Source organism: Botrytis porri, assembly GCF_014898465.1.
Source record: "Botrytis porri strain MUCL 3234 chromosome Unknown BPOR_001, whole genome shotgun sequence".
Lineage (NCBI taxonomy): Eukaryota > Fungi > Ascomycota > Leotiomycetes > Helotiales > Sclerotiniaceae > Botrytis > Botrytis porri.
Window position 1 is genome coordinate 1282026 of NW_024066075.1, and position 275243 is coordinate 1557268.

General features: G+C 38.5%; 72 protein-coding genes across 72 annotated transcripts; 41 read left to right on the forward strand and 31 right to left on the reverse strand.

The window, feature by feature from the left end:
• Positions 1-9842: 9842 nt before the first annotated feature.
• EAF01_000353 (uncharacterized protein) lies at positions 9843-11456 on the forward strand (the record flags this gene model as incomplete). Its single annotated transcript, XM_038908603.1, has 2 exons — positions 9843-11270; positions 11328-11456. 2 exons carry the CDS (start codon positions 9843-9845, stop codon positions 11454-11456), a joined length of 1557 nt encoding a protein of 518 aa, XP_038775509.1.
• Positions 11457-12090: 634 nt separating this feature from the next.
• On the reverse strand, positions 12091-14519 carry EAF01_000354 (uncharacterized protein; the record flags this gene model as incomplete). Its single annotated transcript, XM_038908604.1, has 7 exons — positions 12091-12320; positions 12372-12866; positions 12921-13400; positions 13515-13701; positions 13756-14096; positions 14160-14216; positions 14291-14519. The coding sequence occupies 7 exons, from the start codon at positions 14517-14519 to the stop codon at positions 12091-12093; spliced, it is 2019 nt and encodes a 672-aa protein (XP_038775510.1).
• A 1644-nt stretch (positions 14520-16163) lies between these two features.
• EAF01_000355 (uncharacterized protein) lies at positions 16164-16434 on the reverse strand (the record flags this gene model as incomplete). Its single annotated transcript, XM_038908605.1, has 2 exons — positions 16164-16291; positions 16350-16434. 2 exons carry the CDS (start codon positions 16432-16434, stop codon positions 16164-16166), a joined length of 213 nt encoding a protein of 70 aa, XP_038775511.1.
• Positions 16435-18057: 1623 nt separating this feature from the next.
• Positions 18058-19413, forward strand: EAF01_000356 (uncharacterized protein; the record flags this gene model as incomplete). Its single annotated transcript, XM_038908606.1, has 3 exons — positions 18058-18536; positions 18594-19213; positions 19295-19413. 3 exons carry the CDS (start codon positions 18058-18060, stop codon positions 19411-19413), a joined length of 1218 nt encoding a protein of 405 aa, XP_038775512.1.
• Positions 19414-19663: 250 nt separating this feature from the next.
• EAF01_000357 (uncharacterized protein) lies at positions 19664-21338 on the reverse strand. Its single transcript, XM_038908607.1, has 3 exons — positions 21056-21338; positions 20477-20984; positions 19664-20317 (listed from the first exon to the last, which is right to left on the reverse strand). Exons 1-3 carry the CDS (start codon positions 21179-21181, stop codon positions 19818-19820), a joined length of 1134 nt encoding a protein of 377 aa, XP_038775513.1. The 5' UTR covers positions 21182-21338; the 3' UTR covers positions 19664-19817.
• A 188-nt stretch (positions 21339-21526) lies between these two features.
• On the forward strand, positions 21527-22423 carry EAF01_000358 (uncharacterized protein; the record flags this gene model as incomplete). Its single annotated transcript, XM_038908608.1, has 2 exons — positions 21527-21737; positions 21792-22423. The coding sequence occupies 2 exons, from the start codon at positions 21527-21529 to the stop codon at positions 22421-22423; spliced, it is 843 nt and encodes a 280-aa protein (XP_038775514.1).
• Positions 22424-22585: 162 nt separating this feature from the next.
• EAF01_000359 (uncharacterized protein) lies at positions 22586-23102 on the reverse strand (the record flags this gene model as incomplete). Its single annotated transcript, XM_038908609.1, has 3 exons — positions 22586-22874; positions 22929-23029; positions 23079-23102. The coding sequence occupies 3 exons, from the start codon at positions 23100-23102 to the stop codon at positions 22586-22588; spliced, it is 414 nt and encodes a 137-aa protein (XP_038775515.1).
• Positions 23103-23740: 638 nt separating this feature from the next.
• EAF01_000360 (uncharacterized protein) lies at positions 23741-25255 on the reverse strand (the record flags this gene model as incomplete). The annotated part of the gene is made up of 1 exon (XM_038908610.1): positions 23741-25255. The coding sequence occupies one exon, from the start codon at positions 25253-25255 to the stop codon at positions 23741-23743; it is 1515 nt and encodes a 504-aa protein (XP_038775516.1).
• Positions 25256-26390: 1135 nt separating this feature from the next.
• EAF01_000361 (uncharacterized protein) lies at positions 26391-27250 on the forward strand (the record flags this gene model as incomplete). Its single annotated transcript, XM_038908611.1, has 3 exons — positions 26391-26571; positions 26636-26811; positions 26876-27250. The coding sequence occupies 3 exons, from the start codon at positions 26391-26393 to the stop codon at positions 27248-27250; spliced, it is 732 nt and encodes a 243-aa protein (XP_038775517.1).
• Positions 27251-27814: 564 nt separating this feature from the next.
• On the forward strand, positions 27815-28422 carry EAF01_000362 (uncharacterized protein; the record flags this gene model as incomplete). Its single annotated transcript, XM_038908612.1, has 3 exons — positions 27815-28047; positions 28108-28330; positions 28390-28422. The coding sequence occupies 3 exons, from the start codon at positions 27815-27817 to the stop codon at positions 28420-28422; spliced, it is 489 nt and encodes a 162-aa protein (XP_038775518.1).
• A 540-nt stretch (positions 28423-28962) lies between these two features.
• Positions 28963-30335, forward strand: EAF01_000363 (uncharacterized protein; the record flags this gene model as incomplete). Its single annotated transcript, XM_038908613.1, has 4 exons — positions 28963-28993; positions 29107-29364; positions 29470-30210; positions 30268-30335. The coding sequence occupies 4 exons, from the start codon at positions 28963-28965 to the stop codon at positions 30333-30335; spliced, it is 1098 nt and encodes a 365-aa protein (XP_038775519.1).
• A 795-nt stretch (positions 30336-31130) lies between these two features.
• EAF01_000364 (uncharacterized protein) lies at positions 31131-35480 on the reverse strand (the record flags this gene model as incomplete). Its single annotated transcript, XM_038908614.1, has 4 exons — positions 31131-32413; positions 32476-33901; positions 33953-34581; positions 34634-35480. 4 exons carry the CDS (start codon positions 35478-35480, stop codon positions 31131-31133), a joined length of 4185 nt encoding a protein of 1394 aa, XP_038775520.1.
• A 1356-nt stretch (positions 35481-36836) lies between these two features.
• EAF01_000365 (uncharacterized protein) lies at positions 36837-38036 on the forward strand (the record flags this gene model as incomplete). Its single annotated transcript, XM_038908615.1, has 3 exons — positions 36837-36850; positions 37136-37558; positions 37685-38036. The coding sequence occupies 3 exons, from the start codon at positions 36837-36839 to the stop codon at positions 38034-38036; spliced, it is 789 nt and encodes a 262-aa protein (XP_038775521.1).
• A 2213-nt stretch (positions 38037-40249) lies between these two features.
• On the forward strand, positions 40250-44074 carry EAF01_000366 (uncharacterized protein). Its single transcript, XM_038908616.1, has 6 exons — positions 40250-41328; positions 41426-41502; positions 41671-41926; positions 41998-42909; positions 42967-43063; positions 43182-44074. The coding sequence occupies exons 1-6, from the start codon at positions 40969-40971 to the stop codon at positions 43229-43231; spliced, it is 1752 nt and encodes a 583-aa protein (XP_038775522.1). The 5' UTR covers positions 40250-40968; the 3' UTR covers positions 43232-44074.
• Positions 44075-44941: 867 nt separating this feature from the next.
• On the reverse strand, positions 44942-45784 carry EAF01_000367 (uncharacterized protein; the record flags this gene model as incomplete). The annotated part of the gene is made up of 2 exons (XM_038908617.1): positions 44942-45562; positions 45674-45784. The coding sequence occupies 2 exons, from the start codon at positions 45782-45784 to the stop codon at positions 44942-44944; spliced, it is 732 nt and encodes a 243-aa protein (XP_038775523.1).
• Positions 45785-46283: 499 nt separating this feature from the next.
• EAF01_000368 (uncharacterized protein) lies at positions 46284-47456 on the forward strand (the record flags this gene model as incomplete). The annotated part of the gene is made up of 2 exons (XM_038908618.1): positions 46284-46410; positions 46501-47456. 2 exons carry the CDS (start codon positions 46284-46286, stop codon positions 47454-47456), a joined length of 1083 nt encoding a protein of 360 aa, XP_038775524.1.
• Positions 47457-49903: 2447 nt separating this feature from the next.
• EAF01_000369 (uncharacterized protein) lies at positions 49904-53629 on the forward strand (the record flags this gene model as incomplete). Its single annotated transcript, XM_038908619.1, has 3 exons — positions 49904-50011; positions 50061-50550; positions 50604-53629. 3 exons carry the CDS (start codon positions 49904-49906, stop codon positions 53627-53629), a joined length of 3624 nt encoding a protein of 1207 aa, XP_038775525.1.
• Positions 53630-55113: 1484 nt separating this feature from the next.
• On the reverse strand, positions 55114-55845 carry EAF01_000370 (uncharacterized protein; the record flags this gene model as incomplete). Its single annotated transcript, XM_038908620.1, has 1 exon — positions 55114-55845. One exon carries the CDS (start codon positions 55843-55845, stop codon positions 55114-55116), a length of 732 nt encoding a protein of 243 aa, XP_038775526.1.
• A 2530-nt stretch (positions 55846-58375) lies between these two features.
• Positions 58376-60871, reverse strand: EAF01_000371 (uncharacterized protein; the record flags this gene model as incomplete). Its single annotated transcript, XM_038908621.1, has 5 exons — positions 58376-59951; positions 60002-60197; positions 60263-60472; positions 60540-60708; positions 60785-60871. The coding sequence occupies 5 exons, from the start codon at positions 60869-60871 to the stop codon at positions 58376-58378; spliced, it is 2238 nt and encodes a 745-aa protein (XP_038775527.1).
• Positions 60872-61545: 674 nt separating this feature from the next.
• Positions 61546-62521, forward strand: EAF01_000372 (uncharacterized protein; the record flags this gene model as incomplete). The annotated part of the gene is made up of 2 exons (XM_038908622.1): positions 61546-62318; positions 62494-62521. The coding sequence occupies 2 exons, from the start codon at positions 61546-61548 to the stop codon at positions 62519-62521; spliced, it is 801 nt and encodes a 266-aa protein (XP_038775528.1).
• Positions 62522-63208: 687 nt separating this feature from the next.
• EAF01_000373 (uncharacterized protein) lies at positions 63209-65358 on the reverse strand (the record flags this gene model as incomplete). Its single annotated transcript, XM_038908623.1, has 3 exons — positions 63209-63253; positions 63316-65169; positions 65248-65358. The coding sequence occupies 3 exons, from the start codon at positions 65356-65358 to the stop codon at positions 63209-63211; spliced, it is 2010 nt and encodes a 669-aa protein (XP_038775529.1).
• Positions 65359-65994: 636 nt separating this feature from the next.
• Positions 65995-66989, reverse strand: EAF01_000374 (uncharacterized protein; the record flags this gene model as incomplete). The annotated part of the gene is made up of 6 exons (XM_038908624.1): positions 65995-66348; positions 66401-66576; positions 66681-66696; positions 66753-66779; positions 66835-66854; positions 66917-66989. 6 exons carry the CDS (start codon positions 66987-66989, stop codon positions 65995-65997), a joined length of 666 nt encoding a protein of 221 aa, XP_038775530.1.
• Positions 66990-67722: 733 nt separating this feature from the next.
• EAF01_000375 (uncharacterized protein) lies at positions 67723-69990 on the forward strand (the record flags this gene model as incomplete). Its single annotated transcript, XM_038908625.1, has 3 exons — positions 67723-67927; positions 67977-69709; positions 69817-69990. 3 exons carry the CDS (start codon positions 67723-67725, stop codon positions 69988-69990), a joined length of 2112 nt encoding a protein of 703 aa, XP_038775531.1.
• Positions 69991-73883: 3893 nt separating this feature from the next.
• On the forward strand, positions 73884-75107 carry EAF01_000376 (uncharacterized protein). Its single transcript, XM_038908626.1, has 2 exons — positions 73884-74267; positions 74331-75107. The coding sequence occupies exons 1-2, from the start codon at positions 74016-74018 to the stop codon at positions 74826-74828; spliced, it is 750 nt and encodes a 249-aa protein (XP_038775532.1). The 5' UTR covers positions 73884-74015; the 3' UTR covers positions 74829-75107.
• Positions 75108-75875: 768 nt separating this feature from the next.
• Positions 75876-79437, reverse strand: EAF01_000377 (uncharacterized protein). Its single transcript, XM_038908627.1, has 3 exons — positions 78341-79437; positions 76845-78292; positions 75876-76788 (listed from the first exon to the last, which is right to left on the reverse strand). Exons 1-3 carry the CDS (start codon positions 78776-78778, stop codon positions 76530-76532), a joined length of 2145 nt encoding a protein of 714 aa, XP_038775533.1. The 5' UTR covers positions 78779-79437; the 3' UTR covers positions 75876-76529.
• Positions 79438-86138: 6701 nt separating this feature from the next.
• Positions 86139-87827, forward strand: EAF01_000378 (uncharacterized protein). The gene is made up of 2 exons (XM_038908628.1): positions 86139-86547; positions 86593-87827. Exons 1-2 carry the CDS (start codon positions 86538-86540, stop codon positions 87645-87647), a joined length of 1065 nt encoding a protein of 354 aa, XP_038775534.1. The 5' UTR covers positions 86139-86537; the 3' UTR covers positions 87648-87827.
• Positions 87828-89015: 1188 nt separating this feature from the next.
• On the forward strand, positions 89016-89624 carry EAF01_000379 (uncharacterized protein; the record flags this gene model as incomplete). The annotated part of the gene is made up of 2 exons (XM_038908629.1): positions 89016-89300; positions 89334-89624. 2 exons carry the CDS (start codon positions 89016-89018, stop codon positions 89622-89624), a joined length of 576 nt encoding a protein of 191 aa, XP_038775535.1.
• A 3501-nt stretch (positions 89625-93125) lies between these two features.
• Positions 93126-93896, forward strand: EAF01_000380 (uncharacterized protein; the record flags this gene model as incomplete). Its single annotated transcript, XM_038908630.1, has 3 exons — positions 93126-93303; positions 93589-93686; positions 93756-93896. The coding sequence occupies 3 exons, from the start codon at positions 93126-93128 to the stop codon at positions 93894-93896; spliced, it is 417 nt and encodes a 138-aa protein (XP_038775536.1).
• A 721-nt stretch (positions 93897-94617) lies between these two features.
• On the forward strand, positions 94618-94830 carry EAF01_000381 (uncharacterized protein; the record flags this gene model as incomplete). Its single annotated transcript, XM_038908631.1, has 1 exon — positions 94618-94830. One exon carries the CDS (start codon positions 94618-94620, stop codon positions 94828-94830), a length of 213 nt encoding a protein of 70 aa, XP_038775537.1.
• Positions 94831-95457: 627 nt separating this feature from the next.
• On the forward strand, positions 95458-95667 carry EAF01_000382 (uncharacterized protein; the record flags this gene model as incomplete). The annotated part of the gene is made up of 1 exon (XM_038908632.1): positions 95458-95667. The coding sequence occupies one exon, from the start codon at positions 95458-95460 to the stop codon at positions 95665-95667; it is 210 nt and encodes a 69-aa protein (XP_038775538.1).
• Positions 95668-99605: 3938 nt separating this feature from the next.
• Positions 99606-102266, reverse strand: EAF01_000383 (uncharacterized protein; the record flags this gene model as incomplete). Its single annotated transcript, XM_038908633.1, has 2 exons — positions 99606-101128; positions 101306-102266. 2 exons carry the CDS (start codon positions 102264-102266, stop codon positions 99606-99608), a joined length of 2484 nt encoding a protein of 827 aa, XP_038775539.1.
• A 1396-nt stretch (positions 102267-103662) lies between these two features.
• On the forward strand, positions 103663-104771 carry EAF01_000384 (uncharacterized protein; the record flags this gene model as incomplete). Its single annotated transcript, XM_038908634.1, has 5 exons — positions 103663-103707; positions 103746-103877; positions 103908-104216; positions 104241-104354; positions 104406-104771. 5 exons carry the CDS (start codon positions 103663-103665, stop codon positions 104769-104771), a joined length of 966 nt encoding a protein of 321 aa, XP_038775540.1.
• Position 104772: 1 nt separating this feature from the next.
• On the forward strand, positions 104773-105151 carry EAF01_000385 (uncharacterized protein; the record flags this gene model as incomplete). The annotated part of the gene is made up of 3 exons (XM_038908635.1): positions 104773-104830; positions 104872-104981; positions 105029-105151. 3 exons carry the CDS (start codon positions 104773-104775, stop codon positions 105149-105151), a joined length of 291 nt encoding a protein of 96 aa, XP_038775541.1.
• Positions 105152-105175: 24 nt separating this feature from the next.
• On the forward strand, positions 105176-105881 carry EAF01_000386 (uncharacterized protein; the record flags this gene model as incomplete). Its single annotated transcript, XM_038908636.1, has 3 exons — positions 105176-105190; positions 105290-105565; positions 105678-105881. The coding sequence occupies 3 exons, from the start codon at positions 105176-105178 to the stop codon at positions 105879-105881; spliced, it is 495 nt and encodes a 164-aa protein (XP_038775542.1).
• A 2168-nt stretch (positions 105882-108049) lies between these two features.
• Positions 108050-109910, reverse strand: EAF01_000387 (uncharacterized protein; the record flags this gene model as incomplete). Its single annotated transcript, XM_038908637.1, has 5 exons — positions 108050-108342; positions 108419-108818; positions 108872-109215; positions 109275-109451; positions 109511-109910. 5 exons carry the CDS (start codon positions 109908-109910, stop codon positions 108050-108052), a joined length of 1614 nt encoding a protein of 537 aa, XP_038775543.1.
• Positions 109911-110672: 762 nt separating this feature from the next.
• Positions 110673-112239, forward strand: EAF01_000388 (uncharacterized protein; the record flags this gene model as incomplete). Its single annotated transcript, XM_038908638.1, has 7 exons — positions 110673-110856; positions 110907-110963; positions 111019-111086; positions 111137-111204; positions 111259-111543; positions 111636-111731; positions 111840-112239. The coding sequence occupies 7 exons, from the start codon at positions 110673-110675 to the stop codon at positions 112237-112239; spliced, it is 1158 nt and encodes a 385-aa protein (XP_038775544.1).
• An 856-nt stretch (positions 112240-113095) lies between these two features.
• EAF01_000389 (uncharacterized protein) lies at positions 113096-114267 on the reverse strand (the record flags this gene model as incomplete). Its single annotated transcript, XM_038908639.1, has 3 exons — positions 113096-113207; positions 113305-113592; positions 113672-114267. 3 exons carry the CDS (start codon positions 114265-114267, stop codon positions 113096-113098), a joined length of 996 nt encoding a protein of 331 aa, XP_038775545.1.
• Positions 114268-117670: 3403 nt separating this feature from the next.
• Positions 117671-117907, forward strand: EAF01_000390 (uncharacterized protein; the record flags this gene model as incomplete). Its single annotated transcript, XM_038908640.1, has 1 exon — positions 117671-117907. The coding sequence occupies one exon, from the start codon at positions 117671-117673 to the stop codon at positions 117905-117907; it is 237 nt and encodes a 78-aa protein (XP_038775546.1).
• Positions 117908-117920: 13 nt separating this feature from the next.
• Positions 117921-118338, forward strand: EAF01_000391 (uncharacterized protein; the record flags this gene model as incomplete). The annotated part of the gene is made up of 2 exons (XM_038908641.1): positions 117921-118139; positions 118189-118338. 2 exons carry the CDS (start codon positions 117921-117923, stop codon positions 118336-118338), a joined length of 369 nt encoding a protein of 122 aa, XP_038775547.1.
• Positions 118339-118356: 18 nt separating this feature from the next.
• Positions 118357-118820, forward strand: EAF01_000392 (uncharacterized protein; the record flags this gene model as incomplete). Its single annotated transcript, XM_038908642.1, has 4 exons — positions 118357-118368; positions 118458-118550; positions 118610-118754; positions 118780-118820. 4 exons carry the CDS (start codon positions 118357-118359, stop codon positions 118818-118820), a joined length of 291 nt encoding a protein of 96 aa, XP_038775548.1.
• An 897-nt stretch (positions 118821-119717) lies between these two features.
• On the forward strand, positions 119718-120725 carry EAF01_000393 (uncharacterized protein; the record flags this gene model as incomplete). The annotated part of the gene is made up of 1 exon (XM_038908643.1): positions 119718-120725. One exon carries the CDS (start codon positions 119718-119720, stop codon positions 120723-120725), a length of 1008 nt encoding a protein of 335 aa, XP_038775549.1.
• A 2598-nt stretch (positions 120726-123323) lies between these two features.
• EAF01_000394 (uncharacterized protein) lies at positions 123324-124565 on the forward strand. The gene is made up of 2 exons (XM_038908644.1): positions 123324-123633; positions 123893-124565. The coding sequence occupies exons 1-2, from the start codon at positions 123600-123602 to the stop codon at positions 124111-124113; spliced, it is 255 nt and encodes an 84-aa protein (XP_038775550.1). The 5' UTR covers positions 123324-123599; the 3' UTR covers positions 124114-124565.
• Positions 124566-136694: 12129 nt separating this feature from the next.
• On the reverse strand, positions 136695-137636 carry EAF01_000395 (uncharacterized protein; the record flags this gene model as incomplete). Its single annotated transcript, XM_038908645.1, has 1 exon — positions 136695-137636. The coding sequence occupies one exon, from the start codon at positions 137634-137636 to the stop codon at positions 136695-136697; it is 942 nt and encodes a 313-aa protein (XP_038775551.1).
• Positions 137637-141344: 3708 nt separating this feature from the next.
• On the forward strand, positions 141345-142434 carry EAF01_000396 (uncharacterized protein; the record flags this gene model as incomplete). Its single annotated transcript, XM_038908646.1, has 2 exons — positions 141345-141523; positions 141576-142434. 2 exons carry the CDS (start codon positions 141345-141347, stop codon positions 142432-142434), a joined length of 1038 nt encoding a protein of 345 aa, XP_038775552.1.
• A 6033-nt stretch (positions 142435-148467) lies between these two features.
• On the reverse strand, positions 148468-149014 carry EAF01_000397 (uncharacterized protein; the record flags this gene model as incomplete). The annotated part of the gene is made up of 2 exons (XM_038908647.1): positions 148468-148634; positions 148870-149014. 2 exons carry the CDS (start codon positions 149012-149014, stop codon positions 148468-148470), a joined length of 312 nt encoding a protein of 103 aa, XP_038775553.1.
• Positions 149015-154531: 5517 nt separating this feature from the next.
• EAF01_000398 (uncharacterized protein) lies at positions 154532-154883 on the reverse strand (the record flags this gene model as incomplete). Its single annotated transcript, XM_038908648.1, has 2 exons — positions 154532-154770; positions 154850-154883. 2 exons carry the CDS (start codon positions 154881-154883, stop codon positions 154532-154534), a joined length of 273 nt encoding a protein of 90 aa, XP_038775554.1.
• A 4739-nt stretch (positions 154884-159622) lies between these two features.
• Positions 159623-159937, forward strand: EAF01_000399 (uncharacterized protein; the record flags this gene model as incomplete). The annotated part of the gene is made up of 2 exons (XM_038908649.1): positions 159623-159653; positions 159714-159937. 2 exons carry the CDS (start codon positions 159623-159625, stop codon positions 159935-159937), a joined length of 255 nt encoding a protein of 84 aa, XP_038775555.1.
• A 904-nt stretch (positions 159938-160841) lies between these two features.
• Positions 160842-162416, reverse strand: EAF01_000400 (uncharacterized protein; the record flags this gene model as incomplete). The annotated part of the gene is made up of 1 exon (XM_038908650.1): positions 160842-162416. The coding sequence occupies one exon, from the start codon at positions 162414-162416 to the stop codon at positions 160842-160844; it is 1575 nt and encodes a 524-aa protein (XP_038775556.1).
• Positions 162417-162680: 264 nt separating this feature from the next.
• On the reverse strand, positions 162681-164265 carry EAF01_000401 (uncharacterized protein). The gene is made up of 4 exons (XM_038908651.1): positions 163728-164265; positions 163383-163538; positions 163253-163319; positions 162681-163184 (listed from the first exon to the last, which is right to left on the reverse strand). The coding sequence occupies exons 1-4, from the start codon at positions 163829-163831 to the stop codon at positions 163092-163094; spliced, it is 420 nt and encodes a 139-aa protein (XP_038775557.1). The 5' UTR covers positions 163832-164265; the 3' UTR covers positions 162681-163091.
• A 401-nt stretch (positions 164266-164666) lies between these two features.
• Positions 164667-166149, reverse strand: EAF01_000402 (uncharacterized protein; the record flags this gene model as incomplete). Its single annotated transcript, XM_038908652.1, has 4 exons — positions 164667-164800; positions 164851-165397; positions 165444-165842; positions 166003-166149. The coding sequence occupies 4 exons, from the start codon at positions 166147-166149 to the stop codon at positions 164667-164669; spliced, it is 1227 nt and encodes a 408-aa protein (XP_038775558.1).
• Positions 166150-166486: 337 nt separating this feature from the next.
• Positions 166487-168766, forward strand: EAF01_000403 (uncharacterized protein). Its single transcript, XM_038908653.1, has 4 exons — positions 166487-166712; positions 167097-167314; positions 167367-167795; positions 167848-168766. The coding sequence occupies exons 1-4, from the start codon at positions 166592-166594 to the stop codon at positions 168607-168609; spliced, it is 1530 nt and encodes a 509-aa protein (XP_038775559.1). The 5' UTR covers positions 166487-166591; the 3' UTR covers positions 168610-168766.
• Positions 168767-169245: 479 nt separating this feature from the next.
• EAF01_000404 (uncharacterized protein) lies at positions 169246-172172 on the forward strand. The gene is made up of 4 exons (XM_038908654.1): positions 169246-169678; positions 169729-169929; positions 170004-171261; positions 171319-172172. Exons 1-4 carry the CDS (start codon positions 169517-169519, stop codon positions 171402-171404), a joined length of 1707 nt encoding a protein of 568 aa, XP_038775560.1. The 5' UTR covers positions 169246-169516; the 3' UTR covers positions 171405-172172.
• Positions 172173-172720: 548 nt separating this feature from the next.
• EAF01_000405 (uncharacterized protein) lies at positions 172721-173926 on the forward strand (the record flags this gene model as incomplete). Its single annotated transcript, XM_038908655.1, has 2 exons — positions 172721-172773; positions 172834-173926. 2 exons carry the CDS (start codon positions 172721-172723, stop codon positions 173924-173926), a joined length of 1146 nt encoding a protein of 381 aa, XP_038775561.1.
• A 759-nt stretch (positions 173927-174685) lies between these two features.
• On the reverse strand, positions 174686-175243 carry EAF01_000406 (uncharacterized protein; the record flags this gene model as incomplete). Its single annotated transcript, XM_038908656.1, has 1 exon — positions 174686-175243. One exon carries the CDS (start codon positions 175241-175243, stop codon positions 174686-174688), a length of 558 nt encoding a protein of 185 aa, XP_038775562.1.
• Positions 175244-175466: 223 nt separating this feature from the next.
• Positions 175467-175964, reverse strand: EAF01_000407 (uncharacterized protein; the record flags this gene model as incomplete). Its single annotated transcript, XM_038908657.1, has 1 exon — positions 175467-175964. The coding sequence occupies one exon, from the start codon at positions 175962-175964 to the stop codon at positions 175467-175469; it is 498 nt and encodes a 165-aa protein (XP_038775563.1).
• A 5231-nt stretch (positions 175965-181195) lies between these two features.
• EAF01_000408 (uncharacterized protein) lies at positions 181196-182590 on the forward strand (the record flags this gene model as incomplete). The annotated part of the gene is made up of 4 exons (XM_038908658.1): positions 181196-181283; positions 181374-181544; positions 181596-182156; positions 182211-182590. The coding sequence occupies 4 exons, from the start codon at positions 181196-181198 to the stop codon at positions 182588-182590; spliced, it is 1200 nt and encodes a 399-aa protein (XP_038775564.1).
• Positions 182591-187019: 4429 nt separating this feature from the next.
• On the reverse strand, positions 187020-188962 carry EAF01_000409 (uncharacterized protein; the record flags this gene model as incomplete). The annotated part of the gene is made up of 2 exons (XM_038908659.1): positions 187020-188590; positions 188662-188962. 2 exons carry the CDS (start codon positions 188960-188962, stop codon positions 187020-187022), a joined length of 1872 nt encoding a protein of 623 aa, XP_038775565.1.
• Positions 188963-191490: 2528 nt separating this feature from the next.
• Positions 191491-196252, reverse strand: EAF01_000410 (uncharacterized protein; the record flags this gene model as incomplete). Its single annotated transcript, XM_038908660.1, has 8 exons — positions 191491-192686; positions 192751-192893; positions 192942-193761; positions 193900-194580; positions 194633-194750; positions 194801-195045; positions 195096-195996; positions 196043-196252. The coding sequence occupies 8 exons, from the start codon at positions 196250-196252 to the stop codon at positions 191491-191493; spliced, it is 4314 nt and encodes a 1437-aa protein (XP_038775566.1).
• An 824-nt stretch (positions 196253-197076) lies between these two features.
• On the forward strand, positions 197077-198120 carry EAF01_000411 (uncharacterized protein; the record flags this gene model as incomplete). The annotated part of the gene is made up of 2 exons (XM_038908661.1): positions 197077-197231; positions 197280-198120. 2 exons carry the CDS (start codon positions 197077-197079, stop codon positions 198118-198120), a joined length of 996 nt encoding a protein of 331 aa, XP_038775567.1.
• A 470-nt stretch (positions 198121-198590) lies between these two features.
• Positions 198591-200639, reverse strand: EAF01_000412 (uncharacterized protein; the record flags this gene model as incomplete). Its single annotated transcript, XM_038908662.1, has 4 exons — positions 198591-199256; positions 199303-199452; positions 199506-200111; positions 200172-200639. 4 exons carry the CDS (start codon positions 200637-200639, stop codon positions 198591-198593), a joined length of 1890 nt encoding a protein of 629 aa, XP_038775568.1.
• A 316-nt stretch (positions 200640-200955) lies between these two features.
• On the reverse strand, positions 200956-203285 carry EAF01_000413 (uncharacterized protein). Its single transcript, XM_038908663.1, has 2 exons — positions 203018-203285; positions 200956-202967 (listed from the first exon to the last, which is right to left on the reverse strand). The coding sequence occupies exons 1-2, from the start codon at positions 203195-203197 to the stop codon at positions 201444-201446; spliced, it is 1704 nt and encodes a 567-aa protein (XP_038775569.1). The 5' UTR covers positions 203198-203285; the 3' UTR covers positions 200956-201443.
• A 232-nt stretch (positions 203286-203517) lies between these two features.
• EAF01_000414 (uncharacterized protein) lies at positions 203518-204168 on the forward strand (the record flags this gene model as incomplete). Its single annotated transcript, XM_038908664.1, has 3 exons — positions 203518-203561; positions 203621-203691; positions 203756-204168. 3 exons carry the CDS (start codon positions 203518-203520, stop codon positions 204166-204168), a joined length of 528 nt encoding a protein of 175 aa, XP_038775570.1.
• Positions 204169-204518: 350 nt separating this feature from the next.
• On the reverse strand, positions 204519-206435 carry EAF01_000415 (uncharacterized protein; the record flags this gene model as incomplete). Its single annotated transcript, XM_038908665.1, has 2 exons — positions 204519-206288; positions 206370-206435. 2 exons carry the CDS (start codon positions 206433-206435, stop codon positions 204519-204521), a joined length of 1836 nt encoding a protein of 611 aa, XP_038775571.1.
• Positions 206436-206632: 197 nt separating this feature from the next.
• Positions 206633-210644, forward strand: EAF01_000416 (uncharacterized protein). Its single transcript, XM_038908666.1, has 2 exons — positions 206633-207592; positions 207648-210644. The coding sequence occupies exons 1-2, from the start codon at positions 207469-207471 to the stop codon at positions 209588-209590; spliced, it is 2067 nt and encodes a 688-aa protein (XP_038775572.1). The 5' UTR covers positions 206633-207468; the 3' UTR covers positions 209591-210644.
• Positions 210645-211855: 1211 nt separating this feature from the next.
• On the reverse strand, positions 211856-213397 carry EAF01_000417 (uncharacterized protein; the record flags this gene model as incomplete). The annotated part of the gene is made up of 5 exons (XM_038908667.1): positions 211856-212337; positions 212410-212477; positions 212546-212941; positions 213097-213182; positions 213245-213397. The coding sequence occupies 5 exons, from the start codon at positions 213395-213397 to the stop codon at positions 211856-211858; spliced, it is 1185 nt and encodes a 394-aa protein (XP_038775573.1).
• A 2286-nt stretch (positions 213398-215683) lies between these two features.
• On the forward strand, positions 215684-217619 carry EAF01_000418 (uncharacterized protein; the record flags this gene model as incomplete). The annotated part of the gene is made up of 4 exons (XM_038908668.1): positions 215684-216314; positions 216367-216512; positions 216568-216652; positions 216730-217619. The coding sequence occupies 4 exons, from the start codon at positions 215684-215686 to the stop codon at positions 217617-217619; spliced, it is 1752 nt and encodes a 583-aa protein (XP_038775574.1).
• A 426-nt stretch (positions 217620-218045) lies between these two features.
• Positions 218046-219705, forward strand: EAF01_000419 (uncharacterized protein; the record flags this gene model as incomplete). Its single annotated transcript, XM_038908669.1, has 6 exons — positions 218046-218056; positions 218144-218321; positions 218583-218840; positions 218904-219096; positions 219217-219463; positions 219540-219705. 6 exons carry the CDS (start codon positions 218046-218048, stop codon positions 219703-219705), a joined length of 1053 nt encoding a protein of 350 aa, XP_038775575.1.
• Positions 219706-219920: 215 nt separating this feature from the next.
• Positions 219921-220115, reverse strand: EAF01_000420 (uncharacterized protein; the record flags this gene model as incomplete). Its single annotated transcript, XM_038908670.1, has 1 exon — positions 219921-220115. The coding sequence occupies one exon, from the start codon at positions 220113-220115 to the stop codon at positions 219921-219923; it is 195 nt and encodes a 64-aa protein (XP_038775576.1).
• Positions 220017-225585, forward strand: EAF01_000421 (uncharacterized protein). The gene is made up of 3 exons (XM_038908671.1): positions 220017-222408; positions 222469-224632; positions 224688-225585. The coding sequence occupies exons 1-3, from the start codon at positions 221288-221290 to the stop codon at positions 225135-225137; spliced, it is 3735 nt and encodes a 1244-aa protein (XP_038775577.1). The 5' UTR covers positions 220017-221287; the 3' UTR covers positions 225138-225585.
• Positions 225586-238144: 12559 nt separating this feature from the next.
• EAF01_000422 (uncharacterized protein) lies at positions 238145-239043 on the reverse strand (the record flags this gene model as incomplete). Its single annotated transcript, XM_038908672.1, has 2 exons — positions 238145-238506; positions 238566-239043. 2 exons carry the CDS (start codon positions 239041-239043, stop codon positions 238145-238147), a joined length of 840 nt encoding a protein of 279 aa, XP_038775578.1.
• A 7480-nt stretch (positions 239044-246523) lies between these two features.
• On the forward strand, positions 246524-250412 carry EAF01_000423 (uncharacterized protein). Its single transcript, XM_038908673.1, has 5 exons — positions 246524-246959; positions 247088-247341; positions 247419-247477; positions 247548-248861; positions 248911-250412. The coding sequence occupies exons 1-5, from the start codon at positions 246831-246833 to the stop codon at positions 249813-249815; spliced, it is 2661 nt and encodes an 886-aa protein (XP_038775579.1). The 5' UTR covers positions 246524-246830; the 3' UTR covers positions 249816-250412.
• Positions 250413-251612: 1200 nt separating this feature from the next.
• On the forward strand, positions 251613-253173 carry EAF01_000424 (uncharacterized protein; the record flags this gene model as incomplete). Its single annotated transcript, XM_038908674.1, has 3 exons — positions 251613-251735; positions 251888-252547; positions 252769-253173. The coding sequence occupies 3 exons, from the start codon at positions 251613-251615 to the stop codon at positions 253171-253173; spliced, it is 1188 nt and encodes a 395-aa protein (XP_038775580.1).
• Between the last annotated feature and the right edge of the window lie 22070 nt (positions 253174-275243).

Genomic DNA, 275243 nt, shown 5'->3' on the forward strand with positions numbered 1-275243 from the left:
CAAGAATGGCACTTGGGAAGAGTTCATTTTACCACAAGGGAGCAATCTAGTTTCAACGAAATGGGTATTTGTTGTTAAGACGAAGGATAATAAGGTAGAGCGATTCAAGGCCAGATTAGTGGCTAGAGGGTTCAGCCAAGTTTTAGGTAAAGATTACAACGAAACCTTCGCCCCCACTGTTCGACTCGATACTCTTCGCCTTTTCCTTGCAATTGTTGCAAGAGAGGACCTCGAGTGTTCCCATTTCGATATCAAAAATGCGTTCACCGAATCACACTTGAAAGAAGAAATCTATTTAGCACCCCCTCAAGGTGTTCATGTTCGTCGCGGCCGCGTTCTACATGCACTTCGGAGTCTTTATGGGCTAAAGCAAGCTGGTAGAGATTGGAGCCTTCTTCTGAAAGGAGAGTTAACCAAGATGGGTTTCGTACAAAGCCTTGCGGATCCGTGTTTATACACCAATCACCCGCGCCAGCTAATTCTCCTAGTGTATGTAGATGATATTGTTACTGCTGCTGCACAAAAACGAGATATTCAATGGTTTTATCACAACCTTTCTGCTCGATTCAACACCAAAGACCTGGGGGAGATTAGTAAGATCTTAGGAGTGCGCATCATTCGTAACAGATCAGAGAGAGTGTTAACTATGGATCAAGAAGAGTATCTGGATGCAATGCTTACCCGATTCGGGATCTCCCATGGTCAACACACTCCAAGGAAGATACCAATCTCGGATTACAACCAACTACGACCAACGCTCCCAGACGACGAGCTCACTGATGTAAACGAATACCAGCAAGCAATCGGCAGTACGATCCACCCTATGGTTTACACTAGACCGGACATCGCATTCGGTCTCGGGAGATTAGCACAAGCTATGTCTAACCCTGCCAAACATCACAGCGTTGCACTCAAAAACCTTATGAGATATTTGAGGTCAACTATTAAACAGAAACTACGTTTTGGGCCTGGGGGAGTTCAATCAGATATTTGCAAAGAATATGACCTCCTACAACGCACCATCAAAGTATACACCGACGCAGACTGGGCAAGCGATAGAACCGATCGAAAAAGCATCTCTGGTGGGGTAGTAATGTTCTATGGTGGACCAATCTCATGGGCAAGCAAGAAGCAGACATCTGTAGCTACATCTAGTACAGAAGCTGAGTACATTTCCATGGCGATGTTCACCAAACAAGGGCAATGGGTAGCCCAACTCTTGAGGGACTTAGAGCGACCACAGTATATCGGGAGCAACAGCGGAGTTCAAATGCTCGGAGACAACCAAGGAGCGCTAGCGTTAACCAAGAACCCACATCTACACGAGCGATCAAAGCATATTGACATATGTCACCACTTCATTCGAGATCTCACAGAAAAACATCTAGTCAATACCAGCTATGTCAATACAAGTGATATGGCTGCAGATGGATTAACAAAACCATGCGCAAGGGTGATATTTGAGAGATTCAAGAACATGCTGGGGTTTCAAAGAGAGTAAGCTCTTTGGGAGAGTATTGGAAGTTGTGGTATGTGCTCCAAAATCGACTAAATCGACCAAATTGACCAAATCGACCAAAATCACTGAATCCACCCATTTCACCTATTTCATCAGATTCATTGGATTCATCTTACGTCGAATTTATCAAAAAAAAAAAAAAAAAAAAAAAAAAAAATTAATGATTTCAAGAAAATCACGTGGAATAACAGATAAGCTTAAGGTCTGTTCGCATACGATCGGATTTTGATGGTCTACCATATTAAAACAGTAACCCTACGATCAAGGAATAACGAATTTCGAAGCAATCAGTTATTGGGCGTATAAAAGGAATTTTAAAGAAACTAACTACTGAAGCTGAGAGAGTAAGCTCTCTGGGGGAGTGTTGGAAGTTGTGGCACGTGCTCTAAGCTACTGTGCATATATCACTTCCACTTCGTAGTTAGATTTTACCTTAGTACAATTAATCTACATAGTCAATAATACATGCATTCCACTGGCCTGCTCCTTTATTGTGAACACAATTCTTGATTTCTCTTTATATTTTTCTAATTTAGAATTAAATTGTTTATTAAAAACTTTTCAAAAAAGGAAAAAAAAATTATAAATTTTTTTTTAAAAAGAACAAAATATTATTAATTCTATTTTTAATTGTAATTTGTATTTATACGAAGATCTAATTGATTTTTATATATATCTCTCGTTTTATTTACTCTTTAATATATATAACAAAAGTATTTATATCAATGAATTTTTTTAACATTTTATTGGAATTTTCTTTTATTATTACATTGATAATATTATTAAGTCTATTAATCCATTGAATTTTAATAAGTTCTTTTCTTTTATATAATTATTATAATATTATTATATTAATTATAAGTCTTTTCTCTTTTATTATATCTAATTCGATAAAACAATTATATAATAAATATAAATCTGTACAAATAATAACTAAAATATCAGATAAATTCAATTAAAAGGTAATAATTTATAGAATTAATTTTATTATAAGATTAATATTTATATCTCCTATTATATTATATATTTCAGAAGCTAATATATTATATATAACTCTTTTACTTTTTATACTACTGTAATATATAATATTCCTAATCAATTTAAATATATTCTTATTCAATATATTCTCATTTGCTAATATAATAATAAAATCTATTTAACTACTTAAATCTTTATTATTTACAAAAAACTTATTAATAAAAATAAATAGTTTTATATGATTTTGTATAAAAAGAATAAACAAAAGTCCTTAATTAAGGTTTTCTATTTACTATTCAAATCTTTTATTGAATATTTTAATATTATTATTTAATAGATTTTATATTATATAGTGACAAATAGATTGTATAATACTTTTAATTGATAAATTATTGTAATATATATATTTTGAGCTTTTTGTTTATAATATTACTTAGAATTAATAACTTTTATAAGTCTTTTTTTCTAATCTTTTTGCATAAGAATTAAATAGTTTTTATTCTATTGTATAATATAATTATTAAAGATTAAAGATAAGTTATATATCAGATATTTATTTAGTTTTACTTTAATATTTATATTCTTAAGTTCTAAATCCTTAAAATCCATGAATTCTTAATCTATTGAAATAAATATATTATTTATTTACATTTCTACAATTTCAAATTATATATCTTTTATATTAATAATGAGCAAATAAGAATTATATAAAGATATCATTATATTAAGTTTTTTTTAATAATATTTCTAATATATTACCCATTAATAAATTTCTATTTTTGTAATGCTGTATAATAATTTCTTAACTATTATAATTATATTATTTGAATACTTATTCTAAAATTCTTTTAAAAGTTTTGTTAGTATAATTCAGTTTAATAATGTTTTCGGTTGTATATATATTTATATAACATCTTATATCATTAATTTAATATTTATTTTTATTAATGTAGAAGCTAAAGTTATAATGATTTTTTAATTTAATCTTTATATTGTAAATACTTAAGTTAAAATTAACTTTTTATCTGAATTATTATACATTTGTATAATCAAACATGACTTTTTATATGGAAAATTTATTATATATTCTTTTATTTTATTTATAAAATATAAATTAAATAATCTTCCGGTATATATAAGGGAATTATACTTAACAAATTCAAATACATCTTTTATAATCAAACTATTAATATCTTGTGTTTATAAAGCTTTAAATAATAAGCCTTCTATAATAATAACCCTTTTTATACAAAGTTCTATTATAAAATTTAATATCTCTTATTCTTTTTTTATAATAAATGCTTTTATTAAATCTCGATTGTTTTATATGATTATAAAAAGTTAATTGTATTTATCATTGATATTAATTATATAAAATGGTGAAATTCTTGGAATTTCTATTTTAAGAATTGAATGTTGAATAAGAGCTTATATAAGTATTTGTCTAATTATTTATATAGAACTTTATAATTCAAGAATTTGAAATATTGAATTTTCAATATTTAAAGATATTATTAAAAATATTTTCGAAATAAATAATAATTAGTTTTTTTCGAGTACTTTTTCTTTATAAAACAGTTTTATTATTGTTATATGAAATTCTATTAGACTATAAAGAAGGTTAATCATATAGTTTTGATTGGTAATTACAAATAATCTATATAATCCTATTCAACCTTTTCTTTTTCTCTATACTTGTACTAATAAATTGAAGAATAAATTGAATATCTTATACATAACTAAACCATTTCAAATAACAAATGTATCTTGAACTACTCATTTCATATAAATTTTATACACTTTTTTTATCATAAAATAATACATATTTACTTATTTTAAAATTGATAAAAATGATAGATTGTATAATATCATTCAAAGGTAAACTTCATATATAAATAATATTGGTACAAATCCATTTGAACTAGTAGTATTGTTCATTACCTTCACTACCATTTATAATATTAATTCTTTATCAAGATTATTATCTTTCAATTTAGTTTTGAATATATTATATGCACATTGTACAAGAGAGTAATATCTTTCAATTTTTTCAATTATATTATAGGCTTTGATAGGAACTTCTTGAATATCAATTTAAAGAGATTTTGTATTTTGTCTGAATTCTTCAAATACAAAATTCATACCTATATTATATAATATATAATTTAATAATCCTAAATATATATTAATTCAATATTTTCAAATAATATTCCATACTATTTTAATAGACATATCTTGTACGAATACTATAGCATTATATACAATTGCCTTATCAATAATATATAAAATTAAATTTAAATTATTTAGGGGATTTTGTATAAAGTTGATAATACTTATAGAACTTGTTGAGTTTCTTGATTATATAAATATTAATATTATATTTTATTTGATTTAAGAGGATTGTAAGTTTCTATATAAATAAATAATCAAATCTTTAATAAATTTATTTAAGTTTTATTTTTATTAAATAATTGTATATAATTGATTTCTTTTTTTGATTCAAAAGTATAAAAAAATGTTCTTATTTTTATACAATAAGAATTATTTTATTATCTTATCTTAAAACATTTATAAGGTTATTAAATAATATGTATAGACAATTTATATCTTATATATATAAAAAATAAGATATTTATTAATATAATTGAAAAGATAATATTATTAAAAAATATTTTAATTAAAATATTATTTTGTGGTTGTATAGAGCCTTTTCTAAATTTAATATTATATTAAATATTATTTATATATTTTATATTCTTTTCTTTTTTTAATATTTATATTTGAAGTTCTTTTATTATTAATACCCTTAATATATCAATATTAGAAATAATATCTTGAAAAATGTTGACCGAATATTAATCTTCAAACTGAAAAATCTCATTTCCATTAGTTATCTTTTTATATGATTATTTGAATTAATCTTATTATAGAAAAGTATATATAAAGGATTATTTACTAAGAAGTTCAACTGTATACATTTTATTAATGGATTTTATTTTAATAAAATATGTTTTATATTCTACTAATTAATTATTTAATAAATCATTTTATTAATATTTAATAATATCTTGTTTATCTACAACTTTATCGAATTTAATTTCTACATTATTTGAATCATTTTTATATATAAAAAGAAATTAATGGAATTGATTTATGTTTATATTATATTTCATTATAAATTAATTGTATTAAGGTTTTCGTTTTTATATAAAATGATTTATAAATTAATAATCTGGTTTCTTGTATATATAACATTTTAATAATAATATACAAGAATTATTTCAAGATTGTATAAATTATAAATAAGAAAAACTATTTTAAAAAGGAAATGAAAACTTCCTTTTATTTTAAGTTTCTTAGAATCAATCTTACTTTTGATATAATTCTTAATCTTTATGTATATAATTAATTTAGTATATTTCTATATTGAATAGGTTATTAATAATAAAGGTTGATATAAAGGAACTTATTGTTTTCATACACTTAGTTTATCTAATAACATTTTGTAAATCGATATAAAGATCTTTATATATTAGAACTGATTGTAATAATATAGGATTACATTTAGGAATATTACAATAGGTATTTATAATTTGATCTTAAAGTATTAACTTTAATCAATATAAATTAATCAAATTATATTATAGATTCTAAAGATTCTTAAGTAGAATTTCTAATTATTGAGGAAGTATTTTTTCAGAATTGTTTTGTATAATTTATAGAAATATTATATTACATTATTTAGTAAGTTATTTCTTTTTTTTTTTTTCAATTTTGAAATATACTTGTATTAATATTAATATATTCTTAAAATTGAAGTTTTTATTAATAATCTTATTAAAGTAGAATATTAAAGTATTATTTTTAAGTATTATTAAAAAAGTATTATTATATTAATTTAATCTAATATTAATATTTTTATAGAATTTATAAAACATTTGAAATTTTTAATTAAAAAAATCATATTTTTTATTACTATATTTGTAATCTTTATTAATATACATTTTTATTAAATCTAAAAGGAGATTATATATATATATTCTATATATAGTATATATAATATATCTTCTCTTAGTATTATATAATCTGATATTATATAAGGTTCGAAATAAGGTTGATTTTGATCTTGTAAATATAATATAAATATTTAATTAAATAAATTTAAAATAAATGTTAATATATATATTAATCTTTTCGGCCTAATTATTTCATATACATTTGAATAGCTTGATTTTAAATCCTTTATCTTTTTTTTAATCTTTTTCATATATTTATTTAATATTTCTTTCAAGATAAATTTAATAAGAACTTTAATATAACTTAAATTACCTCTTGATTATTAAACTTAAAAATTATAGATAAAAAGTTAAATTTGTAAAAGTTTAAATACTTTGTAATATATAATTTTAAAGATAGTTTTAGTTCAATCTTTATATTACTCTTGAAATTTGTTTTATAGTTATTACTTTTTATATTGTTTGAATTATGAATTAATAATCTATATAGTAATATTAATATTTATTTAGAATTCTATAAGATTAGGATTACTTAAATTCAATTGTTTTCCTTAAAATGTAAGGTCTATTTTATATAAAAATGTCTTAGGAATTAAAAAAAACTATATTGAATAATAATATTTAATATTATATTATATCAAATGTGTTTTGTATAGTATATACAAGAACATAATGAATATAAATAGAATTGATATAAATCAAATTATTCTGAAGAAATTATAATTATAATTAAAAATCTCTTTTTAGTATATAATTCGAAAAGATAATATAAAGAATATAGTATTTTAATTCTTTTATATAAATCATGTATAAACTTAATTTAATATGATTTTGTTTATCTTTTCAAAAGATATTTTTTTTATTAGATTTGATCTTATTGTTTTATAATTGAATTTAATTAATTATTAATTAATGTTGGGCAGACTTAATAAGGTATGTATATACAATATGTATAATTAAAAAGATTGTTTATTTCTATCTACCCTCTTCATACAAAAAGGGAATTACTATATTTATATATGTGTACTACTTTTACTTACACACTTCATACGTATATAGGGTAAAGCATGACATGTAATACCACGTTGTTGGTCACGTGTTCCGACAGTAATCGAATAATTTATTGAATACTTAGTATTTTATCTTTTTAAAAAGCTTTAATAATTAAAAGTAAACATACTTTTTTATTTATAGATTCCATAATAAATAGTTAATAAAATATATGTTGAATATAAAGAATGTAAATTGAGATGAAAGTGGCCTACTTAGTAATATAGCCTACTTGGTGTTAAATTATATTATATATTATCCTTATTTACGCACTTTGTATATATATGAGGTAAAGCGTGACATTACATGTTACGTCCTTAGTCACGTGTTCCGACAATTAACTCCTTTACAACCTCTATAATCCTTTGATATTTATATCTATCTTTATTAATCCTTTTTATTTTATTTAACTTGTTTTAGTATATTAAATCCTATAATTAATATATCATCACCTTATTATAAGAATATCTTTATTTTCAAATTCTTAACTCTTGAATTCTTTAAATTTTATTTATAATATCAACAATTTCAATTCCAATCCTATATTATAGAATATTTTAATCAAATTAGATTCTATTTGAAACCTATTATCTTTATTTCTATTTCATCTTATTAATATTATTTCTTTAATAAAAAGGTTCTAAAGTTTTATAATAAAAAAGATTAATAATTATATAATTAATTTTGACGTATATTTAATATATTAATAATCTGAAACAAGTTATATAATGAATATAAAATGAATTATAACATTGATTTTTAATATAATATATACTCTATATTATTGAAGATTATTATTCCTTTATCGAGTAATGAATAATATATTATATATTATAAAGAAGCTACGATTAATATTAATATATTATAACTTTTATTATACTTTAGAATTATCTTTATTAAAGGTTTATCTCCTTAATAATCTTATTGTTTATAAAAACTATAATATTATATATATATATATATATAAATTGAAAACTCTCACTTAATAAAACTCAATTTAAACAATCTAACTAACTAAAATGAATTTTGACTTTATTAATATTATAATATAATATAATATTTAAAACATTAGTTATTTTTTTCAATAAAACTATCTTAATTGAATTAAATAAAGAACTAAAAAAGTAATATTTATATAAAATAAACTAAAAGCTTTTAAATAATATAATTCTTATAATTCTAACCTTAAATATAAGGTTTATATAAAGAATTGAAGTTTATATATAGTGTTTTTAAGGCGAATTAAAGGTTTATTAACTTTCTTAATATTATTAATATTATTAATAGTATGTATATAGGATAAAATTAGGAATTTATTATTATTATTATTATTATTATTATTATTATTAAAAGAGGTTAAAAGGAGGTAAACCGACTTCATCTACAAGCTCTCAATACAACTACTATTTAAAAATATATTGAAAAATTTATAATAATAAAAATTATTAAAGAAGACTTTCTCGAAAAGCAAGGGGTCCGGGGGCTCGTAGGACTCTAGTTTAAATATAATAGATAATCTATTTATTATTATTCATTCATTATAAAGGAATCTTTTAATTAATATAATTTTATTTATAATAACGAAGACTTGATTTTATATAAACGCTAAGTATATAAATAATAATAACTTTTGATTCTTTAATAGCTAGATATGCTTTAATAATAATTAAAAAAAATATTATTATATAATAGTAATATTATATAATATGAAATCGTATATTGTAATGGTTTTTCAATAAATAAGTAATATAGTTATAGAAATTATTAAGTACTGATTTTCTTAAGATAGTATTGATTTTCATCTACTACTCGTATTTATTCGAAAAATTTAATGAGCGCTAGTAAGGATTACTACTTTAAGAGTCAATTAGCTTACTTTTAAATAGAGTAAAATATCTCAAAATAGTAGAATTTAGTAGAAATATTAGACATTTGATGAATAATCTATCGAATAAACAAATCTAGTACTTAACGTGCGAGGATGTTTATTCTCAGTAATTATCTGTCATTGGTGAGGCTCATCATCTAGAACGAACTAAGATTGAAAAGTCATTGAAACTTATCAATAATAAAGCTCACATCAAAAGTTACATTATTCCATCTATCCATCAATAATCTATTACTTCTCTTCCTATCGTTCCATTCTCTTGTTCTTATCTCTTGTCTCTCGTTTCTTGGACAATTTCTCTTGTGTTCTCTACGTACCCATTCATCATCATACAAGAGAACATTTACAAATTTTAATCGTCTTCACAATATGTCGGTTCAACGACAACATAATGCGTACCACTATTGAGCCCCGTTTAATGTCTATTCTTAATAACGATGCATCTGAAGCCATCACAAATTCCCCCTCTTTAGAACTTCCTCCATTGCACGATCGAAACATTCTGCAAACTTCTCACCGACCGCTTATTTTAGAACCCAATGCTGGAACACGATCTGGTGAGCCATCATCACAAGTGTCGCAGCATTCCTCGTCCATTGCTCCAATTGACGACAATGAAGTCAATTATCGTGACTCAGAAGAGGGTTTGCGAAGTGGGAATGCGGGTATGGGAAAGGAAATTAGTGCACTTGAACGTACATTGGGTAGTTCTTCTCCGCAATCTCTGCGGAAGATTTTAGATGACAATACTGGCAACGCAAGACCACTACATCCCAAAAAGCAGCAACATAGGGAGAATGGGAATGATGAGTTTGTTCAACTGCCTAGACCACCCAAAAAGCAAAGATCAAACAAACAAGTGGTGCCACCTATTATCATCGGCTTACATGAACCTCCCCCTCAGGCTGCATTGTTCCCGCCTATCGCATCGAGCTCATTCTATGACAGTCATGGGAGAAATACTTTGAATGCTTTGGCTCCTCAAGTCACAGCGACGAGAGAGGGTTTGGAAGCAGACGGTGTGATTGCATCGACGACCCAGGAAGTCTTGGGTCAGAAAGCAAGTACGAAGAAAAAGAGAAAGGAAGTCAAGACGAGGAAGAAGTGGACCAAACACGAGACGAACAATCTGCTGCTTGGTGTGCATAAGTATGGCGTGGGGAAGTGGATGGATATATTAGAAGATTCTAGTTTCACTTTCAATGATAGGTCAGGAGTAGACCTGAAAGATCGCTTTAGAACTTGTTGTCCGGAAGAATTTAGAGCTAGGAGCCGTAATTCTGAAAGCTATCAGAATGATGCTAAGGCAGAGAGTACAAAAGAACAGCCAAAAACGGAACTGGTAACTTTCGACCCATTGACTAGAAATTTCATGACTGGGGAAAATCAAGAGGCTGATGAGACTGTGTCAAAATCTGGTTCTAATCCTAGGCGAAAGCCTCGAAACCATCGGAGAAAGATTACAGACCTACAAGAGCTAGGAATAAAAGGGCCATTCAAACAGTCAGATCGGAGGAAGAAACGCCCCTTCTCCAGCCAGGATGATCGTGCAATTAGAGAAGGTTATGATATTTATGGGCCTGCGTGGACAAGGATACAGAGAGATCCTCAATTCAACCTTCAGGACCGACAGCCCACTGATCTTAGAGATCGCTTCCGGAACAAGCATCCCGAACTGTTTCGATCCGGGGAAGACGATACTACTCGGACAGCATCACAGTCTCAAAGCAAGCCTACACAGGTCGAGGACTTGTCTAACACATCTAATAACGCTACAATCGACTCAACTACAATTGTTTTGAATCATGAGATTTTAAAGGTACAGTTACCACCCATCTTATTCCAATTTCCCACTTAACAACCTAACACCAGATAGCCTACCTTAGAACCTACCGACAGTTTGTCATTCTCGCAGTCTTTTGATTGGCCTCAGCCCCCATTCCCTTATATTGGCGAAATGGATATCTCTCGATTACTGGAAGACCAAAATCAATGGACATCATGACCGGCCAAGAGGCTTCATTGAAAGAAATGAAGAAACCAATGCGAGGCCTCGCCACAAAGACGGTCTTGTAATCCTCTCAAGTAGGCTCACGGATTTTCCATGGCTCGTTATATTCGTCAATCCACTTGCACCCCGCATTCATGCGACTGCTGTTTTAGATAGTGCAGGCACCGAGAGACGAGTGTTGCGTCATGATGTTTCATTCCACAAAATGCCTAATTATAACATCGGATAACTTGTCTCGTCACTACTTATAGACCATGAACTCCATATGTCGCCCCAGAATCGTGCGGGCAGCAAGCGTAATTGACACAGACCAGTTAGTCTATCAACGGCTCCTCTATATCAGTCTCATAAGCATCTACAACTTTAAAATATTGACTTCACATTATTCATGCACGCACGATAGGGCACACGTTGTAATGTGATACCGTTGCAGCTTTCATGTGGGTTTCATACGAATATTTTGAAGTATTTCTACAATTGAATACCATTGTAAGTAGCTCTAAGTTTCGAAGATAGCGGGATTTGTTATACTGGAAACCGCGAAATGAGTCAAATGCATCAATACCTAACCACTTCTAACAGTATATCGCCTAGCACTACGAACTGCGAATTCCCTCCTGAATATGCGCTAATCGTCCTCGTCGTTTTCGTCGTCATCAGCATTCGGCAAGTGACTGTTGAGATGTCGAAGTCTTTCGTTGCGGCTTGAGTGGGCCGGGTAAAGGTGAGAATCATATTCTAATTTTGCATTTACTCTTAATCCCATTTTAGGCTCGGCTTCATCGTCTTCAGCACCCTCATTCCAAGAATGGGTGGTGACGGTGCCCTGCTCAGTACCATAGCCGTTCCACGCAGATGCTGAAATTTATTAGCCAAGAAAAAAAATAGTGCTGGAAGAGGTGGACCTACCAGCGATCATGGGAGCAGTGGGATGCCAACTAGCATCTCTAACTACTGTTTTCCACCTTGGACTATTCACTTCATCTATATCATCACGCCATCCTCCATGCCAACCCCCGTGCCATTGGCCAGGTGGGGGTGGCCTTGTATTCTTTGTTGCCTGGAAAACATCGACTTTGCCCGCAAGCGTTGCATCCATATTCCATATGTACACTTTACCGTCTTCGCTTCCAGAATAGACATATCTTGAATTAGTACTTCCAGGCGGAGAGAAATGACATCTAATTAGAGTCCGCATTACTCTGTGACCTCTGAATGTGACCAAAGAATTGTCATTTTTATCGTGGTACCAATCATCCTCATCATAACGACCCCAGCGATAATCGAAGTTTGTTCCGGGGCGACGTTCGTTTGCTCTGATGTTGGAAAATTGAGCCGAACTCATGACCATACGCAAGTCCCATAGCTTCATGCTCTGATCCTTACCATTGCTGAGGATATAGCCTTTTTTTTGTTTTAGTGTACCGTTCTTGAATATTCTCGGTTAAGAAAACTTACGACCGTCTCCTTTGCTATCGAGATACGTTAATCCCTCAATGTGACCAATAAATGCACCCGCTTCTCGACTATCGCCCATACTCCTGGTATCCCACACCTTGATAGTTGTATCATCTGATCCAGAGTAAAGAATATGAGGCGATGATTTGTCGGCAAAACATACTGCATTGACATCTTCATCATGCCCGAAAATCCTATGAAGTGGACGACGACTTTCTATGTCATAGACGACAATGGAACCGCCTGTGGTTCCGGCAACAAGCTCACGTCCATCACCAGAAAATCTAATTGACCAAATACCAAATGACCCTCGCCGGTCGAGCCTAGGATTTCGCATACCAGTGCCAGGATCACCGAGCTCCAGATTATAAGGATCTCCCATATCATTTGGATCTGTCGGAGCGAGACAAACCGTGCTACGTATGGAGGTGTAAGCGAGATATTTGTTGTCAGGGCTCAGTGAAGCATCAGTAAGGGTCCCTAATGACTGTCAATACTTGAGATGCTCTACGGACTTAGTGGGAATTAACGAAGACGCGGATGGATCATGTGTTGGGACCGAAATAGGCCATGATACAAGAAGATTGTGCTTACATTGCCCATAAGGGTAGCTTACAGTCTTATAATACCGCCACTTATAAGGATTTGATGTATCATACATGCGGACTTTGAAATCCTTGGTGACGGCAAAGAAGAAGTTACCGTCATCCGAGAATTGACCTGAATAAACTGGATCATCGTAATTGATTATAGTATCGGCATTCGAAGATGGTAACATTTCCTGGGGATCTATTAGTACGCTGCCTAAAAAAGTGCCTGCCTATGTGTTGCTCACTTGTGCCATTGTTTTCCGATTTATCACCTGGGCTGCAAAGTTCCCTGATGCTATCTCTCGGTCTAGTATTCTTCTTGCCAAACGTTTTCGTCCCTTCATGTGGTCATCTCTGCCTGGAGTTTGTGCATCATTGGATCCAAAATCACCCGACGCCATTAGTTCTTCCCCAATAATGCTTGGCACTTTAGGGAACCTATTCGGATCTGGTGTACTTCTCCTTCGCCTCCGTGGCCACAGAGCGAGCTCGTCCTCGTCCTCGTCGAGGTCAGTGGTAAAGCGTATAATGTTCCGAACATCTGGGTGGGCGGCCAATACTCGTAGAAGATATCGTGTTCGTGTAGCTAAATGGAATCGGAGTATAAGCCAGATGGTATGGAGCAAAGTGAAGGATGTGTAGGTCTCACTATGATCGACTGCGGTGACCTCTTCGTCTTCATCGTCCTCAATTTCAACTTGCACATCTGAAAGTTTGGCGACATATGTCAGTAAAACTTGCCTAGGAGAGTTTTCACATCCAATGATAGTCTAGACTTACCGAAACCAACTTCGTCGTCGTCGTCGTCATCTTCGTCATCGTCATCATCATCATCATCCTCACCAATCTCATCATCCTCATCATGCTTGTCGCCATAACCGTAGTCTACGTTTCCATCCTCTTCGTCGTCTCTTCCCTCTTCTATGAGATTTATATCATCCCCCGCTCCATTCCCGGCCGTGGAATTATCTGACGGCAAGGCACCCGACACGGTTCCTTGGGAAGCCATTGAGAATAGTAGAGTGCGAGTAAATCAACACGCCGGGTTTCTAATGCTTCTTCGGAGCAGAACAAGGAAAAGGAATTTTTTCAGTAGTATTGTATGGGGTAGTAAACAATGTAGGTGGCAAAGAGAGAGGTAGCTATTCCACAACGATGCACTACTTGGTGCACTTCAAGTTCATTTTAGATGGATTTAGATTTCATGGGAGTTGAATGACAATGACGTTTAGCACCTGTCAATTAAAATGAGAAATTGGTATAATGTTGAATGTATCAGACATATATCAGAATTGAAGCTTACTGCTCAAGATGTATTGGTACGAGGGAAAGTGTAGTGGTAGGTATCATGAGGTGAGGATGATGCTTTGTCAGTGGGGTGGAGTAGTGGAAAGAGGGTCATTGTTCTTATCAGTACCTCGGAGTTTCTTATCACACACTACCAGGTACGGAGTAGGATTACTTAAATCCATTTAAATCCGATGGACAGGTTTTCGAGATGCCTAGGTATGTTCTCAAAATAAAGCATCAGAATATATCCTCGAAATACATTCTCATCCTTTCATGTCGTTCAGTACAACTGGATATCTGAGCTCGAGCTTAGGCATTCTCTGAATAAATACACTCGAGCACAACGAGTAAAACGCCATTCTATCGTTCAATTGTCTTTTCAATACATCTCGCGCTAGCAATACTAGCCCAACTATAGTATACACTTGATCTGCTCTCCTCGATTTTGGTATCGAGCATCCACATCCCCAACCATTATTATCCACTCATCAATCTTACTCTACGATTCAATATCTTTTTTATATATAACCCACACCACCATGGTTGAACTTCCTTGCTGCCTCACATTCTTACATTCTTACATCCTTACTTCTCTCTGTTTATATCTTCTCAACGCACCAGCTAAGTAGCTTCTGACAAACCAGTGAACATCACTCCATGAAATGATGGAGTAATATACCATCCCTGTATGGGATACACCGGTTGGTAGTGACCCCATCATGCGCTGTTCTGCTCATTCCAGGTTCATCCTCTAGAGCGTACCTCCAATCATCTCGTTAATGAGCTAAGCGTCAGAGATGAAGCTGGGGAGAGGCATTGTACGTTCTTAGACTCCAAGCCAACACTATACTTTGGCTCCAAGGTAATAGAACATTGGTAATTCATATCTGTTGCAAGCATATCCACTCATGCTAAGGCATTTCCTTGTGTATTCATACCTACTTGGGTTTGAAGTGGTTTTACCATCCGACACATCGCCAGTGATCTAGATCCAACATAATTTTGGAATAATGTAAAGCGTCAACCAAATCGCAACTCCGACCTTTATCCAACGTTGTTCACAAGGAAAAAGTCTCGCAATACACAGTGGCTGTTTTGACAATGTGCCGGATATTATTTAATTTAGTCCCATGCAACTTTGGAAGTGCAGGACCAATTGTTCCAGGCGCAAGCAATGCCAGGAACAGTAACTACCACCAAGGCCAAATATAATACATCCTTAGATTTTGTGAGAACTCCATCCATTTATACGCCAACATCTCGTCCCTCTCGCCCTCGTTCGGTCCAGGTTCTATGCCCCTCCTCCCCACGAACGACCAAGTCACCGTAGTGCAGAAATCATCCTCCATTTTCCAGCCCCAAACTAAGCGCCACCGACCAATATGTTGTTGAGTGGTATATGGATCAACTTTACGATGTATCCAACGGCTCCCATGATAAGAAATCCCATAGCGACAGCTCGTGCGATGTTGAGGAATTCGCGACGATCAGCTACAATATGTTAGAATCTCATGTCCTGATGAAATGCATGGAAAATACGGGTTCTTACGCTTTGTGCATTTATTAACAAATTGAGTACCATCTTTGATGAAGTCTCTTGGAATCTCCATAAACTCTTGAATTTGGTCCGCCATGGTTGTGAAGAAGTTGAGGAGTTGAGGAGTTGAGGAGTTGAGGAGTTGAGGTTGGGATTGAGGAAGTAGATAATTGATTCTCGAGAGATTCCAATTATGCTTTTATTGAAGGATTAATTTGTATTGACCAAGATTTCGAGTTTCGTTGCGAGTGAAGCAAATAGATATCAGGTAATTGGGGAATTTCGAAGAAGCCAGATAAGGTAGGCTCAAAGAAATTACAGCATGTAGATTGATCCAATGAGAAGCCTCCAAATCCAAAAGCTAGGGAACTAGATGGTAGTGAGTGTGAAGTTGTGTGACTGTGTTACCTTAGGCATCAAATACCATGATTACTTAAGAATGATTACCTAAGACCATCGACAATTTGACAGGGAACAAGTGGTTGGTTAGCACCTGAGCTTGCCTGGCTCCTGGTAATAGATTAGCACTGGGCACTAAAAGGTATTGAAAGCTCAGCGGCCGCGCGAAATCCAACCGTAGACAGAGAGAGAGAGAGAAGAAAGAATCAAAGAAAGAGTTCCAACTTTCATTTTCCTTACCTCTCTCCATTTTGATATCATCGTCGCTATTGTCATCTTCATCGACAACGACGTATAAGTGTCAAAATTTCCCTTCTTGTTGATTTTACATGCCCCTTCTCAATCCTTGGTCTTTACTTCCTCAATTACCTACTCAGTCTCTCCATTATCAATCTCTCGAGCTACGGGGATTTCAGCTCATCGCGACACCGCACCTAACACTTAAATATTGTATGGAACTCTCACAGCACAAGTTTCTTTCCATATAATTCGATAATACAGGAATAGATATATTCTGCCCTCATAGTCGATTTTCCCTTCAAGGTGAACACAAGTACCACACATTCGACTCGACTTGACCTACAGTTTGTCAAGTACTATCCTCGTACCTCAGAGTCCTGACGAGAGATATCAATTGCGAACCTTCACGTCGACTCGAGAACTCCGTCGCATTCAATCAATCACCACCCGTTCAACTCAATACACCCAAGTCAAATAAGCAAATCAATAAATACTGGACGTGAAGGGTATTTGAGGGACGGAATTGTACACCAAGGCTTCGGTTACTCTGTGCTTCTGCTATTGATGAACAAGGCATTTGGACAACTGACATCTTCATTTCTGCTTTTCAATTTCAGGCTGGATTACAATTTTCTTGCCTCGCCTCTTTCTTCCAATATCTCGGCATAGGAGGTTTATTCATCTGTTGGGCTTCTTTACATCAAAAATTCAAAGAGACTGCAAGCACAGAGCTTCGTCTTGTATCTCCATTCTGTCTGTAGTTGCCAAAGAAGGCTCTCGGACTTTGACCTCACTTATTGAAGCAATATCCTCCAGGTTTTAGGAGTGTACGTATTCATTGAATTCTATCCCATGTATTTCAGACTCTGCTTCCAATGCTATACATGCGTTGACCTTTACCATCCAATGGCCCTTCTTCTGTTTTCACCCGCTGATCCTGTTTCTATTTTCTCACAGAATCCAATTTCCTGTGGCATAACATCAACTCACTCTGTTCATAAGCAATACAAAACATCATTTTTCAATCAAAACTCACCCTCCACTTGAAAGTCAAGGTACCTCGTGTGCACATTCAGACGCCATGGCTGATGACGAGTTCGACATTGATATCTATGGAGATACCAACACTGAACAGGATACAATTTTCAAGAAGGATGATGAAGGCGATGTCAAGATTGACGGCCTTGAAGCTTCTGTCGTACCAGCTGCCGAAACTAATGGTAAACACGAAGAACAAGATGACGATTATGTAGATATCAAGGTTAGTCATGAGAAGGATGAACTTGCTGAAGGCCAACAAAAGATAAAGAGTACCGACGAATCTGGACGAGATATTCTCAACATACCCAAACAGGCCCCTCAACAACAAGGTGTAAAGAGGAAGGAAGGCTCCGACGATCGCCCAATCGATCAAGGTGCGACTACAGCCTTGCTCATATCAGAATTACACTGGTGGAACACCGACGATGATATCCGGGGATGGATCAATCAGGCTCAAGTCGAAGATGAGCTGAAGGAGATGACTTTCTCCGAGCACAAGGTTAATGGAAAGAGCAAGGGGTGATTTATTACACACAGTATCTTCCAATGCCAAGCATCTACTGACTCTCTGCACAGACAAGCCTACGTAGAATTCACCTCTCAACAAGCTGCAACGGCAGTGAAACGAAAGATTGACGCTTTCGGCGAAGGTCACCAATATGTGAAGAAGCAGACCGTCACATTCCACAATCCAAATGTCAATCCATTCCGCACGTTACCCAAAGACGCGCCAGCCCGCGCCACGAAAGAAGGCCAAAATAGTCGATCAAGCTCAGGACCCGGAGGCTACAACAGTGAGAGGGGCAGTCATACTTCAGGCAACTTTGGTGGTAATTTCCGTGGCCGTGGCGGTGGATACAACTCTTCTCGTGGAGGCATGAACAACAACATGAACCAAGGCAATTTCAATCGTAACTTCGCAGGCTCAGGAGGAGCTATGGGCGGGGGCTTTAATTCTTCAATGGGTGGCGGATTTCAAGGGAATCCCATGGGAAATCAATTTGGTGGATTCAATCGTGGAGGTATGATGGGTGGTATGCGGGGTGGACCTGGAGGTATGAGAGGCGGCCGAGGGGGTATGGGAAATAATATGATGGGAGGTATGCCCATGGGAGGTATGCCAATGGGTGGAATGGGCGGAATGGGAATGCCTATGAACATGGGTAACATGGCACAGATGGGTGGTGCAATGCAAGGTACGTCGAAAATGCTACTCATCAGCTGAGATTAAACGCTATGAAGGGAATACGGGATTTATCACTGACTCGAGAAAATAGGCGGGAATGGCTTCCAACCTATGCAACCACACTTTAATCCTGCTTTCTTTCAACAAAATCAAAGCGCTGGTGGCGACTGGCAGAATCCACACGGCGCCAAAAGACCAAGACCAGAATGAGGTATAGATAACGGAAAGGGCGTTGAATTCGGGGATCTGGCATAATTGTTATTTGGAATAATGAGCACTTTCAGTTCTTAACTTGTATTTCAAAATAAAGCATGTACCATAGAAGTGTGATTCACACGATGAATGTATCTTGAGCTGTCAGATGATTGCTTTTCAATCAGTCTCTACCTTCTGTGTAGTTGCACCGACTTCCATTGACCCATCTCGCAGGATGCTTCAAGTGTCAGTAATATTTGCTCTTCCAAGACGAACAAAGTGTATTGCAAAACACAAGATGGCGGATTGATTGACTGAACATCAATAGAACAGCCAGAGCCTCATGTCGTGATTTAGTGAGGTTGAGGGGGCTTCTCAAGAAGTCCATCATGCAACGCAAAGTGAAAATTTAACGAAGTTTAGCATCTAGTTCGATTTAACGCTCTATCTAGCAACAGAACCATTTGTTTCGAACGTCTGCTCAACGTATTCCTTTGACTTTCAAGTCCTGCCTGGCTTTCGTCTATCTCCTTGACTGTTTCTATGATCTCCATCTTACCAGCCATTAGTATGTTCAATAGAACTTTATCCGCAGCCTTCTGAGACACCTCTTCGCCCTCCGACCCTTGTACAAATCTTCTCCATCTCCCTATCGGTAGACAGATAATCCTGAGGACTACTTGCGTGCGATAACATACGGTGTCGTGATCGAGGAGGTAGTTACCGAGAAACCTCATCTCTTTGAGATGTTCTTTTTGCTCTCGGTTAAGTAATGGTAGGATCCAGGGATCTAGGGTTACCTCGTCCCATCGGTTGTCTTGGAGTATAAAACCATACTCGACGAGGAGGAAATCGTTGTTGTGGCTTCCGTAGGAAATGTGCACTTCGGAGCCCTGCTTGATGGGGCGCGAGGCCGTGACTAGATTGTTGGGGGTTAGCGATTGCTGATGGGTCTAGGAATGGGCTTAGGCGAGGACTTTGTGGAGAGGTGTGGGTGTTACAGAAATTGTGTTATGGAGGTTAGGGTGACAAGACATGTAGATTAGGGGTAGTAAGTTAAAGGAATGATATTGCTCACGTGTGTAGCCAGCACGACTTAGAGTAGCATCAACCGTGGGTTCTGAACTGTGATTTATGTAGTCTGCGAAGGGATTCAACGCAAGACGATTCTGGTTTGATGGTTGTGGTTTGGATGATTTGATATTCGGTGAAAGGTAGTAGAACGTCCTACTGTTGACAATACTATAGTTGTACATGAATTCATCGTAGGCTATGGGTGGTTCTGGAAATGCTTTGCAGATGATTGTCCAAGCAGAATTGGTTTTCTCCATTTGCGTCTTAAGAAGAGCTTGGGCTGAGTATGGAAGAAGCTCTTGTAGTGAGGGCTCCCAGAATAAAGGCATAGAACTATGCATGTCCTGTTTGGCAGGGAGAGTAGCTTTCCATTCCGGCCCGAGCAGCGCGTCAAGAGATAGAGCAAAGAGAGCATGAACAGCTAATTCAGGTGCCAGTGCTGCAAACTGTGAAGGTACATCTGTAGCTTTACGAAGCGCCTTTATGGGAACCTGCACCAGAGTATCACCTATCTACTACAGATTAGCAAGCGCATGACTTTTTGAGAGGAGTGAAATTCCATGTAGCAACTCTTTTATTTTACCTCGAAATTCTTGTTCGCTATGAGTCCCAGGCCCTTTTCTGGGAATCGGAAAGGCGAAGCATTATTGATAATGACGCCTTGATTTACAGCCCATTTGGTAAACTCTTCATGTACTTGCATGTCCATGCTCGCGCCGTCGTTAGACGAAGGGGCTGCTTGCTGCAGAAGATGTGAAATCGTGATATATGATTGATCCGTAGGTTGATATTTTCCACAAGCTTTACTTAGAACTACTAGATATAAGCATTTGAAAGAGCATCCGTACTTTATGATTAATTATTATTCAATGTAAATTCTCATCTATCATTTGTCGTGCGCATGTGAATTGTAGCATTAAACTCTTCTTCTAGTGCTGCTTTTGCCGAGAGCTATTTCGACGAAAGAGCGGCAGGCAATATAAGTGAAGCTGATCTACAGTAACATCCCACCCCGTCAACATTGGAGGGGTCAATCCAAAGTTACAATCCGAACATGTCATTATCTCCTCGTCTCTATACCCAGGCATCCCGCCTCCCCAGGGAATTGCTTACCGCCTGCTCTATTACTTTAGCTACCAGAAGCTTCAGTGTATTGCATCGTCCCGCTCCAAATTATCCAGGCCATGTACCACTTACTTCCCTTGAGCGGGGTGGTTTGGCTGTGGGCTCAGCAGTCATGGCATTTTTCAATCCTTATCGCGCAGGTATGAATTGATCATCTAAAACCACATTTGCTCTCAACTAATCTGGGGAACTAGATCTAATTGCAGCTTGCGGAGAAGCTACCGCAACACCGTACTTCATATACCGTCTTCGCGATGCCATGCTTTCTTCTCCCACCGGTCGACGTATACTGCGCGATCGCCCTAGGATATCTTCCAGGACTCTTTCTATGACACGACTCCGGGCGCTGCCCCCCAATACTGTAGGCAGGTGCTACGCAGAATGGCTGGACCGCGAAGGAGTTTCGCCCGATACACGAGATTCGGTAAAATACATTGATGATGAAGAATGCGCATATGTTATGCAACGGTATCGCGAATGTCACGATTTCTATCATGCTATAACGGGACTACCTATTGTGAGGGAAGGCGAAGTGGCGCTTAAGGCATTTGAGTTTGCTAATACTCTGTTGCCAATGACGGGTCTGAGTATGTTTGCTGTGATGTCATTGAAGCCGGCAGAGAGGAGGAGATTCTTTACAATATATGCGCCGTGGGCGTTTGCGAATGGATTGAAAGCGGAGGAAGTTATTAATGTTTATTGGGAGGAGCAGTTGGAGAGGAGCGTGGAAGAATTGAGAGAGGAGTTGGGCATTGAAAAGCCTCTTGATCTCAGAGATATCAGGCGAATGGAGAAGGAGAGAAAGAAGGCTCAAAAGGCAACTTAAGGAGGACTTGATGGCACAGTAATTTGATACCATAGCAATAGATTTCCCAAAATTTCGCAATATAAACTCCTTCTCCTCGGAGGCCAAAGATTGTCCCAGCATTATTGATTCCATTCTTGAAACATCTGCTCACTAAATACCCCCTAATCCCCGAACCACAAACTACAAGTCGAAAAGATCATCATCGTCGTCATCCCAAGCACCCTTCCTCCTGGTAACCACAATCTTTTCTTTCGTCTCCTGAGCTTCCGACACACTGCTTAACAAATCCTTCAATTGTTCCTCCGTAATCTTCGATCTCAACTGTCCCGAACGCGCCAGCATAATCAAGCGATTTTCAACATCGACGGCTCGCGACTCCTTCACAAGTCTAATACGACCTAGACGATCTGCCGCTTCAGGTTCGAGAATTTGGGTCAGGATGGATTGGCGAGCCGCTTCTTCTTGCTGTCTATGGCGCAAAAGGTTAGCTATTTGTATAAATCTTCGATAAAGTAAAGCGCACTGTCTGCCATCTTCCTGTCCTCCACTACCGCCTGCTGCGCCTGGTCTACCACCTGCTCCTCCGCCTTGGGTTTTCAGTTGCTCAAGACGAGCTTTTCTGATCTAAAGAATAATTAGTATTAACCATGACTAAGTCTTTTCCAAGAATTACCTGTGCCAAATCGTCGTCTTCCATAATTAAGGTGTTGGGTGTGTGTGATTTTTGTTCTGGTTGAAGAAAATGAGGGGTGTGGTAACTTTGCGATGCCAGCCTTGTGGTAACCAAGCTTTGGCGAATACTACAATTGGCGACCCCTCTTTGGGCAAAACTACATTATACTACAACCGTGAATCATAACTTTTCAATTTTACGATAAATTGATTGATGATGATTTTTCATTGACATATTAATCTAGTCAATTTGTAATATTATTACAAATAGGAAACTAAGATCGATTCAAGCATTGGGAAGCATCTTCAGATAAAAGCTCACCGAGGCCTTGAGTTTGGATTCGAACATACATAGGGGTGGCTCACCGGGTGCAAAGTAACATGCCAATGGGCTTGTTGCTATATTGATAAATCTTGAAGCCTCTTGTCGACGGACCATAGAAAGATCAAGTAGCGCATTGATGATTGAATTTGCAAGAGAGGCATATGTGCATTATTCATTGATCTATAATCTAAAGTGTCGCTTTTGCGAGTGACCGAGTATATAAGATTTCTAAGATGTAATTTACAGGTGTTGCTAATTCTAACATAAACGTACACTCCTACATGGTAAAGCATACCTAGTTCGTTCGCTCACAAACCCAGTATGCCTTTACATTCCATCTATCTCCGATCAACCGCGGGTATATATGAATTCATCTCCCTCGACCTCATGGCTTGTTTTGCTTTAACCATACTTATGACTAACTCATTTGAAGAGAACGGAATGTTCAATTCTTTTGCTCTCCGAGCGAGATAGCCATTGTAGAAGTCAACATCCGTTTTCATTCCACTCCTGACGTTGTGTAACATAGATGTAACATTTTTCCCGCTACGAGCAAGCACCGAGTGTATCATGCTCATTAACCTGCGGTTCCCAAAACGTTTGTTAAGATTTTCTACCGTCGCAAGCTCCGGAAGATTTCTCACAACATACGAAATTTCCCACAAGAGTGACTTCATGGTCTGACTCGCTTGGTAATTGTACAACAGTTGGTCGTTTGAACAATCAAAAATGACAGATAACGGCCCGATGACTGAATTGACGACTATGTATTCAAGATGGAATTTCATGAAGTCAGGATAGTTCAAGCCTATGGCTTTAAGATCAGGAGAACGACTCAATGACATTAACATATATCTTGAAGATGGTGCCCAGTTATTTGTGAGCTTCCTGTCTGAGCTTTGGGACAATGGTTCGTTGGCGGGCGCGCTGGTGTCATATTGAGGAATTGTAAGCTTCAGCTCTCCCTGCGTGGTTTGAGCCACAGTCCATAGCTGATCTGCGGGAAATAATCCATGAGATAAATTACCAAGCATGTAATGAGGACGATCCTGCAAATCTGGAAAAACATGTTTGTTGACATCCTCAATGACACCTGCTCCATGTTGCACAAAACATATGGTTGAATGAGGCCGAAGACGATGCTTGATGGATGTAAGTGCCGCCACTGTCTTGTCGCCGTTCGTTGTGATGATCAGGTTGTCTATGACCTCGTTCGTGTATCCAAATCTATGCTCAGTGGTACTAGTCTCTGACTCGGGCCCCGGAATATTAAAACTTGCGGATAATTCAACATCGAAACCGGATTGCTCGGTGATGATTTCATCCCTGCATACTCTGAGAACCTGACGCGAGTGGTGCCATTGCTGAATCAACAGTGGCCGGTGCATTAGTAAAGTAACAGGTGGCGGAGAATCCATTTCAGCAAGATTATATGCAATGAATTGTCCAATAGGCCCTATTCCTAGAACATGGATTGTGCGTGATATAGGCGTATCCCCTCCGTGTGTCGAATCTTGTGATGTCAGTTTGTACTGAAGATCAGTGACTCGTCTTGACTGTAAAGATTCTTGGCCATGCTGGTGAGAAGATATTGCGGGTGACCCTTGGTCGACATATTCTACATTCGTAACTAGGTTATCCGGGGAATGCAGATATTCAGGCCCAATTTCAGAGACATCAAAATTCTCAAGCTCTTTTAAGTCATCGTTATCCGGCAGCTCCTCAGCCGACAAGCTCTTGTTTGCCTCCCATTTCGAAGGTCGATGCGAGTAGGCGAAATCGAACGATGATGGATCGTTCCCTTCTTCGCTGTCTAGTTCTAAGTCTTGCTCGTCTTGTGACTCTATATCCATAGCGTATGCATGATCGTTGGGCGTGGTGTTTTTGTGCCTGTCCTCTTGATGGGTGATATCTTTGTCTGTTGTCCCTTCGCTCGCATGAATTCCATCGCTTTTGCTCCCGTAACTCCTAGAGGGTCCGCTGGTAGTGGTATCTCTCTCTGAACCCCAAACGAATGACAAGCTGGCGTGCAATCCTCCTTTCCGCCTCGGCCACCAGTATGTCTCGTTATGTCTCGACCAAGTGCGAGTGGCCACCCGGCCCAGGGTAATGCTACCTGAGAGCCATCGACAATTTTGAGGGTTTCGAGCAAGCACCCGCCACAGCGGACGACCGCACCTTGGAAAAGACAGGATGAACACTCTCAATGGTTATTACAATGAACTCATGGCAGACAAGCAGAATCAAGATGTCTACTCTTCCGTTGTTGCAATTGTCTGCACTCGAAACCAAAACGAAAAAAGGAAGCCTTCACGTCCTTCTACACATCCGCAATAGAGTAAGAAGTTATCTTGGAGTGGACAACGATGGCGAGTAGAAATTATCGACTTTCAGTAGAATGAGGCGAAATGTATGTTGAGGTTCCGTTTGGTGAGGGGTGAAGCTAGCATGAGATATATCTGAGGTTTCGGCTTAGTACAAAACAAGACTGAAGTCTATTTACATAAAAAAAAATATATATATAGACCTCAAACATGGACAAGATATAAAGTAACGGTAAGTGAGTGTCCAAATGGGAGACAAAAATTGAGTTGTATAGATGTGATGAGAGAGTGATTCAAGTACTAATAAATTATTATTCAACAATCAAATATTTGGAATCGAAAAAAATGTCGATTAAGCACTTTAGCAGAAACATGTAATCCAATTGGAAGACTTCAATTCCAATACAATTGAATGCGGCCGCCTTTTTCCGATAGCGGTGGAACTCATTCCCAAATTTTCTAAAAAGAATGGTGGAAAGTTGAAACCTGAGAGACAAAAGTTACGAATACGAATGAATGAATTGATCCATTAACCACAATCCAATTCAAAACACAAATACCCTTACAACAAGCAAAATCCAATCGTATTGACTACCCACGTTCCTGTCGATCGCGCATGCTGCGTCAATCATATTCGCTCCAACAAACTTAATCAAATTCCATCATGGATCCTACTAGGATTCTTTCTTTGCTCGAGCAACTTGATGACGATATCGATGATATAGAAGATGCGGTTGCACCTTTCATTCAAAAGACTATTCCAGAATTCGCAAGCAAGTTACCTTTATTGGATAAGGCGAAGCTTTACACCCTTGTCACATATGCCATTGAGTCCATATTATTCTGTACGAGTTTCCATGATTTTATTTCTGTCGCATTCCGTACTTTTATACTGATTCCTCTCGATAGCATACCTTCGACTTAATGGTGTCAATGCCCGCGAGCATCCTGTCTTCACCGAGCTTACGCGGATGAAGCAGTATTTTGAGAAGATAAAGATTACAGAGAACCCTCCCGCACCTGCAGCAGAAAGAAATCTCAAATTGGATAAAGGAGCTGCTGGACGATTCATCAAAGCAGGATTGGTAAGGATTTCTCTACTCTTTTTCAATTGCCGGGGTCAAGAACCTATATTAACAGAACCTACAGAGCGGAAACAATAAATATGATCTTCAAAGAGCAGAGCAATTGGCAAAGGAGAGAGCGAAGTCTCATATCAGGTTTGAGGAGCTATCAAAGAAGAGAAAGGTGGGCGAAGAAACAACAGAACCCAATAAAGCAGAATCCAAAACCTCAACTGAATCTGATGGTTCCGGTTCACCTTCCGATTCTTCAGATGAACCTGCACCTGCAGCACACAAAAGCAAAAAGTCGAAGACTGCCAAGGTAGCAGCCACCCCCATCGAGTCTAAAGAGGATAGCTCTTCCACCTCTAATTCTAAACCCAGAAAATCCAAGCAGGAAACTCGGGAGAAGAAAACAAAGACCAAATCCAAGAAGGCCAAGAGCAAGAGCAAGAACTAGAATTATCTGGTAAATGGGATATGTGCATGGATTCGTATATGGCTATGTAAATGGAAATGAAAGTCACCGGATGCATGCACATCTAAAAGGGCGTTTAGGGAACTGGCTTAGGGATGATACCATGATTTGTCACGGCAAAAGAGGATGGCTTTAGGGTTTGAGTTATTGGGCAATAAATATCTAGATTTACGAAGGAAAGAAATAATAAATACCTAGGTATTCGTCTCTCAAAATTGTGTTCATCATAAGACAGATGCTTTCTATCTGTTTTGAACATCGCCTTCATAGGTAGTTGTTAAAGATCACTCTGGAATTGTACTCGAGAAATGTCATAATCTTTGTCATCTAGAATCATCTATTCCGCATTGCTGGTACAGGTACATTAAGGCTGAACTAACCTAATCGGTATTAGCACACGTAGACGGATTATATTCCGGGATTAAATTGTCAAGTGTCTCATTGGCCGGCATTCAACAACTTCAACAACTTCAACAACTCTCCAGGCAAAATCGTATAATCACACCTCAAACCTTTATTCTATCTCTCTCACTTCATCAACTAAATATGCCTCGTCAAGGAAGATCTGGAAGGGGAAGCGCCCCATCTCGACCAACTGTCTCAGCCCCAAGCAGACCTTCACCTTCCGCCCAGCAAACCCGACCAGCAACCACTGCTGCATACCCACCAAGGCCAGCAGGTGCAGCTCCCCCAGCCGCTCCTCAAGCACAAGCAGGAGCTCCACAAGCTCAAGGTTCTTCTGGTCCAGGTTTGCTTGGCCAAGTGGCTAGCACTGCAGCGTGAGTTTTCATTGCGCCAGATACCATTTCTAAAGTTGAATACTGATCTCTTTCGTGCAGAGGTGTCGCCATCGGATCTTCATTAGGTCATGCCATTACCGGTTTCTTCGGCGGTGGATCTAGCGCGCCCGAAGCAGCTCAGGACAATGCTGTAGCATCCCAAAGTCAAGAGAAGAACCAATTTGGCGAGCCAAACTGTGGTTTCCAGGTCAAGAGCTTTACCAACTGCATGGACGAGAACCAAGGAAACATGTCCATCTGCAACTGGTATTTGGAGCAATTGGTATGGATGAACCTATGAAATTCTTGGACCCCACGTCAAGCTAACAGTTTTTCTTACAGAAAGCGTGCCAGAACACCGCAAGTCAATATTAAGGGTCCCAATCTGACGTTTACGACACATGGGGATGGATGTATGATAGAAAGTTAGCTTTAACTCAAAATAATGAACTCACTCTACCCTGATGATTTGTCGACATTTATTACATGATAGGCAAAGACTAGTCGTGAGTAGCACATCCAGAGCGATATGTATTGCTGATCGCTCTGTTGTATGTATCATTCGAAGGCACCTAAACTCCAGATCTGAGTATCGAATCAGTCTTTCTACAATAAGCCTCGATTTGATTCCATTTCCATTAGAGCTCACATGTGGCAAAATCTTTAAATATATTTCCATGAAGAAATATTTTCAGCCTTGCATGCCCGAGGTCGGCACCCCATAGAAAAAATAGTCCAGCCTTGCTGTCCACCCCCACTATGATTTCTATTTACATTGTATATTATGAACAGTCGCACCCTATTAGTAAACCTTTTTAAATTGTCACATCGTCCATACATTCGCTTTTCTTGAGTATCGCAATAGATTCCAATATTGAAGTTCTCATTCTCACTGTCAGATCAAAATTGCCCATCATGGCCACTCAATTCCCTACCAAGCGTTGTGGTTAGTCAACTCAAATACAACCCCTCCTCGAGACACTCACCACTCCTCTTCACTACCCACCCACCTTCCCATTCTAGCTTCCCACATAAAATACGCTGATTAATCTAATCTAGGTGTACTTGGATGCACCGGTTCTGTCGGTCAAAGATTCATTCTTCTTCTTGCTCAACATCCATATTTTAAACTCCACGCCGTAGGAGCTTCTTCGCGATCCGCAGGAAAGAAGTACAAAGATGCTGTCAAATGGAAACAAGCTTTTCCCATGACCGCCGAGATTGGCGATTTAGTTGTCAAAGAATGCAAAGCAAGCGAGTTTGCGGATTGTGATATTGTGTTCAGTGGATTGGATGCTGATGTTGCTGGTGATATTGGTACGAGACCCCCCGAACACATTTACACTTCATTGTCCTTTGGGAATTTCAATTACGGGACCACAGGGTTGTCAAGGGCAATGCTTACTTGAAACAATAATCTAGAGATGGAATTCATGAAGGCTGAATTGGCCGTTTTCTCCAATGCCAAGAACTACCGTCGCGACCCAATCGTTCCCCTCATCGTCCCTACAGTCAACCTCCCCCATTTCGATCTCATCCCCCACCAACGACGCGCCCATTCCCTAAAGAAGGGCTTCCTCGTCTGCAACTCCAACTGCGCAGTTATCGGCATAGTCATCCCATTTGCCGCCATCCAAAAAGCTTTTGGAGAAGTGGACCAAGTGAGCGTAGTCACCATGCAAGCTGTTAGTGGTGCTGGTTATCCAGGTGTAAGCAGTATGGATATCCTCGACAATGTTGTTCCATTCATCTCCGGCGAGGAAGACAAGTTAGAAACGGAGGCACAAAAGATTCTCGGAAGAGTCAATTCTGAAGTCACTGGATTTGAGGATCAATCAGAATTGAAGATTTCAGCAGCTTGCAACAGAGTCGCAGTTCTAGATGGACATATGGCTTGCGTATCCCTTCGTTTCAAGAACCGCGATGGACCTAAACCTACCGCGGAAGAGGTCAAGAAGGCTATGAGGGAATATGTAAGTGAGGCGCAGACATTGGGATGTCCGTCAGCACCAGAGCCAGCGATTGCCGTTATGGAGGAAGCGGATAGACCACAACCAAGATTGGATCGCAATACACAGAATGGATACACAGTCAGTGTTGGAAGAGTCAGAGAAGATGATAGCGGAATCTTTGATCTCAAATTTGTGGCCTTGAGTCATAACAGTAAGTTTCCTCCCCCTTTTCAACTTTGCAATGCTCGAGGACTAACACCATATTTAGCCGTCATTGGAGCTGCTGGTTCTTCGATATTGAACGCAGAAGCTGCAGTCCTTAAGGGTTATATCTAGGGACTAGTCATATACTCAATTGTTCTAAAATTTAAAAGTTGCATTTACAAACTGTACCAGAAAGGCTCATACCAGTGAAAATGCTGTCATATATCTTGTACTTTTCATGTGTGACGTGTATCTTTTTCGAAATTTCAAATTATGTACGTAGTGACGTCAAAAGTACCAGTCTAATGAAAGAAAACTTTCTATTCTGTCGGTCATCCATCCATTCATTCTGCAGATGATTTGTTAAATCCTCGGCTTTGAGGGGACGAAGAAGGGGGGAAAGGGGTGGTAGATCGCACAACATGCAACCAGAGTACCTCACGAAGTTCAATCACAAAGTTCAAATCAGCATAAAACAGAGAGCAATGAGGTTATGTCATAATATTCATTAATTCATTGATCGTAAGATTGCACACCATATGATCGCTGTCGCTGGCTCGCTGGCTCGCTAGCTTGCTATGCAATACCATCCATGTAACTAGTTTTAAGACCCGCTCACTTAATTCCTCCCTCGCTAATAAAATCGAAACCCTGCCTGGGAAAGAAGAAGAGAAAAAAAGCCATGCAAACTGAGTTATCTATCTATGCTGTTCCATTAATATCTCGGGGGGTTTTTTTGGATCAAAGCTAAGCGTTGCAGCAGCATGGAGTAGTGTTTTCAACGCGGTGAAATGCACTTTGGACACTCTGCAATGGGGAGTAGGGAAAATAGAAAGAGGCAAAGGAAGAAAGATAAAACAAAGTCAACGAAAATGTCCATCAAGTGACGAGGTTTGAAAATTTGTGGGAAATTTATGGGAGAGCTGATTAGTCCACAAAAGCCGATAGTCTGTCTATCATAGACCGTTCGCGAACGACATTTTCGATGATCTCGACATGTTCTTCGGTCTCTTCATCATCAGAGAGGCTCAGATCGGACTTGGTTGTGGTAACAGGAGCTTCTGGAGAGGAATCTTGGGCTGATGAAGATGGTGTGAGGATTTCTTGGTTGATAGATTCTGGTGTATTCACCAATTCTTCGTGCTCTGTATCTGTTGGTGTCTGATTTTGGCCTTGCAAGTGTTGGGGGAGTAAACTGTCTTGAAGCGTAGAAGTCTGGTTCGTATCTTTGAACGAAGCTTCGACTTCAGTAGACTCTGCTCCGTTCATTGACATTGGTTGAGCAGAGGCTACGAAGTCTGGCATAGAAGTATCAGACCTCGCGTCAGAGTCCCAAGGAAAGTCGTCGTCCAAGTTCTCTGGGAACACGTCAAGAATTTCACCACGGTGAACAATAAGACCATTTTCTTGCTTGACAAAATCTTCGTCTTGCTTAGAGAGCTGCGGCTGACGATCCAGCGCTGTGACCTGAGGCTTCTCGATGTTGAAGGTAGAGAATCCTATTTTTTCGAAGTCATCTATGGCTTCAATTCCAGTAGCAATTCTGCCCAATTCCTTCTCGAACAACCAGGGGAAACTGATCAATGGCATTGATTCAGGTCTCAATCTTCGCTTTGGCACCTTTGTTCCGTTCACCGTTCTCGTTGAACGACATTCAGCCAATGCGATGTCGAGTTCTTCTTTTGTCACTTTGTACATGGCAGCAACAAATGGCCCCAGAATTGAAAAGTCTTTACCACCAGCTGCATTGATGCATACCGCGCGAAATCTATCTTTGAGTGCACCGGTGATCACTGCCATATCTTCCTGAAGTTTGTAGTCACTTCCGACCTTTGGTTTTGAAAGGATAAATGTTGACCACACTTCGAACTCAGTTTTGATGTCTTGTTGGGCTAGAATCCGTCGCATAGCGGTGTCATATTTAGTCTTCGTCTGACGGGTAGCCTTCAGAATGGAATTGTCTAGTTTATAAGCCCTCAAAATACGTTTGTCAAAAGATTCTTCGTATTGTGGTACGAAATCAACACTCTCAACCTTGTCGTACAGTTGACCAAGAATTTTCTGGGAATGGTACTGTTTTGAGGCAGGCTGATGAATCTTTTCCATGAAATGTGGCCATTTTGGAGGGGCTAGTTCTTTTCGCATCATAGCCGGTTGGCCAGTCTTAACGTAGTCAACGGCCTTGGAATGTAGTTCCGCGAGCTCGAGACCTGAAGTTGGCGTTAGTGTCAAAGTAACATGATAAAAGCAGGAGTGTGATCAAGATACTTACATTTGGGATCCTTGATACCTTGCTTCTGATAATCAGCTTGTGCCAAATGTGCATGGGCTATACTCGGCAAGGAGTCGTTCTTCATGTATTTTACGAAAAACTTCTGTAAGTCTGTGACAACAACAGGTCGTTTAAGCATTACAGGATCTAAGGATGCGTAGCTCATTGGTTCACAGTTCCATTCGGTTGGTTGAAGATCCTTATCCCATATGACAAAAAAGTCATCACCATCTAAATCGCCACCAGAACACATGCTAGGCACGTCTCTTTCGCCACTTTGAGGAAACACAACGACATCCCGCAAGTGGTGCAAAGCTGGTACGTTTACGGCTTGGACAACCCTCAGATCACCAGGATGAAGAGATGGATTTCGTCCGACAAGGCAAATGCCCTCAATGACATTGTATTGCGTGGTGTTTTCCCTATCAGGCACTTGGATAAAAATCTGGGGTAGCTCAGTTTCTTTGTAAGTCGTACCGCATGCCACTGTTGGCTTAGTATAGCCCCTGAGAGAGTTTGTTTCATCAACACAACCAAGCACGAAAGCTCCATTTTCTACTATAATCTTTGCCTTCTCCTTTAGGAGTTTGATCGACCATGCTCTCCAGAGATGGAGCAAAGACAGAACAAATGGCTCTTTTTCTGACATGAAACCATTCAGTATCATACCAGCGATATTGATGGTCATATGATTATCATCAATGTATCTATTAAGGAGCCCAAGTGCAATGGCGTTGTTGTCCATTGCACTCTGATAGTCAGAAAGTTGCCTAGATAGCATCTTCAAGAATACCTCGTCCTTGACCCCAAGTGCTGAAAGGATAGTGATAGTTTGCCGATTGAGAGTAGCAGAGGAGAACTGCGAACATCGAATGATTTCGAGACCATTGTATGCAGCTGTGAATTTTTGCTGACTTTTGCGAATGTGGACTTCATTAATTTTCGCATCAGGAGAAACGACCAATATGCCTTTGCAGCCACCGAGTCTGAATTGAAAGGCTGATGGTGCTGAGTTGACACGGAGTTTCAGTTCAGAAGCAATCATTTGAGCAAGGTAAGGCGAGATCTTGCCAACGCCATCAGTGAAGCAGTACCTGCCCCTTTCAATATCAGGAATCTTCACAATGTCGGGCGCCGAAAGACCTCTGATAGCTCTAGTTGTGGAGAAACACTGGCCAAGTCTTGCAGCATACTTTGCAACTACATTGATGTGAGAAAAAGACCCCATCCATTGGCGAATATCGTTGCAAGATAAATAGGAGGTCGGACAGAAGAAGTATGCGCCATTCTCTCGAAATTGAGAGTTTCCAAAAGCTAGAAATTCGTAGTGCCTATCACCAATACGAATGCCATTTTTGATTACTCTAAAAACTCTTGTGAATATTGCATCATTACGGATCTTATCTGCACATGAATTAATCCGACCCTACATCTGTCAATAAGGGAAGCAAAGATAGGAATTGTGTAGGAGACTTGCCTCGAACTTTTCATCAGTAAACTGAACACGTAAAAATCGACCTTCGTTGTTCTCCTTCGAGTAATGTCGCAAAACCCTGTTGGTAGTTTCAACAGTAGGCGAATTGAATAAGATTGAAGTAGGTGTCACTGTAGCTTTTCGTGAAAAGGCGCAATAATGGGGAATATCAGTCAAGGAGGAGAATGACAAAGCTTCATTGTTGGTTAAAATAGACGAAGGGTCGTATAGGCGTTTGGAACTGTAATGCTCGGCGACGTACTCTAGTAAATTCCTTGCCTTAGCTGAGTCTTGTGCAGATAATTTGGCTAAGGAATTAATGAACTTTTCGTCGATATTATATTCGTTGATAATTCCCCTAGAAATGCACACCTCCAGTTGATATCTTACTTCAAATGCGAGTTGCACTTTGATACTGTCTGGATCAAGAGATCGAAGGCCAGCTTGTGTAGTTTTGTCTTCACAGGGGTCTATGAGAGACCATAGCTCAGCTTTGCGCATTGGAGTCAAATTGAAGCTATTCAAAGGGACCATATCGATATTGAAATCTTGGAGAGCCGCCTGAACCATCTGAAATTGATCAGGAGAACATTGGCCACTATTGAAAGTCCAACGGTAGGTAGTCCAGCGACCTGCGTAAGTCAGTTTAATTTATGGAATATAAGTATCTTAAGTATAAATTACCAATATCAATGACTGGCCTCTTCTTGTGCAGAGCGACTGGGCGGTGTTCAATGATAAAAGGGTCAAATTCAATATCGGTTTGCCGAAACCAGCCATCCCATTGGTTCCATGATAGCGCTCCTGATTGAGGTACTTGTCCATCAATGCGCCAGCGGAAGAATCTCGGCGGGCTGTCCAAAGATATCAAGAGTGAAAAACTTCCTTTTCTAAGATCAATTTTCTGAATTGACTTCAACTGACCAAAAGGTATAGTGAACAAGTATTTCTCACGGCGATTATACTCCCCGATCTCAGATGTGCTAGGGAAATCAATGTCGCCCTGAATTCGTGGGTCCACGAAATGCACCGTGAAACGAGCTTCGAGTTCTTTACGCCTCAGGTTCACAGTAAGCGTAAGATCGCCACGCTCTTGGGATTCCAAGGTCTCCATAGGCATCATACATTCCGGCTCAATCATGACCCCAAATTGAAGAGTAGAAGAAACAAGTGTCGTCTTTTCAGGGTAAAAGACATTCCTTCTGAAGGGGCTTTTCACGGATCTTTCTTTTCTCGGGGTAGTATCGAGCCGGAGTTTGACATCATAAGTAATGCCAACCGCAGTGGTGATTGAATATCGACCACTTCGCCAGAAAGGGCTCGGAGCAGGTGAAAATGTCACTTTTCCTCTTTGATTTTTGTCTCCAAATATCTCGATATACACAATGTTACCTTGCTTTTCCAGATTACTGATCATCTCGTATATTGTAGTACCGGGCTGTATGTTGTCAATGAGCAAGACGATTTGCTCTGACTCATTGACTTCAGGTCTGACCTGAATGGCTGGGACCCTGGGAGCTATGGGAGCCATTGTTGCGATTATGAGGTTGTGTGTGCTAATATAAAATGAGGAGATCAGTCTTCAATGTGGAGATGATTTGGGAGTCTAACAACGTTATCAGCTTTTTAGCTTTGCTGGAAACTTTGCGGGAGATGAAGGTTCAAACTCTACAAACCTTTGTCTTAGGTTTTGGTTGAAAACCCTCCCCCTTCGATAGAAGTAAGCTACTTGGCTGGAAAATAGGGTGATATGTAAATTCAGAGTTTGATCTACCAAATTGTAGAAGAGTCGAATGGTGAGATGTAGTCAAGTCGAGAAACGATAGCTTTAGAGAAATCGATGCTTTCGTTACCTGGTAACTAATGACGAGATAGAAAACAAATCAGTATTACAAACGGGAGCGCTGATTCTGGTTGAATGGGGAAGGAGATACGAAGTTGGGGATTGCTGGAGATTGAAAGTTTGAGTAATGTGGAAAGGGAGAGAAGAGGTTGTAGTATATTTTTGTAGAAGTGGAGGCGGAGGTAGAGGAGAAGGATGAGGTGGGTAGAAGTGAATGATCAACAATAGCTTCAACAAAAAGTGAACGTGAGAGACAGAGAAAGAGTAAGAAAAATCGGACGGAAAGAACGTTTCATCCTCTGTACATTGTTTTCAAAGTGTTTGCCGTTTGTCTTGTCTCCAACGCAATTTCAAGAACTGCAGCCCCTAGCACTTGCAAACATAAGACGGAGGTGCAAAAAAGCCAGCATTGAGAAGAAACAAAGATCTTTTCGAAGACTCAAATGGCCGAAGAACTGAAAAAAAAAAGGTAATTTGAAATCTGAGAAGATCTCATGCATACCTGATGCATAGAAGTATTGTAGCCAGACTTTGACATTGGATTGAAATGTGAAATGTGATAGAACTATTTCCCTTTCCTCTGTTCTGCGCTGTTCTGCTCTATCGATGAATTGAGGTGATACATGTCAAGATTCAATTCACTAGGAAATGATCATTCACCATCAATCAAACCATATTTAAATACCTTTTTTTGCTTCGATGCAGGGCTGTTCTCTTTCTTCCGTTTGCTGCATTTATATAATATAGAGACGATCCAAAAGGAGTTCTACACGTAAAGGAATCGTGAATTGTTGCGAAAAGATAAAGGTCCCATTGAATGGTGGGGTAGAAAGAATGCGTGAGTCCGTGATAAGGATCAGTGAAGGTGTTTTGGAACCTTAGATTTAAGGCAATAAATTCACAGTCTCGCTTAAGATAGCGCACAAATTTGGAAGGAACTTTTGAGAAAGTCTTTGATTTCGATTGAAAAACTTTTCTTTTCGACAACTTCGACGACAACAACCACCCCAATACTCGTTTCTCCATACACACAGAGACGCAACCATGGGAAGAGGACCGTAAGCATAGCCTTCCCTTTCATTAACACTTTTATCGAATGACGAAAAGACCTTGTCGACTTTCTCAATCGATGTGAATATTCCGTCGATTGGTATTGGCAATGACATGGGGAGATACGGGGAATTTTTTGATATTGGGACTCGTCGATCATTCGAAAGCTACAATTGCCAACGATGAACTACTCTACGATCGCTTTGTTCAATCACCTCATATCCACTTTTCGCAACAGCATACAGTCCAGCACATCTCAAGACATCATTTACTAATGTTTTTGTCGCATATAGAAAGAAGCACCAAAAGCGCTTGAGCGCGCCAAACCACTGGCTCTTGGACAAATTGTCCGGTGCCTATGCTCCTCGTCCTTCCGCCGGTCCACACAAGCTTAGAGACTGCATGCCACTCATCGTCTTCATCCGTAACCGTCTCAAGTATGCTCTCAACTCCCGTGAGACCAAGGCAATCGTTATGCAACGTTTGATCAAGGTCGATGGCAAGGTCCGCACCGATGCCACCTACCCAGCCGGTTTCATGGATGTTATCGGTATTGAGAAGACCAGCGAGAACTTCCGTTTGGTTTACGACACCAAGGGACGTTTTACCGTTCATCGCATACAAGCTGAGGAGGCCGAATACAAGCTCGGAAAAGTCAAGAGAGTGCAATTGGGCAAGGGCGGAATCCCATTCTTGGTCACGCACGATGCTAGAACGTAAGTTCTGTCAGACATCATTCAGCCGTTGGTCCAAGCTTTGGTCGATCCCCTCCGACACAAATTCTGCTAGATCAACGGTTTGAATTTTTTATTCCCCCCAGAAATGCTAATTAAAATTTCTAGTATCCGTTACCCAGACCCATCCATCAAGGTTAACGACACCGTTAAGATTGACCTTGCCACCGGAAAGATCACCGACTTCATCAAGTTCGACACTGGTGTTATCGCCATGGCTACTGGTGGTCGTAACATGGGACGTGTTGGTGTTATCACTCACCGTGAACGTCACGATGGAGGTTTCAACATTGTCCACATCAAGGATGCCATAGACAACTCTTTTGCTACCCGTGAGAGCAACGTTTTCGTCATTGGAGCTGAGAAGCCATGGATCTCCCTTCCAAAGGGTAAGGGTGTTAAGCTCACCATTGCTGAGGAGAGAGACCGCAGACGTGCTCATGCCATCGCTGGTCAATAAATGTAGTACTTTTTGCTTTGTATTTGGGCTAGGGGGAGTCATGGAATGGGATATTAAAAATCTCCTTTTGCAATAGGCAAAAGTTTATGAGAAATATGACGACACATTTTAGTATGAGTCGATTTTTAACCACAATGATATAACCCTCCAAATCCAACTTTAAACGGATGGTTTTTGAATTTTGATGGTGATGTGATGTATGGAATGTAAACCTGTACCCTGGCCGTGAAGACTCTAAAAATCTAACCTATATCGAAGATCCAATCTTATTCATATAGGATCTTGTTCATGTGGGAGTGACTGTATTAAAGCCTCGATCTAATACTTTTGCGCATTGACGCATTGTTAAGGACTGTGGTACTTGTTCAAACCTTGAATACCATACTAATACCATTTCCCGCACGAGTAAGTAGTAAACTATCATTCAGCCTTTGTTTTCCCTTCGACCCAACCACAATCACATTAGTATAATCCGCATTCTATCCATATTCTTATATATATATATATTTGTCACATGCAACGATCTACGAAGTAGACATTCGGAAGGACCGAGAATTCGGGTTGGAAATTGGGGGTTTACCGATTTATTAGAGTATTCAGGGGAGTAAAGAGCCGAAAAGATGGTGATGTGTGATGTGTGGTTTCTGTTAGGTAAGAGGGGATGGGTGGGAAGGAGTAATTGGGTTTTGGATATTTGGGTGTGGATTGGGATTTGGAGTTGTGTGTTATGTTATGTGTAAGCTTGTAGTGAGTATAGTATAGTATTGTATAGATAGTATATCGAAATACTTGGAGTCTAAACTCTGGAGTTTGTCTGGGCGAAGGAATTGAGAAGAAAAAAGGACTCTAGGTAGTAGGTATATTGCTATGCCAGTGCCCCCGAATCTAAAGGTTAGAGGATCGAAAGTAAAAGCTAGAGGCTAGAAATACAAGGTACAAAAGCAATGTATGGTATGACATGACATTACATGTTCATATATCGCTATGTCAAGAGTACCATCTACCTAGTACGTACCTACATATGTTTAATGTATAGATACCGACCGATATATGATGTTGTATATATACATACATATACATCCGTAGGTACATAGGTAGGTATATAGGTATATAGATATATAGGTGATAGGTACATATATCTATATATATATAGATATATAGATATATAGCAGTACACAACCTGGGCAAGACAACCAAGCAAGACAACTATGGTGGACAACCAAGCAAGACAACCAAGCATCTGAGCTGTCAAAATGGCATTCAAGGTCATTCATTTAAGATAAACGTGGGGTAACACGACAGGTGGATAATGGAATTCCGGGATGGAGGTGAGAGAGAGAGAGGGAGAGATAAATACCTGTCTAGGTATTAGGTTGGAAGTCTTGGATAGAGACTCGAGAGTGGATGGAGAGTGGATAGATGGAGAGTGGATTGGTGAGGAGATGAGAAGAAGTTGATGATGATGAGTATTAATTGGATTATTGTTGGTGAGGTTTTAGTGTGGGGGCGGGATGGTAATAGATTGGATTGGAGTGGAGCGGAGTGGTTGGATGTGAATTATATTTATATTTAACTATAACTTATATTTATTATATTAGCTTTGGGGAAGTTTTGTATGGGGAGTGAGGATTGAGGATTGGGGATTGGATTTGTGTGAGGATCAGAGAGTACTGAGAGGGGTGAGGCTGGTGAGAGTGGTCAGCTGGTAGTGAGAATTTTTGTGCGATGAGTGATGGATGGATGGATGGATGGGTGAGGGAGGGGTAGGGGTGGTGAGATGCGATGTTATGCGATGCTATGCTGTGCTGGGCTGAGAAGTAAGTGGTGGTTGTATTGTATTTAATGGGTGGTGTTTTTGGTGTAATATATTGAAGTGGAAGTAGAGACAGATAGAGAGGTAGAGATAGAGAGTAGAGAGCGAATGCATATTTAGGTGTATAGAGTATTACTAATTAGGTATGTAGGTGTGTATATCTATTAGGTATTTGCACATATAGGTCAGAGTCTATGGTGATTGTGTTTGATCTGCATATACTGAGTTGAGTGTACTGTATAAAACTATCTAGGTAAGTAATCCGAGTCGAGGAATGGAAAGTCTGATATAATGGGGATTTTATACACAATTAGGAAAATTATTGTAAATTGAGGAAGATCTATCTACTAGATGAGAGTAAATTGAATGAAATATCACTTGTTCTATATATTAAGAAGGTAGGTAGGTAGGTAGTAGTAAATAGAGAACGTTATAAACAACCACTAGTGAACCTAGACCTCCAAGATCAAATACAATATGACCATCTACCAGAACGAGAACCCGTATAACTCATGATCCACAAACAAACACTAGCAAGTACTTATTTGATGACGACTTAATACTTGTAAGCTCTACTTTACCTCCTCATCTAGGTCAATTGTAGATTAGAAAGAAAATGAACACGGTCCACTTCTGTACGAAGAAGGAGAAGAAGTAAGTAAAGTGTTCAAGTGAGTACTTAGGTAGGTAGGTAGGTAGGTAGGTAGGTCTAAAGAGATCCGGATTCTCTGTGTGATATATATAAAGTCATCAAGTCAGACGTCAGATGGATAGTTAGTAATGATTTTGGAATTCTTTCTCTTACCTTGATCATTTGGCAACTATATAATCTTATTCATCGTATTATCTTTTTTAATCTACCAGCTCTTTACCTCGTCTTTCAACTGAAATCTTCACCATAATCCATCTGGAATATATATTTACATACCTGTATACACCCATTTCTAGGGTATATATATATTTACAAGGGAAAAGGAGATTACGGAAATCTTCATTTTTATCCTGGTTCCTATCAAGGTCGTCTCGTTGGTGTGTATGTCACATCCATATGTCCATACGTCCATACGTCCATCCATCCATCCATCCATCAAATCCCATTTCGATCTCTGAGCCGTGGCCATGTTTTCGGTGCGACATCAACCGACAATTATCACGGGGAAATGTACACTCTATTTTCGCATTTCTACAGCTAGAGTCTTGGGAATATCTCAAATCAGACAATTGAGATACCAAAGTAGAAATGCGAAATTAAATACACATACATCTTCGCAAGTATCAACCTCGATACCGAAACCGGATTCTAAAGACAAAAATGGATGGTCAACACAAAATGCTCTGTTGTTGGCGGCGGCCACCGCCGGCTTAGCTTATACGTTTGCCTTGGTACGGGAAAAGAAGAGGAGGGGTGAGGGTAGGGATTATGCGGATCCAGAGAAGTTTACGGTACCTCGATATGCAGATATTAAGGAGATGGAAATGGTGAGTTGGTTGGTTGGGGAATTGATATTATGGAGTGGAAATGAAAGATGGAAATGCGAGGAGAGAAACAAAAGCTGATCAGATTGTGAATATATAGGCTTTGAAGGAAATTCAAGAAGCTACAAATGAAGATACTATTTCTACGGACCCGGAAGATTTGTTGGCTCATGGATAGTAAGTTTAGTTTCTTTTCATTACTATAGGTACTAGGTACTCTTCAAGATTTCGAAATGTCGTTCGTCTCACATAAGAAGATGAAATATCTCGGCTAGTCACACTACAGACAGCTTCTGAAAGTTCTCTTCCAAATTGACGAAATACTCACCTAATCTGTATCAATAGCTCAGAATGGTCATCTACCAATGTCGATGGCTTACCAGTAGCAGTAGCTTATCCAAAATCTACTGAAGAGGTCTCTAAAATTGCTTCGATATGTCACAAATATCGAGTACCAATTGTTCCATATTCAGGAGGATCGAGTTTGGAAGGAAACGTATCATGTCCTTATGGAGGTGTTAGCGTGGATTTTGCTTTCATGGACCAAATCATTGCATTTCACCCAGAGGATATGGATATTGTTGTTCAACCATCTGTTTCGGTAAGAATCCTAGATTGGTTTTGACTTCCGTCTACTTCTTTCAATTTGTGTAAATTTTAATCTTCCTCTAGTGGATGGATCTCAATGATGAGCTGGCAAAACGTCAATCCGGACTTTTCTTCCCAGTAGATCCAGGTCCAAGTGCCAAAATTGGAGGTATGGTAGGAACAAATTGTTCCGGTACCAACTGCGTTCGTTACGGTTCTATGAAAGATTGGGTCATAAATCTAACCGTCGTTCTCTCCGACGGAACAATTATCAAAACCAAACGACGACCTCGTAAATCCTCCGCAGGTTACAATCTCAATAGTCTCTTCGTAGGCTCTGAAGGAACCCTGGGTCTTGTGACCGAAATCACGCTCAAACTCGCTGTCGTACCATCGGAATACTCAGTCGCTGTAGTCACTTTCCCTACAATCCGTGATGCGGCGGCAGCAGCAGCAGGTGTCATGCGTGCGGGTATTCAAGTCGCAGCTATGGAAATCATGGACGAAGTACAAATGAAAGTCGTCAATCTATCCAAATCCACCGCCCCGCGTCAATGGAAAGAACTCCCTACCCTCTTCTTCAAGTTCTCCGGTACGAAAGCTTCAGTTAAGGAAAACATAGCAATGGTTTCCTCCATCGCGAAATCCCATCGCGGCAGCTCCTTTGAATTCGCAAAAGACGCGCGAGAACAAAAGTTATTGTGGTCAGCGAGAAAAGAATCATTATGGAGTATGCTAGCATTGAGAAAAAATGGAAGCGAAGTCTGGAGTACGGATGTGGCCGTGCCATTTTCGAGATTGGCGGATATCATTGAGTTGAGCAAGAAAGAAATGGATGATTTGGGACTTTTTGCTAGTATCTTGGGTCATGTGGGAGATGGAAATTTTCATGAAAGTATCATGTATGATCGGACGGTGCCGGGGGAAATGGAGAAGGTGGAGAGGTGTGTGAAGAATATGGTGGTTAGAGCCTTGGAGATGGAGGGGACGGTTACGGTATACTTCATTTTCTGTATTTTGGTGAAACTTGGATCGGAACTAACAGAAACATAGGGCGAACATGGAATAGGTATTGGAAAGAAAGAATCTCTTCTCCTGGAACTGGGACATGATACTTTGGGAGTCATGAAATCTATCAAATCGGCATTAGGTGAGTCATGTTTTATCTTTTTTCCCCTCCCCTCCCCTCTTCTTTCCAAAATCTATCAGAAAGCACACTGTATACCCTCAAATTCAACTTCACAACCCCAACTAACCCGTCCCCATAGATCCACACTGGATAATGAATCCAGGTAAAATCATCGATATCCCCAAGTAAATCCACTTCGCTTCGCTTCGTTTTCGTTTTCGCTTTCGCTTACTGGGTCCCTTTCTTCTTTCCTTTTATGGTTTGGTATATTAGGATATATTAAATATTCACATTACATCGCATCACATCACATTACATATCATCAAAATCACCTTGGTACCACCTACTTGCATCTTGGAGGTAAAGTTGTTAAATCTTCAGGAAATGCATTTTGTGGGAAGGATTGAAAAATGAATAGAAGCGGAACTAAAATTGCATAGGCATTGATAGGTATAGGTATTGGTATTGGTCTTGGCATGGATGGGTATGACCATAAGCATGAGAATAAGCATTGGGGTAGGAAGGGAGGGAGGTGGATGTCTGTTTGTTTTGCTTTTTGCATTTGCGTTTGCGTTTGTGTTTGTATCCATGTTTGCGTTTGTAGGAAGTTGTATTGTGTTTGTATTCGAAGTTGGATGAATTTTGAATCTTGCTTGGAGATTAGGAACTTGGATTTGGATTTGTGTTGTGGCATTGAGACATTGTTGCGTTCCGTCGCGTTGCGTTCGTTGAATTGTGTTGAGTTCTATCCCGCCCCCGTTGCGTTGAATTAAGTTGAACTGAGTCCTATCACACCGCATATCATCCAAACATTTCAAACGAATGCCATATTCTCCCTCGTATTGATTTGACTTGCTCGGGAATGAAATGGAATGAAATGAGAGGCAGTCCGCTTCGGAGGAGGAACCGCAAGAAAAGGCAGAAGGGGTAGTGTATCTATTCAGATGTTTGGTTATTTTGAATTTTGGAATTTTTGATCTGCATTACATTGTATTGTATTTGGAATGGATGGTGGGGGAGAGAGGAAAGGGGGAGAGGAGAGGAAAGGAAAGGGGGAGAGAGGAGGTATACAATGAATGCATAGGATAGGATAGGATAAGATGGGATAGGATAAGTTACTTTAGGATAGGTTAGGAGAATGAAAAGAAATGATATGGTATGAGGTAAAAACAAAATAAATAAAAATGAATTGAAAAGACATAGGATTTTATTAAACGAACGATTGGTTTATTTCAATAGTAGTATGGTGCGTGGGAGAGATACTATATCAGTTGTAGTCTGTATGTGAAGGGGAAGATGTTGTACAAGTTATCTTCTGTAAAGTGAAGGAAAAAGAAAACGAGAGCGGGAAAGGGAAATGGAAATGGAAATATGAAAAGGAGAGGGGTGAGGGGAAGACGGCGAGAAAGGAGAGAGTATAGGGAGTGCGAGGAAAAGTTTTGTAAAGAGGAATAGGGGTTATGGTTGGGGGTGTGGTTGCTTGGATGTTGGGGTTGATGTCTTATGTATCCATGAATACATATATGTAGGTATGCATGGATTACCTTTAGATATCTAGCTGGGCAAAAAAGGAAGTTGAACTTCTTGCTTTTGATATATATCCCGTCTTCTATCGCCTTTCTCGCTTTTTTTCGGTTACCAAAGTAGCAGTGGAAATTCTGTAAGAATTGCACGTTATTCTCCAGCTAAGTGTGTTCTTTAAGTGGAAGTGCAAATTTTGTAAGATTATCTTCTTGAGTCTTTTTTCAATGCTTCTTCCTTCGAAGATTGTTACGCCTATGCAATACAGCAGATATGGTTTCCATAACCCTCTGCGCAATCATTTTCCATAAAAATACCAACACCCCCAAACTCCTCGCCTCAAATCGAAATATAATGCACGAATATCTCCCCTCAATATTAATAATCATCTTCACCACCCCCATCCCCTCCATCATCATCATCATCCTCACCATTCTCAAAGTACTGCTCCGCATCATAATCACCACCCATATCCTCCTCATCATCCTCATAATCGTTATCCTGCTCCTCTTCAATTTCCTCCTCTCCCAAATCCTCTTCTCCTTCTGCCCCCTCCACCCCTGTCGCCTGTTGAATCTTCGCCAACAGCGCTCGCGTCTTCTCCGAAGGATCTTCCTCTCCCATCGCCGCTATCGCCGCATTATCCTTCGCCGTCTTCGCTTCCTCCTCTCCACTCAACACAGACCATAACTCCTGCGGATAAAACTCCTTGCTAAAATTCATCCCGCTCACTAAAGGTATCGCGCGCTTTTTGCGCTGATACTTCATACTGTATGTTTCGACGCCGAGGAAAGGATCGAAATCCGCTTTGGTTTGTCGGCCGTATTGTTCGTTGAATTGCTGTTCTCCAAAGGTTCGCACCGGCGCATCGCTGTCGCGTTTGGTAGAGTGCGTGTAGAGGGGTCCCCGGTGAATTTTGTCGCGGAGAGTGCGGTAGTATTTTACTTGTGTGCGTTCTTGGGGGGTGAGGGGGGATGGTCGTTTGAGGTTGGGATGTCGCTGGGATGTTTGTTAGTAGATTTTTTTGGTTTGAGCGCATTGAATTCTGAGGATAGAAATTGGTTATAGAAAAAAGAACTAGGGAGTCGGGGAAGGAATGACGGAACGTACTGGATAATCTTCACTGGGTGTGAAGTCTAATTTCAAGGTAGCATCATGCTCCCATGTTGCGCCTTTTATACCACCTCCTCTGGCACCTCCTCTACCTCCACGAAAGGCCATTCGATGCTAGAATTTTTGATTTTTGTAGTGATTGACGATGGTCGATATTCGGTGCTTCGCAACAAGGCAGGATGTTGTTTTGAGTAGCACCTGGTTTTGTGGTGGTATATTGTGCTTGGATTGTCGTGATATGTTTGCGGCGAGTAATTTCGAAGATATATGCAATTGAAATCAGAATCCAAACATTGGTAGTTGCTTGAATAACTTGAATTTGATCTTAAGCTACGAGTAGATATTATTCCCCAAGATTTTCTGCCATTCTAAAAAAGCGGTGAAACTAACTAAAATGGCGGGGTGTAAGCTTCATCTACCTAAATACACTCTTCTTGCGCTATACCATGGATAATCATCGATAACACTCTTTACTTTTCTACGTTAATCTTCTAATTCCGAATAGTTAACAGATATTAAAATCCTGGCGAGATCTGTCTCGGATTCTTACATCACTGCGCAATATCCAATCATTGTTTAATACAACGGCTCACACAAATTGTCCAAGATGGATATAGACGATACCCCCATATTCAAATTGGAGGAGCTTGAAGCTCATCTTCAAGATTTGGTAAAATCTCCAGATACCCCAATCGATACAAAACTCTTTGATGCCGTAGAGTTGCAACTTACAGGTATGTGCTGGTTGTTTCCCTACATACTAGAAGAGCTCTAAATCAAGCTGTCGTGTTCCACTATCTTCGCGGCTGCTAATCTGCTTTTAGAATACAACATCTCCCCTCTGATCCCGAAGCTACTTCCTACCATTACTCAGATTCTCCACACCACACAACAAGACCCTACAGTACTCGCCAGTCTATCCGTAAAGTTATTACAGCCAATCACATTTCCCCAGGCTCTCCAGTTGGCTTCCGAAGATGCTTTGATTCTCGCACTTCGATCTCCCATACCTGCTGCGAATATTCTTGCCATAACAATAATTCAAAAGGCCACGAAAATTTCCGCAGATGTAGCAAATCTATCTGGTATGAGAGGAGTGGTCGAAAATTATCTCCGAACATGGCTTAGCAGCCCTCATGTCGGAGTTGGAGAGAAAGCTACGCAAGTGCTAGGAGAACTTTTAGATGTCGACTCTGTTCGAGAATTGACACATATTACAAATGGGGTAGGAAATATGGATATTGATGCTCAACGACCACCTGGCCAAGGAGCGCTGTGGCGAAGGATATTTCAGGACGTCGAAATCTATGAAATACTTTTCTCACTCTGTAGCTTGAAGACTGTCGGAAAAGGTGATGGTCAATTGGATGAGAAACAAAAGACACTTGCTCAAGCTCGTTTATTGAGAATTCTTCCTCATTTGGTAACAGTGGGTTTTGATTACCTCGCTCGTCCAACGTTAAGCCAAGTCGACATGGAGTATATATCGTCACAGGGCGATGGGAAACTCGGGCTACTTTACTTCGCGGCAATGGAAATGGTGGATAAAGAAGACCTGCTTATGCACATGACGCTGACTATTTTCTTTTTGGAATTGCTGGAGGCACTGAGTACTGTGGAATGGCTCTTCGGTCCGAGACAGACTTATGTTGCTGAAATGATAAGGAAAGCTATGGAGTCAGACGTGGAGTTACGTCAATCGATTGAGGGTGTGACTCTATCTCCAGAATCAACCTCACAGACGAAAGAATTGATAAATTCTTTAAAGCTACTATCTTAGATGTGGTGTCAGTTAATCAAACCATACCCTTTGATTTCACAGCACATAGAGTTTAGAGCTCGGATCGTTTTCTTGAAAACCTTAATAGCATATCTCTTGTTTCTCCCGTGTGTAACCTGTGGTTAAGGGGGCATCGCTAGAGAATCAATGACTAACGCCATGATATAAAAAGGGTCATATTGATAATGGAATAGTGGAAGAAATGACAAAAAAAAAAGGTAACAGCATAGCCACGAGTTGCATATAAGTTTGGCTTCTTGGTATTGCACCTAATCACACCGTTGGCGTGCGGTTAATACCGTTGATATCGATATTCCAAATATTAGCTGAGAGTAGTAGAAAAGAAAATGAACATGTTGCATTGCATTCAATATTACTCCCTTTCTATATACTATGTTCGTACTTGATCATGTCAATACATCCAATATATGATTGTTGTTGCATTCGAATTCAGCCTTAATGTATTAGTCAATGAGATAGCAGTGTAAATTCTACACATGATCATGTATTCGATTTTCTATCTTTTTTAAGACTTGTTAGTGCACTACAACTTTACTATTGTAAACAAGTTTAGAAGTGTATAGACTCCTTCTTGACCCATATCAATCAACACGAAGTAATCTCGAGATTCGAAGATCCTCAAGAATCGCACCGATTCTTCCATTAAAGCTTTGGAAATATTTTTTTACAATGGCTCGAGAATGGGTCTGGGTTCAAGATGATCAACAGGCATCATTCACATAATCTGGGATGGCTCGGACGTTACGAAGGAAAGAAGAGAAGTGGGTGTGTGTGGTGGCCATGTGGGTTGGGTGAACTTCCAAGAGCATCAATGCTTTGATGTTGGTAGAGTTTGATAGGGATGATAGATGTCGAATGGACGATCCTATTGATCAATTTTAAGCTTGATTCGACAGCGTGAAATATTGGGGGATCAACACCATCAACGTTAAGATACTGTATATATCTCAGTACCTTCGTATGGTGCTTTTGCATTTAGGTGATAGCTTCTTATTTATCTCTTCTCCAGGATAGTGGTATCAAATCATCGAATCTCGGCATGATCGAATATTGTACAGGTATTGTTATAAGTGCTTACCTGTCAAGGGGGGGCCCTCAGCGGCGCAGTACAGATGGATTTCGTCTAGCCGTGCAGAAATTTTACTCTCTCAAGAATCCTTCACCCCATCTTTCTTTTTAGGCAACGGTTACTCCTAGTTCAGGCTGGGTGTTACATCAATTGATGCTAATGATAACTAATCTCTTCATTCGGTTATTTGCTGACATCTTTTAGTTTCTTAAGATTGCCCAACCCTGAGCCAACATTGGATCCTGATTGTGTTAGAGGATCCTTTTTGGAAAAGGCAAGCTTTTTCATCATCAGTGGACCTATCGTAAGGATGAATAGACACGGCCCACGAGTCGGTGATAGCGGTCGGATCGCTTAATTTGGGATCTTGTTCCTGACTAGTCATCTATCAAGACTCGAGAGACGGGATTTCGGGATCCAAAGAAGGAATTTTTCTGGATGAAATCGAATGGGCGCCTAGATACAATACACACAGATTATGTATCCTTTGAACTAACAAAATTTTGAAGGGAAAGTCAAGCATTTTGACTTTTTGAAGTGAAGAGGGAGGACAGGACTCTGGACCGGAGTGTTAGTAGTATAAATGTCACATTTGAATAGATCCGATAATTCGGACCAACTTTATGGGAGAACGTTGTACCGATCTTACATTTTGTCAATATTGGGGAAATGATCACAGTGTTCAATCCCCACTCCCACAACCAATTGTTTATCCTTGTGGAGTAACCATTGCGCGCAAAGTGGATTGAGGGACCGGTCGAATTGATGCTTTGAGCACAATTGCCCCTCGGGTAAATCAGCCGAAGAAGCTACTCCGTTCCTGCAGACTCACCCTGCGATGGGCTTATTCCTATAAAAGAACTCAATCCATTCTCCTCATTGGTTGTTCGAACCTCAAACTCTCCGCGCTACCTTGATTTATTTACCTTTCGGGAGATTACCCTGCCACGAGTGCCTTGGACCGTCTTCCCTTTTGTTCTTTGCATGTTTAGCGAGTTGTCTCATGGCTGTCATTGGATACCTCACATGCATTTCGACAATATCTGAGCATCATTTAGCCAGAAATCGTTGTGTAACCCCTGGTTCATGATGAACCGTTCGATTTTGGTCTCGACAATGACGGGATCAGGAGAAATGTTACATATCCCTGTTCTATACAATTCCTTTTCCCTTTTCTTCCTCCCTCCTCCCTCTTCTTCTAGACATCAAGCTTCTCATCCACCGGTGACCTTCGTACCGTGCAGACATTTGTTTGCGTCCTGTCTTTGACAACCATACCAGTTCAATCACATTCTTTACCTGGCTTAGGCCTCTTGAAACTTTCATTTTTGCGTATATACTTAATATCCTTTTAATAATGTCTTCATCGAAGTTTTTCACCGTGGCTGCGGCTACTTTTGCATTAATTACTCCTGCTGCCGCTCTCTATGATGCATCATCATCTGCAAATTTGGCTTTGTATTGGGTATGGCTTACAACTAGATTCAAACTACTATTGCTGATTATGACGACAGGGTTCCGGACCATCTCAAACCAACCTTTCATATTACTGCGAGCAATCTACAGTAGACATCATTCCATTAGCTTTTATGAATGTTTTCCCAGCACAAGGTGATGGTTATCCAGCCGAGAACTTTGGTAATGCTTGTTATGGTCAACCAATCTTCACTCCAGGTCCAGGTTATCCACTGGGGGATGTAGACACTTCGAAAGATCAACTTTATGTTCAATGTCCAAACATTCAAGAGGGGATTCCTTACTGTCAATCATTAGGAAAGAAGATATTGCTTTCTCTTGGAGGAGCATCCAACACCTATCAACTTACTGGTGCAGCTGATGGAGAATACTTCGCTGATTTCTTATGGGGAAGTTATGGACCTTTCAAACAATCTTGGTTGGATGCTGGTGGAATTAGACCAATGGATGGTGGTTACTATGGAACTGATCCTAGTGTCCATATTGATATTGATGGATTCGATTTCGATATCGAGTTTGGTCCTACTGGTAAGATAGACCACCAGAACGTCTCGTATGATACCAAGACTGACATCCATCAGATTACTCCGAAGGTTACATTGCCATGATCAACAGACTCCGAGAACATTTTGCCGAGAACCCATCGAAGAAATACTTCATTTCAGGAGCTCCACAATGTCCATTGCCAGAACCAAACATGGGAGCCATGATTGCTGGTGCCCAATTTGATCTTTTGTGGATTCAATTTTATAACAATGCCGCAGCTCAATGCACAGCTCGTCAATGGGCCGATAACTATGCTTTGACTGGAGACGAAGACTCTGCAGAATTCACCTATAATCAATGGGTGTCGACCATTAACAGTGGTGCTAGTGCTGGTGCCTCAATCTATCTTGGTCTCCTCGGTTCTACTGATGCAGGAACGGCATCCGACTATATTTCTCCACTCGAGGCTCAAAGTTTGATTGAATCTTATCATGAAAAACCTCAATTCGGAGGTGTCATGATTTGGGAAGCTACATATTCTCAAGAAAACACAGATGCCGAACTTAATGGAGATTCTTATCACGGATTCATTAAATCTTGTTTGGATTCTTACGCACCACCTCCTCCCACTTCGACATCTTCGATTGTTCACAGTACTACTATTAGTAGTTCCAGCTCCACTTCGGAAGTCTCTATCACTTCCAGTGTTCCAACATCGATCGAATCATCTGCTAATGCTAGTAGCACTGTGATTTCGATCTCAAGTACTTCAACCTCGGTTTCGGAATCTTCTGCCACCCCAACTTTGACTTTTTCGGAATCTTCTACTGCTACATCTTCGAGTTTATTGGAGACCTCAACTACTCCATCGCTTACTTCTGCATCAGTTTTGGAGACCTCGGCCGCCACATCCTCTTCATCATTGGAATCTTCTGCTGCAGGATCTTTCACTTCCTCAGAAGTTTTACCAGCTCAAGCATCATCTGGCTACACCGTTCCAGGATATTCTCACAACGCGACATCTTATTTAACCCACTCGCAAATTCATTCCTCCAAGCCAGCCGGAAGTGTTACATTGCCAGTTCACTCTTCAAAACCTACTGGTAGCTACACATTCACCGGATATTCTTCCAAATCTACAAGTATTGCAACAGGCTACACCTCGAAGTCTCACTCCGCTAAGCCATCTTCCAGTCACACTTCAGTTTACTCCTTCAATTCTACTGCTAGTGGAAGTGTACACTCGTCCAAACCATATTCCACCAAGTCTGTTGTCACAGGTACTGGAGTATCTATCAAGCCATACCCTACCAAATCTTCCATCATTGGTACTGGTCAATCTAGCAAACCACGCCCTACCAAATCCCTTGGAACTGGTGTTAAATCCTGCAAGAGCAGGTCCAAGACCAGGACCAAGACTAAGACTAAGACATCTGCAGGCCCATCAGGATACCCAGGATCTACTTCTTCCATCGTTATCTCGTCTACCGCGCCATATGGAAACAGTACCAACAATTACTCAGAAACTGCTCCAGCTTCCACTGCCACATCTTCAGTCGAGGGAATTACTGTATCTTCAGGTACTGTTACTGAAACTGTACCTGGATTTAGTGCAACCGAATCAACCGTGGTAGGATCTTCGACAATTGGTTCCAGTGAGATCCCAACTGGATCTACTACCAACAGCGGATCTGTAACATCAGAAACTGGTTCTATCTCTGCTAGTGGATCTCTTTCTTCCGGACTTGGTTCGATAACTTCGGCTATTCAATACACCACTTCAACAGCCTATGTTACTACAGTCTATACAATTACTTCCTGTGCTGCAACAGTTACTGATTGCCCAGGAAGAATTGGATCTGTAACCACTGAAACTGTTTCCTCCTACACCACTGTCTGTCCTGTCACTGCCAGTGCCACCTCAACCTCTTCTGGTGAAGGAATTTCCGTATCTTCAAAACCATCTTCAGCCCCAGGAGTCCCTACATCGCAAACAGCATCTTCTTCCGTTCAAGGACTTACCACATCTCCAGTATCCTCATCTTCAGCCCAAGGAACTGCTACATCACCAATTACTTCAGTTGTTCAATACACCACCTCTACAGCTTATATAACCTCTGTCTATACCATCACATCCTGCGCAGCAACCGTAACCGATTGTCCAGGCAGAATTGGTTCCGTAACCACCGAGACAATTTCCTCATACACTACCATTTGTCCCGTAACAGAAACGAGTGGAAATAGTGGTCTCGTTAGCTCCACATCTTCCACAGCTGGAGTACCAGTCCCAACCACAGCAAATACTTCATATGGAACTTCAACTGTCTATCAAACATCTGTTTATACTATCACTTCATGTCCTCCAAGTGTAACGGATTGTCCGGCGAGATCAGGTCAAGTCACTACTGAGACCATCTCATCATATACTTCCGTATATCCAATCACTGTTTCTAGCACTCTTGTCAATATACCTACCTCTGGGGTTTCTTCTGCAGCCGGAATCGAAACTTCGATACCAGCTATCAAGAATTCTTCCACCGCTGCCATTTTCACCTCAGCCCCTTCAGTTAGCGCTTCATCCATCGCCGGTATATCCTCACCAACCCCAACCAAGGAAGCTTCCTCCGCCGCCGGCATCGAAACCTCAATCCCAGTCATCGAAGCATCTTCCTCTGCCCCTACCCCCGAATCCGCATCCCCAACAAGTCTCTACACAACCCTAATCTCTACTCTTATCAATTCTCAAACCGCCACTGTTTCCGCTATCATCGCACCTTCAATCATCACCGTTGTTCCCGTTGCAATCGCATCTCCATCTCCATCTTCAGCTACCAGTATCGCGTCACCATACAGCATCGCACCACCCTATGGCGCCGGAAACAGTACTCTAGTCGCCACCGGAACCGCATCATCGATCACCAGAGTACCAAAACCAAGTTCGTATGTGGTTAAAGCAGAGGGTGAGAGTACTAGTGTGAAGAGCGGAAGTGTGACGACGCAGATGCCAGGGGCGAGCCCGAGTGCGGTTACTTTTGAGGGGGGTGCGGAGAGGTTGGTTAGGGGATTGGGATTGGGGGGCTGGCTTACGGTGGGGATGATGGGGTTGGTGCTTTTGGTTTAGGGTTGGATGGTTTGGATGGTTTGGTTTTTATGATGATGAGGGGGTAATGTATGTATGTAATTGTGTTTGTAGATGTGTATGTAAGATAGGATAATTTTCTTAAAAGATAGGGGAAGAGAGGAGACATATTTGTGATGAAACTTGTTATTTAGAGAGTATTCTTTTGTACCTATGTAGTTTTATTTTGAAGTGTTGGTTATGATAAATGATGGATTGTTTTGTGATTTGTATTCCTTGCATATTGAGTTCAATTTTCCTATACATTTTCTGTGGATTTTGAGTATATGGTATCTCATTTTTGATAATATATTACTTCGTAATAGATCATAGAGAAGGGGAAAATGTTGATTCATTTTGATGAAGTTTACACTAAGTGGAAGGGGGATTGTGAAGAATCCATTAGGGAATTTTTTTATATACATTGTATTGATCTGTGTGCTGGATCATATCTAGAAAGTTGAATGGTTATTTAAAATAGGGGATAGAGAAGTATTGGAGTTGGTAGAGTATATCTTAGGCTCATCAGGCTACTTCAAATGGGAACGATTCTGAAAGAGAGTTTTGAGATTGGTTTGATTTTGGGAAGGATGGCGTTGAGATAATGTAAATGGGTGATGGGGAGTAGGGGAAGCGAAAAAGGGTGGTAGGTTCGGGGGTGGTTGGGATAGGGCGAAGAGAAATGGAAGGGAAATGGAAGGGAAATGGGGTGAGAATAAAGTGAGTGGGTAGATAGTGCGTGATTGAGTAGGAGGATTGAGATGAGAACGGAGATGGATGTCAAAACTAGATTAAGATAAAACCTCTGAAACCTATGATGTGATGATTGGAGAGGATGTACTTTCTTAGGGTGGTTATCCTTTATACTTTATATGTAAAATGTATATGGATATGTTTTGAAACTCATGGAGTGGGCTACTGAAGTATGGGATTAGGTGGCTGTAATGGAAAAGGAAGACAACTTGTGTCTACTATGATTTATAGGTCAGAGGTTAGGAAATGAAGGATTCCTCTCCGAACTTATCAAATGGCATTATCTTGGCCGTCTTGCATACATTGTGACAAAGGGGGTTTTAAAAATGTAGTTTTTCACACTGCATTATTGAATTTACGATATTGGGTCAATAACCTATGATCAGTTGGATGAGATATACTGAATTTGTCATTCAATTTAGTCAATAATACAATACTACGACATAGTATTTTTAAGTGGTATATGTCTAAGCTAGTTTGGGTTCTGACTAGCGACCGGTTCAAGTATAATATTGTCAGATGGTATACTGGAAAAGTCGGAAAGCAACGCTAGTGATACTAGGAAGTTTTCATGATATTTCTGAAATACGTTTTTGTTTACAAGCGATCGTCTCACTGTTCAACGCGTCATTAACTGACGCTTATTCTCATTTCCCTCAAAATAATAACATGTATTGATTGTTAATCATACTCTATCAATCATCCATAAAACCACCGCAAAATCTAGCAGTACTCTACTCTCTCTTCGAATGCTTCCTATGCTTCCTATGTTTCCTATGCTTTCCCTGCTTTCTAGGTGCATCCTTAGCCTGCGCAACCCCCTCGCTTAACAAAGCATTCTCACCATTCTTCTTAAACCACTGATCCACAACATGAGTAGACCATTCGACAGCACCTGGAACCGGAAGTCGATCATCCAGCTCCATATAATCGATTTTAGTCATATCATCTGTTCCTGACAAATACTCCGAATCTGTTGATTCCGGGCCCGTCATATAACTTGGTTTTGCCAATGCATCATTCTGAGCTCCTGACTCGCGCCGAATCTTTGATTTTCCCTGAAGAGCAACCATCTTCTTCAACTCTTTAGTCTCTCTAACTTCTTCAGCGCGATTTTCCAACCATTTCCGAATGCTGGAGCTATCATCCGGTCCGATCTTCGTCGTTAAATCATTGTATTTTCCGACAGTTCGATAGGCAGGATGATCGACCTTGCTGACCGCGAGTTTGCGGAGCTCCGAATCGAGATCGGAAATGATGAGCTTGATGATGGGTTTCAAAGGACCGATTTGAAGATGTTGGAGATTCTTATTGATGGAGTGGATACGGGCTTCGCGGCGGAGGAAAGAATCTCCTAGTTCGGGTTCGATGCGCTCGTGTAGTTTGGTGAGGATGACTTTAAGAGGTTTGAGGAGGATAGAGTCGATTGATTGGATGGCTTTGATCTTTTGGCAGATGTTACACATCTTGTGAAGGGTTTTGTGGTAAGGAGATGGATTGTGGAAATTGGTGATTTATCTCTGCAAGTTGAGATGGAGATGGTTTTTTATGTCTGAGGTATGTTCGAGGTGTGAATAATGAGTGGAAACTGTGATCCAATAATCGAGTGTTGGAGAATGTTAGCTGGTTGTCAATGTGATTAAGATTCAGAGATGAACAAGTTTAGAAGTTGTTGCGCTGACTGGAACTCGAGGAGGTTATATGCCAAAATATGTACAGCCAACCATACGTGCTACATTGCTAGATGTACAATACGGGCATCGCGGTTTGACGTATTAAAATAAAACCGCATGTGTTGGCAATCATCTTAGATATTTACGGTTTATATCCAGACGTGAATAAGAAAGTACGGTTAATTTATCGGATAAAAAAGGGGAGATGGCTACGAGTGAATAAGCAACAATCAGGCATTATAATTTTGTGTGCCCAGAAGAGTTACAGTAGTCCACACCGTAAGAATTGACAGTAAATGAATGATAACTTAATACGCAACCACTATCCATGAAAAGATGAAGTATAGCCCCAACCCAACTACCAAGCTCAACACACGACCACACGCCCTCTCATCTTCATACAAGTCTCTATCATCATCTAACCTTATATCACTTCACCGCGATACAAACTATCATCAATGTAACCCAAGACACCGCCGCCTCCAGAAAAATAAACGAAAAACTCAAAGTTCTAATTGCTCAACGGTCTGATTATTCACTTCGAGGTTCCAACATGCTCACATCAATTTATAGATACACACTTATACAATGGCATCAACGTCATGTGTCTTCAATTGTTCTCGGTATGGTCGGCAGCCATGGCATTCACGGTATCTACGGTATCAACGGCATCAATCCATACCTCAAACATCTTATTCATCGGTAAACCACTCACTGATAAAACCTCACTCATCTTATCCACGGTAAACCCCAACCTTCAAACCTCCTAAATCCAATTATCATATCTGGTACAATAAGTTCCGGGCCCGGGCTTTCTGGTACATCTTCAAGACGGTGTAAGTACAAATCCACTCATTCAACATTAACAGACAACAGACTTGGGAGCTATGAGAACTGCGTAACTTTTTTTGTTATTTCTTTCTTATGGTTATTTCATGGTCTGTTTGGATGGTGTTGTTGGTGGTTTGGTAGTGAAGGAGAATATGTACGGAAGAAGTTTGTATGGATTTTGATATTGAGAGAGTGAAAGTGGAAGTGCGGTTCTCCATCATTTCCACATCTTGAACTGAAGAGATCCGACAACTTACTGGCAATGAAGTTGTAGCTCATTGCTAATATCGAGATACTTATAGCGCAATAATGCAAATGTAGAGTTATCATTTTCTTTTGGTAGTCACGCAAGTCTCTCTCCTCTTCGGACTGAAAAGGACTTTTTCTTCATCCCAAGCTATAGCGCACAAATTGACCAGTCGACAGATTCAAGAAGAAGATGAGGAAGAATACAAATTCACGTCCATTCTAAAGTGGAAAAATATTTAACATACTTATTACTCCCATCATCATCGTCATTATTATCATTATTACTTTCATAGTAGTCAAGGGATCAGCATCTCCCAAGTCAAATCTCACCACCCACCTTCATCACTTTCTTCACCTCTCTCCACCTAAACCCGGAATCTCTCCCATATACCAGCACAAAATATCTATCTATACATAACCAATCCTCAAAATCCTCACCCAAAAAAACAAACAAAATAAAATAAAAGTATGATCTGCCTGATACCCACGCATTAAAATACTCTCATATCTGGAAGCAATGCATTGCAATTCTTTGGCCCCTCTCATCCCTTCTTCGACTACGAGTTCAAAAGATCACAGTCTTAAGTCTCTCTCTAAAAACCCCTACTTTCCGTTAAGTTCACAACTTCACTTCATGAGAACGTCGAGAAAATAATCCCTCAAGCAATCGAGGCAGTGTGAAAATCAAACGCGGTTTTCTGGTGATCCCCTCTCCCCCCCAAAAGAAAAACAAGGAAAAGAAAAAAAAATGGTGTAAAAGATATCTAGTCACGAAGGATAAGTTTTTCTGATTTCTTGAGTGATGTAATTGTGTAATGATGTAATCATGGGAGACTTGTGAGGTGTGAAGACTTTATTTTTGAACATTGGATGCTAAGATTATGTAGTATTTGTGAGGATTCGGATTTTGTGCTGTACTGTAGTCTGATAATTTACGCGAAGGGAGCTCTAGCCTACGATGAGATCTACTTCAATGATTCGAGCAAGTGAAAGTGTTAGAGGTGTTTGTGATGATTTATACAGAGGAAAATGGAGGTATTCTCAAAGTTCAAAGGATTCCCAAACATGATGATTAGAAGGGTTCAAATCAGGACTACTTTCTACGATATTGAAAGTGTTCGACCCGAATAGAGATGTGTGCGAAAGATATGAATTACAACACTATTAGATGTCGACCACTTTTCGCACGATTGAATACATGACTGTAATTAACGCAACCCATAAAAAGTGAAACGTAATATAATCACTTCATCAACCTATCAACTCTCTTCTCCAAACTTCTCTCAAACTCACTCACGCCCCCCTCCAATACGTTTACCGCACCACCTTTAACCACATAAACCAATCTCCTCCTCTGTTCCTCATCCTCCTCATCCTCAACCTCTCCCCCTCCATCCTCCTCTCCCTCCTTCCACCCCTCCACCACCTTCCTAACCAACCATCGATCATGACTAACCACCACCACCCCCCCATTCCACCCCCTCATCACCGCGCCCACCGCTCTCACCGTCCAAAAATCCAAATGCGTCGTCACCTCATCCAAAACCAATAATTGCGGTTCCCACCACACCAACCTCGCCAACGCCAACCGCACAAGCTGACCACCAGATAACTTACCAATCGGAACATCCGAGACGACTCGTCCCTGAAGACCCAAACCATTTAGGATACCGCGGATTTCCTGCTCCGAGAGCACACCCGCGATATCGGATGTTAGGAGAGAAAGAGCTGTTAGTTCTGGAGTGTTGTGCGAGAAAACTTGCAGATCTTCCACGGAGTTCTGAGAATAATATGCGAGTCGTAAACGAGGATGTTTGGTGAGGGTTCCCTTGGTGGGTTTGGCGGTTTCGGTAAGGAGAGAGAGAAGGGTGGATTTTCCGGCGCCGTTGAGACCGACGATTCCGATGCGGTCGCCCATGTGGATGGTGAGGTTTACGTTTTCTAAAACGAATGGTGCGGGTGTGGTGGTGCTTTTCGAAGATTCGGAAGTTGGGTAGCGGAATGAGATGTTTTCTAATGAGAGTAATGGGCCGGGAAATCGTAAATCGGGTGCTAGAGGGATCATCATCGAAATACCTCTTTCCTCGGGTGGAATCTCGATTTCTTCTCTGGCGGTTAAATGGTAACCAGCTAGGTCGCGGTTGAGTTTGAATCGGGTTCCTTTAGCGGACACTTCCATGCCCATTCGATTATCTAATTTCTTTTGGCGAGATTTAGCTTGGCGGAGTTTATTTTCATCGCCGGTTGCTTTTCCTTGTTTGATATTTTGTTGAATGGTTTGCTGAATGTGCGATTTTTGCTTTTCTTGAGCGTCGCGCATTCTTGTTAGATAGAGAGTTTTTTCGCGGATGGTGGATTCATATGTAGACAAAGATCCACGGAAGTAAGTCAGAGCTTGGCTGCGCAGAATGATAAGTTCTTGAGATGTGGCAGTGATGAAATCGCGATCGTGAGAGACGATTACAATGGTTGGGGGAGTGGTAGGTTCCTTTAGGGTTTCGAGATATTTTTGTAGCCAGATAATTCCGAGGAGATCGAGGAAATTGGTAGGCTCGTCGAGGATCAAAATGTCGGTTGGTTGGAGAAGGACGGAAGCGAGATTGGTACGCATTTTCCATCCTCCGGAAAGGGTGTTGACTGGTTTATCTAGGTTTGCTTTGGGGAATCCTAGACCGGAAAGGATACTTTGTGCTTTTGATTCAATATCGGCGAGTCTGGTGGGCTCTAGCTGTAGTTGTAACTCTGCAAGAAGTTCTGCTGCTAGGTCTGTTTCTTCTTTGGTTGTGGTTTCGTCAATCTCTTCATCTTTTTGATTGATGCTATATCATAAATTAGAATTCGGGCGCCAATTTGGTTCATGCCCGCTTACCGTTCCTCGGAATCCGCAACAATCTTCTCAAACGCAATCAATGCTTTTCTTGCTGCCATACCACGTGTTCCACTTCTGAGTCTAGCATCCTTATCTTTCTCGAATAGTTCCTTTTTCAGTCTTTCATGCTGAACTTTCCGAAAAGCCCGTACAGGTGTCAGTGCATCTTCTTGACTATCCAAAGCCTTGGACAATACTAAGGGACTTTGTCAATGTCCATATTGATTATAAAAATGCAACAATTGGATTGTCAATACATACCATCGACTTCATGTTGAATTTCACTTCTCGAAGTAACTCTGTCGATGACTTCTGCCAATACTGACAGCTTACTTCCTCCCTTTTCTCTAGACTCACTGTCCTCTTCGTCACCAGCATCTTTTGAATCTGCATCTGTTTGCTGCAAGATAGATATCCTAGTCTGTACAGGAATACCAGGGATCAATTTCTCCGCAATGGCCTTCAACAAAGCTTCATGTGGCACCAACTATTAGAAATCTCATTTCCCTTAGCTCAAAATGGAAAAGGGGAGACATACTCGATTTTCCTGTGCCGTTTCTTCCAATCAATGCATAGCATATTCCAGCTTTAAGTTTCAAACTCGCATTGGATAGAATCTCAAGACCTTCTGCTTTAGATTTTCCTTTCGATTTCACACCTGATTTACCTGAAGATGTAACCGTGATATTTAAACCTTCAATATCGAGCTACGATATATATGATCAGAATTCATCTTCAGTTGGAATGATCTTCAAACATCGCCAAGAAGATGGGAGTGTTTACCTCTTGATAAACTGGATTCTCGATATGGAATCTCGTTTGTTTGCACGAACACAAGATGGTGGTTGCTGATTCTCCTTGAGACAACATTTTCCCTCTTTGCCTCGATGATTTGTGTGAACAATCGATCTTTAGAGAAATTAATGAAAAGAGATTCGAATCAAAACAAAGGAACGACAATAGCAGTTAAACTTATCAAAGTACTGAACCTGGTTTTAATGGCATTAAATTCAACCGAGGATGGTGTCGTTAAATAGTCGACATGTATGAGTACGGATTACAAAATACCAAGACCCTCCTCAAGCATTGGTTGCCGCTTTCTAGAGTTGATCTCATCGGCCTGACTCACATGTTTCGGATCCAGGGAACTCCTCATGTAACTTCAACACACAACACCTAAGGTTACGCATTCAAATTGAATTAGAGCTTCATAAACTTGATAGTAATAAGTGAGTCACATCCCCGGCGCCGTCACATTGATAGATTTGCGTAGATGGATGAATGAGTGATACAGGAAGAGAATAGCTGTTTCGGTTAAACCTATCATCTACGATGTATTATTCTAACTGCGCCACTCCTAGTTCTATGGCTGAGCTCCACATAAGAGTACCTAGGCCACGTGATAATCCCTTCTGCACCTGACTTCTTGAACTCATCGTTCTCATCATACCCAATATCTTTACATAGGAATGGTAAGTCCTGATCACAAAACAGTACCAGTGAACCAATACCGAATACCGAATACCCAAATCCTAATCATCAACATGTCCACCACAACCCCCAATCCCCTCTACGTCCCTGAAACACTCACCAAGATCCTCTCCCATCTCGACGTCAAAACTCTGCTCCTCTCTCAACGCGTTTCCAAACAATGGGCCGAGATAATCCAAACCCATCCCCATCTCCAAGAATGTCTTTTCTTCAAACCCGCTGCCCGAAACACAGAGGTTACGCTTAATCCTCTCCTGACCGAGAAATTCCCAGACTGGTTTTGTACTAGTGAAGAAGAACCATGGAATCGAGTCAGCCATGAAATTTTCAACAAGCTGGAATGGGGTTCATCGCCCCGCGTCGCGATGGCTTATAGGAGATCTGATGCTAGCTGGCGTAGAATGCTACTGCGTCAGCCCCCACTTGAAGAAATGTTGATTGATTACAACAGGAATGATAAGTACGGGCTTTTTTTCTGGGACGTAAAGGTTGAGAAAAAGGAGGGGATCAGAATGGGTTTGGCGTATGATTATATGTACCAGGCTATGTATAAATGCGTATTCCAAGGCGTGGATGGACCTCTTTACAATCATGAATTCATGTTCGATTGGAGAGAGGAAAAAGTTGCAGGGGTAACGTCGAAGGAGCATTGCTCGAGGATCAAGGTATCGGTGAAGCAGGGGTGGAGTGGTTGTGGGGAAGATTGTGAAGGATGTAGAGATGTAAATGGACATTACAGAATCTTCAAAAGCGAGGGATTTGAGAAGGAAGCGGCAAATGAAGATGCATATGTGAAGATGATGCAAGATGAAGGTTTCGAAACTTGGTAAGTTACGGAGTAATAGGAGGTAGTGCTAGATTCCTCAAGTCATCTTTTCATTCGAAATATGGGCTGGATTGAAAGGTCAAGTATTCTCAATTGTGAGAATATGTGATAGATGAAAAATCGCGCACAGTCACGGATTCTACTTCTCAGAATACGTTCGCTGAATTCAACGTAGTAATCGTTATTTACTAGATCGCGGATGAAGAATATCGTTCTCGAAGGTCTTTTTATCCGCATGGAACGGGGTGGATATGAAGAATCCTGAGCATAAAAGGGAGAATAAAATGAAACCACATGACAAGAAACTGTGTGAAAGCTGTAGAAACGGACGGTATGATAACAGCGCTCTTTAAATGGGGGAGGGAGTAGACAAAGAGGATGGTTTGACAGACTGTATGCAGTATAGGTGCATGATTTCAATGATATGTGAAAACAAGAGTCTGGTTGATAAGATGGGGGTACAGGTGCGAGGTAGATATTGGGATAGAAGTAGTAATATATGCTTAATCAAGGGATGATCAACGATCTGACGGCTGACAGTCGCTCGTAAGCGAACATCATCCGAACCATACTCGAGTATACCCAAAAAGTTTGATGTGCATCTTTGAACGCCTAGCCACACCAGCGCTCGCTGCTACTTCCATCTTGATAACCTCGATTTAGCACTATTGCATGGTTTGTAAATCCACACTTCACCGCAAAAACACTAAATCATCCTGCCATTAGGACAGCAGTAATAAAGTACATGTATTCTAATTTTACTATCCGTACTTCTACAAACAGTCAAAATTATTGACTGACCGATCTCTCCACCAACACGTGCTTATCGTCTCTTCTCACCACTGAACTTCATGTACAAATCAATTATAGGAAAGAATTTTGTTATTTCTCTATTCGACTCTCAAACTTTGTAGTCTTGCTTCGGTTGCAATTACCTGGGAATTGTTAGTAATTGAAGCATAAAGTGAGTGAAGGATACATTGAAAGTAAAACTTACGTCAAGAGCCTGCTGAACCTCGAGGACCTTTCTAACCTCACCCAACCAATCCTTACTCAAAGTCTTTGCCCACCCCTTTAATCCGTTCATCTCTCTAGCTGCACCATCCAAGTCACCCTCCTCGAGGAATGTCTCAGTTCTAGTTAAAACACTTTCAACATCATCACCGGTAGCCAATCCCTTCTTCTTGAACAGAAGCTTGCTTAGTACGTAACTCGAAGCATGACTAGCAATACCAGCCTCTTCAGGTAACAACGAAGCTTTGCGGACTTCAGATGCAACACGACGGAAACGATCAATGAGGGCAGCTGAGCTTGGAACACCCTTTTGATACGCGACTGGGTTGATGGATGCAATCGCTGCGTTTACAACTGGATCATCAGATGCAATTTCCTTAAGGGCAGCAAGTTCTCTAGTGAAAGGGCGTGGAATTTGAGACTTTTCGAGGTTAGCACGAACGGCTTCAACTGCAACATGAAGATGTTGAGTCTTGAGGTTTGCGTCGACAACAGAATTGAAGTCACCAGTAAGCTTCTCGAGATCATTGACGGTGTTCGTCAACTCGGAAAGCTTACCGAGGCGGCCTTCACGTTCTTCCTCCACGCGATTTCTGACATCAGCCAAAAATGCACGCTTGAGTTCAACTGCTTGTTCTGTCAAAAGATTCTTGAGTTTTTGCTCATTGACCTCATTTGCGCGATCGAGCTCAGACTTAAGCTTTTTCTCGTAGTTCTCGTGAATTCTCTTGCGCTCGGCTTCGTACTCGGCCCTATATTGAATTTCCTGCTCTGCTTGTTGGTTCTTGAAGTTTTGCATGAGTTGCATAGCAGCACGATCGAATTCTCCATCGTGAGACTTAATCTTCTTGTCAGCTTCTTTCAATGCTGCCCCCTTCATAGCCAAGATCTTGCCTCCAACTCTGTTCAATTCCGACTTGGCCTTGTCCATAGTAGATGTAAATCTAGCATTTGCATTGTCGGCATTAACGACTGCAATGATATCATTCATAATCTTAACCAATTCTTGAACTACAGGCTCGTTTCCATCAGGGATATTAATTGGGTCAATTCGCTCAATTTTCTTGTATGCTCTAGATGGCTCATTGACTTCTGGGTCCCTTTGAACATTGCTTGGCTTGGCTTCTGAAGTGGCGGACGCAGCAGCTGGAGCTGGAGAGTTCTTTACTGGTGCATTTCCACTCTTAACTTGTTCAACGGCTTTGACTCTATCGGCTGCTTTTGAGTCCTGTGGTGTCTGAACAGCTTCCGATGGCTTCGCCTTGTCCTTCGCCGAGCTAGTGTGTCGCCTAGTAGATTCCTTGTTCTCATTGGCAACCCTCCATGATACGCCACTTTGGCTTGGGATTTTGATTTGCTCGCCAGTATCTCTAGAAGGCCTTGGAGTTCGATTTGCGATCAAAGGGAAACGTTTCCTGAATTCCTGTTCCTCGAAATAAAGGACCGCTTCCTCTCCGAAAGGTACATACTCGGTAAAGAAGTCATGGAAATTATCGTTGATTCGAGAATAGTAAACCCCTCCACCGAAGCCCAATGTAGTTAACAGAAATAAGGTTGTGAAGAACTTGCGGAAGAAGCGTCTCTTTGGCTTTGGTGCGGGAGGTGGTGGGATGGAAGATGGAGGGGGAGGTCCTGGTGACTTGACTCCTGGAGGAGGGGGAGTAAGAGGGACATTTTCCGCAGGAATTGTGGTAGAGGTTGGAGTTGCTGGAGTTGGGGCGGTATTTGGTGTTACTATTGCTCCAGGTGGTAATGGTTCAGATGTAGCCGCGCTGGCCGATCCTGGAAGTACTGGAGGTCTCGAGTCTGCTATACTTGGTTTATCGGCATAACTTCTCTAGAGTTGCAAAAACTATCAGCATTCATCTCACAACTTAATTGTTTGAGATACAATATCTTGAAGCTTCATACATACCATAGTATCCGAAATCACCCGGCTATTTTGTGCTCTCCATTGACGTCCAGGACTGACGACGTTGGATCTGAGACCCAACGTCCTCGAAGATCGAAGACAAACTCGCAGCATGACGGGCTGCGTGGAGTGATAAGTAATTTTTGAGGTTGGTGATGTTAAAACTGCGCGTCCTCTTCTGCCAATTATACAATTCAAGATAAAAAACACTTCCAAGTTTACAGGAGCTCGGACCACACCACTTTTTGGCCGATGATGTAGAAAATCCCAGGGTCAGAATTCACATTATTAGCCAAATGTGCAAGGCTACGAAATAATGTCATGTCAAAAAAATTGATGTTATATGTATTGAAACATTTCCTATGATGATCATTCTCTGAACACAGATTCTTGTGCAATAAAAAATAATTGGGTTTAAATGCATGGTTCTATTGCATATCGTACATCCCAAATGCCGAAGAACTAATTCATCAAAAAGGAAAAAACAAGGAAAGCCCTCACGCCTAGCAAGCAGAAATCTGCTGCAAATCAGACCCCTTCCAACGAGAATTTAGAGACATCAAGGTATTAAAAAAGGATTGCTCTCGTAAATGTTGAAGTGGCCACATGTATGCTGCCCTCAACCAAGCAATCTTGTTCGAAAAGGAACACTATTTGTGGAAAGTCCCGACAATAGCTCATTCTTGGTATCAAAGGTTCATTCCACCCAATATGTCCCATACTCCCCCGCATATTCATCACAAAATTTCTCTAACAAGCACATCCTGGGCCTGATTGTGTTCCTGGCGCTTCGGGCCTGAGATCAACACCAGTTCCCCTTGGACCACCAGCTCTTGGATTTCTTGGACCGGCTTGATCCAAGGGTAATTTCTTTGCAATTGCTGTGAACAATTCCCGTACGTTCTCAGATGTCTTAGCGGAAGTTTCGAAGAATAGTAAACCGGCTTCCCTTGCATAATTCGAAGCGTCTTCAGTAGTAATAGCACGTTTATCCGGTTGTTCCGTAACTAAATCGAGCTTGTTTCCGGCTAAAGCAATAATGATATTCTCGTTTGCTTGTCGTTGAAGTTCTTTCACCCAAGATTTGGCCTTATCCAACGAGGCCTATCACAGATGTTAGCGGATTACTCTCAAATTCAGGGTGATAGAGACGTACAGCCTGTGTGATATCATAAACAACAACGGCACAGTTGGCATTTCGATAATACATAGGCGCTAACGACTTGTATCTCTCTTGTCCTGCGGTGTCCCATATCTCGAATTTGACGGTGGTATTTTCGTCGAGGGAGATGGTTTGAGTTAAAAATGCAGCGCCAATAGTACTCTCGCGGTCTGTCGTATGGTCAGCGGTGTGGTCTTTGTTCATCCGCAATTCCCTGTTTGAATCGTATCTGGGCATTCGATATAAAAACGAGATTTGTTGGAAAGCTACTCACAATCGTCGAATTGATCCTGATTTCGGATGTCAGCTTGGAACGATGTCATTGCTTGGAAGTGATGATAAATACCTTAACAAATCGTAAGACCAATGAACTCTATCCCGTATATTAGCATTTAGAGTAGATCCAAACAGCAAACAACAGCTCATACCTTTCCGACGGCAGATTCCCCTATTATGAAAGATTAGCAACTGATTTAATGAAGATATTAGGGACCCACGAAAGTCACATACCAAGTAACACCAATTTAAACTGCGCAAATCGTGAGTTTCCAGCACGGGAGCCTGGTGGACCTCGAGCAGCCATGTTGAAATGTGATGTGGTTGTGATTGTGAATGAGATTTAATGGAGTGGAATATATATCGCTGGGCAAGTTGTATATGCTCGTGTAGTACTTGGGCGGCTTTGATTCGTAGGAGGAAGGCGAAAATGGTTGAAGTAAACTTAAATGCTATCTTGCTTGATCTTGAGAAACAGCGCAACCAGGAAAGTGACGACGATCCTAAATCGCTTCGATTACTGGGACAATCACGGTCACGTGGAGCATTGTTTAGATGCTCTTTGAACGTCAGCCTATCTAAAGTTCATCATTAAATACTAAATTCACACTTTGTATCTGAATCAGAAGTTGTCAAAACTGGAGCTAATTCTTCAATGTTACTTGGGTACTGTAGAATTATATTAGTAAATGTAGTGCTTTTAATGAATATGTCTTACTCCTTTTATATCTGTTAATCATTTCTAGTGATTATGAATATCAAGAAGAGCTCTGTACTCCGTACTTTGAAACTTTAGATATTGATCTGGAACAGACAAGAGAGGGACGAGATTAGTAATAACAAGGGGGTGTCTCTAGGGCGTATCCACCCAGTGTTAATTTTAGATATTGCGAGGCTCCGAGCTTCGAATTAGAGAACAGCTATATCAAGCTTGGCTGAATTATAGATCAGATCGTACGCGCCAGCAGAGGAAATTGTTTGTGAGAACCAGACAATAGAGGAACTACGATACACACTATCTGCAGGATAGATCAGTCAAAATGGCTAGTTCTTTGCCCTTTCGGGACATCAACGTTCATGCCTCAACATCGCATTACGCATTCACATCACCATCTTCACCCTCAGCACCAACACTTGTAGTTGATCGACCAACGGGAGATATACGACTCAACGATGGAGCACTTCTGGGAGGAAAGCGTGTCTCCAGTATTGCTGGTATCTTGGGCATGATAAAACTACGACTGGGTATTTACAATGCCACATTATACAGGAGTTGGAACTGATTTCTTCCTAGATAAGTACATTATTGTAATTACAAAGGCACAACCTATTGGAAGACTGAAGGGGCATATGGTATTTAAAATCATCACAACCGAATTTCTACCTCTCCGAGAACGAGCGCTTCGAGACCAAGACGAAGACACCTACCTAAACCTCCTTAAGATCTTCATCAAGTCTGCACCGATGTACTTTTCGTATTCTTCCGACATTACCAACACTTTTCAGAGACAATCGCAACACGACAAATCAGCTCCTCTATGGAAGCGAGCAGACGATCGATTCTTTTGGAATAAATTCATACAATCTGATTTAATAGATTTCCGAACTTCTGGTTCTCGACATCAACATGGACAACAACCGGCGGCGGATCCATATATCTTGCCAGTTATGTTTGGAATGTTTGAGATTGTTCACACTCAAATCAAGTCTACTCCATTGACATTTATCTTGGTTACACGAAGATCCAGATACCGAGCTGGAACTAGATACTTTTCTCGAGGTGTGGATGAGGATGGGCATGTTTCGAACTTCAATGAAACGGAACAAATCATCATTTTGAATGATAATGGCAGTGGGCTTGGTGGATTTGCCGGAGGTGCTGGAATGAAAAATGGCAAAGTTGGAGGATCAGGCGACAAGGAGATGCAGATATTGTCATATGTACAAACCAGAGGGAGTGTCCCAGTATTTTGGGCAGAAGTCAACACTTTACATTATACACCAAAACTTCAGATTCGAGGAGTAGAAAGCGCCGTCCCTGCCGCTAGAGCACATTTCGATGAGCAAGTCCGAATTTACGGAGACAACTATTTGGTAAATTTGGTAAACCAGAAGGGACGTGAGCAGCGGGTAAAAGAAGCATATGAACAGATGGTAAAGATTCTGGTTTCGGCGCCAACTGAAAGCAGACAAAATGATCAAATTACAGATGAGAAATTCCGGGTCGTTGAGTCAAGTGGGAAGAGACAAGAGATGGACAGACTGCACTACGTATATTTCGATTTCCACAACGAAACCAAAGGATTGAAATGGCACCGAGCACAATTACTACTTGACCAACTTAACTCTGCCCTTGAAGCACAACAATATTTCCGTGGAATTGATATGCCAGCTGATATCGATGGCCGTCTCGAAGTTCGCAACCACCAAACTAGCGTTGTTCGCACAAACTGCATGGACTGCCTTGACAGAACAAATGTTGTTCAAAGCATGCTTGGTCGATGGACCCTCAATCGGCAACTAACGGATCTTGGTGTTCTTACTCGTGGCGAGACCTTTACAACAGCCGACCCCGAGTTTGAAGTTCTTTTCCGTAAACTTTGGGCCGACAACGCTGATGTCGTCTCTAAATCCTATTCTGGAACCGGCGCTCTCAAAACAGATTTCACAAGGACAGGTGTGAGGACCAAAGCTGGTGCTCTTCAAGATCTTCAAAATTCTATTACGCGTTACGTGAGAAATAACTTCCTAGATGGACCTAAGCAGGATTCATTTGATCTATTCCTAGGCTATTATCTTCCTAGCAACGCAAATATTGGCTCTCATCTTATCACTGCCGATAGGAGACCATTACTCATTCAAAGCATCCCTTATATCCTTGCCTTCAGTATCTTTTTTGTCTTTGTTGGCCTCTTCACTCCTCGTCTACCCAATGCTGCTGTATTACCGTTGAGAATTTGGGTTATGGTTTGGTTGGTAGTAGGAGCATGGTGTGCTAATTTCGTTTATGGCAACGGAATGCTATATGTATGTTCTTCTTTCGTCTTCTATTTCCCTTTCTCTGATACCCCTGATGCTTCACTTCATCATCTCCTGATTTCGCTCGACCACTTCTACTAACACTTTCTCTACAGGTCAATTGGCCCAAGCTCAATCCTCGCCCCTGGGCAATAGAAGGCTATAATGAAGCAATAAGCAACGCACGCAAAGACAAATTAGTCGGTGGGCTAGTAACAACTAAGCACGAGCGTGGATTAAGCACAGCTCGTTACGCGAATGCCGAAGAAGGAAAAAAGAGAATCGAGTAGATTTCTTTTCGTGGTGTTATTGTTTTTCTATTCCCCTTTCTCTTACCTAGAATGCTTAAAATCGCATGCAAGATCTTTAATTGCCTGTCTGAGATTTTTATTGCTGATGCGTGTGATTTCATTTTCTTTATCATCTGGTTTGTTCGGGGGCGCGAGTGGATGTAGAGTAGAATGAGCAGTGATTGTTATATATGGGAAAATATTTGATAACGTGGGTGGGCGTGGTTTTAGATCGGAAAAGATGTTGAATTTGATCCAGGAGGAGGATGACCGGTACTGGATGGAATTGGGAAAGGACTGGGTGGAAGCAAATGGAAAGGGAAAGGGAATGGGGCTAAAGTAAACTAAGTGTAACTCTATAGTATAGATATTGTATGAGGATTTTGGTTTTTACCATTGTGCTGTTCTTGATTTTATGTGTTGCAGTTTATAGTGTTGTTTACTGGGTGAGGCCAGCGTTTGATGATGCATTTTCTTAGATTCTGCGGGAAAGGCAGCGTGTAGAGGTTTTTGCGGAAGGGGTCTTGTATGGCGTATGGATTCTAGGGGTCGGTATTAGGATAGGCTATATGGTGACATGGCACATGTTTTATAGTAGTATCAGGGAAAGGACTTTCGGATGCCGGGTGAGAGGGGTAGGGAGATGGGGGATACTATCTGTTGAACTCGGATCATTTATAGGTTGGAAGGTGGTCATGCAGGATGGTCGGTGTTTGAGAAACTGTTCATGTCATTGTGATATTAGATTGTACTCTGAGCGCCGAAATCTTCTATTGAATCGAGATTCTCTACATCGTTTGAGATGCCAGAACATACCTTTTGTATATTTCATGCGGGGGATACTGATTAGGATCTCGGGCTGTGGTCATGGTTCATTCAACAGGAGTCTCTGTAGCATTCTCGCTCGTCGATAGGACTTCAGAATCATATTTTCTTGTTGGCTGTAAACTAATGTCAAGCTGGCACTACCTGCTGCACATCGGACGCTCGCATGATGATAATGATGATGTGCAGGATAGACTTGCATTGCAGAATGACTGAAACTTCCAGCGGTGAATAGCATCGATTGAGATATCTAGAAAATCTAGTTTTCTTCCCAGTAGCTGGTTGATTCGAGATCTTGTATTTTGATATAGTATATGATGAAGGAGCCCTTAGATAACTTCGGCCACAAGATGCCATTACTTATCTCTTGATTCAACCTTGATAAATCGTGAATGGGGCCGACATACTTCCCGATAATGATACGATAATGCATTGCTGGATTCCATAATCAAGTTTTGCATTAAAACCTAGTACCCAGCAATACGCCGGCAGGCTGGTGGCAGGAAATATGAAGCTGCTGTATAGGTAACTCGCATATCCCCGTTGGCATTACTGTTAATATTATCCTCAACCTCAATATCATTTCTCATGCTGTGAGATTCTATAATAAGTATACTAAATTACTTATTAATTAATATCTTATTAATTAAGAGATATATTGATGACTAATATATGTATGATGTGATTTTATATTATATTATTATATTTCTTATTAAATAATGAAATAGAATAAGATAGAATTAAATAGAAGATTATTAATAAAACAAACTAAATTGATTGGTTGTATTTTTTCCTTTATGATATAAAATGATTCTATAAGATTCGATTTAAATCGATCTTATTTATAAGCATAGAAACTACTAGAATTTCATTATAAACTATATAAACCTAGGATATTCTTTAAAGAAAATCTAGAAAAAAGTAAGCAAATTCAATTTAATCAAGCTCTTTCTTATAATTTGACTTCAATTCAACTTATATATTATATATTCGATTTATTCTAAAAGCTAAAGTGACTAAGTTTTTTATTAATATTATTTTAGAACTAACCTTTAAATTATATAAATGAATATTTAATAGGTGAATTGAATTCTATTATTCTTTGTTCGTAATAATATAAACATTTCTCTGTTCATGTGAAAGATTGTAAAAGCATTTTGTTGGAGGTAATTTCTAGAATATAATAATAATAATATTCTAGTAATAGTGGAAGACTTAGTCACTTTAGCTTGAAGGACAAATCGAATATAATATAAGAGTTAAATTGAAGACAAATTATAAGAGAGCTTGATTGAGCTGAATTTGTTTGCTTTTTCTAGGTTTTCTTTAAAGAATATCCTAGGTTTATATAGTTTATAATGAAATTCTAGTAGTTTCTATGCTTATAAATAAGATCGATTTAAATCGAATCTTATAGAATCATTTTATATCATAAAGGAAAAAATACAACCAATCAATTTAGTCAATCTATTAACAATCTTCCATATGATTCCATCTCATTCTATTTTATTATAAATCAATTTGATAAGAGATATAGCTATATTATAATATAATAATATAATTCTATAATATAAAATCATATTATACATATATTATTAATTCATATATAGCTTGATTAGTAAGATATTAATAAGTGATTTAGTATACTTATCATAGAATCTCACACATTTAATTGTTTACTTTCGGGTTTCAATCTGATAATACTTTCATCTAGTGAATCTTGACACCTTTTCCCACGCCTTAAGTGATTTTTTGATTATTTAAGCTTCTGAAACTTCTCCCACCACTCACCAACTTAGACTTTTTGGAATTGACGGAAGATCAGCAAGTCCGCAACTCCCGAGTTTTTCTATTCATTCCTCTTGAAGGTTAGGTCTAGAATAATAATAATAATAATAATATTCTAGTGTTAGTGGAAGACTTAGTCACTTTTAATTTTAGAGATAAATCGAGTGTATGATATGATAGTAGAATTGAAGTTAAATTATAAAGAGTTTAATTGAATTAACTTTACTTACTTTTATCTAGACTTTTTTTAAAGAATAACTTAGATTTTAATAGTTTATAATGAAATTCTAATAGTTTCCTTACTTATAAATAAGATAGATTTAAATCGAATCTTATAGAATCATTTATATTATAAAAAGAAAGTACAATTAATCAATTTAATTCGTTTTATTAATAATCTTCTATACGATTCTACCTTATTCTATGTTATTATAAATCAATCTAATAAGAAATATAATAATATAATAATATAATAATATAATAATATAATAATATAATAATATAATAATATAATAACATAACGTGTTTTATTAGTGTACGATGTTACGACGGGTAACATTGGATCACGTGATGAATGCCATGTGACAGGACGTTGGAACCTTTGGAGCTTAGGATCCAAGGAGCCAGGAGCCTTTGGAGCTTAGGATCCAAGGGATCCAAGTAGGACAGAACTATAGGCTCCATAAAGCAGGAAGGTCTATATAAAGAAATGAGTTTCATTATAATGTAGAGCTTCGTGCTCAAGAACAATTATTAGTTTTATTACTATAGTTACGAGAATTGCAACTAGTTATTAACCTTATTGAATTCCTACTTGAAATCTAGTCTAAACCATTTTGAGAGATCTCTAGCCACTTCTACGTGACCCTAGAGGCAGCTCCCGTAACATACGAATCATATTAGTATGCGGGTCACTTATTTTACATATAAAATTCGTCTGTGTGTAACCGTGCACTTTCTTTATTTATGGATATAATTTTCTGAAAATTTTAAAAATCTGATTAGTTTTGGGAAATTCGAATTTATAAAGTTGTTATTATAAAAATAGTTTTTTTGTAACGAAAATCGTGACAATTTCCTTTTTTTTTATAGAAAATAATGAAATTATTTTATAAAAATTAGATCAATAAAGAATCTAGATTTCAATTATTTTTTAAAATCTTTTATTCATGAAAATAATGATTAGTTATTAAAATATTAATATTTTAAAAAGCTTGATTTAGATGGTTTTCGAAATGATCCGCATACTAATATGACCCGCACACTGATAAAACACGTTAATTTTATAATATAAAATCATATCATACATGTATTAGTCATCAATATATCTCTTCATTCATAAGATATCAATAAGTGATTTAGTATACTTATAACTTATAGCATCTCACAATTCCATCTCCAACCTACTCAATATGCCGTGGTGCCACCCTTGCGACCGCTGGTTCGCCAGTGATCGTAGCTACAACCAACACGTTGAGAACAGCAATACTCACCGTGAAGATCAATACGAACCCAGTGATGAAGAGCCTGAATTTGAATGTCTTGGTTGCGACAATTGGTATTGGACCAACATGGCTCGTGAAGAGCATCACGTCCGTGAACATGGCCATCGTTATTGCCAGCCATGCAAACGCATGTTTCGTAATGAAAACAACTTGATGCAGGTAAGCTATCAATCAGAACCCTGGTAGAATCTATCCTGGAGAAAAGAAATCTAATTCTACCAGCACTTGCATTCCCGAATCCACCAAGGAGCGTCCATCGAATGCCCATTCTGCACCACCCAATATCCAACCGCCTCAGCACTCATCATCCACCTCGAATCCGGTCGCTGTCCTTCTGGTTCGAATCGTCAGAAAATCAATGCCGAGATTCGCCGCCTGGATCGCGATCACGTCATCACTACCCGTCTGATCGAGTATCCTTCATCCTCCTCCACCAACATTGCTACCAACCGCTCTTGGAACGGTTCTCAATTTGAATGTGCTTTATGTTATCGGGGATTCAATACTCTACAAGGATTGAGTAGCCATCTGAAAAGCCCCGTTCATCAGCAGAAAATGTACAAGTGCCCAGGTGCAAGATGCGGAAAGGAGTTTATTGCGTTAAGTGGGTTGGTGCAACATGTCGAGAGTGAGAGTTGTGGCGCCATGAGGTTTTCCAAGGTACAGAGTACGGCGAGGGGTGGAGTTGGTAGAATGGTGAGAAGGATGATTGGAAACTAAAGACTGCGAAATAGGCGTTATTAGCGGATATCAAGTTGGGGGCATGAGATTTACATAATTTCTTGCTGGAGATGATACAAGATGAGAGACCTTTTATCAACTATGCAAACGCGATAGAAATTCTGATGCTTTGAGAGTTGGGAAATGTGGAAATGATATGACTAGATATTTTGGTATTATGAGTCAACATGACTTACTAATGTAACCTATGTCCAAGAATGGCTCCGTGGAAAAATACCCGGAGATAATAGCAATGAAATTGACATACTGTCATCAAAAAGCTCTCACCATACATTGCCATTGCTCGTGCAAACAATCTTGAACTTCAGTAGCTAAGCAAATGAGAACTTCTTTAACCGAAGTTGAAGATCTTTGCCTGATAGGTTAGAGGTTAGTCGACATATCAAGAGTCTCTGAAGAAGTATATCTAGCCTCTTTTTTGAATGTTTTTTTCTCGGTGCTCTCTGCATCGTATTACTATCCCATTGAGAATACATACCATGCCTTATTGCTTGTTTTTGCAACATAAATATATATCGTATTGGCGTTGAGTGTGTTGTTTCTCGCGAGATGAAGCGCTCTCGTGTGGAGTGGTCACTATCTCGTGACTGTTGAGACTGTATCTATGTTTGTGCAAGAGATTGAGGCCAATTCCAACCTTACGACTGTTGCTAATGAGCTTTTATAAGTACAATAGCACGAGTAGTCCTTAAAAGTGCGAGAGTCATTTCAAATATCTCGAACAAATATCAGTAAATAGCAATTAGTTCCAAAGAATATCAATTTACATGGTCACATGACGGTCATAGGATAGGACAGACAGGATGATGATAACAGTACCAAGTCAGTGTTTGTGTCAGATTTCTCTGCTGTCGAACTCTCAGTGACTCAAGATCTGATAGTATACGAAAACCGGAAGAATGATGTAAGATTACAAAGGTTATTCGAGTACTCGACAGGTCTCTCTCAATCATCATACTATTTCATTACACAGGCTACTAATTATCTTGCATGTCAAAGAATCGTGGGAATCAGGAGTGAGTACAAATTCAGATCTGCGCTTTTGATTCAAATTTCAACTATGAGTTGATTCTTTTCTCAATGTCTTATGCTTTTCTAATACAATGCCCCGGTCAAGTGACTTCCGAGATGGAAACATTCCACAATCCCACGCGATGCATAATATACACAGGGGGTACAATATAGAACAGCGATAAATAGACGTAGCATGCACTGTACAGCATGACTACCACTAGTTACCAGCCACTCCAACAAATAGAACTATATACAACATGTGGCAGTGTACATGTAAGACCCATTCTACATAACCTCCAAAGCCATCACAACCCTGGAAAATGCGGGGTGGTTCTCAACCACTCAAATTAGCTGTTTAGGCATCCAGGCCCGAAAAGCCTAGCTGCCACGTAGATACTTCGAGGAAGTCTAAAAAGAATTCGATCTCCTCATCGTGCGGTCTCTTGAACTCATATCACAGCCCCAATTTCATTTATATCGTGGCTTTACCCAGTCTTTCTTCCCGAAAATAGGATGTATGATAACTTCTGAGACTATTGAAGATTCGGCCCTTTTTCACCCCTTGCCACTCGAAGTGCGTTGGGGGTAATCGTCATTGTGCTGATTGTCGTCATTTTTTGTGGTATCGATTTTTTGCAATAATGTATTATTTTGAGGGATCTACATTCAACCGCCAAGGTAGCTGCGTCTTCGCATTTCGGCTTCTCTGATGATCTCGGCAGAGAGACTTAGACTCGGTGCTAAATGGGCATATCTTTCGATTTCCATGACGACGTCATTGATTATACCGTCGATTGTATCGTGGATGACGAGTGAATTGATGATCGCGGAAAGGGAGGGGGACATTGTGGCGCCCATTACGAGAAGCGTTTGCGAGACAATACTGAGCGCACCTTGCCAGAGATATGGCATGTGACCTGCATGGCTGAAAATGGGGTTAGCTAGACTATCGCGGTGAGATAAGGAAGAGAATGAACTTACTGTGCGCTGATATGCTCTAGTTGTCTAATGGAAGCTTCAAGGCATTTCCGGCAATTTTCTCGAACTGATGGATCCATGGCTGCTTGTTCATTATCCATTACCGCAAGAATATATGGCCTGAAAATAATTGTCCGGCAAGCAAAGTACCGCAGTCTTAACACGGTTTGAACCGGATCCGCAAGAGGGCTTCGGGTATATGAGAACTGTAATGGTAGAGGTAGACTCTCATACCACTGTGATAGTTGAAAATCAAGCTCGGCCACAACAGGCTCTAAGCTTGACGTCGAAGCCATCGAATCCTTCGAGTAAATGAGTTGACTAACGCGGTTCAATAACCGACGTAGAGCAATCTCGGCCAAGAAGTACCAAAGCTCATCGCGACCCACTCCATCTTCATCTTCTTGCTCGAAACCTCCTGGAAGTCCTACTACTTCTTCATATTGAACTATCCCAGAATGTGGTAAATCTAACTCGGCCAACAGATCGCTCTCAAATAACAAGGAATTCCAATAAACTCGCTCGCATAGTTCTCTTTGTCTTACTGGTATCCTTCCAGGCGCGCTTAAGAGAAGTTGAAGCTTTGTACTCGTACTACTTAATAAGGTCCATGCTTCCAATGGCCTTACAAGGTAAAATAAGTATGCAGAAGCAAGAACCGTGCACTGAGCAGATAATACCGTGTTTCTCGTCATCAAACTTGGAAGAAGTGCCCAAGCAGCTGCAAAATATGGAAGCCCGGGAGGATCTTCAGAACTAACTGCTCTGGATATGCTCCCACTGCAACTGGCTTGACCCAATGCCAACACTAAAAGCACAATACAGCTTTCCGGGCCCTCGCGAAAACCATTGGAAAGAGCGACGCGGTAATGATTCGTCCAATTGAAAGGATTGACACATGCATACCACACATTCACTTTGGCAAAGAATGCTTCGATATATGCAGAGGTGTTTGATAGATCTAAGCATGGCGCTTTGGACAAAGCAAGTGGCTCTCTGGCCATTTCGAGCTGAAGAAGAATTTGGGGATCGTAAGGCCGTGATACTAAATCGCGGATTAAAGGCCATTGGAGCAAGTGTAGTGCAGCGTTTGTGTGAATTTTTGGCATCGTGGAGATATTGGTGGGGATAGCCCACGTGCCAAGACCTGTGGCAGGTAACATAGAGACAAAGCCTCCACCAGTTGCCATTAGTAGATCCTCACCGCTGGTTGTGGTTCCTCCATTGATAGACGGCGATCCGGTTGAAAGGGCAAGATTGGATGTTTGGCCGATCAAGGTCGATTGAAGTAACCCTTCGATCCGAGTAAGATGCTCTAATATCAGTTTATCTCCAGCATCGAGTTTGATTCCCGGTTCACGATAAATGCACTCGGCACCTAATTCTGTGCAAAGTTTGCATTTGGGCTTGGTGCCATCACATCGTGATTTTCGAGATCGACATATCTCGCACTAGATTTTTATTAGAGGTGTTGTTGTGGTCCAAAATAGAATACTCACAGCTATAGTAGCTCTTCGTCTGGGGTAGTCGATGCCAGCATCGGTACTCCTTCTTTTTAAGGGATTGATTCCATCATCACTGTTTCCATTCTGATTCCCATTTCCATTTCCATTTCTATTTTGGTTTTGATTATGGTTTTGTCTGCTTTGTAATGCATTTGTGATAGATTCTCTATCTGCGGAAGATTGTGATAAATTTCTGGCTTTTTGTGCGGATCCCAAGATACCCTCGCGGGAAAACGTCGCGATACGACGGCCATTTGGTGATTTCAGAGAGGTTGGAGATGTCAAATCGCTGGTAGTTACGATAGAAAGTTGAGGTGAGGCAATATCGATATCGAATTTGTCCCGAGACATTGAGAAATGTCTAATGCTTCCCGAGGTAGAGTTGGGAGAATTTTCTTGAGATGAGATTGACATTGCGTTGATGTAAGGCATGTAGGTGTTGGTTCATGAAATTTGTCTTGGCATGGGTGATGTTGGGGTAAGACGAAGGGTTTTTGAAGATAAGGGTTTTCATAGAAAATCAGAGTTCAAAAAAGATTTTATGTGCAACCCCAGCTCGGCTCTTAGAGTGCGAATGTTAAGGCTTTTGTTGATTTGGCTTATACTATCTCCTTACGAAAGCATTATTGATTACGTGCCGCGTGAACACGCTTATGGCTATACAACCAGAGGCGTGAGCGGCGTCCTGCAATGGCCGGTAGAGGACGATTCGCGGCATGGATTGGCATATCAGACGATATGCTTAGGTGTGTCTGCAAATATCACAGCTTTCCATCAACTTGACCCCTGTGAATGGTTATGCAGGTTCAGAATCAGAATATAAAAATCTGGGGTTCGGTAAAAAGCAACCGGCCGAATGGAGAAGGAATTGATCCCAGAATTTGTCGAAAAATATATTAAGGCTGGCTACTGCATAGTAAAGGAGAGAATGGAGCTGGCGGGGTGTTGCAGAGGTAAGATTCCTTGTGAGATGGATCACATTGCAGAGTGCTTCTACTTTGCATATAAAAATATGGGGAAATGACCAAAGTTGTACAAGATCCGGTCAAGGCAGAAAGGGTATGAAAGGAGCGTAGGATGGGATGCCCAAAGTGTGTCCCAATAATCGATGGTGGCTTTGATTCCATACGTTGGTTGTATTGTGCATAATGGATTGGTTTGATATCACCACATAAGGGGGTGTTGTAGTCAAGAAAAACAATCGTATATGTGGATAACGTGTTACGGAGACCTAATCTCCGTAAGCCAAAAGCAGGTGAGAAATGGGAGTCTTGATTGGATTTGCAAGACGACGTGCATAAGCGAGAATGACAAGGGGGTGTATTGATTGTACCTGACTCAAACAGTCAAGGGTCACTCGGGCCCTTATGTAAGCAAAGTTTAATCTTAATCCATTGAGTGCTTGAGATAGAGTGAAAATAAATTCTATTGATGCAGCGCCAATCTATCTTTTCACACACACAAAATTGAGGAAATGAAGGATATCGCCAATCTTGCGAACATAAAGTTTAATCCATTCTTTGTATTCAGCCTATTTCACAATCATTCCCGAAGTCTGGGGAAATCATGACGCGAAGCGGGGTTAAATCGCCGCACATTCTTTTATAGGATGTCTGCTGTGCGAATATCTTCATCGCCGCGATAACCATATTCGATATCCGATATTCCATGGCAAGTGGAATGTATCGAGCTATCTCTAGAGACGAGATATGATATACGTGCATATGAGGTTTGGAGAATTCCTACTTGGCGATACTAAAATTAAAGAATCGGTTGGCAAGAGACACACAGGTAGCTCGATCTTTAGGGGCTACAATCCGATGCACAAAGTATCCACCAAGCTACTTGCCGGAAAGATATTGCTACTAGGATTCAACTCTTCAGTTACCTCGGGCACAACACTTGACTCGTCAATTGGTCTAAGAGAGTTCTACCAAACAAAAAAAGCAAAATTTCCTAGCTGTCTTGTGGATGTCATCTTAGCATCCTAAATTAATTTCATCCGGTAAGCATCTCATCACAATATGCAAAGTTCCATTGAAGCGCACAATTTGCCCAAGCACCCAACTGGATTGCAATAATGAACATATTAAAGTTTTGATCTTGCACAAGTATCTTCGTATCACCACCATCTCACATGGAGACCCACCCATCATTGAATAAAGTATAACCGCTTGCATAGTGCCGAGATATGCGATACACCCCTCGAAGTCTCCAATATACTTAGTGGCGCTTGCCACAAGATAATCCGTGGGTCTGTCAAAGAACATGTGGTCGGTTGTTCCGATGTATAATTGGATTTCGGATATCAATATAAACATGGGGCGCTCTCGGAATTGTTCGGTACCAAGATACATACGACTCTATCCGTGCAGGAATCTATTGGCATATGATAGACACGATCGGCCTCCGAGACGAAACTAGAAGCAATCTATGCAAACATCAATCTTATAGCTTGGGGACATACCATCAAGTGTGGTAGAATTTGTAGTCGTCAACTCCGCCACCTCAAATTCGGTCAATCATATCACCAGAGCAGAGATCTTTCTCCTTGAAGCATACGGGATCTTCGCAAAATTGATCTGCCATTTGACCGAGTCCTTGTACGTATGGCCGATCTAATGCGGAAATACAGTCAGCATGGCGCCATTGTAAGATGTCCCTGGAATTTGATCTAATCGCAGACCTTGAGATCTATTCAAGTACGATGCGAAGACCCTTATGAGTAATAACGGGCCTGATATCTGTTGCTTGGGTGGCCAGGCACCGACTCGAGAAGTTTGAAATCACGGACGAGGGTGGTATAGATCGGTAGGCCTCTAGTCTTGATTAAGTATTGGTGTGTGTTGATTTTTGATTTGACTTCGAATTCCAAAATACTCATGTGTATGAAAGGGTAGTATGTGGGATGGGAGTAATATTCCTTCCAAGGACGACGGTAGTATTTGCCACTCGGAGAAATGTGTCTAGGTCGAGTGATTGACGATTTCCTATCAGATGAATCACATTGGCTGGCTCAATATGAAGTACGCTTCTAGTGGAGTGAGATACGCAGATGCTGAATCATATTTTTACCTAGCAAGGCCTTTCTTATTGCATTATTTTACATCATTTTCGGTAGTATTAGTGTCGTAAAGCTTCCCTGTCATACAATAGCATCAATATATCGGAGCAACTGACTCAAAATGTTCTCAAAAATCACAGCGACGCTAGGGTCTTTCAATAACATGATTTGCTACGAGCACTGACATATTTTCTGGTACGTCAGTGTGCTCTAGATGCATAGCGGCCCCCTCTGATAGTGAGTTGGTTTGAGTTTAAATGCCAGGGCACTAGCTTTGCATGTTCTGCACTGAAGTCATTCCATTAGGTCATTCAATAGCGGACAACTTTTAGCTAACCAAGGTTGAAATATAGTGGAGAGCCGAACTAGAAAAAGCAGCCGTGCATTATGCGAACGTCCTGACAGAATGAGGGGGTGGCGTACCATAAAACCCACATAATTCTAGCAATAATGCCCGGGGAGAATGCTTTCTAGGATGCCCGGGCAAATAGCGAACCTGAACTATATCACAAAGCAATATCTTGCCGAGCTAGCAAAGACAGTCGGAGTCGGGGCCGTCCTGAAGATCTCGACGATCTGAGAGGATGAGGACATTACACACAGGGTTGGTCTATCATTCCCTACCCCTCTGCCCCTATGTTACAGCAATCTAAATATTTGATACTCGCGAAAGTATTAGATTGTCAGACCAAGCATAACGCGCGTTGGTATGGCTTCTGCAAAGACGAAAAGAGGCGTAACACATATTGTGGCTTGACATCCGAAACGCGCGGGAATAATATTGGCGAATCGGCATGCTGGATATGAGTACGATCTCTTTGTACCACGTTTGTTACTAGTAGATCCCCAGGTTTCGGCAGTGATAGCAGTAATAATATAGGGCACTGAAGCCTGGGATTTTCCCCACAATCAATAGCAGGAGAGCCCGGAACAAATCATCCAAATCTCCACTGATCCCATCTAGGCCATACGAGACGCGTCGAGAAGAGCTTGCACCTGCTTAGCTTTGTTCTTCATGCAAACATGCGAGAGAAACGCTGAGAGTCAACATGAGATTAAGATGTCACGGGAATGTTTTGTATTTTTGCAATCGTCAACCGACGACTAACAAAGAAGAGACCGCAGATAATACAACTATAATTAATAAGAACCCTTTACTATCAGCCCGTGACAGGAAACTTTTTTAGGGCGAAAATAAAGGTACAACCTTTAGACAATATGAAGTTCTACGCCCTGTCGATCCACAAGAAATTGAGAACACCAGCAAGCTCGATGATATCATGTACTCCGGAGGGATCAAAGGGTACACCTGCGGATTTCCTTCTTGGGAGCTCTTTGCGAGACGACAAACTCCCTAATTGGTATTCCGAAGAATGAGATGTATCGATGGGAACTAGCAAGCATGGTTTACATCATAACATAGCATCGCTTTTTTCATCTAGCAAAACAAATAGTAACATGATACGTCGTATGTCATCAGAGGAATCACGAGGCATATAGCACCAAGTAACGCGTAGTCACGTCTAAACTCTCTATCACATAAAAGCCATATCCAAACTTTGGTAACATTTCTTAATGGTTGAAAACGTTTCTATGATATGACAAAGCCGATCATAACCTGCCACTTTCAGCACCCAATGACTCGCAAAATGGAGGATTTCCTGCAAGAATGGGGGCGTGAATTGTCAGACATGCAATGGATGTTGATGGAGTACAGAGATCGTACATTGCATTCTGTCGCATTTTAGGTGGAGGGGACAATTTAACAAAGGAAATTTGACAGGTTGAAATACTTGTATAAATAACCCTTGAAGAAACCAAGCAGGCAACGAGCAGGTTAAGCATGAAAGCGAAGTTCGGAGCTTAAGGTTAAAGTAAGGTTAATTATGGGGAATATGTCAGCCTATTGATTGGCTATTGAAAGAAGAGGTGGAATCGTATCAGTAATCCAATGACCCACCAAAATAGTCTTTTCTTGATGAAGATGTGAATCACAAGAAGGCAGAACAGAAAGATAAATTGAACAACGTATAGTCCCAGTAAACGCTAGTGATGTGGTGTATATGTACCCCGCATTTCCCCAGGAACACATTTTCTCTGTACTCTGTACCACCAGCATACATCCGCAAGTGACACAAATACAATATAAAAACGAGGCATTTCTGGGGTACATCTTCTGTGATACCCGTGGACCGTTCTGTTGATTTCCTGGAATTCTCGTCTGCAAGCCCTCGGTTCAAACGTGGTAATGTGTGAGGTGAGTAATAAGGTTGCGTTCATCTGCACCCTAGTCTCATCCTGGTTTCTTCATCCCCATGGCGGTGATTGCCGGCCGGGGTTGTACCTAAGTTTCTTTTCGATGCATGGTGTAGGTACGCGACGGAAATGCTCCAGGGGATAACAGGGGTGTGCGGAGAGTGGAGTGGAGGGATGTTAAGGTTAAGGCTACATAAATAGCCTGAGAATTTTATCCGGACGACTTGCCTTCTTTCTTACTTACTATCTGATTTTTCCTTGCTAGCTTTTGCTTGGGGGTGGTTTCTTCGATGTACCTTCGTGGCATGACCGTACACGTGATGGTTAGCGCTGAGAATATACAAACCTACTTGATGAGGTACTCGGGCCTCGGGCTTGGCACTGTAAGATTGATGGGTATCCGAAGTGGGGGATGTATGTATGTACCTTGGTAGCTTTTATAGAGGCTCTTGTTGTTAACTAGGTGCATCAGAGAATGTAACCCAAATTCATTCAGTCACAAGACGTCGAATTTTGAAGAGAGGAAAGAGGGTGGGGCCACGGAGGTTAGTTTGTGGCGGTAATTTCGTCGATAAGTGAGGAATGGTTGACACTTCATCTGATATTTAGTGCTGTCGCTCATAGCCTTTTTTTCTGGTAGTTGTCAGATAATTTCTAGGCGATACCACTCCTGGAAGTTTGTCAATGAAACGCCGGGGCCAACTATTGCCAGGACTTTTGCATTTTGTGTGTAGGAGATTGAAGCAAGATTGGCAGGAGAGTAATCTCACTGTGCCTATCAGTGGCGAGGGAACGAATATATCGGGATGGTGATCGGTACCGGCAGACTGGGAAAAAGCCGTTGACGGTTGAGAACGGAAGGTAGCAAGCAACTGTTGGCCAAAACTTCGGCAACATGGGGCTAGTTAGGTCAACCATAAATTTGATATTTCGGGAGAGAAGCATACTTCAACACCGTGTTCTCCAGCTTCTCATTTTAGTAACAGATGATCGCATAGATATCAGATGTGGCCTCTGTACACGAGTTGTTGACAGGGCCAGCACACGAGCAGGTGCATTCTCGATATGGGCTGGAAATACTAAATAAGGTGACGTATATGAGAAAGAAAACACGCGGTCGCAAGTGCACCGAGACTTAGGATTCGTACTGGTAGGATGATCTTTGTGTGAAGGTGGCAATGAGATTTGCTGTCGAATTAAGGGTTTTCCTATTAGAATTCCATATTATCATTTGAGTAGTAGTAATGCAGCGAGATAAACCATGCTTTAAGACCAGGGGAAACTGTGTTGTGGATATGGAGTACCAAACCAGGCTTGCAGGACACACGAGCATCTGTTGGATATGTGATGTGCCTGAATAGATGCGTTCCCGACCCTACCAGAGGGTGGTAGTATCATATCTCGAGCTTAACATCAACCTGATGTCTAAGTCAAGCGAAAAAAGAAAAACAATGAAAGTACCAGTGATGAGTTATTCCTGGTGCCAAAGAAGGTAAGCCAGATTTCATCTTTCAGACACCACTGCGAAAGAATACAGGAAGAACCTCAATTGCAGCAAAGGTGAACGAGTGGACCGTCTTCCATCACCTCACTCTCACTCTCACTCTCACTCGAGAGTGATGAAATCTGCTAGCATCTGAAGAAACGATTCTAGAATACGCTAAAATTAACAATAAAACCTTAAAGCATCTCAAAACTAGATCTGCTCGGTGCCAGGAGCTTACAGTTGCCCCTCATCCCACGCTCACAATCACGGGTCGGACTTCATAGGAACCAGAAAAATCTTTCATTTCGCCTACTCTCTACTTCTTTTCACCCAGAAGCACACTTTCCATATTGGCAAAGAATAGTAAAGCACTCCAAGTTGATACTCGCAACTTTAGTCGCTGAGCGCCTTTGCAGCAACTTGTTATGGTATGCCCAATAGAGAAATTCAGCACCTAAAACAAGCCAGATCTTTTCATTCTATGTTATGAGGACCGCGGGGCTTCTTAAAATAGATTATTTCTCTTAAAGCTCACCTATATGCATAGGAGAGTCTGCAGTTGAGCTTCAACAGCATATATGGCACTGAGCAGTTTGCAGGATGTTGGAGATATCATATTTATCTGTTTCGGGGCGTATTGTGGTTCATTACTTGAGGGATTTTGAATGTTCATACTGATGCAGCACGCAAGAGCTCAAGATATTAGTTTGTGCGTTGATTATCACATGACCAAGAGTGAGTCACATGATAAATCCAATCCTCAATTGAATCATCTTTCAGACATCAACCTACTCTTTGAATGCATATTCGGTTCTGATATAAGATTATACAGTAAACTAGAAAGCTTTTTGATGCGTTTCAATTTTTTTTTTCTTTCTAGGTGAAGTTCCTAAGTCGCTTCTTTTTCTTACTTCCCAAACACCATCTCCTCATTCATCATCTGCAACTTTGAAAACTACAACTTGTTACCATAAAAATCCATTCTCCTCGCCATGAGATCCTTTGTCAGTTCTCCTATCATATAGATTCTCGAGAAGTAAAGAGCGATTCTTGTTTGGGAGCACCTTCTATTTTGATCCAGTCGTAGGCTTCACATTCTCTCAGAATCCGAAATCCAAAACATATGTCTCAAATTCACCTTTCTACACCTTTTTTCGTAGAAGACAAGGGAAAATACCTCCTCCCAGGTCCCACATATATTCAATGAAGGGACTGTGATTATTATTCATAATACAATTTTCATCTCTCTCACGAAGTTGCGCATTTCTGATACAACATTCATACCGTCCGTCTATCGAGAACTCAGCCATTAATCCGCGATCCAAGAGCCATCTCAATCACGCAAATAATTGGAAAATCCACCGATATCGATATCAACGGAAGTCATGTCGCAAAGTAAGAGTGATTTCAGTCTGGGAGACATTTGCTAATGCGCTGCAGCCAGTATCAAGAACCTAGCTTCTCGAGACCGAAAGCAAGAACAGTGCAATGTCGAAGTTTCAACTCGACAACGGGTCGAGAATATCACACGAAATAAAGTAATGTGGCAAAAAAATATACTTCCTGGGGGTCGAGTCGACTGGGTTATAGTTGGTTTTAGTGCACCAGTACTCATCGAGAAGAAGGTTGACGTGCAAGTTGGCGCCAGAGAGATTTTCGCAGAACAGAATGAGAAGGATTCTGAACGTCTTATTGTTGCCGCGGTCCCGATCGAGCTATCAAGCACAATCAAAAATGGTGAACTAGATCTGCTTACTGGAAAGGGAGATTCAAGAGAGGTGGGTAAAGATAAGGCGGGGAAAACGGGAGCAATCATCATGAAGGTTGTCACCAAAGAATTCATCACTCTCGAGAACAATAATACATCTGGGCACAGTTGCGAAGCAATAAAGTCTAGAGATACCTTTGGGAACCATGAGGAGTCTGAAGAGAAAATGACTCTTTTAGAAAAAGGAGGCAAACCGGTACCATTTGAAGGCAGAAGCGACGACAAAGCTCCACCCACGATAGGTGAACTCTTCAAGCCTCAAAATTATACAAGCTCGGTGGCGTCCCATAGTTTGCCTAGCGTATCCGGAAGAAGAAGTAGAGACCTTGGAAGGGAGCGTAGAGATTCACATTTGAGAATGCCGAGCAATCAAGAGTCAAGAGCCACACGGTCAACTTTAAGCCCAAAAAGACGACTCAGCGATCCTCAGTCACGAGCTTCATCAATCACGTCAACATCAGCGAGGAGACCACATCCTGCCGAAATCTTAAAATCATTCCGAAGCAGTGTATTTACGAGTTCGAATAGTCTCGGAGCGGTGTACTCTCCTATCTTCAATACAAAAAACTCGAAGGCACGCCTCACTACCTCAGTCTTGCCAAGAGACAACCAATCCATACCGAGAAGACCCAAAACGACAATCACTGTCGCTTCAAGAATGATAACACATGCTTTGGGTATACGAGCGGTTCCTAGAGTGCTAGAATCCAAGGTAGAATCTAACTAGACTTTCTTTTTGCATGAAGCAATATATGGAGGGGTCTGAAAAGGTTCAAAAAACTTGTTGATATTGCATGGACTACAATCATGTTAGCGTTGGATGTTCTTTCTCTTTCCAGTCTAAAGTTTTACAGGCAACTTCCTCAAACCAAAGGATCTATCATTCATGGAAGATAGATCTGTCAAATAGAGCAAGAATAATTATTACCATTTGACACAACCTTTCTGTTCTAAAATGCACTAAAATGATGAACGTTATCAATGTGTCCTGTTTCTATTTCTCTTTCTCACAACCCACCACCATCAATTAATTTATCTTTCTACGCGCATATATCTAATTGTCTATTTTATAATTTCGTCTTTTGCTGGCATTCGAAATCTGTTATTTATCTTTACTTTAACCACAGTCCAAATTCCCACCAAGCAATATTCTTTATTAGTCAAGACTTCAATTCCAGCATCAGTAATAGCAACTCCGACATCGAATATACACATATGACAGATAGCAACTGTAGTGCTCATAAATCTGGAACTTTAATACCCCGTCCCGATGTCAGATAAAGACCAGAAAATGGCAAGGTTTGACATGGCATGCTCAGCACTTTTTTATGGTATACAAATAGACGGATCCGGGGAAGAAGGTTAAGACGCCGCCAGTTGATTGCCTCTTCGGAACTCCAAATTCGAGATGATTCTGGATGGTCTTATGATTTGTCTTGGGATAAGGGTGAAGAGACTAGAGCTCTTCAAGATATTGAGAAAAGGAAATTCCGAGGAAATTTTAGCAGAAAATTTGCCCAAGGGAAAGTAAATAGAAAAAAGGACTTCAGTGGAATTCACTCAAGTTCGAAGGGCCTCAGAGAAGGAATTTGCGGGAAAATATTGACCTAGGTATTAAGATCTATAAAGACGCATTTGATCTGTCTTAGGATGATAGAATTTAAGAAAATACGATGGTACTTCGGATTATGTATGATATGGAAGTTAACATTGCTGAATATGCTGCATGTCCCTTATATAGCCTTCTACGCATAAAATTGGTGTAAAGATGAACCTCGTTGACATCTCCAAAAAGCTTCATGTGCTCACAGGAAAAAGGAAAATACTGTTCTGAGACTATAAAGCTATCTGAGATGTTATGGAGATATTAGGGAGGAGATGATGAAATGTTCGAAAACATCCCTTTGCTTCATCTTCACCCCCTTACACAAAGAAGTGTGATGTGATATACGGTTGAAGTACTCAAAGAACTCCTATATTTCAGGGCTGATGGCTATTCTATCGAGTGTGAAGTTTTGAAATACCTCGATTTCGAGACAATCTCTTTCTGCGCGACCGATAAACGCCCGATTAACTTTGAGGTAGTAAAACATCAATGTTTCCGATAGTTAATGAGGAATTGAAGAATTCAGAATCTTCAGTTTCTATCAAGGCAGCTAAGGATCCTCGAAGCGACCTCCTAAGCTGTCCAACAGTGGCAGCCCTTCCTCCAACGCCGCAGATAGATATGTGTGTCTCTCAAATTTACGTCTTCGTGGCTGCGCTCAAACACTTTATCTTCGAATACCTGTATTTGCGGAATAATCCCACACCACACACTTTCTGTAGACTCAATCAATTTCGGGCCTCTTCAAATGCAAAGAGAGATACAGAATGGTATGTTGGGCTCTCAAATCAATGCCAATGCAAATAGGGGGCCCATACATGGCTAGAGGAATTTATCTATGATATCATCACTCAAAACCTCAAAATAAACAGATTAAAACATCCCGAGCACTACAGTAACTACGCCAAAAAAATACAGGAGGGCAAATTTAAAACTCCCCTTCATGTGATTTCTAGTATGTATCTAAAGTTTATCACCAAAAGGTGCTTCGGTGAACAAACCAGACCCATAGGCATGATCCTACTCCAGCCATTTACCTTGAAGTGCATACATTACACGACTCTACCTTTTCATAAGATGACTGGGGATTCCGGGTAGTCATGTGCAGCTTATCAGACATGACAATTATGGATTTGACAGATTATCTTGTGAAAGTGCTTCGTAAAAGAGTGGACGGACTTATTCGACACTCGATGAATAGATGAAGAGTGCATAGAGTTTGTAGATGAGGGAGTCGATTAATTCCAGCTGGGCGTGTCACGTTTTTGTAAGTCTACAATGAATTCTGTCCAATGTTTCGTGTATGCCATTGATAGAATAAGGTATTTTAGAGTATAACGCGGATTGATTAGAAGTTAATGAGGGCGCTGCCTTGCGTTTTGTTCATTTTGCGTAGAGTTTAAGATAGAATCATACGGGCGTATGAGCATATCAGCGAGTTCCTGTGTAATTAGAATTAGTTGAAGTAACAGCCAATGAGAATAGTATTTGGTGAAATCAAATCATTTTCTTCTGGTAGAATAGATGTTTGTATGTAGGTAGTATTGTGGACGCTGAATGAACAACAATGTGAAGGGATGGGAGAACTTCGGGACTTGTTATTTAGGGGATTCTCGGTTCGAGTGACCGCCTTGAGTTTAATTGTTTATGCAAAAATGAGCATCCAGACAGTTCGAATTATCTTATGGGGGATGATAAAGATCAATTCTTTTAAAAAGAACTTTTTATGACAGAGGTGATGTTTGTCAGTGCATGAGGCTGAGAGCGGGATAAAATCTGGGGGGTGCAAGGCTGCGACTGGAATAATGAGATAAGCTGAAGATGGGAGGGCGGTACATGTATGGACTGGAGAATGTCGCAAGTAAGGAATGACGATTTAATTACTAGGTAGTTCAATCATCACATATAGAGTTGATACAGTGGACGACATATATTCAGAGAGTTATTGAAGATTATATTTAGATACATATGATAAAACAAAAACGCGTTAATACCTCAGGTCTCCCAGCAGCCAAACCTTTCCAAATCATTCTACGAGAAATAAATTGCATGTATGTATGAACGTGGTAAGTCCCCCTCACAGATAGACTCTGCCTTGAGCACATTGAAGTTCACTTCAATCTGCAACAAGCAACACCTGATGATTCAAACAGAGAGATATGGAAGATCTTCAACTGCAAGAATCGATGGTACTTGAAGCTGTGGCTCCCCGACTATGTTTGAATAACTTTGCTTCCCAGTCGCAATAACTTTGCTATGAGAATGTTAATATCCATTTTTGATCTGCATTAAGTATCATGCTGTGAGACTCAGGAAGTAATAATGGGATATTACTGTGAGGATCCATGGTACTTGATGAGTTGGAAGGAAAGGAAGAGAAAGGAAAGGAAAGAAGAAGATGAGAAGGGAAGTGGTCTGATTTTGATCTGCTTTTCCTACGCTAGAGAAGATTGGGAATTATGCCGCTTTGGAAATCTATTTGATCTGGCGCACTTTTGGTGATTTCAGGTTTCCCACAAAATATATCAACAAATCGAAAGCTTCCTCCTCTTCCTCTTTCTTCTTCATCTTCATCTTCTTCTTCAATCTTTATAGAAGGGACGACTTCTCGACCCTACTATACAGAAGATGATGGGAGGACGGAGCACAGCGCCTTTAACTCGATTGCCATATGTGCTCCGTCCTCTCAACGCGAAGATAATCCAAATAGGTATGTGAGATCGAAGACTTCAACTTTATTCCATCACAGGCATCTACAAATCATCATATATCTCTTAGATACTTAATGTAGATCGAGAGGATGCCTTACTAACAATGAATTCTGCTTCAGCGACAGACTTTCTCATCGTTCAAAAAAACAAAAAAACAAGGAGAGGCAGGGCACCCATAAGTCCCTGACCTCTCAAAGTGAAACAAATACAAAAAGGTATGCGAGATCGAACCCTTGTTCAGACTTATTCTCTCTGCCTTCAATTCAGCAACATCATACTTCATCAGTATGATCTATCATCCACTGAATGTAGGTACCTGCCAAGAGTCATTTACTGACGATAGGATTTATCTTAGAACTCTTCGCCTCCTCACGATATTTTCAACAAAATCGGAGAGGACGGAGCACAGGAAATTCATCTTCCAGTCACATCAAAACGATCCACACCCACGTCCATGGTGTGCTGTGCTCCGTCCTCTCAAAGTGAAACAAATACAATACGGTTTGTGAAGAAAAAAAAACTTCCCCACGCACACTTGTTGTTTACCATCATCATCTTTGACCAATCAGTCAACCTGAAAGTAATCATATGCTAACACTCTATTTTCTTCAGATTCTTAAACAGATGAGGGAGCGGGACAAGAGCGGCCCACCTCGGTCTTACCCACTGCAGGTGGTGCCAAGACTATCGGCAGGCATGTTCATCCCATCTCTCCCAATTCATGCTGAGAACTTTACTAACCATGTGCATCCACAGGTAATCAAACAACTGAAATGACGCCATTATATGACAAACCATGGCGGAGTGGGGGCTGGTTCTCTATAATCGAAGAGAAGCAATTTCTCACCAAATGGAGAACTGGCTCCTGCTCCTGCCTAGCCTAACCCACAGGCTTTGAGCGTATCGATGAAAATCATCAGTCACTTGTGACTGATGATTGAAGTCACCAGAAGCGGCTCTCCGAGTGCCAGCTGTCAACTTCGATTTAAAACCTTGGTAGCATCGAATTGCAGCCTGTTGCTCAGAGTGAGAACAGTGCTTATGGAAAGAGGAGGTCTGCTGGGAAATCTAGTGGTGGTGTGTGCTGTGCGAGTTTCAGGTAAGTTTCCTCTTTCTGCTCAAATGAAGCCGACGCTTGCTGACTCTGTTTATTGATAGATCAAGAGTTGATAGGGAGAAGAAGTTGCGGGGAGATATGGTGGTGGTGTGGCGGTGGGGGATTTAAGTAAGCTTCTTTTGTTTTTCGTTTCTCACCTTGAGTTGATTTTAGAAATGGATCATGCTGACTAAATTATCAGTGGGTTGTCGGATGACTGAAACGAAGAAGTCTGCGGGGAAATATGGTGGTGGAGTGGTGGAGGACACCTCAAGTAAGTCTTTCTCTTGTCCATCCGTCCTTCTTCCTTCTTACTTTCTATCCACTTGATTCAATTTTATGTTCCTGGCAGGACTAACCTATTCAAGCTGAAGACAATGGAGGATCCTGGCACCAGCGATCCTGAAGTCGAGCCACCCCAAAAGACCCGAACTCCACTTCCAAGTCCAGGTCAATAGAACTCCATGCTCACATCCGATCTTTGCTAACGTGATAAAATAGCAGACAATAAAATATGGCCAATCAACAATCATCCACTCCTCACCCAGGTTGTGACCTGCGTGGTCTAATCAGGAGTAAGTGATATTCATCTCCCACATTTCAAAAGAACTAGCTGACGAACTTAGGACTCCAAGATGTAGGGGTCTATTCGAAAATTCCTTCTTGTGCCGAATCCTAGGCTCTGTGTTCTTTCTCTGTTCGAGCTCCCTTTCAGCGGAAAATGAGGCCGTAATCGCACGATAGAGATTCAACCGCGAGAGAACAGAGAAAGAACACAGAGCCTCGAAAACCATGGTGCTCTGGCTACTTGCCATGCACAAACTGAGTGTTGGGGGTCCGGTTTGTTCTTACCATAACGATTATGCCCGTGGTCGAAGAACAAAAATCCAACCAAATCCAAATTACAAAACAGACCCTCAGCACTCAGCACCGCAAGATAACAACCGCCCTCTACCAATGACTTCTCGACGTCAGTCCCGGAGCAACTCGATAGCACCACCCAGGAAACTTCAACCTAAGTAGCAGCAGCATTCAAGTACCACCGGCTATGGTTCTTGCTAACATTCTGAACAAGTAAGTTGTCCTTCCATAAACATCACAATCAGAGTGAAGACTAACCTCACCATTAGATATTACACCAACCAGAAGAGCATGGTGGAAATAAAGATGGCGGTTTCATTTGGATAAAGATCGGTGGTGATAGACAGTGTATTAGTTATTAGTGCTATGTAATAATAAATTCTTTTCTCTCTAGCCGTCTCCGGACGTGCCTCTGTCGATGTGAATTCTCAGAGCTGTGATTGTGAGGTGGGAAGACTCCAAGGTGTTGGTCTTAAAGTCAGTATGCCCCAGGTATGTCGAGATCTTCCATCATCTTTTTTCAACCTTTGCTAACGGCTCTTTTCTGCAGATCGATCTTAGTCTTCCGAGCTTCTCGTCTCCATTTTGGGAAGATGGACCACGATCAAGATTGAACTGTGTACTGCTGTTTCAGCGATCCTAGAAAGATTACAGCTGGCGCCGTCTTCGAAGACCCCGCGGTCCAAATTCCCCGAACTGTAAGCCATTCATCTGTTATCATGAGCAAACCATTTCTGACACTACTAGTAGCGCTCCAAATTCTTGCGTAAGATTCTGAATACCAACACTGCGAGATGAAGCTCCTCCGTTGGTTCATCCATGGGAGTGAACCGACTCAAATGGCTCAATCTTGAAGTGAAGTCCACACCACACAAGTCAGTGGGCAAGATTGTCACGGTAGTTGCAGTAGCTCGCAAGAAATGGACTCGTTTCTCATCAAGTTGCAAGATTTCCAAATTATCAACCTAGAATGATCAAGCTCGTCTTTCGCAAATTCAAGTTCCGCGGCTGTTTATACCATTGGCATGAAACCTTTCATGTATGAATCTTGATGGTTCGCAGTTCCTTGAGACACTCTCAGGGGTGCTGAACAATACACGCTCACGTCTCAGGAATGAGATAACTTCTCTCAAATCCTAGACGGTGGTAAACTCCGAAGCTGATGATGACATACGAGAGCCTCGACGCGAACTTGGAATTTTACCACGATCAACACCAGCACGCCACCTTCTTGTAGACTTCTTGGGCTTGACCCTAAGACTGCCAAAGTTATGGGTTCCGGCCTAGAGGATCTCAGATGGTATGCAAGAGCCAGGAACCACGAACTTAAGCTTTACCACGATTAACACCAGCATGCCAACCTGTCCGGGGAGGCAATGGTATGCAAGAGCATACAATGGGGAACTTGGGCTTGACCCCAAGAATGCCGAAGTTATGGTTCAAAGCAAGAGCCAGGAACCACGAACTTAGGTTTCTTCCACAACCAACACCAGCAATATTGGAGACGGCGGTGCAAACATGTGCATCACCGACGGCGTCTCGCCTAGTGTTCGCACATACATCGAGAGTTATCTCCTGCGGATCAGTCAATTTCAAGGCCACCAAGGTGCCACGATTAACACCAGCAAGCCACTGAGGCATTTAACTTGCAATCCCGATGCAAGGAGTATGCCAAGTCGCAATGCGACTTAGTTCAACAACAAATTCGTGTATGGGTCTGTTACCAAGTCGCGTTGTAACTTGGCATACTCTGTTTTGTTGTCATAGTTTTGTATATTAGTTTATTAAATAATAATATATTTCGTTCACCTTAGCCGCCTCGGCGTGCATGGTGATTGTGGTGGTGTTAGTGATTTTTTGTGATCGTGCTTGTATTTTTGCTGTGTTGGTAGGTATAATCCCAGAAAGCTTGAATCCACGCGAAATATTTTCACGCCATATTTGTTAACCTTTTTGCAGTGGTTTCCTGCGACGGTTCCGAGAAGATTTTATTGATGGAAGTAAACTCCAGGACTATATGCCGCCGTCAATGCTTTTGGCCCCTTTGCTCCCGGGTGCATCAAGTCCAACGGAAGCCCGCAGATAATCGCAGAAAATGCGACTGTCTCTGCTCAGTCTTTTTCAGTAGGTTCAAAATATCACCAATATTTTCGAGGGTACTGATTACGGATATTATTCAGTTGTAACTAATTGGTCAAGTCAGCGACCAAGAAGCTACACGACTTTGCTTACGAATTACTTTTCGAAAGCTTCGCTCGCCGCAATGGAGGAGTCTCGTACTCAACGCGACAAGAGAGGTCCAGTATCTCCAATCCAAGAGAAAAATAGCCGTGTCAAAGCTTCGGCCTCCGTCGTGGTCCTCGCGGAACAGCTACACGACTTTGCTTATGACGCCATTGGTGATAGCAAATACCCTGGAGAGGGCTGCCGACAACAATATGTAGCGCCCTCCCCACTCAAACCTGCGAAATAACTTGAACAGCGAGACAATAAGAAGTGTAAGTAGCCATCATTCTTGATTCCTTCTTAAAAAGGTACAACGACTAATCTCAATTATCCATATAGTAAGATTCTGCGCAGATTTTAAGACGACGTGACACTGATCGACCGCCACACCGTGGGAGCTACAGTTGAAAGAAAATGAACTCAACGGAAGGAGAATCCTCTGGCTTGAGAGACATACCATTCTCAAACAATACAGAAGGACGTTCTGTGATTCTGTTGAGTTCGAAGATACTTTGGTGCTGTTTCTACGACTACCAGCGATGAAAAGTGTACATATGGCATCCGGATAACAGCTTCCTCCACCCGCTGACCTTGCTTAAGCAAAAATGTCGTTCAGGTAACGGTCGCTGCGAGAGCACTCCCAGCTATCATCAGGAAGCTGGTCAAATGTATCCAGTCTACAATGAAACGACGGACAGCTAAAATGTTTCATTTAACCATCATTGAGGGGCCATCGCTCCACTTGAGATCAAGGAACGGCTTCCATTCAGAGACTTGAAGATGTTGCCACTCCGCTTACACAAAGCGCAAACAAGTGGGACATTGCAGAACTTTAAATGCTCTGCCCCTCAATAAGTCAGAGGGCGCAGTACAAATTTCGACGGAGACGATATCCTAAACTTCTTTTTACTAAGAGGAAACCGCACTCCCTCTCTAATCTATCGCCTGGTCGCACGCGCACTGACAATCTCAATCCGACTCTCCCTACGACTGCTAGCGATAAAGGCCCCACAATCGATAAACACCCAACAGAGCGAAAACTGAAAAAGAGCACGCAGACCTCAAAAAACACCTCAACCCCAAATCCACTGATTTGTTGCTCTCTTTCGGTTCTTGCTCTGTTGGAGGTTAAAAGTGCCTAAGACGACACCAGAACATGCTAAGGCCGCTCTAGTCCCATCAAGAAGGAAGTCTCAAGGCTCAAGGCTCAAGGAACTCGATGCCGAGGTCATAAAAACATAAAAGCTCATGTAGGACTATTCAAGGGAGAGTCACATGGGTGATGACCGCCACTTAGCGCTCTTCACAATTACCATCACTCGTGGTCAACACAAAAACACAAGATATGGTTGTGATGAGTTTACCTGCAACAGTACTCCCGTCAGCCTGTGCAAGGTCGAAATCGTTGAAATTTGATAGCCTAATTGCTGGACTCTTGCGGCTTAACTGTGCTTCTTACCAACAAGAAAAGACTTTCCTGATAATCCTACCAGCGAGCCTTCTGCATTCCTTGCTTCGGGTGCTTTTCTATTCATGACCGGATCCAACGCAAGCTTCGATGGTAGATATAGTTGGTTCGTGAGCCACTTCGTCCGGTTATTGTTGATCTATCTTGTGTGAAAAGGTGTTGTTGATAGCTTAGCTGGAGTAGGTGAACCTAAAAAGTGCTTGTTAATTTCCTTGCGTGTTGCTAAATTACCCATCAAAATGAGGTTTCGTGTTGCAAAGGAGTTTTGCGTCATGGAGACCTTGTATGGCTCAGATTAATGAGTGATAATTTGAGCGTCAAGGATTTAGTTTACATCCTTGTCTTTACTCTTATTTTATCAATTCCCCGTACAGAAACACTGCCTTCCGCTTTTTATTGACGTTTACGAAATATTGAGGTCGGTCTCAAGACAAAGGCCCTCCTTGAGATTTAAAAATGATTTCATCCAAAGCTTCCAAAGCCTCTTCAATTTCTTTTAACCCTGGATCTCCAAGAAACAAGGGCATATCCCAACCATGCTTCCTGCCGATTGCAGTAAACAATTGAGCATCATGCAGTCCTAAATACTATCAGCACAGATCTACTTTGGATTTTTGAAGGTATTTCTACCAATAACATCAACACCTTGTTTTGCCATGTAGTATGGAATCAATTCATCCTGATCTCCATACACGATAATCGTCTTGCCAAACCCTATCCAAACCTCACTTTCCAACCCCTGATCAACGCTCTTCCACAACTCAGATAATTTGTTCTCTTGGACTAACCATAAGAATAGTGAAGAACGGTCTTCAAATTCACCCTTAGGCAGAGGTTTGTATGCAGGATCACGAGAAAAGTTCGAAAGAAGAGAGGATGGATTGAATATTAGGAAGAAAGAAGGTGTTGGGTTAATGCTTGGGGGGCTTGCGAGGAAATACGCAAATCGAGGTTCAGGGTAGGGGGTTTCGTTGAAAAGAGTTTTGCTGTTGGAGAAATGGTTTTTGGGATCGTGGAAGGTTGGGCAGCCATAGTATATAAAGACTGCCACTGGTGGAGGTGAGAGATGGGGTTTGGAAATGTATGATAGATAAGCACCTAGGAAATTTCAGTCCAGAGTCTTAAGTCATACCGATCGATAATCCAGAAGTACAAACCAGCGCTTGAACCCATGAGAATGATATCAACTCTCTAATTCTCGAGTTTCTTAAAATTAAGAAGCTCCCGGAGCCTTTTGTGTGCAAAGTCGTATGCGGATATCACATCTTCCAACATATCTTGGGCACTAGCTTGAGGCAGGAGACGACAATCTGCGCTAATAATGAGCCAATTCCGAAGTAGACAGGGTCGAGCGATATGAGGAGGAATATGTTCTCGATCGAAACCAGTAAGGCCCCCACCGTGGAGGTAAAGTACTGCTGTTGAGACTGCTCCAGTCCAGTGAGAGAAGATGGATAAATGATGTCGACTTTAAGGTCGAGGTCATCGATACTTTTGAAGATGAGAGTAGATCTGGAAGACATGTTTCGATCTCTGCTACTTTGATGATTCTGACTTGAAGTAAGATCTCTGGAGTCAAAGATAAGTATACTCTGTAAGATTAAGTGGGGTCTCTATGCAACTAGACCCTTGATGGTAGGTACTGAGGCACCTCGTTCTGTATATTAATGGAAGAGCTGTGCCATTGATTACTTTTTCGATATTGGTGAGCACTTTCCGGGATGTTCAAAACATCCCGAACTTGATATTTGCAATTGGCTTGCAGAATCCTAGCTTATATCGATAACCTTATATGTATACTTCTTCCAGTGAGTATTAGTCTCATCTTGTTTTGTTGACCAAGAGGAATAGACCGTTACCCAGCCAATCTCGATAATCTCGATTATCAACGAAATTGATATTGGTATCTCAGTAGGTAGTCGTCTCTACAGACAGAAGAAACAGACGATTCTACCTCTGGATGAAGTGTGCTTTCAAATAGCCTTTTTTTGCTTGTATCAAAGACATGAAGACTATGAAAAAGAATAATTACAAGAGATGGAAATGATCAGAAGAGGAAGAAAAGATGTCAAGTCGAGAAGTTGAATCAAATGTCAGGTGATCTTTGAATTTTTGTTTGTTAATGGTTGGTCCAAGTGCTGATCTAGGTATCTAATCATCTCCTCATCTCCTCACCTCTTGAATTTAGCATTCACTGCTTCACATTATTTTGTTACATACCTAACTCCATGAGCTTATAATAAGTTACTTAGGTATACAGGTCTGCGTATCTGTATCTCATGATGTTTGACTAAACATAATGAAAGTTCAGAAACAAAAGCCTTTCCAGCAGTTCAATCGATTGACTTTCATCTCATTGTCCGCCGTAGGCGTTCTACTTGTCATCTCATTCATTTCTAATCATCAGATTACATGCATAGCTGCAGGTCAAATATCAAATATTACTATGAGAGATAAAACTCTAGCATTTCAAAAATTCTCACTATATCAATACACAAGCAACACAATTTTCAGATTCCCTCCCATGAAAGCTTTCTTATTCGCCAGTCCATATTCGCTTTCCCGAGCTACCCCGTGGTTTATTGATAGCTGAAAGAACCCGGCCATTTCGCCAGGGTGTATTTGTGGAGAGGCTCTAGAAACGGAGTTGGCACCGATAGCGGAAGCTACAGATAGTTCTTCGTTGTATTGGCTGTAGCTGCCGCTGCCGCTGCCACTCACTTCTTCTTCTTCTTCTTTGTCTTTCTGTTGGCAGGCTCCGCAGAGGAAGAAGCAGGTCTTTTTCCTACCGTCTTTCCAGCTGGGGAATTTGGAGCCGGAACACCTGGAGCTGCAGAGCCTGGAGATGGAGGATTTTCAAAAGCCACTTTCTTGCCGGCGGGCTTGGTTGCAGGCTTGGCTACAGGTTTTGCTGCAGGTTTGGCGGCAGTTTTGACTGCAGGGTTGGCGGCAGGATTAGCGTTAGGGTCGAGAGGCTTGCTTGCAGGTTTACCTGCGGGCTTGGGAGGCTTATCATAGCCCACTTCCTTTTTCATCGCATCTAAAGCCAGATTCCACCTGATTGGATCAAGTTCTATCCCCCAAGCTCTCTCTATTGGCTCAAGATTATCATCATCAATCCTGCCAACATGACCTTCATAATCGATTATCCAAGTCGCAGGATTGACAATGTCACCTTTACCCAACTCCACTACTATTTCTGTTGCGAAAAATGGAGGCATTTTAGGTGGGCCGGCGTCTTTTGCGATATCTACCATGACACGTCTCATAGGTAGGAAGTGGCTAGAATCAGCTGGTTTAGCCGGCTGATTCCCCGTGGGTCGGACAGCATTATCGTTCTTTTCATCGTGCTCGATAAGCTTAGCCAACATCGTGACCTTCTTCCTCCCATAATCTTTGGCGACCATGCCTCGAGCTTTGCAGTGGTTTCTTAGGTCCGCTATCTTAAAGTCTTCTGCTTTCATGGTAGGTCTATATCTGTATTTAGGATCTGATTTATTGGATGTGCCTAAAAGGTTTTTTTTACCAGGCGGCGCTGAAGTGGTTGGTATCTTCTTGGTACCTGAGGCTGGAATGGGGAGCACCTCGGGTAGCCTCCATGCCCTTTCCAAGTACTGAAGGTTACGAGGTTTGACTCTTCCTCTCGTTCCATCCAATTTTATCATGCGAGGGCGTAGATATCTGAGTGGTTCTTGTGTGTCAACCAGAAATTCGCCATCTTCGAATGCGAAACCTGCAACAAACTTCTTTGCTGGGTTATTTGGATTGGCGTATTTTGCACCGATCTTCGTGGTCGGCTCAATGGCACGGTGGACCAAGAAATCTTGCCATAGACCCTTATCGGTTTTTTTAACGCTAGAGTTCTTAATTATATTGGCAACAGTTGCGCCAGCAGCATCATGTGCAATTCTGAGAACGTCTTTCGTGATCCTCTTTATACTATTCATTGGAACGATTCCAACCAGTCCTTCGTTCAGAATTCCGTCCCAAAATGGGCCTCCTTGTACCCACATGTAACCATCCGGGGCATCTTCAATTGGAGCTATCGTTGGCTCCCTAACAAAATGACCAGTAAACAATCTAAGCTCTCTAGGATCTTGGTGATCTTCAAGGTCCGCTTGGTATCCTTCAACATCGGCCGTAACTATCCAAACACCTTCCTCTAGATAAGCGTCAACCTCATTTCCAAACCACGCTTCAGATTCATCGATTAAATCTTGATCTAGATTTCTGTGCAATGCTGTTATGAAGCATGAAAATTAGTAACTCCATTTCAAGGGACAACTTTTGTGACATTAGGGATTCAAGGCTGAATTTGAAAATGAAAAGTTCATTCGAGAAAGAACCGATATAGAACTTAGATGAGAAAATGCCATCGGGTACGGAAGGAGAGTGGAAATATAGGCTGGTAACGTACTTGAAAACCCCATCCAGTGGCTTATAGCCTCATCACCATTATGAAGCGATCTTGTTTCACTCTCTGCATTGTCGTTCCAAAGCCACAAATATGGGTTGACCCCTCTTCCCATATCTCGATCCTGCGTTGGGTCCTGGTAATCTACCTCCCAGATTTTATTTTTGATATCCCATCTAACATTGAATCCGTGAACAAAACTCCCGATAACGTAATGCGTTCCGTATTTGCGGTTCAGCCATCTGAGGATCGGAAAGAGTGTAGTTATGTTGTAATTTCTTGGCTCGTCTGATATATACAACTTGGTTAGTCTTAGTATCTCCTTACTAGAAAGCGGTTCTCCTGTAGCAGCATTAAAAAAATCAACCATATCAGCCTCTTTCATATATTCTACCGCCTCGGCCCAGAATTCGTCGGTTCCCACAAATTCTATCAACTCCTCGGCGGTTGGATTGTCTCTTAATGGAACAGGTGTGCCCACGGGGGCCGCAAGATCTCGCGCGGCGCTGTAACTGAGAGTCATAGCATACATGGCACACAAAAGGCCTGCACCAGACGTTGATACTGGGTGGAGCCCGGCGCCCAGTGTGGGTAATAAGTTCCATCTTCCTACATCCGAAATTCTCACGCGTGCAGGAGCCAATCTGGCAGCCAATGCAACAGGATCATCTTGAATGTCTGGTGCAGCTTCGAACGGCGGTTGTGCAGGAGGTTTTTTACCCGCTGCTAGATCTGCCGCTGCTTTAGATGCCGCTAACGCATCTGCCGCTGCTTTTTCTTCCTTGGCCATATCTTCTTCTATTAGCCGTTGCGCTAGGAGGTCTGCCGCCGCTTGATCTGCTGCTGCTTGATCTTCCGCTGATAGCGCTGGTACTGGCGATGGAACTGCGGGCCCCGCCGGACCGAAGAATGAATTTGGCACTCCTGGTACCTTCGGTACCTTTGGTGGCTTTTTGGCCCCCATCTTGTGTGTAGATTATCGTCCAATTTGTGTGTAAAAATAAATTGCTCGTAGATAAACAGTCTTCACTGAGTCAATATCAAGTTGTCATAACCCAAAGCATATTTTTTCATAGGTTGTTAAGAACCAAGATTTTGTATTCATTCCGGCTCTTTGTTGGGCTCCCGGACACCCCTTTATTTCGCGAGGGCTTCGTTTGTTAGTACAGCCTATAAAGAAAACATTATAACATTTCATTCCGCATTTGGATAAGGCAGGTGCCGATTCTTTCAAACGATATTGAAAGTGAAAGGGAGAGTGCTTAAGCGTGTCTAAAATAAATTGTGATTGTGATATTAGATGCTTTTGGCGATGGGGAATTTCTTTGAACTTTTAATATTGAGTAGAAATTTGTATTTCTTGAATTACTATAGTAAATCAGAAGTAATGTGAAAAGAGTAACTTATCAATGGATTGGCTGATATCAATTGTGTGTTGGAAGCAGATTGGTCTCCACAGCCCGCCAGTCCTTATGACGGAGCATGACATTGACCAAAATTATAAAGACTTTTTTTTTTGGCAACTCTTAACCATCCACACGGTATTCAGCATGTTGAGGATAAGAGCAGAAACACTACACTTATCGATAATTGATATCCATTACTTTGCGCAATTATGAATCTTATACTCAAACCAAAAAATTTGATTCTAGAGAGGGTAAGCTAGCGATATTTTTTTGTCCCTGATAGCTCATGTGGCACAATAATAATAAACATGACTTCAAATTGTTTTCCACCAACGCGTTGATTAGATCATTAATATGTTATTGACGTGACTCAGTGCATATACATAGCGATCTGTTTTGATGCAAACTATACAATTGAGCTCTCTTCATCATGTTTTCAATAGTTATGAACATACCACCTATCCACATATCACAGCACGAACGACCGTCCGCTGAGTCGGAACTATAAATTTCTTCTAATATCCATGAGAAAAATAGACGCACTGGCGGGGAGTGTGCAGTATTTTGTTCAAAAGCCCAGTGTGGTATCAGATATGGGATTTGAGGGGTCAATCCCGTCGCAAGATAACGGCGAAATGTAATCACGCCGCCCCCGTTCGGCCCAAAATATGACATGCACCCAATCACTTAAAGCAGCTGCATCCTATATCACAGTATGCCATTTCGTTATCTTGGAGGTTCTTTCTCTACGCCAATATGGTCACTCAAGATTCGCCAAATCGAGACATCTCACATCGAAAGTCAATTGAGAAAGGAGGTGTCCCTAAAACAATTTCTACTGGTTCGATTGTTATCAAAATTGATGAAGAGGACTTAGATACGATCCAGCAGCAATAAGTTACGGGTACGAATCTCCTTTTGATTGTATTTTCTTTGACTCTGGCTTGTCTCCTCATGACATTAAGTTCATCGGTCCTGGCAACTTTTTGTGAAAAGTTTGTATACTCCATATTTCTCTTTGCTAGACTTTATACTAGACTATACCACGCACTACAAGCGAGTTTCATTATGTGAAAGATATAGGTAAGCTGCCGTGCCTGTCTCCTTCACTCTCCCGACTGAACATTAATATTCACAGGGTGGTACGGAAGTGCCTATTTACTTTCAAAGTCAGTTTGCATCATCATGAATCATGAAAGAGAGCCACAGTATTGATTCTTGCGCCAAGCTGCACTATGCAACCACTAAGTGGCAAACTTTATACCTTCTTCTCGCTCAAAGTAAGTCTTGCAACCCCTCACAATGTTCGGCTTATTGATAGTCTAGTATACATTCCTTTGTTTCCTTGCAATGTTCGAATTGGGTACATTAATCTACGGTCTATCAAAAGATCAGATATGTTGATTGCAGGAGAGGTAATTCAGGTATATGGTAGATCTGGTATTCTTAATGGGGCTCTTACGATTCTTGCGGCTGCTGCTCATATATCAAAACGACTAAGTATTTTAGTATTCTACCCCCGAAGTTTATAGTTTGTTCTAACCTATATGCGAGTTCTTATTGGTATAATAATCTCAACTGCATCTATTGGACAGGTTATCGGACCCCTCATTGGTGGTGTATTGACTCAGCATGCTTCTTGGAGAGTGAGCAAATCCAATGTCCCTTCCTATGAAACCTTCCTAACGAAATTCTAGTGGTGTACGCATATCCCTAATTATTACAGAATCAAAATAACCCTAACATTTCCAGGCTTCTTCCTCAATCTCCCCACCGGTTTCCAAACCGCTCTCGTCATCTTCCTCATTCATATCCCCAGCATCCACAACCCTATTCTTACTTCATTGTCTTCAAAAGAGAAATTCCTCCACCTCGATCAATGTGGTTTTATCCTCTCCACACCCACCATCATATCATTTCTTCTCGTTCTCGAGTGGGGCGGCTCTTCCTATCCGTGGTCATCAGCTACTATCATCAAATCTCTTTTGCAATTCTTTTATTCTTATTCTCTTATTCCTATACTGGGAATTCAAACTCGGAGAAAACGCAATGATACTACTTGATATGTTGAGAAAGAGATTAGTGTATAGTGGATGTTTGACTGAAATGCTTAATCAAAGAGGTTTGATCGTAATCTCGTATTATTTACCGGTTTGATTCCAGACTATCAAAAGGGTTACGCCAACAGAGAGTGGGGTGAGAACGCTGCCGACTTTTTTGGCGACTATAGCGTGCTCAATCATAGCGGGGAGTTTGGGTATCTTCTATCCTCTGTTGTCTTATTTAAAACAGTTGTGAGAGATATAACTGATGTGCAAAGGTTTCTCGACCTGGATCTTTCACCCCTTGGGTGATTATAGGCTGTATGTGTTCAGCTATCGGATCTGGTTACATGAGTTTGTTTAAAGTCAATACTGGGGCCGGTGAATGGATTGGATTTTAGATCTTCGTTGGCGCTGGAAGAGGAATGGTTTCACAAATGGTATGCATACATCCATCTCTTACTGATATCTCATCTATACACTCAAGATCTCATCTTTCTTCCTACATCGTCTTTAAGCAATTATTAGAAATCTATTAGCCCATAACTGCAATCCAAAATTCTCTTCCCGCCACAGAAATCGCGATCGGCTCCTCCCTCGCTACCTTTTCGGGATACTTTGGTAGCGCAATCTTTCTATCCTTCGCCTCAAGAATTCTTACAAATTCTTTGACGAAGGAATTAAATATATATGTACCAAATATCGACACAGAAGCCATCCAGGTAGGTGGTGCTACGAGATCGAGAGCTTTGGTGACAGGCGCGGAGTTGGAGAGTGTACTAATAGCATATAGTGAGAGCTTGATCAGATGTTTTGTGAGGCGTTCCTTCTTTAAGCCCGCTGGCTTTTGCTTTCTAGGTGAATGTGAGGGGAGTATTTCGGCATGAGTGATGGATGTGGATGATTTGCTGATGGATCATGTGTTAGTACCTTACAGCTGGAGGATCAAGTGCAGCGTTTTTGTGCAGCTTTGGATTAAGATGGGGAATTGTAAAGAAGAAGAAGAAGAAGAAGAAGAAGAAGAAGAAGAAGAAGAAGAAGAAGAAGAAGCAGGAAGGGGATTGGGAAAGGGGGGAGAGCCCAGCTAAGAGTAACATCACGGAGTCCACGGTGATAGAAAGAAAAGTTTGAAAGTTCGAGAGTTGTAAGACCTTGAATTCTTTTCATGTAAGTTCAGTACCCCCACTTTTCGGCCACCCCACTTTTCGGCCACCTCATAAATCTCACCACTCTAACCAACCACCTCTCTTCAATCTTTAATGATTCAATAACTATTGAATCAATTGATTTAAAAATTTGATATATTGTCAATTATATTATGAGTAGTGGTTATATTGAAGATAATATTGCTATAGCATTTAGTGTTATAATAGGAGGTATGATTATCAGAAAAGCTGGTTTGAATTATAGAATACTTTGTATTATTCTTTAATATTGTATAAAAGGTTATTTTTTCTATTAAAAAGGTATTTAAAATATATAAAAGATAGTTTCGATATAAAAGAAAGTATTAGTTGAATGAATATTAGTTCAAGAGGCTTTGGGCATTAATCCTATATATTAATAGATATAAGAAATTAACAAAACCTTTTTTGAGGTGAAAGGGAATAAATCTACACTTGGAAAATAATGGATACACAATTTTCTACTTAGAAACCCTGAAATTCGAATCAAAAGACAAATCAGAATCGATAATTAATGTGTTTCAGATACTACTATCGAAATTATTAGTAAGTTCTTCGAAACGTTGAATTTGCTGGCTATTATTCATATTAAATTGGAAAACAAATGGAATATGGATGAAGCTGGTATTATAGAAGGCTAGGGCTTGAATGGTATAATACTTAAGAGTGTTGAGAGATGCTTTATTCAAAAGAAGCAGCTTGGCACAAGAAGTTGGATCTCTTTTATTGAGTGTATCTTTACTATAGGAAAAGCATTACTACTCCTTATTATATATAAGAATAAAAGTATTCAATAATAATGATTCTCTATTAAGCTTGATATATATAAGGATTGGAAGTTCCATGCTATAGAAAATGAATAGATTATCAATGAAACAGGTTTAGTATAGCTAAAAGAGGTCTTTATTCCTCAAACCATCCCTTCTGACTCAAAAGAGGCTAGATTGCTTGTTTTGAATAAGCATGGAAGCCACGAAACTATTCAATTTATACTTAAGTGCTTCAAAAACAATATACACCTTTTGTTCCTTTCTCTATATACATTATATATACTATAACCTTTTGATTTATCGATATTCTCTTCTCTGAAATATGAATACTAATATGAGCTTAATAAATTAGGTTCACTATTTGATTCTACATTTATAGGCAAAAGGAATTTTCTTATATACTATTAGAAAGTAAGATTAAAGAATTTAACTCTAAATAATATCACTTTAGGATGAAGAGCTTCAAATTTATAGCCTCAAAACCGCGTTAAGCCTCTTTTATCCAGATTATTGCTTGAAAATAGCAATAAAGAAGTTCAAAGTTTGAATTCGATTTCAAATAATGATTTTATACTTTAATGGAATATAGATTCATTTTTGATTCAATAGGAAACGCCACAAAAAGCAAATAATCTATGAAAATATATATTAATATTGGAATCTGAAAAAGAAACAGACTTATACACTTATCGATTACTCTTTCAAAAGATTCAAAAAGTATTTGATATTAAGGATTATGAAATTATAAAGTTTAAGCATCAAATAAAGGAATTAGAACACAAATTAGAATATATTATACCTAAAAAAAAGAGGAAGATTAACACTAGCTCAAATTCGAAGTTTTCTGGGATTAAGGTTATATACCAGGCTCAAATCGAAGCTGGTAATCGTGAAATTGATAGGGTGGACTCCAATAGTATATATGAAACTGATACTACAGAAGATTATATTGTAGTTGGATAGTTGTTGAATTATTGAAGTTTAAAAACTGTATATATATATTTTATGAGGTGGCCGAAAAGTGGGGTGGCCGAAAAGTGGGGTACTGAACTTATGTTTTTGGGGTAGCCAGTGTATATGAAAAGTTTCTGAATTTTATAGATAAAATAGACTCGACCGATAGGGGATCATATTCGATTCAATTGAGCCCAGACAAATTCGGTTCTCATGAGGCAGTTCTAGTAACTTTCGAAGAGTCTCCATCTAGATAAATATCAGAGGATCACAGGTGCCAATGAGCCCAATGGCCTAATGAATGTACAGATCCATCTTTCATCCCCTACCCCTCTCATCGCCTCAATATCTTCCATTAGTAAAGCAATCGCTTCATCTACTCATTTCGCTCTCATCTCCGCTTGAAAACCAACTCACACCTTGGAATTCCACTTGTAAAATGATCCCTAACATTACCAAAGAACTTCTCCTCATCAAACTTCACATTCTTCGGAAACATTACCTCATACTCAGCTATCGATCTCCCAATCACAGAACGCATTTCCATCATTGCGAGACCTTTCCCGATGCAATTATATGCACCCATAGAAAACGGTAAGTATGCTGACTTATTAATGATGAGATCCGGACGCGTCGTCCAACGCTCCGGAATGAATTCGTTTGGATCCTTAAAGTTGCGAGGATCTAGAATTGAAAGTTAGAAGTTCAGCATTGAGAGAGCAGAAAGAAGTAAACGCGGATTTTCGAAAGAAATACTCACCACGGTGAAGTTGCCAGGTTGCAATACTAACGATTGTATCACCAGGTATATATACCGTTCCAATAGTCAGCCCTCCCTTGGGAGTGACTCTCTGAGAGTTAAATGTCACAGGAGCGTACAATCTTAGTACTTCTTGAATGATACCATCAAGTAATGAAGTTGATGCTCCATTAATATATGTACTATCTTCGAACATTGGTCTTAACTCTTCAAAAAGTCGAGCTTGATATTCTGGGTAATGGGCAAGATGAATGAATATTACTGTAAGGGCTGATGCAGTAGTATCACTGCCTGCTCCAATGATTACGCGAGAATCGCCGTTGAGGAGAGCGCGTCCAGCAGGAGTATTTTCCGTATGCTGTATCAGATGGCCTACTATATCTGGCTTGGGGTTCTTCATCTATCGAATCATTAGCCTATCTGTATTTGAAAGGGAGGATCTGGAAATCAAACATCTCTTCGTGCCTCCACCTGAGAAGCCGACCAATCGTTGAATTCCTTCATTGGTCCCCCAAGAAAACTTAGCACGTCAATAACTGTGAACATCCATGGAATATGAACTACCGCTCCAAGAGCAGAGATACCAGATTGAATATTATCGAGAACTTTCTTGGCTGCTGCTGTTTCCTTCCCATTCAAGAATTCAGTGTGAATACCAAATGCCAATGCACTCATCACATCGTAACTGTATTGAACACATAACTCATTAATCACTAATGGATCTCCACCACCTTTTGACAGACGAGCAAGAAACGATGTAGTGAACTCTGCAACGCGGGGTCCATAATCAGTGAGAGCTGGAGTTTGATTATCAGTCACATGACATTCGAAGAATAAAAGTGGAGAATCCAAATACATTGTTTAAAGGCCAAATCCCAAATCTTTCTTCTTTTTCTGTGGAAGTCCGAGTCTCTCGTCGTATGCAGAGATTCTGGGGATGTCGAGCCATAGAATGGTCCTTTATGCAACTTAGATGAAGCGCCAAGAATCACACTGATGGCTGCAGGATCGAAAATTATGAGTTCGCGAGGTCCTTGACATTTAATTAACTTTGGATGTATCAGACAAGTTACTTCTTTTGGATCTCATTACCTGTCCTGACATAATCCCCATACTCCTCCTTCAATTGTCCAGCAACTTGGTACCACCTAACTTTCGATTCGATAACTTTTCCCAAACTCCAAAATTTGGAGAGTCGAGCACCAAATGGACCGGGGAAATTTCGCAAGGGATGAAAAATGGCTCGATAAATAAGGATATTTGTCCATAGCGAAAGAACGGTCGTCGCGATAAGGCCAGAGGCAAGTCTTTGAGCTTGCCAGAATGTCACGACATCGGCATCGTTCTCATATTGAAGTAGTATCGAGAGGATAATGTGGGATGCTATGACCACAAAAAGAATGGAGAATGGATGACGATCGAATTCCCTATTCCTTACGATATTGTGGAAGAATGCACCAGCTGCAACGGCTGTGATGTACAAGGTCGACATTGTTGCTATTGGTGACGGTTTTCTCCAACTAACAACCTCGTTGGCAGTTTGCAACGACGAAAAGCAAAAGAGAGGGAAAAATCAATCATGCAGCGATAACTTGGACCTCGAGATATGTCGTCCGGAAAAGGAAGGTGGAGAATATGCACATAAGCATGCACGTTGACAGTAGGCTCTCTTCCGTATGGAAGAGCGTTATGAGTCGTGACCTTTTCTTCTCTTTTCTTTTCTTTTCTTTTCTTTTCTTTTCTTTTCTTTTCTTTACATGACGACGAGCCAGTGGGGTCTGACTATTTTTGATCATGATCTATCCGGCCGTTGCACAGTCTAAAAATCATTGTTCTTTTTCTTCTTGCAATTCAGCTCGTTTTCATTCAACTAGCATCAATGACTATTGATATAGTAAAATTCGTGAAATCATTTCCCGATACCTTAGGTTATGCAGGAGGGAAATATGAGCTCCACATCGTGCCAATCATACATACAATTCCAGCTACAACCCATGTCATCATTTGCCTGCCGAGTCCCAGGTCTCACAAGCTCTCGAATTCTTTTTTGGAAAAAGCAGTATACTCTGTATTCGACCATTAGACTATCATCTATTGGAAAATGTTGGCCGAATACGGGATGCCGACAATGATGATCAAGAACCGAAATCGTTTCTTGTTCTGACATATAGTCAAGAATATATCCTGCTTTGACTCGACCCTTCATCGAGTATGAACAATCTTTCAAGCGAGATTCAAAGCACGAAGAGTAAATATGTCAACCGGACTCCTTCCAGCGCCCCCTGGTATAACACCAGATTTAAATCCATCTGCTCTGTCAAGTACCCAGGTGGCTTTCATTATTGCATACACCATCACACTTGCTCTGGCTAGTAGTACTCTTGCTATCCGATTGTACACAAGGATTAGTATCATGAACTCTTTTGGTTTGGACGATGGTAGGTTTTTCGTCTACAGCGGACGACGAGGATGCTGATCTGGGATATAGTTGTGATTATTCTTGCATATGCATGTTCAATTGCATATTTTGCTATCAGTGTCGATTGTGAGTGATGGACCAATTCATGGAGAGTAGAGTAGCCATGCTAATTGATGAATAGGCATGAGATATGGATTTGGTAGACATCTATGGGAAGTTACTGCTGAACAGATGGCGCTCTATCTTACAGTTAGTCAATGCCTCTCAATTCACACCCCATCTTTTACTTACCGACCTAGAAACTCAGCCCTATGGTAGCTACCTACGCTTGGGCCCCCGCATTCACCAAATTATCCATTCTCATCCTGTAAGTTTCTTCGCTAAGCAATGTAAAAAAATCGGTGAACTAATTACTCTCCAGTCTTTATCGACTCAATCCAAGCAACTACTTCCGCATAGGTTGTTGTCTTGTTGCCGGGATAATTCTAACCTACACTCTCGCCATATCTCTAATAATAGCTATCCCATGCATTCCCACGAACCCCGCAAATGGTGCATGTCTCAACAAATGTGGGCTCTGGCAAGCAATCTTCAACATTCTTACAGATGCAGCCATTCTTATACTTCCATCACATATGCTGTATCTTTTGAAGTTGCCGTTGAGGCAGAAATTGGCGGTTGCATCGATTTTTTCGGCGGGTATTTTGTATGTTCAATTCTTCTTCTTGCTCCTCAAACACTATTTGAGGAAGCTCTTTCACTTGCATTTGGAAGCTCTGCTGACATTATTATTGATAGTGTGATAATCATATGTATAGTCCGTATAACATACATCATGGCGCTTCAAAATAATCCAGATGTACTATACACTCAAGGCAGAGCAGCAGTATGGTCGTTTGTCGCCCTCTTTCTTTGCTATTCTTCCTTGATCCGCATGCGTCTAATTTTTGACTTCCCGCACAAAAAAACTTCAAAGACTAACTAACCCAAACTACAAACCAGATCTGTAGAAATAAACATCGGCATTTTCTGCAACACACTTGTCGTTCTCCGTCCTTTCATCCGTCAATACTTTCCCGGTCTCTTCTCGTCACACCTCATATCTGACGATCCCCGTCAAACACCCGATCCAGAAGTGAATCTCGAATCTAGAAAGCGAAGGATCGGAAAATTGAGGAAGAAGAATTCGTTGACTCTTACAACAATGGATCATCAGATGGATACAATGGATAAACAATCGGGGATAACGAGGGAGTTTGAGGTGAGTGTTGAGAGAAGTGGTGGAGAGAGTACTAGCGATGAGAGTGGAGGAAAAGAGAGGGAGAGGGAAGATGAAAAGGAGAGTATGGAGAGAATGATTAGGCGGGTGAGTGTAGATGTAGATGGAAGTGATAGGCTGTGAGGGGGAAACGAAAGGGTTTATGATTTGATCGGCCACTGGCAGATATGCGCGGAATGAGAGGGAAAAGATGTGACTGCTCACAGACAGAGATGAAAGGGTGCTAAAATCATCTATGCAAGAATAGGAGATGGTCCTGCACATTCTCTCGGCATATGAGCTTCAACAAAAAAACAAAACAGCGAATACCAATACTAACCTCAAAAAATCATCGAGGATGATGGGCTGTCACGGTTTTCAGAAAAACAGCATGAAAAGATACACTTGGATTGGACAGGTGGAAAATAGACAAATTAAGAAGCATAAGGCGTTTTTTTGGGTATTCTTGCGATTTATATTACTTGTTGAATATTTCGCAGAGGACTTTGTTGTTAGGAAATGAATGGGTGTGCAATATTTTGAGTATATGTGAAGAAATGAACGTATTTTTATGGCAAGGGAAAAGTGGCTTGATCGAGGATTTTGAGTAGTATGATAGGGCATTGTGAGACCAGTGTGATGTGATGAATTGGATTCGTTGATGGAGGGTTATGGAGATATAGTAGTGAAGTAGAGCGACTTTCTCGTTTTGATAAGTACCTAGGTGTTTGTATTGATAAGTTTTGTTCATAAATCTCTTTGTGTGCCACTTGGCGGACTTTTCTCGATTTCTGATGTGATTAGATATGTTTTTCGATTCTCGAAATGTCAAAGACAAATACCGAATAATCAAACGAGTAGGTAGAAATCATACTATACATATTCTCAAACCCATCGCAGATCAATCCACGCCACTCGACGCTTTAACAGAACTCTAAAATCTAAAAACAAATTTTTCCTTCCTATTCTTCGCCTTCTTATTCCCCCGAGAATCGTGCCACTAGATGATTGAGGAAATCCCAGGTTGGATCGTCTCCAGTTCCCTCACTAATTGATCCCATACCTTCTTCTGCAACTTCATACCCTCGGGTCCTCTCACAAGTGGACCGGTTCTATACTGGCATTAGCAATTATTAATTTCAGAACAATCTTTCATCCGTTTCTATACTCCTTTACCCCAATAGAGAAACAGCAAAAAGAGATACATACTCAGCCACCAAACAATCTGCCATATACTCCCCGTGACTTTCCTCCCCCGCCGCAATACCCGCCACCAAAGCTCGACTCCCTACTTCCGTACTCCGCGCAATCAGAGTACTCAAGACCCATTTTTTGAATTTCTCCAACCCCTCATCTTCGCGATGGAAATCGGATTTGCACGCTCCCGGAGTCATGCAATTGATAATGATAGATGGAGATACAGATTCGGAGTCACGAGTAAGTTTGTGAGCTAGCTCGCGGACGCTGAGGACTTGGAGAAGTTTGGTCGTGGAGTATCTGGGTGGTGTTAGTAAGTGGGTTTTAGGATGGGTTAGGGTACTGGGAGTGAGGGTAGAGATGAGATGAGATGGCTAACCTTTCTAAATCTAATTCTGATGTTTTTTCATCATTTAACGCTTTGAAAATATCCTCTTCTTTCCTTTCTTTGAATTTGGTGATCCAATGTAAATCTGACGCTACAATTGAGATTCTAGGCTGGATATCAAATTCCTTCGCCGACTCTTTCAATTTCGGTAATATCCCCAATGCTAATAGAAAAGTCCCCATCACATTCGTCATAACCGTACTTTCATATCCTTCCACCAACTTAAAATATTTCGTGATAACCCCCGCATTAGCAAGCAGGGCGTCAATTCTGGGGAGTTTGTTAACTTTTGCGCAGAAAGCTTGAATGGAAGATGGAGATTGCATATCTAGAGACCAGACTTCGATGCTGGATTCGGGACGGCCGGTACTAGCTAGGATGGATGCTTTTGCGGCGTGACCTTTGGTTGGAGAACGCACGGCGAGGATGAGGAGACGAGCGTTCAGACGGGAAATGTGACGAGCGGCTTCGAGACCGAGACCGGTGTTGGATCCGGTTATGATTATGGTTTGGTTTGTGAAGTTGTGGGTTGGGATGGGGAGAGTGACGAATAGTTGGGAATAGAGGAAGGAGGTGAACCAACCCATTTTGTTGATTGGAGTAGAAAAATAAGAAAATCGAACAATGTGTTCACGTTGAGAAAATCACTGTTTGTCTATGACAGCAGAAGTAGAAGTCTATAAAAAGTAGATGAAGGAGAATACAATCAGAACTGAGAGAGGTACATCGTTGGTTAGTTATACATGTATATCTGTACTAATAGCAGCCGCAAACACAATAGTATCATTTGCGTCATTACATTTCTTTTCGTGAAACTAGTACTCCTACAACCACACAAACTACAAATTAACAATCCAAGCGGACGAAAATACGGACGATATGTCTGAGAAGTACAATGAGACATCAGCTCGGACGCTTATGTACCGAGGCCGATTGGGAGATCTGGCCCAACACTCGAAAAATAGATTTCTGCCTAAGAGAAAAGTGTATGTAGTATTCAGGAATGTTTGAATTAAAAATCAATGAGGACTGGGCAGGAAGAGTGTAAGGCAATACTCTCTCTGCTTTTAAACGGGGATAAAGTAAGAAGATAGTGAGTCTTAGAACGATGAAAGGCGGGAAGTTGGCTTTTCAGGTTAGTTAATTATTTATTAATGATACTAATTCAATCTTAAATTTATTAACGGTAAGAGAAAGAATTCAATTTATGGAATAATATAACAAATAATAGAAGAAATAATATAATAAATAATATAATAAAATAATATAATAAATAATATAATAAATACTATAATATTTATAATATTTACAATATTTACAATATTAAATAATCTTTTTTTTTAAATTCAATATTTAAATTGAAATTAGAATTATTAATAAATATTTTAATATTTAAAAATTTAATTAAAAGTTCAAAATTAATTATAATAATTTTATATTTAAAAATAAAATAATTATATATAATTTTATTCTATTATTTAATAATAAAGAAATAAAAGAGCTTTTAAATTAATAATTATAATATATTTATTATTTAAATTTTATAAAAAGTCTTTATTAAAAGAAAAATATAAATAAAATTAATGTTAATTTAATATTCTAAAAAATAATATGAAATTAAATCATATTTAAGAATATAATAAAATATTATTATATATTTATTTTTAAATAAAAGAGAAGTTTATTTTATAATATAATATTTATTTTTTAAAATTATAAAATATATTTATATTAATATTTTATATTTATTTTAAAAATATATTATTTAATATACTTTAAATTATAAATTTTAAAAACATTTATAAATATATAAAATAATTTTAATTTATTTATAGAAAATATTATATTGGGCAGATTTAGTAAAATGTATATATATAATATGTATGAATAAAAGGATTGTTTATTTCTGTCTACTCTCTTTATATGAAAAGGGAATTACTATATTTATATATGTATACTACTCCTACTTATATACTTTATATATATATAGAGTAAAGCATAACATGTAATATTACATTGTTGGTTATGTGTTTTAATATATTAAATTTTTAAATCAAATAATATTTAATTAGTTAATAAATTAGTTTTTATTAAAATTGAAATTTATATAGATATTAATATATATTTCTAATTTATATATATATTAAAATATATTCTTTGATATATATATAGTATAAAAGAAAGATAAAGTTCTTATTTGTTACGGGAGCTGCCTCTAGGGTCACGTGGAAGTGTCTAGAGATCTCTCGAGGTGGTTTAGACTAGACTTCAAGTAGGAATTCAATAAGGTTGTAACTGGTTGCAATTCTCGTAACTATAGTAATGAAACTAATGATTGTTCTTGAGCACGAAGCTCTACATTGTAATGAAATCTGTTCTCTTATATAGACCTTCCTGCTCTGCAGAACCTACAGTTCTGTCTTGTCTGGATCCTCTGGATCCTATGGATCTAGATGTTTATTCTTCGATCCCCCAGATCCTCTAGGTCCATCACGTGACTTCCTGACCATGTGACGCGGTATATTGGATGCCGTCGTAACATTATTATATTATGTAAAAGCTATTTATATATATTTAGATATTCTAATGTATTAATGTTAGTATATTATTTCTAATTTATTATATAAATATATATAAGTATTTTATTAATAAATATTTAAAATCAATTATATATTAATATTTAATATAATACTTTAAAAATAATATACTATTAAGGCTTTTTTAAAGTAAATAAAGAAATAAATTTCTTTTTTATAATTAAAGCTTATTTTATTTTATTTTTTATAAAGTTATTAAAAATAGAAAAGAAATTAAAAATGATTAGAAATTTAGAAACAATATTAGAAATTAATATATTAAGAAAATATATTAAGAATTAATAATAAAAGCTTTTTTAAACACTTATTGTTATATTAATGAAAAATATATTTCCTTATTTCTTATTTTATAAAATTAATTGAAAAACTTTCTTGATTTATTATACCTAATCCAATTTTTTTAAAAAAATTCTATATAATTAATTACTAATATTATTTAAAATTATTTTGAAAAATTATTAAAGAATAAATAATTTTATAAAAATAAATATTAAAATTGGATTATAATTCTTATTATTATACTATTAAGCTTTTTATATTATATTAATATTAAATCTTATATTAAATCTTTTTTTCAAAAAACTTTAGATAACTTATATATATAAAATAATATTTTAGTTAATAAAATATTAATAAATATTATAAAAAAAAAAAATATATTGATTTTTATTAACTTTTAATAATTCAAAGAATATAGACTTTAATAAATTATATAAATATTTTGAATTTAATATATTAAAGATTAATAAAATTAAATGTTATTTTATTATATTGATTATATAATTTAATGTTATTAATTTTCTTTAAATTAAATAAAAGATTTTTGATTAAAAAGTAAATTGATTTAATTATTTGTTTATATTAAATATATTTATTTATTATAAGATTAAATATATTAAGATAATTTTATAAGCTTTATATAATCGATAAAAAGTAAGCTTTATTATTCAAATAACTTTTATAATTTAATAATATTATTGTAGCTATTATATTGTTCGAAAAATTAAAGATATATTATATATAGTTTTTATAATGATATACGATGAGATCGCGTTCTGTATGGTACAAATATTTTTTCCAAGTTTTCTATGGCCACACCATACAAATTTTAGAAATTTTTTTTGCTTCAGGCAGAAATCTATTTTTGGGGTTTTGGCCATATCGACCAAATCGGCCTCGGTATTATGTAAGAATTTGAACCAATTGAACAATTCTTCGGACGAAAGCTTGGACGAAGTCATTTTTGTGCTTGGGATCTAGTCTGGACGAGGTTAGTATACTCATACTCCTTCTAAATGGTAGAAATATCGTTGTTTATAATCAAAACGATCCGTTTTATTCATTATGGACGAAAAATCATTCGAAATACCTCTCTTCAGGAATTCACGTAAAAATGCCACTTCAATCTCAAGATTCTCATCCCACTCTTCCAAAACGCATGCGATTAGGAACACAAGGTTGTTACGAATGTCGAAAACGAAAAGTTCGATGTATCTTCACCAAAGAATCTGCTACATGTGAAAATTGTGAAATGAAAGGTCGAAAATGTACGGAACAGAGAAGAGAATTGAATCAAGTGGGAAATGTTGATACGAGAGAGAGTCGATTGAAAGACTTGAAGGGTGATTGAAGACTATGGGAGGATGAGTAGTAGTACTATTCCTGATGATGTGGATGGGAATTTGAATATTGAGGGGGGAAATGTATGGGAGGATAAACTCGGTTTGGAGAGTTCTCCGTCAGGATTGGAAGCGAAATGTATACCAGTATCTATTACTTCATCACTTGAGACTCCAGCTTTAGTTGATGAAAATTCCTCTCAAGATATCGATCCCATCGTCACACTTTTCGATAACGCTATTGTGAGCCTCATTTCCCTCTTTTACTTCCCTCAAACCTTCAACTACTAAGATGTCGACCAGTGGAGAAGTCACAGCTCTGATTTATTTCCCTGAACCCATTTCCAAGCTTGCAAAAGCCAAAAATCCTGCAACTGCAAAAAAAACATATTCGTACTCGCAAATCATTACTTTCTGGTCTTTTTCCCCCAGCACTCCGTGAAATAATGTTCAACGCGACATGTTTATGGTGGTATACATGAGAAAATTCTTCTAGATCCCAAATCATTACTTGATTCTCATTGCTAAAATCCCGATAGGCGACCACTAGGTTCCATCTAGGTTCCATACTGCCCTTACCAACCGACAACACGACTTCCACACTTCCAGGTTTTATACTCTGAGCTCTTGTATTATCTAATCTATCGATCGTTGGTATAGTACTACTTTGTATTGCAGTTTGCCTTCAACAATTAGATACTAGAATTCATTAGTATATTATTCGTCAACTTCCTTCTTTATCTGGTACACTTTTTCAGGAATACTTTGAAAAGATAGAGAGACTTATTGTGAATGATGGGAATTATGCTAGTATGAAAAGGGGTATTGAGATGATTGCTTCTGCGGCTAAGATCTATAGTATGTATTTTCAATTTCTTTTCAGAGGTGATTGGGAAGCATGATCTTCTAGATTACTACTTTTGATATTCATTCGTTTTTTGGAGAAAATGTCAGATCAAATTCCAGATTCGATGAATTCCTGCTTGGGAGAATTAAACTATGAGCTGAAGATTGACTCCTTAGGAGACTTCTGACTCTAGGTTTTGATTACAAATTCCTTTTCAAAAACAAACCTGTGATAAAAGTCTTTCGAGCGCAGCGAGCTAAGGGGGTTTGGGGGCTTGCCCCCATAAATAAAACTCAATTGAAAATAACGCTCCGCTGGCCCTCCGGGGGCCACTGCCGTGGAGGCAGACTAGGATACAGAGAATAAATAGAATATCCAATATAGGAGATGAAATTGTAGTTAGAGTTTCTTCCACACGAGATTATAGGAATGGACTTCCGAACCCCATATTACCATCTGAACATCTTTTAAACTCCAAACTTCCTATAATCCCCTTATACTTTACATACCGTTCAATTAAAAAAATACCGACATTCCCCAGTGAATCTAGGACTCAACCGCAAACGCTGGATATTAACTCACTAAGCAATATCCTCCAGTCAACTTCTCAATCTCCACCGTCCCATCTATCCACCGACACGAACTCCCTCGAAAGAAATCAAAGAATCCAATCCTGACTCTCTTTATGCACAGGAGATGTATATCTCTCCCTTCTTCTCGGACTTCCCTATGCCGCAGACGGACGTACCATCCCCATTACCCACAACCAAACTAACCCCGCCGCACAATTCCATCACAATCTCACAATCCTCACCTCCAAAATCCTCAATCGCAACCAACGCAATCTCCAGCTTTTCACCCAACACACCCAAAAAAATCCAAACCCTCCCCCCTCATTCTAGAACTCCCAGACCTCTCTCTCTCTCTCAAAACAAAATCTCCCGCCCCGAATACCTCGAGCAAATCGCCGCTCAATGCTGGTAGTACCATTTCCTCTTTCTCCTCCACAGGCCCTCACGTTACAATCCGTCCTTGCTCCCATCCTTGAAGCACACCGCATACAATATCTCACCGCTGCACGAAGTCTCGAGTCTCCTGCGGATTTGGCATATCATGCGGGTCGATATAAACGGTGCTTTTCAGACGCCCAAATTAATCGATTACCAAGAATTCGTTGTTGTACCCTTTTTATTTTTAGTATGCTTGGATGTGGAAGTTGTGAGAAGGGAAGGGGAGGAAGAAATGAGAATGAGGATGAGAATGAGAATGATGATAGAGAGTTAATCGTGCAAACGACCGAGAGTCTCACGAAAGCGGGAAATTCAATAGGGAATTCGGTTGCGAAACAGGAGGTACAGGGATCAGACTTTGACGATGAGGATAGGAGGGGGGATTGTGCGAGGAGGGAAGAGAGGAGGAGCGCGGGTGATGCTGGAGGGGGCAATCCGTATGCGAAAATCGTGGGGTCGTATGTAGGTGTGATTACGATTGCGCCGGGGGAGTATGATAATTCTCGTGATTTTAAGGTTGATGAGGTTGTGGAGATGCAAGTGCAAAGGCATAGTGCACCGTTTTCTTTCTCGCTGGAGAGTATTCAGAATCATAATGACAATCCCGATCACGAAGAAGTCAGATTACAAATCTGGGAATCAAATCATTGTAATGCAAATACACACAAAAACAAAAACACGCGCTGTGAAAATACTGAGCCTTTTAGAGAAGCGGGAGAAGTGGGAGAAGCGAGAGAAGTACTGGTAGATACACAAGGACAGGGACAGAGACAAATACAGGTGGGATGGACTTTGAATGATTTTGATTGGGCAGGTAATTTGACGATGGAAATTGAAGATGATTGGGCGTGGTTGAATGGGGGGGGTTTGGAATTTTGGGGGGGTCAGGCTTGGGGGGTAGTGATTGTGATTGTGGGGGGGAGGGGAAAAGAAGTGGTGATTTCTGGGGGAGGTTTGAGGGGAAGTATTTAGGTAGCAGGGTAGGTAGATAAGAATCTAGATGGTTGATTGGCTATATGTATATGACAATGCGTTGTATTCGATGGATTAGGGGATTAATTAATTAGTTCGTTAGTAAATCAATAAACCTTTATTAGGCTATGAATATAATATAATATATGTAAATTTTTAAATGAACTTAAATACCTATCAGATGTACAACTTAATACAAGATAAAACATCATTTAATAGTATATTATCTGAATTTATTACTCTATTTGTTAATTTAAAGTAGTAATATATATATCGTATAGATAACGTAGTTCATTAGTACGTGAGTTATATCATCATGTAGGCTACTTCGAAAATATATTAAAATAAAGGTTTTTTTTATATATTTATACTTTAATAATTAATTATTATTTTTAAAAGAAAAAATTATAAAAAATCATAATAAAAATGAAATATTTATAATATTTAGATTTTTCTTTAAATTATTCATTTGAGCTTGAAATTGTTATATTCCGTATTATAAAAACTCTTTTTCTTTAATAACTTTAATAATAGTTCAAATTTTGAAAAAAGAATTAGATTTTTGAAATATTTGAAAAATTAGTTCTTTTATAAAAAGTTTTTGAAAAATTCTATTGATTAATAAAAAAATTGTATAATTATATAAAAATGAGTTTTATATATAAAATGAAGTAGTTCATATGATGATATGATCTATATACTGATGAACTATATTATCTATCTAATACATTAATCTCAATCTCGATCATAGTTTACTTGAAAGAAGACAATCGGATTATAAATCCTCGACCCTACCACTTCCCCCCTTCTCTTAAAAATAGATATTTATAGGTAGGTACTTGTATCAATATCTCACTTGGTACCGGTAGGTGCTCATATTCGAATTGGAATGGAAACATGAGTCAGTAACTCCAATCAGAATCATAAACTGCAACCGCAATCCCCAAACTCAAAACTGGACTGGTTATAGATGATAGGTTATCTAAGCCCCTCTTTCCTCCTCTCGCACATCTCCGGATGCAATATGGATGATCCCTAAGATTTGTAATCTGTGATTACTGGATGAGAAGGAATAGAGTTTAGAAATTGGGACTTGGAAGCTTGGAAGCTTGGAAGTAACAGTGCGGAGTTTTGGTTTGGTTGGGAGTTTTACGTGAGGGGAGGGAGGGGTGTACATGGGTTGATATTTTGGAGCGAGGAATGATGGGGAATAGGGATCTGATGTAATGAGTTAGGTTGGTGGGTGTGTTGGGGAAATTGGGGGGTGGAAAGAAAGGGAAGAGGAAAGGTTAGAAAAGGAAGAGGAAAGGTTTAAAAAAGGAAGAGGAAAGGTTAAAAAAGGTAAAAACTTGAAAGGAAAGGTATTAGATTAGGTAGGTAAGTTAAGAGTGTGATGGAATGAGAAAAGAAGGAAAGGAGAAAAGAAGAGAGAAAAGAGGTTGAGACCTGGGTTGAGTGAGATAAAAAGTGACAATAAGGGGTGTGCGGGGCCCCGGATTCGTGGATTGTTTTTGATGGTTGGGAGGGCCTGGACACTAGGTGAGTGATAGGCATATGTGCTATAATATAATATAATATAATATCAGACCTCTTTCTATTCCGTAGATATACTTTTTGAAATATTAATCAAAACAGCAATCTGGGTGTATGTAGCTACTAATACACATCCTTCTATTCCTAGGTAGGTCAACAATTAACTCATCACTTCATGATTCGTGACTCGAAAGAACATGTTTTATTTCCCTACACATCTACGTACTGGGTTGGTATCCAGGTACATACCCTGTGACAATAATCCATCAAATCACGTTACAGATATTCTCGTATATGTATACTGACCTAAGTATGTATGTGTATGTATATTCTTCCTATTGCGATGATATTGAGGAGCGATCAATTCGCTAATGATTGAAGGGATTTGTTCTTACCTGTGTAGTGATTGAATGAATGAGTGGTATGTCTCAGTGGTATTTGAGTAGGTAGGTATCATATATCATATTAATACATAAATACCTAGTAAGAAAATTGACAATCCCACTCAGGTTCTTTTTATTTCTTTTCTTTCGTCACTCACCAAATACCTAACTATCTAATTAGACACTTGACAAATTCTCCTTTTCTCTCCCTCAATCCCCTATTAAAATTCCCTCATTCCTTTCCCTATCGTTCAAACCCTAATTATCCATCCCCCTCTCTCCCAAAATCCTCCCTCAAAACAAACATCTCACACCACACCACCTCACCTCACCTCACCTCACACGACATCTCAACCCAATCCCCATAATTACCCCAGATCCTTCCCTCAACACCCGAAGCTAAGTGGATATTTCCTCTAAAAACTGGGTCCCTTTAATCCACATTCTGCATAAATCCCCAGATTACGCATTTGCGGCGTTATTAGCGAAAGATGAAAGCAGATTAGTGGCTGGACCTTACCCCGCACGATGGACCAGTGAGATGAAGAGGCGTGAAACAGGAGATTTGGGGTGGTATGATGGATATGGGTGTGGGCTGAGAAGGGAGGAGGTACTTATGGGAGTGGTATCTTCTCTTTGTTGAGGGGATTTATTTCTTCTTTTTCTTCTTCTTATTTCAAGTATAATACAATACAATACAATACAATACAATACATTAAAGATACATTCAATACAATCAATATCCGGTTGATCAAGTTTCATACGACAAATACGATAAATACGATAAATACTTTACATATCTACCTACCTTACTACACAATTGATTTGATATCTTTCATCAAGATTCATATCAATATCAATATCAGCCTCAACATCAACTTCATCACTTGAAGTCTCCAATACATCACAATACAATCAATCAAAGAATCAAAGAATCACATCTAATAAACCATTCATCATGGTTGCTGTTACTGGAGTTGTTACTGCTGGTGGTAAGTTTCAATTTTATTGTTTTAATTTTATTGTTTTGATGTGATGGGTTGGTGTATGTTGTGGTGCCGCTTTGTTGTTGATGTGTATGGATTCTATCTCATATTATAACAACATATAATCACTATCATAACCACACTTAGCCTCTTCATCTTCATCTCATCTTCCTCTTTCTTTCCCCATCACCCCTCCCTCTCTTCCTTCCTCTCTTCCTTCCTCTCCCCCATATACCAAAACTAACACCCCCTCCCCCTCCCCCAGCCTCAGCACTCGGTCTCGCCGCCGCTCTCGCATCCATGCATCTCCCCGCCAAAACCTATCGCGTAGAACGCACTCGACGTCTCTCTCAACCTGCCGATCAAGATCAGGGTGAAATGGCACGCTTAGCTTTGCAAAAAACAAACTCTGCGGGTTCTATTACTGAGAAGACAAAGAGTGGCTTTCAACCGGGGAAGAAGGTTTTGGGTAGAGTTAAGGAGTAGATGTTTTGATGATGATGGGTTATGATATGGATATGGATTTGATATGGGTTATGGTTACGGTTATGGGATGGATGGATGGATATGGGAACTGGTATGGATACTGGTATGAACGGATGGATATGGATATGGATATACTACTGAAATCATGATACGAGCAGTTAGTTACCAGACTGACTTGACTAGATTGGAATAGAATCTTCATAATCGTCATGGATTGATATGACAAATGATTATGATGGGATCGGATGGAGTTTTTTTGCTTTGGGTTACATATTATCACATACATACTCACATTACACACGAGAAGTCAACATCTAGAAATAGATAGATTTTCTTTCATTTCGTGGTTTGATGGACATGGAAAGGGATGTATATCTAAATTTCGCTCTTTTAGGGTTAGAAATTAGGAATGAAGAAAATGAATTATCAATACTATTTGAAGATTTTCGGATTGCATAGTGTGCGGATTGAATGTGAATATAAACATGAATTAGAATACATAGTGTGACCTTCTCCATACTTCGACCTTGACATTGAGATTAACATTGCATCAATCGAGACGGAGAACAAACTTGAGAAATGATTGAATGAATGAACGATTCTAGAAAGAATAGGAAAGGATATGACGTGTTTGTACTAGGAATTTCGGGATGCGGGGGAGGAATTGAATTTGAGTTTGAGTTTGAGTTTTGAGGATGAAGGTCTAGAATGACATGGTATGGAATGATGGAATCTAAAGTAAAACGTGACATTTTGACATTGTTGATTGATTAATCCTTTGATGTTCTTTGATATGTGGGTGTGGAGACTCGAGAGATGTGTATATGAATTGTTAAATGATTAATCGTTTGTGTTTGTATTTGTGTTTGTATCTTTTGAATTGTGAATAGATTGTAGTATTGAAGTGAAGGTAAGAGGCTGGCTTAGGGGGGGTCTAGGAGAGGGAGATAGAGAGAGAGGGTAGTATGGGATATGAGATTTAGATATGAATATATAGTATAATCTTGAATAATGATGATAGGAGTAGTAATAATGATAATAATGAAAATAGAAAAAAAGTTATTGTTTATTAAAGGTTTATCTCCTTGATAATCTTACTATCTGTAAGAATCATAGTGTTATATATGTATATATATAAAATGAAAACCTTTACTTAATAAGAGTTAATTCGAGCGATCTAATTAATTAAAATAAATTTTGACTTTATTAATATTATATTATAATACAATATCTAAAAAGATTAATCATCTTTTTTAATAAAACTATCTTAAGTAAATTAAATAAAGAATTAAAAATTTAGTAATTATATAAAATAAACTAAAAGCTTTGAATTGATATAATTTTTATAATTCTAATCTTAAATATAAGACCTATATAAAGAATTAAAATTTATATATAGTGTTTTTAAAGTAAATTAGAGATTTATTAACCTTCTTAGTATTATTAATAATACATATAACATAGTTTATTAGTAGGTCGGTTATATTAATGGATTAGCTACTTTTACCTTGAATTATTATTCTATATTTAATATGTGTTTTCTTTATAATTAATCATGAAAATTCATTCTAAAGAAGTATATATAATCTTAACTATTTAAGCTATTAAATTAAATAAAAAATTATTAATTCGAAAAACAGCTTAATTTTATTATATATCTTAAACTATATTAAATAATAAAATTCGAAGTAAACCTAATATAATTGAAAATTAATTAAAAAGTTATAATTTGATTGAATTAAAAGAGGAAATACTTATTTAATATATTCTTAATATAGATTTAAAAGGTTTTTCATTTAAACTTAAGAATGTAGAAAATATAACGAATTATATTCTTGAATTGAAAAATGTGAAACGTGTTGGGAAGCTTTAAGCATATTGATTCATAAAGTATTGAATCGAATTAAAGATATGTTTTAGTTGTATTTATAACTTTCAAAAAGTTTTTTATAAGAATCCTAAGTTTATTAAAGAATGGTTTTAATTAGTTACAAATATATAAGTGAAATATAGTATTTTGAATAGAGATTTTTATAATTTCAATAAAACAGGCTTTATAATAGGAATTATATATATAATAATGATTGTTATTAATACTAAGAAATATAATAGAAGTAAATCTATATAATAAGGCAAGCGAGAATAAATTACAATAATAATATATAGAAATAAAGAGAATAAAACTATTCTCTTATTTTTAATAATTTAAGAATAAATCTATCTCTTTAATTAATATACTAAAACCAATTCTTCCTACAAAATAAATTATTAAACCTATATCTAATAAATGAACAAATAATAAAACAGGTTTAGAATAATTGAAATATTTCAATAAATGTATTAAGAATCGAAGAAAGAGTAAATATCAAATATTAATATTAAATAAGTATAAAAACTATAAATTAATAGCTTTTCAAGTATATTATAAAAAGAATAATATTATATATTTATATTTATTATTATATTCAAGTTATTTAACTTAATCATTTAATATTAATTGTTTTAATAATTTAAAATATTTATATAATAATTGAATTAATAGATTTATTAAAATATATATCAATTATATTTTAAAGATTGAATTCTTTATAGTTTTTAAAACTATATATAAGAAATCAATTATTTTTCAGAATATAAAATCAGGATTTTAAAGAATAGGTTTAATCCTATTCAATCCTGAAACTATACTCTCGAAATTAAATATTCGAATTTGTATACTTACTCTCTTCTCTTTCAATTTAGATTAATAGATCTCTCAAATCCCTTGTAATTTAATTAAAGCTTTTTTAATTAATATTAGTTAAATCTCGAATAACTCATTATCAAATAAGCTTTCCTATATTTATATTTGAGATTATATTAGCTTTAATTAAGGGTATAAAAAGATTAGCTTATGAAAATACACTTTTAAATATAAAGAATCGTATACTTTAAGTAGTAAATAAAGTATTAAATAATTATTGATACATGAAAAAAACCTAATTATATTAAGGAGGAGTATTTACTAGATAAAAAACTTTTAATATATTATTTTAATAAGAGGTTGATATTTAAATTCAATATAATAAGTGTCAAAAAGAAGGAAATTCTAATAAGGAAGTATTTTTTAATCAATATTGTAATAAATATGAAAAGATAGATTATAATATAAGAACTTATCAAAATAATATAATAAATTCTAGATTATTAAATTCTTGATAGTTTTAATTAATTGATTTAGTTGTTATTGAATAATATAGTTTTGAAGTAACAATTCAAGGTAAAAGTAATCGATTTATTAATATGACCGACCCACTGATAAACTATGTTATAATATATACTATATATAAACACATATACGTACATATACATCTATATCTTAATAGGTAAAAATTAGGAATTTATTATTATTATTAAAAGAATTAAAGAAGTTAAAAGAAGATAAACCGACTCTGCCTATAAGCTCTCGATATAACTACTATTAAAAATTTATAACAATTAAAATTTATAATAATAAGAATTATTAAATAATACTTTCTCGAAAAGCAATGGATGCGGGAGGCTCGCAGGCCCCTGGTTATTTTATATCTAATCTTCAAAATGTTTATTATCAATGATTAATAGGTTTATATATTTTTTTTGGAGAGGAGAAAAGGAAGAAGGAAAGGAATGAAGGATTAATTCTGAGACTTGATCTCTAGGAAGTAGTTATAAATGATAGGGAATATATCATTTAAATATATAAGAGTTATCGAACTTATTCACTACACCTTATAAATTTTTATAATAAAATCCCTATAAAAATGATGTTTTTCTATACAAATTAAAAAATTAATAACTTTTTCTATTCAGGGAATTTTATTTTCAAATTTTTAAAATAAATAATTAATATTATTCTTTATCGAAAATATAAAATATATTTATTATTTTTAATTACTTTTGTTTATAAATTATATAGATTTGAAGTTGGAAAAATTAAAAAAAATTCGATTTGTAATGCTTTTCCTATATAAAATAAGCAATTTTTTTGAAAAATTTATAAACTTTATCTTTAATAACTTATAACTTTATAAATAAAATATTTAAAAATAAACTAGCTTTTTTATATATAATTAAATTGATTCTAAATCGATTTTGAATTTTTTTTATGATTTTATATAAAGTTTGAGTAAATAAATAGGGGTTTGAAAAGCTGAAAAATGAATGGTCTTAGTATGGAAATCGAAATCTATATAGTGAGGAGATTCCAGAACTCTTACTCGAAGTTAGCGCTTGTGATTCGAAGTGCTGGATTATTGTTTAATGGATATTGATTTGATTTGATTTGATTATTTCCTCTGGCTCTGAAGAAGAAGAAGAAGAAGAAGAAGAAGTTAAGAGAGTGGAAGAGGAAAAGGGGAAGGTCATCTTTGCTATTTATCCTAGAGTTCATATATGAAGACGGAGGTGGAGCTGGAGGTGGAAGTGAAAAAATCAAAATTAAATTTGGATTTCTGGAGAGGGAGAATGAGTTATTTTCATGTTTTTCATCTGATATTATCTTTATTCACATTCTGAATCTTCTTGATTGAGTATTTGTTTCTGTTTTTTTATTGCTTTTTTTTTAAATTGTATATGTATATAAATTGGGGATGTTTGCTTATTGATTATCGAGAATCAAAGGAGGGGAGACACGTAAAGACGAGAAATAATAGATTTTGAGTTTGAAAGGAGAGAAAGTAGTGGAGAGATGAAAGAGATTAAGTTTAGATTGATTTTGTCGAAGGGGTATGGGGGTGATGATGATTGTCCAATGATGAAGATAAGTGATGCTGTCGTCAAGGTTTTTACCATTGTTATTTAGGTATCACAATTTAATACTAACAACAACGGTAGAGAAAATAAGATCAATAATCAATGAAAACTTATCCATTCCTTTTCCTACTCCCCCTGTGCTCGTGAGATTTTCTATCTCTATCATTAGAAATCTATCTTTATCTCATTTCACGCGTGCGCGAGGAGTGCAGCAATCAAATGGTTCCTTCAGTCCTAGACCTGGCACTCTTGTGTATATTTTGTAGCATTATAAAAGTAGAAAGGAATGAAATATACGTGTTTATATAGGTACAGAATAGGAAAAATGTTGAATCTTGAATCTTGAATCTTGAATCGAGAAGCGAGAAGCGAGAAGCGAGAGCTGGGTATGTGGATATGAAATGAATTGCTAGTGTAGTTACACATTATCCATTTTCAATTTTCAATTTTTAAGGATGACCATCGCATATAGATGAACTTCTTCCAAGAAAAATTCTCATATTTTGGTATCAATTACAAAGATGGAAGGATTAGGGCTGTCGATACCGACTCCTATTCTACGAGTAGAAAACGTATTTTTGGGCTGGGACGAATCGTATGTGTTACGCGAGTTATGCTGAGAGAAATTTGTTGAAAGGGAGGGTTGTAAATCACTGAGGGAAAGAGCTTACCTAATGTTATTAATGTGCTTATACTAGGATGTATATATTTTGATAGTGAAAAATAAAATACAAAATATACGACGGTGAGAGATTTCTACTAGTATTGGTTGAACTCCAATTCTTTCGCGACGATAATAGAGAATGGGAATGGGAAGTATTAAAGTCACACTCTCGCCTATTCTCTCTCTCTTCTCGTACGATCCGCTGTCCTAAGATTAGGGCTAGATCTCTATAGCAAACGTACTGTAGTGTCGGTCCTTTGAATCAAATTCGCCATCTTCAAATGGCTATGAATATGAGCGTAAATGAGATATCATGGCTATTTATATACTCAGCCCGGGATTTAGTATCGAGTATCTACAACTCCAGCATCGAATTCAGCACACCGGACTTGTGGATAGAGCAAAGAGTAAATTCCAAGTAAATGTTCCTCTGTTCTGATAGGTACCTTGATAATGATTTGCTAGATTAAGGAAGTGGAATAATCTACTTTCTCCCCGACTGATGCTAAATTAAAAGCGACTGAAGAGGAATTTTGCGGATAGAAAGTTTTTGTTTGGTTATATATTCCACTCTATTTACTCATTTGTCCTGACTAGAGATGACACAATCAAGTTTTTTTTACAAGGAAGCAATATTGGCTCTCTGCTTTCTGGTGTATTTTTAAAGTCAAGTTTTTTGTCCCTATTCTAATCGATTGATCATTTGGAAGATATTTCGAGTTTTGAGTGACAAGCTTTTGGTACAAGTTTCACGGTTTAGCTTCCTCTCGTCTCACCTTCTTACAGTGAAGAAAATACATTAAAGACGGCGATAAATGGTATCTCTTCATTGTCATCTCATCTATTCATGCTATTCCTATACTTGAAACTTTTAGTCTAAAACAAAATCTTGCCCCTCCATCTATTACAAGAAAATGACAAATCAAAGAAGTACGCTTTTGAAGCGTTGTTTCGATTGCTACATGCTCCATATCTTATCTATATTTTCTTAGGATCTCTTGTTATGCTTATAAATAAAACACAAAGTATGTGGCTTCTATACCTACCTACGAACAGAGGGTCTAGATTTTGAGATGAATGTGGGACGTAAGATTCACTCCAATTTATCATTTTCGCACCATAGATTTCCTATGTATTGTAGGTCATTCTTGGCATTGTCCACTTCCAATCACTGTGTATGAATAACTCCATGGTCACTAAGACAAGAAAAGAGGGAATACAAACCCTCCCATGTCCCTTCATAGGTAATTCATAAACTGTAAATGAAATCATTACGAAAGATCCAGGAAAGATTCAGAAGCATCGAAATATTTGAGAACGCTCTCTTGTCGCAATTTGGAGGCATATTGTGTTGCGAATCTATACGTGAAGAGACCGTCGGGGACAGGGAGAGGAATTGAGTCTAGGTTTTTGTTGAGAGTCGGTGGTAAGTTATTTCGACAGTGAAAATAAGGTTTCATTTGGCGTGTATGGCAGTGCGACTATCAAATATAAGATAGTGTAAAAGTTTTCCCTTTCCCCGGGATAATTCCATGGTATATGGAGAAGGTTGTCGTTGAGTCATCAATGTGTTCACAAACCAGACTTTCCTCGGTAGCGAGCTGTATCAGATAAATGTTCTTGTGGCTCAAATTCAAGACTCTTTGTGTCTATTTATGAAGTATGAAGTATTGATTAAGATGGAAAATTAGAGTAGAGAGTATTATTCACTCTTCTCGATGTCCCTATGTGATATTCTGGGCTGCGAGGACTTTTGCAACGATATCCACCATCTACCCAGTGAACAGTGTATCCCACTGTTATGGAATTATAGGTGGGCTGTAAAGATCTCTTACATAATCCTTATACTTTCCCAGATGTCAATCGATAGAGATCAAGATCAGAGACGGAAGCAAGACTTTCCTGTTAGTATCTCTGTAAGACAGACTCTCCGTTTCTCTACAGCTGTTTCGGATTTGATTTTCTTCTGTATAGAATAGGGTAAAAATGGTACCCCATGATATTTCAAGTGACGATAACAATGACATTCATCAATAACAACAAAAAAAATCTCCATAAAACGACAACAAAAACCCATCTCATCACATTCCTCCCAATCTTTCACGCCGGCCAGATATTAAATATCAGGCAGCCAGATACGTAAGAAATCTCAGGATCTAACAGAAACATTCCCATCAAACTGATGGCGAAACGCATAACCTAGTTGCAAGACAATTCTATCAACTTCTGTCTAAAGTTGGGTAGCAGGGATATGGAGAGGTATTAATCTTGATAGATTGAGGGAGTGTTAATTTAGTTTGAAGGGCTTATGATTCACTAGGAGAGCTTAGCCTTATGGTATGCCGGGGAACTTGTTAGTTTATTAGGGAGGGGAAAGGGGGGTAGATAAGCGATATTGTAAATGGATATCAATCAGTAAATCAAAGGAAAATGGTAAATCCCACTTCGTAGGATCTAGGCTTGAGAAAATGCCCATTTCTCGCTAATCAAGAAGTTTTTCGATACAGATAACCAACTCCAATTAATTTGGCTACCATAGAACAATTAGTCTTATGTGTCAGCACCGAGCTCTGTTACTTCAGAAACTCAATCGATCTATTCCATACAGTTTGTACAGAATCGTGATAGATCTTAGAAGAATTCATGCAATGAGTCTTCGCCATCGTCTCACATTTGTCAACATCCATGTAAAAGATCTCAATGACAATAAACTTCTTGTCGAGAATTAGCATAAATGAAAACATTCTACCCAGGAGAATCCACCACCATCTGATCTAAAAATCACAAGTATGAAAATCCATGCTCTCTTTCTACAATCACAGCGAGTTCTTGCTAATTCTCTCATTTTCAGTAAATATCTGTGAGAATCTATAATAAGTATACTAAATCACTTATTAATATCTTACTAATCAAGAGATATATTGATGACTAATACATATACAATATGATTTTACACTATAAAATTATATTATTATATTTCTTAGAGAAAACACAAAAAAACTAAGGAAAGATTTTCTTGGAAAAACCTATTAATCTTTACTACATTTGAATTAGAATATTATTCTCTATCCTCTTTTAAAGTTATCGAATTGATATCTATTCGAGTTAGGGAGATATCATTATTAATGTTAAGGAAGGGAGTTTAATACATTTATATTGGAAATATTAATATTAATATTATTATTAATAAATTTACTAACTTATATTAAATATAATTAAAAAAAAAATTATAAATTCCTATAATAATTCAAACTTTTTAGTACTTAAAGATCTTATAAAAAGGTTTCAATTATAAAGAAGAAGGTTTTTAGATACAAAAAAATGAAGAATGAAAACTTTTTAAAAGGCCCTACTTTTTTTAAGAAATATTTTATAAAAAATATACCAACATAATATTTGATATTTTACTAATATGTTTATAGCTATTCTATATGAATAAAAAAAAAGCCAGACCTTCTAAAAAACATTCATAATATATCTATTCAGATATATAGTACTTTATATTAGTATACAATATTACTATAAAATACTAATTTCAATACTATCTCATATAACAAATAATACATTACTAATTATAATTAAAGAAATAGTAATTCTTTAATGTAGAATATATATTACTAAAACGATAGTATTTTAATATCATTATATTTACTATTTCAATCTTATTCAACCACCTAGTCCTATAATATAGTCTTATTCCTTATATTAATAAGATGGTCTGGTAGGCCCTAATATATTATGTTTTATATTAATAGGATAATCTAGTAGAAGGAAAGGGAATAGGAGATATTAGATTTTAAAAAGAAATTATATATTATTAATATATTATAAAAGAAGATAGATATAAGGCTTATAAATAATAAATTAAAGATTATAATAGGATTTCTAAAGGATTCGAAATATTAAAGAGTAAAGATAATCCTTTAAGAGAAATATGACATTATAATTAATCATAGCTTTTATAATATTTTAAGAAGAATTGAATAGAAAGAAAGGGATTATTATAATAGAATAGAAAGTGTAGAGTTTTTATAGGTATATTAAAGGATTTAATAAAAGAAGAGTTTTTGAATATAATAGGTCTATAATATAAATAATTTAAAGGATTTGAAAGAATTGTTTGGAAGATTGCTTATAGATTTTAATAAAAAAGTTTAAAAGAGGGTGAGTTTTTATTTCTTTTTCCCATCTATCTTATTCAATTAGAATCATATATAGGCGTATTATATGATCTTAGTATAGCTAGATAGACCGAATCGATTATGAATTTACTACTACTACTACTATATCTCTTATCAAATTGATTTATAATAAAGTAGAATATAATAAAACTAGATAAAAGATTATTAATAAAATAGATTAAATTGATTGATTATACTTCCTTTTTATAATATAAATGATTCTATAAAATTCAATTCAATTCAATTTTATCTATAAGTACAAAAACTATTAGAATTTTATTATAAGTTATATAAATTTAGAATATTCTTTAAAGAAAAACTAGAAAAAGTAAGCAAATTCAGATCTATTCAAGCTCTTTCTTATAATTTGATTTCAATTCAACTCTCATACTATATTCGATTTATTCCTTAAGCTGAAGTGACTAAGTCTTCCACTAATACTAGAAAACTATTATTATTATTACTATTCTAGAAGCCAACCTCCAAGAATCTCCTAGCTCTGTAAATCTTCACAAGTCGTTGAATTTCTTCTCAAGAATCACATTGACTCCACATAAAGCAAATTCGCCGAACTTCATATGAATTGTGTGTTGTCTGTACCAAACTAGCTAGCCATAATTATAACAGCGAATCTGTGTGGATAAAATACTACATCATTACTAATCTACTCACTCTCGCACTCTGTGATCTCCTATAAATAGTCTGCCAAAAATTATTTTCAATAGTCGCGAGTATTCCTTCCTCTCAAAGCAAATATAACATGTTCTTGGAAAGAAAGTCTCAGCTCTAGGAGTAGGACCCGGTCATGCTTGGTATTTAAATTGCTTGCTGAGATTTCTTCACTCATAAGGACGTCTCTTCGGTGATTCCAATGAGGAAGAATCCATAGTCATAGTACCACTGACAATAATAACACACCGGTGATGAAAATTCATAAGTAGACGAAAGTAAACTTTCAGACTAGAAACTGGCGATAATAAGTCAAATCAAGTAAATTTGCTCCAGCCTAGATCTGCATCACCTTTGTATCAATCCCAAGACCTCGCAACATTGTAGGCTTCATTGTACCTCAACCACCTTGCATGAACAGAAAAGCAAAAACAGACAATCTCGTAGCTTTTATATCTATATCTGTCTCCACCTCACTCTCCACAAAACTGGCAGCCCCCCCTTCCATGAAATATCACTTCTCATCACATAAGGTTCCCATCCAATACAAACTCACAAAACCCCTCCCATCCCCTACTAACTCATTCCTGCCCCTATCCCCTATCCCCCATCCCCCCTCCCCACTCTACACTTCCACCATTCCCCTAACTAAAACCCAAATATACAATTACAACTAGACTCTACTATATCTCCGAAACATCACATATAAAATAACCAATATAAAAATATCTCTTATTCTTTACTACACTTTTCCACTCTTTCCCTACCCTACTCTCATACAAACAAACAAATAACCATACAGTAAATCAAACAATAGCAGAATTGCTTCATATACACATAAATATCCATGTAAAAAAATATATCCGAACTTCCCATCTCGTTCACGCATTCATATCCCATAGAAATCTCTGATATTCTATACTTGTTTTGAGTCTTCTAAAGTTTGAAAGGTAGCATCTGAATTACTGTGGAGGAGTGGGTATGAAAGTGATGACAGTGGGTATGCTGATGAGAGTGAGAGTGATTATAACAGTTACAGTGACAGTCATTACAACAAATAACTATAAAGATAATAAAAAACACCACTCACCATTTTACCTCCGAGATACAATCTCCCATCCCATCACATCCCATCCCATCTCATCACACCTAATCTCCTCTTCTCGAATCCTAATATTCCCTTCTCATCACACTTAAAACCCCCCTCACAAACAACCAACCTACACCCCAAACAACCATCCCATCCTCACCATCCTCACCATACTCCCTGAATCTCCTTGAGTCCCTAAACATAAACCCTTTCCACAACCCAAAGACTTCCTCAAATACTGGTGCGTTTTCTTGGTATATCTTGCATAACTTACAAATAATGGAGGACTATCGATTCATAGACTATTAATCATGAATCATGAATCATGAACAATGAACAATGAATCAGGATTTTGACTTTTTTGAGTAAGTCCACTTTCATGTAGAGATTTAGTGGATTTCCTCTTCTTTTGTTAGGAACCTAATGAATCAAACAAGCCACTTTCGTTTGAAAGCAGGGAGTGGGGATACTAGCGTATTCTTTGTGTGAAGAGGAAAGGAAACGGGGTATATATAGCATATACATGGAAACCTAGGAATATCAAAGTATAGGAAAGACCCCAAGATTCGAATCGAATATGATTAATGACCCATAGCCAAGTTTTAGGGATGTCGAACTGAATGGAATTGATCTCGCCTACTTGAGTTATATCGGCATTGATGTATGATGGTAACGCATATTGTTGATTATTGTCTCGAGATTCTTGAGATTTTGTTGTTGTTGTTGTTGTTGTCGAAATTCAATGGGAGTGGTAGATAAATACTGTCAAACTAATCGGTATTGTTCTCATCCTGACTTTGCCATCTCATGCACTGAATTGCAGTGTATAAAAGAGCGTATAGTACTCAAGAAAAGGTAGGCATGTACATTTCGATCAAAGGATGATATTATAACATCAAGTAGCCACTTGAAGCGAGTCGGAATGAACATTGACCCCTGAGCTTGATTGTAGCTCATGGCTCTTGAAGTAAAGGTTAGCTTATTAAATACGAACTGTAATTGTATACTGTAGCACTTCAAGACTCGAAGATGGAGACATACTAGTCTACTTTCTGAGACTTCTCTGAAAAGGGGGGGGATCTACCTTATTCACTTGAACGTTGGCATACTGCCCATTCAATAATTCACCAGATAGTTTCTACCCACTGAAAACAAAACCCTCAACAACCTTCCATAAATCCCCCAAATACCCAACAATCAAGTCTCAATCCCTTAGACCCATTACACCCGGTAAACACTCTTCCAAAAACCCCCTCATCGCCACCAACGGAACACCATGTCTCATCGCCGTCTCCTCATCCCACGAAGAATGCAATCCAATCAACAACCCATCATCAGCTCTCCCCAACGGTGCCCCCGAATGTCCCCAATAAGTCCACGCATCATGTTTCAGTGCTCCAATCTCCGAATTCTCATGCGGATCCTGTCCCTGTGTCATTCCACAAAAAGATCCTTCTGATACCTCAAAAAGATTATACTTTGTCTTTCGATTGTCTGAAGATTCCAAATCATCGCTTCCAGGTTGTCCAATACATATAATAGCTATCCCATATCCCGGAGCCTGAACTCCCAATTTCACAAATGAGAATTCTGGAATACTATCCCTAATCACATCATCACCAATTTCCACCGTCACAATTTTCAACAGCGCCAAATCACGTTTTCGATCCCAAAAACGACATTCGACTTCAATCGCAAGACCAGTATAATATAAAAGCCACTGTCGTGGTTTGGCTTTCCATTCTTCCTCCGTCTCGCCAATGCAATGAGAACATGTAATTATCCATCCTGCGGGATCAATACATGCCGCAGTCCCAGCTTCATATTGCGCAAAAATCAAGGTTGATGTTAATAGATTGCGCATGTGAAATCCGGATGGTAAATCTTGGAGTGTGGATAATGCGGTAGCTTTAAGTCGTGATTGTTTCTTGCGGAGAAGTGTGAGTTCGGTTTGGTTTAGACCTTGTAGAGTGGAAGATCGTGGTATGAGTTGAATCTTTTCGTTTATTTTTGAAGTAGTAGGTGAAGTCTTATTGGAAATGAATTTCACTGGTTGTTCCAAATTTGCAGTCGGTTTGGATGGCAGTGAATTTATCGAGTTTGTATTCCAAACTGAGGATCTCAATATGCGTTTGTTGTTTTCCATATTGGCGTTAGCGAATTGGATGCTTGACTATATTTGTATAGATATTCGAACTTAAAAGTCTTTGTAAGTATAAATATCCAATAACTTATCAGTAATGTTTTAATACCACCCCCCCACCTTTCATTATTGATTTGAACACTTTTTATCGTAATGTCGTGTCGTGTCAAACCGCACTTTTGCATCTAGATCTTCAATGGTCTAGATGTATGCAATATTCAATAGGAGTCTGGCCACGATCTTTTTCCAGGTCAGTTCCCAGGGGCGTTTTACAGACCTAGGTCTGGCCAAAGTCCGATATGCAACAAAACTGTTTTTGAATTTGGTGTTTGGAGGGTTCTTTTGGATATGGATGAAGTTAATATTGTTAGAGTATCTCTAATCAGTTTCTAATCAGCAAGTGGTATAACTTGAGGATATTTCCGATACTTTCACGGGTTGCCTACATTTTGAAGTGAGAATACGAATGGGAACGTGCACTGGCATGTACACAATGTTTGTGTGTATCACATGATATATGGTCTTTTCTGGCGGCAGCACTACGATCTTGGATGGATGATTTGGTTGAATTACGACAGTCTCCAGGCTATTTATGCACATTCAATAAGGTTAATTGAGCTCCAGTTAGAGGCTTTTCTACCAAACAATGTTGTATAGCTTCTGATATTTTTGTCCTAATCACGTGCACTCCTAGGAGTCGAATATCTTGTCAATCTAGAACTGTGCATGAGAACTAGAGTCGTCAAACCAGAAGTCTTTGGACCACAATTCCACTTCTCATCCAATCTTCAATAGCCTATGATCATAATGTTGCTGGCAATAGCAATACATTAAGCCTAAATCTATCTTTAAGCCTTCTACTTCCCTTCACATCTGGGTCTTGAAAGTCCCAAGATTCTATCTCCCAATTTGTTAGTATACCATATGATTTCAGCAGACCTGTCTAGATGTCCTCAAAGCGTTCTTGTTCGTTTTTTATGAGAATCTGATACATTTTGTATATACGATCCCACCTCACGCGACCAAGACCAATATGAGTACCAGATATCCCAAAATAGCTCTGAAAATCTGTCAACCTTATGCCACCTCTAGCCGAAGTATTCATACAAGCAAACCTTTACCAATTCAAAGTTGATCCGACGACAAATTCAATGAAAACCTTTCACATAATCTGGTTTGACTAATGATCCTAGAATTATGGGTGGAAGTCTGGGTAGAAATCTGGGCAATACCCTTATGGAAATGATTCAAATGCGGGGTGTAATATGGTGGTATATGGTGTGGGCGTTAACAAATGTTGGATACTTTTCTGAAAATATAGATTTCTCTACTGTTTCACTCATTGTACATATCTACTTAGCTGGCCTATATGTAGAGCGCCTAATGGTGTGTTATAGTAAATCATATCATCATACCTACATCCTACCATTGCCAACCTAAGTCCGTATCTACATACTCGCATACATGCGTTCAAAATTCACCCATCACTACCGTATCCTCCCTACTATCCCATCTATATTAATCTATCTAGAGACTGTTGATAGTGAGGTTGTATTCCACATACCTCATATCTCGCACCCTGCTCATCATTGCATATACAAACACACTCGAAGCGGGGTTCCTGATATAACGCAGACAACGAGAATGGGGGGTGATTCGGGGTGATCAATATATATCTCACAATCACCATTATTTCAAGACAAGATGGATCGGCGATAGAACAAATTGAGAGCTGAAATTCATTCTTCGGTCACAGTCTCAATATTCATGTGAAAAGCCGATGTTTAAAACCTGATAAAGTTTATCAGGATGGTAGGGATGAAGATTTGCTAAGGGTTTTCTTAGTGTGTATGGGAAGGGAAGATCATTAATTTAATCTCATGGATTCGGTAGATTTTCTTTTAGATTTTGAGGAATCTGAACTTGGACGGGGCCGATATTGATAGATACGTAAGGGATATCTTAGTTCTAGTTCTAGTTTCCATAAACTGCCGAATAGAAAAGATAGATCACGATGAATACGAAGAATCATTCGCACGGAAGTCAGTACTAATTTGTACTATACTACTACTATATATCCACTACACAATACCAAATTTGTTATTGAGACCGAACACTCGCAGAGGAACGGCTACGGCAATTAAATGAATGAGCTTTGATGGTGTTGTTGTTCAATAAAGATCAAGCTTCAGTAGTGGAGAAGCCGAGATACAGAGCACTAAGATACCCCAATGTGGCGGGGATTGTGGATTTATGGATTTTATGGATTTTTATGGATTTATGGATACTTGTCTAACGGGGGAAGAAAATTGATATTCCATTACATTTCATTGGTTGAAATGTATTGCATTAAGCTTCGTTATCATTTAGCTATATCCACAATTTAACCATCCAAGACCTTATTCGATGCAGAAGAAAATCATATGGGGAAGAGGGGAGTGGAGGGGCCATACTCTTCAAATATTTCATTCCAACCTCTTCAATCTCTTCAACTCTTGATTCATGAACAATAACCATTCCCACCAAATCAATTGGTTACCCAAGCAAATTACTCAAATCTCAATAACCAAGCCCCTAGTAAAATGTTTGTCTCTACGCGAGTATGCGATATTCAAACCAACCGATACCAATCAATACCAATCAATACCACCTCATGATACCAACTTTCAGAAATCTTAACGAAAGGTGATCGCTTTAGACAAGGATATATTCCGGGGTAACATACACATTTGTTCACACCAACATAATGAGCTTTGCCTAATACAAGAACATCGCCGTTCCGTCTATGATCCACCGAGGCTCAATACTTGAATACACCGAAAGGGGAAATTTCATGGTGAGGTCTGACATCTGATTGTATAACAGGAACCCATACTCGAGTACCACATGAATAGTAATGGAAGGCTGTGCTTGGTTGCAATGTTACATTTGGTGCGTATTAGTCTCTCGGTAGAAGAGATGGAATGTTGTATGTATGTCAAGGTGTGTCAATCTCCTTCTTAATTGGTATAACAGACCATATCTCTAATTACGCCAAAAAGCTTAACAAAGTTGTTCAGCTAAACAGGTGTGGAATTATAAGGAATTATCGTAGTGACGGCGAGATTCTCGTGGTCCTGTTCGGTCATTGCGAAACAATGAGACCTCAAATTAGCCACTTCAAATCCCTTGGGTTTGATTATTTGCCATTCATAGTTTATAAGTATCATTGAGGGAAATCTTCTCACATGGTTTACTTTACATACTTCTTACAAATCGGACATAATACTCCATGGGGAATTCAAAAGTAGATCCAAGACTTCCACTCGTTACCCTTTCTATCATATCTTACTTGCCTCCCCAGTCAAAAAGACCCCTCTCTGTACATATCTCCAATAACTCCACATTAGATTGATGCCCTTCCTTTCTCCACCCGTGGATATCTTTTTTTCAAGAGATATAGAAGTATCGAAAGTTCTTCTTTTTTTCTTTATTCGACTTTTCTAATTCTTTTGGCCATCGTCATCGTTATAGGGGAATTATATTTCTTTGTTGAATGGTTATGCGACGTCATCAGATGAGATTTATTGGATGAATATTTGACTATAAATTATCGTATATCATATCAAATTGCATATCCATCAATTAGCGGAAATAACTCCGAGTAATCGATTCTACGAGAAAAACAATATATTTGCGATCTTTCCCAGAAATTACTCGTGGAAAATCAAAATGGTTGGAGGATTAGATGATTCGGATCAAAAGGTGGAGAGAACAGAGGTTGAACAATATGAGACAAGTCCACCACCAAAGAGATCCTTGGGTGGAAAAGTAAAAAGACATTGTGCTCGATTTTGGTGGATTCATCTTATAATTTTCTGTATATCATTTCTCATTATCGCGTTATGTCTGTAAGTATTTCTCAGATGTCCAATGTCTTGAAATCTATACTAACAAGAATAGTGTCTATGTCGCTATGCCTAAGATTGCTCAAGATGGTGTTAATGATTCCTCTCTCGAACTCACTCAACTCCAATTCACAGATCCAACTCCAGATACCATTGTTCTTGGTCAAGTAGGAATCCTTCACAGTCCTTCAATGTACACACCTACTCTTGACCCATTCAACGCCTCCTCATACCTCGTCACCAATGGCCAATATGCTTCATCCCCAATGGTCATCATTCCTCTCCCCAAAATCCACGCTCTCCACCCAAAATCCACCATCTCCGTCGAAAACCAAAAAGTATCCATCCTAAGCATCGACGCCCTCTCCGACTACACCACCGCCGTCCTCTCTAACGAATACGTCACCACCGCTCTCGTAGGAAAAACCAAACTCCACGAAGGTGCCCTCCCCGTCATCACCGTGAACTACAACCAAACATCCACATACAAAGGTCTCAACGGCCTCAAAGGCTTCAACGTCACCAACGTCCGCGTCAATCTAACTGCGCTCTCCGGTCCCAATCTCTCCGGCTACGCCTATATTCCCAATCCCTCTGATATGACCATCGTGATGGGCGACGTCACCTTGGAACTTTCCACCGCGGCGGGAGTCGTGGGGAACTCTACCATTGCAAACATGACACTCGTACCAGGGAATAATACACTCCCGATGACGGGAACGATGGATCAATCGAAGGTTCTCGGGAGCGCGGATCTGACCACCGGAATCGTACAGTTGAGTATTGTGGGGAAGAGTGCGATTTATAAGGGAGAACATTTGGTGTATTATGAGAGGGCGCTTGCGAGTAATAATTTGAGCTTGGCGTTGAATGTGGCGCAGGTGGTGAAGGATAGTGCGGGGGGGTTGGTTTGAGAGTGGGGAGTGGGGAATGGAGGATGGGAGGGATTTGCGATTGTGGAAATATATAATTAATTTCTCATCTGGTGTGAAAGAAAAGTCGGTTGTGTTTGTGTCTTTGGCAAGGGATGATGGGTGATGGGTTTAGCTTCCTGCTTTCTCCGTTACGAGACTGCGAGAGTGGTGAATGATGCATTTGGAAGAACTAGCATTGGACGTATGTGTGGTATGATTAACTAATTTTTTGCCGCCGGAGCTCTGGATTTGAATTTAAGATACCTACCTACCTACCTACCTATCAATTTGATTACCTATTTGAAGACTTGCAATTCCACCAAATTACATTTACAATTACATCTCATACCTATCTTCCTTTTCCCTCTTTTCCGTCCATATCTTGATGGAAAAAGAAAACATTTATATACGTCAAGAAAGTAAGATTGGGAAAGGAATGATTATTTCATGGATGGATGATGTTTATATTGGGGGTGTATAGTTGAATATGTGGTGGAGATTATTGAATTGTGTTTCAGTGTTTTGATGTTTTTGAGATGCTTCATTGGGTTGTGAGTTGTGGTTTGGGTTCGAGCTTTGTGGTTTGCGAGGTGAGGGATTGGGGGATTGGAGGTTGGAAATTCGAAAAATAGGGGGAGGAGGAGGGGAAGTGAGGAAGAGGAGAAGCTATGAGAGTATCATGTTAATACTTATATAGTTATAGGTATATATCATACCTAATCATTTTTCAAGTAACAATATATCTCACGAGTATATACAAGGAGTCAAGACTTAGTATTTCAATTTTCAGAAGTGTCTAGTAGAGTGTTACTAATGTAGCGACGTTGTCAATTCAAGCCATCTTCATCTTCATCTTTATTCTTCCCTCCCTATTCCACCTCCCCGTCCTCGTCTATCGTGGTTCTACCGCCCTCATTATCTAATACGCCAACCTCTCCGGCCTCCCCGTCGTAACCACCATCTCCGCCCGCCTCGACCAGATTCTCCGTCCTCATCTATGGCGGCTCCCCCGCCACCGGCGCCCTCTCCGGCTTCCCCCCGCAACTTCGCCAACCCCAAAAGCCTCAGCGCCAACAAAGTCTTCGACTACCACTCCCAGAAGGAAGGCGGATTATGAAGGGGGTTCTTGCTAGCGTATTACTAATAAATGGGGTATATAAGAGATCATCTCTTAAATTACCTCTTTTAATTCATTATAACCTTTTCTCCCATATAAGACGAACCCTTTTCTGAAGCCCAACGTGGGGGGGGGGGGGGGGGGGATATTCTCATTCCATCATCTGAAGAGACTTTAAACTTCTTTTTCTTTTCAAGTCAATTAAAGATTGTATTATATAAAAGACTGAGATTATACACCCTAAAGCGTTTTAGTTATTGATTTCGGAGAACACATCCCCTACCATCAAGATCATCACTTCATGAATACAAGTAGTAAAGAAGTCCATCGAGAAAGAGATTTATCTAGAACGAGCTAAGTAATTCAATCAAACCTTACAACGATTCAATAGGAATACGAAATATCAGTTTTACGAGAAATCAAACTGCACGTCGCTGCCGCCTCGGAAAAGCGTCGAAAATATCTCTGAATCATTCTATGACCTCATTCTATATAAGGGGAAGGTACAATAGAGGAGTGTACGAAGTTACATTCAAGCAAAAGTAATTGATTGTGATAATAATATTAGTTTATTCGAATCAATCTGAACTCCAGTTGATCTATAGATAATTGATTCAAAAGATCTGGCTTTGAGTACCTAGGATACAGAATGAGATGAGATAGAACAATAGAATAAATGAAGTAATGAAGTAATAAGATGAAATAAGATAACAAAATAAGAAGAGATAATAAAGTAAGATGAAATTATGAAATAATAAAATAATGAAATGAGATGAGATAATGAAATAATAAAACAATATAATGAGATAGATTAAACTAATGAAATGAAATTAAATAATGAGATAAATAGAGATAATATATTAAAATCAAATAAGGAAATGAGATGAAATAATAGAATAAGATAAGAATTATAAAGTAGAATAAAATAAAACAATGAAATCAAATGAAATAACAAAATGAGATGATGTTAGAGTTGTAGTGTGAAAGAAGGACGAAGTTCTTATTATGCTATGTAGAAGCTATAAGGGCGGGCGGGATTTGGCCACGAATTATAATATATATGGATTAATGAAAAGGCATGTATTTTGAGAACGTTGGTAAATATGACAAGTGTAAGAGAACTCACTCCTGGAGGTATAGTTATATTCTAATATACATATGTATTTTAAACAAATTGTCATTATGGACTTGCTACCAATTGTTAGGGTTATAATGTGAAAAAAGGATGAAGTTCTAATTATACTATGTAGAAGCTATTTATATGTACCTCGGTACTCTGGTGCGCTAGTATTAGCGTACCAGATGAGATAATGAAATAAGTTGAGAGATCGAAATGAGATTAAATAAATGTAATAAATTAAAATAATATAATAAAATATACTAATAAAATAAAATGAAATAATGAAAAGAGATAGAATTTTAGAATTAGATAAAATAATGAAATAAGATGAGATAATAGAATGAAATGAGATATTAGAATGAAATGAGATATTAGAATGAGATGAGACATTAGAAGGAAATTTCAAGGTGAGAGACATAATAGATATACTTTTACTATTTTGAAATTCAAGAAAGAAAAAGAAAATAAGATTCGATATTCGTTTGTTTTCTCGCTTGTATATGACTGAGGAAATCTATAATATACAAGAGGACTGAGAGTAGACACGGTATAGATACTAATACACGAGTGAATAGAAAGAGTATATGAGCTAATAAACTATATAAAAATGATTTTACAAGAGTGAAACTCAGATATAAATGTGGGGAGAAATTCAGGTTGAAAAGGCATGTGAATCATCGATTGATTGGAGAAATAAATGGTCTGACAGAGAGAGGAGGTATATAAACCCCTCTAATCCTGAGGACTTTGCGTTCTCTATCTGCTATTATTTGAATTTCGATGATTGAAGAGTTAGGACGGGTGAGGAGTGTTGATTTTCTGGGTTTCTGGGGTTTGTTGTGAGGGTTTGTTACTGCGTACCTGGGTAGTTATTGCAGGTGCGTGAGATTAGATCATTTCTTGATACCTTTAAATTCGTCATGTTTGAATGAAAGAAGTCTTTTCATTGTTACTACAGTGATGCCATGATTCTTTTCCTGGTGAAAAGAGATATGTTTTCGTTGTTGATTCTCGTTATTGTCAATCAGTGGGTTTCCTCATCAATACCTGCGTACATCAAACGAAATGCCCGAGACCTTAATCTTGGGAGGGAGAGACTGCTCAGCGGGAAATTTCAAGAGATTCAGAGAGAAAGTTTGTTGATTTTCAATATCACCGAGGGAGCTTCCTTGCTTCCCCAACGTGCATTGAATGGCTGCGCTGTGCGTGGAGATTCAGAATGTTTGCGGATACATGATTTTTATACTACTTCTCTACCGGTGTTGGGATATGTGGGAAGATAGATGGATAGGAGGACTTGTACATGCGAAGATCGCGGGCTGTTGATTGACACTGCGAGGAGAGAGGAGAGTATAGAGATCCATCCTGCGTTCCAAGGCTTGGATCTGCTCGATGGTTTAGTAAATGATTATTCAAGAAAGATACAAAGATATCGGCACTAATAACAGATTCCATCAACCTGCCTCTCAGAAATCAAAGACCATCACTAGTGGGTAATTACAGTATTAGCGAGGATATATATATATACTCCTCGAAGCAAACAAAGAAACGCGATTGCCACAGGGTAACAGCGGGTGGTAACAGGGTTACACAAAAAATGACGGATAACATACAACAGAGAAAAGGCAAATAATAAGAATGAGACTCTGTAATACTATAAAGGATATTCACAATATATATATCATTAACTCATAATTTGAAAATAAAATATTATATTAATAGTCTTCGAAAGTATAGATTTTACAAACTATATTTATAATCGATATAATGAGATTTTATTATAGTAAACTCAAATAACCCTCAAAAGGAAATAGATTTTCATTATTTTTCTCTATCTATTTTATATGATTAAATACATACAAGTGTATTATACAATTAGTATAGCTTAGTTATAGATAGACTGAATCGATTATGAATTTACTACTACTACTATAGTAGTAGTAGTAAATTCATAATCGATTCGATCTATATAGCTATGCTAAGACCATGCGATGCGCCTGTATCTGTGTCTAATTGAATGAAGTAGATAGGAAAAAGATATAAAAACCTACTCCCCCCCCGGTGTCCCACCGAGTCGCCTATGTTGTATACCTGTCCTGTCCAACACTTATAGCCCGTGATACCTGTACTTTCGAAGACGATGTCGTACAGCTACTACTATATATACCCCCTAATTATCCCGTTATTTACTTGATCATCATGGAGTGTAATGCATATAGATGGAGAAGAAGGACTCACTTATCCTCTACTTTGTCTCGATATACAGAAATTCTGATCCCCGGTATGGTTCTGGAGCTGAGATCTTAGATTATGTGGATTTTTGTTTGTTTGTATAAGAGAATGGCAATGGAAAACTGTTGAAGTTTATTATTATTATTATCATCATTGTCATTTTTGTTGATGATTAGGATAAAATGACCGTTGAGAATACAAGAATTTAACATGCTGATATTGAGAACCAGAGATAGACTTTAAATTGATCAAAGAATCTCAAATCCATTCGGTATATTATCTCATGGGTACTCTCAAGATCCGAAGGTTCCTTCGATTGTGTATGTTGCCCTTCAAAACACTTTTGGGTGATGCAGAGACGAAGTATTGCTTTTATATGTACAGGATGATTCAGATATCACACATCATTTCTGGCTGTCCTAGCATTATCCCACTGCTCGATCAACAAATGTTGCTCCATCATGCACAATTAACTGCTATATATACTCCCCATTCTTCCTATTCCAAACGGAATTACATAGCAAGAAAGATGACGAACAGGCTTAGGATTTTTGAGCTCGAAATCCATTTAGATTGATCTTCCGTGAGAGGGATTTTCGTTCTCACTGGAACTATCGTTGAGAAATCTACATTACTCATTTCCACTGCCGTTTAAAGAATGACTCGTGGAAATTCTATACTAGTGTTCCCAGGTGATTTTTCAAGCAAATTCCCAGATAGCAAGCGCGGGATATTTGAATAAACACTGTCTGCTTTTGGTGACTTATGCTTCTGGCAAAAGATACTGTGGTGGTTGATACGCCACTGATCACAACGAGACACACAGAAGGTAAGGAAATACTAGCCTGGAACACTACTTCCTGATGTGCTAATAGGAGAGATTTTTGGCAATTGCTTTGCTTCTACAGCAAAAGAGCTTTTAAGTCAATTGTCTACTCTAGTGGAGAGAATCTATTACAACATCTCAACTGTAGGCACTAGCTCAGAATCATTTGTTGCAGACTATGCCTGTGCTTCTTCCAAGGAGTTTAATTCTTACATTGATCTGGCGATTCAAAGTCTTTCATTTTTCATTCTTCACTGTCAATAATGTTGTCATTACTTTTTCTGCCAATACTCTCATTGGTCTTTCACACAAATTTAGTCTTAAGACTTAGTTCAACCCTCATCTAGCATCACATCCAACAAGCGGAAGTTCCGTCAGGATGGCACGGAATCAATCTGAAATTTTTCACTTTCATCACAATATAACAGTGTTTCTTCAGATAAAAGTTTCGTCATCATTATCTTTGAACTGTTCCTTCCAGGATCGGACCGTCGACAGTATTGTCGAGTTTCTTGCTCGCAACCAGTATGTGTCCTCCTCGCTGCATCTGAGCTCCATCAAAGTCTGATCAAACAGTACTCGAAGAATGCGAACCTTCCACCATTTGTAACCCAGTCTATCATTGTGTACGTCCCCCAGTTAGCACTTCTGACTTCCTCCTGGCAAAGATCAAATTGCCATCCGAATCCCGAACGCTGACGCCCCATCTCACTGATGATACCACATATGAACTCAGCTTCAAGCGATGATACCGAAGCTGCGTAAAACCACCGGCCACCTATTCTCATCCCGAGTCGTCGTCTCACTCCGATGGGTCGAAGTTCTCCGGGGACTCATCACCATGATATGGCACTCCTTTATTTGCTGTAATTCATGTTGCGACTCTTCGAGCTGCATCGCCCATTCTTGGAGGATTCTAAAGTTTATTCGTTAGTCTAACTCTCATGTCATATGTATACTTGCTAAATTTTTATATCAAGAATCATACGCGGGGTTGTGGAATCGGGAGAGGGGAAATTATTCTTCAGTAGAATGGAAAATAGTAGTAGTAAATTCTTAATCGATTCAGTCTATCTATGAATGGAGAATATGCATAAAGATGTACATACTGAATTTGAGATCGCTCAATGGGCCATCGACGCCCGCGCATGATCTCTAATTGGTGGCTGACTTGTTGAATATTAGAGCGGCTATCAAGGATGCAGAGTTCGAGGACGAAGAGTCTGTCCGGATATGATAGGTGGTTAAGTGTGTCGGCGAGACGGTACCTTTGGTAACTGTCCATTTGTTGCGTTATGATAAATAAGAAGAAGTTATTGTTCAATTGGAAGGATTGAGATGCTGTAAAAAGTCTTGGTGAAGATATAAGGATGAAGGGGTGGATGGTTATCGAGAGATATCTATTGTGGTAGATTAAATGTTTTGTGTTGAGACGTGATGAGGACTAGAGGTATCTGTGTGAGGAACAACTTGAAACTTTGAGGGTCTCTTTCAATCGAGTCGAAGCCGATCATATATAGATATAGATAAGATCTTGATCTCAGGTAGAAGTGTTAAAATAATACAGAGCTAATACAATACAGAGCCGTGGTAATTGTGGTAGTAGTGGTATACTTTAGTTCACTGTACGACTGAAAGAACCAACGATGATCATATTAATGCTAGAAGTTGTCAAAACAAGATCTAAGAGATAAGAGACAACGAATAAAAAATTAGTAGGTAGATGAAATAAAAGAAGGAGAAGAAGAGAACGGTAGAGCAGACGATGAGATCACAGTATGTCTTAACTCGCTATCATTGGCTTAACAATACTATTCAAAAACAAAAAAAAAGTAAATATCCAGGCCCCTTTCCGGAATCCTTCAAATTGAAACCGTGAAATTGATATATTGGTGTATTGAGACACTGCAGAAAGCATTTCATCGAATAAATTCAATACTGAGCCCTCGCGTATATTCACTCTATATCAATATCACTGTTCCCATATCTATTTTTGATTAATTCATTCTTTGCGGCCTTTACGATCTTTATACCCTGAGCCTTATTCCACAAACTCACATCAAATTAACACCCACGTAGCCAACTAACAAACAAGAAATTTCACACTCACTCCCTCACGAGATCCTGCGCCTCCTCCAATGGCCTTTTTTCAAGATCTAATACAGTAGTTCATAGTAGTCTACAGCAATCTTTTCCAATCTTCAACTCTTTTCAAATCTTCAAGTCCTCATATTATTGAATTGCAATCTGGACTAAACTATTGAATACCCTATTTGATAATTTTGAAGTTGACGAAGTAAAATGAAGAATACACACACATGAACAATACAGGACTGGAATCCCTCCAGAAATGAGTTATGAGTATCTGTTTATTCATAAAGAAAGTATAATTAATCAATTTAGTCTGTTTTATTAATAATCTTTTATATGATTTGTTTTATTCTATTCTATTATAAATCAATTTGATAAGAGAAATTAGAGGCCTGCGAGCCCTCGAACTCCTTGCTTTTTAAGAAAGTATAATATAATAATTTTTTTAAAAAGAAATTTATTCAATACTCATAGACAAAGTCAATTTACTATTGAATTATTTTTATTTTTTTAGAATCTTCATTTAAACATTTTATTTTTATTTTATAATATTTATGAATTTCTTTTTTTCGTTCGAATTAATAATCATATTATTAAATTACAAAAGCTTTATACTCAAAATAATTACATTGATATGAACCTTATTATACTCAATATATTCTACTTCATATTAATTATATAAGCTTCAAAACTAATACGCTAATACTAGCGCGCCAGAGTACCTAGGTACATATAAATAGCTTCTACATAGCATAATAAGAACTTCGTCCTTCTTTTACACTACAATCGTACCAACAACTCTTAAAAGAATTTAACTTCAATTTATTATATAAACCTTAATATTAAAGCTAAAATTATAAAAATTAAATCAATTAAAAGCCCTTAGCTTATTCTATATAATTATCTCTTTTTATTTTTTCATTCAATTAAAATCAACTTTAATAAGATAATTTGAATGAATTTTATTAGAAAAGATTATTTTAAACTATAATACTATAACGCTACAATACTATAGTATTAAGAATATCATATATAAGGGTTTAGATCAATTACATCGCTTGAATCGAATCTCAGGCTTAGCGAATCAACTTTTATATATATATATATAGTACTTCGGTCTTCGCGAATAGTAAGATTATCAAGGAGATAAACCTCTAATAATAATATAATTTTATAACATAAAATCATATTATACATAGATTAGTCATCAACATATCTCTTAATTAGTAAGACATTAACAAGGAATTTAGTATAATATAGTTCATTAGCATGTAGACTATATTAGTATATAAATTACTTCGAAAATATTAAAATCAAGGTTTTCTTGATATTTATATTTTAATAATTAATCATTATTATTTAAGAGAAAAATCATAAAAAATCATAATAAAAATGAAATATTTATAATATTTAAGTTTTCTTCTAAACAATTCATTTTAACTCGAAATTGCTAAGCTTTATATTACAGACTCTTTTTTTCTTTAATAATTTTATAAGTAATTGAAATTTTAAAAAAAGAATTAGATTTTTGAGATAATTAAAAAATTAGATCTTATATAAAAGGTTTTTGAAAAATTCTATTTGTTAATAAAGAAGGTGTATGATTATATACAGATGAGTTTTATATATAAAATGAAGTAATCTATATGATAATCTGACCTATATACTGAAGAACTATGTTACTTATTATAGAATTTCATAGTATTACTAGTTGATAGTTATTTACGAGCTATTAGTCGACTGATATTCGAAAATAAAGAATTACATACTACTATTTCAGGTCCGCCTGAATGATTTCAGTAGTAAATTGATTCGAGAGATGAAATATATATAGGCATATGATTAATATACTCGATTTCATAACTAGCTTTTAAAACTTGACTTTTCTATACCTCATTAAAAAATCGAAATGTTATATTTCTATCATTCATTTTATAATAACTTTATTAATTTAATACTGATTTTAATAAAAATGATATTTTGTAATAAATAATAATTAAATTTATTATACATTAAATTTTCAATTAAGCTAGACTCATATTGATTGAAATAAAAATTTGAAAATGAAAATCTAAAAACTAATTTCTTTCAAAAGTTAATTATAAAAACCTTTAAAATATTACATTATTTTAAAATTATTATTATTTCATTTATATTACTTCAAATCAAATCAAATTTAAAAGATTGATTTAATAAAATAATAGTTCTTATTTAATATAGGAATTTTAGATTTTATAGTTATATTAATAAAATTAGGATTTTATAATTGATTAATTTCAATTAATAGGTTGTAAGACTATGAAATTACATTTTAAAAGCTAGTTATGAAATCGAGTATGTTATATAGAAAGTATAGAAATTATTAGATCTTAAAGTTAAATTGAGATTAAATATAATTATTTGAGAACGTTCGAGATTTAAATTTATTAAACTACGAATAGAAGTTTTTGTTTTAACGATTTAATTATACCCTTATGCTGTTTGAGAAAATCGAGGGTTCATTTGAAAGAGATATAATACTAGAGATAGATATTAAGACTATAAAATGAGCTAGCGTTCTTATTCGTTTGCTTGTATATGTATTTAATTATTCTCTTGTTGAAACCTAATAGACTAAGCCTCGGATTTTATACATCTTGTTCCTCCTCAAAATAAGCGAGTACTAACTATCTGGCCTTATTACATGTCTCAACTCCAGCCCATATCAGATCATCAAGATAATTATCGTTGGTTTGAGAAGGATATGGAAGACGTAGCACCCACGCATTCGTAGGTCCTAAATGTCTAATTGTATTCTGTTTAAAGAGCTAGCTAAGTACAAAAAGTTGCAGGTCTTATATGAACGCTACAGAAAGAGCTAGTCTCTTTCGCTTTCGCTTAGGGCTTGTAATACAGTAGCTAGTGAATTGAAGCTATTCACTAAAATCGGAACAATCATTGTTCACACAATCATGGTAGAGGATGATCGTTCACTTCCATCAATTTCCTATTCTAATTTACGATGTATACTAGTAGTATCATGAATACGCCTTCTCCGTAACCCTGGATAGATTTCATATTTTCCCACCATCTCAGAACGAATACTTTTCTCAATCCCTTTTTACCTTCTACCTACTCAATTACTCTTCACATAGCTACCTCTCACTTCTCCCACCCCAAATCTCAGGGGCTCTCCCATAATACCCGAGCTCACATGCTCCTTGCAGAGTGGGGCCTCACTCAGACTCATATCCACTTTTGACTCATTCATATATCTTCCCCCCACTCATCCCCATCTTTTCCACTCAAACTTTCCATATTTTCTCTAAAATCTCTTGATTTTCCCACTGCTACCGTCAATTCCAACATATACTCAAAATAAAGCTCCACTTTCATCAAATAAGAATACAACAAACAGGGCTTGTGGTTTAGTGGTATAATGTTCCCTTAGCATGGGAGAGGTCCGGCGTTCGATTCGCCGCTAGTCCAGTGTATTGAGCTCTTCAAGGGCATAGCTTTTTTGTTCTTTGGGAAGAGGAGGGAAAAAGGGGGCATGAAGAGGGGGATTCCGGGTTTTGGGGTCCAGCGATTTCGTTTCAGGTGATGCATGTATAGGCATAAGCCTCTCTAGATAGAAGAGCCGAAGCATCTAGAGATGAGTAGATGAATGTATATTTTGAAGTTGTGAATGTTGGTTGATGCGGATATCTACATACCTACATTAGGCTACATATTCTTATTGATCAACCACCTTATCATTTCTCTTTACTTGACAAATAGGGTTGGGTATGATATCGTATACTGTTCATTAAGTTTTTCAAAGCATAGGATTTGTTCTATTTGAGTTAGAATTCAATACTTTCTAAACTGGGTTGAGAAGGGAGAAGAGGGGTATTAGCATTAGCAGACTAATCAACGTATAACAAATTTTTATGTCTTTGTAGGCGAGGGAATCGAGATCTTCAGAGAGAGAAAGGTTAAAAATCAAGGCTCTTAGTCATTTCTGCTTGTGACCGTAGAGTTTCGGCCGCTCTAACTCTTCAACTCGTAGGTTACAACCCACAGTCACGTGATTTATTGTATTCCCGAATGGAGAGAGTACGAAGCATTTCGAATGTCAAGCGGTGAAGGAGATGCATGTAAGTCGTATGTGTGAGGGTCAGTGAGATAGACCCACAGCATCTAGGATTGATGTGTATCTTCCCGTCACCACACGTAGTGACAACCTCAACCCACCGGCAAAGGCGGGGTAGAAGTAGGTTTTATGCAGCTTGTGCTTTGTAAGTGGGATAAACTAAGTATTCGTGTACGTGAATTTAGGGAGCGGACTCATCAAGGTGCTTAAAGTTCTGAGATCATCATGTAGGCTGCAGTATATCAACTTGTTTGCTCGAGCACATTATGATCACGCGGGGAAGGGTTTTGATGTTATGATTTTAGAATTTTTTACTATCTTGATTTATTCATCATAAGTGAATATAATTTCGATGCCCATAGGCCAAAGGAATAATGATACTCCTACGCTTCAAACATGACCGACCCAGACCAAAACCCCAAGTGACTAACAACCCAGCAACAGAAACCACCAAGCCAATTTTCGCCAGTATCCCTGCTCCATTCTGTGATTTGAGAAACAGCAGTTTCCACCTCTATTGAATTCTAGTTCAACCACTAGTACAATGCCATCTCATCATCTCCAGATCCCATACTCCCGCGATAAGCCCCAGATAATCTAGTTATCTCTTGCTCTCAATAAGAACAATCTTTGTCTGTCCTCTGCATTCTCTGTAGCTCTGAATTTTTGGTTGACAGTTGATGCACCACGGGTGACTGGTGCGAGCTGAAGGTAGGGGTTGAATGCATCGGTTGATTCGTTGGGGGTCGTGACTGTAGAGGAGCCATGACCGTTAAGGATGAGCCATCCATCGTTGGAGTCACTGGAAGAGGCGGATGAGGTAGAGTAGGCACGGTCTAGGAAGGAATGTTAGTATATCGTTGAATGATGTGAGATGTGAGATTGGGATGGGACGGGACGGGATAAAAAGCTTACCAAGACGTGGTTGTTGAGTTGTGGAAGAAGACATAGTGATTTTTGGTGGTGAGTTGTGATTGGTTGGGTGAATGTGAGATATGGTTGTGTTGTTGGAAGGAAGCGGGGTGTAGATTGCTTGATATTGGATTGGTTGTTTGATGTTTGATTGTAAGATTGAGTTGAATGATGAGGAGGAAATGAGGAGGGAAACATCGATGAATATATACACTTTCATCAACATACCTTCCCTCCCCCCCTCCGTGCCTCATTCTTACCTCAATCCATTATTCTCAATACAGAACCCCCAAATTCTTGGAAAGTCACCTATCTGTGTCAGACAAATTCTGGGCATGACCGAGCGCCATTTGCGGATTCACCACCTCCACATCAGTAAGCCAAGATGGCACTGAACGCAATGGAACGGTACATACATGAAGATTATAGTTTGCCAAGCGATATATTGTTTCCCCCCAGCTGGTCTCCTACGCTTGCTCCGCTTGGAGTCGATGGAGAATACACCAGGAATACCGCTACGCATAAGTTTCTTGGCGATGAATATTATCCAAAGAATCTTCCACGCAGAACCTCAACGGGAACTCCGGGAGCCAATCCGGAGTCGTAAAATGGAAGCATGGGCGGAAGTCAATGGACTGCTGAATGTTACGCCAAAATTTCTCCTTATCGAGATTTCCGCAATCACAATAAACGAATTTTAATATAAGTAAAAATATCTTTATTGATGTACTGTACCTGCCAAGGTCATTTCAATCATACCTTGGCAAGCCTTGGAGGTGTTTTCTATGGTATATACAAAATTTTGACATACGTAGGTATTGAAACATTGAATACATTGGTCAAGGGCAAAAAAGAACTTTGCCACAATTCTTTTTCCAAGAATGAAGGGGTAAACTTCGCTTCGCAATATTTTGAGGAGGAAGTACGTACCCGCGACTCCTCTCCTCCAGTATACTCTTTTGAAAATCAAATTGTTACAAGCGGTGTTCCGGCCAAGCTACGCACAGAGTCCTACAAACGATCCGATCCGCCTGAAAAATAACCATATTGGAAACTTATTAAACTATTTAAAGGGAAATGATGGTCTTGGCATCTACGATAAGAGTTTGGTAGATCTTGGTGTTGTGCTGGGCAAACCATTATTGTTCTTCATTGATGATCTACCAAGCAATTTTAAGGTGATAAACATCGATCATTACTTTATGTACCGACGGGAAACGGTAGTTATTAGTTTGACTGTCAACTTGGCGTAAGGCTTTTGTTTCCAAGTTAGTCTACTTTAGTCTGTTGAATAGGGATGGAAGATTCTTGGTTGTTTGAGTGGTGGTAAAGATTTGCAAATTTAGATCTTCTGAAACATGTCAAGTGACTTATTCTTTCCATGCTTTGTATGATTGACAATTTACATGTTTGATCATGAACCATGGTGTATTAGCAACGTGAGATTTGAAATGGAACGTCATTTCATGATCCTGTAACACCAAGAATTCCCAAGTATCTTGGCTATGTAGAGTACATCAACACTGCCTCACTTTTTTCCTTTACGAGCAACGAGTTCATCCACCAACCACCTGTACATTTCGAATGTGCCCAGAACAATACATATGTGGATATATTGCACAATTATTGCCATGAAATCTTAGGAATATCGAAAAAGATATGAAAGGGATACAAGAGTATGCACGGTATCATCAGCCAAGTCGAGCCGAGTATTATTCTGTTCCGCATCTGATACTCAAGAACTTCAACAGTCAGTCTCACTGCATACCTTGTGCTGCGAACCCTCTCGGAAAGTGGCAATTAGTAGCGATCATTCTGACCTTGTCGGTCTTCGAAATCTTATCTCCAATATCACTGCAGCAGTGCAGCTTGCCAAATTTTCCCTTGGTGCATCCTTCACCTTATTCCCCCCACGGAATTTTTTTTCATTGGCAATCTGTACGGTGAGATGTCAACGATGGACAGCGAGACGGGCGTACGGAGTGAGAAGCACACGACAATCTCATCAACAAGATGCAAGCTGGGTGATAAGCTGCAACCGCACTTTACCGATGACCCTAGTTCTTGAGGTGACGGACGTACGGAGGAGAAATGTACGACATTTTCATCAGCAACTTCGCAATACCTGCACCGGTACTGCTACATTCCTTCCGCAGAGCTCCACATTTGATTTCTTCAAGGGATCATAATATTCTAGGGTTTCGGTGGCCAAGGCTGATAATAAGGTAGGATCTTATCCAGAGATCCATCGTGGCGCCTATACGAGACTTTTTTTCAACGTCAAGGATCGAAGAATCCACATTCGTGGTAACATCACTATCAGACATCACATCTTCGATTTGGGAGAGCACGAAATGGCGAATGGAACACTGTACAAAGGAATATCTCCGAGGCTCAAGATGATTTACCTCTTCGTTTGAGTGAAGGATTGGTAACTCGGTCAGGGTATCTGTGACTCCCAAGGCTGTAGTACTGGGAATGGTACCCTTGCGGGGGGGTACTGTTGCTGCACCTAATCGTTCTTCCCGAAAGTTTGTGATGTTACATCTTCATGGAGCTTCGGAGGTGATGAAAATGATAGGTTATACTGGAAGACTAGCCATGATTCTCGAACCGGTTTTGTCTCCACTGCTCATAATCTGGCCCGAGAATATGCCTCAAATTGCCCGAAAGTGCGATGGTTGCTGAAATCAGTGGGTCAGTATGAAACATCTCTTACAGTATCTTTACTCGCATAAGCACTATATTCATTTTTCAAGCATATGATCCTGAGTTCTAGAGCGAGGTTCCATGATATTCTGTAGCACAAGGTTACGACTGACAAGACTCAGTAAGATTCTCAACCGAATCATCAAAGACTCAACATGGCTCATCTCGGAGATGAAAGAGCAAAGCCGAGAGTTCTTGGCCAATAAACTCGCAAAGTCGACGACTTTCGTGCCTCTTCTTGGTTATCATGGGGGCAAGCCCCCAAATCCCCATTGCTCGCTGCGCTCGAAAACATCTCACACAATGTTCGTTGTTTACTATCTTTATAGTCTATGTCCATGGGAGTGAAAATGATGGGCGGGTTTTGAGCTTCTCATTCTGATTGCTCGTTGTGCGCACTGGACTGTTCAAGTAACTCTCATGGAGGTGGCTCCGATGGCCAATATTCAGTATCTGTTGAATGATCATCTCGAAACTAACACATTCTCTCAAACCTTTAGCTCTTACATTGAATGGCTAATCAATCTCACTTGATATTTCACTAACCCAGTTGTTCTTCGTTCTCACAACGCAGTGCTATCTACCATCGCATAAGTCTATCCTCTCAAAGAGATAAAAGGAGTCAGCACTTCGTGGCACTTCGCATAGGGTCCAGTCATCGCCAAGCAGCAATGAGTCATTAGAAGAGAAGAAATTTATCAATTATGATGGAGATACCCTTGATATAGCAGGAACAAAGACACTCATACCTAGCAGAGACCGCCATCGGCCAAATCGCTCTCCATACAAGATTCGAATAATAAGCACATCATATTACCAAGCATTTACATCTAATCTTCTGACCAGATAGAACATAATAGTATTCCTCACATCACATCTTACATTCTATGGATTCTCTCCCCGTGATCTCAGATATCTTTATGCACTCCTTCATCCTTCAACACCCATATATACCAACAAGCTCGCGCCTACACCTTCAACAACCAACCAAAGAAGAAAGATAATTCAATAGCAACACCCAAAAACCAATTAGTTTTGCACGCCCCCCCTTCATTCCATACTTTCCCAACGCCATTACAAATCCCACCAATACTATCCAAAACCGCAATCCAAAGTCCAAAGCCCCAAATCCAAAGCCCAGAACCCAAGTCCAAATCCAAACCCAAACATTCCCCAGCCCACAAACCCACCGTCAGCAAAACCCCATACATAATCTCGCTAAACAATTTACTCATCTATCAATTTATCCATTTATCCATTCCCACACATCTTACTCCCCATCACAAATTTTCGGTAAGCCCTTCCGTAAATCCCTGTTGACCCCGGATTTCGGAATAATCGGGACAATCGGATATGTGAGGTGAATACTGGTACATATGATGATGATAAGGAAACGGTGAATTGACGAGAGATATATGGGATGAAGAGGATAAATGCGCTGATATGGGGATGGTTGAGGATTCAAAGGGACAGTTCCCGTCTTGTTGGTTCTTGGGAGTTGGGGTTGGTGGGGTTTAGTGGGTTTTATGTTGTATATTGTGGATGTTATTGGTGGTGAGATCTAAAGATTATATCTTCTATTACTATTGAGATTTTGATTCCAACATCGACATCAATAACTACTATCTATCTACCTACACCCACGTAAAACCCACCCGCGCCAATTACCCAAAAACTCTCCCTCCAAAAAACAACAACAAACAAGTACAAAAATGCATCACTATCCTCTTCCCTATTTCCTCCCCATCCTCATCCTCATCACTTTCCTCCTCCCTACTACACCCAACCTTCAGAGACAACATTCAAATCGCATCTCCACGTACCACCACATGCTCGAGTGATTATCTAGGAGGTCGTTGTGCTATTGATGAATATGGTAATTGTAGTTCTTGTATGTTATCTAATGCTCTTCATATTTCTCTCCCCTCCCTCCGTCCCCATTCTCACCATTCTTTTCTCTATCCTTCGCCACCCCCAAACATCCAACAAGAAAAAAGGTACAAACGCATCTTTCCTCGGGTTCAACGTACCATGGAATAGTATACGTACCACCCAACGCGCAAATTAATGGGTGTGTGTGAATTCAGTCAATGGAAGGGTGAGTAGTGCACGGTGTTGTGTGTGGAGTTGTGTAATATTTGTCTTCCTCCCTATAAAGGGATATTGTATCTTCCTCTCATCTCATCTAAACATCTGAACCGACTAGCCACCCCCCCTCCAAAAAGATTCAACACAACATATTCCAACGGAGTGGTAATTCCTACGCTTCAGAAATCAATGGTATGTACAGTTAGTAATGCAGGTCTTTCAAAATCAAACAGAATGGAAGATAATGGCGGGGTAAGGGATCGAGGTTGGGGTCATGTGTGGTCATTCTGGTGAGTATGAGATGGTGAACCCGAGAAAAACTGGGATAGCATGGGCTGTGATAGTCACTGTAGTGTAGTGTTAGTGTTATATAGTATCAAACGAGATGTGATGAAGATAAAAGGAGGCCTGAGATGGGGAAGAGAATATTGTGGCATGGATATGAATATTGAACGTGAAAATAAATTGGAATATTGTAAACGACCTGGGAATCATGAATAGATACTAGATAGGCTTCTGAGGTAGTTGATGACAACCCAAAACTCCAACAGCATGATATTTAACACGAAAAGAAACCCCCCCCCCCCCAAAAACAAACAAATCAAAAGTCGGATCTCCCCTACCCTATCCAAACGAGAAATCTAGAACTCTACCAAGTACCTAATTAATACAAACCAAGAAATATCCACATCCATCTCGTCACATCTCTTCCCAAATCCTTCTCCTTCCACTTCGTCACTACAGACAATCGCTAGGTAATATCACAAGGAGTATTTGACTAATAACGTCCAGCTACTTAAATTTGAAAGAGAAAAAGGCAAAGGAGTTTGGATTGTGAGTTCCGTGTATCGCTATTATAATAAGCAACCCAGACAAATATAACACAAATACGGGTGAAGCCTCTGATATACTCAGGTACTATGACAGAAATCCCACCACGTCTTTCAGACATCTTTAGCAATGAAACTGATACCTCAGATACTTGCAGCGAGAGTTGATGTTAGGCGAACAATATCACCACAGAAAGAGATTCCACTTGATACAAAAGTGTAAGAACTTCCCCAATATTAGAATCTCATCATTGATTGGTTTCTAAATCCTATGGATCTCGACTTGGATATATCTATCATACATACATACATACATACATACATACATTCTCCGCCCCCCCCTTTCTTCCCCTTTCACAAAAGATCCATTAATCCCAATACCTAATCGCGCCATCTAACCCCGCCGTAGCAACCTTCGAGCTCTCTTGAGGACTCCACTCCACGCACGTAACAGCTTCTTTACTCGCCTGGAACTTATGATACATCTTGCACTGTTTCCAATCCCAGAAACAAACATAACCACCACTATCTCCCGACGCAAGGAATTGTCCATCAGGACTACATGCCACATCGATAGCATAACCCGCATTATTATGTCCCTTGAAAACTTTCTTTCGATTTTGACGGAATTTGTCTGTAGCTCCATAAACGAAGATATTATTATCAGACGATTGATATGCTACCCATTTTTTAGACGGATGTAGGGAAGCACGTGTCATAGAGTACATGTGTGGTTCGGCAATAAATTTGATAGGGACTGGAATATTGTAATCCCAAGCCCGTAGTGATTTATCATCGGATGTAGTGATGAAGCGTCGGTTTTCATCCACGAATGTAATGGTATTGACAGCTGCAAGATGGTGATCATATTCTTGTACGAGTTCGCGAGTACGGGTATCGAATTGTACAATCTTCTTGTCGGCCATACCAGCCAGAAATTCGTTGCTATGTTCGGGATCGGGGTTGAAGCGAATGACGTGAGGAGTTTTGCCAGTTGTGAACCGGTTTATACATTGACCTGTTTCAGTGTCCCATAATTTCATCATGCGGTCGTAGGAGCCAGAGATGAATTGTGTGCCGGTAGCATTGAATGCGATATCTGTTAAAGCTTTCGTGTGACCTGAATATGTTCGTAATAGCTCTCTTGAATGATGAGCATCCCAAATTTTGACTGTCGTATCGGCACTTCCTGAAAGAAGTAAATGCCCTGATTCCGGGAAGAATCGTATTCCAACAACAGGTTTTGTATGTCCTTTCCAAGTGTGTATCATCTTCTTCGGTACATAGTTCTTGAAACTTCCAGCCTCCTTCTTCAAATCTACGTCCAGATCCAGCGGAACGTGCATGTATGTTCGTCCCTGATAATCATACTGTTCGCTTCCTTCGAAAGTCGTTGTCTCCTCGCCCAATTCTTCGACCTCTTGACGTCTCGCCAAAGCTTGCGGTGGTGCAGCAATGACAGTTCCACTCTCTATTACATCCTCCTCCTCTTCAATCTCTTCGTATTCTTCATCGCTTCGCAATGGTTCATCTTCATTAACCTCCTCATATTCTTCCCTTTTATACTTTGCCCAAGGTCCGACATACGCGTTGTCGCCTTCCGCTATACTTGAATCTCCCTTCTTCTGTCTTTTACTTCGTATCCTAGCAGCTTCCTCCTTGGCTTCCGCACCTGAAAGATGATTCCCTCTCCGTTCCACCGCTCGATATTGATCTCGAAACGTATGTTCACTAATATAGGTCTCCTCTGCATGTCCAGTAAGTACATTTTTGCGCTTAAGTGAGCTTTTTTCGTCTTTGAAAGGATTGGCAGGACCCTGTGTCGCGCGGGCCAGATTATCAGCGTTGTATTGAACCACGGCATGTTCTGGACCTTCTGCATTTCGAACTATGAGGGCATTTTGAGGTGCCATATTGGGCGGATATGCGCCGAAGTCCGCCATTTCGAGAGCTTCGATTTGAATTGATGGGAAGAACAAAATTGAGAGCGAATATTTGTAGAAAATTTTAGTTGTCTTTTTCGTCTCACAAAGTTAAACTCGAGTACAAGGCGCGAGACTATTTTCATGATAGAATGACGAGGCTGAAAACACAAACACGTGATCATGCAGGCGATACATACAAGGCGCCGTAAGCTTTAGTCTATCAATTGGAAGAAGAGGCAATCATTGGTTAGATCAGATGGTGTTTATGGCACAGAATATATTTCAAAAATGCTACTAAAGACAAGTTCATGAATATTTGATAATCGCAAAACAACAAGATTCATTCATATCAAAAAAAAACCATGCCTTTTCTAGCATGTTAGGTATCTATCCACATGAAGCTTCTGTACGAAGTCCACCCGTTATGGAATTCTCCCCATTTTCCTGCCAGGCTCAAAACCAATGGAATGAGCACTACCATTACACCCAAACTGCCACCATTCATCCATTCATTCAGCCATACCATTCATTCGTAGTTAACATATCGTAGAGATCATGGCACATGTAAAACCTGCCACCCATTTTCCGTAGTCTTTTAGTTCCGTCTCGTCGAGCAAGCTCTGCCCTTGACCATAGAACCTATAGCTATACCTATGCCTCCACTTTGTACCGGTCGCCGATGGTGTTCTCAAGTCAATGCGACTCGTCCCGGATCAAGGCAACGATCATAGAGTAGAGGTAGAAGAAGAACATGACAAGATGGAAACCGAGCTTGATGAAGGATTCCTATTGAGGGATGGATATTAGTGAGAGCTTAAGAATATGATGAGACATGCAACCAAGTATTATCTTACTTTCTTGTGGACATTGAGCTTTCTGAAAATTTCGGTAGCATCGAGAAGATGTGCGTTATCGAGAATCCTACATATCTGTTAGAGCGAATGCCTAAAATATTGATATTCCAACACTGCAGCGGGAACCTACTTCTTGACATTGAATGCCACGAGTGGCAGATTGAGAACGAGCGCAACCCAGTACCCGTTGATAAGGAACAAGAAGGTCAAGAACCCATGAACTGCGGCTTCAGGAATAATGTACGTGTTCAAACGGTTGCAAAGATCGATAGGGTTGATGTAATCACTGTGCCATTCGTTGTTAGCATTATTTCGTAGTATGATGAAGCTTGAGCTGTTCCCTCCCAGTAGCAAAGGGTCGACGATATACATGCTTATCGCATATGGTGGAGGCCAAGTCTCTATCACTCTGTCCACCTGTCCGAATCCTCCGCAATCCTGGATTGAAGAGGTAACAAAGTGAAATCAAACTTACCACTCGAGATCACTATACATAATAGTGAAGAATACCTGCAAGAACAGATTGACGGCGTTGATAAGCACCGCCAACAGGTACAACCATGCCTCTCCTGACATCATCTTGGGCAACCTATGTGAATCGCGTCGAATACGCGATTAGAAAGCCTTTTGTATATTTTCTCAAGTTGCAATATCTGCGATGAAGGTCTCCGAATATATATTCGAGTCAAGATGTTGCTTCTAGGAGCTCGGATGGTTGCGTGCGTGTTGTTTGTTGTCTGTTTTCTGAAGGGATTTTTTTTGAGTATGGGTATTTCAAGTTTAAGCTCTAAAGGTGGGGAAATCCTCCAAAATCGGCACCCGTGTTGATTGCACCTTGGTGAGAGAAGAATCTAGATGATGTTGGCAGAATTATTTCTTATGCAGTACCACAGTAGTTCGCTTTTCCTAGAAGCTTATAGTAAGTGGGAAAGATTCGGATGATGATCTACAAGCGGCGAATGACGAAGCTCTTGGAGACTTATTAGAAAGTTTGTTACATAGTACGGAGTTATTGTGTTGATAGATCAAGATCTAGGATTTGATCTCTTCTGATAGGATAAAAGGTAATACAGTATTTCATTCGCTTATGCATGTATAAATTGTGCATATTTGTCAGGGGCATGAACGACTCGTAGATAGATAGGTAGAAGTGAAATAGATGTATTCGTACTGTCAAGGCTTCAAGTATTGTGTTGGAAAGCGGTATTCAGATTTACTCCTAATTGCCTCCTGATTTATTAGTCTTAGAGGCTATCATATCTTTGGGATGACTAGTGGTTCGGAGCTTGGGAATGCCATTTCCTATTCACACAGGATTCATGGGGTCACAAAATTTACCCTCTTCCCCTCATTACCCTCGATATGGCCCTGTTGGCTATTGGCTTGGCTATAATCTATCTATACTAATTGTCTTTCAAGCTGCCACTTCCTTCGTCTCCCCATTGGTCTCCTCGGCAACGACTGGCATTGGTATGGGTCCACCAGGAGAGTCGGGTAGTCTTCCTGTCAATATTTCACAACCATCATCTGTGATCAAAAGAGTATGCTCTGCTAGATGTTAGTAGATGATCACAGTCAATGAGTCCAAAATTACATACCAAATTGGGCAGTTTTCTTTCCATCTTGAGTGACACTAGTCCAGTTATCTGGCCAGGTCTTATCCTTGTGTGTTCCTAATGCAATCATGGGCTCGATTGTGAAGCACATTCCAGGTTTTGCTGCACCTACAGCCTTATTCTTCGCATAATGAGGAATATTTGGGGCGCAATGAAACAAGCTGTTGATTCCATGACCACAATATGCCTTGATGACGCTACAATTCGACTCCTTGGCGCGCTTTTCTATAACATTTCCAAAATCTCGGAACAGTACTCCAGGCTTAACGATTTTGATGGCTAGATCCAAACATTCTCGTGCAGCTTCCACCACTCGTACGGTGTCAGGGTCCGCCTTTGCTTTATCGCCAATATAATATGTTTCGTTGAGATCGCCGTGGAAGCCTCCGTGGTATAGTGTAACGTCGATATTCAGAATATCACCATCTTTCAAAACCCGCCTATCTGGAATACCATGGCAAATGACTTCGTTGACGGATGTGCAGACGGACTTTGGGAAATCGCAGTAGTTGAGAGGAGAAGGATACGACTAGGCTGATCAGTACATTCGATTGATCTCTCGACAAGGTACTCACGTTTCTCTCCAAGCAAGCTTTGTGTACGATCTCATCAATGTAGTCGGTAGTAACTCCAGGTTTGGCGGCTGCGGCTGCGATGTCCAAAACTTCTCTACCCAATCGACAAACCTTTCTCATGCCTTCCTGCTGTTCCTTGTTCAAGATCTCAATCTTGTTTCTTTGACTAGTTCTTTCGCTGCGTGGAACTCCATCTCTCCAGTAATCGGGGTGCTGAATAGTTTTTGGTACCTCTCGATGGTCGGATAATGGGTAAACAGGTCGTAACGACCCGGTAAATGGAAAGGTAGGAAATGGATTGAATAGTCCGGTAGCTGGATCGGGTTTAGAAACAACTTTTGGGGTAAAGATATTACTGAGGAAATTACTCTGTGACTTGTGAACTTTCTTATGTTCACTCTGTGAACATTGTTAGCATTGCGCTGAATTGAACACTTGACCCCTCCAAAACCTCCTCCGAGGGGCAATCAAAGTGGATGACATCTGATGCTGTGCCAATTTGCTGAGAGGGCCGAAAATACTTTGTGGGATGGATGAGAAAGGATTGAAGTGTACATACCCAACTCTTCTTAAAACAGTCTTGCGAACAGAAAAAGCTGTCTTTCGTGCCAAGCTTTAAACATGTTGGACATTGTAATGAGCCAGCTTCATTCTCGCAATCAACGCCTATGCATTTTCTTGGAGATGCCGAGTCGTCTGATGCCATATTGAAGAAGATCTACAAGGAATTTATAATACGGGAGTATACAGACTTTCCGAGAGACCTTGACGGTTAAACAGTCTCGTTATAACCTAGTGAAGTAGGACAAGGCGAAATTAAATTTCTGGTAAATTTCTGTCAGCCGTGTTCCCAAAATGTGTTCTAGAAAGGGCGTCAAGACAAGTAGCCAATTAAATTAACAATTTGTGCTAAGGCGGTATCTTGTTTCAGCTTAGTGTTCATAATATTTCATTAAATCATACGATCACGTGAGATGAGGAGTGATTTTAGTGAAATGATTTCTAAAAATGCTAAAGTCTTACCAAATAGACCCTTCACTAATGAAAAGTCACCGGACCGGAGTACTATATATTTTCAAGATGCCATAAGCCAAATAGGATTCTTAAAAATTTGCCTCAATCTTTTTGAGTCGACAATTTAATCGAAGATGTCTGGACAATCTTCAAGACAGAAGACTGTTATTATTGGAGCTGGCCCGGTTGGAGCTTTGGCAGCTTTATATGCAGCTCAACGAGGGGATGATGTAGAGATATATGAACTCCGAAGTGGTAAGTTTTGGTTCTATCATATTTTTGCCTGGTTAGTTTGCAATGCACAGGAACTACTCAAGGAAATTTAGAGACAATCTGTACATGACAAAACACCTCAGTGAAAGTTCACTTCCAATCCGGCACAGAGACTCTCATTTTGAAGTTCCTTTCCTTCATGTAGATGAGTCATGTGAAGATATCGCCACCAATTTCACAAGGGGAAGCTTTCATGTTGGTGGTGTTCCGGAAGGTTGAATCAAGTTCAGTTTGGCACATTGTACCCTTTTCCAGTTCTCTCTAGATGTATACATTACTGGAGAACAGATCCCTTTCATCATTGCTACATCGGGCTTGCGAACTTACGAGTCAATCTTGTGATCCCCCCCATTAACAAAGACTTAGATCTTCGGGATCCTTCCACAACACCTCTCAATTTCACAAAATCTATCAATCTCGCTTTATCAGAGCGGGGCATCAATGCCATAAGACAATCTGGTCGCACAGCACTTCTTGATAGTATCATGAAGGAGGCGATACCGATGGGAGGTAGGATGATTCACGGCGAAACGGCTAATAAGGAGCTTTACGAACAGTCTCAAGACTATGATATATATGGAAGAGTATGAATATCTATGACGACAGTAGCAATGCCATTACTAACACGATATTTAGTCAATATATGCTGTTGACAGAGGAGATCTCAATAAAAGATTACTCGATGAGCTCGAGTCTCTTCCCAATGTCAAATTCAAGTTCAATCACAAACTAACTGGAGCTGATTTTAAAAACAAAAAGGCATGGTTTGAAGTTCACGGTGGAAAATCTCTTCAATGGTCCGTCGAAATTAGAGACCAAGAAGTGGAAGTAGATTTTGATTTCCTCATTGGAGCTGATGGGGCTCATTCGGCTACACGTTATCACTTAATGAAATATCTCCGAATGGATTATCAGCAAGAGTATATCGATACTTTGTGGTGTGAGTTCACGATAGATGCTCAAAAGCCAACTGGGGAGGATCCAGCATCTCGGTTTAAAATATCTCCACATCACTTGCATATCTGGCCCGGTAAAGATTTTATGTTCATCGCAATCCCTAGCACGGTATGTAGGCCCTGTTTTCTTTTCTTTTCGATTTTCTTCTTACACATATTAGGATGGTTCATTTACTTGCACTCTCTTCATGCCATCGAGGTCGTTCAATGAGCTCGAAAACGACGCTAAAGATGTCCCGGCTTTCTTCGACCAACATTTCCCAGGTGTCACAAAACTAATCGATCATGCTTCTTTAATATCATCATTCAAAAATAACCCACATCTTCCACTCATAAGCATAAAATGCAAACCTTACCATTTCCTAGATTCAGTCGTCATCCTCGGTGATGCCGCTCACGCCATGGTTCCATTTTACGGACAAGGAATGAACGCGGGTCTGGAAGATGTCCGCGTTCTCTACTCCGTTCTCGATGACGAGAGGCGCAATTTCCCCCTTCTCAGCACCGAAGCCTGTCGTTCTGTTGCTCTTGGCGTTTACTCCGAAATCCGTAAAGCCGATGCACACGCTATCAACGATCTAGCTTTCGAAAACTACTTTGAAATGCGCGCAGCCGTTATCTCGCCGGTCTACAAATTCCGCAAATGGTTGGAAGAAACATTGAGTGTATACGTACCTCGTCTTGGATGGCAAACCAAGTACTCCCGTGTTAGTTTCAGCAATGAGCGGTATTCCGAAATTGTAAAGAAGAGCCAGAAGCAGGGCAAATTGATCATAGTGGGTTTGGTAAGTGTATTGACTTCACCGATCGTAATTGGCGGATTATTGGCATATTACAGATGGAGAAGAGCTCATGATCCTACAAGGGGATTCTTGAAACATGTGGCGAAACTGGGTGCACTGATAGGATGGAAGACTGCTTGAGGGAATATATGCGTTGGTTCATGTATTCTTTTTTTGCTGCACATTTTCCACTTCTTGTATTATAGCGGTAGAGAGCGATTTTAGATTATGGGTAGAGACGAGTATATACCATCTGTAGAAATATATTTTGAATTCTAACGAATATACCTTTTGAAGAGAAAATTACACTGCCCTATCAAATGGGTCGCCTGTCCAATATATGGCATCTCATGTTTCGTGATATTTAATAGCAAGATATCATGAGTATATGCCCGTGATCTATAAACAACTTCGGGGTTTCTATCTTCGCTTCTTGTTTCTTTAGCAGATAGATAGATAGCTGGATTCCCGAGTAATCTCCCCGGAGACAAGTTGTTCTCTGTTGATTGAATATATGAAGGTCAGAGAGAAGGGTGCCCAGGTGATTTGATATTCACTGTGATGTTATGTACCTTGTTGGTACCGTCTCCAATATTATATAGAAATATAATGAGTGTACTTGGGAGAGTTCAATTCACTCGGGAAGAGGAGAATGACTTGCAATTGGACGTGTTTCGAGTTCGCTTATGTAACCCACACGGAAAGTCGACGGGTGGTTAAACTTCGGTTGATTTACTGGACTAATTTCCGGCATTGTTGTTGCAAAAATCGAATGTTGTCTTGAACGGGGTGGAATTCGCGTTGACTGTCTTGTCTGTCTTATTACATTCACCGTGAGATTGTGAGAGGTGGGTGGTGAAGTATCAATTATCGAGAATATTCTCGAGTATATATCTTTGCAACGGATTTCTAACTTGTATCAATTCGAAGGAGCATAATGTGTTACTCATCGAGGTAATGGTAATTGTCAGCCCTTCACGAGTTTCACGGCTCCAACGCGTAGCATTCGCGGCATTTTTTGGCTTCAAACTTTCGCCAAATCTTCAATATGGGAAACCAAACACTGTTATCTCTTGAGAACAGCTCTGGTCCTATTGGCAATATATTGCTTCCCAATAAGGTTATAATGCTCATTGTCACAATTCTCGCAATAACCACCGCAGCCTGGGTGGTAAGATTCATTCAATACAGAAATTCATACAAGGAATATGTAAATGTCAATCTCTCCTTCAATTCTACGCATGCTGACCAACTCGATAGGCATCTGGAATACCTTGCCCGCCTTTCAGTACTTTGCTAGGCACATTGAAATCCATGGGCGATCAATATGCTCACGCACCAATGACTGCACATCCTCATGGTATTATGACCATGATATACGACAAGTACAACTTAAAGGACATGTTCATCCTGGACAATTGGCCATTCTTTCGTTGGAGACAAATCATTATTTGTGATCCGGTATGTTTATTCCTTCCGGTCATGATATTTACGAAAGCGTCAATAGGTAGCATCAAGTAACTGACGTTGGAAAGAATCTCGCTGCACAATGCACGCAAAACCACTCACTCCCAAAATCAATTGTCACTGGGCAATATGTTGGCCATATTACCGGGAAGAGAAGTATTTTACTTACTGAAGGTTTGGAGTGGAAGAAGAACCGGGCACTGTTTAATCAAGGGTTTGCTATTGCTCATCTGACAACACTTATGCCCAGTCTTGTCGACGAGGTAGAAATCTTTCGCGATGTCTTGGGCAAACTTGCCGACTCGGGAGAAGTCTATCCAATTGAAGAAGCGGCTGCATTCTTGACGATTGATATAATGGGTCATGTTGTTCTAGATATCAATTTGAACTCTCAAACGATGAAGAGTGAACTGGTCGAATATTTTCGAAATTCTATCTCTTGGACACCAAAAATTGTTGCGACAAATCCATTGGTAAATCTAAACCCTTTAGGTCCAATCATGCGAAAGTATTACAAATGGAAAATGGACGGCTATATTAACAAAGTACTGGATACTCGATTCGCAGAAAAGGAAGGGAGTGCCACGAAAGGTAAGAAAAAGCCTGTTATTGATACTGCTCTCGACGAATATATTCTCCAACAAGAGGAGGACAACGTCGCATTGGGTGATCGAGGATTGGATCAAACTTTCAAGCAAGTATCAATCGATCAAATGAAAACGTTTCTATTCGCTGGCCACGACACTACTTCGAGTACTATTGCCTACACGTACCATCTCTTAGGTAAAAATCCTAAATGTTTAGCCAAAGCGCGAGATGAATTGGATAGGGTATTTGGAAAGGACACTTCAAGGACTGGAGATATGATCAAAGAAAACCCGAGTATAGTAAATCAGCTACCATACGTATATAGCTGTATTAAGGAAACCCTTCGGAGGTACCCACCCGCAGATACAGCGCGACATGGCGATGATCTCGTGCTTGAATATGAAGGTCGACAATACCCTACTAAGGATTTCATGGTAATGGTTTGTGTCCATACTATACATCACCGGGAGGATCTTTTCCCTTCCCCTTACGAATTCATTCCTGAACGATTCATGCCTGCACCGGACAACTTCCAAGAAATCCCAAAGAATGCTTGGCGACCATTTGAAAGGGGACCCCGAGATTGTATTGGACAAGAACTTGCTCTTCTTGAAATGAAGATCGCAATGGCTATGACTTTGAGAGAATTCGACATTAATTCCGATTATGAGACTTGGGATCGAAAACTTGGTAGGAAGGAACCTGGTGGTATTCTCAATGGTACACGTGGAATGTTTGGTGAGAGGATTCTTCTGCAAGATTAGACTGATATCAGTAATGCTAACAAAACGTTAGGAGATCGTGCTTACCAAGAATTGATTGCAAGTGCTAAACCGTCCGATGGGATGCCGGCGAGGATCAAAAGAAGGGCGCATAATTAATTGGATTATTATGATTTGCAAGATCCGATAAATATTATATCACATAATGTCATGCGATTGAGATGAAGATTAGATAACGACAATTGAAGATGGAAGTGTCACATCACGACTCTTTTTTTCAACATGCGAAAAATACTCTCCTGTTCTTATTACGATTTCCTCGCAAAATTTTGATTGGGCGAGATTTCATCCTGGCAACACGTTTAAAAATGTACAAAGGAAGCCTATCAAAGCATTCTTTGGATCTTTACTGTTCATTCATCAGTGTAGTGCTGTGATGAAATCGATGTTGGTGTTCCAGACCCATGAATCTGTACCGAAGATGTCGTTGAGGTGTTCCGACCTCGCTAGACCGCGCTAGATCCCTGCTCAAACCCCCCCTTGTCTCAACTTCGTCTCAAAGCCTTAGCTTCAGACGGAGACTAAAATTAGATAAGCGATCTCGGAATGCAAGGATTTCGGGATGCAGGGGTTTCGGAAATTTTCAATCAAATTTATTTAAAGCTTACGATCTATCTGGTAGCTTGTTTCCCCAGATTTCATTGAGTGGACCGTATGTTTTGCAGAACTGCCAAATTAAGTGACCTACCCGAAGATTTCCGACAAGGGGTCCTACAACGGGTACAGTGACGTTCTATAGTAAGCTTATAGTAGAGGCACAAGACGTTTAGAATAGTGAAAAGTGAGACTGAAGTGCTTCATCTGATGTCTGGAATTCTTCAGAAATTATAATATCGTTCGGTTTTTTGATGCGAAGGGTGGTAAGTAATCTCGCAAAATTTGATCGGTGTGAAAAAGACTAGGGTTTCTCACAATTTTAAGTTCATGTCAATGATGTCAGCTAGGTTCTGTCATCTGAAGTTTGTATCAGCCCTAGCATTTTCGTCCTATCTCCTGGGTTAGCTTGCTAGTTTCAACGATATCGACGTTGCTCAAGCAGTAAACTTAACCGCCGTATAGTATGATCTTCTACCAGCATGCAAAGTCTGCATCGATCCCCAGGAAATTGATTGATCGTCCCTTGAAGTCAACTCTCACTCTCGTCATGTATAAGTACAAGATGTTTCTCCTTCGATAATTTTCTTTTTCATCATCATCCATTCGATCTTCCTCTCAATCTACAGTTTGACTGTCTTTTCAATCATTTAGTTCTGTGAACTACTCCGTTCTTTGCTATAATATTATTTAAAACACTCATTACATATATCCTTCAAATTAGGCCGGTCCAATCTTTTAGTTTTTAAACGGTCAATCTTCATACTATCTTTATTCAAAACCAACCCTATCACATCGATATTAAAACAAAACAAATCATCATGCGTTCAAAGACTATCTTCACTTCTTTGCTAGTTGCTTTGGCCGAAGCTCGGTATGTTCTCTTATCTACAAGTGCTCAAGTTTTGCACATATCCTAACTTTTCAATCTTAGTTTGGGTCAAGAACAAGGCAATGGAGCAATTGCTGCCATTACTGCTCTCACTGATTTCGGAACCTCAGGTGCAGCCGCATCCCTCGGAGGGGGCTCCATTCAATTTCTCCTCGCGGCTGCCAACCCCTGCGGCAAACTCACCCAAGCCGACGCCATCGTTGCGCAACTTGGCAATGACCCTGCTGTCATTTCCGCAGCGCGCGGTCTCGTAGCTGCCGAACAAAATTTCAATCCTTTCGTCGTTTCCGCCCCCAATGTCTGTTCTGACCCAACTTTACCTACTACAGCCGCTCTTCGCGGTGTCGTTCCTTTGATCGATCCAGCTGTAGGAGGAAGCACAACAGAAAATGTAAATAGTGCAACAAGTACCACAACGCCATTTGCAGCTGATGGTCTTAGTGTTGCAGATGTAATGGTTGCGCAGGGTTTCTCAAATTTCACAACTACAGATGCAGCGGGAAATAAGGGAACTTCATCTGGATCTACCGCTACGAGCGGAAGTGTATCAACTTCGAATTCCACTGCTAGTGTTGTTTCTTCAAATATTTCGAGTGTGGCTGTGGCTGCCGTCGCGGCGGTCTCTTCAAGTGCAGCTTGTGGAGGTACTACTCTTGTAACCATTACTATGGCCGCTACAGCCGCTGCCACTCCCGCAGCTTCCTCCTCTGTCGCCTTAAACAACTCTACATCCTCTACCGCCTTAACCAACTCCACCTCCTCAAGCTCCCAAGCTTCCTCCATCACCGGTCTCGACTTCGGTCTCTGCGTCCCCACCATCAAATTCGAAGCTGGACTCGACGGTCGTAAAGACACCGAATTCACCTTCCAAGCCATCGATCCCTTAGTCAACAAAGGCCAGCAAGAAGCACTCAATCCTAATATCATCACCAATAGAATCTGCGATCAATTGGCTAATGTGTGCAATGCGAATGCGGCGGCAAAAACCGCGTGTGCGGATGCGAAAACGAAAATTAGTGCGTTGGGCACGAAGGATGTGACCACGGCGGATGCTTGGAATACGGCTTTGGGCTTTGAGGGCGCGAATACAAATCCGGATAATGCGCCTCAGGCGGGGTTAGTGGGTCATACTTAGGGGGTGGATGGGGGATTGGGTGGGATAGGAGAGGAGATGATTGGATTTGGATTGGGAGGAGATTTTATGGGATGAAATGAGATGAGAAGCTCAGATGAGTATGAGAATATGAATATTTGTATAATTACCTAGTACACGGATTTGATATATGATCATCATACTTACGAAACAAGGCACAGCTAAAATCGTTCCGTTTTCTTTTTGTGTGATGATTGACTAACCCCATTTCATCTCTTAAATTTCTCGATCATGTGGTCGTTTCTTACATACAGCGATTTGATTTTCATTTTTGTTCATTTCGTTTCATTTCGTTTCATGCTTGGAGATAATTAGGGTAGATGATCCATCGGAACACAAGTGTTCGGGGAGATCAATTACAGGTAGTGCCTGATGAAAGTTCAAGTTAACCATGCAATGATGATGATTAATCCGATTTTATTTTTCTCTTCTTTCTTTTTAAAAGAAATCGTGATGATTTCACTAGAGGGTGACGTTGGGAGTATTGTACTTAGTATCATAACTCTCGGTTTCAATCAGATGTGGTGTTGAGGTTGGTTGTTATTGTATAGTGTACTTTGTTGTGTTGGTATGTTTTTGTAGTGTTGAATAAGGGTTGTTCTTTGTGAGTGGTATTCAGTCACGAGCGGAATCTGGTGCTTTTTTTGTAGGCTTATTTAATGTAATCTATATTCTATTTTCTTACGACTGTACAAATGTGGTCTAGATCTTTCTTTGACGTCCAACGTCTCACTATCCGTACTACTTTCCGCTGATACAAGCTTTAAGGATTCCTTGAACATCAGAATCGCTCTTTACAAAAGCGCCCCCAAATTGAGCCAAATTATCTTCTGATAAACCTCTTTGTGCAGCGGCTGCCTCGCCTAGAACCTCTTCATCACTTTCGTATGATTTTCCTACGCCCCCGAGAAGAAGGCCCATGATTGCGAAAGGAGCAGATGACGGGTCGTCCACAATATCATACGCAGTGGGAGCCACATTACCGATGTCTTCAATCAAAGTGGCAATTCTAGCTACACTGGCAATCCCACCAAACAGCGCCCCTCCACCTTCGCCGATAATGGGTACTACCATGAGTACTATGCCCAAAATCTCGAGAATCAAATTCTTCTTGTCCTCTTCTTCTACTTCGGCACCGATTTCTTTAATGTTATTCATCGAGTCGACAGCATTTTGGAGCATGAAGACTGGTGTACTAAGGGCTGTAATGATGCCCGAATCGTTTGCTTCGCTGACACCAAGCGTAAACTCGAAATACAGTGCCATAGCTACAGTTATCAAAGCGGTAATATTGGGCATAGCTTGCTGCCTCTATGACTGTCTTAGGGTTTGTGACGACAACATTAGACGCTGTAATCGGAACATTGGTCTTTCGATGCGTGACTTTGATGCAGGAGCTGCCTCCACTGCTTCCTCCAGGCCCGACTGCCCGTGGAATGATCTGCAACGTCCCTTGCACGATAACGCAATCTGTCGGCCCTTCCCAATCTCCGAATGCAATCTAGTCTTTCTCGATGCCTATCTAGCTTGCGACCGCTACGTAAAAGCCATTAGAGTCAGTCAGTGTATACTCAAGATTCCAACTTTCTGAGGCGCTGTTTAGTGAACTGATCTGAGTGCATGGAACTGTGGCAGTCCCCGTGCCACCTGCAATCCATCTGCAGTCAAAGAAGGCGTTGCATTGACCAGTTCCAACATCCATAAAGTCACTGAGGGCAGGACCAACGCTGTCCTTGACCCACTGGGCGTAGTAGCCAAACTTATCGTCAAAGCCTTTGACAGAAATGTTATACCCGTACTGTAAGTTGCCAAGGGTCTCAAGTAGGATGCTTAACGTCCATCGGCTCCAGCACTGAGATGGAATTGTTGATTCAATCCAGTCAATTGATGAGTGTTGCGGCTTCTTGCTATAATAATGCCAGAATACTTCGGAAGCCGATTTGGCCACGTTGTGGGGCAAGATTGATAATACAAACCCATGATCTGAGGAGTTGCCAGGAGGATTCTTCAGATTGCACATGTGAAGTGATGGGTCAAGTAATCTGGCTTTGCTCTAGCTAATTATCAATCTCTTTCTATTGGCGCGCCAGGTTGTCTCGCAAGCTAATCTGGTAATGCAGACATTGCGGAGATCTTGGCCGTGAACGAAATTAACCAACAGTTTCAAATGATAGGCATCATCATCGATTATGTCAATACTGGAAATTAAACAATCTGCTAGGCAGTCTCTAAAGGCACTTGCCTGCTCGCCATCGTCTTTACGTATAATATAAGATTGAATGCTTTCAGCGTGGGAAATTCCATAGCTGGACTCGCATGTCTCCGTCCATCTTAGATGGAGCCACCGATCTGAACAGGCTCCACGAATTCGACAATGCCGGCGACGCCATCAGCTAATGCAATGTTATACTCTTGACTGGATCTCTACTATTGTCTGAATTGGCACGCGTTGATGGGAGATATATATGATGTGGCTGTTATCGTGTACGAAAAACAGTCGAATTCAATCAGGCCAACTTCCTGGGTCTTCGGGAATACAGTTGTAATTAACATTGCGGCCTCTCAAATATGCGCATTTTACGCATCTAGTATTCACAGCCCCGCCAGATCCGATGGAAATCGGCGAGGTTGAATCTCCCGTTGCTAGCCTTCGTTCCGTGCAGAATTTCGCGTCTAGATTGACCTCTGCGAGCTCATATGTAGCAGTTGACATTATCCTTTTAGTGCTTATGCTTGGTACATGAAGCTCGATAGGACGGGTGGTTGGATGTGGCCTGATGCCACTTGATGTTTTAATGTCTGTTCTCATTGAGAATCTACCCGAGGGAACCTGTCTGCACACGGAGATTTTTTAAGAGAGAAGAGATGTTACACGTACCAAAAGCTATCGGGATTTCATTTTGCCTATCCTATTTCGGTGGATTCAGTTTGAGCAGTGTCTGGTAATTGATGCTTGGTGTTTGAAGCAGATTATTGAAGTTGGCGTGAAGTGAAATGAACGCAACTCACAATAGCTTTACTCTTGGAGGTTAACTCTAGAATAATAATATTATTATTATTAGTATTCTAGTATTAGTGGAAGACTTAATCACTTTAGCTTTAAGAATAAATCGAATATAGTATGAGAGTTGAACTGAAGTCAAATTATAAGAAAGAGCTTAATTGAGTTGAATTTACTTGCTTTTTCTAGGTTTTCTTTAAAGAATATCCTAGGTTTATATAGTTTATAATGAAATTCTAATTTCGATGCTTATAAATAAGATCGATTTAAATCGAATCTTATAGAGTTATTTATATTATAAAAATAAATTACAGTTAATCAATTTAGTCTACTTTATTAATGATCTTCTATATGATTTTATTATATTCTATTCTGTTATAAAATCAATTTGATAAGAGATATAATAATATAATAATATAATTTTATGATATAAAATCATATCATATATATATTAATCATTAATACATCTTTTGATTAGTAAAATATTAATAAGTGATTTAGTATACTTATTATAGAATCTCACATTTACGAACATATGCATGTATAAATACTAAGGTGCAATCGTGAGAAGATCTCGACGGCTTTCGTACGGACGTGTAGGCGATAGAGATCTTTGTCTCTCTAATGGGTGATCAAATGATGCAACAGTCAATTCATTATATACAGAAGACAACCGCTCAGCTTACATAGTATCAAAAAATAAAATGAGTCCTGTTATCTATCTATGGTAGACCATTAAAACAACTTCGAATATATCATACATAACATTCTTATCTCCTATATAATCTTTTTATTTGATATTTAAAAACTTATTATTTAAGTTATTGAAACAATTTTAAACATTTTTGATATATATTATTCTTATTTTGTAATATAATTAACACAATTATATATTTTATGAATTATATATTTTAGAAATTAAAATTTTCTATTTTTATAATTAAAATTTCTAAAAAATGATTTGTATTCTATTTTAATTAGTCTTTTAAAATAAAGTATTATAGAAGAAATTTATTCGATAATAATAGTTCTTAAATGTAGTAGTATAATCTAAGATTTATTTATATATTTTTATATACTTTAAATGCTTTAATAGTAGTAGTAAATTCATAATCGATTCGGTCTATCTAGCTATACTAAGACTATATAATGTATCTATATATAGTTCTAATTGAATAAAGTAAATAGGAAAAAGAAATAAAAACCTACCTCCTCTTGAACTTCTTTATTAAAATCTACAAACAACCTTCCGAGCAATCCTTTTAAATTCTTTAAATTGTTTATATTATAAATCTATTATAACGTAACGTATGGGGAACTCGGACATATGGGGAACTCGGACACTTTTTCAATTATTCTACACGCGATCTTGTTCTACGAGCCACACAATCCTCCAATTCCAATTCCGAATCACTTGAACTATTCTCTAGCTCTTCTTCTTCAATCTCTTCTTCTGATTCTTCAATTGGGCGTTTGCGTGGCCGTCCTCGTGGCTTTTTCTCCTTCGGTTTTTCCTCCGCCTCACGTACCATTTTCAATACTTCCTTAGTACTAAAGACAAATTGACCTTGTAATTTGACTCTTTTGCCTTTAGTTCTTTTCTTTCGAGTCTCAATTACCTCCTGAGCATCAGAGAGCTGTTTCCGAAGTAGGGCTATCTCAGCATTTTGAGATTCTACAAGCCTAGTCATTCTCTTGGCATATCGACGAGTTGGCGATGCAGGAGAACCACTGCTTGCTAGAGCTGTATTAAAGATCTGATTTGCTTGCCTTAGCTCTGTTCCATCTGGAGGAGAACTCCTGAGTATAGACAAGTCTAGGTCTTGATTGGGGGTTCTCATTTGTGGAGTAGAAGGTTGCTGGGAGGAGTTAAATGGTAATGAATCGAGTACTTTTCGTGGGGCAAAAGGTACTAAACCAGCTCCTCTCCAGCCAGCTTTAATATTAGAAGAATTCAATGCTTTTTTTCTAATATTTTGAAAGAGTTCTACCCATTCAGCTCTTTGGATTCGCTTTACACCAGCTCGAGAATATCGATCGACCTCTAAAGCATGATATCGTTTCATTGGCCCATACACCGCAATATCAAGTGGCTGAAGCAAGTGAGAGCAATGAGGAGGTAATATAAGTAAATCAATATCATTATCTATACAGAAAGCAATAAAGCTACCTGTAATATGGCTTGAATGGCCATCCATGATCAAAAGTCGAGGTCGGTCACCTGACACTTTCTTGGATTCTGGTTCGAAAACCCTTTTTCACCATTCTAATCCATGGCTATTTGAGGTCCATCCATTTGTACTAGTAGAGAACTGCCAGCTTTGAGGTGTGTCCTTTGGAATCCATGCAGAATTCGTATTCTGAGCCTTGAAAATGACCATAGGTGATAGAGCATTTCCAGCTGCATTGACACATTCAAATGCAGTTATCCATTCTTGCTTGCCAGCTGTAACTTTCCAATTCGATTTCTGAGTAGAATCGACTATAATGCGCGTACTTTGAGTACTTCCAACTCCAAATCCGGTTTCATCCATATTATACATATCATCTAATTCATACTTTCGCTCAATGAGACGCGTGCGAAACGCGTCAAACCAAGCCTGAATATTCTCCGGAGTTGCTTCTTTAGCCCGATTAGACTCTAATTGACGTGAATAGCATGTTTTAAGTTCTGGATGTCGTTTTTGGAATCTATAGATCCATTCGTGGCCTATAGGTGGAATTTCTGTCGAGGTAGGATTTCGAGATGACGCGACCCGAACGCGTCGAAGACGAATTTCGTCGGCCATTTCCTTCACCAACATAGGTGTAGCAGGGAATCCAGTGATGGTAAGTCGTGAAATCCATCGTACAAGAGTATTTTCTTCTGCGTTTGAAAGAATTTGAGCCATTTCGTGGGTTTGGGAACGTGTTTTCTTCCCAGCCAGCCTATCAGCTAGGGTAGACTTAGGGACTTCAAAATGCTCTGCAGCCTTTCTAATTGATTTAAATTCTTTCAATTGAAGTGAAATTATAGCCTTTTGAAGCTTCTCTTCAATTTGAGCAGATGTAGAAGGTGATTGGGTATGCATAATAAAAGTTATTGCGGTTTCAAGTTGGTGATGGGCTAAAAGTGTCCGAGTTCCCCATATGTCCGAGTTCCCCATACGTTACGTTAATAAACCTGTTATTAATAATATCAATATTAATAATTTTAATATAAATATATTAAACCCCCCTCCCCAATATCAACAATAATATCTCCTTAATCTAAATAAATATCAATTCAACAATTTCAAAAAAAGATAAAGGATAATATTCTGATTCGAATATAATAAAGATTAATGAGTTTTTTTAAGAAAATCTTTGCTTAGTTTTTTTGTGTTTTTACTTTAATATATTTTTAGTTTTATTAATTTAAATATTAAATAAGTTTTCAATAGAATAAACTATAATATAAGTTCTAAAATACTTTAGAAAATAATAAGGAGAATATTAATAATACACAAACCTATTCTTTTAATACTGAAAAGCTGAAGATATTATATTTAGAAATTGTAGTATTTATATTTGAATTAAGTTGATATATATAATAGATTTAAATATTTGAGATTAAGGATTTTATATATTGAATTAAAAGTTTATATTAAATATGTGAATCTTGAAGTACTAAATAAGAAGATTATGTAGGAGACAAGGATGTTATATATAATATATTCGAAGTTGTTTTAATAGGCCGCCATACTATTCGTTTACACTCGCTTAGAACTACATACGAAGGTGTTATGCTAGAATAGAAATTGTGTTCAGTAGGGTGAGCGACCTTAATTAAAGCAAGCTTTCAATATCGTACACTAGTAAGGATTCAGTCGACTAAGTCGGCAATACAAAAAAGAGTGTTTACCGCACTCGAAGGGAATACTTAAATCTTCTTCTACTTTCATCTATCTATTTTCAATCGCAATTCCAGGAATTTCAAGTAGATATCACAATGGGTTCCGAAAAAATCTATTCTTCTCCTGGCTTTTCAAACGATAGAGAGGGCTTTCATCTCCCTTCGCACAATCATGAGGCTGCGTCTTTACAACAAAAATATCTTGACGCGATACAAGGGGAATTTATCCCGAAGAAATTTAACGACCCCAGATTGACTTGTTCCATAATCCACGGGTTGCGCTACAATGAATCATTCGCCGAGTCTGAATCAATGAGGGAAATCTGTGCTAAGAGCACAACAAATCTTTGCCCGCGCTAGGAACGCACGCCTGATCATGAGCAACAAGATCCTACTTATGACTGATGTCGAAGAGAAGCCATATTGTATCTGGCATCCACATTTAGCGACTGTTGATACATATCGTGAGTTAGCTCAGAGATATCCCGATATGAAGTACCATGTTGGTCGAGCATGTGCTGTTGGCGGCTATATCGACTTGTAACGCGAACTAGATTTGCTCCCAGATATTTCCATTGTGGAAGAAGCATGGCATAATTTAGATGTTGCTGGTTCGAAAGAAACTTTTGACTTCATTGCTTGCCAGCCGAAGCGTTACGCCATCTTGGACGATTATACGCGCTCCTTGAATCTACAGGCGCCAAGGATAGTAATAGGCCTGAATGGTGATACAGCACTTCTATAATCATTGAATGTGACATTTGATGTTTGGAAAGAATGGGAGGAGGCGAGATCGCATTACTTGAATATTACGGAAGATCATGGTGTTAGCGAGACCTCTTCAGCTCAGGCCCACGGCCATCCTCTGGCCCCTGAGCACGTATCTTTGTTGTATAGTCCTCTTCCAATTCACCTCCCAACCACGAACAAAGATGCATTAATACTTCATGCTGCTTACGAGGGTAATATTGATCGATATGCGCGTCTCCGACGTCCTGTCATGATGAAGGGAGAGACTGAGGCCATAGTCCGTGGCACCTACCATAATACATCTTTTGCGCGGTGGTGTCATGGTCAGTTAGGGTCTGGATTCGTCAATAAGGGCGATTGCTGGGACATAAAAAGAGCCATCTTAGCCCGCTTCATCATGGTCAACGACTTGTCCCGTGTTGCTTCTACTACAGAAACACTGGACATGGACCAGTCGATGCTATTCATGATCTGGTGGCCACTGATTCCCCATGAGGCAACACTGCGTGAGTTAGCGCGCCGACGTCCCGATATGAGTCTGCAGGTTGCCATGGCGTATATAGTTGCAGATTATCATCGGTTGTGGAGTGAGCTTACACCAGAGCCGCACGCGCTGCTGTTGTACTAAGCGGCACAGCAAGAAGAAAATGGCGCCAACCTAAATAAGAACTTTTATGTTGAAGATCTAGAGCGTCGAGCCGCTGAGAAAGGTATAGACTTGCGATGGCCCGCTTGGGACTGTTCCAGTTTGTACGATTGTCTAACGCGTGACAAGGAGCCAACAACCATCTACCTACAGCCACACATCCAGATTTGGGAAGAAGTTCCGATAGATTGTAACACTGGCAGTATCCACCCTGGCAGGGCGCAGGCAAATATGGCGGAATGGGATTTATGCATTGCAGTGAGCGATGATCTTAGAGAACAGGCGAGAACGGAGAATGTCAGTGATAATCTAAATGAAAATTGGGGGTGGCCTTATTCATGCTGGGAGGCACAAGTTTCTCATAACTGGGTATAGTAGACAATGATTTTAGAAGAGAGTCGTGGGTTGTGGATGCCGTATTCAAACCGGGACGTTCTGTTTCCACTCGGAAGGATGATCGCTTCCTTGTGTTTTTAGTTTATGAAAATTCAAGTTTGCTAATACCTCCTTCGAAGCTAGATATAATATATCCGAGAAAGCCATCAGCCGCTGTCTTTCTAACAAATTATTGCTTTACTAACAATGTTTTAAATCTCAATTTCATTCCCTAAATATACTTAAACAGTGAATCGGATCCCACTTTCTAGAATATTTCAGTTTGTATTCTTTTCTTTTGGCGCAAGCAAAATATCGGAATATAAGTCTGAGTGTGAACGCTACTGATATAGATGGAGCAGATAAGCAGATACCAATGGTTATAGGAGTGCTAACCCTCAGAAAATCCGATGCTATATGAGTTTGAAGACAAAGAAATAGAACCAATATTAACATTTGAGACTTCGCTATTTGAGGTAGTGAAGCTCTGTATATGAGATTTGGAGAGCTAAGAAATTTATGATAATATCATTGACTAAGTTCTCAATTGCTTTGATGAAAGCCTGCTTACGGTTACTACTAGCTGCTCTACACTGAACCATAGGACTGTCAAGGAATCCAATTGATTGTTTCCAGTCGATTTTCCAAGTAACAGGCGGAAAATGGCGACCGCTATCAAGGTCTAAAAGTTTGTAAGGGGTTGGCCAAGCTTTCATCTGGCCTCGCTGAAGCAACTCTCACGAATGCTTGAGTATCCAGAATCCTTTTACTGAAAAATACAATACTTGACTGAGGAACAATGTGAAATTACATCATCATTTACCGACCAAGGGATCTTACAATCGAGCCTTTAGCCCACGATATTGGAACGGTAAGAGCTAGCTCATTCCTTGAATATAAGGGACTCACTTATCCTAGCTTTTCACCAAGTGAACCTCTTCCCAAACCTTCCTGTTTGTCTAGGAGGATAATTGCTCTTCGAAATCAAGTCGTGTACAAGATCCTCACCTTCACCACCTTTTTACCTCAACTTGCTTATATATATATACCATCTGCGTCCATTCGCCATTGATCCTAATGGAACGGGTTCACTATACATACTTTAGCACCATTTAGGCTCGCGTCGCTCGTTGCGAACCTAAATTATGCCCCCCCAGGCTTCAACTTTGTTGCTATCAAGGTCCTCCATCCGACCCACATTCCTGATACTGACCGCTTTGAGTTGATTTCGATTACGAGTGAATAAAAGCAATCAGCCAATTAATTTCAGACTCTATGATTAGCATTTCCATCAACTACATCGCGCTTATATACCCCCAAGTACCACTCTAATAAGCCTTGGACAAACAACATTTTGCAACAGTGTAGACATCCCAATTCCCCCCCCCTTTCGAAGACTGATACCAATTCAATCTACCAACTTCACAGGTCATGAAGTTCTCGAAATCTCAACGAGCTCGCCATCTGGAACGTTTTATTGGAGACTCGTTCCACAAAAATGTATCTTACACTAATAACATAGCTTGGCAAAGTGTGCTCATGGTATTACTGGGGGATTGTGATGTAAAATGATGCAAGGTAAGTTTTGACAGTAAGCCCTCATCATGTGTGGATTATTGGAAAGGAGTTGACCCCTCACTATTTTTTGATATAGGATTGTAGGAAGACTGCCTAGAGGACTTGTTTAAGCTGCTGGGTATGGTTTCAATATCTTTGACTTAGATGCATTTTCCACTCTTTTTACTGATCTCCGTAAAAACTAGATTTGATTGGCCATGAATTACACGCTAATACAAATTCCTTCTGGTAATGGCTTCAGGACTCAGGGAACGGGGTATTCTAGAAGACTTAAGGTTATAAATTAAATATAACTGACATTCCCTAAACGAAAGTAGAAAATAGAACTAGTACTTGAATGATAGTCTCGTCGCATATAGCATCTAATGGGATCAACAATGAAGTCCTGGTCGAAGGAATGAAGCTCAGATGGCGCTATTCATACAATGAAGATTTGGGTTAGTGATGAAAAGAGAGAAGTTGGTGCAGAAGATGAGATGATTGGAAGTATATATAATTCTACAGGTCCAACGAATAAAAGCTACACATCTCATGCTAGATCACCAGCAATGATTTTAAGTTTCAATCAAGCTAGCTCAGAAAATCCGGAAATTGTGATGAAACCCCCAAAGCAGAAACAATTATGACAAAAACTCTCAATTCGGTTATACAGAAAATCATCAAACAGGAGATTCAGAGGACTCACGTAAATACAATCCCAATAATTCCCTCCAAGATTATATCCACCCTCCTCTCTCTTCCAGATTCCGTCTCCTCTGTCCTCCTCCGAAAAGATACTGAAATCGAGTATTTCAGCTACCCAATCATCACTTTACAATTACGGATCGATGCTACTGACTGAACATTCCAAGGAATGCCACTCGTTCCCATTTCCGGTTTGTGTCTAACTTGATTGCAGCTCACTCGAGTTGATCCGGTATAAATAAAGACAAACTCAAGAAGTCTTACTATAAAGCAGCGCCCTTAACTCCTCAGCTTCACCTCTCTCGCCTTCCAAGTTCTACCTCTCTCATGAACACCATTCCAAGCTATACCTCCAGCCGAAACATATCTTAACTCTCTATATTCTCTTGTTTTTTTAGTGCAATATAGAGTTCATTCCAAACAGGCTATTTTGTTCAGTCTAACCCAGCTACTAAACAAGATACTTCCCCCAACGCTCATATTCCAAGATGTCATTGCCTATCGAAACAACTATTCATTCCATTCTCACGCCATCTCAAACGTCACAAGCGACATCAGAATCTCGCATCAAAATTCCCATCATTTCGTCGGATGTCTTTTGTCATATCTATATTGTATTTAGCCGTTCCCTGCACCCTTTCGCGATTATAATCCTGTAACCGCTTCTCTCTTTTTGCTTCGTCATTCTATATAAGGGATCATAAAAAATAAGTAACTGCTTAGCCACATCCTCATAACCTATGATTCTGTATTAATATTGTATATCCGAACAAAGTTTCTCAAGGGGATCGGCGATAGAAGTCCATCTCCACGTTCCGTCGTGCTTTTTCCTGAGGTTCTCTTTCCTAAAACGCATATTCAGCAGACCGGAGTCCTATTATGATCTTAAAATCGCATCAAAACAATCCCACGTATTCCATTCATCCCATTTCGTTCTGTTCTGTTTCACTGCCTGTGACGTAATCCCAAGACCCTGCAGAAGGTTTTAACTTTAAGCTTCAATTTAACATCAGATCGTCCGTGCTAATAAAACTATCATACCATACTATCCTGTACTATATTAGACTACTAGCTATAGACTAGGCAAATCCAAGAATACCCCCAAACATGATCAAATCATCCCGACTAAACCATACTATCCTCATCCTCTACATCACATCACATCATGTCACACTCAAATATCGGGGAAAACAATCCAAACAAAATTCTGCACTTTAAATCATGTATATCTCAAACTAGATACTTATCACCTGGCGTACTACTATCCTTCTATACATACCTGTAAGCTGACTCGGCGAAATTGTTGCATTTCTAACAAATGTTGCTTGATACCACTAGGAAGTCAGATGCCCCAACATTTGTGACAAGATAAGTAAAATTTCCATCAAACAGCCTTTCTAACAATCAGCTACTTGGTATATGGTTCAAGCTGAGGAGAGTGTAGTCCAATGTGTTGGACAAAACACGAAGTCACAAGGAAGCGCATTTACTTCCAACGAAAAATTATCAAGTAGTAAAATCGATGATTACTAGCAGCTCATTCTAATGTTTGGAAGAGATAGATACTAACAGACATGTTGAGATAACATTGATTGTTGTATTGGCATCTCAGCACGATAACCCTGTTGCTCAATGATATATGAACAATAAATGAATACAATTTCCAACCACCCAAACTGTAGTCCGATGCTCAAAGACTGTTCCCTCTGATTCAAATCGACTCATGAGATAGATAGGCTGGATTACTAATCCGAAATTAATTCAGATGTCGAAACCCGTTTGATTTTCGGATTATAATTCAAACTATTAAATCCTCTGTTTGTAAGCGATATACGAGTACTCAATTTCTAGTTACAACTACATGGTTTCAAAACAGGCTATACAGTAAATCATATCACTTCAAGAAGAAGACAAAAAGACCTGAATAGGTAATGATGCATCATATAATTTCTCTCTATACTTTTCCGCTCCGTTCCAGCAACCAACATTTGATCTAACAGATGTTTGCCCCCCAACCCCAACCAGTTTTTCCCATCCTCATATGTCTATCAAGCATCAAGACACCAAAAATAAGACAATCATTAACGTGGTAATAAAGCATGATACATAATCATATAATTACCCAATCCCAAACGCCTTTGTTCCCTATCCCTTGACCTTGTAGTATTTAACACAAGGTCTTGTAAGCTCTCTTCCACGCAGGCCACGAAGCCTTCTCAAGACGATCTTGTTCGATCAATGCAGGAGTATCAAGATCTCTCTTTCCTGTGTCCAAATCCATGTCCATTGACTTCATAAATGGAGTTTTATAATAGAGCTTGTAAGGAATGTAAAAGGCCAAGACAACTGGAGCCGCCAAATACGCGAGAAAGAAACTTTTCGCGATCTCGGTTGGAGACATCGTTGCATATCCAATTGGCCAAATAGCTGTCCAGAATTGTGCAATGAGTACTAGGCAATTAAGAGTGAATCCGATCCATGATCCAATAATTCCGACTTGGGATGTGAAGGCTAATTCATCAAGGGTGTGGCCTTGTGCTTTCCATGCAGCGCGGAATCGGATGTGTGCGAGACAAATGGATCCCCATGTGAAGAGGGAGGAAAGACCGGAAAGAGAGTAGAGCCAATTAAGAGCTGTGTTAGCGGTGGATGGCCCACCAGCTACGACATAGCAGAGAAGACCGATAACTGAAGCGAAAATGATCGAAAAGAGAGGACGTCCTTTGCGATCAATATAGGCAAGGAACTTTGGGGCTTGACCTTGTTCTGCAAGAGCTGCAAGAGTACGCGAGGAACCGTAGATTGAGGAGTTTCCGACTGAAAGAACAGAGATGAGAATGACAACGTTCATGATCGAAGGAAGAACGCCAATTCTAGCATTGTTGATAGCGATAACGAATGGGGAGGCCTTAGCATCAGTGGAGCTGGATCCCAAGAGTCGTCTGTCTCCGTATGGTACAAGAACACTGACTAAGGTCAAGGCAACCATGTAGAAGAGACAAATACGCCAGAAAACTTGCTTAATAGCAGTTGGAAGGGTTTTACGTGGGTTGGCCGTTTCAGCTGCTGCCAAACCGACAAGCTCAGTACCAGCGAAAGAAAATGCAGCTGTGACAAACACAGAGCAAAGACCCTTGAAACCATTGTGAAAGGCACCGGATACAATCGGCAAAGGGCTTCCATCAGCGTTCTGGTTTGCCGGATTGTCATAACCAGCATACGTGGATGGGACGGTATTGGGGTACCAATAACGAGCTCCGATGTATTCTCCGCCTCCAACTTGTCCTCCAGTGTTGAGAACAATACCAAGAATAATAAATCCAATGACTGCAGCGACCTTGATAATTGAGAAGACGAACTCGGCCTCTCCATAACCTTTGACACCAAAGAAGTTGATCGCAACGATAACCACGAAGAAAATCGTAACCCAAGCAGCCGCATTAGTTTTAGATGCACCAGGCCAATAATCTAAAGTAATCGAAGCAGCGACAATTTCCAGAGGTAAGACGACAAGCCATTGAATAGCATAATTCCATCCCATTGCGAATCCCCAAGCAGGGTCGAGGAATCGTGTAGAGTAAGCAGAGAATGAACCAGAGACAGGGAAAACGACAGCCATTTCTCCCAATGCATGGACAGTGCAGAACAACATTATGCCGATGATACCATATGCGATGATGAGGGAAGCTGGACCACCGCTTGACAAAGCAGCTCCAGATGTGACAAAGAGACCAGTACCTATTGGTAGCACCATTAGCATTTGCATTTATTGTTTTGAATCGATATCACAAAAAGGTTCCTTAACATACCAATGGAACCACCAATCGCAATCATCTGCAAATGACGAGGTTTCAATTCTCTAGCCAAACCAGAATTGGCCGTAGCTTCAGCAGCAGCTCTGTGATCGAATCCTGAGACGTGTGATTCGAGTCCATCGAGACCTCTTTGACTTGGTTTCGTTACTGCAGCATTAGGATCTCTCTTGAAACTTTCGACGAATCTTGTTGACCAAGGTGCCTTTGTATCTGCCATGTATGCCTCTCGACTGCCAGTATCACTGGTAGTGAGAGGGGGATGACCCTTTTCGGAATTATATTTTGGTTCCTCCATTGTATCGAAAGACGAGAGGTAATTGTGTCAAGTGCTATTTGCTGTTGATATCCGAAGGTATCAATAATTAATTATGATAGTAATTGCGAAAAGGAAGAAAAGAAGACTGCTCAACAACTTGAGTGCCCGACTCAAATAACCTTCTCAGGGTACTTTATATTATGGTTGGTAAAGAAAGGGAGGGGAGAGAAAAAGCAGTACAGAGGGAAATGTAGCTTCTATATCACCTTTTCTCGAGGGAACCCCAATCTAGTTGATCAGCATAGGTTATACCCAGAAGAGAAAGTATATTTACCAGGAAGATTTCCACATAAGATGCACATCCACTCGTAGTTTTCCCATGAATCCGCAATAACCACACTAAGACCTATCCCCCCCTCTAGCCGATCTCCAGACTGGCAGACATACCTATTTTGTCGGACCCAGTCAAAAAATTAGCCCACCCAAGTTTCTTAGCAACCAATACTAAGAAATTAGCTATCTCTCAAGTCCTTGAATTATTCAAGGATGGTGTTTTTAGCCTTTTATTTTATTTCCATTGCTTCTCTAAGCTCGCTCATTCTCTTGCTTCTTGACAGGTTATGGAATTTTTATGACACGATGTCATCTCTAAACACGACTAAGATCTACCTCCACATTTTGCCACGTCGAATCAAACTTGAACGAATTTCTAGGATCAAACCTTGCAGACTGCGAAAGGATTTAATTAATGCACGACGGTAAGGGCTTGGTTGGGATTATTGTGGGTATGGAGAAGAAGCCGCGTGAAATTCGGATATTAGTGCTAGAGATAAGAATGGCTGGATTTAAAATAAGTTGGACCGATTGGTTGACATGAGATAGATATATCATGTGATGAACCCAAAGTACATTATTTTCCGTGTGTAAGAGGACTCAAGGGTTAACAATCAAGGGTGAAAGGGATCACCAGCCTTGGAGTTGTTCATCAGTGGTTCACAGGCGGCTGATGGCTTTAAGAGGCGTTCTCCAAGGCGTTCTAGGAAGCCTCTTCGAGAGACGTTACATCCGATTTTGCCGGAAAGAATGAAGTATTTTATTGTTCGAAAAGCTTCGGTGCAGATAGAAAGGCTCACATCAAGCGTCATATGTGTATCATACCGTCTAAACAAGGTACCGTGATATCAGCAGACAAGACTGAGCATTTTCCGTTGGTTACACTTTGACGCAAAGCATTCGAGCTAATCTCGTGATCAATAGTTCGTACTTCATTCCAAGAATCCTCCTCTCCAAGCAAAATCCAACGGGCCAAGATCCATCGCGGCCTTCAATCCAGACTTTTTGGAAGACCGACTACCAATTATTTTCCCCAGGAACTCCACTTTTCACGTTCCAGCTACCACTTGAGAACTAGTATCTCGGACCCAGAAATACTAATTTTTGATAAGCTCTTGGTCTCTTGGGCATCTTCAAAAGCAGCCACCCTCTCTCCTCTGAACGGACCCGCCATTATCTATCAGTGGAGCTTCTTCGTCTCTTCCCCAACTCAAACCTCGTATCCACTCTCGAGCCACTTAACGGGCAAACGCTGATAACAGACTGGATCAACAATGCTCCCCACGTAGAATTCGGCGAGACCGTCCTACATTATTATGCCTATCTAATCTATCAAACTTTATCGATACAGCAGATACCAACCCGCACAGATATTTAAAGGAACAATTTTGTAAATATTAAACCTCATCGCCTAACAATCCCTAACAATGAACAATCGCATTGACATGGATATGGAACGACGTCGAGATTTGACACCACGCGCAATCTGTACCTTATTTTATAGTTTGAGATTTCTTCGAAGTTTTTCCCATGAGAATCAAACAATAAGGCTATACAATTTTATTGAAACCAATTCGATTTAATTAATGCTTTCCAGAATTGAGGATATGCTTTCATAATCTCTATCAAAGCTTCGAAAATCAAACCCCTTCATTTCTCGCTTCTGATTGGCGCTCAAATTTATTTATCAGTGTCCTAATCTCTCTTTAATTTCCACCCTTTAATAACACTACATAAAATCATTGGATGACTTGACGAATGCGCATTCCTAATACCATCTCATAAATTACCAGTCTATCGGTATTCTCACATTTCACATGTGTACTTCGTACATTTTCATACAACTTCACTAATAAGACACCGACGATGATCATGATATTAACAATTCGGTGACGAATCCGACGGATGATTTCCTCTGCATAACGCCTCAACCGTAATCTTCATACAGAGCCCATCACATTTTACAAAGAGCTGTTCCTGCCGTAGGTATGCAAGTCATAAAGAACTCAATGTACAAAGTATGATTACTTTCTAAATTACGCCTCACCCGAAGCCTCCCGAAACAACTGATAACGATTTCCGAGTATGGACGTTTCGTCGGGTGAAGGTGACGTATCCAACTGTTTGAAATCCCACGTCGGGAATCCTTACCTTTTTGCCTCTCTAATCAATTCGTGTCTCTAGCGGCCATAGACCCGGCCGACTAAAGTCATGAAATCCCTCCCTCTTCCAAATCACGAATCATACAATTCCCTAAACGCGCCCTCCATCTCCATTAACTTCCCAAATCGTCCACTCTCTACCACCTCTCCCTTCCCCAGCAAGACAATACGGTCAAAGTCCGCAATCGTATCCAATCGATGCGCAACAGCCACAATCGTACACCCTTCAAAAACCTCCCTAATAACCCTCTGCATCAATTTATCCGTTTCGCTATCCACACTGCTCGTCGCTTCGTCCAACACGATAATTCTTCCACCTCTTAAAATGGCTCGCGCTAGACAAAATAACTGCCGCTGACCGTGTGAGAAGAACTCCGTATCGAGTTGCGCGTCTAACCCTCCTTTAGAGGAGATGAGAGACCAGAGATGTACTTTCTCTAGCGCGGAGATGATTTGAAGGTCAGTGTGAACACCATACGGATCGGTATTTGTGCGGATAGTGCTGCGTAGGAAAAATGGATCCTGAGGAACAGCATTCAAGCGTGCGCGTACTATTTGTCGAGGGATTGTGCTGATGTCTATACCATCAATAAGGATTGAACTTCCGGGATGAAGTTCCAACATGCGAAAGAGCGCTGCGATGAGAGAACTTTTGCCACTTCCACTTCTACCACAAATTCCGATTCTCTCTCCAGGTTTTATAGAGAGGTTGAGATCATTAATGACCGGGATGTTGGTTGAGGTGTAGGACGCTTTTACATTCTTGAATTCGATGGCTCCGAATGCTGGCCAATTTTCTGGCACAGATTCGACTTCGGGTGGTAAGTTCTCGCTTACAGTTGTTGCTGCGAAAGTTTTGAGACGAGAGACTGCCCCAACGGCTGTCTCCATAAGGGCCCATTCCTTGATGATTAGAGTAAGTGATTGGTTGAAAGTCATTACGTTCAACAGAGCCAGACCAACATAGCCCGGACTAATGTCGGTGCGGAGTTTAACAATGAGCACCATGAGAATAACTGCAAGGGCTGTAACGAGAAGATCAAGGACAAGACCCAGCCACCGTTGAATACAGAATAGGAGGTAATAGGGCTTCTGAGATGTGTCTAAAAATGCAAGATTTTGCTCGCGAAACTTTTCGGTCCAACCGAACGCTCGGATGGTAGTTAGACCACTAAGGGTTTCGATAAAGTGGGAGTACAGAGGGGATTTTGCTTCGAGGTCTAAGAGACGCATTTGCCGAGATGTCCTGAGATAGAATTTTTGCAGCACTATTTTTGGTCAGCAATTATTAATGTAAGAAGAAGTGTGACGACGTGCCCCAAACTATTAGACCGATGACCGGAATAGTTGCCGCAAAATACCCCGCGGATAGAGACATTAAAATAGCTCCCATTAATGCTTGCACAGTGGACAATGAGAGATCAACCAATGCATAGGGAAGGTCTCCATCAATTATAGTCATGTCTTGACTGAATCTGAGTCTGAAGTTAGCAAGATTGCGATAATACAACCCAAGTACATACCTATTTGTAGTCGTCCCAGTATCCGTGGCGGTGAAGAAAGAAAGAGGTGCTCCCATCACAGAATCCAACAATCTCTGATGAAGGACTTTTGCACTTTTCGGCATCATATATAACATCAAATGGGAAATTCCTGCCACGAAACCAATCAAGGAAATAGCAGATAGCATTCCATATATTCCAAGCCAGTATGGGTTTGCCTTATTACCTTCAACAGCGATAGCTCGAGTCCAGTAAGTCAAAGCAATTTCCGGTAATTTCGATGCTGCTCCAAATATCAAGACAAGAAGGAAAAATATCCCGCTCGGCACCCATCCAATGGAGGCAAAATAATATTGGTATACTGAAGCATCACCAGTTTGTCGATTCAAATCTGCTACTTCATTCATGAGATCATCATTCTCGAGAGTTGCGAATGGACTTTGTTTCTGGGTTGTCGCCTTTGTATCAACTTCTCCAGAGTCAAGTTCCTCTGATCTATGCCGAGTATCTAAATTCTCCACATAGCCACCACTAGTTTTTAAATACTCAAAGGTACCCTGCTCGACGATCTGGCTGGATTGATCCAATGCGATGATGTAATCTGAATATGCTAATCTGTGAACGGCATGAGTGACAAGAATAATAGTGGTTCCCATTTCTCGGAAAAGTCCTTGTTTCCCAAAAAGTCTTTTGAAAACTTGCTCTTCTGTTTCTGGATCAAGCCCAGAAAATACGTCGTCAAGAATGATAAACTCATTTTTGGCGTGCACGGCTCTTGCAAGTGCGATTCTTTGCTTTTGACCGCCGCTCAGTGAGATACCTCCGCTTCCTACACGAGTAGCTATGATTTCGTCAGTGCGCTCGAATTTTCAAGTCTCGAGAGAACAGTAGAAAAGAAGTATGAGACCGCACTACTCTGTGAGAAGCACAAGCAAGACATTGAAAAGAGATAGAATGATATTGACAATGGAAAACTTACCATTTCCATTAGGCAAGACCGCGATGTCATCTTCCAAAGCGCAAGCCCGAACAACCTGATTATACCAAGGTGAGTCAAAGTTTGATGGACCTAAAATATTGTCTTGAATGGTCCCATTCTGAATCCATGGACTTTGTTCAACGTACGCCGTTCTAGCGGTCTTGGCATAGATGAAGCCCTTGGAAGAAGGAGTTTCACCAAGTAGTCCTTTGAGTAGAGTACTCTTTCCGCAGCCTACCGGACCAATGATGAAAAGTGACTGAGAGCATGGTAGAGTACAGCTGAAGTCTTTTATCACAGGAAGAGCGTCCTGACTCCAAGCAAAGCTAGCATTCTGGGCAATGATCATTGCTGAAGGATTTAGTACAGGTGACATGTCTTTCAGTTCGATTCCTTGGCTCAGATAGCTAGGGATATTTGATAATTGAGATCCTACCATTGGCAAACGGTGGTCTTTTCGTGCATCCGATAACATGAAACTTTGGATTCTTTCAAGACAAGCAACAGCAGAGTTGATTTGAGGTATTGTCCTCACCAGTGTATTCATTGGGTCTGCCAAGAGGGCAATGAGAGATAGCGATGTGTACGCTGTCGAGGTACTCAATGTACGACCGGTAACATTGGCTGAAATCACAAACACCGTGAACGTAACTAGCGGCGCTACGATGCCAGTGCTATTTGCTAGACCGTAAGTTAGATGGAGGCTTCAGGTGACTGATACAAAACACTATACCTAGGAAAACACGACCACAGAGAAGCCTTCTGAATAATTGAGAAAGGTATACTTCTTTCACGCGAAGAGATTGAACCATGGTGGTGAGAGAGTCGGTAAATCCTAACATTTTTGCAGCCTGTGTAGGTATTTAGTAATTTATGCACGAAGATCAGTAAGAGAGCTAACCTTCATAGACCCCAACATAGAAGTAGTTATGTCGATCCGCGTTTGGATACCTCTGATCCAAATCTTTTGTGCGTTGCCCATCCAATTTGCCATAAGAAGAATGCCTGCTGTGCACAACAAAGCAATGGAGAAAGGAGCCAAGAATGTCAAGCCGACTTGTCGATAAAGCAAATACATTGCGATGCCTAGTTCTATAGGAACAGCCCAAAGCTCGTGTATATTTGTGAAGCCTTCACAAATTGCGCCTGTAAAATTAAATAAGCCACGTCTATAATATTGGGAAAGGATCTCTTACTTGTGTCACTTGCCATCAAAGTGACGGCAACCGATTCATCAAGAGCAGTAATACTCAAATCAACTGTTTTTGCATATATTAAGCTTATCAATGAACCGCGTACAGCCGTGTTGAAACGATATGCTATGTGGTAATAGGCACCATTGAAAACAGCCAAGCCTAGGAAGACAAGGCCAAATGCTCCAGTCAAACTCCATCCTATACTATCAGGTTGATTTTCGTCGTTTGCGAAACCAACGGTTCTTTCTAGTAAGAAAGGTTGTGCATATTTGAAACCAATTGTGCAAAGTCGAGGTACAATCCCGAGAGCAAATGCTCCACGTGTGGCTTTCAAGGTTGACCAAAGCAAAGAATAAGATCCGGTTTGATTGCTTGCATCCCATGTGCTCCTTGCTCGGGAGTACAAGTAATGTGAGCTCATCTCCTCACCAATGGGATACAAGTCTTCGTTTTTAATAACCCGTTGGAAACCGGTGGTCATGAGTGTATTCAACCACCAAAAGCAGCTGCGGCTATAAATACCACTAGTAGTCTCAGGTGATGTGTTTCGATATCTGTCAAGTAGGATGTGACGCTTTTCCACCGCTTCGACGATGATGACCATAATCTTGACGCCAAGAGCACTGGTAAATACTGCAGCAGTTGGATTGTTTGCATGAACTAACCAAAGTGACCTTGCCCTCGCCATATCGAAAGGCAACGTAAGCAAAAGCCATACATTGATGAGAGCAGATGGCCTGACAGAGTGGATATGCTCAATATGTGATAAAGCAAATAAGCCGAGGGCATTTACAAGTAGAAGAGCTGCAGCAGGTATTGTTGTACGTGTCTTCAATGTTGACGTTGTGGCATTCATAACTAAATAAGCAGTTTGCATGATTGTGAAGACTCCTAAGAACAGCTATGGTAACATTAGCCTCCATTTTATCTCGCTTGAATAATCCTACCAATTTATTGCTATGCAAAAGGCTAGAATTAACTTTTCGAGGCTGACCACGAAGCATCCATATTCGAATTGGCAGTAAGAGAAGTAAGATGACTGATGGTACAAGTGACAGGATTACATCTTCGAATAGTGGAGTAAAGTCAAATCCCACGGACTTGGCTGGACCGAAGTCATTAATAGATATATCAATACTGGAAGTGTTACTTGACATGATTTCCAGTTCGTGATTAATATTTCAAAGGACAAAACTTAGGTGGACAAAAAGAGGGGGACATATATAAACAACTGCTTATCGAGAGGCCCTTGCAAATGCAAAGCTATCCATGGATCTCATGGTACCCATGCCATGGTGTGTCATCAGCTATGATGGGAGAACAATAAGTAGGCCATATTCCAATTCCGTGATTTAGAGTCATCTCAGCCATGAAGATTCGCTATGACAGCAGATGAATTTCTCACGTTATTCCGACTGAAATTGTTGCCTAGGAAGAATCAATGTACAGATGCACGCCAAGATAGTGGTCGTATATTATCATTCTCCTATTCGATCTCGCAAACCCGAATATCACATCGTCGTCACTCAACGCGTGTTGATCGCTAAGAGCCGCGCAATCACACCGAGAGCGCCTCAGTATTTCGAGGACTTGTACAACCGAAGAATCAGGCTTGACAATGGACGATGCGTACCAGGTAAGCATTGCATGGACTCTTGAATGTAATGAGAACTCTGATATTCTCATGTAGGTAAACAGCAACGTCTGTGAGAGAAAAGAACGATGCGTTTCCCCATCTCGCCATCAAAAATCAATGACACTACTGCTCCATATGGAAAAAGAGACGAGGGTTAGTGTTGCACCGCCTGAACTTCGGAAATTCAAATAGTAAAGTTAAGCTTAGCTAGCTACCCCGCCATTTCACCCCCACACCTCACGATAACCGTATCATATCAACAACAACATCATCATCATCATCATTCTTCTAGAACCTCACAACAAACACATTCAAGAACCTACAACCACAACCAGCCAGAACAATATGGGCAGTACTCGAGAAGCCAGCCACGCCGGCTCGTGGTACACATCGAATCCGAGCAAACTATCTTCGGAACTCGATAACTGGCTGTCCCAAGTCCCCTCCACTATTTCCGACACAAATCTACCCGTTCCAGGTGCTCGAGTCATCATTGCACCGTTAGCTACCCCTCTCCCAGCTCGTCAAAACACTCTAACAAATTAAAGCCACGCAGGATATTCCTATTCCGGGCCCGCCGCCGCCTGGGCCTACGCAACCCTCGATCTCTCCACCGCAAAACGAATCTTTCTCCTCGGGCCCTCTCACGCTTGGTACCTCACCGAATGTGCACTATCCAAACACTCCAAATACGCTACTCCCTTGGGCGATCTAACCATCGACACGGCTCTGGTCCAAGAACTCTCCGCGACAGGGGAATTCAAAAAAATGTCCACCGACCAAGACGAAACCGAGCACTCCCTAGAAATGCATCTCCCCTACATCTACAAACTTCTTTCCCTCAACTTTCCCTCCCCCTCAGGCTTCCCCCCTCTAATCCCCATCCTCGTCGGCAACACCAACCCCAGCACCGAGCGAAAATTCGGCTCCATTCTCGCTCCCTACCTCTCCGACCCCTCAAACGTCTTCATCATCTCCTCCGATTTCTGCCACTGGGGTCCTCGCTTCCAATACACATACTATCTCCCCGCGAGTCCATCCGCCGAAGCCCGCGATAAATCCGGCGGGTACTCGCTTTCGCGCCGGGATAAAGCACCGACGCAACCGCCGATTCACGAGAGTATAGGACGTCTAGATCAACTATCCATGGATGCTATATCCGGGGGCGTGCATCAGGAGTTTCTAGATAATTTAGAAGAGACAGGGAATACGGTATGCGGGAGACATCCGATCGGAGTGATAATGGCTGCGATTGAGAAAGTGAAGGAGGATAAGAATTTGGATGGGGAAAAGGGGAAATTCAAATTCGTGAGGTATGAACGGAGTAATGAAGTTACGAGGGTAGATGATGGGTCGGTGAGTTATGCTAGTGCGTATGCTGTGCTGTAAATGTGGGTTTGTATTCTAGATTCGATGGTGAGCGATGATGTGATGATATGATGATTTCCTGGTGCTAAGATGGGTCAAATGGTCGGCGCATAATCTGAGGAATGGAGTTTACGGAGATTTGCATTCTTAGACTCTTTCCAAATCGATTTCTCTTGCATACCAAACAAAGAATCTCCTTAGATCGAAGAAAAAATAATTGATTAATCTCTAGCTCCAAGTCCATCCACAAGTAGCAATGTCAAAATGTGTTTAATCAGGTATCTCGGTATTCTATCTAGGTTATTGATCTTCTAGGACGGACTTCTAATGCTATCTATTCAGCTTTCGCAGGGCTCTCTTTTTTCCTGGTTATCATTTTCCCTCTCTTCCCCCCTTCCTTTAACGATACAGTTTTTCCACAATCTACACACGCTCTTAATCCATGGCAATCAATCCCACACACCCCACCTCTCTCATTCCAACCTGATTTCCTAAAGTTCCCATTTCCTCCCCCAAACTAACATTTCTCTAATCCCTCTCGTCAAACTCTTTCCCAGTCTCGCCAACCCAATCCAAACCCTATCGCCCTTCTGATAAAGCTGATCAAGTTCCATAACTCTTCCCTCGTCCATTGCCCAAACGTTCTTCCCCTTGACCCATGTCCCCAACACCTTCAAACTTCTCAGTCCCTCCATCCCTTCCCCCTCCATCCCCGTCACATCCCTATCAATCACAATCCAATCCGCCCACTTCCCGATCTCAATAGCTCCCGTTTTATTTTCCAATTTCCAGCCCCAAGCCGCGTTGCGCGTGAAACCATGAATCGCCTGTTCAATACTGAGACTCTCTTCCGGATACCAACCTTCTTTTCCTGAGGGTGAAGTCCCAGTTTTAGGATTGAGCCGAGTTACTGCGGCATAGATACCATGAAAAGGGTTCGGTGGTTCAACTGGGAAATCAGAGCCAAGAACTGGACCGGGATATGACGATGTGCTGTTATGAACAGTAGGGAAGAATGATCGCATGCGATACGCGAAATTGGAAAGTCGTTCCTCGCCGAGACGAGATGATGCATAGACCATGTCAGATGTGGCGTGTGTTGGCTGAATGCTGGGAAGAATACCCATATTTGCAATGCGTATTTGGTCGTCGGGATGCTGCAAAGTTCGTTAGAAAGGCATTGGCTGTTGATCTGGGACGTACTATAATTTGAGCATGCTCAATTCTTAGCCTCTTTTCTTGGTTGCAACCATTGCAATCAGATCCTAGAACAGCTTCGAATGCATTGATAGCAGCTCTATTGGCTCGATCACCGATAGCATGAATATTGATTTGGTAGTCCCATTCGTAAAACTCAACGAATCAGTCAGTCTCATGCACAGAAGAGAAGGGAAGTAGTAAAATACCTTCTTAACAACTTCCGTTAATTCAGTCTCGTTGATCAACATCATTCCACTAGTCTCAGGCTTATCCGAATATGGTTCCAACAATGCCGCACCCCAAGAGCCTAATGCTCCATCCGCAAAGAGTTTAATTCCCCCAAACAATAGCATATCACCTCCACCAGATCCATCTCTTATCACTTTCACCGTTCGTAACTCTTGATGACAAAAAGTATTTCTCTCGTCACACTCAGCCATAACACGGATTCTAACAGTCAATTCATCTCTCCTGGCCAACTCTTGCAAGATTTTCACATCTTCCATGCGCATGCCAGCGTCACTCATAGCCGTGATACCTACTTTGTTCAACTCCTCCATTGCGGTTTTAAGCCACCGTACCTTCTGAGGCGCATCTGGCTTAGGTGCAAGGGGATAGATGTAGTTATCCATTGCATTATCGCAAAAGACACCTGGTCCAGGAATCGTAACAATTTCTCCACCTGGAGGCGATTCAGGTAGAGGATCCGGAAGAAGAGAGAGGACCTTTTCTGAGGTCCAAACACAATGTATATCAACTCTGTCGAGCATGATATACAAATCTTTCAGTTCCGGGTCTTCAGCAAGTTGTTTCTAGAAATTCTATCAGCAGAGTCCTTTATCAGATAGAAGAATGAGAAGATAAATTCATACCGCTGTCGGCATCACACCTCCAAAATGAGCTTGATCCCATCCCACTCCCCTGATCCACTTCTCCCTCCCTCCATAACCTTCTCCCTCGTGTCTTCCCAACCACTCCTTGATCCTGCTCTTCACATCCTCCACACTTTCCGCGTCATACAAGCTCACACTCTCGAGCATTTCTCCATACTGCAAAATATGCCCATGCGATTCAATAATCCCAGGCAACACATATCCATTCAACCAAACAATTTTTTCTCCTTCCTCTGCATTTGGTACTCTCTCAAGGATTTCAGTTATCACATCGATCCTGACACGGAAACATTTCGGATTAGGAATACTAGGAGAAAGAGTAGTGATGGTATATGGTTCGCGGACGCAGTAAAGGGTTGAAGAGGTCCATGTATCGTAGAGAGAATGTAGATTGGCGGTGATAAAGAGTATGAGATATCCTACGAAGAAGAAAGCGAGAGGATGCATTATATTCTGTTTGTCCTATCCTACTTGGCAGAATACAAAACTGCTGGTGAGAAGGTGGAAGTGAGAGTGGTTTTATATCACCATACATGCATGCGTTTTAACTTTGGAAAGAGATAAGGAATGTTTCATTCGACGTTGTGTGATGAAGGTATTATGTTGTATTACATTGAATCCAATTGGATTGGATTGGATTGGATTAGGCTGCAACAATTGATTGCAGATCGTCGTTTTTCGCTCTTTCCTGTATGGATTGGGTGACAACATGGTTACAGATATAAGTTTGCGACTAAGGAAGAAGTTGCGAATTCAAAGGTGGGCGTGGCATGTGATTATCTTCTACCAGACGGCAAGAGATTCAATCATTTTGTGATTTCCAACCTCACAATAAGATTCTGCCAACCAATTCATCACTGCGCTCTTTTCCTTCCATAAATAGGAGTTTTCGAAGAGAATGATAGACTCAAAATGAAGTTTACAGAGTTGAGTTGTGAACAGAAAACTCCCGGTGAGGCTTTGATTCTTGTTCAATCCCACCACGTCGAGAAAAGAATTCTTCTTCCACAAGTATTTGTACCAATTTGAAAATTTAGCCACCAAAGAACCATGTATGAAATCTACGATGTGTTCGATTATAATCTATGCAACGCCATAAAGTCATCGCCATGCCCAATGACTTTTATCTACAATGAACTGCCCAAAAACGCCGAGCTAATATAATGCATAATTCCGCCCATAAATGGTGAATATTCACCGCTCATGCATCTCTCATCATCATAATCCTCCAACCCTCCCATAAATCAAAATCTATGATCTCAAAAACGTCTTGAATACTTGTGAATCTGTACAATCCGTCCAAGGATATCCGATTTCCCTCAAAAATCTCTCCAAATCCTTGACTTCGTCATCCGGACACAGGATACCCGTCAGAATCTTTCCGATATCACTTCCTGCGTTACGGTATTGGAAAAGACTGATGTTGAATCTCGGTCTCAAGGTAGTGAGGAATTTCTCTAGCGCACCTGGTCTTTCAGGGAAGTTGAACATGTAGAGTCGTTCGTTTGGTACTCCTGAGCGACCACCCACTAGGTAGCGAATATGGGATTTGGCAAGTTCGTCGCCGGAGAGATCAGTAGGTGACATGCCACTGGATGAGATACGATTAAGGAGAAATTGAAGCTCTTCGTCTCTTTGTGATGCAGGAGAGGTGAGAGAAATACCGATGAGTACATTTGCTACTTCATCCGTGGCGTATCGGTAAGAAAATTCGGTGACGGCATGTGGCATGACGGCTTTGATGAGTTCAGAAAAAGCACCGGGAACTTCAGGAATGCTGACACTAAGAAGAGCTTCTTTACGTTCTCCAAGAGCTGCACGCTCGGCAACGAATCTAAGACGATCGAAATTCATGTTTGCTCCAGAAGCAATAGCCACAAGATTTCGAGAAGTATCAGGAGATGGGTTGGCCGCAACATATTTCTTGAGTCCTGCTAATGCAAGAGCTCCAGCTGGTTCGACAATGGATCTTGTGTCTTCGAAAACGTCCTTGATAGCTGCGCATGTCTCGTCCGTAGTGACTTGAATAACATCATCAATGACGTCTTGACATATTCTGAATGTTTCCTCTCCCACATTCTTTACAGCCGCTCCGTCGGCGAATAAGCCCACTTCCCTCAACGTCACCCTCTTTCCAGCTGCCAAAGATTGTACCATAGCATTTGCATCATAAGTCTCCACTCCAATGATTTTCACATGGGGAGCAATACGCTTGACGTAGACACCAATCCCCGCAATCAACCCACCACCACCCACGCAACAGAAAATAGCCTCCAGCTTATGAATATTCGTTTGTCTGAGAAGTTCCATCCCAATCGTACCTTGACCCGCAATAACATATGGATCATCAAACGGCGGAATATTCGTCAATCCATGTAATTTCTCCAGTCTTCCACACTCCTCCTTCGCAGCATCGAAATCCTGCCCATGCAATACTACTGATCCTCCCAATCGCGTTACATTGAGATGTTTGATGCTAGGTGTTCCTTCGGGCATAACAATCGTGGCAGGCATTTTGAGTTTGCGCGCCGAATACGCAACGCCCTGTGCATGATTTCCCGCCGAACATGCAACCACACCTTTCCAACTTACTTTAGGGTCTAAATGTGCCATTTTATTATATGCGCCTCTCAATTTGAAGCTGAAAACCGGTTGCAGGTCTTCGCGTTTCAGTAAAACATTGCATTCTAATCGATTGCTGAGGTTGACAGCTGGAGTGAGCGGGGTCTCATTGACGGCTTCATAGACTCGAGAAGTGAGGATTAATCGTAGATACTAATCAATTGATCAGTTACAGCTCTTAGAATATAATTGGGCATACTCACATCAGGATATCCGTTTGGCAGAATAAATTCCTGCGGGACAATGCTGCTAACGTTTGATTTTGTACTTTCTGATGGCGGTGATGGATTTGCTGAATATTCCGTCAAAGAAAAGGAAGTCAGACTGGGAGTTCGTGGGTGATTTGGAGTTTTCTCTCCATTTGTTACTGTTCCGTTCTCCATGTCTGGAAATTATGTATTGATTTCCAATTGAGTATATTTTCTTGGTGTTGTTGAGAATCGAGTCATAAAGTTTGAATATTGTTTCATTTGCTGGATTCCTACCTTTCGATATCGGAGCTGATACTCTCCAATTATTTTTGGTAGGGATGCGTTAAATTCCGATGATATCACGACCTAAGTAAGGTATGTATGGTGTTGCATTGTGATTCGATGCATTTGGAGGGGCAAAGCTTTTGATAAAGCTTTGGAACATCAATAACTTCACAGATTCACCATCTATAAAATACTTTGGTGTCGCAGAGAAGTATTAATCAATAAATATGTCGAACAATACTCCACTGCCGTCGTCTTTCGATGGCGATACGTATGTGCCATTTTTCTAGAAAGCTTTTGTTTACTCATTCATAGCTAATGGCCTGATAGTGATTTCTATGAAGAGAATCGCTGGCAGAAACTAACTCGCCGTCTCAAAGAAGAGCCTCTCATTCCTCTGGGTACATCATCTCTCTTCCTCCCGCTTCCTCTCGATGTTCATATACTAATCAATTCCCCTTCCAGGTTGTATCCTCACCTCCCTCGCTCTCGTCGGCGCAACCCGCTCCATCCGAGCCGGTGACCACAACCGCACTCAACGCATGTTCCGCGCACGTATCTACGCGCAAGGTTTCACCCTATTAGCTATGGTCGCCGGATCTATGTACTGGGATTCCGACCGTAAGAAGCGCAAGGAATTCGAGGGAGTATTGGCGGAACAAAAAGCTAAAGAGAAGAATGAGGCTTGGATTAGAGAATTGGAGGCCAGAGATGAGGAGGAGAAGGAGATGAGGAGGGCGAGAGATGAAAGGAGGAGAAGAGCGGAGGGAAGACCAGCGTCAAAGGCTGTGGTGACGGATGCGCCAGTCGAGGAAGGGGAGAAGACGAAGGGGCGAGTCATGGACCAGATGAACGGTTTGGTATGGGGAAAGAAATGAGGGATCTAGTAATTGCGGACTAAAAGGGATGTATATGGGAAGTATAGCATTGAGGTTTGGTGTTTGGTATGGTTATCGGATATGTATAACTTATGGGTTACGGAAATTTTCAAACTCCATTCATTAATCGATTTCTTTTAGCATGGTCATGGGTTATTAATATGTAGAATTGCAATGTTCTTTCTTGTATCCAAAGTATCTGGAATACAGGCTTATTGTTTGATTTGAATGAAGTTTCCCAATCACGCAAGAACATATCCCTCTAATTGTGTAAATGTCCACGCCGTACATGCTTCAAATATCCCGATCCATTCCTACTCAATGCTTTCCAAAACTCCGAGCTCGACCCATCAATTCATAGAACCACCACTCCTATTCCCTCCAATTAGTCCCGCCATTTCCAACAACGCCCTATCTGCTTCAATATCACCAGTTCCTAGATTAATCTTTCTCCTTGCCTCCGCTTCTCTTTCTTCCCAAGCCCACATCTCCTTTTGTTTTTGAGCTTCAGCATCACCTCCGCAACCCCAGACTTCTAGACTTTCGATTTCAAACCTGTCTTGAAAATCTATACGCCTAGTTTCACTGTTGTGGAATGCTCCTCCTCCAGACGAATAGTTGTGTGTAAAAACACCAAATTCAAAGGAGGAATCTAGATACAATGATACAGCGCCGAGATTCACATGAGTAGATAGTCCGGCCGTCTGTTTCGTTTTGGGATGCGGACATCCAAAGGATAAACATGGATGGGCTGATGGAGGTTTAGAGAATGCCACATAATCCCTATTAATTACCGAAGCGTGAAAGACTTCATGAACAGGTTCGAGCTGGAAAAGTAATGTGTCGGTGTCTCCGAAACACTCTTTGTGAGTTTGTCTCCAAGGTTGTGAGAGATAGACTCCAAAGACGACCCTGGATGATTTACCACTATTAGGATATCTTTTGGGCGATAATGTATCTGCAAAATTCCTTTCCTGTCCACTAGTAGGAGAATCTTCAATTCTGTTCCCGGCGACCAAAAGGATAGTTGGTGCGCGCCAGTTGAATACTCTTGTCTCAAAAGAACCCATAGAGAATCCAGCATCGCCACCGGAATAGAGTAGTCGAAGACGTCGGAAGAGAGAATCCCCTGGAAGGAAGAAGGAAAGTTGCGACAAAACATTGAGATCCAGTATTTCACCTATTTGTGGAAGCAGAGGCTGATCTATTTCAACATCCAATGGTATTGGAGGCGGTGCTTCTGAAGAATCTTTTCGTTTTGTGAAGTCAATGTTCTTGGAGAACAAAAAGTGTTCGAACAGAGCATTGAATCCATTAAATACAAAAGGCAACGAAATGGGTATCACAGTGTTGAATTGATGTATTTTAACGCCAGGGAATTTTTCCACATTTACAAAAGCTGCAAGAATGTTGTCCGCTGTTCTTCGAAGACTTTCTAATTGTGATCTGGCGAGTCTTTCGGTATGGTGAGCTAAACTCTCTTGAATTCCCAATGGCGCTACCAACAAGAGTAGCATAATTAATTTTTTAAGGTTATCAGATGGAATCGTAGCTTGAGCTATAGGCGGATCTCCGTGACGAAATACTTCAATGGCATCTAGCGACTCAAGTGCAGCCAAAGCAAGATCATCATCTTCCTCTTCATCGTCATCATTCACAGCTTCATCGATAGCGAATCCTGCGGCATGTTTTTTGACAGCACTCTCTCCTTCTTCTAGCGGAGATGTTGTGTCCACCTTGTCTTCTTCTTTTTCAATTCCCGCGCGAGATTCCCTTCTATCGTATACCGCCAGACTTCGAAATAGTAGCTTTGTCCGATCCCTATTGCCCTTCTTCAATACCCTCTGATATCTTTCCGTCATAATCACTACTACCATAATCATCTGTTCAAATCCCAAGACTGCCGGCGCATCCTGGCCAAATGGAAACGCACCAAGGTAGGATACCATCTGGAATATAATTGGGGAAGCGCCGAGTATATCCGGAATCTCCAGGAATCGTGCGATGGTGTCTTCTTTAAGATATGCGACTCCATCTTGATGATCTGCGAGACTCTTGAAAACATCCTGGAAGGAGAACAATTCGATGGGGGTAAAGCAACGTTTTGCGAATCTCCGAGCCTTGAATAGCAATTACTATAAGTTCTCCATAGGAAGTGGTTGGAGATTCAAGAGGGGAGCTTCCATGAATCGTAAACTTACCAGTTCATGACTCAGCTGCTGTGTAGTAACATGTTTATCACTGGTACCAGACTGAGATTGTCCCATCTTTACTTCGGGTTTAGATACATCGCATCAATTTGTATGACGAATTTATGTTGAACAATAACAATAAGATGCCCACGAAGAGACAGACGATGACGGAGTGCTTACATAATCTGTGTTCCATTCTATTAGCGGCGAAACGACCTTCATTTCTAACCTACTGGTTATGTTTAAGCGCTCACCGGGAGCTTACCAAGGAGCATTATCATAAAAACATCTACTGAGCTATTTCGATATTCTCCTGGCTCACAGAATAAATCAACTGTCTCACGTTCATCTACTAATTTTTTGAGAATTCCTGTGACAGATGCAATACATGCTGGATAATAAAGTAATGGTCTCAAAATTACGTTGCTCCATCGAGTCTTGGTCATGAAAAGGCGAATCTTGACTAAACTTCTCAAGGGATGGCCTAATTTGGCTATTGCAGATATCCAAGATAGCCAGGTCGATTGATATATTCGCCTCCTAGCATTGTATCGCAGGGGTTCGATTGATACTTGCTATCAATACCAGAACAATTCCTCGTTATGATTACGCGGCCTTTTTGCATATACAATGGCTCTGGCTACGATGACCTCGTGCTTCCCAATAACAATGAGGGGCACGTTCTAACGGACAGGAAACCTACTTTGTTAGATGAAGTGCAATCGAGTTGAGATTTTGGGTACCTGAATTGGCGACAACAATTGTTATGTACATATCGTCGAGGCGGTTTGATTTGATCATTGCTGATTGTTGATTGCTTGATACCGGAAGGTTCTTGATCGCCATCTATCGCAAATATCTTGACCGCACTCCCTTCACTAATACAGCTTGATTCTTCCGAACATTTCGAGTACCAGGCTGATCGCAGTGGCATGGCTGAGTTGTCGGTAACAACGATTGGAATGAGGCGTCTGCAAGGTTTCGGTTGGCATTCCTTGGTGTCCAGCTGAGCTTAAAGTGAGTTTCAACGAAAACCTCAAGTCTAACATGCAATCAGGTTGTTGTCCTATTAATCCTACTGTTGGTACATTGATATCTTCTTGAAAAGATGGCGTTTTATCAGTACACTCCTATAAATTCTCAGGAACTTCAAATTCGAGTGTTACACATCCTCCCAAAGAGTCACACAGATCTGACAACGTCGGATGAGCTTTCCAAGCAACTTGATACAGGTAAGTGGGAAGATTATCACATCAATGCATATCGTAGTAACTGACGTCACCACAGTTTCTTGCACGCTGCACGTAGTCTCTTTGAGAGAAGCCCCAGACTATCATGCTTTGTCTTACTGCTGGGGGGACCCTGATCTTCCTCGAGCACGAATCTTGCTCGATGAGACAGAAGTTGAAGTTACCATCAGTTTGGAACAAGCTTTGAAGACATTTCGGCATGCGACAGAACCGATGGTTCTCTGGGCAGATGCAATATGTATCAACCAGAATGATCCGGAAGAGAAGGCAGAACAGATCAAACTGATGAGAGATATCTACAGTTGTGCCAATATCGTGGATATTTTTCTAGGAGAAGGAACTCCTAGAACTGACGAGGCCATGGACGTGGCTCTGACTATAGGACAAGCTGCGTATGATATAGGGATTTTTTCTGTTACAGTGGATAGCATGAGAGATTGTGAATTTTATGTTCGCGAAGATCAAGAAGGATATGGATTCAATCGTCCGAAAATAGACGATCCGCTTGCTGTTGTGAAACGCTCGCTGTACCAGCTTGCTATTGATATTGGCCTTGACTTCCCATTTCTCGGTTGGCATGAAATAGGGAGTCGAGATTATTGGAACCGGCTTTGGATCATGCAGGAATTTTGCCTTGGCAGAGAGCTTATGATAACATGTGGTCAAAAGACTATGCCATTTCATCCCTGGTTCGAAGCAGCTTGGATTTTCTTTGCCATGCAATCGGCAATGATCCTTCACACATACGGCCTCCAAAGAACAGCTAACGATCCCATCGTATCCCCAATTCTTCAAGAGATTGCAAGATGTCTCAGTACTGCTCCTATAAGTCTGAACCGACTTCTGGGGACTCGAAAACATCATCGCAAAACCGGTGGATCTCCTCTGGTCAAACTGTTAGAAAGAGGCTGTATCCAGGCCTCGAGAGATTTAGTCAGAAAGGCGAGATATCCTCGAGATAGAATCTATGGATTGCTAGGAATGGCTTCCGATGCTCAATCTTTAAACATCCAACCCATATATACCAACATCGATTCGGATGAAGAGACAGTACAGATATTCACATCTGTTTCTCGAATTTTTTTGGAACAGAACAATGGGGATTTATTAGCATGGAATCAACAGCCCAAAACATTGAAAGGCTTTCCTAGTTGGGTTCCGGATTTCTCAAACACACTGCTAGAACCCTCTTGTGAGGCCAAGAAAGCGGCTCTCTTTTCTGCTTCGGGCCAATCAGAACTTTCGCTTTTCTCTGAATTGGAAGATAGTGATCCAAGGATCATTGGACTAAGAGGTGTCAGAGTCGATACTGTTATGGCGATTGGAAGCTTGTTCACTGTCGACAACAGACAAGGTATCATATCTCGTACTACCGACGAATACCTAGCAATTCACGCCAATATCATGCGATACTTTGATGAAATAACACATTTCTGTGAGCAAGCTCAGACTCTAGATGTAAAAGATGCTGCATCCCCGCTATCGCAGGACGAAATGAAATGGTTCGGAGCCAATTGGCGCATTCCCTGCGCAGACCAGACAGACTCCTTCACATTCCGCACTCGCGCTTCTCATACCTCTTTAATGGGCTACAACGATCTTCGACGTAGTATAGAACTCTATTCCGATAATGCGAGAAGTATTACGGATAATCATTTAAGCGAAGAAGAATTTGATGCAAATACTGAGGAACATATAAGGTGTGTTCAGACGGCTGCATATGCTGCGTACAAAAATGCAATGAGTTATCAGCAGAATCGAAGACCGTTTATATCAGAACATGGATATGTAGGTCTTGTGCCTGGACATTCATTGCCCGGGGATGTTATAGTCATTATCTTTGGAACGGTCCAACCTTTTGTGTTAAGGAGTGTTGGAGAAGATAGATGGGAGTTAATTGGAGAAGCTTATGTTCATGTGATTATGGATGGAGAAATCATGAGGGGTGATCTCCAGAAGGAAGACTTTGTGTTGACATGATCGGGAATTGTACCAAGGGGTTCCTTGAATGAGGTCGTTGCTATTTGATATCGTTTATGCGTGCCGCGTTTACAAACCTACGTATAGGATTGTATGATTTCCGACCAAGTTGGAGACTGTTTGTGATGTTTTCATACTGCAAATGAGGAAAAGATCCAGAATGTGAAAGCGGGATCAAAGATAACACAACAAATCAAGAAAACTCACATAGAGGAAAAGATCACCAATATCTCCCTCCTGCCACCCATTTTCTTCCCATCGTTTCACGCTTACTGATACGCTCGTGGTATTCCCGACCAAGATCCAACATCCCATCTTTACACGTTTTGTTAACGCAATCTCGTCCCATTACTCCAGCATCCCACCCTTTCGTTATCCTTCTCAAGATAGGGACTTGCCGTTTCATTGACGATCATAGTTGAAGGATTCATCCAGCAATTGGATGATGCATAGTCACCGCCCTTATGGTGCTGACTCTCCATGCGCACAATGCTTGTTCCAATAACACTCAATAGGGTTGATTAAACTTTGGATACCCCTGAAGGAAGGAATGCCGTCAAAACCTCGCAGAAATAGGTATAGCAAAGTTGGGAAGAGTGTTCACTCGGTAGGCGAGTCCTTCTATATACAGAGCGATGGCCATGGTATACCTACAAGCCACCACCTCCCAGCGCAGGGAACCGGGTTAGAATTGTGCAGATAAGGGGCACACCGTTGTTCGGACCCTACATCGCCACTCTCGACCCGGTACTAATAGATTTCGGGATGCCGGGTCTCACGGGTGAAACGGCCATTAGGGATGTGGATACATGGAACTCAATGGTTTGATATTTTGGGACCCGCTTGAATGGCTCGGGAGTTGGGGGTAGTGCAGGGAGTGGAAATTGAACCGTGATTTTGTCGTTGGGGAGAAGTCGAGGACGATGGATTTGGATGAACGAAGTACAAGTTTGTTCTGGTGAAACAATGTCGGATCCACTCTGAAATTACGGTAAATGGGCTAGGGATGAGGGAGTGAGGTAGTTTTTTTGATCGTAATTAACAGAACTGTTTGCCTGTTCATCTTTTTGATGCAGATGTGTAAATCGAAACCTGACTTCACTCGTCTTCAGGTCTACTCTCATCTCCTTCTCTGAATGATGTGAAAGAAACAGAAGCTTAAGAGTTTGTGTCTCCCACCACCTCTCCCATTGGCGACGCGTCTTCCAGTTGATCACTCATCCCTTACTTTGTGTACAAGCGTATATATGTTTTGAAAGAGCAAGCCATGTCACATACGACCATAGACTGAAGAGAATTGGGCATCCCGTCCGCTCTGCCATACACAAGCTTCAGATCGGTGGATTAGTAGTTGGGTGGGTGACCACCAGCGAATCCCCACTGTTGTATGTTTTCTTTTACCTTTTTGTTCACGCGTAACCATCCTTCCGCAATCACCCACCACACACCAAAATTGGAATCCGCCTCCTTTTGAACTCCAGCATAGGTACGTAGTATTATCTAGACACCACACATATATAGCAAATAGCATTTATCGAAGCAGCCCTGTTTCAATCAAAGAACCCATCCATTCAAAACAACTATTTTAGTTTTTCAATCTACAGCAACTCTTCCCCTAAGAATTCGATAATCGAAACCCCAAATCCATCTTTCATCCTCATATCCAATTAGTACCTCTTCTTTTCCTCTGCCAAGGCCCTCCGTCTCTACTATTTTTTAGTTCCCGAAACTCTCTTTGAGTAGGAATGGGGATTTACGATGACCTGGTCCGTTCATATCACTTTGTTGTGTGAAGATCCTGAGCTGAGCTGAATTGAGCTGGTGTGAATGGAAGCAGTATGCGAACCGTGCTACTACGATTCAATTTTTCAGATTGGGTTTCTTGCGCGAGGAAAATTTGAGAGATGCGATCATTAAGTGTGGTTGTTTGAATGTATGAATGTATGAATGTATGAATGTATGAATGTATGAATGTATGAATGTATATGTGAACGGATAGGTGAATGGATGAATAAACGGATATCAAACAAAATTATTCGATTGCTCGTTTAGGGAATTCTTAGATCGTCCCTTGGTCCATTTACTTATACAAGTATACATCTCTGATAAACCATACAAATACGTAGCCATTAAACGCCACAACATCATTATACAAATCCCCAAGAATGCCAGCCAGTACCGTAGTATATTTCAAGGCCTTTTAATCATCATTACCCATCCATGAAAATCATATTGATCCCAACCCATCCCTCCAATTGACGGATTTTATAAGCCATGCACACTGGAGGCCCTTTCTCCCCCCTTCACATCACTACTTCCTCCACGTACGGTCGCGCCCCGCGGCACCCCCATCTCCTCGTCAACCTCTCCCTCTCTCCCATAACTAACATCAACCTCCACCGTTTCCTTAATCCCGAACCTCCACGCCTCTCTCAATATACTCTCTTCACTTCCGTTGTCCATCCCCGGCGCACTCCTCTGACTATTCACTTGCGTGTTATGACTTGATTTTCCACCCGCTCGACTCCTTTCATTCGCGGAGAACTCATCGCGGCGCAAAGAACTCAATGCATATCCGCCCCCTAGTTTACCTCCGCTTTTCTTGGGATAGGGACCACTTCCTTCGTCTGAAGACTTAGTCTGGCCTCGGAGTCGCTTATAGAGTGGTCGTAGAATGGGAATGCAGGCGCATAAAATGGCGACAAGAAGTTCACTGGAGCCCCAGAGGATAAGTGGGACTGTGTCATCTGTGGATTGGTGTGAATTTCTTTGCTTTGGCATCATGGCAATTTTTTAGCGGAGGATGCTTGAAGACTTACAAGTATAATCAGTTCGGGATGCTAGACCTCCTAGCTCAATAGCTCGAACAATACCACATATTCCCGCACTGAATAAAACTTACATCAGCATCAAGTCCAAAATGTTTTCCACGGTTCCTGATCAAGGAAAACTTACAAAATACCCAATGTGAGGCCGAAGGAAATAGTCAATCTCTCCTTCTTTTTCAGTTGAACAGGCGCCAGAAAATACCATGGAAACAATGCCAGAGTAAAATCCATCATCGCTGTGTAGCTTCCCGAGAAAATTGCATTCGCTGTGAAATTGAAGTTGACAGTGTGAGGGAGTGTTGGATCAAAGACTGCCGCGATGGGCGAACTTTGGAAGAAGTCGAGAAGGGCACAAGAGACACAAACGATAACTGTACTGACGATACAGGTCCAAAGGAAGACCTTATGCCAGGGAACAATGACGAGACGCAAGAGGAAGACGGCGACGGCGGATTTGCTGGTAGCGATGGCAATGATGTTGCATGTTTGACCAGCGATTTCCATCTTGTTCGACATGACGAATCTAGAACGCATGGGGATCAGTTCTTGCCCTCCTAAATAACTAAGTGCGGTATCTGCACTAGGTCTCCATCGAGAAGTGAATGTTGATATTAAAATCAAAACATTCAAACTGAATTGAGCATAGGCTACTCATTTATAAGATTCGAGATAACTCACTGAGCAGCTGTGATATTGACAAAATGGGATCCCAATCCTTGGCTAGCTGCCGCCGTACAGAAAGCAGTATATGCCACGAACAAGATCTATGATAATTGTTTCGTTAGTATTGAGTCCGACAAAATATAGGTTGGCAGTTGGCACTTACAAGACTGGCGACAATAAGCCAATCATCATAACCCGTAGCTTGAACGATATAGTATCTAGTGTACATCCGCAGCCCTACAAAAACGGCTGCAGCGAATGTCTCAATCCACATCACCAAGATAATGATAGGACCCAAAGCTGACAAGTGACCCATTGTGCCAGCGGGCTAGTACGCCCAGACGTAATGTATAACTGCTTTTGGAGATTTTTCACCAGAACTGTAGCGACCGATACTATTGATGTGAATATATGAAGTTTCTCTTGGTATAGATAATTCGTGCAGTGTCGGTATTTGTCAACAAACTTTTGCTAACAGGATACAAAATATTGTGAAGAATGAGGTTTGCATTTGAAATACAGACCTTTCCATTTCTTCCTTCAAGTAATATAAAGATTGAAAAAGTGATTGTCTGCATAGGAAGCAAAAGTCTGGGATCCAGAGGGGATCTTCATGATGAATACAAATTTGGAACTTACTTATCTGCTCAGTGTCTGCACGTTGACCAAAGTTTTAACTAGGGGGCCGAAAATAGGAAGTTTAATTTTATGAATGTTGATGAGCGATACTTCTTGATGGGTTCCTTTTTTGAGGCAACTCGTGCTGCATGTTTTCTTCTTTGCTTGCAAGTAGACACCACGGAGAATTCAACGGGAAAGCTCATCCCCGGTGGCGAATAGTATTACATGAAGTAGAGCTGAGTCGATCCCAAGATGTGAGCCTATCGCGGATCCCCTAAAAATGTTCAACAATGCAACTTCTGTAGTAGTTAATGGGGTTTGGAATAGTTTTCAGTGGAGCCGTGTCAGAATTGGATCAGAGACCGATTCATTATATACTTCGTACGTATGTGAAGTTGAAATGTGGAGACTAATCACTGATCAGAAACCTTTAAATATTAAGGATTGTGACAAACTGCTTACGGCAATTACATTACTTAATGAAGTCGATTACCCTCTAAAGGCTCCGAACGTTCCCACGCATCCGTTGATACTAAGAAGCCTTAGTTAAACCTACGAACAAATAATGAGACCCTATAAGAAAGGCTCATATGGTCTGAATGCAAGTATATTGCGACAATCCAATGACTTATTTCGGCCTAGCATTGCTTTTGGGGTGTTTTCCCTTTAGGAAAAGCTCCAGCTGGACAAATTAACTGCCACATCAAATTCATCAAACCCGAATTCTTGCAAGGCAACACTATTATTTCGAAATTGAATAATAATATAAAAAAATGTTAATTTGAATCAGAGATCTTAGAATAGCTATGTAATGCATACCTCTTGTTATTGCAACTTAACTCACAACGAAGAACATTGATTGTCCAATCCAGTAAAGAGTTTTGAAAATTAAGTGATTGTCAGTTTTTCCGTCCAGCTAGAGAAGAATTGCTTTTTTTTCCAAATACGACCTTGATATCGACTTGGCCGTCAGTCATTATGGCTAAGGTCAAGTATGCAGAGTACTGCACCTTCCAAGGATCCCTTGATAGGTTGCAAGGAAAGTTGCAAGGGCCAGGGTATCCGACCCGCAATTGGTCTACGGAATCTTTTCATCGTCCCGAAAATGAAGCAGTTCCTGACTCTTCATGTTCATTGCACGATTAATGCATGTCGATTCGGCTTACATAGGAAGCAGAATGTCAGAGATATGCATAATTCGAGAGAAGTAAGATGGAGACTTCCAATTCAATATCCACTACAAAATTACGACAAGAAGAAAAGAAAGCTGTCCACTGAATTGGTAAGTTCCCACTCGGTAAACTTGCATCTTCATCCCGCAGAGCGCATAGCTCCACAGACATATGAGAACGGGAATTGGCCCCATATATAATGTAAACAAGCTGTTGCTGGCACTCCATAATGCGTTGAGCTATTGTGGATCGAGGTTTGCTTACTTCAGAACGAGGGGGAGAGTAACGTGAAACTTTTGTAGTGTAGTATCGCCATGCTAGTAGTGCATGCAAATCGCGTGGTTTAAACACTGTTCAACAACTGGTGCTACATAAAATCCTCCTTGTCATCTTCTCGAAATATGGATCAACTTCAAACTCCCGTAGCAATGTCTCCAATTGACGATCTGGCGTCAGCGCCTGTTCTTGGAGACTCTTCTACACGTTTCAGAGAATAACCCCACTACCGCGTGATCGTCTCTATCCATGAATTGAGGGTTGCTCCGCATGTGACCCACTCGAAAGGCAACATTTGGCGGAAGATCATACCTCTTCGATAAGAATTCATTCCGTCTAGTGATTTTTTAGATAGGCTCATAGTAGACAGCAAGCCCGGGAGGTTGAAAGCACTCTTGGGTTTCTCGAAGTATATCTCTCTCTCTTTGGTGGCGTGTCCGATTTTTGCTTCTTCTTGAATTGATCCCCTTGTTCTTCTTCAGGCACATTTCTTCACATCTTAAAAAACATTCTTTCCTCAGAAATCAAAAGAGATGGCGGCCCCTCTTATTACCACCGGCACCCCTCTCGCCATTCGTGTACCAAACGCAGCTACTACACCAGCAGCGAATGATCCTCTCGCCCTGCCACCAGGAACTACTTCAGAGAAGTTCGCAGAGTTCATTTCTCGTGCTGAACAAACAACTGGTGCTGAAAATGTCATCATTATCAAGAAGAAAGAAGAGCTCACAAAGGAGCTCTACACTGACCCTTCCAAAGCGCACGATATGTACCACCTCTTCGACAAAGATTACTTCGTCGTATCTGCCACCGTCGCACCCCGCAACGTCGAAGAAGTCCAAGCAATTGTTAAACTCTGCAACGAGTATGAGATTCCGCTTTGGCCATTCTCAATTGGCAGAAATGTAGGATATGGAGGAGCAGCTCCAAGAGTTCCTGGAAGCATCGGTCTGGATATGGGCAAAAATATGAACAAAGTGCTAGAAGTCAACAGTGAAGGAGCATATGCGCTATTAGAGCCAGGTGTGACATTCTTCAGTCTATATGACTACCTGAAGGAGAAGAAGCTAGACGATCAACTCTGGATTGATACACCGGATTTGGGTGGCGGCTCTGTCGTTGGAAACACCATTGAGCGTGGTGTAGGATATACCCCATACGGAGGTTCGTAATATATTGCATCTGAGAATGGGAGACTTGCTGATGCTCGAAGCAGATCACTTCATGATGCATTGCGGTCTCGAGGTCGTGCTTCCTACCGGAGAGCTCATCAGAACAGGTATGGGTGCTTTGCCCGATCCAACGCAGCCAACAGTTGAGGGCGGAAGTTTGGATCAACAACCAGGAAACAAGTGTTGGCAGGTATGCTTATTCTGAGGGCGCAACTTAGGAGGTTTTCAAGCTCATCATATTCTAGTTGTTTCCTTATGGTTTCGGCCCATACAACGATGGTATCTTTTCGCAGAGCAACCTCGGTATTGTGACAAAGATGGGTATTTGGGGTAAGTAATATGAACGCCTCCATCTTTGCGCCATGACTGTATGCTGACCGCGATAATTCAGCTTATGCCAAATCCAGGGGGTTATCAACCTTATCTCATCACCTTTCCAAAGGATGCCGACTTGCCAAAGATCGTTGACGTCATCCGTCCCCTGCGATTACAGATGGTCATTCAGAACGTTCCTTCAATCCGACATATTTTGCTTGACGCAGGAGTAATGGGAACTAAAAAATCATACTACGATGTTGATCGTCCTCTTAATGAAGAAGAACTAGATGCCATAGCCAAGAAACTCAACCTTGGACGCTGGAACTTCTATGGTGCTTTATACGGCCCCAAACCTGTACGCGATGTCCTCTGGCAAGTCGTTAAGGATGCTTTTGGAACTATTGAAGGTGCCAAATTCTTCCTTCCAGAGGATATCAAGGAGAAGTGTGTTCTTCATATCCGTGCCAAAACGCTACAAGGTATTCCAACGATTGATGAGATTGCCTGGGTAGATTGGCTACCCAATGGTGCTCATCTTTTCTTCTCGCCTATCTCTAAGATCAGTGGTGAAGATGCAAGCAAGCAGTATGCTCTCACCCAAAAGATGACTCTAGAGGCCGGGTTTGATTTCATCGGAACTTTCACCATCGGTATGCGCGAGATGCATCATATCGTATGCTTAGTATTTGACCGTGAAGATGAGGATCAAAAACGACGCGCCCACAAGCTTATCCGTGAGCTCATCCAAGTCTGTGCCGATAATGGATGGGGAGAATATAGAACTCATATCGCCTTGATGGACCAGATTGCAGAAACCTATGGTTGGAACGATAATGCGCAGATGAAGTTGAACGAGAAGATCAAGAACGCTCTTGACCCCAAGGGTATTTTAGCACCCGGAAAGAATGGAGTATGGCCGGCATCATATGATCGTTCAGCCTGGAGATTAGATGCCAATTCCGAAAGAACAAGATCTTGATCGAATCGAAGGAGCAGGTAGACTCATATCTAAACATGTATATTTTACGAAAACGAATAATAATTGAAGACATGTAAATATGCCTGAAACGCTACGCAGATGCTAGAAGAACCATAAATAGTAGTGAAAATGTTTCAGGATATATAACCTTAACTCACAATCTATCAAATCTGTTTATTGAGATCAAAATCTTGTGGAAAGCCTGAGATGAAGTGTTCTGATAAATTTCAACTGAAATGTTTGTGATGAAGGTTGATCAACGTTTCAAACTTTAATTAAGCTAATAAGTGGTTTTGATATTGATATGATCGAGCAAGATCACATGATGTATTCCGATCTACTGCTGGCCGGAGGGTTCCTTCCTTATTACACACCGACAAAATTTAACATTAGTCCAAAGCCATCTCAAACCCACCTCAAGATACAATGAGTGAAACGTATAATTCCCCAGGCATCGAAGATGTGCACCGAAGATATGTGAAATTTCGTCAGAGGAATGAGAACTGATTTTCAATTTCTTCCAGTGAACCACCCGTTGATAAACGTCCAAGTGTGGCTGAAATCCTCGCACATAAATCCTACCCAGATACAATATGGAGACTTACCCCAACGCAAAGTGGAAAGTTGCCGATTGGAGTTGGTAGGGGAGGACCCTTCAAAATAGACTGGGAGGTTCATGGCAGTGGAGAGACGAAGGTTGTGGTAAGTTGACAATCTTGGACTTTGGTGTGACGTGTATCACATGCGAGTGCATGACGGACTGGAGAGCGAAGAATGGGTAGCTCAAAACTCAAGAGTGTTGAGACTCGTACCTCAATGTTGTTTACGCTTCTGCTCATTTCTCTCTGTCGTATCCCCGACATTGTTTGCGTCTCCGCAAACTTTTGACTGTACAGACAAAACTTGGTCTCGATTGGGTCACGTGTTCATGTATCAACATGCTAATCTGGAGTTTTCATCCAGTGGATTATGGGCTTAGGCTCTAACAAGTCAACATGGCAAAGACAAACCCTGTACTTTGGTCATGAAAGAGGAGACAAATATTCCTCGTTAGTATTTGATAATCGAGGTATGGGCGGATCAGACACCCCCATCCTACGATATTCTACCTCGGAAATGGCCAAGGATTGTATCGAGCTACTCGACCATTTAGGTTGGACGAAGGACAGACAGCTCAACATCACCGGAGTCAGCATGGGTGGAATGATTGCACAAGAATTGGTGAGTTTCTATATACCTTAATAGTTACATTGTTCAAGACTCATTTGCTATTTTGATATATAGGCATTGATGATACCAAATCGAATTGCCACTCTTAACTTACTTTCCACCGCACCTTATATCGAAAACACAACTAGCTTCTTTGAAAACCTGCGCACACGAGTTATGATGTTTGTCCCTAAGCCACTTGATCGATCTGTTTTGGATGCATCGTTGTCGTTGTTTCCTGCGTCGTGGCTATCATTACCAGATACTAGTCCGTTGTTGCTTTCTTTACTCTTGTGATGCACTTCATATCCGCCATGTTTTTTTTTTTCTTTCTTTTCACTGCCACGACTCTACTTCCTCTACTTCAGAGACCTAACATCAAAATTAGTCCATCTGCCTTCGGAATCAACCCCCTTGGTTGAACCACCACCTGGTCATCCTTTTCCCTATGCACACTTCTCTACTAACTACGAGCGCTTTGCTGCTGCCGAGTTAACCAAAAGACTCGATCCTAAAGCTTTCAAAACATACGGGTTTCTGCTCCAGGCTATTGCTGCTGGTTGGCACCACAAGAGTCCTGCGCAATTGAAAGAACTAGGGGACAAAGTTGGAAGAGAAAGAATCGCAGTCATGCAGTAAGTATTTTAACTAATCGATGAGTTGATACATTCGATGTTCTGATGACTGAATAACAACTAACATCTTACATAGTGGCACACTCGACCGACTTATATCGTTTCCTCATGGCGAGAAGCTTATAGCATTTATACAACCAGGTAGAGCCGAGATTCGAGAAGGTGATGGGCATGCAATTCCTATCCAGGAAGAAGACTGGTTTCACGCGAAGATGGTGGCATTTTTTGAGGAATTTAATTGAGATAAAGAGCGTCCAGATTCAAACAAATCCAAAGTACACTATATTGTCAATGAATAGATATCTCCATCATAAATCCGCATCTTTTCCATCACTATGTCTACCCCTGACTACGACTCTGGATAATTTCCCACTGTCAAAAAGGTGCATGTCCATCTGTATGTTCATTTTTACTTACGGGAGCAGGATACCTGGGCTGGAGAGTTGACCTAGCATCTCTATCTATCAACAATGAACAATGCCGTGCCAGACACCCTAGCAGCCTTTGTCGTATCAGTAATGTTTTCAAAAGAAAGACGGATAAGAGAAGAAATATCTTGAGACACATTGACATCTTGAAATGGTGTCTCGGGTGGCTGTGCTACATATAGATCGACAAAATATTTGACAGCTTGGGCGACACCCAGCCACATCTGCCGACATCTGGGCAGGCCCAGTGATATATATCAAGCCCTGATTTGTGATTCCAAACTCTGCATCTCCTTCAATTCAATTCAAACCCCGAACATTTTCCCAATCACAGGAAAAATTCCATACACCTTGTGCCATTGGATTATCAGCAATCTTTTACTTTGTTGAGCACAATCATTACTGAAATATTGATATTTCAACTGTTCTCTCCATCTTCCACACACACATCTGCATTGATATCCATTGCCCACCCAGGTACGGAGATGCAAGTCCTATTGAAAGATGATTGCACTACCTATTCAACGATTGTCAGATCGCAAGTGGCATTCGATCTTGCTTTGAGAATGAAAGGGAGGAGGGTAACATTAGCCGCATGTACCGCCAATTCAATTCAGGAGGACAAGATCCGGTTGCGATGATAATTGGATGAAAGATAGAAACGTTTCCGATTTCCTTGCATTCTACTAAACTGCAAGCGACCCACAGAACAAGCAAAGTTAGCAAGTTTTTTGACTTTTTTAAGTCCCGATAACTTTTGGGATTGGTTGATACGCACGTCGTCGGAAAGGTAATTATCCCGTTCTTTCTCTGCTTCGTCTGATGTTTCCCAGAAAAGAAAAGAAAAGAAAAGAAAAAACCTTGGGACTTGGGAGAGGTTCTTGATACATACGATTTTGTGTGTATGTGTAATCAAACTTTGTCACGTTCGTATCCACTGCGTACAGAAGAATTTTGTATTTTGTACTTTGTATTTTGTATCTCCTCTTAGGAAAGGCAAAATTCCCCCAGAAAGCGAATCCACTAAAAAAACAACACGACTTGGAGTGCGTAACTCAACTTTTCATTCATCGCAGTCAACAACTCACAACCGTTTATCGCCATGTTACTCCTGTAGGAATGTCGCTATTGTTTCATCGAAACCTTTCGTTGCGTTTCTTGTTTTGTGATCTTCACTCATACTTGCCCAAACAGAGCAACGAAACTACCCCACCATAATACAGCAATAAAGTCTCGACTCTCTTTTCGACCAGAGCTGGGTGTCCTGCCCTCCGATTGCTATACCTATCATTTTCGGCCTGGAAGTGAGGAAGAGCTTGGGATTAGGTGTTGGGCCAAAACTGCTGCCCGAGTAAGAAAGACATACAACTCGAGTAGGTGACAGTAAAACTTAGCAATGGAACATCTGCCGTCAATACTCAAAGGTCTCGGCATAACCTCCTCAGCAGATGGTGAATCAAAAGATTCAACGCAGTTCACTTCGCTGGCTGTGGATCCAATTTTAAGTCCTCTCGGGTCGCAAGATGATTTGAGCAGTATAGGAGTTCTCGAGTTACTCGAATCAGATGAAAGAGCGGTTTTTATACTTGAGCTCACGAACCCAGGTGATACAACGCCGGTATATACGAATCCGCGATTAAAAGAATTACAAGTGCTGGGAAGCAAAGTTGGGGAATCTCTTGATCTGCGCGTGGCAACAAAGGATGAGAAGCACAGGGGATTTTTAGAATGGGCAGGAGGCGATTTCAGCGATGGAAAAATACCTGTTACACTATATTGTGGAGTGAGATGGAGTGCGCAAACAATGAGAAATCGATGGAGGGTTATTGCTGGAGATGTAGGAGGAAGGATAGACGTTGCCGGGGACAAACCTACCATTCAACGATCGCAAACTCTCTCGCCACAGAAAGCACGTCGCATGTCAAAGTCTGACGACGCATCTAGATCCTCACTCGAATCTCAATTAGAGGCATATCGGCTTCATCGGGAAGACACAATATCAATATTTCCACCAGCACAAGAACCAGTTACTTTGAAAGAGGTTCTTGAAGTGGGAGATACTACACTTGGTCCATTCGATATATTGGCGCCAGACACGATAGTAGAATTGTCGCCGCATGTACGATTCTTCCTCGATTTCGATTGGGCATCTACGGAGCTTGGCCCCATAGATTCCTGGCCGGTTGAGCTACGAAGGATGTGCAATTTCCTCATGTCAGACCCAAGACCTGCGGCAATGTATTGGGGCCAATCCAGAGTTATGATGTACAACGAACCTTATATGTTGGTCACAGGACAGAAGCATCCAGGGATGATGGGGAAAACCTTCTCGGAGGCCTGGGCTGAAGTTGAAGACGCATTTAGCGATTCATTCAACAAAGCGTATGAAACTGGCAAAGCTTCGACTATGGATGATGCAAGGTTCTTTATCGAAAGACATGGATACTTGGAGGAGACCTATTATTCATTATCGATTTTACCGTTCAGTTGCAACAGCTATGGCAGCCATCTTGCTTTGTAAGTCGGGATTGTATTGTCTTTGCACTAATTTGAGACCGGCACTAATTTGATGTGTAGTTACAATTCTGTATTTGATACTACTAGGCAAGTAGTTGCAGATCGTAGAATGATATTTTTACTACGACTTGGACAGTTCATTGCTTCATCTCGAGAACCCAAGGACTTTTGGCAGCAGCTTCTACGGGGACTTGAACCAGATCATCCCGATTTACCTTTTGCTTTGTTGTACTCAGCCGGCAATGACGTTAACGAGACCCTTTCGGAATCTTCAGCATTAAGCCACAACTCCAACTGGGTACTAGAAGGATCTGTTAGATTCCCTGGTGCTGGGAAGAATGTACCGAAACATATTAATTCTGATAATCCCATGGAAGAATTTCTACCCAGCTTTAGCGACCTTGTCAAATCAGATTGCCCTACGCTCTTACATCGAGAGGATGGCACTATTCCTCCATCTTTGACCACTGCTCTTCAGGGTACGCTTGCATGGGATACGGTTGTTTTCTTACCAATTAGAGCTACTACAGAAAGCGTTCTCGGCTTTCTTATCTTTGGACTCAATGCTCGACGAAAATACGATGATGACTATAGATTATTCATACAACTTCTCAGTCGACAACTTGCTACTTCAATGGCTGCGGCAGTACTTGTTGAAGATGAAATCCAACGTGGTCGAATGGCCGCCGAACATGCTTACCAAGATCGCAATCGACTCTCAAGGAAACTCGAAATTCAAGCTCATGAAGCCTCAGAAATTGAAAGTCGTTTCAGAAGAATGGCTGATCTAGCTCCTGTTGGGATGTTTCATATTGGCGTTAATGGCAAATTAGTTTATGCTAACGAACTTTATTATAACTTAACGGAACATGACAGAGATATCAATACTAAAATGGGCTGGTACGAGGTACTTATGGAGGAAGATTGGCCAATCATGGATGTGCAATGGAAAAAGCTTATGGATGGGGAACCTGTCTCTTTTGAAATCCGGCTACGAGCACTTTTCAAGGGGGCTGACAAAATCGGTGATGAAGAAATTGATGGTGCAATTTGGATAATAGCTGCTGCTTATCCTGAAAAGGCGCCAGATGGTACTGTCGTTGGTGTTTTGGGTTGCTTGACCGATATTAGTCGACAGAAGTGGGCCGAAGATTTTCAAAAGCGAAAAATGCTTGAAGCGATTGAGTTGAAGCGTCAACAGGAAAATTTTATTGACATGACATCACACGAAATGAGGAATCCATTATCAGCCATAATCCAATGTGCAGACATGATCGGAATTTCGGTCAAGGAATTTGATGGAGGAACTAATGATGTTATTCTTCCAAGAGAGGCGGTTCATGGATACGCAGATGCAGCTTCGACGATCATACTATGTGCTCAACATCAGAAGAGAATCATCGATGACATTCTCACGCTGAGCAAGCTCGATTCAGATTTATTATTCGTCACTCCTACCGAAGTACAGCCATTACCTATCATCAAAAATGCACTGAAGATATTTGATGGAGAATTACAGAAGAGTGATGTCGCGCTAAGATTTCATGTATCACCTACATTCGAAGAACTCAATGTTGACTGGATCAAACTAGATCCAAGTAGATTAGTACAGGTCCTCATCAATCTTGTCACAAATGCGATCAAATTCACCCAAACTCAACCAAAACGGAATATTGCCATCACAGTGAGCGCAGCACTCGAGCCTCCTAGCACCCCAGGTCTTGTCTACCTTTCAAAAACTAATAGTCACAAAGACATTACGCCAGATGGTGAATGGGGAGATGGAGAAATTGTATATCTTCACATTGAAGTCCAAGATAGTGGCCGCGGTCTCGATGAAACGGAACGCAATCTTTTGTTTAAAAGATTTTCCCAAGCCTCACCACGAACACATGTTCAATATGGTGGATCTGGTCTGGGTCTCTTTATTTCTCGAGAACTTACAGAACTTCAAGGTGGTCAAATAGGTGTCGCCTCAAAAGCAGGGGTTGGAAGTACCTTTGCATTTTACATTCGAACTCGCCGCTGTGATCCGCCTGATGATAAGGAATCTTTTGTTCCTCAAATGGATGCTCAAGCGCAAAATAATATCATTACGAATAATTCTCTCGCTAGGGTCAAAGGACCTACTCGCCATCCTTTAAGAAGTCGTCGTTCTCAAAGTCCGGCTTCTTCAACACCAAAACACATTCTAATCGTTGAAGATAACATTGTCAATCAAAAAGTAGATTTTTCCCTCCCACTGTTTATTTCAGAACTTCAAGCTAACGATTTATTAGGTCCTAAGTAAACAACTTCGTAGCGCAGGTTGTATTGTAAGCGTCGCAAATCACGGTCTAGAAGCCCTTGAATTCCTCGAAAAATCTACATTTTCCACAACTCTACCAGAAGGCGTGTCAGGTATTCCATGCAATATTTTATTAATGGATCTGGAAATGCCAGTAATGGATGGTCTTACTTGTGTACGGCAGATTCGCAAATGGGAAAAGGAAGGAAAGGTTAGGGAGAGAGTACCGGTAATAGCTGTGACGGCTAATGCAAGGAGTGAGCAGATTGCTAGAGCGAAAGAGGCGGGTATGGATAGTGTTGTTACTAAACCTTTTAGGATAGGAGAGCTGGTACCAGAGATGGAGAAGTGGTTGGTGAGGGGAGTAGTGTTGGATAGGTTGAAGGAAGGTGCAAGAGATGAGAGAGCTGGAGTAGAGAGGAGAGATAGTGCACCGATTTAGGGATGGGAAAGGAGAAGACACAAATGATGCATAGAATGGGCGTTTGGATTCACTAAGTTGGATGGATAGAAATAGGTACCACATAAAGATTTGGATGGGTTAGGTATGGTATCTTCACTGTGATATTACCATATACTTGCATTGGAGAGTCTATATGGTTAGGCGTCCTACGATAATTGTTTTAAGAAGGTTGGGATATAGGTAACATAGCATAGCATACATAGCATAGCGAGGGTGTTTAGCGATTTGCATTTGGTACTTGGGATTTGGAATTTGGAATTTGATATTTGTGTGGGACTTAGCATTTGGGGCATTAGAAGGAGTATACTCCATACCTAGCTAGTATTTCCTGCTTGAGTTGGAAACTTTGATACAAAAAGGGTTGGTCATTGAAGACCAATTGATTTGATTTTGATTTTGATTGAGTTGTGTTTGTTTTTGTAGAATGGACATGTTTGTTGATATATCTCCACGGAGTACCTCTGTACGAAGTTATCTACGGTACTGTAGATATTTACTGTAGGTATTTACTGATCCATCAGTGAACTCAATACACTCCGCACGGCGATAATGAAAAATTCGACGGGGTTTAAACTTCCTACCCAATCTATTTGTAGGAGAAACAACAGACGGGATTTAATCATTCAAATCTCTATTGAAATCTTTTAGATTATTTAAATAAAAATCTATCACAAATAATTTATATTCAATTTGATAAGATTATAAGGAATAATAGCCTTTTCTTATCCGAATAAGTAAATGCTTAAAAGTTTTATTTTATATATTGATTAAGAAGGAGTAATCGAGTTGTAAAGATATTATAGAAATGATTAAATTCCGTCTGTTTTTTCTCCTACAAATACGAGGGCCTGTTCTTATTAAATGCCGGGTCCGTGTACTCATATAAAACATATTAATAATAAGATCTCGTTTCTAACTCTTATTTTTTAATAAATTAATAATAAATTAATCATTTAATATAAATTATAATTAAAGAATAGTTTAAGAATAACTTTATTTTAATTTAAATTATGAGATTTATATAATAAATTATCTTCAATGAATAATATAATACTATACAGATTTATATGTGAGGTTGTTATTTTCTAAAGATTGATATTCTTGCTTATAAAAAGCCAGCATTCTTTAGAAACAGGCCCTCGTAGTCAATCACCTGTTCTTCCCTTCTCTGCCCACTCAACCATCATAAAAATTACCCCACCAGACCCACCCCACTCCTTCTCGCTCTTACCCCTCTAAAAAAAAATTTACTCCTTCCACACACCACTCACCCAGTTAATCACACCTTGCTTATCCTACTAAAAAATTCAAAAAAGCTGTTGTGATGAGAGTGGGATTCGAACCCACGCCTATTACTAGACCAGGAGATTTTAATAGTCAATTAATGAGTGTTGAAACCTTAACCTGGCGCCTTAGACCAACTCGGCCATCTCACCGTGGGTACTTTGGGGGTACTTGATAGGTGAGGCGATGGGGAGGGGCTTATATTTAAGAGGTGATGGGGGAGGGGATTAGGGGAAAATGGGAGAGGGGAGGGGAGGAGAAGGGGAGGATAAGGGCCTGGGGGGGGAGGATTGGGGATTGGAGAGAGGATGGGAGGAGGATGGGATGGGATGGGAGGTAGGTAGTGGGTAGATGAAGGGAAGGGAAAGGAGAGGAGAGGAGTATAGCTCAATACAACACAACACAACATAATTCACATGCACCCTCTACAGTCGGGGTATATCAACAGACAAAGCCTCTTCCGAAAATAACATACATACATACATACATACATACATACATATTATTTATCACGCATTCTAATACTCCATCTAGACCTATATCATCACTGGCTCTATTTTTCTTCTTCTACGGTTGGGGGTTTCGAGGTATTTGGTTTGGATTAGGGGTTTGTGTATATCTGTGAGTATACCAGGTTTGGGTTTGGGGTTCGGTTTGTGGTATGTGTGCGGGATGAAGTTGTCTGGATATGCAGGACTCGGGAAAGATTTGGGGGGATTCGTTAGGGCACGTGAGGATTTGCTAATTCGGGTTCGATTTGTTGTGGAGCAGATTGGTAAGTATAGAGTAAGGAGTAAGGAGTATCTTTAGGGAATGGAGATGGAGCTTTGTGGTATTGTATTGTATTATATATATGATATATCATGAGGTTAAATATTTTAGTGTCTGGGGATATGGTTGAAGAGAGAGGAGAGAGGAAAGAAGTGGAGAGGAGAGGAGAATCGGTTAGTTGTCGTTTCTCTGAGATCTGGATATGAGCATCTGGATTGGAATTTGAGGATGAGAGGGGTTTTTTCTCGTTTTGTGAATTGAGTTGATTTGACGATACATTGGGGGTGGCGGGGGGGGGTTATTTATGTCGAGTCATTTGTATGTTGTTTGGAGTGTGGAGTGTGGAGTATCAAAGTATCAAAGTATCACAAAGATTCTAAAACCCACCTCCCTTGGAACTTGGAATATTCTACAGATATCTGAGTTTTTCAATCTTGAAAGTTTAGAGATCTGGGTTTATTTGAATGCTTGCTACTGCCCATGTTACTATTCATATAATACCTGGTGCCAGTGGACTTCTTTGGGAGTATTGAGGACCAGTTTGACTTTGAAGATTAGATGATGTATAAATTCACGAAGGTTATTTTTCTTTTTTTCTTTTTTTGCTTATGGGGATTTGCTCTGGTGATGAAATTTCATTGCTTGATGACCTATGAAACAATTTAATGCTGAATTTTCTGTTGGATTCAGCCGGTACGCTGTCTGTCATTCCCTTATTCATATAGCACAAAATAGTTATTTTCTGCCTGGGTGTGTGGCTTCTTGTCGAATGATGTGGTAGTTGTGAGTTGAGTTTGTGTTTGTGATTAAACATGTTAGGTTCGAAGATGATATGGTATATATAGGTATACTATGGAGCAAGTTGTGAGGTTGATGGAAGGATGTGTGAAAAGGATGTTTGGACGAGTGTTTGTGTTATTTCTGATGGTGTGCGGATGAGTGCTGGTGGTAGGTAGCTTTTACTACTATCATATATTTGAAATAGTGTATTCTTCATAACAGAAAAGTTGCGAGTCTGGAAGTCGAAGAAGCTGGTTGATATAGTTGAAATGGTCATCGGCAGCAGTGATGACTTTAGCTTGGTCTGAGAACTGAAACTGATAGAAGATGTGGACTTTTGGTAACCAGATCTGATTTTGAAGGATGAGCTATTGAGAGTGCTTACTGGATCTTCATTGGAATCTATTTGATTTGGTAGTTTCCAAATCAAGGAATTAAATTGAGGTGGTCCCCCGGGTGAATGTACAAAGTTGGATGAAAGTCAAGACAGGAATTTACAACTCAAAGCCCTCTCTCAACATTTTATCTACATAACCAAACAGCTATATACTCACTTGCTCCTTCACACAGATATCCCCTTGCAAACAGTATTTTTAACACCTAATATCCCATCTCCTAGACCTCCAACCCCAAACTCGCCAAAAACTCCACCTTTACTCTATCTAAACCTCCCACCTTATTCACTCCCATCTATCTACTTCACGGGAACTTCCCCTCTTCCCCAGATCACGGCAACTTCCCTCCTCCCCCAGATCACGTTACATTCTGTCAAACCCAGACCTTTTGTTGCATATCTCATATCTCACTTTTCTAATCTTGCGATACTTCCCAGAATTGAGGGTTTACTGCCATTTGAAAAGCTTCATTTTCTTCTTTTACACTGCTTGCTTCAACCTAGAAAGGGATGAGGAGATCAGAAAGTTAACACATTATTTTTGGTCTTGAGAATAGAGATATAATTCCTATATTCACTATTATATATCTCGTCCTGTTTCCTTCAGCATACTTCACTCTACTCTATTTCAGTATATCCAATTGCATCACTTCGACAATATCCTAGAGGTTTTGTTGCATATCTTATATTTCATATTTTCTAATCTCAATATACCTCTCCAAATACGACTTCTCACCCATTTGAAAAGCTTCATTTTCTTCTCTTTTGCACTGCTTCCTTCAACTTGGTATAGTGAGTAGGTGAGGAGATTAAGAATACGGATATTTGTTTTTCATGTATAGGGTACAATTCCTGCATTCACTCTTCAATCTCGTCCCTTTCACTTCAGCACACTTTTCTTCACTCTATCCAACCATATTGCTTCCCCAACAGTGTGAGGGTTTTGTTGCACATCTTACCCAGATGCATTTCCTAATCTCACGATACTTGACAATTTGAGGTTTTATAGCTATTTGAAAAGCATCATTTTCTTCTTTTGCGCTTCTTCAAGCTAGCGAGGAAGGAGGAGATCAAGAAGTCGATATTTTTTTTGATCTGGAGAATAAAGGTATAACTCTTTGCACCCACTTATATATCTCATCTCGACCACTTCAACACACTTCACTCCACACTATCCAACCAGATCTCTCCCTCAATAACCTGAAGGTTTTGTTGCATATCTCAATTTTAGATTTTCTAATCTCACGATACTTGACAATTTGAGGTATTGCTGCAAGTTGAAAAGCCTCATTTTTTCCTTTTGTTGTATCTTCAGGATTTCAAGATGGAGAGATATCTATGAATTGCGTGATACTTGCACCCCTTCCACTCATCGACTCCCAATATATCTATATCCTCATCCTAGGTATTCACTCATTCACTTCCCGCCACATGACTTCCCCAACTCTTGAGAAGTTTTGTTGCATATCTCATATTTTCTACACATCTCTAATCTCAAGATAGCTTCAAATTTGAGGTCCTACACCAAGTTGAAAAGCTTCATTTCTTCCTCATTCTATCTTAAAGAGTCTAGGATAGGGATATCCTTACAAGTTGTATTGTCCTTCCACCCAAAGCCAACTGTCAACTCACTTCAAATACCTACCTATATCAACCTTCACCATATTCACCCATTCGCTTCCCCATTCGCCTCCCCATTCGCTTCCCCACTATATCGCTTCCTCAACGACCTGAGGGTGGTTTTGTTGCACATCTCACTTTTCTACACATTTTCTAATCTCACGATATCTACTCAAAATCGATTTCTAACCAATCTGAAAAGCTTCATTTTTTCTTTTGTTATATGTTCAGGATCTCAGGATGAAGGAATGTTTCTTATAAGTTGTATTCCCCTTCCACTCAAGTTTTAATTTCTTCCGCCTTCAACCATTCTGCCTATTCTAGATATTCACTCATTCACTTCCCTATCCACTCCCCCTCCCAATCATATTACACCGCCTCGGCCTTTCTAAACAATCAAAAATCTTTTGTTGCACATCTTACCTTTCTACATATATCCTAATCTCACGATATCTTTCCAGATGCGTCTTTTCACCAATTTGAAATGCCTCATTTTCTTTCTCTTTCTCTTTCTTTCCTTTCAACATCTTCATCATAAATCTGTTCAAGTTGAAAATGGAGAGATAGAAATCTGAATGTAGTAGGTATTGTTCGCATTCTCATCTCAGTGTGTATCATCTTGACTCTGTCTATATCATCTTAACATATATCATCCGAATATTCAACTCCCTATACAAACAACCTAGACACACAGACATTTCACTTCACTTCATTTCACTTTACTCAAACAATCAAACGACCAACCAGCCACGTCATATCACTTTCTCTATATTACTAGACATTCTATTCTATTCTGTTTCGTTTTGCTTTATTACACATCCAATACTCCTTTATATATAAGCAGATAACTTAATTAATAGTAGATACCTATCTAGATAGTTCATAAGTACAGCTATAGATACCTATTCGTGTGCCTCCTATAAAGGTAGACATATCGGATCGTTTCGACTACGGATTGTTAATTAAGCGATGTATATGATATTATAATTCATGACATTATATTACATCGTAATACGGATTAGTCATATACATACCTCCTTCATTACCTCCATTATTATTATTATCACTTCGACCTCGACCTCTACTGCCTGCAACTCATGTTCAAACTCAAACTCAAAAACCAAGAAACTTTTATCACCACCTATAGTACTAGTTAACTGCTATCAGCCCAAACGTCTTTTCATACATTTTCATGAATGATTATATAATATAATATTTTCTATATTTTCTATTTCATTTTCAATAGGAATTCAATAAACATAAGACTGATATTTTTATCAATTAAGTTATAAAAGTATAAAGTTATAATGATTGAAAAATAATGAGATTTACTAATAAAGTAAGCGAAAATCAAGCGACTTTCTTAATATTTTCATTCAATTATATAAATTCTCATATTAAAACCTTCTTAGAATATTAAAATGTTTGAAAATATTTATTATTAGTATAAAAGCTTTATAAAAATAAAGCTTAAAGAAATTTAAATATTAAATTATAAAGATTTTCATATATGAAAATATAGTAGAATGTCGATTTTTAATGTGAAAATGAGTTTCGACTAATAGTACTTGATATTAACTATAGTACCTAGTATTTTATCATTTTCTTCTCCTTCTTCTTCTCCTTCAGATTTCAGAATGAGATTAAGATTTCTATTACGAGCATCGATGTAGAGTCGGCATTAGGCCGACTATTATTCTAGTATTTAAAGAGTTTTTATATATATATAACTTTAAGAGAAAGATTTGAAGGAATTAATGAAAAGTTTTTAGATTTAATTATACCCTTTTATAATACTAGTCTTCACCTTGTACTGATTGTTATAATTTCAGAATCGTATCTCAGAGTCTAATTTCTATTATTATAGAAAGATGTAAAAACATTAAGACTTAAAGATGAGAAAAAAAAAAGATAAGAATGTAATTAAGGATAAGAATAAGAAGATATAAGAATATAAAAAAAGAGATAAAAATAGATTAGAAAACTAATTATCTAATACTTTTTTTTAGTTCATATAATTATATTATATCATATATATATATATTTTATAAGATTTAATTTGATTGAAATCGAGATCGAGATCGAAATCGAAATCGTAATCGAAATGAGAAAGAAAAGATAGAAGAGAGAGGAAGAAGAAGAAAAGGTAAGGATGACGATGAGAATGAGGAGAGGTAAGGAGAGAGAAGAGAAGTAGAGAGGAGAATGAGGAGGAAGAAATGAAATGGAGGAGGATGTGTGAATAAAGGTTGAATGAATGACCTTAAGTTGTTCAGAGTCTACATCTGTTGGGCAGACTTGATAAGGTGTATACACGAAGTATAAGAGTAAAAGGGGTTTGTTTTATTCTATCTATCCTTTTTGTATAAAGAGGGATTTACTATTTATATATATGTACTTATCTCATTTACACACTCCGTGTGTAAAGCATGACATGTAATGTCACGCCCCTAGTCACGTGTTCCAACAACATCAAAGGAGCTAGTCTTAGTATAGCCTATAAGAGGCTTACTACTCCCTATGAAGTAGCTAGCTTCTTAGATTGAATATACTTGACATTAGACTCTATATTTAGAATCTTCGTCTTTCATGTTTATTGTTTTTCTAAATAAATATTAATTAAACCATTCAATACTACTATAATATTAAGAGAACTAATTATAATTATAAAATAATAAAAATTCAAAATTATAAGACATAATTCATAAATTCTTAATATTCTTTATATAAAGAAGAATCTTTATTAAAAAATAAACCCTTTATTAGTTCTTTATTCGAAATTGTAATTTATTATTTTAAAAGTTTTAAAATATTATATAAAAACTAATTCAAATATAGAATAATAAATATAATAATAATTTTTTTTAATTAAAATACTAGTTCAAAATTAATGAAGAAAGTGATTTCAAATTAAAATTGATTTTAAATCAGAATAAGATATATACTATATATATATTATAGATTATATGAAAGATTAGAAAAAGTATAAATAAGTGACTTAAATCTCTATAGAAAGATCTCATTTTAGTATTTACTTTTAAATATATTAAATATATTAAATAATGAATCAATGTTTTCGATAATCAAATCAAGCTTTTCATATAATAATTCTATTTATACATTCTATAAGTCTAAGCTTCTTATATAATACTACTTATAGTATTATATTACGACGGTATTCAACATACCGCGTCATATGGCCAAACGGTCACATAATGGACCTAGAGGATCTAGGGGATCGAAGAATAAATATTTAGATCTATAAGATTTAAAGGATTCAAGTAGAATAAAGATTTATGGTTTTATAGAGAATGAAGATCTATATAAGGAATAGGGTTTCTTTATATATAAAGCTTTATACTTAAGAACAATTATTAATTTTATTGTTATAATTATAAGAATTATAATTAATTATAATCTTATTGAATTCCTACTTGAAGTTTAAATTAAACTATCTTAAGAGAATTCTAAACACTTTCACATAACCTTAAAAGCAGCTCCCGTAACATATTATTCTCAATCAAGCTTAGTCTATTCTACGCTGAACGTATAATCTATAATAGGTTATAAGCTTAATCAGCTTAGATTTATACAATACTATTATCTTATATTTAAGGAATATCTTAATTATTAATAGAATTCAAAATTCAATTACTTATTCTGAATTAAAAAAATATCTTCTTCATTATAAAACATTTAAAAATCTAATAATGTATCTTTTTTTCTTTTATTTAATATATTCATCTATATAGAAACAATTTTAGTTTTGAAAGTTTTTATATTAAAAAAAAGTATCGAAGCTTCTCAAAATCTTATTTTAAAAAACAAAATCCTCATCTCTTTTAATATAAATAAAGATATATATTAAAACTTTTTTAAAGCTATTTATTTCAGTTATAAATATTATAAAAAAATAATGATTTATTAATTATATTAAGAGCTTTATAAAGATTTAAAAAAAGAATTTCGATTTTCATTATTATTTCCTTTATAGCGTATAGTTGAGTTTGAAAGACTTTTTATTAATTTCTTAAAACCTTTCTTCTTAAGCTATATATATATGAAAACTCTTTAAATACTAGAATAATAGTATTATAACGGATTAGTAACAGGCTGTAGAATTACTGACTTATAGGCTATAATGGTATTATAGGCCTTAGTGATTCAGCTATAGTATACTGGAGGACACTAGGCACTTAAGGAGAGCCTTAGGTATGTATATAGTATTAGTTATAGGATACTCTAGAAACCTAGAATATAGTTCCCAGGATAGTAGGTCCTAGGAAAGACAGAACACAATAAGCAAGAAGGCTTCACTAAGATTAGTAATATCCTAGGGGATTAGCTCCAAAACAAAAGGACAAGCTAGAACAATAGAAATCACAGGACAAATGTTATGTAATCAAAAGCCGATCGATTTATCAATCGACTTGTTAATCGACTTATCAATTGACTTCAATATAAAGGTCTATATAAGGAATAAGTTTCATTACAATATAGAGCTTTATACTTAAGAATAATCATTAGTTTTATTATTATAATTATGAGAATTGTAATCAATTATAATCTTATTGAATTCCTATTTAAAGTTTAATCTAAACCATCTTAAAAGATCTCTAAACACTTCTACATAACCCTAGAGGCAGCTCCCGTAACAAATAGTCGATTCAATATCGAACCGATCGATGCTTATAACATCATTAGTCCCTCATTATCGATACTTATATATAAAATCAAATCTCTTTTTTATTTGTATTTTTGAAATTGTTAGGGTAGGGGTCACGTGACCACGCTAGCTTTAACGCTAGCGTCTTCCGACACTATAGCAATACGTTTCGTAGCCTTAGCGTTTAGAACCTTAAGAAATATTATAACTATATAAATCATAGTACTATATTAACTTTATTATCCTCATGATGATACTAATAGAAATAAAAGGTTTAGAATATATTATATATTTTTTATATTGATATTAATATAGTTTTCAATATATTATATATATTAATATCTTAATTTCGAATATATATTTTACTTATTTAAAAGTTATTCTCCTATCGGCTTAATTTCTTAATATAATTCTTTTAATTCTATAAATCTTTTTATAAATATTATATTAACAAATAAACTTTCCCTTTTCTATCTCGCTAAATTTATTTCGATTTAAATATACTTTTGATAATGAATTATAGTATATCTAAATTTTCTTTAATTTATTCTTATAATTTCCTTAGCTTATATACCTAAATGACTTTAATACATTAAGAGGTATACTAATTTTACTACGATTTATAATTCTTATTCTTAACATCAATCTTAATCATTTTATTGAAATTATTATAAATAATATTAAAGATTCGAATAATAAAAGAGTTTTTAAAATGAGGTATAGGAAATAAGATGACTAGATTGAATCTTATTTAGGTATACGATAAGTAATAACTCAAACTCTTACTATATTAACTTTATCATTCTCATAGTAATACTAATACATTCAATTTATTAATTTCCTTTTTATATAACTAAAGAAATCTATATTTTATAATTAAATTCTTATTTCGAAAAGCTAGAAAAACAAGAAAAATAAATTAATAAATTAATAACTTTAAAGATTGAATAAACATTAAATTAGAATTATATAAAGTTTCAACTTTCGATTTTATAATATATTTTTATAAATATATAAAAGATTAATAAATCTAAATTAATCCTATAGTATCTTAATATATTATATATTTATGAAAGTCTACGATGTAGTTATTATATATAAAATATCTAATTAAATTTTTTTAAATAAATTATAAAATTATAAAATTCTAGTAGAATTTCATTTTTGTTTTGAAATGAAGTTGGAAACCTATCTATTTAAACTTCAAAATACTTTAAATATACTCAAAGAAAAACAATATAGCAATTTAAACCCTTTTTATTAAAATTCAAATAAAGGTTTACCTTCTTAATAATCTTACTATTTATAAGAACTAAAGTACTACATATATATAAGAAAGTTGATTTACTAAGCCTGAGATCTAATTCAAGCGATAAAATTGATTTAAATCCTTATATATAATATTCTTAACATTATAGTATTATAACTTAAGATAATTTTTTCTAATGAAATTCATTTAAACTATTTTATTAAAGTCAATTATAATTGAAAGAAAAAAAGAAAAAGGAATAAGTATATAGAATAAGCTAAGGGCTTTTAATTAATCTAATTTTTATAATACTAGCTTAAATACTAGGATTTATATAATGAATTAAAGTTAAATTCTTTTGAGAACCTTGTATCACGGGACCACTTCTGAAAGCATTCAGAAGCTTTATCGCTATGTTATAAAAGTATAAAAGACTAGGAGATAGAACTAGAAGCTCTATCTTACTCTTATATATATAGTAGGACAGGATAGAACAGAACAGGAAGACTTTAAAGCTTAGATAATTAATATAAAAGAGAATATATTAAGTATAGTATGGTTTATATTAATAAAATTATTTTAAGCTTAATGTGGTTTATCAGTGAACAGGTTATATCAATAAATAGATCACCTCATTTTATATATAAAATTCGTTTATACATAACCGTACACTTTCTTTATATAATAATATAATTTAAAGAAATCTGAAAATATTGAAATTTAATTATATAAATATTATAAAAATCTAATTATTTATTAAAAAATTAAATTATTATAATAGTTATTATAAAAATAACTTTTTTATAACGAAAATCGTGATAATTTCTACTTTTTTTTAGAATATAATAGAAATATTTATAAAAAAAACTAGATTTATGAAAAGCTAATTTTTTATTGTTATTGAAATTTTTTTCTTTTTTCAAAATAATGATTAATTATTAAAATAAGAATATTGAAAAAGGCCTAATTTTGATGTATTTTCAAGTGACCCGTTCACTAATATGACCCGCTCACTGATAAACCACATTAAAGCTTTTATAGTCTAATGATGTAATTATAGGTTTAAATGAAAAAAAAAATTAAAATGTAATCTATAAATATTATATAATAAAATGTAATTCAAAATAAAATAATAAAATTAAGACTCTAAAAAAATGAAAATTGTAAAAATTATGAAAATTGTGAAAAATAAAAATAATTTAGTAGTAAACCGACTTCGCCTGTAAGCTTTTAATAAATTACTCTTTAAATTTCTATAATAATAACGAAGTGAATACTTCGTCAAAGATGAATTCTGTCACCACATAACGCCTACAAGGCATAGTTATTCGCTCATTCCATTACATCTCATTCCATGCCATGTAATATAATATATCCCATGTAATCTCATCTTGATCAAATAAAGCCAGATCTTTTTAAAAGTACAATGTGGTACATGAATTGAAAGTGCCATGCCCAATTGAAAATTCGCCTGCCTGCCTGCCATCCCATTCATCCATCCATCCATCCATCCATCCACCCATCCTTAAAGATATGCACCCAGACCACAAGCCCAATCCCAATCCCAATCCCATTCCCAACTCCATTTCAAAGCATGTCAAGTGAAATCCTCAAACAATATATGCCTGCCTACCTATCTATTACCCATCCATTACCACATCCATCTCCCTCGTACCCACGCTCACATACTCATCCCATCTATTCGTACCACCAAAGCTTCACACAAAACAAGATATTCATCGTATCTTCATCCTGCAAGCCAAGCCATTGAAGTAATGTATGACCGCATCTCCTCTTCCACAACATTCACCAATATTAAAACCCCCTTTTTACATCTCCATATCCATATCCACCCCCTATGCCCAACCCAATATAAGAATCAAACAGATGAAAAAACTTTTAGTGATACCAGCAAAGAAAACATCGATCAAATCGCGGAAAATGTCTTTGAAGAAATAGTTGAATAGAACCCATTAATCCAGTGAACAAAGAAAGTTATAGGCAGCAATGAAAATATTGTAACCATTCCACGCGAACCGCGAAAATACTACCGGGTCGGCATCGTTGCAAGCGTTATTTCCATGTGCGAATGATCCTCCAATTTCATCGCTGCGAGTATTCTTCAATGGGATCTGCAAATATCCATTCGCATCTGGAACAATATATTGATAAATATTGGTTCCTTCTCCATCTCTTCCGAGTAAATCGATTGCCAGGATAAATCATTCCTTAGTAGATTCCTCCTTCTTCTTTCCCATGCGACTCCAACGAGATTTTGCAACTGGTGCTACTGCTACCACAACAGGTTTCGTTTGTGCAACCGGTGCTACCACGGCAGGTTCTGGTACTGGTACTTCAACGATAGGAGCTTGGATATTAGGAGCCTCTCCCAATTTGCGCGTGGTACTTGTATGTAATCTCTGTAAGATATCGTGGTTTTGGAAGATTACTGGCTGATGTTTGAAAGCATCGCTTAAAAGGGGTCTGCGTGGTATTTTGGCGGTGATTTCCAAACCTATGTCGCTGGAGGAGGATGCGGAGGAGGGCGCTTTACTATTTACCGGACTTGGAATTTGAGATGTAGCTTTAATTATGTTAGTATATCATGTAAAATAACATGAGGAGAGAAATACTTTCCTTCACTTTGAGTGGCAGTTGATGAAGGACTTATACCAACAGCCGAATCAGGAGCATTTGGAACTTGAGTTTTGATTGGAGGAAGAGGAAGAGGTCGATTGAGTTCGTCAAAAAATGTTACCTGTTCTATACGAGAATTCCATGTGGGATTATAGCCATCGTAACTAGCGGCGCGTGTCGTAGTAGGTGTGTCATTGGGAGTAGCATTTCCAGGTGAATTAGTGGAAAGAGTACTATGGGTACGACTAACAGTTCGCTGACTTCTCCGTTTATTGTGTTCTAGGATTTTGGGTCGATCTTCATGTTTCCATGTTGAAGGGGCTCCGAAAAGTGCATCGACTGAAGCATGAGATGGAACGTGTTTGTATGGTGCTTTGACAGCTGCTTCTTCGTTTTTCTTTTCTTCTTCTTCTTCGGCGGTGACTTTGGCCTTGTTCTCTTCAATGGCCTTTTTGGTACGTTTAAACCTTGAGATTAACGTCATTTTGGAGTTGGAATTGATTTTATGTTGTGTTATTTAAGGGTATGTGTGAAGTGAAGAATCACAGTGATATACAATGATTCAAAGTGATTTGATATTGAGATACTTGAAAGTATCAAATGGGATGATATGAGAAGAGATGGGATGAGATGAGATGGGATGAGAAGAGAAGGGATCAGACGAAAAGGAGGAAGAGAGAGAAGGAAGAGAGAGAAGAGAAAAGAAGAAAAGTCGACCAAATCATGAAAGCGAATATTTCAAAACTAAAAAGCCGGTTCGAAAGAATTTATCAAGATAAGTAAGCTATACTAACAATAATACTAATAAATCCCATCATCCATATTTCTCTTCCTCTTTCTCGTTATCATCTATCGGTAACACTAGGTAATAACGATGCCAGATCAGGTAATATTTAGCCTACCACTAGATATTTCGTCCACATCAATCATATTAAAGTTGAGATAGACTTTTTTTTCCAGGTGGATCGGGTATTTAATTCATATACTAAGGAATATTTATCTTTAAGTTCAGAATTTAGTATGGATTTGAAGCTTTCAAAAGGCTTGGGTTTGTCTTGGTATTACTTCAACTCGTCACATGTTTGGAATGTTCAAATTGGGGGTTATGATATCAAAACTTGAGTATGTATGAAAAGTACATATAATGAAATGAAATGAGTCCCTACTCTCTTGTCCTTCTCCTAATCCTCATCCACATTTCCAAACACAAGAAAACGAATATATCTACCCATCTTTCCATCCTCGCATACCTATTCACCACAGACGGGGAAGTGGAACATGGGGAAATACCCACACACACATTCGCTCCAAGAACATACTAGATATTGATATGACCAACCTCCCAGAAATTTAACACATAGATACCTACCTAATAGTTTTCGCAACAACATACTAAACAACAAGACCAAGACCAAGTGCACAACACAATCTAGATCACCTCGACAACCTCAAATTTCAAATCTTGAATACAAATCCACCGATCTACTATCTACCCTCTACAGATTTTGATAGCTTGACGGGTGGATACTTATTGGGTGTTTGCGACTACTTACCTACTCTACTAAAGACTACTTACTCTACCAGACACATAAGTTGAACCCCTCACTTTCTGGCCACCCCTATTTTGAACCACTCATTCACATTAAAAATCGCTTTTTCGACATTTTAATATCTCTTTCAAAATACAATATAATATATCAAAAGCTTATATATATACAATTCAAATTATTTCAGACTTATTCTGAAATTTTGAAATTTTCAGATTTTTTTTAGATAAAGATTTAGAGCCTTAAAATAGCGATTTTTAAATTTATATAAAAATCACATACAAATTTAAGATTATTTTAAATATTTAATGACTTTTCAATTATAAATGATAAAATGAAATTAATTAATTTTTTAAAGGTTTTAAGCTTAAATCTATATAAAGATTCTTTAAAAATTAAATAAAAATTAAAAATTATAGAGATACATATTAAACAGGGGTTAATAATCTCTATAATTTCGAAAGTACTCTTCTAAACACTTATTTATTAGAATAATTTTCATTTTTTTGAATCTTTTAGATTAAATATATCATGGGCCTGCGAGCCCTCGAACCCTTGCTTTTTGAGAAAATATAATATAATAATTTTTTTTATATAAAATTTAAAAAGTAATTTATTAAAAGCTTACAGGCGAAGTCAGTTTATTATTATATTATTTTCATAATTTTCACATATTTTACTTTTTTAAAAATTTTGATTTTGATTTTGTTAATTTTATTTCAGATTACGTTATATTGAAAAATATTAATAAATCACATTTTTATGTATTTTTTTCATTTAAATTAACAATTATATTATAGTACTATAAAATAATAATAATAATAATAATTATTATTATTATTAAAAGAATTAGAGAAGTTAAAAGGAGATAAATCGACTTCGCCTACGAGCTCTTAATACAACTACTATTCAAAATTATATTTAAAATTTTATAATAATAAAAATTATGAAATAATACTTTCTCGAAAAGTAAGAGGTCCGGGGGCTCGCAGGCCTCTCGTATTCAATGTATTCCCTTTTATATTCATTATATAAACTCTAATGTTAAAGCTAATATTATAAAAATTAGATTACTTAAAAGTTCTTAGCTTATTCTATATAATTAACTTATCTCTTTTTCATTTTTCATTCAATTGAAACTAACTTTAATATAATAATTTAAATGAATTTCATTAAAATAAAATAAAAAATTATAATATTAAGAATAGTATATACAAAGAATTAAACTAATTACATCGCTTGAATCGAATCTCAAGCTTAGCAAATCAACTTTTCGATTCTTACGCGCAGTAAGATTTTTAAGAAGGTAAACCTTTAATATTTTTTTTTAGTTTTTTTTAATGAAAACTAAAATTGATATATAATATAGTTTAACATTGAGTGGCTTATATTATCGAATGACTCACTTCAAAATATATCATAATTAGTCATTTTTGAATATTCCTATTTTAATAACTGAATATTATTTCTGAAAAATAAAAGAATTTAAAATAATAACAAAAATTCGATTTCTTAGAAATCTTTTTTTAATAAATATTTCCATTATATTTAACAAAAAATTGAAAATGTCACTATTTTTATTATTAAAAAAGTATTTTAATAATAACTTTTATATTAATTCGAATTCTCAAATAAAAAATAGATTTTTAGAATACTTATATGATTAAATATTATATTTCAAATTTTCAAGAAATAATAATAATAAATAAAGAAAGTACATGATTATATACAGACGAATTTTGTATATATTTGAAATGAGTCATTTAGTAATATAGACTATTCGATGTTAAACTATATTAATTCTTAAATAAATTTAAAATCCGATATTTTAAAGCATCGAATCTCCATTCAGAAAAATCCTAAAAATTTCAAATTTCAAATAAGCTTGAAATGATCTGAATTATATGTATATTAGATATTGATGAATTCTATTCATAAATACGAAAGTTTTTTTATTATCTTTAGTAATAAAAGATGATCTAAAATAGGAGTGGTTAGAAAATAGAGTATTCAACTTAGCTATACTTTCTCGTCGTTATGAGGTATAAATATATCTAGAAGAGACAAAGAAATCAATATATAAGTTAGATCTATAGGATTTATAATTCTATACTCCTTTCATACCTATAAGAACGATTCTTTCATTATGAGAGGGAAATTTTCATGAATGTGATATAGTGGAAAAGATGAATTAGTATTAGATTTTACATTGTAATCTTATGATATATATACATGTAGATAATAGAAGTATATAATATAATTCTATTTTCTAATTTTATTTTCTATCTATACTATAATATACTTCTCCTGATTCCCACACCTCATAACTTTTCCATTTTTATGTTTTCTAGATCAAAAATAGGCAGATACTATATCTTATATATATATACTCATCTTCTACCCACCACCTACTAACCTATCAATCTTTCATCCTTTCTTCCATCCTTCCTTCCCACTTGCTAAACTACACTACACTATACTATACCATCATCCCATAAGCGTATCACAGATCACAACATCCCTTCACACAAGAAGAAATATATAATTGGAAAGATTCACTACTAGCTGAACCAAACATCGATGGGCGTTGTATTATATCGAAATCCAAACGATATGGAAAATATGAATTTTTTGAAAAAAGCCCAGGCGCGGAAAGGAAATATATTGCATGTATTTGACTATGCGAGGTGGTCTGGATACACACGATATGCAATTTTTCAGATGCGTAGTAGATAGGTGATACGTCAGATTAATTACAAACCTTAATGATCTTCAATCTCCTATTCATCTCTTCCTAGATACTGAATTATTCGTTTCACTGCCACCTCTTGTACCTGGAAACTGAGTAAATCTTGTCTCGTTGAATCTTTCGCCCACATTCTCCTCGTGCTGGTACCATGTTGGCGATTGAGTGCATGTCACTAAGCACAGGCTATGCATACAGCGCAGTATTATCTTCAAGAGAAACCTACTCTAGATATCTGGTAGACGAATCTACAGCACAGAACATTGATCTAAACTTACTAACCACCTCGTATCTCCAGTCACGATTGATTCTTCGGATGAACATCTGACTTACCTATTCAGATTTTTGGTACAAGCGACTGATTAATACTTCGATGGGATTATTTGGCATATTCTGTGAGCCTCCTGAGTATAATCTTGAAGATAAACTTTATTTCCACTGTGTATCGACATCTGGAAAAGCATTCGGATCAATCGCCGAAATAAACATCTCTAGACTTCCAATTATATTCAAGTACTCGGTATCTTTAGTGATCCTTGTACTCCTAACACATATCGGAAAAACTAGGTAGACACAAAAAGAGCATTACCCAGTACCGAATACCATATGGTTTTGGTAGTACTTACCACCAAACCATGGAAAATCATGTATAAATCCGTGTGTGATGAGGTTCCCAGGATATCATTTGTCTTAGCTCTGTCTCGGCTATGCAACAGATTAGGGATTAAGAGATGGTATTGCAAGTGGTCAGACCATTGGAAATCTACTAGGAAATCTTCCGATGAAGTGGTATCGAGGTGGAAGTTTGAAACAGCATATCTGTCGTGACCAAAAAGTATATAATGCCATGTGAGAAATGTTTTGGGGGGAGATATTTGCAGTCGGTTGATATAGTAGAGCTTGTTGAAGGTAGGTGCGAATTTGTGGAAAGTTTATGGGGGATGAACTGTAATATCTCATAGAAAGATAGACTCATCAATGGCAGGCTTCCATCCATCAAAGAGGGACCATTACAGGATGAGAAGATATCTTGGGAAGATAGAACTAACCACCAAACTATTAGACCTCAATGTTAATTGAGGCTAAAACCTTGGGCATTTCTCTCCTCATCATATCGTTTGCTGCAAAGATTGATCAGGACTTCGACACCCAACTACCGGTATACAATAAAATGTAATTGGAATAATCGATATCTAGATCAAGAGAAGGGTTTGTCATTCGGCCAATCTCAAGGTTGACGTTATCAAAAGGACGAGAGAGGGAAAATTGCTACTGCACTGCACTGACCTGATTCCAATCATGATGAGAAATGCTCCAATCATCATAAACGAAGATCCAACTGATAACTGCAGCCTCCCGCGTATGCATATTCTCCCCTATGGTAAGATTACGATTTGAAGCGCATGCATAACATAGGTACCGGTGAAGCTTGTTCCTAGCATGATCCATTTGTTTATATGTGTCTTGTTGCTCGAAAGCGGAATCATCAAACCTTGGTAAGTCCGATTTTATGAACTTCCGGTATGTCTGTGGTTTCATGGGGTTGTGAAAAGCGTGACGATTCTGTTTATTGATTGCACTTATCTGGAGAGGCGAAAAATATCGGTAAGGCTAAGGTTCTCTTCAAACTTCCGCCATCCAACATGTTTTTCTTGGATCGTCTTCAGAGCTTGTTCTTTACCATGAAAGATTTCAACTGATCGAAACAGAGAGGTTTCCCACCGCCCAAAATTGGATTCTTAATTAGTTTCCAAATCCCGGATCTTGTCACCGAAGAATCGGAGAAGTTGAATCAGGATAAAGACTCGGAGAAAAAGCCATGATACCACGGATTTCCTAGTATTCTCCGTAACAAAAGCACATTATCCTCAATTGGAGCAATTCCGCCTTTAGTGGTCTTGTTAGGACATTGTCCTATCTTCCGTAACGCCTCCCGTCTTGCCAATTGATTTTTGGATGGTGGCTGGCTGTATAGAGAAGTACCTAGTAGATCTAGAACGCTCGGCTGAGGATATGCGGAAAAGATTAAGGAAGGTATCATTCATCTATCTTCAAAGGTTTGGATACTCAATTGCAATATGATGATCATAATCACAAGCATGGTTAGGAGTTTGAACGAGGGATGTAAGTTCAACGGACGGGAGCGGGGTATCGTATCCGCAAAGACCTTATGATGGACTGTTCAGTGCATACCGGTCCTGTCAAATCCCAAGTTAAGCAAGCCGCCTAATAAGCAGTACGAGTACAGAAGCTCGAGTACCTATTGAGTCTAGGATGTTCACATTTGCATGGCATGGCATAGCATAGCATAGCATAGCATAGCATGGTATGGTATGTTGATGAATATACCTAGAATCCCCCCAACAAGTCAAAGAATGAGGAAGTTTGAGAAATTCCATATCACATATCATTTCCTCAACAAATGATATGGATTATTGATTCTTCAAAAAGTACAGCCTCGGAAGAAGTATGGATTCCTTTCATCCATCATATATTCTAAGAAAAGATGGAGATGGGGGCTAAATTATAAGCACGTAACGCTAAAGGCCCTTGAGAAGATGGATAAATTTAATCGACGAAATTCAATGTATAAATCACACTCTCTCCCCCTAACTTCATATCGACTTGAATATTTTCCCTTCCCTTCCATTCTACTTTTACTTTATCCCTTCCATTCTACTTCTACTCTATCCCTTCCCTCTCTTCTCTTCCCTTCCCTTCCCCACTACGGAGTACACTGCCCTGCATCAACTGCCGCTCAATCTATCATGCATCGAATGATCCTAGTCCGACAAGGAATATAAATGTTAACGACGGATTTGGAAAAATCCATTTTGGACATTCCCCATGTCTCAAGAAGCGCGTGAAAACGAATACTGATGGAAAAGAGTTTCAAAAAATAAAAGGTATGATGAATATCATTTTTGATATCAATCAACATGAATTTCCTCGTATTCATGCACAAGAACTGTATGTGTATCTCTGGGACCGAATCCAATGCACAATACTCCCGTACATACCGGTACCTCGATACCTCCCAGACGGAAAGATTCGCTTGGGAGATGGTTTATCTCCCAACATACATTTGAAACACCAGCACAGAACATCGGGTGAGTTCACGATTGGCTGATGGAAGGAATTATTGGACCCCGAGGTATGCTAAGATCAGACACGTGATACGGATCCCAGAGCTGGAGAGTTTATTATTAGTTGATCCCACGGTGCCACTCAACTCATGATAAGATCAATCAATCAATCAATAGGTAGGTAGGTAGGTAGGTAGGTAGGTAAATAGCAACAAATTAATTCTACATACCTAGGTAGGTATCTAGTCATCGACTGAACAAGATCTTTCAAAGGGTCCAACCGATAGAGTACTCGTACATCTTCCACAGTTAAACCAAAGACTAAAACATAAAATCATATTTGTGGCCGTACTGTATTCATCTTTCTACTCGTTAACTTTCATCAATCATTCTTGTTGGTCACTGCCATTCACATATTCAACACATCTTGCCTTGCTTCACTGGATAGAAACTTGCTTGCCTTGCCTTGCCTTGCCTTGCCTCACCTCACCTTACCTGGCATAATTTTAGCGAGAGAAGTAAATGTAAGGCGTGAGCGTGTAAAGTTACTAAGTTCCACTTACAATTTCATCATCCCGAACCCGCACGCCAACAAGCCAGATGAATTAACCCGCTCAACAATCTGAAACCATCGCAATCCATCCCGATTTATTCATTACAAGTAATTACCACCGTCGCTCACTCTATCCATCTCTTATCTCATCGTTGAGAGATCATTCCATTACCTCAACCCACTTCTCAGTTACGCGCGACTCCGAGGCGCAAACAATCCACTGTGGCGTCCGTTCTCACTCAAACGCAGTCGCAGCTGTCTCTTCAACAACACTTAGATATCTCATCGGAGGTACTGGAATACGTGCAAGAGGAACTGGAGGGGGAACCACAACCTTTGATGATGGCGCAGGCAGGAGGGCCTAATCAAAATCCGCCAAATGACAAGAGGAGGGTCAAGGTCTATGAGTTGCGCGATGGCGACTGGTTTGATAGAGGTACTGGCTTTTGCAGAGCCGACTTTATGGTTGTATGTTTATGCTTCCTTTCTCAATCTCCACGCATGCATCCATTGTCTGCGCGCCGCTTGTTCTTGCCCTTATCTTTCTCTCGCATTTCCATCGAGACTTGTTGCCTAATCATCTTGAGTCTACATAGGATAATGGCCCCGAAAAATCAGACCCTAGAGTAATGGTGCAGTCGGAGGATCAACCAGGCCGTATACTCCTAGAGACTAAGATTGTTAAAGGAGATGAATTTCAGAAACAGCAAGGTATTTTGGATCAGCGCATGATTCCCACATTTCATACTAATGCGTGCCATGCAGAAACTCTCATAGTATGGACAGAACCGGATAGTGAGATGGATATGGCTCTCAGCTTTCAAGAAGCAGAGGGCTGCACAGCTGTTTGGTAAGTGGCATGTCGCGATTAACGCGTCACAAGATGGTTGCGCACTCGAACATTTTCTGACTGTTGATTTTCTACAGGCGATTTATCAATAACATACAAACGACTTTGGGTGGACATGGAGGAATTAGTATTGAGGGTAAGTTTAGCAACCTAAAATCTCCAATCATGACATCCTGCTGCCCTCGTGATACTTACATTTCCTACAGAAGATATCATATCTGATGACAACATCCCCGAGCTAAACATTCCAACGTCTCTCCCCAATCCTTCATTGGGTAACCTGCCCGAATTGGAAATGCAATTAAGACAATTGAACAGCACAACATCCGGACGCGAAGCCCTGACGAAATTGGTTATCAACGAAAACTATATCCGAAGACTGATACCACTGGTCGAAATAGCAGAAGATATGGAGGATTTACCAAGTTTACATCGACTTTGCAACATGATGAAGATTATAATATTGCTAAATGACAATGCAATAATTGAGCATATCGTTACAGATGAGGTGGTTATTGGTGTTGTCGGAGCTTTAGAGTACGATTCGGATTTCCCAAGTCACAAGGCCAATCATCGACTTTGGTTAGGCAAAAAGGATAGATATAAAGAAGTTGTTGAGATACCCGATGAAAACATCATGAGGAAGATTCACAATACGAATCGATTACAATATCTCAAGGATGTTGTACTCGCCCGAATCTTGGATGACCCTACTTTCTCGGTTCTGAACGGTCTGATTTTTTTCAATCAAGTTGAGATTGTCCAATATCTACAGAACAATACAGCAGTTCTCAAGGAACTTTTCGGCATTTTTGGAAACCAAGAGACAGATCAAGAGAGGAAGAAAATGGCTGTACTTTTCATACAACAATGCTGCGCTATCGCGAAGAATTTGCAACCACCCGGACGACAAACGCTATACAATAACTTTTTGAGTCATGGCCTTTTATCTGTCATCAACTTTGCTCTCAAACACAATGATGTTGGGGTACGAGTGGGAGCTACAGACGTATTGGTTTCTATGATTGATCATGATCCTCAAATGATTCGTCAGACCATATTTCGACAAATGGCCGAGAAGCAAACTTTGCTCACTGATTCTCTTATCGATCTTCTTCTGGTAGAAGCAGATTTGGGTGTAAAGGCTCAAATAGCAGATGCGATCAAGGTTCTTCTCGACCAAGGTAGTCATGTAGGGCCGTTGGAAGGACTCTCAAAAGCCAATGGTGCTGAATATGCAGCTCGCATTCGAAACCAAACAGATCCTCAACATGAACTTTTCCTCAATCAATTCTATGAGGAATCAGCGAAAAAATTATTTAAACCTCTAGTGGATTTGAAAGGATGTGAGGATATGAACTTTACTGTTCATCAAGTATCTTTGTTTATTTATTTGATAGAGATTCTTTGCTTTTTCATTAGACAACATATGCACCGCAGCAAATATTTTGTGCTATCAGAAGGATTAGCTCAACGGATCTCTCAACTTTTGGGAAGTCCAGAGAAGTACCTAAAATTGAGTAAGTTACTGTATTCTTGATAGCCTTGAACTCTACTAACAAACTTTAGCTGCACTAAAGTTTTTCCGCAATCTGGTTGGTTTACAAGATGAATTTTACAATCAACAGATGATGCAAGATCATCTTTTTGAGCCAGTTTTAGACCTTGTCATTGAAACCATGCCTCGAGATAATCTCTTGAATTCAGCATGTTTGGAGTTCTTTGAATTTATCAAGAATCAAGGTTCTAGTACAAGGGTTTTGGTCAATCATTTGGTGGAAAACTATCGAGAAAAATTCGAGTCAATCACCTATGTTGACACTTTCACAAATTTCATCACAAGGTATGATAATAATCAAGGATTTGCATCGAGTATGGAAACTTCATTCCTCGATACCGAAGATGAAAGTCCGAAGAGACCTGAGACAGGTAGAGGTAGTAGATGGGGTTCAGGTATCAAGGACTTAGATGCGGATGAAGAAGCCTATTTCAATACTTCTGATGACGAAGAGGAAAAATCTCAGGACCAGAGTTTGACAAATGGGGAACCACCTGTTTCGCAACCTTTGGTTGACTATCCATCGGATGAAGAAAATGAAACTTCGGAAAACGATATTTCTGTGGGTATAACGTCTGCTCCATTGAGTCGGAGCCCTTCACCAAAGCCAATAGCTTCCAAAGATTCCAGTGGAGATGAGTTAGTATTAACTCCTACCTCTTCCACACCAACTCCACCAGAAAGGTTATCGGAAAAACGCAGGAGAGAAGAAGATGAAGAAGATGAACTCGGCAAACTTTCTCATCATAAACGAAGAAGTTCTACGAGTTCTACGACATCAACAAATAGCGTGTTAAGAAGGAAACAGAGCTTCAACAAAACACGAGATGGTAATAATGGACCTAAAAAGATTGCCATCAGCTTAACTCCAGCTATCAAAACTGGTGGTGATAGCCCTGGGGGCAGTGCAAGTTGATATCGTGTTACGTTGATTTACAAATCTTTTTAATGGAAGATTAGAATTCGTCGGAGGACATTGGCGCTATTTAATTGCACGAAATGGAGTTTAGGCGAAAGGAAAGGAAGGAAGGGAAGGAAGGGAAGGAAATGGAATGGAATTGTTGCTGATGGATGGATATAAAGGTTCACTCAGTTCAAACCAGTGACAGTGATTGCTTTTATTGGCTTGCTTTTAATTTTGGCGCCAATATTTCAATTTTGCTTGCATCAAGATTCTTGGCTTTGGCTTGATTTTTTCGCTTTGGTTGAAAGGATGGGGAGGGAAACTTTGCGGAATCACTTGATTGTCAATTACTTGTACAGTAGAATTGGGACAGCGATATTTCTGGGAATGAATGGATGGATGGATGGATGGATGGATGAATGGATTGGTGGGATGGGAGGAAATCAAATGATTAGCGAAAGAAAGGAGAGAGGGGAGAGAGGAGGAAGGGAAAGGAAAAGATGAGAACAGATGAGTTGATATCAGATGAATTGATATTATCTTTGTCAAATAGATCTTGACATTGATAACAGCATGAAATGAAGATTTCCAGCGCTTTGATTGATTGATTGATTGTTTGTTTTTGAATGGTTTGATGATGGGAGTAAATATTTCGGAACGAGATGTGATGATACTTGCCTAGTATTGAGTTTAAACAAAAGGTATTAGGAAATCTATCCTCTCCCCTTTCCCTTTCGCACCCCATGCCAGTCAGTATCTCGTACCTAGTACCCTCGATCTTCACATCCATCTCCACATCTCCACATCCTCAAACCTCACCCTCCCTTTTCACAAGCGAAAAATGAATAAGCGGAATCGAATAAGGTTACCGTTTAACAAGTCTTCAATGTTTATCTAACTAGGTAGGTAGGTAGGCAAGGCTACGAATTCTGCGAGGAGGACTATCGAATCCGAGATACTACTGATATTACTAAGGAGGCTGAGGTCCGTACCCTACCTATGTAAGTCACGAACTGCCGCGTCAGCCAATCCCATCCATCGAGTCTGGCATTCATTTCACTGCGTAAGGGGGGGCCTCAGATTAATGGTAGATTGGACGCTTGGACCAAGGTGGGTTGTTGTTGTTGGGCTGTAAAGTTGTAACATGGTACGGTACGGGTACGAGGTGAGGCCGTGGGTTTGGTTTTGGAGAACGTGTTCTTATGGTGAATGTGAATGTGAATGTGAGGATTGTAAGTAGAAGATCGATCTTGACCGGCTCCAATTGATTGATTGATTGATTGATTGATTGATTTAATTTTTTTGTTGGGGTTCACTTATTTATTCATTTTTATTTATTTATTTATTTATTTACTTGGGTACTTTACTTAATTTTGTGTGTGTGTGTGGATAGTTTCTTGTGAATACGTACAGGCGGGCATAGGTGCAGAGGTATACACATACATAAGTTCCTTTCTGCTGAACGAGACGAGACGAGGGAGTGGGAGTTTTGTGGATTGGAGGAACGGGAAGAAGCAGAAGAATTGGAGGAGAAATTCAATACTTGGAAGGATTCTGAGCTTGGGGAATTTGTCCATTGTCAATTGTGATTGCGCTTGCGATTGCGATTGCAGGTTTGAGGAATCTGGGTTTCGTTCGCGCAAGAAACGGAACGAACGAACGAACGGCTTTGCGATTCGATTCGATTCAAATTGATAAATCCTCTCTGCGGGATTCCCAGCGCATTTCACGGATTCGATTTAAAAAGGAAAGGAAGGAAAAGAAAGGGAGACGAGGAATCTTGCAACTCTACTCTACTTAAACTTCGATATGGAGGGGTTACTGGAATTTCCCTTGCAGATATTGGGGGGATTGTGGGAGATGGTGAGGGATACGCCGACGCATGTATTGGGGTTGGTATTCATTGGGCTGTTCGGTTTAGGATTGGGTTGTGTGAGTTGATTTTCTTTCTTGGTTTGGAGGGAGGGGGAGTTGTTGCGGGGATGATGATAATTGAAAGAGATGGATTCATCCTCTGCGATGGATAGGAATTGGAATTTCATACTTCCAGAGTTTGTCAACCATGCTAATACTCTCCTCACCAGATATACATCCTCCTCCTCCTCGTCGCGCCCGTCCCCCGACCACCCTACCCATCCGAAAAAACCTACACAACCACCACTCCCACCGGCACCACCGAAACCAAGCCCCTAACCTGCTGGTACGATTCCTGGGTTGCGCATCGCGAAGCCTCTGTTTCAAAAACTGGTTCACCCTCGCAAAATCCCATTCGCACCGGAGCCATCGAACCCGCAACTCTCGAGATGAGTCTCGTGGTACCGGCATACAATGAAGAAGAACGTCTAACGGGTATGTTGGAAGAAGCGCTTTCGTTTCTCGATACCACATATGGACGCATATCGAAAGGGAAAGGGACCGGAACGGGCTATGAGATATTATTGGTGAATGATGGGAGTAAGGATCGCACGGTGGAGATCGCGTTGGAGTTTTCGAGGAAGAATGGGTTGCATGATGTTTTGAGGATTGTGACGTTGGAAGAGAATCGGGGGAAGGGGGGCGCGGTGACCCATGGGATGAGACATGTGAGGGGAGAGTATGCGGTGTTTGCGGATGCGGATGGGGCGAGTCGGTTTAAGGATTTGGGGAAGTTGGTGGAGGGGGTCAAGGAGGTGGTGGATGAGGAGGGGAGAGGAGTGGCGGTGGGGAGTAGAGCTTGGTTGGTGGGGAGTGAGGCGGTTGTCAAGGTATGTTTTTCTTTCTTTGATTTCCTCGTGTTTTCTTTTCGCATCACATTCCAATGGACGGAGATTGCTAGTGTAACGGAGAAAAACATTTTATGTTTTCTTTTGTCTCTTCATCATACTACATTTACTACCTCTACTTCCACAGACCCTTTCCTTATTCTCTCCTCTCCAATCCACAACCCTCCCCCCAAAACCCAAAAACTAACATTCCTCCCCCCTAGCGCTCCGCCCTCCGCAACACCCTAATGCACTCCTTCCACCTCCTCCTCCGTCTCCTCACTCCCCCCGCCACCTCCCGTATCCGCGATACCCAATGCGGATTCAAACTTTTTACTCGCGCTGCCCTTCCCCATATTATTCCATATATGCATGCCGAAGGCTGGATTTTCGATGTCGAAATGCTTATGTTGGCTGAGAGTGCGCCGGGGGTAGAGGACGAGGGGGGGCTAGGGAATGAAAAGGGAGGGAAGGGAAAAGGAAAAGGAATCAAAGTTTCGGAACAACCGATTGCATGGCAGGAGGTTGGAGGTAGTAAATTAAATGTTATGTGGGATAGTTTGGGGATGGCGTGGGGATTGGCGGTTTTGAGGGGGGGGTGGGGGATGGGGGTTTGGAGGAGGAGGTAGGATTTTGATTGGGGTTTGGGATGATTAGAGGACCCTTGAAATCTGAGTTGAGACTTGGCTTGAGATTGGCGTGGATGGGTAGATGAGTGCATGGGTGAATGGGCAAAGTAGTTGGTTGATAGGTAGATAAATGGTTGGTCGGCTGGCTGGCTGGCTGGTTGATAAATAAATGGGTTGATAAATGGCTGGTAGCTGGTTGATTGATAGATAAACCAATGGGTGTATACATGCACGTATGCATGTATGAATAAATAGACAGGCAAGGTGGGAATCATATGGGTATCTGTATATCTGTATCTGTATCTGTATCTGTATCTGTATCTGTATATAAGATAGGAGTTATCATACTATACTACATATAACACCATATCACGGACAGGACAACCCCAACCCAAACCCGATGTAGAAATTCAAGTTTAAAGACGAAGTTGAAGTTGAAGTTTAAAGATGAAAAATAAATGATAAATGATAAATGATAGTTAGAAAAGAGAGGGAAAAAGTGAAGAGAAAATGATAGTTGGAAAGGAGGAGTGGAGGGCGGAGTGAAGCGAAGAGAAAGAGGTTTTTACTTTCTTCTCGAAAGTAGAAGTAGAAGCTGAAGTAGAAGCTGAGAAATTATATATATGTTTATTTATATGTTTATTTATATGTTTATTTATTTATTTATCTCTCTATATATTTATATCTCTATATATTTATCTATATGTTTATCTATTTATCTATTTATATATATATTTATCTAATATGGTTTATCAATAAGCGGATCATATTAGTAAACAAGTTATTTTTACTTCAATTTACTTTCTTCTTTTTCAATACATATTTTATTAACAATTTATAATGAATTTGAATAATAAAAAAGCTTGTATACTTTTTGTTATTAAAGTTATTTAAAAAAATAAAAAAACAAGTATTTAAAAGGTTGTAAAAATGTATAATATTTTGAATATAATATTATAATAAAGAATAAAAGATTTTACTTTTTGTTTTAAATATTGATTTAAATTTTATAATCTTTTAGAATTAGAAAAGGATATTATTATTGAATATATATTTGATATAGATTCAAAAGATTTTTTATTTAAATTTAAAAATGTGAAAAATATAATGAATTATATTCTTGAATTAAGGAATATAAAGAATATTGAAAAGCTTTGAGTGTATTAATTTATAAAGTATTGAATTAAATTAAAGATATATTTTAGTTATATTTATAACTTTCAAAAAGCTTTTTATAAAGATTTTAAACTTATTAAAAAGTGATTTCGATTAATTGTAAATATATAAATGAAATATAATATTTTAAATAAAGATTTCTATAATTTTAACGAAACAGATTTTATAATAGGGATTATATATATAATAATTATTATTATTAATACTAAAAGATATAATAGAAGTAAATTAGTATAATCAAATAATTAAAAATAAGCTATAGTAATAATATATGAAAATGAAAAGAATGAAACTATTTCCTTATTTCTAATAGTTTAAGAATAGGTTTATTTTTTCAATTAATATATCGAAATTAATCTTTCTATAAAATAAGCTATTAAGTCTATATTTAATAAACAAATAAATAATAAGATAGGTTTAAAATAATTGAAATATTTCAATAAGTATATTAAGGATTGAAAAGAGAGCAAATATTGAATATTGATATTAGATAAATATAAAAACTATAAATTAATAGCTTTTCAAGTATATTATAAAAAGAATGATATTATATATTTAAAATTATTATTATATTTGAATCATTTAATTTAATTATTTGATATTAATTATTTTAATGATTTGAAATGTTTATATAGTATTTAAATTAATGAATTTATTAAGGTATATATTAATTATATTTTAAAGATTGAATTTCTTTATAACTTTTAAAATTGTATATTAAAAATCAATTACTTTTTAAAATATAAAATCAAGATTTCAAAGAACAAACTTAATATTATTTAATTTTAAAGTTATATTCTCGAAATTAAATATTCGAATTTATATATCTATTTTCCCTTTCCCCTTTTTCAATTTAAATTAATAAATCTTTTAAATGCCTTATAATTCAATAAAAGCTCTTTTTCAATTAATATCAATTAAATCTCAAATAACTTATTATTAAGTAAGCTCCTTTATATTTATATTCAAGATTATATTAATTTTAATTAAAAATATAAAGAGATTAGCTTATACAAATACATTTTTAAATATAAAGATTTATATACTTTAAAAGATAAATAAAATATTAAATATTGATATATAAAAAAAACTTAATTATATTAAAAAGGAATACTTATTAAATAAAAGGCTTTTAATATATTATCTCAATAAAAAATTAATATTCAGATTCAATATAATAAATATTAAAGAAAAGGAATTCTAATAAAAAACATTTTTTAATAAATATTATAATAAATATGAAAAGATAGAATATAATATAAGAACTTGTTAGAATAGTATAATAAACCCTAAATTATTAGATTCTTCATAGTTTTATTAATTAATTCGATTGTTATTGAATAATATAGTTTTGAAAGTATAAATTGAGGTGAAAGTGATTTGTTTACTCATATGACTCATTTACTAATAAACCATGTTATATGTTTATTAATTTTTTTCTCTTCTATTCATTTATATAAATATTATATTTATTTCTTTATTTATCTATCTACTTATTTATTTATTTATTTCTCTCTATATATATATATACTTAGGTGTATAGTATATATATATGCTTAGATATATAGTATATATATATTTAAAAATATAATACATATACTCATACTTCTATTATTTATTAAATATATACTATATATTTATACTCATATTAATATTTATATTTTTACTATACTTATACTTATAATCATACTTATATTTAGATATATTATATATTTATACTATACTATACTATACTTATATTATATATACTTATACTTAATATAATAATTAAAGATATATAGTGTTCACAATAAAGGAGCAGGCCAGTGGAATGCATGTATTATTGACTATGTAGATTAATTGTACTAAGGTAAAATCTAACTACGAAGTGGAAGTGATATATGCACAGTAGCTTAGAGCACGTGCCACAACTTCCAACACTCCCCCAGAGAGCTTACTCTCTCAGCTTCAGTAGTTAGTTTCTTTAAAATTCCTTTTATACGCCCAATAACTGATTGCTTCGAAATTCGTTATTCCTTGATCGTAGGGTTACTGTTTTAATATGGTAGACCATCAAAATCCGATCGTATGCGAACAGACCTTAAGCTTATCTGTTATTCCACGTGATTTTCTTGAAATCATTAATTTTTTTTTTTTTTTTTTTTTTTTTTTTTTTTTTTTTTTTTTTTGATAAATTCGACGTAAGATGAATCCAATGAATCTGATGAAATAGGTGAAATGGGTGGATTCAGTGATTTTGGTCGATTTGGTCAATTTGGTCGATTTAGTCGATTTTGGAGCACATACCACAACTTCCAATACTCTCCCAAAGAGCTTACTCTCTTTGAAACCCCAGCATGTTCTTGAATCTCTCAAATATCACCCTTGCGCATGGTTTTGTTAATCCATCTGCAGCCATATCACTTGTATTGACATAGCTGGTATTGACTAGATGTTTTTCTGTGAGATCTCGAATGAAGTGGTGACATATGTCAATATGCTTTGATCGCTCGTGTAGATGTGGGTTCTTGGTTAACGCTAGCGCTCCTTGGTTGTCTCCGAGCATTTGAACTCCGCTGTTGCTCCCGATATACTGTGGTCGCTCTAAGTCCCTCAAGAGTTGGGCTACCCATTGCCCTTGTTTGGTGAACATCGCCATGGAAATGTACTCAGCTTCTGTACTAGATGTAGCTACAGATGTCTGCTTCTTGCTTGCCCATGAGATTGGTCCACCATAGAACATTACTACCCCACCAGAGATGCTTTTTCGATCGGTTCTATCGCTTGCCCAGTCTGCGTCGGTGTATACTTTGATGGTGCGTTGTAGGAGGTCATATTCTTTGCAAATATCTGATTGAACTCCCCCAGGCCCAAAACGTAGTTTCTGTTTAATAGTTGACCTCAAATATCTCATAAGGTTTTTGAGTGCAACGCTGTGATGTTTGGCAGGGTTAGACATAGCTTGTGCTAATCTCCCGAGACCGAATGCGATGTCCGGTCTAGTGTAAACCATAGGGTGGATCGTACTGCCGATTGCTTGCTGGTATTCGTTTACATCAGTGAGCTCGTCGTCTGGGAGCGTTGGTCGTAGTTGGTTGTAATCCGAGATTGGTATCTTCCTTGGAGTGTGTTGACCATGGGAGATCCCGAATCGGGTAAGCATTGCATCCAGATACTCTTCTTGATCCATAGTTAACACTCTCTCTGATCTGTTACGAATGATGCGCACTCCTAAGATCTTACTAATCTCCCCCAGGTCTTTGGTGTTGAATCGAGCAGAAAGGTTGTGATAAAACCATTGAATATCTCGTTTTTGTGCAGCAGCAGTAACAATATCATCTACATACACTAGGAGAATTAGCTGGCGCGGGTGATTGGTGTATAAACACGGATCCGCAAGGCTTTGTACGAAACCCATCTTGGTTAACTCTCCTTTCAGAAGAAGGCTCCAATCTCTACCAGCTTGCTTTAGCCCATAAAGACTCCGAAGTGCATGTAGAACGCGGCCGCGACGAACATGAACACCTTGAGGGGGTGCTAAATAGATTTCTTCTTTCAAGTGTGATTCGGTGAACGCATTTTTGATATCGAAATGGGAACACTCGAGGTCCTCTCTTGCAACAATTGCAAGGAAAAGGCGAAGAGTATCGAGTCGAACAGTGGGGGCGAAGGTTTCGTTGTAATCTTTACCTAAAACTTGGCTGAACCCTCTAGCCACTAATCTGGCCTTGAATCGCTCTACCTTATTATCCTTCGTCTTAACAACAAATACCCATTTCGTTGAAACTAGATTGCTCCCTTGTGGTAAAATGAACTCTTCCCAAGTGCCATTCTTGACCAATGAGTCTACTTCTTCTTGAATTGCAGCTTGCCAGTCTTTCGCGTGCTTTTTGTCTGCCATTGCTTCTTTATATGTATTCGGTATCTTGATCCCGAGTATTTCCGTTGCTGGTAGAGCGGTCTCAGCTTCTGCTGGTGCATCTGCTAAAATAGTCAAGATCTTCGAAGCAATTTCATTATTCGTCTCCTGTTCGAATTGATGAATATTTGGAATGGCAATCATGGCGTGCTCAATTGATTCTGATCCTGGCTTATTTAAGGAAGCAAGTAAGGCCCGAATGATTTTGGAGTCTCTCTGTTCTTCTATATCGTCGTCATCGCTTCTCTTTCTCTTCCTAAGATTGTATCTCAAAGGTGGTGTGGAAGTAGATGCAGATGTAGATGCAGTAGGTGGTAAAGTTTCATTAGGTAGTGCAATATCAGGTAATACACTCTCAGGTAATGTACTCGAATTCGATGGTGTATGATCAAGTGGTAAAGTTATATCCTCAGGTGCCCTTGACTTCGGTGGTGTATGATCAGGTGGTGAAGTTATATCAGGTAAAGTAACATCACTTTCTTTGTTGTTTTCCCCTGCCGGTCTTGTTAAATCATCAGCCACTTGTCGGATATTTCCATATTCATCTTCATCAAAGCGTGGTATTTCAGTCTTTGTTCGTTTTGGTATTGGCAAGCGCACCTCTATCGAGTCTGTGATTATTTCATTTGGTGATATTGGTGGATCGACTGGAATAGACGATGATTCAGGGACATTCTTAGGTCTGCCGCGAGGCCTGCGATCAGGTTCTATATTCTTGGTACCTTGTGATCCAGCTACACAGTTTCTGAGTTTGAGATCCAGATCCCCTCCTTTGTAGCTTTCGTCGATTGTAACACGATAAGAGCGGTAAGTATAACCTAGCTCTGGTGAATAAACCTTTATATGCTTGGTGGTGTCTTTTGAGTATCCCAGGAATATCCCAACCCTTGCTGTGTCGCGAAGTTTATCATGCCTTTGTCCTTTTGGGATGGTTTTGGGGTTGATATAGGCGTAACATCGACTCCCCCAGACCTTGCATGTATCGATATCTGGTAATGTGCCTGTAAATGCTTCGAGTGGGCTTCGATCGATTCCATTTGCATCTGGGCCAATACTAGTGCGGTTTCGAATGTATACGTCGTGCTCGACAGCTTCGTCCCAAAATTCTAATGGTAAATGAGCTTCTTTCAACATTGCTCTCATGTCGGTTTCTGCGGTGCGTATATTGCGTTCAGCTGGACCATTTTGGTGAGACGATACAACCACTGTAACCTCTGATCGCACACCAGTCTTCCATTCCCGGACGGCTTGAAGAAGCTCTGGTGCATTGTCGGTTCTGGCAGCAATTACAGCTACTCCTGTAGCAAGTTCAATTTCTTGCTTCCAGGCTTTCAGTAAGGGTATTGCATCGCTCTTCTGTTTCAATAGGATGACCCAATTTACCCTTGTGGCGCTATCGATAATAAGGAGAAAGTATCTGTGCCCTCGAATGGTCCTTGGGAAAGGGCCAGCAACATCGAAATGGATCAATTCTAGCCTTTTGGATTTTCGTGCACTTAGTTGACTTGGGATTCTGTTAGTCATCTTTGTGAGAGCGCACACTTCACAGACATCAAGAGTTGAAGGGACCTTGATCGGTCTCTGGAGTGTAGTGACTTTGTGCAGATTCCTGATTTTGTCAGGGCCGAGATGATTGAAGCGTCTATGCCAGATAAGGTATCTTTCCTTCTCCGTCATGGTTAATTCTTCGACTTCCCCTTTTGTACCATCAATGATCTCTGCAGAGAGCGCAAAGAATGCAGAATCTTCGTATCCTGGTTTCACATGCGAGATGATATACATCCCATCTTTCATTGTTGCTTTGATGATCTTATTATTCTTATCGTTTTCTGGTGTGAAATACATCTTCTTGAGACTGAATGTACCCTTGAGTCCTGCCTCACAAATTCTCTTGGCTGAGAGCAGGTTGACCCCCAATCCAGGTACATATAGCACACCAGCTAATGATGTCCTTGTTCCATCCTTGCACACCATGTCCACTGTTCCTCGCTCATCCGAGTACATAGCTCCCCCACCAACCGTTATCCTTCGTCGCGGAGTACGAATTAGACTTCTGAATAGAGAACGTTGGTCAGACATGTGTGAAGTGGCGCCGGTATCAGCGTACCATTGCGATGGGGATGCCTTACTAATACTTTCTTTGGTGAGATGACAATGCTCAGAATCAGACTCACTATCGACGACACTTTCAGTAGCATCGGAGCTTGATTCGGCGATATGAGCCTTGTGCTCCCTGCGTTTTTTGTCTTTTCGCACTGGAGAGGTGGATTGTCTTCTCTTCTGTTTGTGCTTTGAATCGGATTTCAAGAGACGCTTGGCGCGACGGAGCTGGAAGCATTTTAGGACTGAGTGGCCAGGTTTGTCGCAGAGTTCGCAAGTGATGATGGATGTGTCGGTCTCCGAGCTTGTGCTAGCCTTACGCTGGCGATGAGGTGGGACATATTTCTTTCCTTTTGCAAGGTGTGCCGAGTCTCCAGAGGTCTGGATCTCTGCCTCTTTGACCTGTAGATGCTTGATCTTATCGTCAATGCTTAGAGTAGAACTGACGACACGGATCATATCAATGATGACTTTGTACTCATCAGGGAGAGACAAGGTCAGGCTTTGAAAGAGTGATTTATCTGTACACAAAGCACCGGCTGAAGCATCCGCAGATAAGAGCTTTCGTCGAAGATCCTTGAGCTTATCCCATGCACCTATAATAGTCATATCAGGGGTATCGTCGAAAGAGAAGGTCTTGATCTTGAGGAGGTACTCGTCTGCTGCGATATCATCGATTCTGGAGTATTTGACGGCTAGATAATCCCAAAGTTTCTTTGCTGTATCATATTCGTCCACTAAAGCCTCATCATCGTCAGATAATGAGCGACAGATGTAAGATAATGCACTAGCGTCGTCCTTAAGAAAGGTGGCCTTTTTGTCGATATTGAGTCGAATCTTTGTAGTGGTACTGCCGCTGCCGCTGGAGACTTGAAGTTCTTCGAAATCCTGGATTAAGTTGTCGGCTGCTGCAATCCGTGCATATTCATGCAATGTCTTTTCGCATGTATAGAACCAACCTTTTCCTCGAAGTTGAATTCTTATTTGACGAGTCCAGCGTTCGTGATTCTCTTGAGTGAGAGGAGGGATGCGCTTGGAGTAATCCTTGGATCCAGTGTCTTCGTTCATTTTGAAGGTTCTGCAAGTAGAAAGCTTGCGTCGATGACCTAGGCGTGATTGATGGTGGAATGAAAGAGTGGAAGAGGAACTGTTTAAGACTGCGCTGTCCCGATTGGGATGTACTAGTGTTTGAAGGGAGAAATTCTCTTCAAGGCGGGGTAATTAAGAATAGTGAATTTTGATTTGTAGATAATGATTTTTGAAGTGATATCGAACACTATGTAGCAGGTGATGCTCTTCAGCGTTAAGCTGGAATGAATGGTCTTTTCAGTAATAACTCGTAGTTTTCTTACTTGAGGAAAAGGCGCGATGTAAGTGGTTACTTCGCTGTCGCTGCTCAGCAATCTGTTTGCTGTGCGCACCTCGTATGTTGACGTCGCGTTGCGTAGGAGCTTCTCGTCGTCAACCTCTCCTTTGGCAACGTAAGCTATTCAAAGAGCTTTCGGCCTTAGTCTTACTGCAGAGCTACCGGGCTCATAACCTGTTCACAATAAAGGAGCAGGCCAGTGGAATGCATGTATTATTGACTATGTAGATTAATTGTACTAAGGTAAAATCTAACTACGAAGTGGAAGTGATATATGCACAGTAGCTTAGAGCACGTGCCACAACTTCCAACATATAGTATATATTAGAATGAGCTATAACTTCTATAAATTCTAATCAAATTATATAAATCTTAATAGAATGATTCTTTTATATATTATAAATAAAAAGAAAGTTATTCAAAGTTTGAATTAAAAATGAAAGAGAAATAATATATTAAAGTTGTTTAATTGATAAAAATAAGTATAATTTAATATTATCTTTTTATTACGAGGACATAGTTACTAATCTAAGGAAACTCCGGCTTTATAATAAGAATTACTAAAGAATTAATAATATAATTTATTTTGATAATTTGTATTAAGTAATTAATTAGTTTAGAGTAAATTAATGAAAACTTTATTTTGAAAATATTAAGTATAGATATGTTACGGGAGCTGTCTCTAGGGTTATATGGAAATGTCTAGAGTTCTCTCGAAATAGTTTAGATTAGACTTCAAGTAGGAATTCAATAAGATTATAATTGATTACAATTCTCGTAATTATAATAATAAAACTAATAATTATTCTTAAATATAAAGCTTTATATTATAATGAAATCTATTTCCTTATATAAATCTTTATTCTTTTTGAATAATTAAAACAGTTGAGTGCTTCTAAAACATTATTGTTTCTAAGTTATTCATTATAGAACACTAATTTCATAACTCTTAGTATTCTAGCTTATTCTTTTGTCCTAAAGCTAATTCCTTAGAACATTATTAATCCTAATGAAGTCTTCTTGTTTATTATATTTTGTCTTTTTTAGAACCTATTATTCTAAGAACTATATTCTATGTTTTTAAGATATTCTATAACTAATATTATATATATGCCTAAGGTTTTCCTAAATGCTTAGTATTCTCTGGTATACTACAGCTGAATCATTAAGGCTTATAGTATTATTATAGCCTATACACTGGTGATTCCATATTCTATTACTAATCTATTGTAATATTATCCTCTTTTTAGCCTAACACTTATTCTAAACATTTATATTAATATGTTTTCCCCTTTACTTACTTAATAATTGTAATACTTCTTTTCTTTTTCATTATATCTCCTCTAAATACTAACAAAAGAAAAGAACAAATCCGTCTTGCTTGTTTTATTGAACAAAAAGGTTTCGAAATACTCTTATATTTGCTGTGCGAATGTACTAGTTGCAAATGTATTATTTTATCCTTTGATTCATTGTGGTATAATGAATGTATTTATAGTAGCAAGAAATGTGACGTCCAAGGTCCATCTGAAAGTGATTGGGAGAGTTTATTCTAGTAGAAGAAGAGATTGGATTAAGAAGAGGAAGAGGCTATAATTAAAATTTTATGGTTATGAAAACAGAAATGTTTCTTATTGAAATGTGAATCCGAAATACTTCATTATGGTTTGTGAACTCTCAATAAATTAATAAAGGAAGAAGAAAAGGAAAAATTGGAAAAGGAGTGTGTGGAAAAGAAAACCGTTGATACTATTGTGCTTGTTTTTAATAATTTCTTTTCTTTTGACTTCTTCGATTCTTTATTGCCTCCATTATTTGATACCAAGCTCAAGGCTTTATTGGCAGATATGAATACTTCAGATGAAATGTCTATAGTTTTTCAGAGTAGTTGAAATCCTTCTTAAGCTTCTATATGTTTTCCGAATATAAATAATCCAATCATTTGATTAAATACTTAATCTTATCTTTGATATATTTACAATCTAGTATTGTTTCAATATTGTATATAGCTTTTGGATTAACTAATTCAATTTTTGTAAATAGTATATTAAGCACTTCTAGTGATGCTAGTTTGAATAAGGATATATGGAATATTGGGTGAATATTCATTATGTTTGATAATTTCAATTAATAATTAATTGTTTTTATTATTTTATTAATCTTGAATAATTCTAGTTTTTTATAATCGAATTTATTATTTGATCTTTTAATTTTGATATTTCTTTGTAGCAAATAAACTTTATCTCTTTCTTTAAATATAGGTTTTATATTATATTTTATATTATAATAGACTATTGTTTTGAAAGAAATAAATCTTAGGTTAAAAATAAGTTACTCTTATAAATTTTTTAATTATTTGATTTGTATTATTGCCGATTCGGTATTAACTTTTTATGATGTTAATGTTTAATATGCTTTAGGATTGAATTCAAAGTTAGTGTGTGTTGATATTATCTTTGTAGTTTCCGTTTCTGATGTGTTATATATAAATTATACTATAGGTAATAGTTTTATTCAATTGTTTTGTTGATAATTTATATAGTATCTAAGATATACTTTTATTATTTAATTAATCCTTTCTATTTGACTATCTGTTTATGAGTGGAAGATTGTTAATAGCTTTCTTTTAATATTTATAAGTGTTAATAAGGTAGCCTAGAATTTTGAGGTAAAGAGCTTATCTTGGTTCAAGATTATCTCATTTGATACTCTATATATACTTATTATAATTCTAAAAAATATATATATTAATTATTTAATGTCTTATGTTTCTTTGAATAATATTATATATATAAATTTGGTTAGCTTATCTACTATATTGAATATTACATCATATTTGACTTCTATAATAAAATCTTTTAAAAGTAGTAGTTTAACTACAAAGTCCTATGTAATAGACTTTTATAATTGAAAAGGTATATCTAGAGTTTAGAACTAACCATACGGAGTATATTGTAATAACTTGTTTTATATATAGGTATTGTAATTTCCAATAACTTCTTCAATTATCATTCTCATTCATGAGAAATAACTAATTTTCCAAATTCTTATAAATATCCTTGTAATTCTTTGATGTCCGTATGCCAGCAATTTATATTGTTCTATTACAAATTCCTTAATCATTTGATTTGAAATGTATACTTTCCCATGAAAGTATATAATTTTGTTTTCTATTGTAAATCCTGATTCTATTACCTTGTGTATACATATAACTATAGCATCCTTGTTGTAATACAATTGGATTTGATTTTTGAGATGATTATCTTTCAATATATGAGTAGCTACAAGCTGTAATACATTATAAACTAATGATTCACCTTCTTTCTTGAATATTGTATATAATTCGTACAACTTATTTTCTTAATATTCTAATTTTCAACTAAGAGCGTCAACTCTAGCATTTTCTAATCCTTTAACATATGAAATCTTGAAATTATAATTAACCATAATCTCCAACCATCTGATCTATCATTTGTTTAACTACTTTATTATAATAAAGTGTTACGACGGCATCCAATATACCGCGTCACATGGTCAGGAAGTCACGTGATGGACCTAGAGGATCTAGGGGATCGAAGAATAAACATCTAGATCCATAGGATCCAGAGGATCCAGACAAGACAGAACTGTAGGTTCTGCAGAGCAGGAAGGTCTATATAAGAGAACAGATTTCATTACAATGTAGAGCTTCGTGCTCAAGAACAATCATTAGTTTCATTACTATAGTTACGAGAATTGCAACCAGTTACAACCTTATTGAATTCCTACTTGAAGTCTAGTCTAAACCACCTCGAGAGATCTCTAGACACTTCCACGTGACCCTAGAGGCAGCTCCCGTAACATAAAGTAAATCAAATTCTTATGATCTATATACACTTATACTAAGTATTTTGATTCTTTTAAATAAACTCACCATTCTCTAAATATATCGATTATTATTAGTAATTCTTTATTATATATTTCGTAATTTAATTCAACTAATAATAGTTTTCGAGAATAAAATATAATTAGTTACCATTTCTTATTCTAACCTGATTAACTCAAAACTACATCTATAACGAAATCTAAGGAATTCGTTTCCATTATAATTAGCTTCTCAGAATCAAATATTAATAATATTGATTCTTTTGTTACTACTTGTTTAAGTATATCGAATAACTCCTACACCTTGGTGGTTCATTCGAAACTTTCTTAATCCTTCTTGATTAGATTAATTAAGGATATTGTAATTCCTGAATAACCTTTAATAAACCTTTAATAAAAGTTAACGAATTCTAAAAAGAATTATAATTCTTTAATTGTATTTAGCTACTTCCACTCAAACATTACCTTAATCTTATCCTTACTTATTTTAAGTCTTTAGCTTAATATAATGAATCCTAGGAACTTTGTTTCTGTAATATGGAATTCATATTTATTTAGTTTATATAGCAAATCGACTTTGACTAAACTTTCAAGAATATTACTGACATCTTTAATATATTGAACCTCATTGTTTGAATATATTAGAATATCGTCCAAATAGTATATACAATAAATGTTTAAATATTGCAATAGTACATTATTTATAAATCTTATGAAAGTAATTGATATATTAATTAGCCCGAATAATATAACTTGATATTCATATAGCCCATATCTTGTTTTAAAAGCAGTTTTCTATTCCTTGCCTTCCTTCATTCTAATCAAATGGTACCCGTTTTGTAGATCCATCTTGATAAATATTGTTGTTCTACCTAATTAATCTTTTAATTCCATAGTTAATAAAAGTGGATATCGATTTTTCTTTATAAGCATATTGAGCTTTTTATAGTTTACAATTAATTTCTTAATACCATCTTTCTTGAGTACTCATATAGTTGGACTTACTATTTGAAATGTGAATTCTCTAATTCATTCCTTGGCTAAATTGTTGTCGATATATTCTTTAAGTGTTTTTAGTTTATCAACTAATATTGAATAAATTAGAGTGTATATAGACATCTTACCTTCCTCCAATGTTATTTTATAATTCTATAGCTTGTATTCTAATAAAGCCTTATGAATCCCTAATTCTTTAAAAACATATTTGTATTTCTTATACTGTTCTAGTATTATAAGCTCTTCTACCTTGATTACGATTTCCTACCATATCATTAGCTTTTATATTTATAAAGGAGGTGTATTAGCCTTTACTTTTAATAAAGAATCCTAAACTAAGTGTCCTATATCACCAGTGTTATTCGCATTTAACTTTCCTTAGTGTATATTACATCTCATAAATGTCTTAAATGTATCATTATAATTATCCTTACATTAATCAAATATCACTGTTTTTTATAATCAATCTATTTTAGAATTATATACTTTCAACTATAATATTCCTAAAATGATTTGTTATTGACCCAATAGTATAACATTAAGCTATATAACCTCTGAATATTAGGTTATATTTATTTGTACTAATTGTATCTCCTATGAAATGTTCCCGTCAGATTTTGTTAGTTGTTCATTAATTAGTTGTAATTAATAGGGGTTTTGTTTCTTCTAAAGTAGGACTTTCAAGTACTTTATAGCTTCTAATGCAATAAAATTTCCTATAGCTTCTGAATCTATTATAGCTTGTTGTATTTGTCTGTTTATTTTAACTCTATAGTATATTTATTCTACTTATTCTATAGCATTTAATTATATTATAATACAATTTGCTCATTTTCGTTATTTTAGATAATCTTATCCTCTAATGTTACTCGCTAAGGCTCTTCTTCTTCTAGATAGATGATACTAATTCCTAATCTGGTCTTATTATTAAGTAAATCCTTTTACAAGGTATATCAATATATTCCTTAAATTACTTTTATTACCATTCCTATTATTGACAATAATAGTATAGTTTAGGCCTAAACATAGTACTTTTCTTTAACCTTTCTATAGAGAAATAGAATCTGATCCTCATTGTTCTCCAACATATGGTAGTAGAAGATTTCCTATAGCTCCCCTTAGCCTAGCCATTCTAAATATTTATTACTAATTTTCTTCAAGAAGAATGAATTTGTGGTAATTCCGAACCATAGGATTCAGTATTAATCGATATACCAAACCTTGTAAATCTCACCCTTTTCGATGTTTATTATACTAAGGTTATAATTAATAGTTCCTTTATTAGTATCTTCAAATCTCTAGATACAACAATTCCATTAATCAATTTGTCGAATAGTTCATAATTCTTCTAATTATAAGTCTTTGTTTACCCATAAGAGGCATTCGATCTTTTCTTCTTCTTCAAGCTCTTCTTTGTAAGCTAGTAATGGCATGGTTAGTTCTGTTATACTAATAGTATATAATTGTAATGTGAAAATAACATTAAGTTAATCTTTGCTAAACTTATTCTTAAAGTTGTCCTTTTTATCCTTTGTTTTCTTACTTTGATATTCTACTATCCAATACTCTACTTTTCCACATTCAAAGTATAAGTTATTTTCTCATCTTTGTTTCTTCTTTGGATTATCATTCCCGTTTTTGTAATATATAATATCGAATTCTATAAAATCTTCATATCTTTATAAATTATGATATAATCTTTCCTCATTCTTATAATAACACTCTTACTTTTGATTTCCTTAAGATTTATATAATCTTTAACTTTATTAATATTAATAAAAACAATCATCTGATTTGATAAAGTTCTGGATTAGATTATTCAAGTTTATACTTTTGGTAAATCTTTTTAATTTTAGTTTAATTTTTAATTTGAGTTTTTTATAATAATAACTTATAATAGCGATTTCATTCTACTTAATTGTTCCTATATATCTTCAGAATTTTGTAGCATATTTCAATATTAATCCTGTCTGCTTAAAATTGAAGATCTTATTTTCCATTATCTTTAGCTTATTAGAGTTCCTAAAGATTCTACAAATTTCTGTTTTAAATCCTTTAAAACTATTGAAGATTGTTTAAATAGGTTGTATACAATCCTGTTCGTTATATTCGAAATAGTTTCATAAATATAATTGAATTTATTTATTTACTTTTCCTTTGAGATAAGATATAGCTTATATACTTTTGGATTCTATGATTGTAAATTTATCCTTATTAAATTAGAAGTAGATTTCTAGTTGTAAAAGGAAAGTGTTAAGTTTCTATTGATTATCTTAATACTTATCTAATAAAACAATCTTAAGGGTTTCGTTAATAATGATCTCCTATAGAGTATTAGTCATTTCAACATTGTTAATATCTACTGTTAGTGTAGACTATTCTATAGGGATATTTCTGATTGCCATATTTCAATGATAGATTATCGAATTAGTATTTAAAGTAGAAAGAATGCTCAAAGTATTACAGAAGCTGTTTCTAGAGTTATATAGAAATATCTAGAGTTCTTTTAAAGTAATTTAAATTAAACTTTAAATAGGAATTAAATAAGATTGTAATTAATTACAATTCTTGTAATTATAATAATAAAACTAATAATTATTCTTAAGTATAAAGCTCTATATTATAATGAAACTTATTCCCTTATATAAATCTTCATCCTTCTTAAATAGTTGGAATAGCCAGGCGCTTCTAAAGCATTGTTATTCCTGAGCTATCTATCACAGGATACTAATCCTGTGACTCTTAATATTCTAGTTTATTCTTTTATTCTAAAACTAATCCCCTAGGACATTATTAATCTTAGTAAAGCCTTCTTACTTATTATATTCTATCTTTCCTAGAACCTATTGTCCTGGGAACTATGTCCTATATTTTTAAAATATTTTATAACTAATACTATATACATACCTAAGACTTTCCTAAATGCCTAACATTCCCCAATATACTACAGCTGAATCACCAAGGCTTATAGTATTACTATAGCCTATACACTGGTGATTCCACATCCTGTTACTAACCCGTTGTAACAAGATATTATAACAAAAATTTATATAAGAGTTATAAGATTATAAAGTCTAAATAAATAAGATGAATAGTTTAGTATATACTTAAGTTTAGTTAGAGTATATGATTAGTTTTAAATATACTTAATATGTCTGTTACTTTATATTTACTAAATAATTCAGAGTCTACTCAATATATTCTCTACTATAGAACTCTAATACTTTTAGATTTTATATATTTTTATTAACTATTAATTATATATTATAAAACTTTTAAATTATATTTAAAATCAAATAAAATTTGATTTAAAAAAATTATTTTTTATTATTTCTTATTTTCTAAAAATTATTTAAAATTGAAATTAGAAAAGAGATTTATATTTCCGAATCTCTATACTTGAAATTCTTAAAGATAAATAAATTTACTCTTTTCAAAGTAATAAATCTAATACTTTTTTTATTTCGAATATCAATAAGTTTTTCAACACTAAATGAATTTTTATAAAATTATATTATTTTAAAATTAAAGCTTCTATTTAATAATGTGTTAAGGTTTTAATGTTATAAATATTAAATTGGTTAAATTATCAAAGATTAAAAAGATATTAAAAAAATAAGTACTTTTCGAATCAACGTAATAGCTTCAATTGCTTTTATTTTAATCATTTTAATTTTAATTTTTTAGAAACTTCGATATAATATAATCATGATTATAATTAATTATACACATCATTTTTAGCTTACTTTGTTGAAATATATTAAAATTATAAATGTTTTTAGTTTATACTATATATCTTTAGTTATTTCGTCGAGTATATATTCGTACTCATATTTATATTTATACCTCTACTATACTTATACTCATACTCATACTTAAATATAATATATTATATATATTATATAAACTTATACCTATACTTATACTTATATTATACTTATATTATACTTATATTATACTTATATTATACTTATATTATACTTATATTATACTTATATTATACTTATATTATACTTATATTATACTTATATTATACTTATATTATACTTATATTATACTTATATTATACTTATACTATATATTATACTTTTATTATATATTATACTTATACTATGTTTTATACTCATAGTATGAATATTGATTATTGAGATCTAGTAAATAGCTTTAATTCATTAGCTACTATATTATAGTTATAAGCGAATGCGGAATACAGTAGTCCTAAGCGAAAGTAGAAGAGACTAGTTCTTCTTATAGCGTTTATATAAGGCCTACAACTTCCTATACTTAGCTAGCTCTTTAAACAGAATATAATATAGACATTTAGAATCTACGAATACTATAAGTACTATATCTTTCGTATTCTTCTCGAACTAATATATATTATATATCATACTTATATCTATATTATACTAATACTATATATTATACTTATATTATATCTATATTATATTTATATTATCTATATTTCTACTTGTTTATATTATACAAAGAGAGATTAGAATTCACATCACTAAATAAAGTATTATAAAAATCTATACAAAATAAACAACATGAATTTTAAATAATATATATAAAAATACAATTCTTCTCCTCCTTATAAGAAAAAAAGAAATCATATGATTTACCTAAGTATATAATTATATATTTCGATATCAATCAAAAATTTATTTTTCAAGAAAAACTCAAAATGTATAATCTAAAAAAGCGAATTATATTAATTATATTTGTAAAATCTAAAATCTAAAGAACATAATCAAAATATTCTCTTTCTTATCTTTTCATCTCCTTATTTCTTTTATTCTATAATTAAATTCAAATAAAGGAAAAATAATAAATCAAATTAAAAGTTCTATATAAATAGAAACAAGTTGTATTTACTAGAATAGAATAATCAAAATATTAAATCGAATTGTCTCCTAAATATATCGTTATATTCAATTCGATTTGAAAAAATAAATAAAAGAATAAATTAAATAATTATTATATACAAATAAGTTAAAATGAAATAATCTTTTATTTCTTTATAAATTTCTAAAGTAAATTATTAAATGCTTTTTTTTAATAAAAAAATTTATAAGATCTTAATATAATATAGTAGTAATAGTAAATTCATAATCGATTCGATCTATATAGCTATACTAAGACTATATAATACTCCTATATCTGTGTTTAATTGGATGAAGTAAATAGGAAAAAGATATAAAAACCTATTCCCTTTTAATATTCTATGAAATTATTTATATTATATATTTATTCTATTTACTATTTATAGTCTATAATATTTATATTTTTAAAGACAATATTATTATAATTACTTCATTTTTATTCTACAAGTTAATAATATATAATCTATTTCTATTTCATATAATAATATAGGTTCTTTTTTCTTCTTTTTTATAATATAACGATTTTTCATTATTATTAATATTATTAATACAATAATATAATCTTATAATTACTCACCTTTACTTTATAACAATTATATTTCTTTATTTGCTTTTTATCTTCCTTACTCTTTTCCTCTTTATTTATTTTATTTAATTTTTCATTTATTATTTATTTTATTCTCTATAATGAAATATAAATCCCCTTATATTTCCTTAAATATTTTATTATACTTTATTTTATATTCATTCTATTATCTTTCTTATCTCTATTAATTCGAATATTACTTTATTATTTTCGAAATAATACTTTTTCAAAATACCTTTTAAGAAGAGGGTTGATGTTTAGAGGCTCTTTTTTTACTTTTATTCTGTTGTATACTTATTTTATAATTGCTATATTAAATATTTGTATCAATTTATTTATAATTTCATTATGATTTATATTTATGTTTATAAGAAGTATTCTTATTATTATATTAGAAGGAGTATATATTATAATATAGATATCTCATCCTCGAATCTTGACTTTGAAAGTTTCCAGCTGATAAAACATTTATTAGTATAAATTCCTATAGATTATATAAATATTATAATAATAGCTTTATATATTGCTATTACTTATAAGAAGAATGTACAAAAGATTATAAATAATTCTAATGTTTATAATATTAATTAGAATCTTGATACCTTTATAACTACTTATAATCTTTATACTCATAAAAAGTTATCTATTATTACTAATACCATTAACATTAATTAGCCTACTAAGATTCTTTCCGAATATTATAATTTCTTTAATATATTTGAAGCTGTTATATACATTATAATCAAAGGATTACATTACACTTTTATTATTATTAAAGTTATTATATAAATATAATAAACCAAAACTATAAAGTTTATTACATTCTCCTTCATCTAATTCGTTAATATGTATCATACTGCTGTAGATTATTTCCTATATTCTTCTCGTTGCTGTTGCTGATTAATATAGTATAGTTTTCAGGAGGAGGACCTCGATAATAATGATAAGACTAGTGCGAAAGTCGTATTTCGATTCTTTAAGAATGAAGTTTAAGGTTTAATAAAATCTCATTAGTATTACTATATTCCTATAATTATCTCTATAGTTTCGATCTATATTTTTAATATTTATATATTAATATTCTTAATAAGAATATATACTAGAAAAATAGTTTTATTTCGATAAACTATATAGCTATCCTCTTAGATACTTCTAAATCTTATACAAGATTATATATCCATTATGTTTAGATTTACAGCCTTCATTATTATAATGTTATACCTATATAGTAGAATATAATGTGATTAGCAGTCTGATTCCTACACCCACACCGTGTACACTCCGGTAATACAATATATACTTCTAAAAATATAACTAAAAATTGAATTTATATAGAATTTTAAAACTATTTTATTAAATAGTTAATTTGTATTATAATAGACTCTTCAACTTTATAATTTTAATCTTACCTTTTGGATTAGTCAATTAACTTTATTGTTTCTAATAAATAAATCTTTTTCTAATTTAATATATATATATAAAAAGAATGTTTTATATTATAAAATATAAAATCTAATTAAAGATTTAAAAAAAAAGGAGGAAGAATAAGATGAATCTTTTCGTATAAAAAAAAGGAATTGGGAAGCTTTGAATATATTGATTTGTAAAGTGTTAAATTGAATTAAAGATGTGTTTTAATTATATTTATAACTTTCAAAAAGCTTTTTATAAGAATTCTAAACTTATTAAAAAATAGTTTCAATTAATTATAAATATATAAATGAAATATAACATTTTGAACAGAGATTTCTACAATTTTAATGAAACAGGCTTTATAATGGGAATTATATATATAGTGATGATTATTATTAATACTGAGAGATGTAATAGAAATAAATCTATATAATTAGGTAATCAAGAATGAATTATAATAATAATATATGAAAATGAAAAGGGCGAAACTATTCCTTTATTTTTAGTAATCTAAGGATAGGTTTATTTTTCTAATTAATATACCGAAATTAATCTTTCTGTAGAATGAGCTATTAAATCTATATCTAATGAGTGAACAAATAATAAGATAGATTTAGAATGGTTAAAACATTTTAATAAGTATATTAAGAATTGAAGAAAGGGTAAATATTAAATATTAATATTAAATAGGTATAAAAGTCATAAATCAATAGCTTTTCAAATATATTATAAAAAGAATAATATTATATATTTATATTTATTATTATATTCAAGTTATTTAACTTAATTACTTAATATTGATTATTTTAATAATCTAAAATGTTTATATAATAATCAAATTAATAGATTTATTAAGATATATATTAATTATATTTCGAAGATTAAATTCTTTATAACTTTTAAAACTATATACAAGAAATCAATCATTTTTCAGAATATAAAATTAGAATTCCAAAGAACAAATTTAATTCTGTTCAATCTTAAAGTTATACTCTCGAAATTAGATATTCAAATTCATATACTTACCCTCCTCTCTTTCGATTTAGATTAATGAATCTTTTAAACCCTTTATAATTCAACTAAAGCTCTTTTTCAATCAATATTAATTAAATCTCGAATAACTCGTTATTAAATAAACTCCCCTATATTTATATTTGAAATTGTACTAATTTTAATTAAAAATATAGAAAGATTAGCTTATAAAAATATACTTTTAAATATAAAGAATTATATATTTTAGATAGTAAATGAAATATTAAATAAATATTGATATATAAAAAAAACCTAATTATATTAAGAAGAAATGTTTATTAAATAAAAGATTCTTAATATATTATTTTAATAAAAGATTAATATTTAAATTCAATATAATAAGTATTAAAAAGAAGGAAATTCTAATAAAAAAGCATTTTTTAATTAATATTATAGTAAATATAAAAAGACAGATTATAATATAAGAATCTATCAAAATAATATAATAGATTCTAAATTATTAAATTCTTAATAGTTTTAATTAATTAATTTAATTGTTATTAAATAATATAGCTTTGAAATGACAATTCGAGGTAAAAGTAGTCGATCCACTGATATGGCCGACCCACTAATAAACTACGTTATATATTCGAGATATAGATAGACATATTAGAATAGAAATACTTATTGTCTTCAATGTATTATACTTCTTCAAATTATACTTCTTCAAATTATACTTCTTCAAATTATACTTCTTCAAAGTATAATCCCAATACATTTATCAAGAATGTGTTTTGTTCAATGAAAAGTATT

Excerpts from the sequence above, each read along its gene's own strand:
- EAF01_000357 (XM_038908607.1), bottom strand. The coding sequence starts at position 21,181 with ATGGACATGCAAGTACATGAAGAGTTTACCAAATGGGCTGTAAATCAA. Across the intron at positions 20,985-21,055 it reads TAGCGAACAAGAATTTCGAG|ATAGGTGATACTCTGGTGCA; the intron begins GTAAAATAAAAG and ends AATCTGTAGTAG. Across the intron at positions 20,318-20,476 it reads AAGTCGTGCTGGCTACACAC|TCACGGCCTCGCGCCCCATC; the intron begins GTGAGCAATATC and ends CCAACAATCTAG.
- EAF01_000366 (XM_038908616.1), top strand. The coding sequence starts at position 40,969 with ATGTTTTCGGTGCGACATCAACCGACAATTATCACGGGGAAATGTACA. Across the intron at positions 41,329-41,425 it reads ATATTAAGGAGATGGAAATG|GCTTTGAAGGAAATTCAAGA; the intron begins GTGAGTTGGTTG and ends GTGAATATATAG. Across the intron at positions 43,064-43,181 it reads ATCTATCAAATCGGCATTAG|ATCCACACTGGATAATGAAT; the intron begins GTGAGTCATGTT and ends CCGTCCCCATAG.
- EAF01_000376 (XM_038908626.1), top strand. The coding sequence starts at position 74,016 with ATGCCGTGGTGCCACCCTTGCGACCGCTGGTTCGCCAGTGATCGTAGC. Across the intron at positions 74,268-74,330 it reads ATGAAAACAACTTGATGCAG|CACTTGCATTCCCGAATCCA; the intron begins GTAAGCTATCAA and ends TAATTCTACCAG.
- EAF01_000377 (XM_038908627.1), bottom strand. The coding sequence starts at position 78,778 with ATGCCTTACATCAACGCAATGTCAATCTCATCTCAAGAAAATTCTCCC. Across the intron at positions 78,293-78,340 it reads GACGAAGAGCTACTATAGCT|TGCGAGATATGTCGATCTCG; the intron begins GTGAGTATTCTA and ends ATAAAAATCTAG. Across the intron at positions 76,789-76,844 it reads CTAGAGCATATCAGCGCACA|CCATGCAGGTCACATGCCAT; the intron begins GTAAGTTCATTC and ends CCCCATTTTCAG.
- EAF01_000394 (XM_038908644.1), top strand. The coding sequence starts at position 123,600 with ATGGTTGCTGTTACTGGAGTTGTTACTGCTGGTG. Across the intron at positions 123,634-123,892 it reads TGGAGTTGTTACTGCTGGTG|CCTCAGCACTCGGTCTCGCC; the intron begins GTAAGTTTCAAT and ends CCCCTCCCCCAG.
- EAF01_000401 (XM_038908651.1), bottom strand. The coding sequence starts at position 163,831 with ATGATGTCAGGAGAGGCATGGTTGTACCTGTTGGCGGTGCTTATCAAC. Across the intron at positions 163,539-163,727 it reads ATGTATAGTGATCTCGAGTG|TGATTACATCAACCCTATCG; the intron begins GTAAGTTTGATT and ends CGAATGGCACAG. Across the intron at positions 163,320-163,382 it reads GTGGCATTCAATGTCAAGAA|GATTCTCGATAACGCACATC; the intron begins GTAGGTTCCCGC and ends ACAGATATGTAG.
- EAF01_000403 (XM_038908653.1), top strand. The coding sequence starts at position 166,592 with ATGTCTGGACAATCTTCAAGACAGAAGACTGTTATTATTGGAGCTGGC. Across the intron at positions 166,713-167,096 it reads GATATATGAACTCCGAAGTG|ATCTTCGGGATCCTTCCACA; the intron begins GTAAGTTTTGGT and ends ACAAAGACTTAG. Across the intron at positions 167,796-167,847 it reads TCATCGCAATCCCTAGCACG|GATGGTTCATTTACTTGCAC; the intron begins GTATGTAGGCCC and ends TACACATATTAG.
- EAF01_000404 (XM_038908654.1), top strand. The coding sequence starts at position 169,517 with ATGGGAAACCAAACACTGTTATCTCTTGAGAACAGCTCTGGTCCTATT. Across the intron at positions 169,679-169,728 it reads GAAATTCATACAAGGAATAT|GCATCTGGAATACCTTGCCC; the intron begins GTAAATGTCAAT and ends CCAACTCGATAG. Across the intron at positions 169,930-170,003 it reads AAATCATTATTTGTGATCCG|AATCTCGCTGCACAATGCAC; the intron begins GTATGTTTATTC and ends GACGTTGGAAAG.
- EAF01_000413 (XM_038908663.1), bottom strand. The coding sequence starts at position 203,197 with ATGGAGAACGGAACAGTAACAAATGGAGAGAAAACTCCAAATCACCCA. Across the intron at positions 202,968-203,017 it reads TGCCAAACGGATATCCTGAT|TATCTACGATTAATCCTCAC; the intron begins GTGAGTATGCCC and ends TCAATTGATTAG.
- EAF01_000416 (XM_038908666.1), top strand. The coding sequence starts at position 207,469 with ATGGCGTTTTATCAGTACACTCCTATAAATTCTCAGGAACTTCAAATT. Across the intron at positions 207,593-207,647 it reads TTCCAAGCAACTTGATACAG|TTTCTTGCACGCTGCACGTA; the intron begins GTAAGTGGGAAG and ends ACGTCACCACAG.
- EAF01_000421 (XM_038908671.1), top strand. The coding sequence starts at position 221,288 with ATGGAACATCTGCCGTCAATACTCAAAGGTCTCGGCATAACCTCCTCA. Across the intron at positions 222,409-222,468 it reads TATGGCAGCCATCTTGCTTT|TTACAATTCTGTATTTGATA; the intron begins GTAAGTCGGGAT and ends TTTGATGTGTAG. Across the intron at positions 224,633-224,687 it reads ATAACATTGTCAATCAAAAA|GTCCTAAGTAAACAACTTCG; the intron begins GTAGATTTTTCC and ends ACGATTTATTAG.
- EAF01_000423 (XM_038908673.1), top strand. The coding sequence starts at position 246,831 with ATGATGGCGCAGGCAGGAGGGCCTAATCAAAATCCGCCAAATGACAAG. Across the intron at positions 247,478-247,547 it reads TGGAGGAATTAGTATTGAGG|AAGATATCATATCTGATGAC; the intron begins GTAAGTTTAGCA and ends CATTTCCTACAG. Across the intron at positions 248,862-248,910 it reads AGAGAAGTACCTAAAATTGA|CTGCACTAAAGTTTTTCCGC; the intron begins GTAAGTTACTGT and ends AACAAACTTTAG.